Source organism: Aquarana catesbeiana, linkage group LG05 (genome assembly GCF_042186555.1).
Source record: "Aquarana catesbeiana isolate 2022-GZ linkage group LG05, ASM4218655v1, whole genome shotgun sequence".
NCBI lineage: Eukaryota > Metazoa > Chordata > Amphibia > Anura > Ranidae > Aquarana > Aquarana catesbeiana.
In genome coordinates, this window is record NC_133328.1 from 457,521,993 (window position 1) to 457,760,784 (window position 238,792).

General features: G+C 44.4%; 1 protein-coding gene across 7 annotated transcripts; it reads left to right on the plus strand.

Annotated features, from left to right (window-relative positions):
- Positions 1 to 82,872: 82,872 nt before the first annotated feature.
- Positions 82,873 to 235,737, plus strand: PPP4R1 (protein phosphatase 4 regulatory subunit 1). Of its 7 annotated transcripts, none has more exons than XM_073631341.1 (20): positions 82,873 to 83,115; positions 91,594 to 91,638; positions 115,784 to 115,919; positions 142,287 to 142,393; positions 155,032 to 155,174; positions 156,416 to 156,562; positions 161,935 to 162,042; positions 168,895 to 168,960; positions 173,213 to 173,371; positions 174,893 to 175,026; positions 182,759 to 183,279; positions 191,415 to 191,593; positions 194,250 to 194,345; positions 194,431 to 194,616; positions 194,808 to 194,969; positions 197,891 to 197,991; positions 204,931 to 205,051; positions 205,736 to 205,870; positions 226,029 to 226,170; positions 234,654 to 235,737. In XM_073631341.1, exons 1-20 carry the CDS (start codon positions 83,109 to 83,111, stop codon positions 234,815 to 234,817), a joined length of 2,859 nt encoding a protein of 952 aa, XP_073487442.1. In that variant the 5' UTR covers positions 82,873 to 83,108; the 3' UTR covers positions 234,818 to 235,737. The 7 variants fall into 7 exon arrangements, with proteins under 7 accessions (XP_073487442.1, XP_073487443.1, XP_073487444.1 ...); XM_073631342.1 differs by having other exon boundaries at positions 182,762 to 183,279; XM_073631343.1 differs by having other exon boundaries at positions 115,835 to 115,919.
- Positions 235,738 to 238,792: the final 3,055 nt, after the last annotated feature.

Genomic DNA, 238,792 nt, shown 5'->3' on the forward strand with positions numbered 1-238,792 from the left:
TACCTTAGCTTCTTTAGCAAGGCAGCGATCATCTTGGAGGTGTGTTTGGGGTCGTTATCATGTTGGAATACTGTCCTGCGGCCCAGTCTCCGAAGGGGGGGGGAATCATGCTCTGCTTCAGTATGTCACAGTACATGTTGGCATTCATGGTTCCCTCAATGAACTGTAGCTCCCCAGTGCCGGCAGCACTCATGCAGCCCCAGACCATGACACCACCATGCTTGACTGTAGGCAAGACACACTTGTCTTTGTACTCCTCACCTGGTTGCCGCCACACACGCTTGACACCATCTGAACCAAATACCTTTATCTTGGTTTTATCAGACCACAGGACATGGTTCCAGTAATCCATGTCCTTTATCTGCTTGCCTTCAGAAAACTGTTTGCGGCTTTTCTTGTGCATCATCTTTAGAAGAGGCTTCCTTCTGGGACAATAGCAATCCAGACCAATTTGATGCAGTGTGCGACGTATGGTCTGAACATTGACAGGCTGACCCCCCCACCCCTTCAGCCTCTGCAGCAATGCTGGCAGCACTCATAAATGTCGACCATGGCGAGGCCTGTTCTGAGTGGAACCTGTCCTGTTAAACCGCTGTATGGTCTTGGCCACCGTGCTGCAGCTCAGTTTCAGGGTCTTGGCAAACTTCTTATAGCATAAGCCATCTTTATATAGAGCAACAATTTTTTTTTTCCGATTCTCAGAGAGTTCTTTGCCATGAGGTGCCATGTTGAACTTCCAATGACTAGTATGAGAGAGTGAGAGCGATAACACCAAATTTAACACACCTGCTCCTCATTCACACCTAAGACCTTCTAATACTAATGAGTCACATGACACGGGGAGGGAAATTGGCTAATTGGGCCCAATTTGAACATTTTCACTTAGGGGTGTACTCACTTTTGTTTAGACCTTAATGGCTGTGTGTTGAGTTATTTTGAGGGGACAGTAAATTTACACTGTTATACAAGCTGTACACTTACTACTTTACATTGTAGCAAAGTGTCATTTCTTCAGTGTTGTCACATGAAAAGATGCAATAAAATATTTACTAAAATGTGAGGGGTGTACTCACTTTTGTGAGGAACTGTATATGCTTATGTTACAATAGTTCCTCTGCTCCCAATTACTTTGATTTGATTACTGGTTATTTTCCCAGGAAGGGAATATCTTCTTTTCAGACGCCCTGTCCTGGGTGGAGGCAGTGCCAACTTTATTATCAAAACCACTCTTCGTCTTAACTAAAGTTATGGCTCTCTTATTTACCTACAGGTTTATCACAATATCCTGTTTGGGGAGGGACATTTCTTATAACCCCCCAAAAGAGAGCTACACATTATTTTCCCTGTTTGTGCATCACGTGCCTTTTCTGAGGGGAATATACATAGAGTAACTCTACTGAGTCCAGAGAATCTGGAGTGGGAGCTTCAGTACAGTAGTGAACCAGATCATCATGTATTTGCTTCCTTTCCAGCACACCCTTCAGTGGAAACCATTATTTAGGGTCTCTGCTCATATAGTAGATTTGATGCAAAGATTTCTTTAAGTTTAAGGTATGAGTTGCACCATGACATTTGAACCAATCTATGTACTACTGACTTGTGCACAGCCAATTGCAATGTCTAACAACCAGGTGTGTAAGGATGTATGAGGGTTTGTCCTACCTCAACTGTTTATTGTTAATGAATCAGTAAACAGAAAAATTGTTCAAAGAAAAAGTTGTCTGTGTCAGTTAATGTGGGAAGAGGAATCCCATGTACCTAACAGTGTGTAGGCATGGTGTATCAAGAACAACTAATAACTGGAGAGGAGAAGGTACTACCCTCTGGGCAGGGCCATCTTAATAGCATCATGGGCCCCTGGGCAAAGTAATGCTCTGGGGCCCCTACAATGGAGACAGTGCAGGTAAACAGACATCAAGTAGGTAGGAGGCAGACAAGCGGAGCTTCTCCTTTTGGGTGGAGCTCCGCATTAACTACATGAACAATCATCCTGTACACTGTGACCCTCTCTACCTCTCAGATATCCCCCCAGCACTCTGACCCCTCTACATCCCAGATATCCCCCCAGCACTCTGACCCCTCTACACCCCAGATATCCCCCCAGCACTCTGACCCCTCTACACCCTAGATATCCCCCAGCACTCTGACTCCTCTACACCCTAGATATTCCCCCCAGCACTGTTTCCATATACCATAAGATACCCTTTGTATTGTGACCCCACTACATCCTTGATACCCCCTACACTGTGGCCTCTCTACATCCCTGATACCTCTAGTACTATAGTTACCCAAGCTACCCCAAGCATTGCTACCCACTATACACCCCAGATCCATCCTCAGCATTGTTTTCCCCCATACACCCTTGATATCCCCCAGCACCATTATTCCATCCATGTAGTACCCCCTTTTCCAGTGGAGATGCAGTGCATGTAAACTTTTGGCTATGTGCCCACCTTCAGCACTGGACTCACCTATACCAATGAAGCAGGCAGAAGGAGGGGCGGAGGAGGGAGCATCCCTACAGGCATTCCAAGCCCTTCGGTGCAAACAGTGCTGGACAGCTGGGCTCACCATGACACCATCCACAATGCTACTTCTGCAGGTGGGCTCTCAGTGCTGCCAACTCAGCAGCTTGGTGGTCCGGCCCTGCCCCTCCCTGCTGGCTGTGAAATAATAGGTATCGTTCTGCACAGCACGGCACACCGCTGCCAGCCTGCCTCCCCTGTGTATTCATCACTCTCAGTGCCATCATGGGGCCCCCAATTTTAGGGCAGCATGGACTCAAGGACCAACTGCTTTGGGGAAAGTGCAGGGGCCCCCCATGCAGCTGGAGCCCCTGGGCAGTGCCCAGGTGTGCCCACTCATTAAGACAGCCCTGCCTCTGGGTTAGGGGAAAGGCGTGATGGATGGTAACAAGTGTCATATAGTAGCTCATGTATTTATTTGGGGAAAGGAAATCAGAAGGAGAAGCAGCCAGTCGTCAGAGGAAGCAGTGACAGTGGCAGATGATGCCTGGTTCCGCACTGTGTGGTTTGGCCTCCGTATTGGAGCCCACTATGGTATAGAGCCTGCCCAGGGACCAAACCTGAGGTCATGATGTGCAAGGCCTTGCAAACTGAAGTGTGATGGCTTCTCTGTGCGCCCAAGGGCAGAACCAAGTAAAATGTTGTGTGCAATGTGAATTAGGCTGTTGAAGATGAGTAGTTGCTTAATACCATCTCAAATGCTTCAAACTCATTTTCTGGGGAAGATAGGGACAAACCATGTCACTGACTGGAAGAAAGAAGAGGAAGATGCAGTCCTTTTGTAATAGCATGCTACTATAACTGTAGTAGCCTTCAGCCTGAAAGTGTTAGTTCCACCTACAGTAAGTGTATATTGTGAACTGTTATTTAATAGTGTCACGCTGGTAGCAGATGTGGCAGGTGGCAAATGTTGGGGGAGATGTGGACTGAAAATCCAGCTACCTCCTTACATATCCACAAAATTACCTCATGTTGCAAAGTAGACCATCCAACGTATTATTTATTTATAGGCATAGGGAGTCTTTGGAAAGTATTTTTTTGGTACATGCTTTTGGAAAATTATTTTTATTTTATTTTTACACACAGCTTTCAATTTAAAGTTTCTCACACACAGCATGAGCATACTAATGCCCTGTACACGCGGTCGGATTTTCCGATGGAAAATGTCCGATCAGATCGTGTTGTCGGAAATTCTGACCGTGTGTGGGCTCCATCGGACATTTTCCATCAGATTTTCCGACACACAAAGTTGGAGAGCAGGAGATAAAATTTTCCGACAACAAAATCCGTTCGAAACGAACGAAACGAAATTCCGATCGTGTGTACACAAATCTGACGGACAAAGTGCCACGCATGCTCAGAATAAATAAAGAGATGAAAGCTATTGGCCACTGCCCCGTTTATAGTCCCGACGTACGTGTTTTACGTCACCGCGTTTAGAACGATCGGATTTTCCGACAACTTTGTGTGACCATGTGTATGCAAGACAAGTTTGAGCCAACATCCGTTGGAAAAAATCCTAGGATTTTGTTGTCTGAATGTCCGAACAAAGTCCGACCGTGTGTACGGGCCATTACAATTACACCCCAAAACACATTCTGCTACTCCTTCAAGTATGGTGATACTACATGTGTGAGACTTTTTCACAGCCTAGCCACATAGAGAGACCCAAAATCCAAAAAGCACCTTTTCGTGTCACCTGGGACCAGGTGACAAATGCATTCTGTAGGAGTCAGAAGTGCACCGCTAAGGTAGTGGACCCTAGGATTGACTGCTGCGGATTGAACCCTGGAAGGTTCAGGAAGCAGGTCTACAGAATAACTAACATGGATCCCAGTGGGAGCTAGAGCATAGATTCCCCAGGGCGTGGAGTCTAAGAGCCAGCGGGTGTTCACCAGAGCCTCTAGTGGTGAGGATGGACTGCGCTGCAGTCTGGCTCCAGGTCGCGGCCCCCAGGGTCTCACAGCTCATGCTCACCGTAGACTACAGGAGAAGAGGAAGGAGGCAGCAGGCTGGAACGACAGGGAAGTAAGGGGTAAGCCAAAGTCAGGGCAACTAGCAGACAAGGATAAACATAACACGCCAAAGATCAGGGTAACAAGCAGACAGGGAGAGTCGAGAACAGACCAAAGTCGGTAACAGGAATCAGACGTAGGAAACACGGCAAGTACACACGGAAGCTAACACACAATGGTTGATCAGCACTGCTGGCCTGCAGTGCACAGGTTAATATAGGGTTCCCTGATAGGGCCTGGGGTGGGGCCATGCTTAGAGGAGAGGTTATAAAACCAGTCAGGTGAGAGGCAGCTGGTCTTTAGAGATGAACACATGGAGACAGGTAAGCTGACAGAGAAAACTCTATTGCATAACCATGACAGTACCCCCCCCTCTTATGAGGCCTTCCCCTCCCCCGCCTGGGCCCTGGCTTAAAGGGAAACTCCAGATGAAACCTCCTCAACAGACGAGGCGCAAAGATCTCAGATGCAGTGATCCAAGACCTCCCCTCAGGACCAAGCCCTTCACAATGTACGAGGTACTGAAGAATGCCTCTACGGCGCCAGGAATCGAGAACTTGACTAACCTCGTACTTAAGAGTATCCTCAGAGACCGAAACCGAGGTAGGGAGAGGACGAGAGGACTTATTGAGGGCTAAAGGCTTCTTAGGAATGGGTAAAGGCATAAGAAGACCATCAGGAGTCTGAGCAGGGTCCCCCAGACCCTTAAAGATGAGCTGGACATCCAACACAGGATCATCAGACTGGGCAGAAGTCAGTGGATCCCTGAGACCAGGTTGATTAGAAAGTGATGTGTCACAGAAGTCAAGCTGGATAGCTTCACTGGGCATAGGCTGAACTGGTGCAGAGGCCGACTGAACAGCATTGCCAGGTGCAGCGACCACCAGAATCGCATCACAGGGCGTAGCAATTGTGGAACTGGTAGACGAGTCAGCCTGGGTGTGCGTCCAAGGGGGTCCAGGAACAGGCAAAGGTAAATGACCATGCAAACTGGAGTGAATGATCGGCTCAAGTTCACAGGTGGGCTCCTCATCCAGAGTGCCACATGACCCAGAGAGTGCCTCAGCCCGACTATTGCAGGAGACATTCCAGAAATCGCTATATGCAGCGGGAAGAGCAGAAGATACTGGGATGGTGGCAACAGGAAGTTTCTCTTTTGGGGTAACCTTGAGTAGGCAGGAAGAGGAACAGGAGGAACCCCAAGCCAGGATCCGTCCAGCAGTCCAGTCAATGTGTGGAGAATGGAACCATAACCAAGGAAGACCTAATATGATAGGAGATGAAGCTTTAGGTAAGACAAGTAAGGGTATCCACTCCTGGTGGAGTGCCCCTACCGACATCTTAACAGGGAGGGTCTGGAAGCGCATAGGACCCCCTGGGAGAACAGTGCCATCAATCGCCAAGACCACCAATGGCGTTGAAAGGGGCAAAAGGGTAAGTCTCATGGAAGATGCAGTTTCCCAATCCATGAATTTGCCAGCGGCTCCGGAATTCAGATGTGCCGAGACCGAACGAGAGGAAGCGCTGACATGAAGGAACACAGAAAGAAGAAGACGAGAAGGTGAAGGTGATACTTCAGGGTCTAATACTCCACCTTCCAGATGTATTAGCCCCGATCGTTTTTCCAGGCGAAGAGAACATGTGTCACGAAAATGACCTTTGGCTCCACAATAGAGGCACAGGCCCAGAGTTCTGTGCCTAGTGCATTCTTCAGGAGACAACTTGGTCCAGCCCAGCTGCATAGGTTCCTCAGCGGGCAGGGGGTGCTCCTCGGATCGAAGAGAAGGGACTGGGAGCTCAAGGTGCCTAAGGAACGGGGAGTGCTGGCGTCTTTTTTCCAGGGCCCTCTCCTGAAAGCGAATATCGATCTAGTTACACAAGGTGATGACACCGTCCAGATCAGCAGGAAGGGATCTTCCTGCTAATTCATCCTTCACTCTATCAGAGATTCCATGTAAAAAGGTTGCAACTAGGACCTCATTATTCCAGCACAATTCAGCTGTCAGGATACAGAACTGAAGAGCATACTGTACCACAGAAGCGGACTCTTGATGGAGACGTAAAAGAGCGCTAGCCGCTGAGGAGACACGACCCGGTTCCTCGAAGATATTCCAAAAAAGTTTCAAGAAATCAGACAGGCTAGAAACCACTGGATCATTCAGTTCCCACAGAGGGGCAGCCCAAGTTAGCGCCTCGCCGGACAGGAGGGATATAATATAGGCTACTTTCGCCCGATCGGACAAGAAGTTTTGGGGCTGAAGTTCAAAATGAATCGTGCACTGGCTAAGGAACCCCCTGCAAGCCTTGGGGTTCCCAGAGAAACGGGCCGGAGCTGGCAGTTGTAATGAATGTGTGGCTGCGACTGGTGCGATAGGTGCAGCAGCAGATAGCGGTTGAGGTTGTTGAACCGGGGGTCCTAATGAGGCCTGAACCTGTTCAAAACGAGAGGCCAAATCTTGAAGGAATCGCATCACCTGGGTCTGATGCGATTCCTGGGTCTCAAGTCTGCGGCCTATGCCCTGTGTCACAGACCTAGCCGGGACAGAGGCTGTTGGAGAGGACTGTATGCAAGCCTGTTGCCTTTTGATTATGGGCCCTGGATTTTCAATGGATTCATTCTGTTGGGACACATCCTGTGAGGAGATGCTGGTGTCATCAACCTGTGTTTATGTTAATTGAATGAGCTGATCACACTGTCCTCCATACAATGTAGGAGACGGGACGACTCCTATTGGAGCTCATGTTAATTAGGTTAATTAGGTTTTGTTTGTATTGTTAATTTTAATTAGCTCCAGCTATTGTGTTGATATAACTGTGTGAAACTCGGTGCCCACAAGTCTGGGTGAAAGGTCATGTCTCAGTCACCTAGGCTGTATAAAGGATTAGATAATTAGCTCATGTTAATTAGGTTACGTTTGTATTGTTAGAGTAATCTTCTCCTGTGTATATAAGACTGTATTCTGGTTCTGAATAAGGTGAGTTCTTGGTAGCAACAAGCAAGTGTCGCCTTGTGTTGTGCTCAGAGAGGTTGGGATATCTGTATACAGACTGGGAGGAAGTGGTATATGACGGAAGCACTCAAGCGGAGTGTGGGACGTTCCGTGACACCCTGTAATGAATCATCTGCAGAAAGCTGCACGTCAGCCGGGTCCATAGCTGATCAAACTGTCGTGTCACCTGGGACCAGGTGACAGATGCACTCTGTAGGAGTCGGAAGTGCACCGCTAAGGTAGTGGACCCTAGGACTGACTGCTGCGGATTGAACCCTGGAAGGTTCAGGAAGCAGGTCTACAGGATAACTAACATGGATCCCAGTGGGAGCTAGAGCATAGATTCCCCAGGGCGCGGAGTCTAAGAGCCAGCGGGTGTTCACCAGAGCCTCTAGTGGTGAGGATGGACTGCACTGCAGTCTGGCTCCGGGTCGCGGCCCCCAGGGTCTCACAGCTCAGGCTCACCGTAGACTACAGGATAAGAGGAAGGAGGCAGCAGGTTGGAACGACAGGGAAGTAAGGGGTAAGCCAAAGGTCAGGGCGACTAGCAGACAAGGATAAACATAACACGCCAAAGGTCAGGGTAACAAGCAGACAGGGAGAGTCGAGAACAGGCCAAAGTCGGTAACAGGAATCAGACGTAGGAAACACAGCAAGTACACACGGAGGCTAACACACAATGGTTGATCAGCACTGCTGGCTTGCAGTGCACAGGTTAATATAGGGTTCCCTGATAGGGCCTGGGGTAGGGCCATGCTTAGAGGAGAGGTTATAAAACCAGTCAAGTGAGAGGCAGCTGGTCTTTAGAGATGAACACATGGAGACAGGTAAGCTGACAGAGAAAACTCTATTGCATAACCATGACACACCTTCAGTCTTTTTAGGGGCATAAACTATGCATTTCATTTCCTGGCTGCCTATCACAAATTTGGAGAGCCTGGAGCACCAGGACTGTAGAAACACAAATAAAATGACCACATTTTGGAAAGTAAACACCCCAAGGTATTTGTAAGGCTCCTTGGCACAAAAATGTATTTGTAATTCTGTTTACGGTACATGTGGCTGCATCTGTCTGATAAAGGGTACATCACTAGAACAGAAGGGAGGGGATTAGTAATAGACAAGTATTCTTACAAACGTGTGTAACTTGAGCTGTTAGGAGAGGAGGGTCATCATTTTGTAGGTTTGGTAGATGGATACCAGAGTGAGAAGAACATCAGAGAATGATGTTCTCTGACAAAAGCAAGACAAAACAGACATGTCCAAAGATATAGCAACAATTTTGCCAAACATCACAGCAAAAATGACTTCAAAGTGTAAGGCAAATCTTTTTTTTTTTTTTTGCTAGAGTAAGGGAGGGTTAGGACCCCTGTCAGTTTTTTTTTTTTCTTTTGCCATCTGTGTCCCATTGGGGAGATTTCCCCTCTATTAGTGTTCCAATGTCAACCCAAAAATGTGGGATTTTCTTTTGCTTTCACTTTTAGTAATAAGGAGAATAGTAACAATAGAGAGGGTGAATCTCCCTAATGGGGCCAATAAAAACTGACAGGTGTTCTAATTGCACTGGATATCACATCATGCGATAAAATATTGATTGGTTTCATGTACTGCAAAATTTGATGAACTGACATATTCCATATTTTACTAGCATTTTTTGATAAATGTCAAAAAATTTTACAAAAATGCTATGAGCTATTTTACCACTGATCTTTAAACGGTAGATAACATTTCATGAATTGAGCCCAATATCCCTTGTACATTTTACGTTTGTTCCTTTGCTTTAAAACTGTCTTGACCACAGGCATCTGTCTGACCAAGACTGTTTATTTGTTCCGTAATCCACCACTGGGAAATTTCCATTGGATTGCAAGGCATCACTGCTTCTCCGTTTACTGTTTTCTTTTGTCTGTCTAGCTTTGCGTTGATAGTGGTATAATTTCAAAGTCTTTAATCTGAAAAAAAAAAGTTTTCATACTCTGCCTCCAAACATCTAAAATAGATGTAAACTCAGTTACATGAAAGTACACAAGCACTTCTAAGTAAAGTGATCTCACTGTTTTAATTAAAAGATACGTTGGTCTAAAAGATTATGTATTATATATTTATTACAGGTATTTATTGAGCACCAACAATTTACACATGAAACTCCATGCAGGTAGTGTCCTGACCAGGATTCAAACCAGGGAACTTGGAGACTAGCAATACTTTATTTAAAAGGAATGTTGTTTAGCATTACAAATATTTCCTAAACAGATTAAAAAAAAACAGTTGAAAATATTTGTTTGATATCAATCCGGGGAAAGGTATTCAAAACACAACTGATTTATTGTTCTCTAATACCACTGCGACCCAGCAGGATCATGGCTGCACAGGAAACTCGGGAGGAGGAAGGAGGGGGGAGGTGGAAAAAGGAAGGAACTGAGGACCACCACCCATAAGACACAATGGAAGCCATGAGGGGCAGTCAAAACCCTAGAGAGAGGACCCAGATTTGGTAACGTAGCACAGGCTCCCAAGTCAACACACAAAGATCCAGTAATCATTTATACAGTAACCTGCCTAGCCTCTGTCCACGAAGCCCAGATTTGATCAAATTTCTGTGGACAGTTACGCCTCATATAGGTAAGCTTATATAAAGGTAACACATTGTTTATCAGGGCCTTCCAAGCCGAAGGCGATAAAATAACCTTCCTGGCGTACTAAGCAGCATAAAATACAAACAACTTAGTATGTTAAGTAGTAGCCAGATTATCAGTGATACCCAGAAGGAATACTAGCGGATCCATGTCCAGGTGAATCCCAGCCACCTTGTTAATGTCATCTACCACTGCCTGCCAATAGGCCTGGAGTAGAGAGCATGATCACACCATGTGAATAAAGGTCCCCACCGACTGCCTGCACTTCGGACATGGACTTCGGGGAATTGTGTCCGGGCAGCATGTCTGAGCTGCAGGTACCTGAAGAACATCCACGGAGGAAATGTAAATTTACGTTTCATCTCAGCGAATGAGAGAAGACGTCCCTCAGGAAGGATATGGCGCACAACGTCCAAATCTCATATCTAGCCAATATGTGTGGATCCGGAACAGATCTGAAATGCGGTAGGGTTGCCCCACAACAGGGTATGCGGAGAGACAGTGCCGGGGTCTTGTAAATGCAGGGTAACTTGTTTCCAGGCTGCAATTGTTGCCTTCATGGGGGTAGTGACCTGGGGGCTATATCTCGGGCCTCTTTATACTAGATTAAGATCCTAGGAGTGCCGCCTCCAGATTCACCACCGGACTGGATATGTCTTGATCAAACCACCACCTAACAGTAACCAGCACTGCCGCCCAATAATATTTCTTAAAGTTAGGCAAAGATAGGCCACCCTTGGTCAGGGAAAGCTGCAGTGTAGTTTTAGCCACTCTAGGGGTCGAGCCCGCCCAAACAAAGGAGGTGATGGCTTGATCTAATTTAGTAAAAAAGGCATTAGGGATTGGGGTGTGACAGAAGGCATAGAGGAACTTCGGTAGAAAAGGACATTTTAATTAGATTTACTCTCCGTACTGGAGTCAGTGGCAGAGCTTTCCGCACTGAACAACGCAGACCGTTTTGGGTCTTTTTGGACATAAATTCCTAGGTACTTAAATCGCAACACCCATTTAAGGGGGACCTGTAAATTAGCCGGGGGGGGGGGGGGGGTCCTATCAGATAGGGAGAACAGGAGCAATTTGTCCCAGTTCACCCTGATACCCAAGATTGACTCAAAGCGGTCAATGATAGCTAAAGCTGCCATCAACGACTGTTGGGCATCTTGGAGATATAGGAACGTGTCGTTGGCGTATAAGGATAACTTCTCGACTAGTGAGGGAAAGGAAATTCCCTGCACCTCCCCCCTTGGCTCTCATGATCACCGCCATGGGCTCAATAGTCAGTGCAAAGAGGGAGCAGCCCTGCCTGGTGCCTTGGTAGAGGGGAAAGGGTGCTGACAATACACCATTGGTAGGGACTCTGGCCAATGGGGCCGAATAGCATAAATGTATCCAAGAGATGAAGTTTATGTAGAATGAGCCATAGGTATTCCCACTCCACTGAGTCAAAGGCTTTCTCGGCATCCAGGGAGGCTACAACCTCAGCGCCCCCCTAGCAGTCGAACCCATAATAACTGTATGAAGTCGCCTCAGGTTGATATTTGTGCCCTTACCTGGCATAAAAATGGTTTGGTCCCTGTGGATCAGGGACAGGATGACTTTATTGTGGCGGTTTGCCAAGACCTTCGCAAGGATCTTTGCGTCCACATTGCTCTTCGTATAGACCCATTTCGCTCCTCAGAGTTCTGGATCCATGTCAGGCTTATGCACCACCACAATAATAGCCCTAGACATAGAGGGGGCAGGGAACAAGACTCAAATGAGGTAGAAAGGACCTCTAAAAATGTACTGGCCAGAGCTTCCACATGCTCTTTATAAAATTCCGCAGGAAAGCCATCCTCTCCTGGGGTCTTCCCTGACTGCAGGGAACTGATAGCACATTGAAGCTCCTTCAGGGTGAGCGGGGCGTCAAGCCCCCGGGGTGCCTCCTCAGAAAGCGATGGAAGGTACATACTCTCCACGAAATCATGCAATTTAGTCACTGAATATTCAACTCTAGAGGAGTAGAGAGCCTCGTAGAAGGAGGCGAAGCGACTATTGATAGCACTGGGATCAGACAGCAGATTTCCAGTGGCATCTTTAATATTGGCAATACTTGTCGTTGTCGACTGTTCTTTGGACAACCAAGCCAGAAGGCTGCCGGCCACTCACCATGCTCAAAAACACGTTGTGACTGGTGTAGCAGCAATTTCTTAGCGGCCGATCTCATCCCTGTGTGCAGCGTACCAGGATTCCAAGGTGGTGGCCCTTTGCTCAGCCAGGGTCTGCCCCCGCCTTCCTCCGGCATTACCTATGGCTGACTGGTAATGGCCCTGAGCATGGACCTTGAAGGCCTCCCAGCTAGAGGCCGGATCCATGGCAGGCAGGTTAGCCTCCCATTACTCCCGCAGGGCCGCCTCTGCATCCAGGACAACACGATCATCCGAGACCCATAAACGGGAGAGACGCCACAGGCAGTCAGTGGGGGCTGGACTCACATTGAGGCATAACAAGATGGGCGCGTGGTCAGATACGCCTGTTGGCACTATAGAGACTTCTTGTACCTTAGTTAAGACAGGGCTGCTGACATAAACAAGGTCAATGCGGGACATGGCCGCATACATGGCAGATTGACATTTATATTTCCTTAGAAGGGGATTTTTCCAATGCCAGCCATCTGTAAGATCGAATGTAGAAGCCCATCTGGAGAGTGGGGATTCCACAGCCGGGTCCAGAGTAAACCTATCCAAATTGGGACACGGGGGCATGTTAAAATCCCCTGCTAAAACAACATTATCAGTAGAAAAGTTCGCTGAGTTGGGTGATCTTGTACAGCACTGGCAGAGATGCTGGCAGAGGGATATACAGTCCCACCACCACCATAGGCACATTCCCAATGACAGCATGAAGAATCACAAACCTTCCCTCTGGGTCCAAATGCAAATCCACCAATGAAAAAGATAGAGATTTATGGACCAGCACACTCACTCCCCTGGCATAGGAGGAGTACGTGGCATGGTAATAATGACCCACCCTGCGTTTTTTAAGGCCCAGAACCTGGCTACCGGTGAGGTGGGTTTCCTGCAATAAGCAAATATCTGGGTGGTATGGGTGGTATGCCTTAAGGAAATTGAACACCAGGGAGCATTTAATGCAGGAGTTTAAACCTCTGACGTTCCATGAAATTAGGGTTAAGAGAGCCATGGCCACAAAAGAAAAAATAGCGGAACAGTTAGGAAGAGGGCATCCAGACCCCAAGGAAAGGCAAGTGACAACTCCCACCATGTTCTCAAGGCATAGGACACAGTAGAATGTAAGCAGTGACATCAAGTTTACAGTATATAGCACATTCCTTCAACGAACAACATAGATAACATAACCTATTCCAGCACATCCCTCCCCCCCACCCCGCATACCCCCCAAACCCGGGCATGCCTGCATCCCAAAACTAAACCAACTGGGGTCATGAACAGAGGGCAGCTAGTAGACTTCGTCCACCAAAGGCACAGACAATCCAAATCTGAAGGAGGTGCCGTCAACGAGCGGGAACAGTTGGAGATATCATGCGGCTAAAGCCAGGGGGCACAAGCGTATATAGTATAATGCTTTGGGGCCAGGATTATAGATGTGGGGGAACCAGGATTAAGGCGATGTCCGGAAGGTCCAACGGAACCATCACATAACAGGGGTATTTCCCTTAACACAGTTCCATATCTGCAGAATGGGAGGCAGTAGGTGTAGAAGAACTGGCGGTGTCCCTTGTCCGGAGGGAAAGAAACCACAGCAGAGTGTCTGCCTCCATGGAGGAAAAATTAGTCAATGAGGCTCAGATGGAGAAGCAAGGGCAGTCCCATTCAATGTAAGACTGGAGCAGCAATCCACAGTCTGTATAGGGTTTTGTAATCCACAACACAGTCATTGGCCCTGTATAGAGGATGCAGGTTGTAGGACTACAATGGCAGGCAGTACCTGACCGGTTGCACGGGCCACTCCAAGTTAGGAAGTGAAACAACAGTTTCCCCCACTGAGGACAGACAGTAAATCAAGACAAGGGGTACTCACATTAGCAGGAAGAGGGAGATGTAGAAGCAGCTGCATCAAAGGCAAGGCAGGGTGTTCAGCCAATGCGAAGCCTCAGCAGGGGACGTAAAAAAACGGACCGTCTCTCCATCTTGTACCCGGAGGCGGGCAGGGAACAGCATACTGTATCGCACCCCTTTGACATGCAGGGCCTGCTTCATCGCATCAAATGACTTACATAGCTTTTGGGTGTCAATCGAGAAGTCCGGAAAAAACATCAATCGTGTAGCCTCATGGCGGATGTCATCTATCTTGCGGGCCTACTTCAGGATTAGGTCTTGGGCCCTAAAATTGAGCAGCCAAAAAACTAAGGTGCGGGGTGGAGCTCCTGGAGGGCGATGGGCGGGTGACATCCTGTGAGCCCGCTCCACCACGACAAAGGGGGAGAAGGCTGCCTGGGGGAAAAGCGTGCGAATCAGCCACTCCGTGTACGCAGATGGATCTGAGCCCTCGGGCAGACCAATAATCCGGAGATTGTTCTGCTGATTGTGGTTCTCCGTGTCCTCCGCCCTCAATTCAAGGTGTTTCACCGTCAACTAGAGGGTATGTAGGGAGGCCGAGTGGTCTTGTCCTCCGTATTGCACCACCCTCTGCTCGACCTCAGTGACACGCTGGCAGACCTTTTCAAAATCCTGTCTAATGAGGCTGATCTCCTGCTGCACTGTATCAATCTTGGTAGTGAGGGAGGATAGAGTATATTGGCAGCCCGTGATACCCTGCATGAGGGCTGCAGAGTTATTTTTCTCCATGAGAGCAGGCTCCGAGTCCTCCGTCTATGTCACCATGCTGCTGAGATCTGCCACGTGTGCAGAAACGCAGCGAGAAGGAGTATTCCCAAGATTTCTGTGCTCCAATTTCTTTAGATTTTGTGTCATCATCCGCAGGGAGAGGACAGGAGTAGTAATAGGCACTCCAAAATAATGTCAGGATAGGGAAACCGGATAAATTCCCAGCTGTGGCGGCAGAGCTCCTTAACTATGCATCCATCACCATCTTGGACACGCCCCCTACTTTAATTGTTTAGTTTTAACTTTTAGTGCAGCAGATTACATTTTCTTTTTATTGCTGGTATAAAACCAGGTAGTAAAGCAAACGTAATATATTGTAACCAGATATGGTTGATAACTAGGAAAGCATTCAATGGATTAACAATGGTAATAACACAATTTAGCATACAACGTGATTAACATTAGGGACTAGGCATAAGATCACATTTTGTGTCCAGATCAGCGTAAACAGTAGCAAGGCCACCTCAAGTGCGCAATGAGCAGTAGTAAAGTTTAATCTACCGAGTGCTGGAACTATACTGCCAGAGCGCATTTATGGTGACGATGCTAGTCCTAGACCGACTTGGTGTGAACTGTCCAAAAGAAAAGGAGGATAGTACAGGAGGCGGGGGAGCAGGGAAACAAAGGGGACTTGCAGAATAATTATTACAGGGGGGAAGTCCTTTGAAATGTTCTTCTGCTGGCTATTGTTGGGACCCTTTAAGGCCTCATGCACACTGGACGTTTTTACAGCTGCTTCTAGGGGTGTCTGACGTTTTTTTCCCCCTGCCTCTAAACGCCCCTAAATGTTAGCCTATGTGTTCATGCACACACAGGCTTTTAGCAGTGTTTAGTGGCTGGAGCTTTTAGAGGCTGTTAGAGGCAGGAAAAAAAAAACAAAACAAAACACTGCCAGTGCATTCAGGAGCAGCAGAGTTTGGGCAGAAAAAACATTTGAAGCTACTAACAACTGCTAAAAGCTTCTAAAAGCTGATAACAGCTTCTAAAAGCTGTTAAACATTAGTGCTTGAGCATTAATTAATTTCAATGACCAGAATAAATTATTTATTCTGGCCAATGAAATTAATTAACGCCCAAAAGCTTGACGCCTGTAAAAGCTCCTAAAAGCTTGTAAAAGCTTAAGACACTTTTACAAGCTCCAGGCATTTTTCCTGCATAAATGCTGCTGGCTTCTAGGAGAGTTAAATTAACGTTCTGTGTGCATGAGGCCTAATGCAGCGTATACACGAGCAGACTTTTCTATCGGACTGGTCCGACGGACCGAGTCTGGCGGACAATCCGATCGTGTGTGGGCTTCATCGGTCCTTCAGCGGACTTTTCCAGTCAAAAATCTGACGGACTTTAGATTTGGAACATGCTTCAAATCTTTATGTCGTAACTCCGCCGGACCCAGAAATCTGCTCGTCTGTATGCTAGTCCCACGGACAAAAACCGACGCTAGGGCAGCTTTTGGCTATTGGCTATAAACTTCCTTATTTTAGTCCGGTGTACGTCATCACGTACAAATTCGTCGGACTTTGGTGTGATCGTGTGTAGGCAAGTCCGTTCGTTAAAAAGTCCATCGGAAGTCCGTCGAAAGTCCGCCGGAAAGTCCGTCGGACCAGTCTGGTCAAAAAGTCCGCCCGTGTGTACGCGGCCTAAGAGTGTCTTTGCAGTTAATACCAGTTCCAGTTATCTGCATGCAATATAGGTACGGTATAGTTTTGGCACAGGTGCAAGGTGGTTCAGATGTGGTAAAGGTTCAGTATAATATGGTATAGGGTTGGCATAGGTTCAGTCTACGTTTGGACTAAGTGCAGTATGGATTGGGTACACTTGGTGTTCTTCTGTCAGCAATATCAGCAATTGACGAATAGCCCTCTCACCATATCCCGGGATACTGTGTTAACCTCTCGCTGTAGGAGGGGGGGCCCCCTCGATCTCTCCCTGAAAGCCTCCTGTGATCAGCAGTGGGAAGCAGAGGGTGAATTGACACTAAAGTGGTGCAGGTGCTGTCATGGGGCTCACGTCTGGCTCCTTTGTACCGTTCACCCAGGTGAGCGGGCTACTTGTCTGAGATTCTATTTAAGTTTACATCTTTTTTAGAAACCCAGTCTGTTTTTTTATTAATATTATTTTTACTATTGTTTATGATATATATATATATATATATATATATATATATATATATATATATATATATCAGCTGATGCCCGTGGCACCTCCTATCTTAAGCATCTGATGTAGAGATATTCATTTGACACACGTAGCTACTTTACAATAGGTAGGTGTAGGCCCTTTTTGCCTTTATTGCTTTATAGGTATACCTGCTTGGCTGTCCTTTTGTAGAACCATTTTCCAAATTGATCGCACTCATCTTATACGTTTGCCCACTAGATCCTGGGGTGGGCCCAGGTCAGTTGTGTGACCCCATACCCTTCCTTGTATGACCCTGCCACCCCATCAGAGTCTGTGTCCCTTTCTGTGTTCTGCCGCCTTGACAGCAAAAAACGTTGTTTCATATGTGTAAGTACCTCTTTTCAAACACTGCCTTATTATGTATTGTATTTCAGAAATATTGTAATTGTTGTGTATGTATATTTATTATATCTGTTTTAGTTACTCTGCTCTTCCTATGTTCTTCAGATTAATTTAGCTCCAGGCGAAGCGCAGTTACAGGCGCAAAACTAGTTGAGCATGCTACTTGTATCTTGAAAAGCAGAAATGACACCTCCTGAGTTGGCTACTGTTACCCATCATTAACTACTGTTAGGATTTGACCTATTCAGGTTACCACATATGCTACTGTATTGGGTTGATTGCCGTACTCAGAACTTTACCATGCCCCTCAGTGTATCCATTGAGCCAGTCCGGACTCTGGATAGACGGTGGACCTGGGAGAAGGTTTTAATCACTCTCACTGATTTATATGTATTTTATCAAGTGTCTGTCTATGATTTTGTTATAAATTCAAATAAACTTTCTGATACTCTTTTTAGTATGCCTATAAAGTGCATTCTTTTCAAACCCTAGTTCGTGGCTCAAATGATAGGACGTGGCATATTATACTATGCTGTCCACAGTGCCATCCTGTGGTGACAGCTTATACACATATTGTTCTGTATCAGCAAGTGGCTAATAGCCCTCTCACCAGTTCCCGGGATATTGTGGTAACCTCTCCCTGTAGAAGGGGGACCCCTCGATCTCTCTCTGAAAGCCTCCTGTGATCAGCAGTGGGAAGCAGAGGGTGAATGGACACTCCAGTGGTGCAGGTGCTGTCATGGGGCAGTGGCCGCACTAACAGTGGCTGTCCTCACTCCCAGCCTCAGACTCAGAACTCCGCTAATATAGTCTTCCACTGGCAGGCGATTATCTAGATGGAGGAGCTCTCTCTCTAACTCCCTCAGTGCCTCGGTGCCAAGAGGGAGGTTTAAAGAGGTAGTAAAGTGTCTTAAAAAAAAAAAAAAAAACTCCCCCCCTGCAAGTTAATGTTATAATGTGATAGTATGCATCACATACTAGCTCAGTATGAAAGACTTACCTTAACCACTTACGGACTGGAAGGATTTACCCCCTTAATGACCAGGCCATTTTTTGCAATACGGCACTGCATTGATTTAACTGACAACTGCGCGGTCGTGCGACGCTCTACTCAAACAAAATTTATGTTCTTTTTTTCCCCACAAATAGAGCTTCTTTTGGTGGGACTTGATCACCTCTGTGGTTTTTATTTTTTGCCCTATAAAAAAAAAGGAGCGGCGATTTTGAAAAAAAAAGCAATATTTTTACTTTTTGCTATAATAAATCTCCCCCCCCCCCCCCCCCCAAAAAAAATCTTTCTCAGTTTAGGCCAATATATATTCTTCTACATATTTTTGGTTTGTGCAAATGTTATAGCATCTACAAGATAGGGAATAGATTTATGGCATTTTTATTTTATTTTTTTACTAGTAATGGCGGCGATCAGCGCTTTTTAGCAGGACTGCGACATTGCGGTGGACAGATCAGACACCTAACTGACATTTCTGACACTTTTTTTGGGAACCAGTGACATTATTAGAGTAATCAGTGCTAAAAATATGCACTGTTATTGTACTAATGACACTTGCAAAGAAGTGGTTAACATCAGGGGCGATCAAGGGGGTAAATGTGTTCCCTCAGTGTGTTTACTAACTGTATGGGGGACTGTGTGACTGGGGAAACACACAGATCCGTCTTACTGCATAGCAGAAAGACAGGATCTGTGTGATCTCCCCTGTCAGAACGGAGATTTGCCTTGACAACACAGGCAGATTCCCGTTCTGTCACTGCGGGGAACGGTCGCGGGTGGCCAGCGGACATCGAGTCCGCCCCACCTGCTGATTGACTCCCCCGCTGGTCAGTGGGGGGCAAACGCACGTGCGGCCAACAAAATAGAGTTCCCGAGCCGAAGTACATTGATGGCGATTCACGGGAACGAGTATAATGACGGCGGCTAGTCTTAAAGTGGTTAAAACAAAGCCCTCCAGCAGGGCGCTGTAAACGCTGACAGGGCTTCCATCTTCACCCGGTCTTTCTTCTGGTTTAAGGACTCCGGCCATTTGAACGGCCAAAACTGCGATGACGTCACTCCCACGTATGCGCATGGGAGTCATGGCCAGGACACAGCTCTCTGAATGGAACTGATGTGTGCTATTAATGATGATTAGCTGTTACTGATGGTGAGCTATTACTACTGGTGAGCTGTTACTGATGGCAAACTATTACTGATGGCAAGCTATTACTGATGATGAGCTATTACTGATGGTGTGCTATTACTAATGGTGAACTATTACTGATTTTGAGCTTTTACTGATGGCATGCTATTCCTGATTGTGAGTTTTACTGATGGTGTGCTGTTACTGGTTGTGAGCTATTACCGATGGTGTGTGCCTGCAGCCAGCTTCAGTTGCTCTATGCATGCTACTGCCCAGTGGCTTATGCAGTTATGGAGCAATGAATTTGGTCTATGTGGGCTTGTTCACAATAGTGGATGTGGAGTGGTAAAACACTGCAATTGAGCCATGTTTTTCCACACAGGTTCCTGCAACTCGCGAGTTGTGCTTGCAGTGCCATTAAATGTACCCCAAACATAGGCAGCAGACCTGTGCTTATGCATGTGGCAAAATGTGTAATAAATGCATGATAAAAAAAGCAAAAGCTTTACGCCCCAAAAGGGGCATTAGCTTCTTTAGCACACTTGTCACATGTAGGGCAGCCCAAGTGAATTGGCTGCCCTATGTGAGATGCACAAAAAGGCACACAAAAACATGCGTTCAGGGGTTACTGGGTGGGCCAAAATGAATGTCCCACACATAACGTTCATTCTACAATGTCTTTTTTTTTTTTTAAATGATGGCAGCTATGAGTTTAACTCTGTCCACACTGCAGAGATTTATGTTCCTCTCTCCAAATAGTCTTTTCACTAGGAATTTAATAGACTAAGCTCTTCAGGACATAGGACACAATTTTCCATTTAAACCTGCTGACTCTAGCACAGGAGAGTGGCAACTGCACACAGTCTCTAGGATCTCGCTCACCAGTCTGTACTCACTAATGTCCTTGGAAAATTGGTTGCCTCCTTTCAATACCCTTGCAACACTTTCACCCTGTGATTCCAGACTAGATCCTCAGACGACAGCCCCTCAGTCAGCTTCAGCAACTCTGAATAGCACAGGCCCTGGTCAGCTCAACTGAGGCCTCAACAACCTGCAAGCACATGGCAGCAAAGCCTAGGGGCTAGCAGACCCCCTAGGCCAGTGATGGCGAACCTTGGCACCCCAGATGTTTTGGAGCTACATTTCCCATGATGCTCATGCACTCTGCAGTGTAGTTGAGCATCATTGGAAATGTAGTTCCAAAACATCTGGGATGCCAAGGTTCGTCATCACTGCCCAGGGTTGTGATCTCCTCCTCAGTGAAAAAGACCAGGCTGCTCTCAGTCTCAGACTATTTATACAGATTCCCAGTGACTATCTGGGCACCTCTCCTCAGGGAATGACCAAGCCTGTATGAATAATCAGCTGCTGATTTGGCTCTTCCTGCCCACTAACTTCCAGATAATTGCTGGACCAGCCAGGGGGAATCAGTCAATCCTGCAGCCACTGAAACATTAGAACAGGCCAGAACAATCAACACAGCCACACTTATTACAGTGAGCCAAAACTAAATTTGTCTAAAATGAAATGCAGCTCCACTGGATACAGTGAGCCAGAACTAAATGTACCTAATCCTAGCACCTATCTAGGAGGGTACTACATTGACAAGGCTGCCTCTCCATAGATAGAGCACAGAGTAACTGTTGTCACGTTAGGACAGGAAGCATGCCAGTGTTAGGATCATCAAGTGAAAATAAGGGGGAAAGCTCGAAGAAAAGGAGAGCAATGCAACCACCACATTTAGAGACTGATCTACAAGATATTATATTTTTGATTTTGGGATTAGATAAGCTTTTCATTCTAATTTGTTATCCAGGCATTTTTGTGCAGCATCAATCCACCTCATTTGTCTGTGCCCTAGTGATCCTGGAATGTACCTGTTGGTGATGCTGGAACACCCAGCATGCTGCCTCTCTTATACAGGAATTTTCATGTACAAAATATGTCAATACTAAGTGGTTTCTCACAGCCATTACTCAGATACACACATATCTTTAAGGCTGCATTCACACTACAGCGCCTTGAATAGTTGAATCTGCCCGCGATTTGACATCGCCGATGTATAAACGACAAATCGCGGTACTCGCATTTGAGATGCCATTCATTTGAATGACAACTCAAATCGCGGAGCGGGTCTGCCGTGATTGTCGTACCATGACTCACGCTGCAATCTCAGCCATCCGAATCCCGGGAAGCATGTCACTCCAAAGTAGCTCAACTTTTTTTGGGCAACATGCTTCCCGTGATGCGGATTGCCGCGATTCGTGTCAAATCTGCCCACAATTCAAAATGCTGTAGTGCGAATGCAGCCTAAATGTGACTGGTGATGCCGGAAACTGAAACAGACAGGGAAAGTTATAAAATATGGACTTAGGACATACTCACTTACTGCCCTTGTCCTGACCCTCCATGGAGCTGTGTGTGCTTGTTCTACTGGGGACTACACAGAAAGTAGATAACAGAATTTAAATGAAATTTAAGTTAACTTTGGCACAGTTATTGTTTGTGCTGGATTGCATTAGTACCTTATTGAATTCTCTAACTTGTTCTCTGGATTTGCTCCTAAAAACAAATTCAGTATATAACATGCATATTAACACATGCTGTCTTGTATTTTCCGACACATTGGAATGTCTTTTGAAGCTCTTAGACTGGGCACACATATGAGCACGCAGCGGCTCACAGCAGGAATCCGAGGCGTCCTCCTTTACTGTTTCAGGTCTGATTTCAGCCCGAATTTTTGTCTGAATTCAGACCTGGAACCAAAAGACGTACAACGTTTCTGTGCAAATCGCACCATAGCAGCTGCAGAGATATGTGAACCAGCTCCATAGAGAGCCGGTCACAATCTTCTGATATTTTTCAATCAAGACAAAGCATTTGTTTAAGCAACTATGTGAACAGAAACAATGAAAACAATGGGCTGCATTTTAGATCAGTAAATTAAAATACTGTAAGCCTAAAAACTGAGCATTTTCAGGCAGCAGTGTGCAACAGGCCTAAAAGTTGTGAACTCTGAGGAAGAATCAGCTACCAGCATCCTCTACTTACTATTCTGGCCTACTCGTTCCCAACTCCTGCATCTTGCTATTGGCCTGTCACTTCAATGGACATCTCTGCTGTCAACTAGAGAGGCCCTGCAGGCTGGCCAAAGCCAGCAAGCATGGAAGTTGTTCACTGTTTCCTTTTCAGAGTGCACCCAAAATTCTGGCGTTCAGGTGTCCCTTGAAACCTAATATAAAGCTCATGCAGATGCCAACTAAACAATGTAATTATCTATTGTATATGTTCAATATGGCAACAGGTTCACTTTTTAAGGTACTCTAAACTATGGCCTGCGGGCCACATACGGCCCACCAAGGTTTTTTACCCTGCCTGCCCGGCCGTTCGAGCACTGGAGCCCCCACAACGAGTGGTCCACCCGGAGAGATTCCTTGCAGACCCCGCACCACAGGGGGAAACAGGACTAATCCAGCATTGTCCTGGGTGGGGGCGGAGATACAGAGACCCTGCTCCAGCGCAGGAAAGCTACACAGGGATTCTGACTCCTAGTCCTCCCCGCGGTTGTCTTCCATGTACCCGTTGACAGCGGTAAGTCCCCTGGCGCTCCTCTCTCTAATCCCAGTGCACTGGAAAGGCTGGCTGTGCTGACGTGCACTGGTCAGGCTGCATTGACGGGCACTGGTCAGGCTGCATTGACGGGCACAGGTCAGGCTGCATTGCTGGCCACTGGTGAGGCTGCATTGCTGGCCACTGGTGAGGCTGCATTGCTGGCCACTGGTGAGGCTGCATTGCTGGCCACTGGTGAGGCTGCATTGCTGGCCACTGGTGAGGCTGCATTGCTGGCCACTGGTAAGGCTGCGTTTCTGGGCACTAGTGAGGCTGCATTGCTGGGCACTAGTGAGGCTGCATTGATGGGCACTGATCAGGCTGCATTGATGGGCACTGATCAGGCTGCATTGATGGGCACTGATCAGGCTGCATTGATGGCCACTGGTCAGGCTGAAATGATGGGTACTGGTCAGGCTGCATTGATGTGCACTACTGATGCTGCGCCAAAGGACACTGATCAGGCTGCATTGATGGGCACTGGTGAGACTGCAGTGATGGGCACTGGTGAGTCTGCATTGCTGTGCACTGTTGAGGCTGCGTTGATGGACACTGGTGAGGCTGCGCTGATAAGCACTGATCAGGCTGCATTGATTAGGCCCCCCAACAGTCTGAGGGACAATCAACTGACCCCCTGTTTAAAGTGAAGTAAAGTAAAGTATGACTTGCTTTTAGCAAGCCATTTATGACCAGCCCAAGAGAAATGAACCAACTTAGAGTTTTGAGATAAAATGCACTTATCAGAAATCATATATTAGCAAATCCAAAACACTTTACTAGGGACATACACCAGTATGCTATTCCTGTGAAAATGGACATGAACATGTAAAAAACAAACTTGTTTGATTTTTTTAAAACTTTTTTTAAACAAAAATAAAAAACAACATTAACACCACCATGTGGCTTCTTATAACGCCAGTTTAGTACAATCAGTTGCCCACACAATGCATGGTCTAAACACCAAACTTACTTTCACACAAAGTCACTGTGTTGCAAAACTATCCATATGTTACCAAAGACAAAACTGTTCCTATTTAAAGTAAACATAGAAGATAAGCACTGTGGACCTCTTGCAAAAACAGGAAAGCAAAAAGTTGAGCTGTACCTTATTTCATCAACTCTTCCTTTATTTTAGTCTATGCAATAGGCCAAGGGTTTTAAAAAATAAGACAAAAGACCCGATTCAAGGTTTACAGGCGATTTATTCTTTTTAAAGGGAAGGGGTGTTATTGTTCTAAATCTCCTTCTAAAGCAAAAACCTATAGTTAGGCTCGGTTCACACTGGGGCGACTTGTCAGGCGACCTAGTCGCCTGACAAGTCGCCTCCCGTTCTGTGCTATGGAACCGTTCTAATCGGAGCGACGCAAGTCGCTCCGACTTAGAAAAAGGTTCCTGTATTACTTTGGGGGCGACTTGGGGCGACTTGCATAGACTTCTATGCAGAAGTCGTCTCGCAAGTCGCCCCGGCAGTCGTTTGCAGGTCGCCTCGCTGAGGCGACCTGCAAGTCGTGCCGCCCATGTGTGAACCGAGCCTTACACATTCTGTATACTTATTTTATTTTAGAAAATCATATAGTAAACAATGTGGTAAGTCTAACCACATGTACATGCACTGTTGTTATCATACTCTGCTGTAAAATTTAATTGCTGTACAAGTGTTTTGATGGATGCCATACTAAACTCAGTTTTAATGTTCCATGATTGAAAAGTTAAAAGTGGAAAGTCTTAACACGAATGTCATGTCGCCTGTATTTTTTAGAAAATTGTAAAAACAAGAATCTTTAATATTTGTCAATTCTTACTTACGTTTACTTTTATTAGGGACCAGAGCAGTTGTAAGCTTACTGATGCAGCAAAATTTGTGTCATTATTGATTGAAGTGATGGATGTATTTGAGGGGGTTGATTATGATTCTGGTTCAGAGTATGAACCAGAGCATGTATATTATGGCCTCATGGGAGCATGTATATTATGGCCTCATGGGAGCATGTAATTGGTGATGTAAATTTTATTGATACAAAAACAAACAAATTTGACATGGGCACAGTGCCCCCCCCCCCCCCCAAGCACTGTTAAAATTGGTTAGCTCAGCCAGGGATTTCAGGTGATACAGGGGGACAAATTACACAGCACAAGCACTGTGCTATATAACATGCTTTTTATTTTTAGGGTAACACACACTTTAAAAGGTAAAAAAAACTCTAGTGTGCAGCCCCCCCCCCCCCCCAGCCTAATCCCGATCCAGCCATGTGCATGAGAGCAGAAGCTCTTCTGGGTCTCTCCCTCCTCATTGGCTGAGACACAGCCAGTGAGAAGGGAGTGGGGGCGGGGCCATGCTGCACTCTGCAGAGTTGATTTACTAAAGGCAAAAAGACTGTGAACTTTGCAAAGTGCAGCTGCTCTAGAGCTTAGTACCTGAACAGAAGCTCTGCTGACTTTCATCATCCAATCATGTGCAAGCAAACATGCCAGTGACCCCTAGTAGCGGAATTTTTCTGCTTGTGTGCATCAGGCCTACATCAATGAAAACACATGGCTTCAGCGATCACTGAGGCCGGAGGCTCTTGTTAGTAACTTTCATGCCGTGTACACACGATCGGACTTTCTGCCAACAAAACTGTGGAATTTTGTTCGAAGGTTGTTGGCTCAAATTTGTCTTACATACACACGGTCACACAAATATTGGCCAACAATTACGGATGTGGGAACGCGGTGACGTACAAGACGTATGACAAGCTGAGAAAAATGAAGTTCAATAGCCAGTGCGGCTCCTGCTTGTTTCCGAGCATGCGTGAACTTTTGTGCGACGGACTTGTGTACACACAATCGGACTTTTCGACAACAAAGTTTTGTTGGCGGAAAATTTGAGAACCTGCTATCAAACATTTGTTGGCGGAAAGTCCGACAGCAAATGTTCGATGGAGCGTACACACGGTCGGACTTTTCGACAACAAGCTCACATCCAACATTTCCTGTCGGAAAGTCCAACTGTGTGTACGCGGCATTAGACTCACAGCACAGCTGTAAAACCATCAGTTCCTAAAGGGCTACACTGGCCAGTGCACACATGGGGGATGTTCTTCCTTTGTACACATTCCCTCCTGGAATGTTATCCTACATTGTGAAACAATTTAGTATAGATGTACACTGTATGTTTGTAATCTGTTGATGAGACTGTAGGCCACACCACCCAACTACAATCTAAACCCATTAAACCATCATAATAAACAACACCAAACATTGAATTATGGCAAAAATATGGCCGCGGCACCTTTATTGGTTTAAACACATAAATATTTATTACTCTTTTATTAACAACAATAACATCATTGATCAACCAATATTATTTTATTATTATCTGCTCAGTTATCAGAACTCGAGCAGCCATCCACAATATAATATCAATAACCAGTCCCCACCAGCCGGACTTGAGTATCAAGTCCGGCCCACCCCAACCGCCGCGGCCATCTCAATGCCACACTGCAAGCCTGTATTAAAAATATCGAGACCCACATCCGAAAGGTGAACACCATCCTTCCTGTACAAGCCCGGAATGTCACCTTCAAGATCTATGTGTCGATAAGACAAGCCTCCTATCGAGGGCATGAACTTCTCCATTGCTCTATTTAGCCTCTTCCTCATCTTCTCCATAGCCTTCCTCTGATCAGAGGACAACCAGGAGAGACGAGGAACCACTTCCGAAAATATTATAGTAGTACCCTCAGAAGACAAATGAAAATGATGGAGGTCTCGCTTGATCATGGCCAGCAAGTCCAGTGTTCTAACATTCCTTAAATCATTTCCACCCAAGTGTATTAACAAAATAGAAGGAGGGGGCCAAACTTGGTACAATCTGGATAAATGAAAAAATAATTGATACCACTGCAGGCCTCTTATTCCTTTCCAAAATAACTTAAACTGCTCAGGCTGTAAGGACAAATTAGCTGAGTAACAGCGGTGCTCTGCTCTCTTACGTGCCCAGTACATAAACGAGTGTCCTATGATCCATACCATGTGCTGCATACCTAGGGATTAAATGAACAGGTTAGGTCTAACATATAATTTAAAACATTTCGACTTCCACCTCCCCATCTCCTTAATGTCCGTTTCTGATAACCCCTTACGGGCTGCCTCTGATGCTGCGCCTATCCTAAAGGAGTGAGAGGAGAATCTAAAATTCTGTAAACCCAGATGATTTAAACATTTTCGGAGTACTGAATCAAATTGATATTTAGTAAGGGGCTCTGAATTGGCATGAAGAAAGAATAGCCCCCCAACTGGAGGCCTAACTCCCAGGAATCGCTGAACTAAAGCCACTGGGCAAACTAGCCCGTTTTCTTGAGCCTGTAGATTGACCAAACAGCCTCTGCCGGCCTGATCCATTTTTGAACGCTGCAACCAAATATGCACTCCAAATTGGTCAATTACCACCTGTTCATACAAAATGCCCAACAATACCTTCTTATTTGCAGGAACCAGTTCCGAAATACGAAAAGCACCGAAAAATGCAAAAGAAAAGGCTGTATTGAAAAGCAAGGCTTCGTACTCTGAGAAGCACACTCACTTAGTTGCTTCACACAGACCCCCAAGTAACTCCACCGATATCGGTCTTCTACTATCAGGGATTAACGATCTTCTCTTATATCCCTTTAGAGCCTGTTTAAATGAGAAATAACCAGAACAAGGCAGCAACCCCCGTAACTTAAATAAAAAGGAAATGCCAGCAAGAGTTTTCATAACATAATGACTGGAAAACTGCTGCTGCATTAAAGACGCTAAGAAAGCCAAAATTGTGGTCTCAGAAGGGGAATTATAACTAAAACCTTTACTCTCGGAAAATGACACCCAACTTCTCCAGGCTGCCATGTAACTATACCATGTTTTTGGAGCGACAGAACCTTTAATTGCATCCGCCACCGTTAGATCACTGCCCACAGATGTTCCGGGCATGGAATGCCAAACTCGTCCGCCTCTGGTAACAACCGCCGAAAACGGTCCATCTGAAACCGAGATAACGAGTCAGCAATATTATTCAAAATCCCCGGTGTATATTTGGCCTTAAGCCAAATGTTAAATTGCAAACATAACAAAACGATCTGTCTTAACACCTTGATGACCCAAAACGAGCTAGACGACAAGCAATTTACTGCGTACAACACACCCTTGTTATCCGTTTCCACCATAATTCTTCTATTCGCAAACTGTGGCCCCCAGATAACTGACGCCACCAAGATAGGGAATTACTCCAACAAAACTACATTTTTTGCAGCCTGACTCTGGACCCATGATTCTGGCCATGGTGCGCAGCACCAATGCGACTGCCAAACCGCACCAAAGCCTTTTGATCCCGCCGCATCGGTGAAAAAATGAAAATCCGGCGTAGAAATAAATTCAGACTGGAAAAGGGACCTCCCATTGTAGCTGACAAGAAATTTGTTCCAAACCAAAAGGTCCTCCTTAAGAGAACTGGTGATTCTAATATGGGCAAAAGGCGATTTTTTCCCAGCGGTAGACAAATAAAGCCGCCGAGAAAAAATTCTGCCAACCGGCATAATCCGACATGCAAAGGCCAAGGAACCTAAAAGAGACTGCATCTCTTTTACCCGAATTTTCTTCTTTTTAATTACCAGAGACAACAACAACCTCAACTTAATAAGCTTTGCGTCTGGCAGCCGAAACTCCATGGCACAAGTGCCTATTTGAATCCCTAAAAATTCTAATGCCATAGCAGGCAAACACGTCTTTTCTGCCGCTAGCGGGACACCGAAATACTGAGACATGGCCATAAAGTTATTCAACAAGTCAAGGCATAGCGAAGAATCATGTGGACCTATAAACAAGAAATCATCCAGATAGTGAATTACACTATCTGAACCATTTTGTAAACAAAGCACCCACTGTAAAAAAGTGGCAAACGCCTCAAAATATGAACAGGACAAAGAGCATCCCATAGGGAGACACTTGTCGAAAAAGAAAAAAAACATCAAAATAAAAACCTAGCGAATTAAACGCTGCTGGGGAAATAGGCAGTAACCTGAAAGCCGACTTCACATCGGCTTTGGCTAACAATGCCCCCTCGCCACATGATCGGATCTTACTTAATGCATCTTCAAAAGTTGCATAGGAGACCGAGCACAAATCCCCATCTATCTCATCATTCAACAAACTACCCTTTGGGAAGGATAAATGATGGATAATACAGAACTCATTCGACACCCAAAGGGGAGATCCAAAAATTTTGAAAAGGGCGGATCCGCAAATGGTCCTTCAAACCTACCTTCCGCCAACTCCTTTAACAACTTATCTCTCACTATGTGAGGAAATAATTCCACAGACTTTAGATTCCCAACCACTTTACACCCCTCTCCCGAGAAGACAGGTAATGGGAAACCTGCAAAACCTTTAAGAAGAAAACACGCCTTCTCCCTGTCTGGGTAAATGCCCAACCACAGGCGCATTCTTTCCAGCCTCACAGGCGTGCAGGCTTTTGGAAAAAATATCTTTTTGCGCTTGGCTGGTTCCCACAGTCCCTTGTTTCTTAAAACATTTCGCCGCCGGATGCGCTCCTGCACACACAGCGCATTCATGCCTATATTTGCATGATGTATTCCAACGGCATTGACCTTCATTAAAGGCAAAACAGCAGCCTTTTCTAAACGTTGCATGTGGAGCATTAACTGTGGGCGGCTTTACTGCTAACTGCTTCTGTGGCAATATCAGATTAAGCCACAGTCCTACATCTTTCATTCCCCAGCTTAGCGTAGGGTGACTGGACAATTTTTGTCTAAAAGATTCGTCATAATAGAAGCACCCCAGCCCACCAAAATTCTTATATGCCTCAAGAATGTGGTCCACATGCTGAAAAAGACCCCCACACATCCCTGGGTGTTTTTCAGCCAGTACTCCAGCATATATGCAAAAAGCCTGAAGCCAATTATAAAAAGACCGTGGTATAGGTCTACGCCTATCCTCCTCATCTCCCTTTCTGTCATTCCTACCCATAAATGCTTTATGTAAAGGTAAAAGTGACAGTATATCTATAAATGCCCCTTTCCATATTTTTTCCTTAACCGTTAGATTCAAATGGAAACCTAGTGGGGAGACTTCACAAGGCATAGCATCTTTCATGCAAGTTTCAGGCACAGGTGCACTGACAGGCGCAGATGGGGTTAATGACTTAGGAATGAGGGAAGCACTTTGAATTCCTTGTGTATTCAAAACAACAGCTGGAGCAGTAATAGAAGTAGCAGGAAGTAGTGCAGGTACATTAGAAGAAACAGCAGGGACAGCCATACTAGAAAGAGACTGTATTAAAGATGACAGAGACCCCACCAAATCAGATAAAACGTTTAGTTGTGATAACTCACCCGCTTCTGGAGGCTGAACTACTGCTTGCTGACTCTCCTCCATCAGCACCATGGGGTCTGGGACTTGTAGTTCTAGCCCAACCTGCACACCGCGAGACACCTCTATCTGAGGAGTGTCATGCTGGAAAGATGCTACCTCATGTTGACCTGTATTTCGCTGGGCGGGCATCCGCCCCCTTGCTGCTGCGCTGGCTCTTGTGGTCCCTCTGTCCTCTTCCTAACGCCAGCGACGGGGAAAAAGTCCGCCTCTTCTTCACAGCACGGCGGCTGCGGCTTGCGACACCTCCGACCTTTGCTTCGGCTGCGCTCGGCTCTCTATTCTCTTCGGCTGTTCCCGCATCCTGTCGGCTCCGCTCCGGTGGCGCTCTTCTCCTGGCTCTTTCATGCTGTGCCAGCGCTGCTCCTCTCAGCCTCGGACTCCTGAGCTGCTCCCTCCTTTTTTCCATGACTAAAACAGCTGCTCCGCTACTGCCTGGCTGCTCCTCATTACTGTTCATGAACTCCAGGCAGCGGCGAAGCAACACCTCTCCTCCTTCACCGCCTGCTTTCTCTAAGAGCTGCCTAATAAGGGACTCCATTTTCTCAGGGCTCCTGTCTTCTCAGCTAGTTTCCCGGAAGAGGGGGAATTCCTATGCATAACCCCCTTATATAGCCTCTTCAGTATTCCAGAACCTTCCCTGAATTCTTATTGGATCCTGCCAGCAATCTGCTTTCCTTATCCTTAAAGGGGCAGTATCCTTCCTATTTAGCTTCACTAACTAAATACACCAGGGGTGGGATGGCCACACTCTCACCCAAGTGGGCCCATATTGTGCCCCCTTTTCAGTCTTCCATTGTTGGCTCTATACATACATAGTTGCCAACATTGTCAAAAAATTTATGGGGACACTTTTTTGTCTGTAGGCAGGGCCTTATTATAATTAAGGGGTGGGACATTCATTTGTAGGCGTGGCATAACAGGTGTGATTTAAACTAAATATTGGGCGTGGCTTAAGAGGGTGTATGGTTAGAGTCTGACGTGAAAGAGGGATGGAGGGAGGAGGAAGAGGGGGATGGAGGGAGAAAGAGAGGGAGAGAGAAAGAAAGATTCAGCTTGCTACTTGCCACCAGAGATGCAGCGCTCACTTGTGACCAGAGATGCAGTGCTCAATGGTCACCAGAAGCAGCACTCACTTGTCACCAGAGATGCAGCGCTCACTTGTGACCAGAGATGCAGTGCTCACTTGTCACCAGATGCAGGGCTCACATGTCACCAGAGATGCAGCGCTCACTTGTCACCAGACATGCAGCGCTCACTTGTCACCAGATGCAGCTTGCTACTTGCCACCAGACATGCAGCACTCACACTTGTCACCAGATTCAGCTTGCTACTTGCCACCAGAGATGCAGATTATTACTTGTCACCAGATGCAGCTTGTTACTTGTCACCAGATGCAGTGCTCACTTGTCACCAAGATGCAACTTGCCACCAGACTCTGAGCCCTCCATGCTGCTTTATCGCCAGAGCCGCCGCTAGAGGTCTGGGGTCGGCACTGGTGATATTGTCTCCGCTGCCATTTTTGCAAAGTGCAGCTCTCGTGGAGGCCGAAGGGAACAAACAAGAGGCAGAGCCTGGGTGGCAATGAAAGTGGCTGCCAATAGAAATAAAGCTGCCACCAACCCTGCCCCATGGCCTGGCCCACAACCTAGGCTTCGCCTCTTGTTTTATCAGCCTCAAGGAGAGTTGCTCTTCACCAAAATGGTGGCGACCCCGGATCTTTAGTGGCAGTATTTTGACAAAATGAGTAACCTGGCAGAATGTACAACCCGCGTCACTTCCTGTGACGTGGAATCAGCTGGGGCTCCAAACCGTGCGCACAATGCGTCATACATCCCTTCAGTGGCTGACATCAGTGCACGAAGGAATTTGCCTGACAAACTGCTCGACCGACTACTGCGTATGCGCACGGCCATCTTACTACACCTTACACTCGACCTCAGCACAACTACAGTAAGCAGACGGGGCAGCGGACATGTTGCTACACCAAACGCGGTTTTGAATTAGCAAACTAATTTCAGCAATCGAGTGAGCTTATCTACATAAGTATATATTTTTGTAGATAAGCTCACTCGATTTCTGAAAGTAGTTTGCTAATTCAAAACCGCATTTGGTGTAGCAACATGTCCGCTGCCCTGCCTGCTTACTGCAATTGTGATGAGGTCCAGTGTAAGGTGATTCCATAGAGTGCACGCAGGCGCAGTTACTTTGTTTCTAAGGGAGGATTCTTAACAACGTAAATATCGTAAGTTGTAGTTGATTTTTCCCGTGTGCATGCGCAGTTGTCGGTCGAGCATTCTGCCAGGCAAATTCCTGTGTGTAACGACATCAGCGACTGAAGGCGTGTATGATGCGTTGTGCATGCGCAGTGCGGGCGATTTGGCAATACAGCTGATCCCAGGTCACGGGAAGTGACGCAGGTTGCACATTCTGCCAGGTTGTTCATTTTGTTAGAACAGCGGCTCTGGTGGTTCATCATGGAACACCGGGACAAAGCCAATTTCCTGTGAATTTTCCCGGGACGCGGTCTGAATACCGTTAAAATCAGGACTGTTGGTAAGTATGTACACATTGCACCTCTCACTCGTTTTTCTTCTGTATTGTAAAAAATACAAATAAAAAGAGGGATTGAAATGTACTGTTTACCTTGGTATTCTGCTTCTGTTTTCTCACTCCATAGTGCAGAGTCCAGGTCTAGATGATCAGTCCTGTTCACAGAAAATGATTTCCAGTCCTGTCCAGTGTCCAGCTGTTCACAGAACATGATGATTCTTAGCCCCATCCAGTTGATCACAAAACATGATGATTTGGAGCTCTGTCCAGCTGCTACTAGGACATGATGGTTCTGAATCCTGTCTAGCTGTTCACAGAACATGATGATTCTCAGTCCTGTCCAGCTGTTCACAGAACGTGATGATTCTCAGTCCTGTCCGGTTGTTCACAGAACGTGATGATTCTCAGTCCTGTCCGGTTGTTCACAGAACGTGATGATTCTCAGTCCTGTCCAGCTGTTCACAAAACGTGATGATTCTCAGTCCTGTCCGGCTGTTCACAGAACGTGATGATTCTCAGTCCTGTCCAGCTGGAATAAATGTAGCTGGAAACTCATGCCTTACTCACATCCAGCCCCTTCCATTATTCTGCAACACTGAAAAGACTAGCACACTGATTGTTCATTCAGTAGTAATCACACCCTAGAAGAGAAATTCTTTAATCATTCTATGTATTTTATGTATTCTACAATACAATACTTTCACATGCCTGTTTTGCACCTCTTTTCTCAGTGTTATCAGTAGCTTTTGCTTTCCCCACACAATTTTCTCTGGCAGCTTGCTAAGGCCAATTCATACTGGTGTGACATGCATTCCGACTGAGAGCACATACTGTATGACAAGTCGCGCCCCATTAAGTGCAATGGAACCATTCTAATAGGAGCGACTTGTGTCACTCTGGTTTAGAAAAAGGTTCCTTCAATACCTTTGGTGCAACTTCGGCACGACTTGCATTGACTTCTGTTAAAGTCGCGTTGGGATGTCAGCTGCACACTTGCGCGATTTTGAAGTCGTGGCAGTGTGAACCGGGCCTTACTGCTCTGGGCACTACATTCTCCGGCATCTCAACTCCACACTATGGGGGAGATTTACTAAAACTGGAGCGCTCACAATCTGGTGCAGCTGTGCATGGTAGCCAATCAACTTCTAACTTCAGTTTGCCTAAAATACTAGAGCCTACCCTCCATATATAAAGAACAATGTGTGGTAAACGTTCCACGCTACCCCCAGTGGTGATAAAACACTGTGAAAAACAAATTTGTGAAAATCTGTTTAAAAATAATACATGAAAACACAAAAAATGCAAGTATGTGAAACACTAATAGTCCCAGGTGCTGCAACTTAAAACCTTGAACATGAGGTTTATACAATATAAAAGAAAAATTCAGTGCGCTACCCAAATTCAGTGCGCTACCCAAATTTGAACAGAATTAATACTGTGAATGTAGGTGGATATAAATATATAGGATATATATTCATATAGGAACTGGTTGGTATAATAAACCGGAGGTGCAATTCCTCATTATAAGCGATGTTATCTTCATTACATCTTCTCTGTATCTTCTAAGCCAGTGTAAAAATATAGGAAAAGGGGGCTGCTTACCAGAATTGATGGATCCCTATTACAGAGATCGTGCGGGCTTGAACCGATTCACTTCGGTATCAGGAACAGCTGATCTTTGAGCAGAGACGGAATTCCCTCCACGTCTGACAGTTCAAATTTCAGAGGCAGCAATCAGGAACAATCTCCTCTACTCGCTGCTCCGGCAAGACTGCTCATAGCAGGGGATGGTATATTTTAACAGAAAAAGAGGCGCTTCATTGTGCAGTAGTTTTAAAATGCTTTAATCCATGAACAGACAACTGACATCCAAAGCATTGGCAGGGAAAACACAGTTGCAATTAAAAAACACAGCCGAGGCCGAAGCAGATCAGCTGAGAAAGTGGTGACGTCAGGTCCTCTGGCTCCGCCCAACGCTGCGTTTCTCCTAAACAGGCATCGACTGGGAGAGGAGCCTCTTTTTCTTTTAAAATATACCATCCCCTACTATGAGCGGTCTTGCTGGAGCAGCGAGTAGAGGAGATTGTTCCTGATTGCTGCCTCTGAAATTTGAACTGTCTGACGTGGAGGGAATTCCGTCTATGCCCAAAGATCAGCTGTTCCTGATACCGAAGTGAATCGGTTCAAGCCCGCACGATCTCTGTAATAGGGATCTATCAATTCTGGTAAGCAGCCCCCTTTTCCTATATTTTTACACTGGCTTAGAAGATACAGAGAAGATGTAATGAAGATAACATCGCTTATAATGAGGAATTGCACCTCCGGTTTATGATACCAACCAGTTCCTATATGAACTATATATTTATAGCCACCTACATTCACAGTATTAATTCTGTTCAAATTTGGGTAGTGCACTGAATTTTTCTTTTATACCCTCCATATATGCTACATTTTCTAGTAGTTATTCTTAAAGCAGAACTTCGGGATCGGCAAAAAAATACCCCATTAGTACACCAATCAAGAGAAAAGTTGAATTGAATTTTCAGGAAGTCAGCTCTGCAGTTTAAAAAATGCTGCCTGTTTTCTGGCAAGGAGGAGGTGTTAGAACAGGGATTGCATCATATCCTGTCTCCTCTCTTTACACTGTCATTAAACTACATTTCCTATCATGCTTTGCATATTGCACTGAATGTGGGAGGTACACTTGGCCTTTGTACACTAAATGTGAACAAGCCCACGTCAACATAATTAACACCCCTCATTCTGCGGATACACTACTGAGCACAACACAGATAGTGAGGGGAAATTCTTATAACTATAAAGCATATCTGTGCTCTCCTCCTCCAGCCACAGCAGGAGATAAACATATTTCCCTTACATGCTTTATGTAATCAGTACTGAACTGTATACACATTCCATAATTCTATATTATACCCACTGTACTCTGCTGTAATTAAGTATTAGAATTATTCCTCCTCATGCAGCTTTGAGATCCTTCTAATAGTAATCAGTGCTTGTATAGTGTAAAGAGCCGGGCCATGCCGCTTTAAATCAGCACGTGGCACAAGTAAATGTCGGCATGAGAAAAAAAAACAAAAAAGTGTAGCGCTAACTTACTAATCAATACCACAATAATGGTGAAACCCTCTAATGTATGGCAATCTCAGTAACCTTCAATAACACCACAATACCGGTCTCTGTGATATGTAACGTCACATATAATGCACATCACACTGAAAATAAGATATAAAAAATTACTTTAAACTTTGCAGGGATGGTGGAAAGCCCTCCTACAGATACTTGGCAGTGGATGGTGTCAGTAAAGCAGTGGATAGTGTCCACTGCTTATCAGTGCAGCCTAATTAGTGCCCATATGTGTAGCCTTATCAGTGCAGCTTTTCAGTGACCATTAGTTCAGTTTCCATTAGTTATCAGTGCAGCCTCATCAGTGCCACCTCAGTGCAGCTTATCAGTGCAGCCTCGTCAGTGCCGCCTCATCAGTGCCGTCGCAATGCAGCCTCATCAGTGCCCACCAGTGCACAGTGCCCACCAGTGCAGCTTATCAGTGCTCATCAGTGCAGCCTATCAGTGCTCATCAATGCAGTGTCACCAGTGCAGCTTATCAGTGCGGTGTCACCAGTGCAGCTTATCAGTGCTCAGCAGTGCGGTGTCACCAGTGCAGCTTATCAGTGCGGTGTCACCAGTGCAGCTTATCAGTGCTCATCAGTGCAGCCTATCAGTGCTCATCAATGCAGTGTCACCAGTGCAGCTTATCAGTGCGGTGTCACCATTGCAGCTTATCAGTGCTCAGCAGTGCGGTGTCACCAGTGCAGCTTATCAGTGCGGTGTCACCAATGCAGCTTATCAGTGCTCATCGGTGCGGTGTCACCAGTGCAGATTATCAGTGCTCATCAGTGCGGTGTCACTAGTGCAGCTTATCAGTGCTCATCAGTGCGGTGTCACCAGTGCAGCTTTGCAGTGCCCACCAGTGCCGGTACCACCAGTGCAGCTTAGCAGGGCCGTGTCACCAGTGCAGCTTAGCAGTGCCCATCAGTGCCGGTGTCCCCAGTGCAGCTTATCAGTGCGGTGTCACCAGTGCAGCTTATCAGTGCGGTGTCACCATTGCAGCTTATCAGTGCTCAGCAGTGCGGTGTCACCAGTGCAGCTTATCAGTGCGGTGTCACCAATGCAGCTTATCAGTGCTCATCGGTGCGGTGTCACCAGTGCAGATTATCAGTGCTCATCAGTGCGGTGTCACTAGTGCAGCTTATCAGTGCTCATCGGTGCGGTGTCACCAGTACAGCTTTTCAGTGCCCATCAGTGCCGGTGTCACCAGTGCAGCTTAGCAGTGCCCATGTCACCAGTGCAGCTTAGCAGTGCCCATCAGTGCCTGGCTCACCAGTGCAGCTTTGCAGTGCCCATCAGTGCGGTGTCACCAGTGCAGCTTAGCAGTGCCCACCAGTGCAGCTTAGCAGTGCCCACCAGTGCCGGTGCCACCAGTGTAGCTTAGCAGTGCCTGTGCCACCAGTTACAAACAAGACCAAGGATAAATCCAAGGGAAAAACCAAGCTTAACTTACCACCAGCCCGCAGACAACCAAATAACCTGTCTAACAGTATGCGTTAAAAGCAGGGGTTTAATCTGCACACATTTTGCAAATGCATGCGTAAGCCACAGAGCCTTGTCAAGGCACCCTGGTATCTGTGGTACCTAACACTAACTTATAAGTGTCTCCACAGTGGAGGCACCTGCATTCTGATGGATAGGTGAGAGCAGGTAGACTGAAGGGGAGCCACCCCTTCTTAAAGGTACAGGGGCACACTAAACACCCAGCATATAGCACAATGGCTGCAAAGGTGTCAGTGCTTTGCCTGACCAAAAATATGACAGTGATACAAAAAAACGCCACTTGCTCTCATCTATAGCTGGCTATAACAGTAATGCCCCATACACACGGTCGGATTTTCTGACGGAAAATGTGTGATAGGACCTTGTTGTCGGAAATTCCGACCGTGTGTAGGCTCCATCACACATTTTCCATCGGAATTTCCGACACACAAAGTTTGAGAGCAGGATATAAAATTTTCCGACAACAAAATCCGTTGTCGGAAATTCCGATCGTGTGTACACAAATCCGACGGATAAAGTGCCACGCATGCTCAGAATAAATAAAGAGATGAAAGCTATTGGCCACTGCCCCGTTTATAGTCCCGACGTACGTGTTTTACGTCACCGCGCTTAGAACGATCGGATTTTCCGACAACTTTGTGTGACCGTGTGTATGCAAGACAAGTTTGAGCCAACATCCGTCAGAAAAAATCCTAGGATTTTGTTGTCGGAATGTCCGAACAAAGTCCGACCGTGTGTACGGGGCATTAGAAGCATTGTAAGGCTAAGAACAGTTACAAACGAGGCCAAGGATAAATCCAAGAGAAAAACCAAGCTTAACTTACCACCAGCCCGCAGACACAGCTTAGCAGTGTCCATCAGTGCCGGTGTCACCAGTGCAGCTTTTCAGTGCCCATCAGTGCCAGTGTCACCAGTGCAACTTAGCAGTGCCTATCAGTGCTGGTGTCACCAGTGCAGCTTATCAGTGCAGCTTTTCAGTGCCCATCAGTGCCGCTGTCACCAGTGCAGCTTAGCAGTGCCCATCAGTGCGGTGTCAACAGTGCAGCTTTTCAGTGCCCATCAGTGCCAGTGTAGCTTATCAGTGTTCATCTATGTGGTGTTACCAGTGCAGCTTAGCGGTGCTCACCAGTGCCGGTATCACCAGTGCAGCTGCATAATTGCGAGATTGCTGGCAGGGAGGAGGGAGCAGAGGAGGATACCACCTCCATGGGCGGCACAACCGGGAGCTGTGAGATCCCCTCCACCTACTACAGCGAGCCAGGCGCAAGTACAAGTCCCTGCTTGCTTTCAGAGGACTACCAGGGGGCGTGTCAGACCGATGGCTGAGGTTACTGGAGGGATAGCAGCCAGCAGTCTTACAAACAGGAAATCGCCAGGCAATAACGGTTTTTCAGCAAGCTCAGCAGGCTACTGCAGAGGAACTACAGAGCTCAGTAGAACATGGATGACAGTTGGTGAAGGTAGGAGATCAGCAACAAGAACATGGAAAAGGTTTTTGCCTGGAGTTCTGCTTTAAACAATCCACACTACATTTTTTTGCAGTTCACCCTCCACTGTCCTCACTGCTTTATTTATTTATTTCAGGTAACTTATATAGCGCCGTCAATTTACGCAGCACTTTTACATATACATTGTATATTCACATCAGTCCCTAGACTCAAGGAGCTTACACTCTAAGGTCCCTAACTCACATACTAGGGGGAATTTAGACAGGATCCAATTAACCTACCAGCATGTCTTTGGAGTGTGGGAGGAAACCCACACAGGCACAGGGAGAACATGCAAACTCCAGGCAGGTAGTGTCGTGGTTGGGATTCAAACCAGCAACCCTTCTTACTGCTAGGTGAAAGTGCTACCCACTACACCACTGTGCTGCTTTTACTCCCTGTCTTTAGTAGCTTATTTTGCAAGTCTTCTCCCACTGTGTGCATGCAACAACCCAATCATGTCTGCACCTATTGAGACCACTCCACTGCAATTTCTCTTCATCATAATATCATCTTCCTTATTCAGCACTAAATAGTATCAGAGCTCCTGTACTTTGTACAGTTCAGCCCAGTCCTGTGTCTTACCACTGCATTTAGGTTCCAGTGATGCTAGCACTCTTCTATTCCTATTCTCCAAAAATTATATCCATATTGTGGCATGTCGTCTGCACAGACTGTCCCCTATTTGCCATAAAGGAGACAAACTCCCAAGCAATTACTAAATACCACCTGACATTACAAAAAAGAATTTGGAATATGCTAAGCCCTGGCCCTTCTTAGTAAACTTTACCCTCTTTCTTAAAGTGTAACTGAAGGCAAACTTTTTTCTTGTTTTGTTTTAGACAGACAGACAGAAGAAGGATCAGAACACCTGTCAGTTTTTACTGTTGTCTATGTCCTCATTATGAACATTCACCCCCTCTATGTGACCTGTTTACCGTTATCATTAAAAGTGAAAGTAAATCCCAAAATCCTGTAATGGGGACCATAGTTCTGGTGACCCACTGGGATTTTTCGAATTTTCATTTTTTGGCTATGAGGCAGAAAGTGAAAAAAAAAGCTTCCCTACACTATCCACTATGAGAAAAAAAATGTGTTTTTTTAAAGAGAAGAGTTTCCTTTTTTGCCAGACAAAAAATAGGAGGTGCCGCTCAAGGCTCCAGCCGGGTCCTCTTCCGTAGTACACTGCTGGGAGTGCTTGCAAGGACAGAGATGATCCCAGCTCCAATGATAACAGACAAAAATGGTCCTATGCACCATACATCACTGCAAGACCCTGTGGATATGTGAAATGACAGCCTCAGCCCGGGCTCCAGCCAAGCCACGCCCCCAATGCATTTCACTCCGCCCCGGAGCTTAATCATGGGGATATGAATCTCCATGATTAAGCTTCAGGGGCAGAGCGAAACGCGTTGGCGGCATGGCTTGGCTGGAGCCCAGGCTGAGGCTGTCATTTCACATATCCACAGGGTTGCAGTGACTTTTTTGTCTGTTGTTTCCTTTTTTGGCTTCATCCTATTCCCTGTGAGCTGCTAAGAAATAAAAATCTTTCCTGTTCTCTAAGAAGTGCACCAATAAAATCACATTAAATACCTGTGGGAGGGGCTACAGTCTTCTCTGAATTCTTATGTCGACAATCTTGTCGGGAACCACCTCCTTTCCTTCCCCACTGTTTGATTGATATCGGCTCTCTGCTCTCCCCCTCCCTCCTCCTCTCACACAGCACTCAGCTTAGATTGATTCTCTTACAAACAGCCTCTATCTGCATAATGTGTAGCTGCCCGCTATGCTGCAGTTCTGACCTGTGGCGTTCCTAGATAAAAATGGCTGTGCAGCATAGCAGTTTGCAGATAGAGGCCGTCTGTAAGAGAATCAATCCAAGCTGTGTGCTGCAAGAGAGGAGGTCGAGGAGGGCGAGAGGAACTGTGCTGCCTGTGCTCAGACTGTGTACAGTATGGGGATTTGAAAAGGAGCCCAAAGAGCACAGCTTCCATGGAGAATGGGGGGGCAAAACTGAAATCGGGGTGGGCACAGCCCTTCCCAACACCTCCACCTAGATCTAGACATGTCTATAAAGCTTATGTATTTTCTACTATGCACAGGAATAGCACAGTACCTGAACTTATTTACTGATTAGTTGTGTGCATGTTCAGTAAGTGTGGCCGCATCTCCCTGTAGAGGAGGGACAGAAAGAGGTGGCAGTTTGCTGAAATTGTAATTACCCCACTCTAAACTTTCAAATAGCAAATGGACCATTAAAGGGACCTACATGACAGATGAAATGCCCCTGCTGGAAAAACAAAAGGAGAGAGGAAAGAAATGACAGCTGATTTACGATCATTGTAACATTTGTTAATTATTTAGCCCATTGGTCTCCAAACTGTGGCCCCAGGGTCAAATGTGGCCCTTTGCTTGCCTTTGAGGCACTATTCATCCTCCTAACACCAACTATGAGACACCATTGCTTTCATTGACACCAAAAGCTGGTTATTATTCCACCCACTGACACTAATGATGGGGCACTATTGCAACCACTGATTCCAAGATGGGAAACTATGCCATTTATTGTCATCAATGATGAGGCACTATTCCTTCCACTGACACCAACAATGGGGCATCATTCCTCCCATTGACACCAACGACGGTGCACTGTTCCTGCCACTAATACCAATGACAGGGCATTATTCCTCCTCCTACTGACCCCTTTTTTAAATCCCACTAACCACCAAGCCTCAGACATTATGGACTCCCATCAATGCTGGGGCATTTTCTACTCCCATTGGCCACAGTTCAGCCCTCCTAAAGTCTGAAAGGCAGGAAACTGGCCCTTTGTTTATGAAGTTTGGAGAACCCTGATTTAGCCTATCCCATACTTCTCCTTTATATACACTTTAAGTCACACACCTTCTCATATGTGTTTCACAGTGTAAACCAGAAGCGAGGAGTGGCACCTCCCTCTCTCCATACATGACCTCTCTCCCAGTTCATAAGACTCCCCCACCCCCCCAAAATCACTCAGGTTAAGCTGCCACTTTTCCTCCTCTTTCTTACTTCATTGTTTATAATGAACTACTGCTGTTTCATTTCCCAGTGGCTTATAAATAGCTCCCTTTTTGCCTCCTATAACCCCATGCTCCATTCGTTTAGACTGCCTCTCCTCGTGATCATTAAGATAGCACATTTAACCAAACAATAAATGTTGAGCTAAAATATTGTGTGAATGGGTGTGAGTTGTAAACCATAGGCCAAAAACACAACAGACAGCATTTTGATGATAAATACTGGTAGCAGGATGCATCCAGAGCTGCCTACATATAACTTCTGTTATCTTCTAATCTAGAGCATGCTGAGACCCTTGAAACTTGGAACACCCTTATTATACAAATATCAAAATCAACCATGTAGTTTGTAGTTTGGCCTGCTGCCTCCTGTGTCCCAAGCCTCACTGTTGGCCCCCATTTAAACTTGTGCATTTTGTAGCTTAAAGTACCAAAATGCTCAGCATCCAAAATCCCATGGTTTAGACCTCTTTCACACCGAGGCAGTTTTCAGACATTCTAGCACTAGAAATAGCCCCTAAAAAGCCCCTGAAACCTGCCTCCCTTTCTTTGCAATAAGTGGTTTCACACGGTGCGCTTGCGGGACATTAGGGAAAGTCCTGCAAGCAGCATCTTTGGGGCAGTCTGGGAGTGCCCTAAATAGCGTCACGTGACCTTAAAAAATTTGCCCACTAGTGCCCAAAAAGCGCAGCAAAAATGCATCTAAAGCAACCGGCGCTTTAGTGCTGTTTTAGTGGCACTGCAGTGTGAAAGGGTTCTTACATATATGCCTGTTCACACCTGAGTGTAGTGTTGGAAGTATAGTATATGGAAAAGGTCCATGAGCTTCTTTTGATCTACAAGCTTTGCGTGTTGTTGGCCCCTATAGACTTCAAGAAAACCCGAAAAAGTGTGATTTCCCAGTAACTAGCTTTCCATTAGCTAAAAATTATTTGCTTGCTCAAGTGTGAATGCAGCGTTGCTGCATAATAAAATAGGATGGGATTCAGAAAGGGTGGACCAAAGTGGCTGTCTTGGTTGTAGTTATTATTGTGTGCTCCCTGACTGGAAGTTTGGAGAAGGGGCTGTGTGTATATTTTAGATTGTAAGCTCTAAGGAGCGGGGCCTTCTGATTTCTTCTGTATTGTAACTGTACTGTCTGCCCTCACGTTGTAAAGCGCTGGGCAAACTGTTGACGCTATATAAATCCTGTATAATAATAATAAACCAAACAAATTGTAAGTATTTCTGCACTAATCTTCAATCAAACATTTATTACCCTTTGCTTACCTGGCCTATATAGATCCGATTCTAAGAAAAAAATGTGAGGCTTTAGTACTACTTTAACACTATACCTGTGAGTTGCCTTTATACTCTGTACAAAATACAAAAGAAGCAACTAAAGAAATAAAGCAATGTATAAGGCCTTATTTTTCCTTCCCCCTTACAGGAATCTGATTTCCATCTGAGATCCACCATTTCCTATGTAAGTCCAGTGTTTTGAAACATCTGTTTGTGGTTAGCTTGGACTGCAAGATTACTTTCATCAACAAATTCTCTGTAACTTCCATTACTCAAGCAGGTACACAAGAATTTTTCTTTTAAACAAAATGAAGACAAACCTCATAGAAAGTTAAGTTATAATGATTTTATAATATGATGAAGCTCAATTAACATTTGTATGAATGCTTAGTAACATCAAAAGCATAGAGAAGCCATCTAGTGGTAGAAAAATATATAAGGCTTTAATAATTTCAGATGTAGAACATAAGTTTAAAAAATGGGGTTTTCTTTTCAAGTTTACCCATAAAAGTATGAAAAAAGCTTGAATGGCCCAGTTATTTTAATGTAATATAGAATGCAAAAGGAGGAATGGAAAACCCACTGCTGTAACAGAAATAACGGTGGAATCCCTAAGATATTTAAGAAGGCAAAAGTTGATTCAGACTAGCATAGTGTACTGATTAATAATATCACATTCTTATGCAGATTTTTTTTTTTTAATGGGAATTAAAGTATGAAAATAGAAAAAAGAAAAAACTAGGATGGGTATTTTTTTTTGGCAAAAGAGACATTGCTCCTGACAATTTTGAATTTTTGGTACAACTACCTGCAACAAGGTAGAGCACAGACGTTGCATCATTGGTGGAGGACACTCTAGTAGGTGAGTGTGCCGTATTCTGCAAGTAGGCTGATGGCTGGAAGCCTCTGATGTAAGTGTGCTTTGTTTTGCATTTTAATAAACTAATCTGTATATTTCATTGGGATTGCGCTTCTGTTTTTATGTTTCATGGCAGGAGCCTGCCCATTCCAGAAGTAGTAAAGTTTTTTTTTTGTTTAGGGTTTGATTGCAATCTGTGTCTTTACTGGAGAGATTTTGTCCAGCCTTACACGGTACAAATTTTGACCGGTTTAGCAGGAACCGGCTGAGATTCGAATCGTTAATGGGCAGGCTGAATATACCAAGTTGATCGATCGATCCACTTGGGTACAAGCAGCCTGTCAGATTCTCCTGTGATTATAGCCAGCGGCTGCTATAGTCACTACCAGTGGTGGCCGGTGGTTTGTCTTTTGGTGCCCCCCCCCCCCCCCCCGTCTGCCCAGAAATTACCTAACTAGGTGGCGGGTGACGGGCGGTGGGTCAGGCAGCGGGTGGCGGGCTGCGTATCAGGCGGCGAGCTGTGGGTTAAGCAGCAGCTCCTGTGTCCTCTCCTAGCATCTCCTCTCTCCTCCTGCTAGGCATCCAATAGGTTTGCCTGTCCTTTCAGCCAATCGGGTGCTCTGCGCCCAGAACCCACCCTTTTTTGAAGCCTATTAGAGCCTCTGGCTCTAATCACATGCTTCAAAAAAACACCCACCCCACATTGGAATCTATGTGTCTGGCGTCCCTGTATGTAGATTAGGGAGCTGGAAGCATGGATGGGGGGGGCGGTGCCCATGGATAAGGCGCCTGCACCAATAATCATTGTCTTCTCCCAGCAGGGAAGGCTTCCCTCGCCCGCCCCTGCCCCCCCCCCCAGTGGGGAAGACATTTGCTCAGCAAGACGGATGCCCCTGTCAACACTATCTGTGAAAATTGCACCATGTATGGCCAGCCTATTCTTCTCCATTTGTCTTGGGGGCTATTGTCACCTAGAAGGAAAGTGATGGGAAGGCCATACTTTTACAGCTATCAGCAGAACAAGAGAGTATATTTTCCAAGGGACTGGGTAAATATTTGCCAGCACACCATGAATGTTTTTTTATTGAGGAGAGATCAAATCACAGAAAAGAAGTGCTGGGTGAAACACAAACTAGAAAGTGTTTTAAAAGCCCATCCCACCTTCTCATCCTCATTAATCCTCAGAACCATCATCCACTTGCTCGATGGGAAATCGAGATATCAAAAAAGCCAAACACATAACCATCACCTCAAAGATAGAATCTTCTGTCCTGGAAAATTCTCAGAAATACTATCACCACCAGTAAGACCAACTATGGTTTTCCCAAATCATCTTCCAGAACAGCTACTTGAGAGGATAGTCAAGTAAACATACTATAGGGAGGCCCAATAACAAAATATATGGTGCAGCGCTACCCTCACCAAGCTCAACCCACTAAAAAGACTGTTAATAATCAAGTGATGTACAAATAATGATGAAAAAAGTGATTCAGTGGTTTTGTGCAGAGCAGCCCAGATCCTCCTCTTCTTGGGTCCCTCCCTCCCGCCAAGTGTCCCCACAGTAATCAGCTTATAAAGAGGGCACCCGAGCCAAGCCGCTGCTCTGTGTCCGTTGAGACACAGAGCCATGGCTTGGCTCCACCCCTCTATCTCCTCATTGGCTCACTGATTTTAATTGACAGCAGCAGGAGCCAATGGCACCCACTGCTGTGTCTCAGCCAATCAGGAGGGAGAGTCCCGGACAGCCGAGGCTCTCGTGCAACATCGCTGGATCGAGATGGGCTCAGGTAAATATTAGGGGGCTGAGGGGAGCTGCTGCACACTAAAAGTTTTTATCTTAATGCAAAGAATGCATTAGGATAGAAAAAAACTTCTGCCTTTAGAACCACTTTAAACTATATATGAATCCTTACAACCCATTCAGTTCAAAATAGAAATGCAAGAATGCAAAACATTTGTGTATCAATATTAAAGTGGTTGTAAACCCTTTACAACCACTTTATACTACAGGCAAGCCTATAATAAGGCTTACCTGTAGCTACACTGGATATCTCCTAAACCTGCACGGTTTAGGAGATATCCCTGTATTTGCACGTCATCGGCACATGCACACTTAAGCAAACTGAAGCAATGGAGCGTACATGCCATTGCTTCAGTTGTACTGTGCCGTTACCGGCGGCTCATGCGCACATGGGCGGGAGTGATGTCATCGCGGCTCCAGTCAATCACAGCGCTGGAGCCGCGATACCCGGAAGTAAACCCCCCCAGGGGAGATGTCGGCCGCGGTGAGTAAGGAGCGCTGCGGGGGCTTTGATCTCAGGTAAGTAATAGACATGTGCATTAGTTTTCATCTGAATGCATTTTTGTCCATATTTCGGGTATTTTCGTTATCGTTTTAACAAACGATAACGAACATGCAGAATCCGAAAACCGAAAGATCCGACAAACAAATGCTTTATTTTCATTTTTGTTGCGACAACAGTTCGATATAGATAGGGGATTTATCAGGAAAGTACTTACCGAGGCCGAAATGCCGAGAGCGGTTCACCCTTGCGACTAAGCGCAGTCCGCCCCCTGGAGATGAGACAGGGAGTGGATGCACGAAGAGGCACAGGCTACCTCAGGAAGCAGGAGGTTGCTGACGTGAAGTCCTTAGTAGAGGGAGGCAGCTGTGCAGCAACTGGCAGGTGGATGATTTGCTGAATCGGGTACAAGAGAAAGTCCAGAACCAGGCTGAGGGTCAAACACACACATAGGATAAGTATAATCACAGCAGGCTGAGGTATGTGGCAGTAAGTCACAAGGATAGTCCAGGATACAGGCAGGGGTTCAAGGGCAAAGAGACAGCAGGCAAATCCGGGTCACAGGCAGAGGGTCAAACACTGGAGAAGAGCGGAAGTCCGTGTAACAAGCCAGGGGGTCAGGTTCAGGAGACAAGCAGAATAGTCAAGGTCAATCCGGGTCAAAAGTGGGTAATCAGGTCACAATAACAGGAAGCAGAGATATCACAGGAAGCTGAAGACAAACCAGCAATTGATCTGTGTGCCAGAGTCCTTTTTATAGGCCAGCCCAAGGATCACGAATGCGCATGCGCCGGAGCGCCGTTACGCTGCGCATGCGTGCAGGAACATGGTTTTGACGGCTGGGGGCCATATTCTCCTGACAGGATTCGACATGATGCTGACAGTAGCGATCTGTGTCTATCGAACCTGTGGTCGAATGTGCCTAACCTTAGCTCTATTAGTCCAAGACTATTGTACATAGAGAGAAAAGATTCGACATAGAGAGAAAAGATTCGACATTATAGAGACAATAGCAAAAAAGATTGAATGTGCCTAACCTAACTCTATTAATCCAAGATTATTCGACATAGAGAGAAAAGATTCGACATAAAGATTCGACGAAGTCAGCGCGAGCGGACATTTATGGTCAAATGCTCCGCCCATAGGCTATAGAAAAATTCTAATGTTGGTTGACTAGTAATAATAATTAATAAATATAATTATTACTAGTGTCATAAAACATTAGAATTCTACTATAGCTTGTAGGTAGAACATTCGACCGGAAATGTACGATTGCGGCGTCGTACAGTTTGGCTGCTCTTCTTAGAACATTCGACAGACACCATAAGCCTTCAATGACAGATTCGACCTTAATTATTTCGTATTTTCGGACGAATGCATTTTTTAACGAAACAAAATAAATAAAGACGAATTTCGGGAGTAACTAAATAAATGTATTTTTCGGACGAAAACGAAATTCCGAAACAAAATATTTCAGTGTGCACATGTCTAGCTAATGAGCTAGTATGCTATGCATACTAGCTCATTATGCCTTTGTCTTGCAGGTTTTTTGTTTTTTTTTAAACGGGTTTACAACCACTTTAAAAAAAAAAGAAAATATATTTTTTCTCTTTTTCTATATGTGATCTTCTATAAGTTTTCTGGATAAAAAGGAATCTCTTGATTTCTTTGCGAACCTAGTTTCCAAATGAAATTGAAAAATTCTGCTATCTGTGCCTTAAGGGTACTAGGTAACAAACCCTTTTCTACCCCAAACTGAAAGAATTCTAGGATCTGGGGTATTGAACAGTAAAAGTGTATCAATTAATTTCTCAGAATACCCTTTTTTCCTGGAAATTCTTTTTTCCGTATCCAGACTGTCAGTTGACGGAGCTGAGGGCTCTGAGGTACCACTGTGCCACCAGAATTATCTGCACCCTGTTCTGTAGAATCTTTCTGATCGATAATGGTAGCAAAAAAAAAGGGGAAAAGGCATAATCCAGCCTGAAACTCCATCTGTGAGTTAGGGTGTCCATTATCTGATCTACAGCATTATTAAAACCCAAAAACAAAAATGTAATATATTGCAGCTTACCAATCCTTAGATGTGATGGCTGCATCAGTTTTCTTTTCTTAGACTTTTTTTCCCTGGGTTTTCACGTTGTGTTCTGTCAAGTAACATACACCCTTGTATTACAGTGCCCCCATTCATGAATGAGCATGGGGGGGGGGTACCATTGTCAGTCTGGGGGGAAGGGAGTGTTATGCCGTGTACACACGAGCGGAGTGTCCGACAGAAAAAGTCAGACGGGAGCTTTTCATCGTATATTCCGATCGTGTGTGTGCCCCATCAGACTTTTTACGTCGAAAATTCTGATGGACCTAAAAAGAGAACATGTATATTCTCGTCTGTATGCTGTTCTGACGGACCAAAAACGACGCATGCTCTGAAGCAAGTACAAGACGGAAGCTATTGGCTACTCGCTATTGAACTTCCTTTTTCTAGTCCCGTTGTACGTGTTGTACGTCACCACGTTCTGGACGGTCGGAATTTGGTGTGACCGTGTGTATGCAAGACAGCTTGAGTGGAAAAACTTTCAGAGTTTATTCCGACGGGAAAACCGGTCGTGTGTACAGGGCATTAGATGTACAAGCAGATTTAAACACAATGAGAAATTTAAGCCAAACTCCAGCTAATACTTTATAAGCAGTTACAGCAACTGTTTCTTTTCCTTTTGGGGTAAAGGTTTTTCATGAATAAATAAAATCTGATCATTATAAACACCCCTGTCAGCAGTAAATGGTTTGTCTCATCCCTGTAAATGATACATTCTGCTGGAGATCTTGTTCTTTTGAAAAACAACAGATGTACTGGCTGAATCACTAGATGAAAATAGAAGAAAGAAAGCTTAAAAATTAAAATGAACACAGCCATTCCACATTTTAAAATTCTACTGGAGGCTAGTGATGGCATCACCAACTGGTCCTGAACACGTAACTTCATCAAAGGGTGAATGTCCCTTTGATGAAGTCACGTGTTCAGTGATGCAGCGCGTCTGGGAGGAGCCGGGCGTCATCACTTCTGGCAGCGGCCGAGACCGGAAGTACTCTGTTGTAGCTGGAAATAGGAAATTTTAAACTCTAAGTTACTGCGTTTGCTTTTTAATAAAGTTGTTGGAAATATTGCACGATGGAGTCTCCCCCTTTGGATAAGCCTGAAGCCATCTTCCAAAACTCTGCTATTGTCGTGACGATCGCTGGAAGTCGATTGATTGCTGGGATCTGGTTTTATTTCATACTAAGGCTCGATTTGACCCGTATGGGTCTCCATTAGAGGTGAGAGGCTGGGGGAAACGAGTGGCGTACTGCAGATGGTGTTACTGATTGGAGGAAGTGGACACCGATCAAATATATTGCACATGCACTTTTTTCTTTTTGCATGAACTATTATATGGAGATCTGCTCCCTTCTCATTGGAGCTTGATTGCAATTTTTTGGACATTGCACTTTACAATGTTATATGCACTTTATGAGAATATTAGACGTTAACAGATCTTATATTGCACTTTTATTTGTATTTGCACTTTATATGAATTATTTTATGCTCTAGTGAAGTTTTGTCACATTTATATGCTTACACACTGGCCGCGGCACTTTCTTGCTAGTGACTTGCAGTCAGTGTGTCTATATATTTTTTGTCACTTGATCTTGTATTATAGTTAGCGCCACATACCTCCTATATACAATATTTCTTTCTGTGTGGGAACACTTATATATGTTGGTGGCTTCTCACATCCTTTAATTTATCCATCCGAGCGAGATTGGTTTTGCACATTAGTTCCCCCTTCTGTTATATAAAATATATGTCTCTAAGTTATATTTACCATTATCATTATTTACTACATTCCATCTTAGTTTATTTTATTCTAATTGTCTTCTTAATTATTAAGAGATTCCGATTAGTCAGAGGAAAAAGCTTAAGCCAACTATATCGTACTTGCAATTTAAATAACATATTAATTGTAGTTTTAGTTTTTTTTAGATTGGGTTAAATTCTGTCAAATTATAGTAAAATTAAAATATATTGAAAAGTAGATTAACCAAATTGAAATACATTAAATCAGATTAAATCAAATTAAATCAATTTGATTAAATCAAATCAAAATAAATCTAATTAAATTAAATTACATCAGGTCAGGTCCAATTGAATTCACCTAGAATCATTAGTGTCCATTTTCTCATGTTTTTATCAGTGATAGTTCACTAGATTATCTTAGATAAATCTACAATATATAATATATATATATATATATATATATATATATATATATATATATATATATATATATATATATATATATATGCTATTTTCTTGTTCCATGATGTTGCACTACGAGATGCTGATGGTCTCCAAACATTTTTTGAATGATGTATAACAATTTATTATGATACATTTATATATGGACTCAATAGTGATTAGGACATCTTTTTTAGTACCAATAGGACCTCCTGAAGAAGCTAAAGGCGAAACAGTGATCCATTGGCGCTGATATTGAAGTTTTGTATGCTTGGCCTTAAGCCAGAAGGAAACTTCTAAGACTACCTGGGTTCCTAGTCTCATAGGCCATCCATGTTACTTCCCTGTTTCAGCTTCCGCATCTGTTCTCTTGCATGAGACAGTGTACTTTTTTAGATATGTTCATGTATATATATTACCTTTTTCTTAATATATGTGTTTTATAATGTGATTCAAATAAATTATATATTTTTACTCAAATACGAGACCATTCCTCTTTCCTATTTGGGATCATAGTGGCAGCCTTTAACCGCTTCAGCCCCGGAAGATTTTACCCCCTTCCTGACCAGAGCACTTTTTACAATTTGGCACTGCTTCACTTTAACTGACAATTGCGCGGTCATTCGATGCTATACCTGAACGAAATTTGCGTACTTTTTTCCCCACAAATAGAGCTTTCTTCTGGTGGTATTTGATCACCTCTGCGGTTTTTATTTTTTGCGCTATAAACAAAATAAGAGCGTCAATTTTGAAAAAAAAAACAATATTTTTTACTTTTTGGTATAATAAATAGCCCCAAAAATGTTTTTAAAAACAAATTTCTTAATCAGTTTAGGCCAATATGTATTCTTCTACATATTTTTGGTAAAAAAAAAAAAAAAAAATCGCAATAAGCGTATATTGATTGGTTTGCGCAAAAGTTATAGCATCTGCAAACTATGGGAAAGATTTATGGCATTTTTATAATTTTTTTTTTTACTAGTAATGGCAGTGATCTGCGATTTTTAGCAGTACTGTGACATTGCGATGGACAAATCGGAGACTTTTGACACTTTTTTGGGATCATTGGCATTTATACAGCGATCAGTGCTATAAAAATGCACTGATTACTGTGTAAATGTCACTGGCAGGGAAGGGGTTAACATTAGGGGGCGATCAAGGGGTTAAATGTGTGTTCCCTCAGCATGTTCTAACTGTGTGGGGATGTGAGTGACTAGTAGAGGAGCCAGATCGTTTTTCCTACTTCGTAGGAAGAAATGATCTGGCTCCTCTCCTCTGACAGCACAGGGATTTGTGTGTTTATACTGGTGGTGCCCGCCGGCCACACGCATCGGGTCCCCTACCACGCGCCCTCTGGTGGCCGAAAACGGGTAGGACGTACCCATACGGGTTTTCGCCCAGGAGAGCCATTGTGCCGCAGTATATCTGCGTGACACGGTTGGCAAGTGGTTAACCACTTGCCGCCCGCCATATAGCAGAATGACGGCGGCAAAGTGGTTTCAATACCCTGACTGGACGTCATATGACGTCTGCAGGATATTGAGCCGCTGCGCACCCCCGGGGGCACGCATCGCGGCGATCGTTGTTGTGGGGTGTCAGTCTGACACCCCGCAGCACCGATCTAGGTAAAGAGTCTCTGTCGGAGACTCTTTACCACGTGATCAGCCGTGTCCGGTGATCGGCTTTTCCTCACTCGCGTCTGACAGACGCGAGTAGAGGAGAGCCGATCGGCTGCTCTCCTGACAGGGGGGGGGTCTGTGCTGATTGTTTATCAGCACAGCCCCCCTCAGATCCCACCCAGGACCACCAGGGAAGCTGCCCAGGACCACCGGGGAAGCCGCCCAGGACCACCGGGGAAGCCGCCCAGGACCACCAGCCACACTGGACCACCAGGTATGCCCCCTAGACCCCCAGGGAAATACTAACCAATGCAAAGGCAACTGCCAAGCAATGCCCAGGCAGCTGCCAATCAGTGCCCACTCCAATGCCTACAACTGCCACCAGGGATGCTATCAGTGCCGCGTATCAGTGCCATGTATCCGTGCCCATCAGTGCCGCCTATCAGTGCCCATCAGTGCCACCCATAAGAACCCATCTTTGCAGCCTTTCAGTGCCCATCAGTGTCGCCCATCAGTGCCCACCAGTGCCACCCATGAGTGCCCATCAGTGCCGCCTATCAATGCCCATCAGTGCTGCATATCAGTGCCACCCATCAGTGCTGCCTACCAGTGCCACATATCAGTGCCTATCGTCAGTGCCCATCAGTGCCCGCTCATTGGTGCCACCTCATCAGTGCCTGTCAGTGCTGCCTTATCAGTGCCCATCAGTGAAAGAGAAAATGTACTTATTTACAAAATTTTTAAACAGAAACAAAAGCAAAACTTTTATTTTTTTCAAAATTTTCGGTCTCTTTTATTTGTTTAGCAAAAAATAAAAACCGCAGAGGTGATCAAATACCACCAAAAGAAAGCTCTATTTGTGGGAACAAAATGATAAAAATTTAGTTTGGGTACAGTGATGGAAGACCGCGCAATTGTCAGTCAAACTGTGACAGCGCTGAAAGCTGAAAATTGGTCTGGGCAGGAAGGTGTCTAAGTGCCCTGTATTGAAGTGGTTAAAGTCCATTTTCTCCTTTTTTCTGTTTTCGCTTAATTATCATTGGATGTGGTGCCACATTCTGCAATATATGTCTCAAATTCCCTTTTTTTTACAATAGTCTGTCAGTAGATCCAGAGTCCCATTTATATGTACGTATAATAAAGATGTTATATATAGTTCTCCCCATAAGAATCTCCTAGGCTACAGAAGGAGGTTGCTTGATCAGGTTCCCCCAATTGTTAATACATGCTACAATTATACCACTGCCTGAGAAACAATCGCATCTCACTCTTTGATGGCGAGTAATGCCTTACCTATGGCAAGAAATGCTCTTTTAATGGAGGATTGGTTAAAAGAGTAGTTTGGGTTTTAAAAAAAATAAACATACATACTCACCTATGTTGCTGCAGCTGTCCCCTGCCATCTCTACAGTACACCAAGAACTGAGAGATCAAAGACCGCTGATCGCTCAGTTCATGGTTTTTCATGAGCAGAGACTGTCAGTGATTGGGTCTCTGCTCTGCCCCTCCAGCACTCACTGGAGCTCTGGCTGTGGAGGCAGGAGCAGCTGGTTCAGGCTCTCAGCTGCCGAGAGGCTGAGGCAGCTGCTGGTCAGGCATCTGGGTGGATCCCAACATTATTGTTGGGATCCCTACGGAACCTGGACTGGCACTGTGACATCAGCCAACAGCTGACTTTAGCACACTGTCAGCTAAATCTGGCTCACAGGAATGCAGAACTAAGTGCACTCCTGAGACCCACAGAGAAAGTATGAACAAAAGAGCTTTAACCATACTTTTCCTTTAAATAAATCCACTGCAAAAAACTTTATAGCTTTCTGCAATGGATCTGGTTCCACACTACTGGAATGTCTTTAGACCTACAGTCTGCATAACCTTTCTGATGGACTCTGGGAGAGTCTTGATCCTCCCATTCAAGGAGACCAACTTGCAAATCTTCTTTTATTTCATTGTCTCTGTAACCTAGAACAAATTACATACTGAGACAGGCTTAGGCTGAGTTATCAAAATTGACCTGTGATCCCGTGTCTGAAAATGTTTGGAGCACTGAGTAGGAATTTCCCGGAGGGTTTTTTGCAAGGATAACATGAAATTAAAACCCCTGAAATGGTGGGTCCACTGGAACGTGTAACATGACCTGTTCCTCCTACAGTGGATATAAAACTCTACAGGTTTCTGTAATGTAAAAAAATGAGACAAAGATAAATCATTTCAGAACTTTTTCCACCTTTAATGTGACCTATAAACTGCATAACTGAAAAACAAACTGAAATCTTTTGGGGGCAAGTAAAAATTAAAAAAGTAAATAATGTGGTTTTATAAGTGTACACACCCTCTTATAACTGGGGATGTAGCTGTGTTCAGAATTAAGCAATCACATTCAAACTCATGTTAAATAGGAGTCAATACACACCTGCCATAGAGCTGCACAATTGATCGTTAAAAAAAATTGTGATCTCGATTCAACCCCTTCACGATCTCTATGTAGAATTTCCCAATTCATTCATGTAACAAGTGTAGAGAGTTCTCTGCTCACTAAGCTGTCAAAGAAAAAAAACGGGCAGTCTGCCAAGTTTTTCACAACATTGTCCCAGCTGGTAGATAACTATAGCCCCTTCCCGCCGACCGTACGCAGATATGCGTACTCGGCTTTCCGGGGTTATACCGGGATGATGCCCGCAGCTGCAGCAATCATCCCAGTACCGTTATTTACAGCAGGCGATCGGCTACCCGAGTATAACAACCGATGCGTCTAAAAGCCGCTCGGTTGTTATACCGGAGGAGCGGGAGGGGACAACCCCCCCTCCCGCCGCTGTTACCGGGCCTCCCGTGCGATCGGGAGGCTCGGTGTCCAATCGGGTACCTTCGGCGGCTGGGGGCGGGCTGGAACGAAGCTGTGGGCGGCTTCGTTCCAGCCTTCTCGTTGTAAACGCGGAAGCGACGTCATGACGTCACTTCCCGTTTACTCGGCTGCCAATGGCGCCGAATTTAAAAAAGTACACAGTATTCAGAATCGCCGTTTTTGGCGATCTGAATACTTTGAAGTGTAAAGGAGGGATGGGGGGTCTTTTAGACCCCCCATCCCTCCATAAAGAGTACCTGTCACCACCTATTACTGTCACAAGGGATGTTTACATTCCTTGTGACAGCAATAAAAGTAAAAAAAAAAATTTTTTTTTTAAAACACAATTTATAAAGTAAAAAAAAAAAAAAAATTATTTAAAGTGCCCCTGTCCCCGCGAGCTCGCGCAGCGAAGAAAACGCATATGGAAGTCGCGCCCGCATATGTAAACGGTGTTCAAATCACACATGTGAGGTATCGCCGCGATCGTCAGAGCGAGAGCAATAATTCTAGCCCTAGACCTCCTCTGTAACTCAAACCTGGTAACCGTAAAAATTTTTTAAAGCGTCGCCTATGGAAATTCATAAGTACCATAGTTTGTCGCCATTCCACGAGTGCGTGCAATTATAAAGGGTGACATGTTTGGTATCTATTTACTCGGCGTAACATCATCTTTCACATTATACAAAAAAATTGGGGTAACTTTACTGTTTGGATTTTTTAAAATTCATGAAAGTGTCCCTTTTCCAAAAATTTGCGTTTAAAACACCGCTGCACAAATACCGTGTGATAAAAAATATTGCAACAATCGCCATTTTATTCTCTAGATTCTCTGCTAAAAAAATATATATAATGTTTGGGAACTCTAAGTAATTTTCTAGCAAAAAATACGGATTTTAACTTGTAAACACCAAATTTCAAAAATAGGCTTAGTCATGAAAGGGTTAATGGAGTACATCATGGGACACAGAGCCATAGTAGTTACCATGTGGGTTATATAGGCCACCTTTAGGTGATGGACAATGCAACACCCTAAGACAGGAAGTTCACTCCCTATATAACCCCTCCCATTACTGGGAGTACCTCAGTTTTTGTAGCAAAGCAATATACGTGTATCAAAAGAGGGGAGGGACCTCTGTGTCCTGTGATGTACTCCAAGAAAAGGATTTTACAGGTAAGCTGTTATAAAAATCCTATTTTCTTTATCGTACATCACGGGACACAGAGCCATAGTAGTTACTATGTGGGATGTCCCAGAGCAATGCTATCTGAGGAGAGGGAGACACAAACAAAAGTAGGGTGCCCTCAGACTTGAGGACCTATACTGCTGCCTGCAGCACACTACGCCCAAAGGCGATATCCTCATGCCTTTTTACATCCACCTGATAGAATCTAGTAAATGTATGGACTGAAGACCAAGTTGTGGCAGATTTGAGCCATGGAGGCTTAGTAATGCACTGCCCACGCAGCATTAACAGCCCTGGAGGAGTGCGCTTTGATCTGAAAAAGATGGAACCTTCCTCTTCAAACCATAAGCTTGAATAATTATTTGCCAAATCCACTTAGCAATAATAGATTTCAACGCTGCCTGTCCTTTTCTAGGACCTTCAGGCAACACAAACAAAACATCTGTTTTTCGAATCTGAGCAGTCGCCTTCAAAAGACTTTGACTGCTCTCACTATATCAAGAGAATGTAGCGACTTTTCTTCCGTAGAACAGGTTCGGGAAAAAAAAAAATGAAGGTAGAACAATATCCTGGTTTAGATGAAACCTGACACCACCTTCGACAGAAAGCTAGGATGAGGACGCAATACCATCCTATCCTTGTGAATAATCTAGTATGGCTCTTTTACAAGAAAGAGCAGCCAACTCTCATACCCTTCTTGCAGAAGATATGGCAACATGAAAAACTAACTTCCTTGTCAAAGGGATCAAGGGAGTATGTCGTATCGGCTGGGCTCGGCTTTTTGTAATACCGATAAAAAAACAAATTCAAATCCCAAGGTTTCAAGAGTGACTTAACCGGTGGATTAAGCCACGTTACCCCCTGAATAAAACTACAGACCAGGGAATGCGAAGCAAGTGGTCATTGGAACAATACCGATAAGGCAGTCACCTAGCCTTTGATAGTACTCAAAGCCAGCTTCATCTCTAATCGTACTTGCAGAAAGGCAGGGATTCTACCTATGACATACTTTCTAGGATGCCAACCCCTGGATTCACACCAGGAAACATATGCCCTCCAAACTGTATATGACTCTGGAAGCTGGCCTCCTTGCATTAATCAAGGTAGATATCATTGACCCTGAAAGCCCACGATTCTTCAGAATGTGGGTTTTAATAGCCAAACCGTTAAAATGTAACTCTTTGTAAGGTAGGATGGAATACTGGTCCCTGCGAGAGTAGGTCTGCACGTGGTGGTAGGGTCCATGGGTCCCCTACCGTCATCCTTATGATCTCTGCATACCAAGTACTTCTGGGCCACAAGAACCACCGACTTACTTTCCTGCTTGATCCTGCGAAGAAGTCGAGGTAGCATCAGAATAGGAGGAAATGCATAAATCAGTGAAAACTGATCCTACGGTCACTAAGGCATCTGTTCCGAATGCGAGCGGATCCCTTGTCTCTTGACACAAAGTTGTCAACTTTGTTGTTGAACCTGGACGCAAACAGAGCTACATCTGGGACCCCCCATCTTTGACATATAGCCAGGAAGATGTCGGGGGTGAAGGGACCATTGCTCCGAGAACAACTGCTGGCGACCGGAGTAGTCCGCCTGCCAGTATCCCTGGAATGAAGATTGCCGATATGCACAACGTATGCTTTTCTGCACAAGCTAGGATATGGTTCACCTCTCCCTGGGCTGCATGACTTCTGGTGTCCCCTAGGTGATTGACACAGGCCACTGCTGTGGCATTGTCGGATTGGATCCTGACAGGACAATTCTGCAACCTGAATGCCTCAGAGCTAAGCGCGCTGCCCGAATCTCTAGAATGTTGATAGGCAAGGTCCTTCATTCTGGACCATTTCCTTTGGACAGTCACTTCTTCCAAGACTGCTCCCCAACCTGAAAGGCTGGCATCTGTTGTTACCGCTTTCCAGGTAACTGGTATGAAGGATTTCCCCTTCTGCAGATTCTTGGATAACCACCACCAACTGAGGCTCTGGCACACCTTAGGAGACAGATGCATAGAGAGATCTAGAGCTTGGACCTTCTTGTTCCAAGCAGAAGGATACTGTTTTGCAGCAGTCTCGAATGAAACTGAGCATAGGGAACAGCTTCGAACGAAGCCATCATCTTTCCCAACAACCTCATGCAAAGGCAAAATAGAAGGATTCTTCTTCGCCCTGACCACTTGAATCAGCTCCTTTATGGAGCTGATCTTTGCCTGGGGTAAAAACACCCTTTTCTGGGCTGTATCTATGATCAGACCGAAGTACTCTAGTCTTCTTAATGGTTTTATTATTATTACTATACAGGATTTATATAACGCCGACAGTTTATGCAGCGCTTTACAACATTAGGGCAGACAGTACAAGTACAATAGAGGGATTGGCGGAGAGGGGTAGCAGACACTGAGCGGTTTGTAAGTTGAATGAGTCTGGCAGCAGCTTTCATGATGGACTGAAGGGGGGATAGTCTATTTAAAGGTAAGCCAATGAGGAGGGAGTTGCAGTAGTCGAGGCGAGAGATAACCAGGGAGTGAATCAGGAGCTTTGTGGTTTCATTGGTTAGGAAGGGACGTAGTTTAGAGATGTTGCGGAGGTTGAGGCGGCAAGCTTTGGAAAGTGATTGGATGTGGGGCCGAAAGGAGAGTTCAGAATCCAGGATAACACCTAGCACCCTGACATGTGGGGACGGGTGGATGGTTTTGCCATTGCTCTTGAAAGAGAAGTCAGGGAAAGAGGCACGTGGGGGAAGAAATATTATAAGCTCGGTTTTGGACAAGTTGAGTTTGAGGAAGTGGTGTGACATCCATACAGATATGTCAGTTAGTAATGCGTGAGGAGACTGATGGAGTGAGTTGAGGGGTGGAGAGATAGATTTGTGTGTCGTCAGCATAGAAATGATATTGAAAGCCGTGAGAGGCTATCAGCTGACCCAGGGAAGAGGTGTAGATTGAAAATAAAAGAGGTCCAAGAACAGAACCTTGGGGGACCCCGACAGAGAAGGCAAGAGGAGTGGAGGAAGTAGAATTGTAAGTGACACTGAAGGTGCGTTGGGATAGGTAGGATGAGAGCCACTGAAGAGCACAGTCACGGAGACCGAGGGACTAAAGTTTTTTGAGGAGGAAGGGGTGGTCAACCGTGTCAAAGGCAGCTGAAAGATCCAGATGTAGGAGTACAGAATAGTGTCTGTTGGTTTTTGCAGTTAGTAGGTCATTTGTGAGTTTTAAAAGAGCAGTTTCTGTGGCGTGTTGAGGGCGAAATCCAGATTGAAGGGGATCAAGAAGGTTGTTTTTAATGAGGTGGTCACTCAGTTGGTTGTAAACCAGGCGCTCAAGTAGTTTAGAGGAAAAGGGGAGCAAGGACATAGGGCGTAGGTTGTTAAGATTGGTAGGGTCCAAGGACGGCTTTTTAAGTATGGGAGTGACCAATGCATGTTTTAGAGCATTGGGGAAGATGCCAGAGGTGAGGGAGAGATTGAAGATGTGGGTTAGAGAGTGTAGGATGGAGTCAGAGGGCGACCGTACCATTTGAGAGGGAATCCAGGGGACAGGTGGTTAGGTGGGCGATAGAAAGGAGTTTAGCAACTTCGTCTGTAGTAGCAGATTTGAATAGGGGGAGTGTCAGTTGTACCTGTTGACATGGGGTCTTAGCTAGGGGAGATACCTGTAGAGTGGAGATTTCATCACGGATTGTAGCAATCTTGTTTTTGAAGTGATTAGCGATCTCCTGGGCAGTGAGTAAGTCAGTGGGTGGAGGACAAAGTAGAGAGTTGAAGGTAGAGAAGAGTTTACGGGGACTGGATGAGAAGGTGTTAATAATGCCCCGTACACACGGTCGGATTTTCCGATGGAAATTGTCCGATCGGAGCGTGTTGTCGGAAATTCCGACCATGTGTGGGCTCCATCGGACATTTTCCATCGGATTTTCCGACACACAAAGTTGGACAGCAGGAGATAAAATTTTCCGACAACAAAATCCGATCGCGTCAATTCCGACCGTGTGTGGCCTGTTCCGACGCACAAAGTGCCACGCATGCTCAGAAGAAATTCCGAGATGGGACAGCTCATTCTGGTAAACTTAGCGTTCGCAATGGATACAGCACTTTCGTCACGCTGCAATGTTAAAAATGGTTTAATACAGCGCACTCTCTTCTTCTTTATAATGTGACAAGAATTAAGTAGTTTTGCTGCTCATATTCACACACACTTCTCACAAACTTCTTTCGTTACTATTTATCGGGATTCCCTCAATATATTTTGATTTCTCACATCTGACAACATAATTTTGATGTATTTTATGTATTTTTTTTGGCTTTAATGTAGATTCTTTTTTTGTGTTTGTATTTTTTTGAAGGGTGTTTTTTTTTTTTTGATATTTATTTGTACTCCCGAAAATGTTTGTGTGTGTTTTTTGGGTCAAGTTACCACAACACCATTGATATGTTGTTCTATTTAATCTGTAGGAGATTGTTTGGTGTTGTTGTCCCTTGTTAATTTCACATTTTATGTTAGAAATGTACCTGAATCGTCACCAACAAACTGTCCTTTTTGGATGAAAACACACACAGGAGAGTAGAATTTCCCCAAAAAATTTATTAAGGGCTCACAACTAAACAAAAAGGGAGGCAACGCTGGAGAAACTGCAGAAGTGGGTGAAGCCTTGGATCCCCAGGGCAGACATCAATTATTTAAAAGCAAAATTGGTGGCCTGAGGAGTCCATATCTAAGGGAGGGCAGTGTGGTCCAGAAGTCCCAGAGATCCAGAAAGCAGCAGATGACATCTGTGTCCCCAGGCTGTGGTCATACGAGAGACTGCAGCTTCTGTCAGACCAGACTGAACCCAGGGCCATCACTCTCAGGTCTTCCTTCCACGCTTCCTTCCACGCGGTGGCTCTGGTGGTGGAGTTGTGGCAGCAGGAGGAGGAGGAGGAGGATCGTCCATCTCAATGACATCCGTCTTGGGTGTTAGTTCCCCACTCACCCCCTTACGTAGGACTTTATAAATAAGGTCCTCAGAGAGCCTGCGTTGGCCCTCCTGCATGCCCTGCAATTTGGTGGCAGCCATGCAGGCAAAGGCCTCTTCAGGAGTGGGGAAGGCTCTGAGGGACGCAGAAGCCTCCTGGATCAGCCTGTACGCTGAATCCTGCACGGGACTCGGAGTCGTCTTCCTGGCTCGTTTATGTGGCAGGCGGAGGGGAGGGACCTGAGACTCAGTCAGGCTGCGACTGGTCCCAGGCTTCTCTTGGCTGACACTTAGCCCCGCCTCCTCCTGGCTGCCACTAATCCCCGCCTCCTCCTGACTGCCACATTCCACAGCCTCCTCCTGGCTGAGGTCTTCCTGTGTATGAAAAAGGGACATAGTTTTAGTTTTTTTTTCATCAATCACACACAATTTTCACCTCCTGACTGCTGCAAATTGAATGTTAACAAATATAACAGACTATCATTCTGAGCCCAGCATTTTTCATTCTTGTCCCAATTTTGGGTGCCCACTACTGTCTATTGATATGTAAAACACTTTTTTCAATCAGCAAATAGTGATCAATAATAACATCTAGTAAACATCATTTATTTATTGACCAGAAATCTGTAGAAGAATGCTATACCTGACTCCAGCTGGGCTCCTCCACTTCTTCCTGGCTGGAAGGCCCAGGTTGGACATCGGAAGCCTCAGCTGGGGTGGAAGGAAGCGTGGAAGGAAGAGTGGAGAGGGATTCCCTGACTTCAGTGTGGTCTGACAGAAATCGCAGTCTCTCGTAGTACCACAGCCTGGGGACATAAATGTCATCTGCTCCAGCTCCTGATCTCTGGGAATCTGTGACCTTCTTGCGCTCCCTAAGATACGTGCTCCTCAGGCCACCAATTTTAGCTTTTAAATAGGGGATGGTTGCTGTGGGGACCACCGGCTTCACTAACTCCAGCAGTTTCTCCAGCGCTGCCTGCCTCTTCTGTTTGTGATTATAATGGGGATGTCTCACTTGCCACAGGCAGGGCAGCCCCCTGTACTTGTCTATGAACAGGGGCAGGAAATTGTGGTCGTTGAACCCATCCATTTTCTCTGCAAGACACAACACAAGACAAACCCTAATGTAAGGCCAAACTCCCCTAATCTTGTTACAATATAGGCTTCCATTTCGAAGCAGTATAGGCCCAAGTTTAGATCTTACCTTCGTTATCACGATCGGCGTCTCCGATGCTCCTTCCTCCGCTCACAGATCGTACGTAAGACGCACGTGTGTTATGCTTTATACACACTGCGCATGCGTATAACTCCGCCCGCCCCTGACGTTCTTTCTAGTCTATTCCCCGCCCCTTTTCGTTCGGCGCAGTGGGGGAAGAGCACATGGCGGATTGACAGCAGGTGCGTGCTAATTGTAGCAACGAGGAGGAGGAGGAAAGGCCGGAGCCTGAAACGTCCCGATCCAGAAGGAGATTTAAGGACTCAAATATGTCCTTTGGGGAGATGTTGGACATCCTGAAGAAGGCCGACTATGATGGAAAGTATGGGCCTTACCCCAACCCCAATGTCCGAAAGGCCAAGATCATGGCGAAAGTGGTCAGGAGTCTGCACCGGAAATTCGGGGTACGACGATCGAAAGATCAGCTCAGGAAGCGGTGGTCGGACCTCAAATTACGAGAACATGAGCAGTACAGAAAGATCCGGAGAGTGCTGCAAAAAAGTAAGTAGTTGTGCTGTGTTCCTATTCTTTATGTTTAGTACGTGCGTGCTGCTCCATGTGCTTTTAGGAACTGTTGTACAGTTTAAAATGGCAACTTTCATGTTCATGGGCACATTATTCGTTCGGATCAAACATTTTTCGTTCCAAATATAAAATACCATTGTTTAGCCCATATGCATTTGGCCACCATTTTGACGCCCTATACTTGTCTTCAAAGAATTGGGTTGTGTAGATGGCTTTGTTACTAGAATGAAATGCAAACTAGATTCTGTGTAAGGAGAGGACACTGAGCAGCTGTTTTCACATCTGGACACTGGAGCACTAGTGTGGGACACAAAAACGCCATTTTTATTAGGGGGGCCACACAGGTGCTCCAGTGTATACTATAGGGGGGTCTCCATCTGTGAAGCTCACACTAAACAGGTAAAGTATTGCAGGTTGACAAAGGGCATTCAAAAAATTACAACTTGGAACTCTGCTAAAATTGACAATTGTACCCCACTTCCAAGCAATGTTTCCTATTTATAGTTCTGACATTAAATATATGTGTGCTAATTAGACCATTTTGTTTCACATAGGGGAGAAAAGACTCGGAGGACATCCCTCATCTGAGGAGACCAGAGCCCCCCCCCCCCCCTCTGGAAGAAGGGGAAATCCCCCCAACACAAGCTGAGCAGGAGGAAGAAGACATGGTGGAACTAATCACCACAACAGGTGAGTGTCTGCGACCACAGGCTCAGATAAGAGATGGATGGCGGCATTTTTTTGAAACCAAATTTATTTTGGGGTTCCTCTCTTTTTAGGTGATCGTGAGGTTATGGATGAAGATCCTTTCACATCTGAAAGTGCCCAGATCCTGATCGGGGAGATCATGGGGTGTAATTTACAATTGGAAATCATCAAGCAAAACATCAATGATGTTATTCCAAAATATAAAAACATCATTGATGTTTTGGGGCGAGTTTAAAACCCCTCCAAATCACTTTCTTCTTTTGTGTGCTACAATGTGCTAAATGTTTTTGTGATTTTTCCCAAAGCCAAATGTGGAGGATGCACACAGTGTGTCAACATGTGCTATCTGCCATCACTGGAGATTAATGGATGCGTTTTGGGGGTGCAACCCCTTCCTCAATAATAAAGTAGCGGTGAGGAAGGGCTTGCTCCCCCAAAACACATCCTTTGATCCCCCGTGATGGCAGCTAGCACATGTTGACATTGGGAAATTTGTGTGCATCTTCCAAATTTGGCTTTTCCAGGGGTGATTTCACCCCATCTGAACGCAATATCAAACATAGTTCCTAAATACTCATGTCTGATATTGCCTTCAAGTTCTACCAAATGTGAACTTTGTAAGATCAAGATTTGTGTCTTTCTTGTTGGTTTTACACAGGCCTGTTTTCTATAAAATGGACATTTTGATTTTGGATAATGCCACCACAAAAATTGGTATACAACAAACATGTTGGTTTGTGTGTAAAACCTTTGGTAAATGCACATGTGATTGTGCAGGTATTAAAAAGATTGTTAATCAAGAATGTGCGGATTATTGTCTCAACGCTACAACACTTTTGGGGTGATGTAATTGCTGTTTATGAGAAAATGGGGGTTATTTCCTAAGGGCAAATCCACTTTGCACTACAAGTGCAGTTGCAAGTGCACTTGTAGTGAAATGTGTTTTTGCATTTAGTAAATAACAGCCAATAGTGCTTTGTATAATAAGGTTACACAATCACGACATTTTCTGCACTCCAAACATTTCTGTCAGGGTCAGCTAAAACAAACACAAGCAGTAAATGTCCACAAAGATTTTTTTTTTTTTTTTTTATTAGAAAAAGGCTTCAGATTGTCTGGCATATTGATGGCCCCCCTACCCGCAAAGAACTCCTGGTATCGTAACCGGACATCACGGGCACTCAGGGAGGGCAAGCCAGGATGGCCGCTTTCAAGCGCCGTCAGTGTGGTTTGATGTATCATTCCGGCCTCAGGCCCAACTGAGCCAGCATAGTTGGCCGAATGTTTCCTTAAAAAGTTATGGAGAACACAGCACGCAAGTATAATATGGTTCAGTTTATACTCCGCCATATGGATGGGTGTCATAAATAGGCGGAACCGGCTGGCCAGGATTCCAAATGTGTTCTCCACCACTCTTCGGGCTCTGGCCAGCCGGTAATTAAAAACCCTCTGTTCCGGGGTGAGGGTCCTCATTGGGAATGGCCGCATCAGGTGGTCCCCCAGCGCAAATGCTTCATCAGCAACGAACACAAATGGGAGTCCTTCAACATTGTCCTCTGGAGCTGGCAAGTCCAAGCTGCCATTCTGGAGACGCCTGTAGAACTCCGTCTGGGCGATGACTCCACCATCGGACATCCGGCCATTCTTCCCCACGTCCACATACAAGAAGTCGTAATTAGCCGACACCACCGCCAACATCACTATACTATTGAACCCCTTGTAATTATAATAGTACGACCCCGAGTTGGGTGGTGGGACGATGTGGACGTGTTTCCCATCAATTGCCCCTCCGCAGTTAGGAAAGTCCCACCGCTGGGCAAAGTGGGAGGCCACAGTCTGCCATTCCTGTGGCGTGGAAGGAAACTGTTGAGGAAAAAACAATAAACATTACAATTTTTACTCAGAAACATGGCAAGCAGATTAGACACAAACATTATGGGACAACCTCCAGATAGCATTTATTAAGGGGAATTTAACAACGCCAAAGTATAAGGTACACCTATCATATTCCCCCTCCCCCCCTCTCATGGGCCATTTCTAACATTATAGGGGGTGTGTGGAAATCTTGGACAGGTAACCCTCTTCACTTCATTGAGAGATGAATGCCTAAATAATGGGTATTACTTTAAACAGACCCTCCTTAGTTACACTATTGGCAGCCCACTGGACAGGTAAGAAGTGTCTGAATACAAAGATATAAATACACACTGTACACATTGAGGACATTTGGACATTCTGCTATTACCTATCAAGATAATAATAGGATACAAAAACTTTAAACAGTACCATTGGAAAGTATACAGGCAGGCCCTTGCACTACATGCTTTGGGGAATTCATCCATAAATCTGACCAGTAAAGAGGTGGGTATAGTGTGTATGGGTTTGGCAAAGTCAGCAGATAGATGATTGAGGATAGATAGAGAATTGGGATCAGCTGACTTAGCAGTTGGGGGAGGGAGGGTTACTAAAAAATTTTGGGGGACACCACCAAAAAAAAAACTCTGGCACTCTGCCTGAATTTAAATCAAAAATAACATTTCCAAACATTTTAGGGGGTGTTTGGGGTAAAGCACTACTATAGAGCTGATAAAATACATTGTTAAGTGACTACATGAGGTGAATATAGGCCAGGAGACACCATGCTGGGGAGGTTAGTGAAGGGCAAATATGTATGAAGGACCTAAAATAATAATTACATAAAAATCCAGCATGCATGAGAACAAAGGGGACATTCACAGCATATTACAATCATGGTAATTAGGGAATGAGGAAAGAAATACAATATATTATCAAACATTCAATACAATAAAATGTGATATTAAAGGATAAAAATCTTACCTTCATATACTCCTTCTGCAGGACCTGGATGATGGCAGAACAGGTCTCTGGGATAATGATCCCCAGAGCCTGGGGGGAGATGCCTGTCGAGAACTTCAAGTCCTGCAGACTTCTCCCTGTGGCCAAATACCGCAAGGTAGCGACCAACCTCTGCTCCGGAGTGATGGCTTGCCTCATGCAGGTATCCTGCCTGCTAATATAGGGGGTGTCAGGAGCCAGGGAGCGTCTCCGCTCGCCGGGCTCCGGTGCGCATGCGCACGGGACGAGCGCTTCGCCGCACACCCGTCCGCGGCCTGATGGTGCGGCGCGCGCGGGTGCATGGCGGTCCCCGTGTGCGCGCCGTAGCCCGTGCGGGTGCCCGGTAGCGCGTCACACTGACGCGCTCGCCGGGCAGGGGGACTATATCTGACGGCTCCAGCGCCCAGTCGGGTTGCTGGTTTGTCGTCAGCTCTCCCTGTTCCCTGAGCCTGTGTTTACCCTGTACTTGCCTGATCTGTGTACCGAACCCCTGCTGGCTTGTTTAACTACTACTCTCCCGGATTATCCCTTTGTGCTGCTGCCTGATCTGTGTACCAAATCCCTGGCCTGTTTAACCACTACTCTGCTGGACAATCTTACCAATAACCTGCTTGACCTGTGTACCAAACCCCTGGCCTGTTTAATTACCACTCTGCCGGACTATCTTGATTCTAGCTGCCTGATCTGTGCTCCAAACCCTGGCCAGCTTAACCACTGCACTGCTGGATCTTGTGATACCCTGATTATCACCTGCTTGTACCCTAACCTCTGCTTGTGTTTTCAGCCCTGCTCCCTACGGATCCCAGGACACCCGCTTCCAGCTCCGGAACCTACTATCCTCCCGGAAGCCCGTGCCTCCGCGTGCCCTCAGCCTCCTGTACCCATCTCGGGGGTCTGGGTGCGCGTGGTCGTAAGGGCGAGCCGCTCTCGGCATCTCGGCCTCGGTGAGTATTTGTCCGTGACAGTACAAACCAGCCAGATGTCTGAGGCCGACAGAGCGCGCTCTCCTCTGGAGATCCTGTGTCAACAAGTATCTACCCTTGCGGACTCCTTACAGAAGTTACAAGAAGGTTATACACAAATTGATAACCGTCTGCAGCAGATCACCGGGTTACTACCTTCCGCAGCCGCAGCTCCTGCACCCAGCGGTGGGGGTCCACTTCCCCAAGCTCCGGCCAACCCCACTGTGGTCATGGCTCTTCCTGAGCCCAGGGTCCCTACACCTGAACGGTTCTCGGGAGACCGCAAGAAGTTTAGGGCTTTTAAAAACGCATGTTCCCTCTACTTCGCTCTACAGCCGAGAACCTTCTCCTCAGAAATCGTCAAAGTGGGGTTTGTGATTTCCCTGCTATCCGAAGAGCCCCAGGCGTGGGCCCACAGCCTGATGGAACAGAGCAATCCTGCCCTGAACACTATCGAGGCCTTCTTTGAGAGCATGACCCAGCTCTACGATGATCCGCAACGCATGGCCACAGCCGAAGCTATCTTGCACCACCTGTCCCAAGGGAGAAGACCTGTTGAGGACTATATAGTGGAGTTCCGTAAATGGGCGGCCGACACAAACTGGAACGAGCCGGCCTTACGTTATCAATACCGTCAAGGCTTGTCTGAGTTACTCAAAGATGAGTTAGCCAGGATGGAGACCCCTGCTTCCCTAGAGGAACTCATTCAAGCAGCTACCAAGCTCGACCGGCGTCTTCGGGAGCGGCGCTCAGAACGGTTTCAGCTGCCTCGCCCTGTCTGGGCGTCACCAAGACCTCACTCCACTGTACCTTCAAATTCATCTTCAGTTCCCTCTGCATCGGTCCCCGAGGCCGAACCAATGCAGCTCGGCCTGGTCCGAGGTCCGTTAACCTCCGAAGAGAAGCAACGCAGGCGGCAGTCTAACCTTTGCCTCTATTGCGGAGGAACCGGACACTTCCTACGCAGCTGTCCGATCAAGCCTAGTAAGTTCCCTCAATCAAACGTATTGAACTTTCCAAACAATAACATTCCCAAGGCTTATGTGATGTTGTTTGTTTCCCTACAGCTTCCGGAAAGGGAGACTCGCCTGCAGGCCATCGTTGATTCCGGGGCCTGCAGCTGTTTCATAGATTCCACCTTGGCACACAGATTGAAGATCCCTCTACAAACCAAAGAGCAGAATTTGCAAATACATTTGGCCGACGGATCCCTTCCTTGCTCTGGTCCCATCACCCAGGAGACCCAACCTATTCCAGTAGTCACAGACTCCGGCCACCGGGAGTTCTTACGGCTTGACCTAATCCGTTCACCAATCTTTCCCATCATACTTGGCCTACCATGGCTACAAGCTCATGATCCACTAATCAAATGGAGCACCAAGTCGGTATCCTTCTCTTCGCAGTATTGCTCTCAGCACTGCCTGCTCCCGGATTCCAAAGTCTGTGCCACAATGGCGGTACCACCAGGCAATCTTCAACACGTCCCCTCCGAGTATCTCGAGTTTCAAGAAGTTTTTAGCAAACAAATGGCTGACCGCCTACCACCTCACAGGGCCTACGACTGTCCAATTGACCTTCTTCCTGGATCTGAGATTCCGTTTGGCCGGATATTTCCCCTGTCTGAAACCGAGTTGGAGGTCCTGAAGCAGTACATAGACGAAAATCTTGAGAAGGGTTTCATCCGCCCTTCATCCTCACCCGCCGGAGCGGGTATCTTTTTCGTCGGGAAAAAAGATGGTACCCTGAGACCCTGCGTAGACTATCGACAACTAAACAACATTACAATTAAGAACCGGTACCCGTTACCGCTCATTCCTGAATTGTTCCAGAGGTTCCGATCGGCCAAGGTGTTCTCTAAACTCGACCTCCGAGGGCCTTACAATCTCGTCAGGATCAGGGCGGGAGACGAATGGAAGACGGCCTTTAGATCTAGATTCGGCCACTTCGAGTATTTAGTGATGCCATTCGGTCTCTGCAACGCCCCAGCCACCTTCCAACATCTAGTGAATGATATATTTCGACAATATCTAGATGACTTTCTCGTGGTATATCTGGACGATATCCTTATTTTCTCCCCTACGCTAGAGATGCACAGAAGGCACGTTAAAACGGTTCTTGCTATTCTGCTACAACACAAGCTATACCTGAAAGCCGAAAAATGTGAATTTGAGAGATCCACCATACAATTCTTGGGGTTCATACTCTCTACCAATGGGGTTGCCATGGACCCTCAGAAGATTCAGGCAATTCAGGAATGGCCAGCTCCATCTAATAAAAAAGGAGTACAGAGGTTTATAGGATTTGCCAATTTCTATCGGAAATTTATCGTAGGATTCTCGGCCATTGTGGCCCCCTTTTACCCAATTAACTCGGCAGCATCAATCTTTTCAGTGGTCCACAGCGGCTCAAGAGGCTTTCCTTAAGTTAAAAGAGCTATTCAGTTCCGCTCCAATCCTCTGCCATCCTGACCCGACTCAGCCCTTCATACTGGAGGTAGACGCATCGGAAATCGCAACCGGAGCAATTCTTTCCCAGAGACAGGGACCAAAGGCCATTCTACACCCAGTAGCTTTCGCTTCTCGGAAACTCAGCCCACCGGAACTCAATTACGACGTGGGTGACAGAGAGCTGCTGGCTATAAAGTTTGCTTTGGAGGAATGGAGGTACCTGCTGGAGGGGGCAGTCCATCCGGTGATGATCTTTACGGATCACAAGAATCTCGAGTACCTCAGAACAGCAAGACGCTTAAAACCCCGCCAAGCCCGTTGGGCCCTTTTCTTCTCCCGCTTTAATTTCCATATAGCATACAGACCGGGGGCGAAGAACGGGAAGGCTGATGCCCTTTCACGGATGTTTTCCGCAGACTCCCAAATACCAACACCCAGCACGATCCTCTCTCCTCAAAATTTTCTCGGACTGACTCAAGCAGACTTGATATCCTCCATCAAATCCTCATCAGGCGCTTGTACAGAACCAACTGTGCATTCCCTGAGAAGATACGAAGACCTTTTCTGGATTAAGGGAAAAATATTTGTACCACAAGTGACTCGGCCCTTAACCCTTCAGATGTGTCATGATCATAAGATGGCAGGGCATTTTGGGAATAAGAAGACGGCTGAACTCCTTTCTCGTTCATTTTGGTGGCCAGGATGGAGAAGGGATTGTAAAGAATATGTGGCTTCCTGTTCCCTGTGTCAGAGAAACAAGGGCCAAAACACCAAATCCTGGGGTCTGCTCAGACCTTTGCCTATTCCGGAACGACCATGGGCTGATGTCTCCATGGACTTCATCGTAGATCTACCCAGCTCAGAGAGTTTCTCCACCATCCTTGTTGTTGTTGACCGCCTTTCCAAAATGGCTCACTTTCTGCCCATGAGGGGTACTCCCTCTGCCGTAGACACGGCCAACATCTTTCTTAACCACTTCAGCCCCGGAAGGTTTTACCCCCTTCCTGACCAGAGCACTTTTTACAATTCGGCACTGCGTCGCTTTAACTGCTAATTGCGCGGTCATGCAATGCTGTACCCAAACGAAATTTGCGTCCTTTTCTTCCCACAAATAGAGCTTTCTTTTGATGGTATTTGATCACCTCTGCCATTTTTATTTTTTGCGCTATACACGGAAAAAGACCGAAAATTTTGAAAAAAAATGATATTTTCTACTTTTTGTTCTAAAAAAAATCCAATAAACTCAATTTTAGTCATACATTTAGGCCAAAATGTATTCGGCCACATGTCTTTGGTAGAAAAAATGTCAATAAGTGTATATTTATTGGTTTGCGCAAAAGTTATAGCGCCTACAAACTAGGGTACATTTTCTGGAATTTACACAGCCTTTAATTTATGACTGCCTATGTCGTTTCTTGAGGTGCTAAAATGGCAGGGCAGTACAAAACCCCCACAAATGACCCCATTTTGGAAAGTAGACACCCCAAGGAATTTGCTGAGAGGCATGTTGAGCCCATTGAATATTCATTTTTTTTGTCCCAAGTGATTGAATAATGACAAAAAAAAAAAAAAAATTACAAAAAGTTGTCACTAAATGATATATTGCTCACACAGGCCATGGGCATATGTGGAATTGCACCCCAAAATACATTTAGCTGCTTCTCCTGAGTATGGGGATACCACATGTGTGGGACTTTTTGGGAGCCTAGCCGCGTACGGGGCCCCGAAAACCAATCAGTGCCTTCAGGATTTCTAAGGGCGTACATTTTTGATTTTACTCCTCACTACCTATCACAGTTTCGGAGGCCATGGAATGCCCAGGTGGCACAACCCCCCCCCCCCAAATGACCCCATTTTGGAAAGTAGACACCCCAAGCTATTTGCTGAGAGGCATAGTGAGTATTTTGCAGCTCTCATTTGTTTTTTAAAATAAAGAAAGACGAGAAAAAAAAATTTTTTTTTTCTTTTTTCAATTTTCAAAACTTTGTGACAAAAAGTGAGGTCTGCAAAATACTCACTATACCTCTCATCAAATAGCTTGGGGTGTCTACTTTCCAAAATGGGGTCATTTGGGGGGGTTTTTTGCCACCTGGGCATTCCATGGCCTCCGAGACTGTGATAGGCAGTGAAGAGTGAAATCAAAAATTTACGGCCTTAGAAAGCCTGAAGGCGGTGCTTGGTTTTTGGGGTCCCGTACGCGGCTAGGCTCCCAAAAAGTCTCACACATGTGGTATCCCCGTACTCAGGAGAAGCAACAGAATGTATTTTGGGGTGTAATTTCACATATTCCCATGGCATGTTTGAGCAATATATCATTTAGTGACAACTTTGCGCAAAAAAAAATAAAAAAAATAAAAAATTGTCTCTTTCCCGCAACTTGTGTCACAATATAAAATATTCCATGGACTTGACATGCCTCTCAGCAAATAGCTTGGGGTGTCTACTTTCCAAAATGGGGTCATTTGGGGGGGTTTTGAACTGTCCTGGCATTTTATGCACAACATCTAGAAGCTTATGTCACACATCACACACTCTTCTAACCACTTGAAGACAAAGCCCTTTCTGACACTTTTTGATTACTTAAAAAAATAATTTTTTTTTGCAAGAAAATTACTTTGAACCCCCAAACATTATATATTTTTTTAAAGCAAATGCCCTACAGATTAAAATGGTGGGTGTTTCATTTTTTTTTTTCACACAGTATTTGCGCAGCGATTTTTCAAACGCATTTTTTGGGGAAAAAACACACTTTTTTAAATTTTAATGCACTAAAACACACTATATTGCCCAAATGTTTGATGAAATAAAAAAGATGATCTTAGGCCGAGTACATGGATACCAAACTTGACATGCTTTAAAATTGCGCACAAACGTGCAGTGGCGACAAACTAAATACATTTTTAAAAGCCTTTAAAAGCCTTTACAGGTTACCACTTTAGATTTACAGAGGAGGTCTACTGCTAAAATTACTGCCCTCGATCTGACGTTCGCGGTGATACCTCACATGCATGGTGCAATTGCTGTTTACATTTGACGCCAGACCGACGCTTGCGTTCGCCTTAGCGCGAGAGCAGGTGGGACAGGGGTGCTTTTTTTTTTTTTTTTTTTTTTTCTTTATTATTATTATTTTTTTATCTTATTTTTAAACTGTTCCTTTCTTTTTTTTTTTTTTTAAATCATTTTTATTGTTATCTCAGGGAATGTAAATATCCCCTATCATAGCAATAGGTAGTGACAGGTACTCTTTTTTGCAAAAATTGGGGTCTATTAGACCCTAGATTTCTCCTCTGCCCTCAAAGCATCTGACCACACCAAGATCGGTGTGATAAAATGCTTTCCCAATTTCCCAATGGCGCTGTGTACATCCGGCGAAATCTAAGTCATAAAATGCTCGTAGCTTCCGGTTTCTTAGGCCATAGAGATGTTTGGAGCCACTCTGGTCTCTGATCAGCTCTATGGTTAGCTGGCTGAATCACCGGCTGCATTCTCAGGTTCCCTGTTGAGACAGGAGAGCCAGAGAAAAACACGGAAGACGTTGGGGGGGGGGGGGCATTCCCTCCCACTGCTTGTAAAAGCAGTCTAGAGGCTAATTAGCTGCTAGGATTGCTTTTACATGAAAGCCAATCGCTGGCTGAAAAGAATGATACCAAGATGATACCTAAACCTGCAGGCATCATTCTGGTATAACCACTCAAAGTCGTGAATGGCGTACCTGAAGACAAAAAAATGGTTAACAATAAAGCACAGTAAACGGTAAGGTATAAAAAATTGCATATCTGAAAAGCAAACATGATAAAACATAACAACAATAAAACATTGCAGAATAGAATACAGTAAAAAAGAGCAGAACAATAGAGAGAGAATAGAGAGAGAGAACAATAAAACGACAACTATTTTTTTTTTATTTTATATTTTTGTTTGTGTTTTTTTTTTTTTTTTACACTTTTTTTTGTAACTAACTTTTATAACGGTAACCGGTTCCAGGTTCGGGTCTCTCAAAATGCGATGGCATCTTGGGAGACCCTGTGAAAGTGTGCCTAGTCTGTGCAATGCTGTACCCTACGCTAATACTCAACTAGTGAATGGTAGTGTTCAAAACATTCACCAATGCAAAGACCAGGATTGTCAGGACAGGAGGGACAATAATAGCGGGTGTCACGCCTATATCCGCGTTTGCTGCAGACATGACATCTTTTTTGGGGGGGGGGGTTCGTTGGGTAGGGGTACTCGGGAGGACATAAAGAAAATGCCTCTCATGCAGCCGACTGCATTTGGTTGGGGATGTGAATGGGGAAAGTACGGGCGCTGCAGAAGCGGTGGGTTCCCAATTAGGATTGGCGAATGCAGCAGGAAGGGCACTATGGACACGACGGGCCTGTGTTTGTCTTCTTGGTGGCAGCGGGACACTACTTGTGCTTGCCACCTCACCAGCTTGAACTGCATTTATGGGACTCGCCATGTCACCAAGTGTTACTGCAGTGCTGGTTTGACTACGACCGGGGTGTACTAGGGCGCTGGTGCTTGCCAGTTCACCAAAACACTACCAAAAAAACTGTTAGAGATGGCAGGGATCAGGCCTGACTCTGCGAACGCTGCAGTTATGCGTTTAGTGTTTTGTAAGTGTCAGTGATCGATCGATACTGCACTTGGGTGGGCTGGGCTGGGCTGGGCCGGGCAGAGGGGCAAAACGCAGGTGCTAGCAGGTATCTGGGCTGATCCCGCTAACACTGCGTTTGTGGGAACCCTAAACTGCTGGGGACGCTAGTATAGATCTGATCAGATCAGATATTGATCCGATCAGATACTATACCACTAAGGGAGGTGTACGGTGTGTGCGTGGGTGTTAGCGGTACTGGCGCTAACCTGATGCTGCCTGGGGCTGGCGCTTGCCAGTTCACCAAAACGCTACCAAAAAAACTGTTAGCGATCGCAGGGATCAGGCCTGACTCTGCGAACGCTGCAGTTATGCGTTTAGTGTTTTGTAAGTGTCAGTGATCGATCGATACTGCACTTGGGTGGGCTGGGCCGGGCGGAGGGGCAAAACGCAGGTGCTAGCAGGTATCTGGGCTGATCCTGCTAACACTGCGTTTGTGGGAACCCTAAACTGCTGGGGACGCTAGTATAGATCTGATCAGATCAGATATTGATCCGATCAGATACTATACCACTAAGGGAGGTGTACGGTGCGTGCGTGGGTGTTAGCGGTACTGGCGCTAACCTGACGCTGCCTGGGGCTGGTGCTTGCCAGTTCACCAAAACGCTACCAAGAAAACTGTTAGCGATCGCAGGGATCAGGCCTGACTCTGTGAACGCTGCAGTTATGCGTTTAGTGTTTTGTAAGTGACAGTGATCGATCGATACTGCACTTGGGCTGGGCCGGGCGGAGGGGAAGAACGCAGGTGCTAGCGGGTATCTGGGCTGATCCCGATAACACTGCGTTTTTGGGAACCCTAAACTGCTGGGGACACTAGTATAGATCTGATCGGATCAGATATTGATCCGTACAGATACTATACCACTAAGGGAGGCGTATGCTGCGTGCGTGGGTGTTAGCGGTACTGGCGCTAATCTGACGCTGCCTGGGGCGACGCATATCACCGCCGGGCGATCAGGGGGCTAAACCTTTATTAGGTAATAAACGGCGGGTCCCCTGACACTATAAAAAATAAACGAACTAACCAGCGTCACCCGTAACAGTTATACGGTGATCAGTGGTGAAAGGGTTAACTAGGGGGCAATCAAGGGGTTAAAACATTTATTAGGTAGTATATGGGGGTCCCTGTCACTATAAAACGCTGACGGCGAACGTAAATATTTACGTTCCTAACTAGCGTCACCAGCGACACTAATACAGCGATCAGAAAAATGATCGCTTAGTGACACTGGTGACAGGGGGTGATCAAGGGGTTAAAACTTTATTAGGGGGGGTTGGGGGGTATCCTAGACCTAAAGGGGGGTAATATTCACTGCCCTAACACTGTAACTGTCACAAACTGACACCATGCAGTAATCAGAAAAAAAAAAAAAAAATACTGCTTGCTGTCAGTTTGTGACAGGGGGGGGGGTGATTGGGGGGGGATCGGGGGGCGATCGGGGGGGGATCGGGGGTGTAAAGTATGCCTGGCATGTTCTACTGTGTGTGTTTGTGTTGTGTGCACTTACATGTCATCTCCCCTCGGCGCTGGAACGGAAACTGCCGAGCCGAGGAGAGATGACATCACATCCTCTGCCTGTGTGAAACTACACACAGGCAGGGGAGGATTCCGATTGGCTGGGAGCGATCGCGAGGGGGGGCCACGATCGGATGGTCTCCCCCTTGCCTCCCGACGCTCCCAGTCAAATGCCGACCGCCGCTGGCACCGGGGGGGGGGGGGGTCCGATCGGACCCCCCGCCCGCGGGAGGCAGATCACGTACAGGTACGTGATTCTGCCTGCCCGTGCCATTCTGCCGACATATATATACGTTAGGCGGTCGGCAAGTGGTTAAGGAGGTTGTTAGGCTCCATGGGATACCAAGGAGCATCGTGTCGGACAGAGGCGTCCAGTTCACGTCCAAATTCTGGAGGGAACTATGCAAGGCCCTGGGTATCAACATTTGTCTTTCCTCGGCCTATCATCCCCAGAGCAATGGCCAGACAGAGAGGACCAATCAGACGCTAGAGCAATACCTCCGCTGCTTCTGCTCGGGATCCCAGGATGATTGGGCGAGCCTTCTCTCCTACGCTGAATTTGCGTACAATAATTCTATCCATGCCTCCACCAACCAGACCCCTTTCTGGATCAATTGTGGGTTCCATCCCACATCCTTCGCTAACAACATCCCCGAAACGGCAGTTCCTGCAGTCCAGGATAGGATAAATTCACTACAAGCTAACGTTCAAAAAATTCAAGACACACTACGCAAAACCCAGGAGGACTACAAGAGACAGTACGACCGGGGCAGAAAGGCAAACCCAAAATTTGATGTAGGAGATGAGGTCTGGCTGTCCACCGTTAATCTGAGATTACCGCTGCCATCTCGAAAGCTCGGGCCTAAATTCATAGGGCCTTTTCAAGTCAGGAAGATTATCAACCCTGTGGCTGTGGAATTGACACTTCCCAAGACATACCGGATTCACCCCGTTTTTCATGTGTCACTATTGAAGCCTGTGGTGCCCAGTCCTTTTCCGGGAAGAGGAGAACCCCCTCCTCCGCCAGTCAGAATCGATGGCGAGACTGAATTCGAAGTGGAATCCATTCTTGGTTGTAGAAAGAGGGGCAGACAGCTACAGTACCTGATTCAATGGAAGGGGTACCCCCCCGAAGATAATTCCTGGGAGCCCGCCAGGAATCTGCACGCTCCACAGTTAATTCGAAAGTTTCATCAAGATCATCCGGAACTGATGACCAGCCTTGGCGTCCAGTGTCCGCCCTTAGGAGGGGGGCACTGTCAGGAGCCAGGGAGCGTCTCCGCTCGCCGGGCTCCGGTGCGCATGCGCACGGGACGAGCGCTTCGCCGCACACCCGTCCGCGGCCTGATGGTGCGGCGCGCGCGGGTGCATGGCGGTCCCCGTGTGCGCGCCGTAGCCCGTGCGGGTGCCCGGTAGCGCGTCACACTGACGCGCTCGCCGGGCAGGGGGACTATATCTGACGGCTCCAGCGCCCAGTCGGGTTGCTGGTTTGTCGTCAGCTCTCCCTGTTCCCTGAGCCTGTGTTTACCCTGTACTTGCCTGATCTGTGTACCGAACCCCTGCTGGCTTGTTTAACTACTACTCTCCCGGATTATCCCTTTGTGCTGCTGCCTGATCTGTGTACCGAACCCCTGCTGGCTTGTTTAACTACTACTCTCCCGGATTATCCCTTTGTGCTGCTGTCTGATCTGTGTACCAAATCCCTGGCCTGTTTAACCACTACTCTGCTGGACAATCTTACCAATAACCTGCTTGACCTGTGTACTAAACCCCTGGCCTGTTTAATTACCACTCTGCCGGACTATCTTGATTCTAGCTGCCTGATCTGTGCTCCAAACCCTGGCCAGCTTAACCACTGCACTGCTGGATCTTGTGATACCCTGATTATCACCTGCTTGTACCCTAACCTCTGCTTGTGTTTTCAGCCCTGCTCCCTACGGATCCCAGGACACCCGCTTCCAGCTCCGGAACCTACTATCCTCCCGGAAGCCCGTGCCTCCGCGTGCCCTCAGCCTCCTGTACCCATCTCGGGGGTCTGGGTGCGCGTGGTCGTAAGGGCGAGCCGCTCTCGGCATCTCGGCCTCGGTGAGTATTTGTCCGTGACAGGGGGTCAGCGAAGCCAACAAACGGTGAAACACGGGGTCCGTCATCCTGAGAAAGTTCCTGAAATCATCAGGATTATTCTCACGGATCTCACGGAGCAAAGGCATATGAGAGAACTGGTCACGCTAAAGCAACCAATTCTTGGTCCATGAACTCCTCCCCACCCTGTTCATGGACTGGACTTGTGTCAAGGTCAGGACCCCAACACCAAGCCCCCACGCAGCACGAACTCTACGAGGAGTACGCATACGAAACATGGCTAGAAAACGGTCGGCTGCTCAGAACGAAGTAACAGAACGCACTGAAGAACAGCAAGGCCTGTGAAGAGTGACCTGAAAAACAGTAACGAACGAACAAGAATACAATGACTACCTAAAGTCACGCGGAACTTGCTGCACGCACTGAAGAGCAGATACAAACCCACAAGCACAAACTGAACGGCAGAAAACGATCTGAAAACCACGAGTCTGAAAAAGCGCGAATCGTCTCTCACCAAACTTTTACTAACGCGAGATTAGCAAAAGGAGCCCATAGGGTGCCGCGCTTGGTTCTGAACCGGCCTTTTCTAGTCTCGTCGTACGTGGTGTACGTGACCGCGTGGTTGGCGATCGGAAATTCCGACAACTTTGTGCGACCGTGTGTAGGCAAAACAAGTTTGAGCCAACATCCGTCGGAAAAAATCCTAGGATTTTGTTGTCGGAATGTCCGAACAAAGTCCGACCGTGTGTACGCCCTATAAGAGTTGTAAAATAGGTTTGCTTGGCAGTGTGGAGGAAAAAAATAGTATTTTTGGAGGGCATATTTGTATTGGTTGAAGTCTTTGAGAGACTAGGTCTTGTGCACAGGCGCTCAAGAGCGCGACTACTTTTTTGAGAATTTTAGTGTCATCTGTTTGCCAGGGTTGTAGGGGGTCGAGGCCTGATTCTGCGTGTAGCGAGGGGAGCGAGCTTGTCCAGGGTGGAGGACAGGGATTTATTGTAGATGGACGTGGCTTGGTTGGGGCAGGACAGGGGAGAGATTTTGTCATAGACGTGGTCAGTAGCAGAATAGAGGAGAAAGAAGTTGAAGTTGCGAAAGTTTCTGTGGGTGATGGTTAGGCGATTGGAGGGAAAGGTGGTGGAAGACAGGGGGAGAGAGAAACTAATAAGGTCATGGTCAGAGAGAGGAAAAGGATTGTTTAAGAAGTTGCATGGAGTGCATAGGTAGGAGAATACAAGCTCAAGGGTGTTCCCATCAGAGTGAGTAGAAGCCTGTACCCATTGCTTCAGGTCAAATGAAGAGGTTAGACTAAGAAGTTTAGAAGTAGCAGGAGTGTTTGTATTAGCAGGGATGTTGAAATCACCGAGAAGGATTGTGGGAATTTCCGAAGAGAGAAAGTAGGGTAGCCAGGCAGAAAACTCATCAAGGAAAGTCGATAATGGTCCAGGAGGCCGGTAGATCACAGCAATTCTTGGGAAGTAGGAGAGAATAGACGTATACAGTGAGCTTCGAATGATGAGAGGGAAAAAGAGGGAGGAGAGTGAATTTTAAAGAAGAGCTCTCTGGGTTGAGGATCCAACCTAGGTATTCCAGGTAGTTGTGGTGACCATACTTTGGTCTAAGCGGGCTACCGACCTGTCTATCAAGAGCAGGTCATCTAGGTATGCTATAATTGTTATACCTTGAGCCCTTAATCTGGCCAGAACTTTTGTAAACAGCCGGGGTGCAGAGCTAAACCGAAAGGTAAGGCTACAATTGAAAATGTAGCTTTCTACCTCGAAACATAGATATTTCTAGTGAGCGGGGAAAATAGGCACATGCAGGTATGCATCCTTGATGTCGATTGATGCCAGAAGTTCTCCTCCTTATAGGATGGAGGCAACTGCTGATTCCATGCGAAAAAAAAAACGGATTTTCAGGAATCGATTTAGACCTAGAATGGATTTGACATCCCCATTTGGTTTTGGCATCATGAAAAGGTTTAAATAAAACCACAATCTCTGTACTTTCATGGGGACCACATGATCACTTTTGAGACAAAAGCCGATCAGAGGGGTGTGAGCAGTTATAACTAACGCTATACACCCTGCACCCCACATTCCCTAATCAGAGGGGTGTGAGCAGTTATAACTGACACTATACACCCTGCACCCCACATTTCCTAATCAGAGGGGTGTGAGCAGTTATAACTGACACTATACACCCTGCACCTCACATTCCCTGATCAGAGGGGTGTGAGCAGTTATAACTGACACTATACACCCCACATTCCCTAATCAGAGGGGTGTGAGCAATTATAACTGACACTATACACCCTGCACCCCCCATTCCCTAATCAGAGAGGTGTGAGCAGTTATAACTAACACTATACACCCTGCACCCCACATTCCCTAATCAGAGAGGTGTGAGCAGTTATAACTGACACTATACACCCTGCACCCCACATTCCCTAATCAGAGGGGTGTGAGCAGTTATAACTGACACTATACACCCTGCACCCCACATTCCCTAATCAGAGGGGTGTGAGCAGTTATAACTGACACTATACACCCTGCACCCCACATTCCCTGATCAGAGGGGTGTGAGCAGTTATAACTGACACTATACACCCTGCACCCCACATTCCCTGATCAGAGGGGTGTGAGCAGTTATAACTGACACTATACACCCTGCATTCCCTGATCAGAGGGGTGTGAGCAGTTATAACTGACACTATACACCCTGCACCCCACATTCCCTAATCAGAGAGGTGTGAGCAGTTATAACTGACACTATACACCCTGCACCCCACATTCCCTGATCAGAGGGGTGTGAGCAGTTATAACTGACACTATACACCCTGCACCCCACATTCCCTAATCAGAGGGGTGTGAGCAGTTATAACTGAAACTATACACCCTGCACCCCACATTCCCTGATCAGACGGGTGTGAGCAGTTATAACTGACACTATACACCCTGCACCCCACATTCCCTAATCAGACAGGTGTGAGCAGTTATAACTGACACTATACACTCTGCACCCCACATTCCCTGATCAGAGGGGTGTGAGCAGTTATAACTAACACTATACACCCTGCACCCCACATTCCCTGATCAGAGGGGTGTGAGCAGTTATAACTGACATTATACACCCTGCACCCCACATTCCCTGATCACAGGGGTGTGAGCAGTTATAACTGACACTATACACCCTGCACCCCACATTCCCTAATCAGAGAGGTGTGAGCAGTTATAACTGACACTATACACCCTGCACCCCACATTCCCTGATCAGAGGGGTGTGAGCAGTTATAACTGACACTATACACCCTGCACCCCACATTCCCTGATCAGAGGGGTGTGAGCAGTTATAACTGACACTATACACCCTGCACCCCACATTCCCTGATCAGAGGGGTGTGAGCAGTTATAACTGACACTATACACCCTGCACCCCGCATTCCCTGATCAGAGGGGTGTGAGCAGTTATAACTGACACTATACACCCTGCATTCCCTGATCAGAGGGGTGTGAGCAGTTATAACTGACACTATACACCCCACATTCCCTGATCAGAGGGGTGTGAGCAGTTATAACTGACACTATACACCCTGCATTCCCTGATCAGAGGGGTGTGAGCAGTTATAACTGACACTATACACCCTGCACCCCACATTCCCTGATCAGAGGGGTGTGAGCAGTTATAACTGACACTATACACCCTGCACCCCACATTCCCTGATCAGAGGGGTGTGAGCATTTATAACTGACACTATACACCCTGCACCCCACATTCCCTGATCAGAGCAGTGTGAGCAGTTATAACTGACACTATACACCCTGCACCCCACATTCCCTGATCAGAGAGGTGTGAGCAGTTATAACTGACACTATACACCCCACATTCCCTGATCAGAGAGGTGTGAGCAGTTATAACTGACACTATACACCCTGCACCCCACATTCCCTGATCAGAGCAGTGTGAGCAGTTATAACTAACACTATACACCCTGCACCCCACATTCCCTGATCAGAGGGATGTGAGCAGTTATAACTGACACTATACACCCTGCACCCCACATTCCCTGATCAGAGCGGTGTTTCCAATCCCCCTCACGCACTATAATCCATACACCCCCCCTTCAGTCTCCACACACACACTGATTTCCCGGGAGTAGAGTCCTTCCACTCATGTCCCAGCTCTCCCTCGGAGGTCACATGGTGCGGTCACATGACTGTGATGTCATCTCCTCCCCCTAACCACTCCGATTTTGGATCTTCCGTGCTCCGAGGCTGTAACTTGTGAATTGGAGGAAAACACGGAGGCGCATTGGGGACGTCCACCCTCCCCTCGGTGACCGCACCTCATACACACCCCCGGGAGTTGGGCGGAGACTGTGCGGGCTGCAGACTCCATGTAGCGGCGCGGCCTGGGACACAAGATGGCGGGTGAGAGGAACGGCGCCGTGTGCGTGTCATAGAGAGTGTCATGTGCCATGGCAGCGTTGTGACTGGGCCCGGGGCGGAAGAAAGTGGACAGTGACTGGTGTGTGGGCTGGGAGTTGTCTGTGGACTCCTACACAGGGCTCTGATATTAGTGACAGGACAGGGCCGGCCTGTCACTTCTGTTGGCTGCGCTTCTCTCTTTCTTCACTTCTCTCTACTGTCTTCCCTGAGTAGTTATGTGGAGGGGGCCACTAGACACTACCTGCAATGGCTGAGTACTGTCCATAGGGTAGTTTAAGGGGCGACAGGCAGCTTCCCGTAGGGGGGGGGGGGGACAGGCAGTTTCCCTAGGATAGTAGGAGGGGGGGACAGGCAGTGTCTGTAGGATAGTATGGGGGGGGGGGGACGACACACAGGCTGCGTCCGTAGGATAGTATGAGGGGGGGGCAGGCAGCTTCCGTAAGATAGTATAGGGGGGGGACAGGCTGCGTCCGTAGTATAGTACGAGGGGGGGACAGGCTGCGTCTGTAGGATAGTACGAGAGGGGGACAGGCAGCTTCCGTAGGATAGTACGGGGGGGGGGGGGGGGTGTTGGTCAGGCAGCTTCCGTAGGATAGTACTTACTTTGGTCTGAAGAAGATGGCATTGGGAATGCTTGGCAGAGGTTGGCCCTGGTCACTAGGGGGGGTTGGACAGGCAGTTTCTGTAGGATAGTACAAGGGGGGGGACAGGCAGCGTCCGTAGGATAGTACGAGGGGGGGGACAGGCAGCGTCCGTAGGATAGTACGAGGGGGGGACAGGCAGCGTCCGTAGGATAGTACAAAGGGGGGAAAAGGCAGCGTACGTAGGATAGTACGAGGGGGGGGACAGGCAGCGTACGTAGGATAGTACGAGGGGGGGGACAGGCAGCGTCCGTAGGATAGTACGAGGGGGGGGACAGGCAGCGTCCGTAGGATAGTACGAGGGGGGGACAGGCAGCGTCCGTAGGATAGTACGAGGGGGGGGACAGGCAGCGTCCGTAGGATAGTACGAGGGGGGGGACAGGCAGCGTCCGTAGGATAGTACGAGGGGGGGACAGGCAGCGTCCGTAGGATAGTACGAGGGGGGGGACAGGCAGCGTCCGTAGGATAGTACGAGGGGGGGGACAGGCAGCGTCCGTAGGATAGTACGAGGGGGGGGACAGGCAGCATCCGTAGGATAGTACGAGGGGGGGGACAGGCAGCGTCCGTAGGATAGTACGAGGGGGGGGACAGGCAGCGTCCGTAGGATAGTACGAGGGGGGGACAGGCAGCGTCCGTAGGATAGTACGAGGGGGGGACAGGCAGCGTCCGTAGGATAGTACGAGGGGGGGACAGGCAGCGTCCGTAGGATAGTACGAGGGGGGGACAGGCAGCGTCCGTAGGATAGTACGAGGGGGGGACAGGCAGCGTCCGTAGGATAGTACGAGGGGGGGACAGGCAGCGTCCGTAGGATAGTACGAGGGGGGGACAGGCAGCGTCCGTAGGATAGTACGAGGGGGGGGACAGGCAGCGTCCGTAGGATAGTACGAGGGGGGGACAGGCAGCGTCCGTAGGATAGTACGAGGGGGGGACAGGCAGCGTCCGTAGGATAGTACGAGGGGGGGACAGGCAGCGTCCGTAGGATAGTACGAGGGGGGGGACAGGCAGCGTCCGTAGGATAGTAGGAGGGGGGGACAGGCAGCGTCCGTAGGATAGTAGGAGGGGGGGACAGGCAGCGTCCGTAGGATAGTAGGAGGGGGGGACAGGCAGCGTCCGTAGGATAGTAGGAGGGGGGGACAGGCAGCGTCCGTAGGATAGTAGGAGGGGGGGACAGGCAGCGTCCGTAGGATAGTAGGAGGGGGGGACAGGCAGCGTCCGTAGGATAGTAGGAGGGGGGGACAGGCAGCGTCCGTAGGATAGTAGGAGGGGGGGACAGGCAGCGTCCGTAGGATAGTAGGAGGGGGGGACAGGCAGCGTCCGTAGGATAGTAGGAGGGGGGGACAGGCAGCGTCCGTAGGATAGTAGGAGGGGGGGACAGGCAGCGTCCGTAGGATAGTAGGAGGGGGGGACAGGCAGCGTCCGTAGGATAGTAGGAGGGGGGGACAGGCAGCGTCCGTAGGATAGTAGGAGGGGGGGACAGGCAGCGTCCGTAGGATAGTAGGAGGGGGGGACAGGCAGCGTCCGTAGGATAGTAGGAGGGGGGACAGGCAGCGTCCGTAGGATAGTAGGAGGGGGGGACAGGCAGCGTCCGTAGGATAGTAGGAGGGGGGGACAGGCAGCGTCCGTAGGATAGTAGGAGGGGGGGACAGGCAGCGTCCGTAGGATAGTACGAGGGGGGAGGTGGGGGGTTGGACAGGCAGCTTCCGTAGGATAGTAGGAGGGGGGGACAGGCAGCTTCCGTAGGATAGTATGGGGGGGGACAGGCAGCTTCTGTAGGATAGTACGGGGGGGGGGACAGGCAGCTTCCTTGGGATAGTACGAGGGGGAACAGGCAGCGTCCGTGGGATAGTACGGGGGGGGGGGACAGGTAGTGTCCGTAGGAAAACACAGGAGGCCACACCAGGTAATGTCTGTAGGATGGCACAGCGATGCACCCAACAATGTCTAGGACTTTTTGTATAAAGTGATAGTAGATTGCGGCAGTACTTACTTTGGTCTGAAGAAGATGGCATTGGGAATGCTTGGCAGAGGTTGGCCCTGGTCACGAGGGGGGGTTGGACAGGCAGCTTCCGTAGGATAGTACGAGGGGGGGTTGGACAGGCAGTTTCTGTAGGATAGTACGAGGGGGGGGGACAGGCAGCGTCCGTAGGATAGTAGGAGGGGGGGACAGGCAGCGTCCGTAGGATAGTACGAGGGGGGGACAGGCAGCGTCCGTAGGATAGTACGAGGGGGGGACAGGCAGCGTCCGTAGGATAGTACGAGGGGGGGACAGGCAGCGTCTGTAGGATAGTACGAGGGGGGGACAGGCAGCGTCCGTAGGATAGTACGAGGGGGGGACAGGCAGCGTCCGTAGGATAGTACGAGGGGGGGGGAGAGGCAGCGTCCATAGGATAGTACGAGGGGGGGGGGACAGGCAGCGTCCGTAGGATAGTACGAGGGGGGGGGGACAGGCAGCGTCCGTAGGATAGTACGAGGGGGGGGGGACAGGCAGCGTCTGTAGGATAGTACGAGGGGGGGGACAGGCAGCGTCCGTAGGATAGTACGAGGGGGGGGACAGGCAGCTTCCGTAGGATAGTACGGGGGGGGGGGGTTGGACAGGCAGCTTCCGTAGGATGGTACGGGGGGGGGTTGGACAGGCAGCTTCCGTAGGATGGTACGGGGGGGGGGGGTTGGACAGGCAGCTTCCGTAGGATGGTACGGGGGGGGGGGGTTGGACAGGCAGCTTCCGTAGGATGGTACGGGGGGGGGGGGTTGGACAGGCAGCTTCCGTAGGATGGTACGGGGGGGGGGGGTGACAGGCAGCTTCCGTAGGATGGTACGGGGGGGGGGGGGACACAGGCAGCTACCGTATGATGGTACGGGGGGGGGGGAGACAGGCAGCTTCCATATGATGGTACGGGGGGGGGGGAGACAGGCAGCTTCCGTAGGATAGTACGAGGGGGGGGACAGGCAACTTCCGTAGGATAGTACAAGGGGGGGGACAGGCAGCTTCCGTAGGATAGTATGCGGGGGGGACAGGTAGCGTCCTTGGGATAGTACGAGGGGGAACAGGCAGCGTCTGTGGGATAGTACGGGGTGGGGGGACAGGTAGTGTCCGTAGGAAAACACAGGAGGCCACACCAGGTAATGTCTGTAGGATGGCACAACGATGTACCCAACAACGTCTAGGACTTTTTGTATAAAGTGATAGTAGATGATGGCATTGGGAATGCTTGGCAGAGGTTGGCCCTGGTCAGCAATGGGTGCTGTCTAAGCCTGTACTAGGATGGGTAGTAGGCAGATGCAGGAACTTTGAGACTGCTAGACTGTTTGGAAATGTTGTACACAGATCTTAATGGAATGCTGATTGTCACTTTAAACAAGTTGCCAGCAGGCTTTCAAGAAGTTTTGAAGCCTGCTAGCAGCATGTCTAAAGTGACAGCCAGCACTCCCATTAGGATCTGTATTTATCATTTACAAACTGGAGCTGAGGGGTACTTTGAAAAGCTTCAGAGCCGGTTCACACCAGAACGCAGTGTGGGAAAGGTGTGTTTCCTGCACTGCGTTAAGAACGCACTGCCTTTGCGATCTGCTGTTGGTGCCAATACATTGTTGAAGGCACCCCAAATGTAGATTGCAAACAGTGCATTTGTGGGCACCATATCGCATAGTGCTGTAGTACAATGTGATTTGGTGCAGTGCGTTTTTCAAAAGTTGTGCATGCACCACCTTTTGTGCAGTCTGGTTTGATTTGCAGCCCGTTAAAATGAATGGGCTGCCGGATCGCATAGGAATGTGTAGCGCGTTCCTGTGCGATTCTGGTGTAAATCAGTCCTCAAAGCTTGCTGAAGCCCATGTGAAACAGGCCTTATATTCTAGTATGTACCTCTCCTGGCACAAATGACTTATTTCCCTTACATATTATCAATCTGGATATTATGCCCTGTAGGAAGAGGCTAAACATACACTGAGCTGATCAGAAGGTAATTTGTTTTATGCAGTGCAAAGATGAGCCAATCGTATATGAAAGCATTCTTGTGCACATTCTTTAAGGGAGTAGTTCATATTTAGGCTTCATGCACACTGGTTTATTGTAATGTGATTTCTCCTGGAAGGGGAAAATTAGCATTAATAAACTCACCTGAGCTGCATTTTTTTCAAACCAGTTTAGGTGAGTTTAGCAGAGTTCTAAGCAGCATTTGGTGTTTGGGAGTTAATTTATTTCATTGGCCAGAATTATAATTTATTCTGTTTATTCATCTGAATGACCTCTGAAGTGCTGAACGCACTTGGCGTTTAGGAGTGTTTGTTTTTTACACCCAAAAGCTTCCCTCCTGAATGCGATTTTCTTCTGCAGTCAGGAGAGGAGCTTTGACTGCCTCAGTACCCTGATGCTCATAATCTCTGGTAAAAGCCTATGTGTGCATGGACACACAGGCTTTTATGGAATTGAGATCAGGGGCTTTGACAAAAAAAAAACAAAATGCCAGAAGCTCCTAAACGGAAGTGTAGGAGCAGCAGTGTACATGAGGCTTATTGGTAAAATTTCATGTGCAGTCAAGGGGCCCAAGTAGTTAACAAATCGATTGTTTTAATTAAAATACCTGTAGGTCAAGTGCAGCTTCCACAAAGCCTTGCCAAAAGGTAGCATTCTGAGTGTTCTGTGCTGTTCTGCATATACAGGTGATACTCGAAAAATTTGAATATGGTGCAAAAGTTAATTTATTTCACTAATGCAACTTAAAAGGTGAAACTAATATATGAGACACATTACATGCAAAGCAAGATAGTTCAAACCATGATTTGTCATCATTGTGATGATTATGGTTTGCAGCTCATGAAAACCCCAAATCCACAATCTCAGAAAATTAGAATATTACATGCAATTGATAAACCAAGGATTGTACATAGAACAATATCGGATTTCTGAAAAGTATGCATATGTACTCAGTACTTGGTTTGGGCCCCTTTTGCAGCAATTATTTTCCATGCCACACCGCATTGAGGCAGTATCAGCCTGTGGCACTGCTGAGGTGTTATGGAAGACCAGGATGCTTCAATAGCGGCCTTCAGCTCTTCTGCATTGTTCTGTCTCATGTCTCTCATCTTTCTCTTGGCAATGCCCCATAGATTCTCTATGGGGTTCAGGTCAGGTGAGTTTCCTGGCCCATCAAGCACAGTAATCCCATGGCCATTGAACCAGGTTTTGGTGCTTTTGGCAGTGTAGGCAGGTGCCAAGTCCTGCTGGAAAATGAAGTCAGCATCCCCATAGAGCTCGTCTGTGGAAGGAAGCATGAAGTGCTCCAAAATCTCCTGGTAGACTGCTGTGTTGACCCTGGACTTAATGAAGCACAGTGGACCAACACCAGCAGATGACATGGCTCCCCAAATCAACACAGACTGTGGAAACTTCACACTGGACTTCAAGCATCTTACAGTGTGTGTCTCTCCATTCTTCCTCCATATTCTGGGTCCTTGGTTTCCAAATGAAATGCAAAATTTGCTCTCATCAGAAAAGAGGACTTTGGACCACTAAGCAACAAACCAGGTCTGTTTTTTTTAGCCCAGGTAAGATGCTTCTGACGTTGTTTGTTGTTCAGGAGTGGCTTGACAAGAGGAATACAACATTTGAAGCCCATGTTCAGGATCTGTCTGTGTGTGGTGGCACTTGATGCACTGACTCCAGCCTCAGTCCACTCCTTGTGAAAGTCCCCAACACTTTTGAATGGCCTTTTCCTGACAATCCTCTTCAGGCTGCGGTCATCCCTGCTGCTTGTGCACCTTTTTTCTTCCACACTTTTTGTTTCCACATAACTTTCTATTAATGTGCTTTGATACAGCACTTTGGGAACATCCAACTTCTTTTGCAATTACCTTTTTAGGCTTTCCCTCCTTATGGAGGGTGTCAGTGATGGTTTTCTGCACAACTGTCAGGACAGCAGTCTTACCCATGATTGTGATTCCTACTGAACCAGACTGAGAGACAATTTAAAGGCTCAGGAACCCTTTGTAGGTGTTATGGCTTAATTATCTGATTAGAGTGCGACACTTTGAGCCTAGAATATTGCACCTTTTCACAATATTCAAATTTTCTGAGTTTGTGGATTTGGGGTTTTCATGAGCTGTAAGCCATAATCATCACAATTATGACAAATCATGGCTTGAACTATCTTGCTTTGCATGTAACAAGTCTATCTCGTATATTAGTTTCACTTTTTAAGTTGCATTCGTGAAATAAATTAACTTTTGCACGATATTCTAATTTTTCAAGTATCGCCTGTAAGATGGATGGTCTGTTGAACGTGCTTCCGTCATCACTGGAATGAGCGCTGTCCCTTGTCAACAAATCTGCACATGCTTTCCATCAACCAGTGGCTCTGAACTTCCTAAGCTGTTCTGCTCTGACAGGGAGAGTGCACTGCGCATGTGCACATTTTGTGGAAGGGGGAGTGCCTACTCATTCCTACAATGATGGGGGCAGCCCCCATCATCTGCTAAAACCTTGTACACACGATCAGATTATTGGACGAATTTTCATCAGCTTTTTGTTGCATGCTAGTCTCAAATCGAAAGTGAAGAGGTTACTCACCATCAGAAAATTTTCGTACGACTTCATTTAACGTCAGAAGTGACGTAATGTGTTGAATTGTTTTATATGTGTTCTTTGATTTCTGAGCATGCTTAGTCTTGCTCTTCAGATATTTTTGTGGCCAAGAACCATACTATTGAAAAGAAAATCGGACGTTGTGCTCACATCAGACAAAAATTTTGGAGCCTGCACATCCAGTTTTTGTCTGACGAAAATTCGTAATCGGCTGTCAAAAGCAGCATACTAACTATCTGGAAATCGGCAGATCGTTCATTTGAAATGTAACTTCAGTTTTTCTGATCTTGTCTGTGGACCTTTAGCCTCTATGCAGGTCAGCATAAATCTCACAGAACACTGTCCCTAGATCCTGCAATCTACGCTGTCCCTCATCATTGCAGGAATGAGCATGCTCTCCCATCCACAAACCTACGCATGCACAGTACACCCTTTTGTGGTTTTGAGATTTGTAGACTAGGGAGAGCGATCATTCCAGTGCTGATAGCAGCATGCTCAACAGACCACCCATCCAATATGCAGGTTGGCCCAGATCGCTCAGAATATTTGGGCCAGGCTTTGCGAAATTTGAAAACTACTGGGACTCCTTGACTGCACTATAAATTTTACTATAAAAAACCCTTTCATACAACAACCTTAACATTTTTGGATTATTTACTGTTAAAGTGGAGTTCCACCCAAAAATGGAACTTCCGCTTTAAGTTCAGGTGACCCCCTGACATGCCACATTTGGCATGTCATTTTTTTGGGGGGGGAGCGGGCACCCTGTTTTTAGGGGCACCAAGCTCCTACTTCCTCCCGGGGCTCCACGGTGCTGGAAGGAAGTTCACCCCCCCCCTCTCTCCTCCCCCCCCTCCCCTCTCTGCTCCCTGCAATCATCTGGGACACACCACAGGTCCCAGAAGATTGCCTGGCCATTCGCAGCGCACGCATGAGCAGTGTGCGCCTGCCGGGCGCCCACAGTTAGAATGCCGGCGCCTCGGAAGGAGGGGGAGAGGAGCGAGGCTTCCTGCACCCGCATCGCTGGACCGTTGGACAGGTGAGTGTCTGATTATTAAAAGTCAGCAGCTACAACTTTTTGTAGCTGCTAAATTTTAAATGGGTTAAAGCTCTACAAGGGTATGCTTTGAGTTGCAAGTTAGACATTTACCCCAGATCAGTTTTTAATATGTATTGGCAGTATGAATGTTTAGGTAAGCGTTATTGTTTTCCATTGTTCTTATGTTATGTTTCTTGTAGATTTGTCGCTGCTTCAGGATGATGTTCAGGAAGAGATAGATGGATGTAGGTGTCTTTTCTCTTTTACATTTATTGCATCCATTGTTTGTGCGATTACCTTTATCATAGTAATATCTATGCAAACTTTTCATCTGTGAAGTCAGTTTTTGGGCTTGCCTGTCTTTGTGACCGCTCATTGTGTAGACAAATGCAGGGTTTTCTCAGCTAAGCTCGCCCTTCTGCCTGCATGCCTGAGCTAAGGGCAGATGGACTCCAGGAAGTAAATGCTACATGAATCATCTACCCTTACACAAGATGGCCATGCCCAGAAATGCTAAGGTGTTGTGTTTCAAAGTGATTACTTTTTTTGTAAAATACTTTAAGTTTTGTAACATACATACAACTTCAATCGCAGGCTGCGGGCAACAGTCACTGGTTACAGTAAAATTCCCAGTGTGTAATGATAACATTAACGTGAGAAAAAAAAGGGGGGGGGGTTAAATACAAACAAAACAATACAACACTTGCCCAGACAGATATACACAGCCCGAACCTCCCACCAAAGCAAAGTGCATAGTGATTTTAGTCATGGTCTCCTTTTGTAATCCTACAAAACAATAGCTACAGTGTGGCTCCCCAGGCCCCCCCCACAAGAAATTAAGGTCTAGAGCAGGGGTCTTCAAACTACGGCCCTCCAGTTGTTCAGGAACTACAATTCCCATCATGCCTAGTCATGTCTGTGAATGTCAGAGTTTTACAATGCCTCATGGGATGTGTAGTTCTGCAACAGCTGGAGGGCCGTAGTTTGAGGATCCCTGGTCTAGAGTATCCTAAAGCCAAATAAATCATTGCTGCCACCTGAATTCAATTTGTGAATGCCCAACCCTCTAGAAATAACCCCTTCCCACCTCTTCATTTCCTCGCAAGGACCATTGCCTGTACTTGTGGTAAGTTAATCCGAGACCGTATCCACAGATGCCATCCAGCCTCCTCAAATCTTATCGAACTTTGCCATAGCCCCCCTATTCAAGTAGGTTGCTTTGGAAAATGGTACTGCTTTATTGATTGGTGATTTCCAGGATGCCAGAGTTGGTGCAGAAGAGTTCTTCCATGACAAAATAATACGCGAGGGAGCCCACGGCATGACCCCCTTTAGAAACGACACGATCTGCCCTTTCTAAAGTGTGCATGCGCCGTAGACATGGCGCATGGCTTTATTGTAAATATCTCTTAAACTGTGGAGGTTTAGGAGATATTTCCAGCACCTACAGGTGAGCCTTAATATAGTCTTACCTGTAGGTAAAAGTGGTTGTACAGGGTGTACAACCACTTTAATACATTGCGCTACAGCTTGCCAGTAGGGTTTTATCTGGGACAGTCCCAAGATATATGCATGAAATTAGCAAGGGGTGCCGTGCATCTCCGGCAAAGAGTGTTGGTTCCCAAACATCCTGGCCAACCTGGGTAAGGTATATTCTATGCAGGAATTTATAGTGGATCAGGAGATCCCTAGTAGAGACTGGGCACTGAAATGCAGCCCCCCAACATGTCATCCCAGTCATCTGTCTAGTCCTGGAGCCGCTGCCTCCCAGGCCAGTCTGCAAGTCTCCATCAATACTGTTGTTTCCTGAAAGAGGTCTTTATATAAATTAGAGACTGGTTTAGTTAAGGAGTCGCTGCGTGTCAGTAGTTCCAAAGTGATTTCTCAACAAAATAAAGCATGTAGACATGGATGGATGAGTGTTCTTTTAAAGCTAAAAATGAATAGCGTTTTGGTTTGTAGTGCTCAGATGCCGTGTAGTTCCGCATTAAAAGGGTTAGTTCGCCCTTACAGAAAAAATATAAAAGTAGATTAACACCATACTCCCTCCCCACTCCTCTGGTTCCCACTGCACGTTCCTCCAGCGATGCTGGGCTGTCAGAGCCCACGCAGCCGATCCAGTGGTCTAGGGATTTGAAATCCCTGCTCATCTCTGTCAGCCTTGTGCAGCACTTTCTGAACGGACCAGAAGGATTCACTGTGCAGACGCTGACCAATCAGAATTGCTATGGTCCGTTCTGGAAGCGCTGCACAGAGAAGAGCGGCTGCAAGAGTTTTAACAGCTCAGCATAGCCGTAGGTATGTAAAGAGGGGCTTGGGGGTTGGGAAACGTGTAGGGTGTTAGTTCACCTTCACATTTTTTTTCTATAAAGGTGAAATAACGTTTAAACTCTAAATGAGTACATAAAATAAACTTTCAGGATTCATCACAAGTAAAGTTGGTTTATTGGGGTCATTTTTCACAATAAAAAAGTTCTAATCTGGGGAGAGACTTCGTATTAAAGGATTATTCTTTCACCTTTGCTACTATTATGTTTTTTTTTTTTTTGTTTTTTTTTTTGCTGCAGAACTCTTTTAGGCTGGGTTCACACTAAGGCAAATTTAATGCCTCTCTATGACTCTCTATGGAGCCGAATCACACCTCTCTGGAGCTGCTCCGGTGCGAATTGCACAGGAGTCCTGTGTGTTTTCTGGTCCATTTTAAGCCAAAAATTTGGACTGAAATCGGACCTGGAACGGTGAACAGGGATGCACTGGACCCATGCTGTGAGCCGCCCTGTGTGGCAGTGTGAACCAAGCCTTAAGCACAGGTTCACACTGCCAGCGGGAATTAAATTGTTCAGCCGATTTCATTCCTTTCATGTCAGTACCAACTTCGGAGGCGATTTCAGAGACATCTGTGCAGGTTGCTGCACAGATGTCTATGGAAATCGGACCCCGAAGTCATCAAAAGTAGTACAGAAACTAATTTTGGGAATTGGTGATTCAGACGGTGCCATTGACGCCGATTTGACATGCCAAATTGATCCAGTGTGAACCTAGGCTCAGGTAAGCATTTGTTGGAAAGTACAGCAAATAAGGGGTTGTATGCTGTAGTGTTTTAGTCACAGCATAAATAGTGTTTTATGCTGTAATTTGCAATATATTTTTAAATTCAGGCTGTCCTATTGAAATTATGGGGAAAATATTCTACCAGTGTTTTTTTTGTGTTTTTTTTAAATGTTCACTGCAGGGTTACAAACGATAATCTTATCGTGGGACAAATACCTTAACTGTCGTCATTAATTTCCAGAAAATGCTAGTTTACTGGCTGTCATACTAATCCTTGGGCTTCAGGGCTTTTAGCGACTGGATCACTGTCTTGGAATAAATGTTTGGAGCAGACGCTGGTTTAAAGCGGGAGTCCGGCGACCAATCCTTTTATTTTTTTTATTTTTTTAGGTCATTGAGACACTTTCCTAATCCCAAAATAATACTCACAGTTTGGGTGTAATATTTCCGCCTCTGTCTGTTTTCGTACTGAAGAATAACTTAAAAAATGTGATGCTGGCTGGTTCCATCTTGCTTGTGGGCATATGAAGCCCACAAGCATTGATTTCCTGGATGCGGTGAATGCTGTTCATTCACAGCTTGTTCATGAGCGTGATCATTGTTTCTGCACTGAATCTTGGGAAGCCTGACACTACGCTCCCAGGAGACAGTGCGGAGCCGGGGAAAGGCAATAAACACGCCTACTCCCATGGGAGGAGAGACAGGAAGTGCCACCATAAAGTACAATATAAAGGTAATTACAGCGATAAAAAAAATAACGTGCAGCATTTGAACATCTATGCAATTAACTGAAGGGGGTAAGATTAAGTTAAAAATTTGAGTGGAACCCTGCTTTAATTACTTCTTGCTTGTTTTGATTCAAAACATTGAAGTTGGCCAAGCGGCTAACCTTTTTTGGACTGCAATGACCACACCTGCATTTCTGTCACAACAGTCTTTCTTTTAGAAAATCAGTACTGTCATACTTCGTCTTTGTTATGAAGTTGTGCTTTGAATGTATTTTTTTTGTTTTTTTTTTTGTTTTGATTGGATAAAGTTGAATGAATTGCTTTGATGGGCCTTTGAACTACATAACTGTTGGTAAATATACAAAGACTGTACTATAAGGCCCCATTCACACCTGAGAATAGCGTTTTCAGGCAGAAAGTTGCGTGATTTTATCACTATTTTGTACAGGTCAAAAGGTCACCAATGTAAAAAACAGAAAATCTGCCTAAAAAAATTTCAGAACTTGTTTGAGCTTCAGGCGTTTTGGAGTGGAGATGTGAACCGTCTCCATAGAGAATATTTGATTTTTTTTCCCCTCCAGCGTTTTGTAGCTTGAGATTTCAAGCTACAAAACGCTCAGGTGTGAATGGGGCCTAAGGGCTTATTCACATGGTCATTCCTAGATGTACAACACCCAAATCTGCATATTTCTGTGGATACGATAAGGCATTTCTAATTGCGGCTACTTATCCTGTACAAATCAATGATGGGCTGAGAGATTCTGCAGCTGTTTAAATGTAATTGCACATGGAGGGAATACCTGCAGTTGGGAACAGATGAGAGGCCCTTGGCACAAACAATCTGTCTGCATACAGAGCTGCTCCTCTATCCCTAAATGCATATATTTTCTCTTTGAACAATTACATGTGAACAGCCATGGACAGTGCCAGCCTGTCATTGTTTTGCACAGACTTCCTGCCCACGGCTAATCGGAAATAGCTGGCTGCACCAGCTACATGAAAGCACTTATATGGGCGGTGTATGTTTAGGTATAAACAGCTTTAGAAATAAAGCCCTCTGGGGTAGAAACACTGTTAATTCTATATTGGCTTCATATTCTCATATTTTGATATGTGAACCTTGTAAGATCAAGTTTAAGAGCAAACCTGTGCTGAGAGAAACCTATTTCTAAAAGTGCTGTTTGCCTGGCTGCCATGCTGATCCTTTGGCTTTTTCTAGTATTTTTCTGTGACACAAGTTAAATTGCACAGATGCCTCTTACAAGGAGAATTTCTCACTACCAGAGTATATAATTGATGTATACTACTTCCTTTGTGTACAGCAGGGTAGGTGTGTAGTATGGTAACTTTTTGTGCCTAAGTCTTGTCAGATTGTGTGTGTTTAACTGGAGACCTTTTACTTACCTGATCTCTGATTCTTTACACATTAACAAGCTAAGTATTTACAGTGTGCAACACAATGTTCTGCCAGCTAAACACTGCTAATGCAGTTCCTATATTGGACACCCGGGTTTTCTATTTGTTTTTTTTTTTTTTTTTTTGTTTCCACATTTTTGTAAGACATATTTGTCGTAATTTTACTATTTTTAAATACTATATCTAAAACAGTCTGGACTTTTTCACATCTGCAAGCACACGTTAAGGTGCACAAAAGACATGATGCTTTGAAATGCATTACAGTGCTTACATATTTTTTCCTTTAACCTAAGTTCTGTGTGCAGAAGCATGTTGCAGTGTGTCAGAACATGTTGTGCTGTGCAAAAAATGCAGTGTGTCCTAATTTTTTTTTCAGAGAATTGGTGTGAACGAAAGCAATAGAACATTAGGCAATTTGCCTATTCTCAGTGTTGGGCAAAGCTGCTTCACAGGACTGGCATGAACAAGCCCTAAGTGACAGCAAATCACAGTTTTAGAAAAATATTGCATAACTGCATAAATTACAAGAAACTGCCGTGACCCCCATCCCACAGGGGAAGGATTAAATGCTCATTAACGCTAGGAGATGAGGAATAAAATGTAATACTTCTCCATATACTTTGCTCTGGCAAGCTCCCTCTATCTGTGCCACTGGTTGCCTGAAGCCTCTTCTCTAAGATGCCCCGGTTGCATGACATCATCAAGTACAGTGTAGAACCAGTAGTCCTGCATTATCTGTGAGGATGGTGAAGCACTGCCCACAATCCCTATAGTGGAATAGAGTGATGGAGTGAGGTAAGTAATGCAGCTTATTCCTTATCCCCCTAGAGTCAGCGAGCATTTAAACTTTAAGGGGAGGGGTTATAATTCCTAAAGTTAGGCTTTAAAATTGGTACTTTACTGAAGCTATAGTTTCCCTTTAATCAGCAGTAATGTTAACACCATCTAAGTCAGTGGTTCTCAACCTTGACCCCTTGATAAAATTTCCCAAGTTGTGGGGACCCCTAACAGTAAAATTATTTTCATAGCATGGGTTGTCAGCACCCAAGGCAAGACAAGTAATTTGTGCCCCTAATCCATGGACATTTAGGGCTCCCTGGGTCCCTTCCGCTCATAGAGTATTAAAACCCCTTCTGGTACATTTTAGGATGTATCACTCTTTCTCTTTGTTCTCCTTTCTTTCCCTTTTATCTCTTTCCTAATTTCTTGTTTTTCCCCATCCCTCTTTATAGCCGTCTTTCTTTCTCTTATTCTTTCTCTGCCTTTTTCTTTGTTCTTCCCTGTCTTTACCTCTCCCTTACATGTATTCTCTATTTTTATTCCTTCTCTTACTCCTTGGCGGGGGGAATGGGATCAGTGGCAGTGCTGGGGGGAGTTCTGATCAGCCAAATTAGGTGCTTTTAATCAAGGTCATCTGTTGATCTGAGAACTATAGTAGGGACTTTTAATCGCAACTCTAATCACAGGTAGTGTTACTCACTGTGTCTCTGACTTTGTGGTGTCTCCTAGCAGTGACACCTATGCCAAAATCAGGCGATAGGGTCTCCTCCAGCCCCTCCTACTTCACATTTCTCACCAGTCAGCTGACCTCTTGTCTCCTCCCCCAACCATGCCGTGAACTGAATGGGCAGCTGCGAGCTCCAGGGACAGCCCTGCTGGGTGGCTGCAAAAAGGCTGGGCCAGAGGTGCGGGCTTCAGGAACAGCCCAGGATTCGGTGATCCCTGGCAAATCGTCATTTGACCCCCCAGGTTGAGAACCACTGATCTAAGTAGTGAACAGCTTCATTTATTGGCATTGATCAATTAGCTCTATTGGGCTTAGATAGTAGAGATTGTGATGTCATCCACCCACCTATTCACTCAGCTAATGAGAGGACGTTTAATATTCAGAAAATATTCAGAAAATATACAAGGCTTCCTGTCAATGGCAGAGCAGCACTTTGCCTGACTTAATTTTGTTCTGGCAACAGACAGGAAGTCCCTATGCCGCTGCTGCTGCTGGAAGACAGCACTATATGTAGCTAATGCTACATACAGTTTACACAATGATGATGGTGGTTGCATCTGTTAGTAAATGGCTGGTTTGGGCCAAACAAACTAGTTAAAGTGAAAAGTAAAGGCAAAACCTAACTAACTCTAAGCCTAATCTATCTAGCCCTGTAAAGAAAAAAATTTACTATACTGACCAATTCTGCAGCCAGTCCATTCCCAAGCAGATCAGTGGCTTCAGTGTGTAGGAAAAGAAGCCGACAACAGAAGCCCCTTAATAAATCTATGGGAGATGTCACTTCCTAGGCATTGTCAGTTCTCTCCTGCAAACAGAGGATCCGTTGGAGATCTGACCGGAGCAGCTGCAGAACAGGCAAATATAGCGATTCCCCCCCAAACAAAAGGATTCCTCTTAATCCAGCGCTGGGGGGTGATGGCTACAAACCACCACAAAGAAGTCAAAAATGTCTATGCCACGGTTTGTAAAGAGCTAGTAAACCCTGATGGGCTTTACTTCCTTTTTTTCCCCCTGCAAAGTAAAAGCATAATGGGCTAGTATGCATCGCATTCTAGCCCATTATGTTGCACTTACCTGCAAATAAAGCCTGCGATACCCCTGCTGGTGGCCGCATCCATCTTCAACCCTCTTCCTTCCGGGGCCATGGACTCCGGCTCTGTGACTGGCTGGAGTCACGTGACATCACTCCTGCGCAAGCGCACGGGAGCTGCCAGTCATGGCACGAGCCCCGTAGAAATGATCTGTGACTGTCTGGAGTCACGTGACATCACTCCCGCGCATGCACACGGGAGCGGCCAGTCATGGCACGAGCCCCTTAGAAATGACACTATTGTGCCCTTTCTTCAGTGCGCATGCGCCGATGACGTCTGCGCTAGCGTATATGGTAAATATCTCCTAAACCGTGCAAGTTTAGGAGATATTGCCAGTACCTACAGGTAAGCCATATTATAGGCTTACCTGTAGATAAAAGTAATGTAACAGGGTTTACAACCACTTTAAGAGGAATCCTTTTATTCTTTTGCACAACATCATCACTGGTGTTTTGGTTCCCCTCTAGCTGCAGAGGGCTAACGTTTATTACTCAGACTGCCATATGTTGGTTCTTCATATAGCGGCTGAACTTTTTAGGAGTACACTTAGGTCTCTTTCACACTGGGGCGGTAGCGGTAAAGCGGCGCTTTACTGCTGTTATAGCGACGCTTTTCGGCCACTAGCAGGACGCTTTTAAGCCCCGCTAGTGCCCGAAGAAAGGGTTAATAACACCAGTGTTGCTGCTCTTTGCAGGCACTTAAGCAGCGCTGCCCATTCATTTCAATGGGCAGGGGTAGTGGAGGAGTGGTGTATACACTGCTCCCGCACCGCCCCAAAGATGCCGCTTGCAGGACTTTTTTCCCCGTCCTGCAAGCGCACCGCCCCACCCCAGTGTGAAAGCACTTGGGCTTTCACACTGGGGTGGCTTGAGAGGTGCTTTTCAAGCGCTATTTTTAGCGCTAAAATGCCAGAAAAGCGTCCCAGTGTGAAAGGGGTCTTAGAGTTGAGCTGGCTACACCCTATACAGCTTTTGTTCGATTTTCTTTAGATTTGCCTCCTACTATGTAGTGCAAGAGCATGGCTGGTTGCATACAAATTGAAAGTGTTTAGGTTTGACCTCATATTATATGGTTTTGGTAAATCTAAAGGAAAAAAGCTAAAGTACATTGTATAGTGTGTATCCAGCTTAACTTGGGTTTTGCCTTCCACTTTAAGCTTTATTTTTTTAAATAGCCAAAATGTGTTTGTTTTAATTTTATATAAAGTGGGGAAGGATTAAGAGTTTGTCTGTCAGTTTTTTCCCGTTGTCTGTTTGCCTGGTGCAGATTTTCCCTCACTTCCTGTCTGGGGGAAAAAGGTCGTCCTCAGGACAGGAAGTGGGTGTTGGTGTCACTGTGTTCAACAGGAACACAAACAGAAGTATACATTTTATTTAAAAAAGTGGGGGGAGGGGGGGGGTTGTGTACTGATACACATTAAAGTGTTTGTAAACCCTTACACACCACTTTTCCCTACATCAAGGCTTACCTGTAGGTACTGGAAATATCTCATAAACCTGCACAGTTTAGGAGATAGTTACCATCTATGCTTGCGCCGACGTCATCGGCGCATGCACACAAAAAGGGCATGATCGTGTCGTTCTTATAGGGCCCGTGCTGTGACTGTCGGCTCCCGCGTGCATGCGCGGGAGTGACATCAAGTGACTCCGGCCAGTCACAGAGCCGCAGTCCATGGCCTCAGAAGGAAACGGGGACATTGCGGGCTTCATTTGCAGGTAAGTGTAACATAATGGGCTAGTATGCGATGCATACTAGCCCGTTATGCTTTTACTTTGCAGGGGAACAAAGAGGAAGTAAAACTCATCAGGGTTTACTTGCTCTTTAAACCCCAAATCCCGCCAAATGTTTAAGCTGTGGCAGGGTAAAATCATAATTTTTTTTTTTATGTTTTTGTTTTGTTTGCAGGGCTATTAGCGGAGTAGCAAGTAACCAATTAATCTTAAGCCCCCGTTCACATCGGCGTGACTTGATGTGCCAATTCACAGCCTATTTCTGGCAATGTCACTGTCCCAATCGGTGCGATGCCACACCGATTTCCAAAAGTAGTTCCCACACTACTTTTGGCGCATTCGGGGGCACTTTCAATAAAGATCTGTGCATGAACCCGCTTAGATATCTTTCAAGTCGCCCCTGAACTCGCACTGAAATGCGGGTTTAAAATTGTTCAGCTGAACTCAAACCCGTGTTCAGTGTGAACGAGGGCTAAGTGCCCTTTCACAGCGGTGGAGTCTGCCAGCGGATCTGCCCACTCAGCAGGGGATCTCTCCACCTATCCCTGCTGAGCAGGCAGATGGTGGATGGCAGGTCGGTGTCTGCTCCCCTGATGCAGAGCAGACACGGACACAGGCTGCTGTTCTCTATGGGGCTGTCAGATGGAAACGGACTGCCTGTCATCCAATCCTCCGGACAGATTGGGAATGCCCATCTGTCTGTTTTTCGTGGACAAGATTGGATCGGATGCCAGTGAACCAGTAAGCCCTGGTTCACGCTGGTGCAATTTGACATGCGATTTGACATATGTCAAATCGGCGGCAATTGCCGGCAATGGCGCCGTCCTAATTGGTGCGACACCGCACCGATTTCAAAAAGTAGTTTCTGTACTACTTTTTGCGATTTAAGCTTGCGATTTCCATTCACATCTCCACTGGCAGAAACCTGCACAGATGTCTGTGAAATTGCCGCTGAAATCGGGATTGACATGCGGGAGTGAAATCGCGCGAGTTCAGCTGAACTCGCACAGCTTCATTCCCGCAGCTCAGTGTGAACCTAGGCTTTATGTGTAAATTACTTTCTCATATTAGAGGACTATGTTTTCCTAAATACCTCTGTTGCTCTGTCTGTGTCCACCTAGTCCTTCCTTCACATGTCTAAGTGTCTCCTATGGCTAATTTTAATGTTTGCTTTGTGATCTTGTTTCCTGGTTCATGGTGTGACTCACTCAAAGATATTGAGAAAGGTCTTGTCAGGAGTATAAATTACAGTCTGGTAGAAGTTTTTACCATGTTAGGCCATGTGAAAATCTGCTATACATGAAAAGATTTTGTACACTAAAAATTTAAAATGTGGTTAAATAACAAGTTTAAACCAGTAATCCAGATGTTTTGGGATACATTGGAGAAGGCTTAAACTTAAAGCCTCTGTTAGGTGTGTTTTTTTTTTTTTTTTTGTTTGTTTAAATAAATACCATGAAGGATTTCAAGATGTACATACAAAATATACTGTAATTCACGTGCAAAAAAATGGTGAATGCTTGCTCTGCTTTTATGGCACAATATTTTTGCACGGTTTAGGAGAAGCTTTGCTTTCTCTGTAGGAAACAGATGTCTTCCTAATGCTGGCTATTCAAGCCTACTCTTTTAATGGCTACTCATTTTGATCTGTCTAAAAGATGAATTCTTTGTGGCAGTTTGGTGTGTAATTTTAAATGTTTTGAAACGTTCTAGGTAGAAATTTGTGCTATGACCTCTCCTTTTTGAAACATTAGTTTTCTTCCACTCATGCTGATCCAGTGGCTTCAATGATTTCTTTGTGACCCGGAACAAGTATGCATATCGGAGTGTTGGAGTTTGGATTTTACGTCCTGCATATCTGTTTTTTACTTTTTATTTTTTTTTTTGTCGGGAACTCAAAATTGAGGCCGGAGACAATCAGATTATTAGGTCATTGATAGCCTACAATTTTGTTTTGTACTACATGCTTCCTTTAGGAAGGCTCGGCCCACAAGGACCAAGTGGCTTGGGTAGATCAAAGTGCCTATCAATGTCCCAGCTGGGCAGCAGGGACACCCCTAAGGGCTAAAGTCGATGAGGCACTTGATCATGGCCAAAAGGCCGAGACGCGAAAATGCTGTTATGGAATGAGGGTGTTGGGGTAGATCGCAGTCTCGTTCCTTGTGGGGACTAAGCCTATAACCCAGTGATGGCGAACCTTGGCGCCCCAGATGTTTTGGAGCTACATTTCCCATGATGCTCCACTACACTGCAGAGTGCATGAGCATCATGGGAAATGTAGTTCCAAAACATCTGTGGTGCCAAGGTTCACCATCACTGCTCTAACCCAATAGCAGCAGATAAAGAAGGAAAAAGGCTTTACTAAAGCGTAGGCCCATGGAGGGCTGTGTTAACCCCCAGGGATGCACAGGTGTTCCATACAGGCACTCTCATTGATTTCAATTGACTTGCATGCGCTACACAGACACTGATCCCATCCTGACATCTGTGCAGATACATGGCCCCGAATGCAGCTGCTGCGTACCAATTGACATCAATGGGACTACCTATACACAGGGATACACGAAGCACCTGTGCATCCTCATGTGGGTAAACGCAACCTTTCACAGGCATTTGCCCCATTTGAACAAGGCCTTAAAGTGTATGTATAGTCCAAACTTCAAGTGTTCAATAGAGTAGGGAAGTATTAGAACCTCCAGTATTTTTTTTTTTTTTTTTGTGGTCTGTGTCTTCTAGTGAGATTCCCTATCTTTTTCCTGTCGACCCATGAAAGTAATGAGAAATTCAAACATGTAGAGTTGTCAACAAAACAAGGGTGAGGGCAAATCTTCCAATGTGGACACTTCTACTCTAGTGGCAGCAGTGGAATTCCCCTTTTACTTTGTAGAGATTTCCTCTCACTTTCTGTTGTGTCTCTAGGACAGAAAGTGAAGGAAAATCTCATCAATGTGACACAGACTGAAAATGGTAATCTGACGAGGGCTTAATCCTCTCCCTACTATTCAAAACTAAGAATGTCACTTTGTACTATACATTAGAGCTGCACGATTCTGGTTAAAATGAGAATCACAATTTTTTTGCTTAGAATAAAGATCACGATTCTCGACTTAACATCTTTCACATTCTACAAAAAAACTGGGCTAACTTTACAGTTTAGTTTTCTTTTAATTCGTTGAAGTGTTTTTTGTTCCCAAAAAATTGTGTTTAAAGTACCGCTGTGCAAATACAGTGTGACATAAAATATTGCAACAGCCCCCATTTTATTCTCGAGGGTCTTTGCTAAAAAAAACTATAGCTATAGATAGATCTCTTTGGGGGTCCTACGTTATTTTCTCGCAGAAAATACAGATTTTTACTTGTAAGCAACAAGTGTCAGAAAAAGGCTTATGCCCTGTACAGACGATCGGATTTTCCAACAACAAATGTTGGATGTGAGCTTGTTGGCTGAAAGTCTGACCATGTGTATGCTCCATCGAACATTTGTTGGCGGACTTTCCGCCAACAAATGTTGGCTAGCAGGTTCTCAAATTTTCCGCCAAAAAAACTTTATTGTTGGAATTTCCGATCGTGTGTACACAAGTCCGTGCACAAAAGTTCACGCGTGCTCGGAATCAAGCAGAAAGAGCTGCACTGGCTATTGAACGTCCTTTTTCTCGGCTTGTCGTACGTCTTGTACGTCACTGTGTTCGTAATTGGTGGCCAACATTTGTGTGACCGTATGTATGCAAGACAAGTTGAAGGCAACAACCTTCTAACAAAATTCCATGGTTTTGTTGTCGGAAAGTCCGATCATGTGTACGGGGCTTAAGTCTTTTTAAATGGTTAAACTGACCTCAAGAACGGAAGTTCTTCCCTTTTGATCTAATAAAAGAACGAAATGTTACAATGTTTCTCTTGATCTCCCAGCTGAGGAATGTTGCTAACATTTGCCAACCTTTTTTTTTTTTTTTTTTTTTTTTTTTTTTTTTTTTTTTTAAGCTCTGAAAAGAGAACTGCTCTGCACTTGTTACCTAGAATCGGGGAAATATTGGATTAAGATCGTGAGGGGGGTTGAACAGAGATTGCGTTTTTTTTTTTTCTGATTAATAGTGCAGCTCTACTATACATACTGTATCCCTGAATGATAAGGGAATGTGGGTTTTATTTTAGTTTAGCTTGCTTCTAGCATTTGATGTTTTTTTTGAATAAATTAATTATAAAATTAATGATGATGCTTTAACCCCTGCAAATAAAAAGTGTGCTTTGTTAAAACTAAAGGGACCCTGCTAGGTATTTGGAAGGAGACGTTTTGGTTTGGTAAGGTTTTTGTCAAGGGGGAAGACTGTTAGTCTGTAGCCTCTAATTGGTGCCATGTGTTTTTTTTTTTTTTTTTTTTTTTTTTTTTTTGTTTTGTTTTTACAAATGCTGCATAATTAAATGTCCATCGGTGAAGTCAAAGCTGCCTTGGACAAAGGTTTGCACAACATTCAGAGCAATATGTTGTTATAACCTCTTGTAAAGCAAGTAAAGGAACATAAGGCATGCATACTGAATGAAAATTTTGATTAGCCACTTGCCTACTGGGCACTTAAACCCCCCTCCTGCCCAGACCAATTTTCAGCTTTCGGTGCTCTCACATTTAGATTGACAATTTATCAGTCATGTAATACTGTACCCAAATTATTTTTTTTTGTCCTGTTTTCCACACAAATAGAGCTTTCTTTTGGTGGTATTTGATCACCTCTGGGTTTTTTATTTTTTGTGCTATAAATGAAAAAAGACCGAAAATTTTGAAAAAAAACCCCGCATTTTTCTTAGTTTCTGTAATAAATTTTGCAAATTATTAATTTTTCTTCGTACATTTTGGCCACAATTTATACTGCTACATATCTTTGGTAAAAATAACCCAAATTAGTGGATATTATTTGGTCTTTGTGAAAGTTATAGTCTACAAGCTGTGGTGCAAATCATAAAAAATTGATCACATCTGATCACACCTGATGTACTAGTGGCCTATCTCATTTCTTGCGACCCGAACAAGCCAGGAAAGTACAAATACCCCCCAAATGACCCCTTTTTTGAAAGTAGACATTCCAAGGTATTTAGTAAGATGCATGGTGAGGTTTTTGATGTCATTTTTTTCCCACAATTCTTTGCAAAATTGTCATTGTAATAGGTTATTTCTCTCACATGGCATGTGTATACCACAAATAACACCCCAAAATACATTCTGCTACTCCTCCTGAGTATTACGATACCACATGTGTCTTTTTCACAGCCTAGCCACATAGAGAGGCCCAACATGCAGGGAGCACCACCACGTGTTCTAGGAGCATAAATTTCACATCTAACTTGTTGACTACCTATTACAATTTTGAAGGCCCTGGGGCATCAGGACAATGACACGTGACACTGATGTGGCACTGATGACAGGTGGCACTAAGGCATGGCACTGATGACAGGTGGCACTAAGGCGTGGCACTGATGACAGGTGGCACTAAGGCGTGGCACTAATGACAGGTGGCACTGGTGACAGGTGGCACTAAGGCGTGGCACTGGTGACAGGTGGCACTAAGGCGTGGCACTGGTGACAGGTGGCACTAAGGCGTGGCACTGGTGACAGGTGGCACTAAGGCGTGGCACTGGTGACAGGTGGCACTGGTGACAGGTGGCACTAAGGCGTGGCACTGGTGACAGGTGGCACTGGTGACAGGTGGCACTAAGGCGTGGCACTGGTGACACTGACAGGTGGCACTGGGGGCAGGTGGCACTGGGGACATGTGTTTGTGTGTGTGGGCACTGTGTTTGTGTTCACACTCACGCTGCAGCCGGAGGTCGCTCTCCCTCCTCACACGCTGTCTCTGTGTGAGGAGGGAGAGCCGGCGATGAGAGATGATCTCATTTGTTTACATATGAGATCATCTTTTATTGGACACTCAGATCGAGTGCTAAATGGCCGCTGTGATTGGGCATTTAGCACAATCTGTGATTGGCTGTGTCCCTTGGACACGGCCAACACAGATTTCCCCCGATGTGCGCCTGTGGCGGCACGCAGGGAGGATGTAAATGGGAGGATGTCCAGGGACACCCTCCTGGCAATTGAACACCGTGCTGTAGACTCCTTTCGTCTATAGCGCAGGCGCGAGGCGGTTAAAAGGCATATCTGGGTTTTTATTTTTCTATGAAGTTGGAACATTTGGAAGCTTATATAAAATGATGATCTCAATGCCCCTTCATGTGTTTAATGCCCTTTATACTCCAAACATTTTTTTTGTTTTAGACACTGGAAAGGGTTAGACCCTCTTTAACTTTACATACACCATCTGGACACCCTAATGAGGAACACAATAAAAGCATGACAGAGGTTCTAAAACTTGACTTGCAATATACAGTATTTGTATTGCTTCCAGTAGCTCTGTTGGAGGGTTTTTCCCACACTTCCCATTCTGTCTTGGGGAGTCTCCAAATGAAGACACAGACGGCAATCCAAAAAGTTGACAGTTTTTGAGGTGTATTTCCACCTTTCAGTCAAATTTGAGAAAACCCCTTTTAGAAGATTTTGTTGTGTGTTCCAATTTACACAGTACACTTTAAAGCGGATCTACACTACATCTGAGGACCACAAACCAAAAGTACATTAATTGTTCTTAATCAAACAAAACTCATCTATCTGTGTCTCCATGCTTTTATTTTCATTGAAAAATCACTTTGAAAAACACCCCCTTGAATTTCTGGCTGCAACCATCTTGACCCCTCCTGTAGATTCTTGGGATGTATTTGCTTAGGCATGGAAACCAGGAAGCAACTGAATAAATGTAAAAAAAAAAAAAGTTTATTTCAAGCAAATAGAATATACTTTCCTTATGCTAGCAGCATAAGGATTAAAAATAGTCAATGTTGATTTAAAGCAGAACTAAACCCTCCTATCCTTTTTCATTTAAGCTGGGTTCACATATATGCAAATTGGAAGCGTTAATGCCATACATTTCGCATAACATGTAAATGTGACCAACTTTCAATGGAGCCAGTTCACACATGTGCGGGGTGGCCACGGTGCAAGTTTAAAAAGTATCCTGTGCGTTTTTGGGTCCAGTTCAGGTGCAAATTCAGGTAATAATTTGCACCTGAACCTGTGAACAGAAACGCACTGGACTGCAAACTGCAGCTGCACATGTGTGAACCCAGCCTTAGCCTCTGTTTGATTTGCAGTTGCCATGGTGCTGCACATGTGATCAGTTATGACTCCAGCCATTTGATGGTTTGGTTGAAAGCGCAAGCAAATGTGACAGTTACATACCCGGTGTTCTATCAGATTACCGCTACCCATCACATTGTGTAACAGAAGCGACGTTCTGACCAAGAAATACTGTGCATGCGCTATGCGTTCCATACACTTCATGATCTGACTTTTAGCGCTAATCTGATAGAACACCCATGCGGGCATCTTGCTGTACCCAGCTACATCTTGAATTTCAGAGTAATTTTAGCAATAAAGTGAGCATATATAACTATAGTATATTGACATCTGTGATGCTGTTTTGATGTTACATTTTGAAAGAAGCTGGACGCCTGCAGTAGTAAGGTGGCGGAGACCATGTTGGTCAAAATTAAACATCCAAGCCGCATCACAGATGTGAGTATACTATATTTATTTAGACTCACTTTATTGCTAAAATTACTCTGAAATTAAAGACGTAGCTGGGTGTAGTAAAATGTTCGCATGGGTGTTCTATCAGATTACCTCTACCCGTCAGATCATGAAGTGTTTGGAACGCATATCACCTTGGAATGCATAGCGCATGCGCAGTAAGTATTTCTTGGTCAGAACGTCACTTCCATTATACAATCCTGATGGGTAGCGGTAATCTGATAGAACACCGGCAATTTTTTTTCTTTATCGTACATCATGGGACACAGAGCACCATAGTAATCACTATGTGGTATATAGGCACCTTCAGGTGATGGACACTGGTATACCAAATACAGGAAGTTCACTCCCTATATAACCCCTCCTCCTACATGGAGTACCTCAGTTTTTTTCGCCAGTGTCTAAGGTGTTGGTCATGAGTGAAGATGTGCTCTGAGGAGCTCCAGTAGGGATCCTTGCTGTTTTTAAATAGCCTCCATGGACCGGATCCATCCAAAGTGCCACTGAGGCCAAAGTGGATGGTACTTGGGCCTCGTATACGAAGCATGAAGTTTTGCCTGTAACGCCTCTCTTTGCAGGGCTGGCCCCCAGGACCCAGAGCTTTGTTCATGCTACATTACCTAAAGTTTTTCTGGCGGGGTGCTTACAGGTTCAAGGAAGTGGAAACCCGATAAAAACGGACCCAGTCCTTGAAGGTTTGCTAAACGCAGCCCGCTGTGATGTTGGATTGACTGTTAAATCAGCAAATCCTGTGGCGGGGATAAGGTAAGTGAAGAAACTTAGGAACTAAAAAGTCCACCTACGATTTCTTTTTTAAGGAAAAATGTCATGCCTTAAAACTCCACTAGAGGGTGTATATGCACATACCTTAATCTGTTGTCTTCAGCTCAGTGTCAGTCTGTGTGTGGTCGCAGCAGCTTGCACAGGGGTATTGGGGATTCCTCTTAAGGTAAGGGATCTGCCAGACACTTTTCTCCCCCCCTGAAGGGACCAGAAGGGTTAGGGAATCAGCGGTGGTTGTACCCCCCCTTGTAATACCCCCCCACCCCATGGGGGGGGGGGGGAGGTCCCGAGTTTTGTTCCAACAGTTTGTTCCTCTGCCTGCTTGTGGATGGGCTCTGCCTCCCCCCCCCTTGTGTTGGGTCTGCGGACCTGTAAGCCGTCCGCAGGAGAATATTTTTCAAATGAAAAGGAGGGGGCGGGGCCTAGTTGCTGCGCCGTGTAATGTCTACGGGGACGCACGGCACAAGCACAGACTTAAAGATCAGCTGGAGCAGTCTCTCTTCAGCTGATAGCGAGGAGGAGCAAGCAGGCTAACACTCGGGACACAGGAGCGGTGGGGCACGTAAGGGCTGCAAGTGGCATTCCTAATATGGGAAGGACATTTTTTCCTAGCACTAGGCTGGACTTGTATAGCGGCATTATACTGTCAGACTATGCTCAGCAATTAGTGCAATTTAATAGTACCTCTGCTTTTGTGCTTAGGACTATGCGTACTAAAAAAGACACCACAAAAAGCCAAAGTTTTCACCCCCAGGCATTAGGAACTCCAGTCGTGTCTCCACGCTGTCATCCTAGCCTGAAAATACCAGTTATGGCAAGCCAGAGTGAGTCATTGGAACAAATTGGTGGTGTAGCTGCTTCTCTCATCTCAGCCCCTGTATACGTGACTGAAGAGGCATTTTCGTCTGCCCTGCATGGCCTAGAAGGAAGATTAGCGGCTTTAATCGCATCCTCCATTCAAATGGATAGGAAGTGTGCTAGAACCCCCTCCCCCACCTTAGACCCTTTGCAAGGGGAACAGTGGGCACAGGATGAGGTGTTACCCTCAGGCGATCAGGAGGAAAGACAAACCGATGACTCCTCTGCGGGTGAAACAACGGTACGTGAGCCTTTTTCAGCCTCGCAATCTGAGAAGTTGCTGATACAATCTCTTACGCAGATGGTTCGTTCTAATTTCATGCTACCCCTAACTGAGTCAGCTGAAGCTCGGTTTCTTCCTTGGGTTCCTTAAAACCTTCACAGCCTTTGCATGCGTTTCCTGTCCATGCATTACTAGAACAGCTTATTTATGCTGAATGAGATCACCCGGATAAGCATTTTTTTCCTCCAAAGAGATTTTTCGTTCTCTATTGTACCAGCAGTTGACGCTGCGATTTCCAGTGTGACTAAAAGTCTGACTTGTCCAGTAGACAATGCACAAATGCTTAAGGATCCAACAGATCAAAGGTTGGAATTCCTGTTAAAATCTGCTTTTTCCTTGGCAGGTGCCATTACTCAGCCTGCAGTTGCTGCAATAGGCGTCTGTCAATCCCTAAAGGACCAATTTAGACAGGCCCTTAAAGAGGTTCTTGCACAAAAAGCCTGGGATTTGGCCGCACTACCAAAAGCATTATGCTTTGCCATAGATGCCATTAAAGAGTCTATTCACCAGGCGTCCCGCCTTACGCTTATGCTAGTACACATGCATAGAATGCTGTGGTTAAAAAATTGGTCAGCCGAAGCACCATGTACAAAGCTCCTGACTGGGTTCCCTTTTCATGGGGATCGGGTATTTGGGGATGATTTGGACAAATGCAGCCAAACAATTTCTAGTGGGAAAAGTACTATTTTGCCAGTCAAAAGAAAGTATAAACGCCCTTCATTTAAACTGGCTCTTTCTCCTACGCCAGGGGCTTCCGCCTCTAGGCAGTGTTGACGGCCTCCACTGTCAGACTCTAGAGGAAAACCTCAGGGTCAGGTCCAGGCTCAAAAAGTCCTGGGGCCAGAAACCTGCAAAGCAGAATCCTAAAGCCTCCTTATGAAGAGGCACCCCCCCTCGCCAGGGTGGGGGGAAGACTTCTGCAGTTTTCACAAGCCTGGCAAGAGGAAATTCAGGACAGATGGGTCATCTCCACGCTAACTCTGAGGTACAAGCTGGAATCTCTGGACTTTCCACCGTCTTGTGTCAAACGTTCTCAAAGATCCAGGGAAAAGGCAATCTCTGTTTCGGGCACTAGACCAATTAATGGCTCGGGGGTGATCATACAAATCCCCACAGTAGAGCCAGGTTTGGGGTTTTATTCAAACCTGTTTACAGTACCAAAACCAAATGGAGATGTCAGACCCATTCTAGATCTAAAGAATCTAAATCAGTTCCTGAAGATCCGCTCCTTTCGCATGGAGTCAATCAGGTCAGTGGTTTCTATCCTACAAGGAGGAGAACTTCTGGCATCTATCGACATAAGGGATGCATATCTGCATGTTCCTATATTTCCTGCTCACCAAAGGTTTCTGCGATTCGAGGTAGAACAGCAGCATTTCCAGTTTGTAGCCTTGCCCTTCGGGCTAGCTACAGCACCCCGGGTGTTTACAAAAGTCCTGGCCCCACCTCTAGCCAGGTTAAGGGCACAGGGCATAACCGTCTTGGCGTACTTAGACGATCTATTGCTAATAGACCAGTCGGTGGCTCCTTTGGACCAGAGCGTGCGCATTACAACCAGTTACCTGGAAAGTTTGGGTTGGATTCTCAACCTAGAGAAATCTTCTTTAAAACCGATTAAAAAGGCCGGAGTACTTGGGTCTGATCATAGACACAGCCCAGAAAAAGTTGTTCTTGCCTCAGGCAAAAATCAACTCCATAAGAGAGCTGGTGTGGATGGTCAGGTCAAAAGTCGATCCCTCCATTCGCCTTTGCATGAGGTTGGGAGGAAAGATGGTGGCTTCATTCAAAGCGGTTTCCTATGCCCAGCTCCATTTGAGACTGTTGCAAAACAGTATCCTGTCTGCTTGGAACAAAACAATTCAAGCTTTAGACTTGCCAATGCGCCTGTCCCCAAGGGTGTCCAAAGCCTCAGTTGGTGGTTACTAACCCAGAATCCACTGAAAGGAAAATCCTTCAGACCTGTTATCTGGAAAGTGGTAACGACAGATGCCAGCCTTTTCAGGCTGGAGAGCAGCACTAGAGAGGACAACTGTCCAGGGAGAGTGGTCAAGAGCCGAAAGAACCTTGCCCATCAATATCCTAGAGATTCAGGCAGTGCGTCTGCCTCTGAAGGTCTGGACTTCCAGGTGACGGGGTTGTCCTGTCAGGATTCAATCCAACAATGCCACAGCGGTGGCCTATATCAATCACCAAGGGGGCACCAAGAGTCTTGCAGCGCAGACAGAGGTGAACCATATTCTAACTTGGGCAGAAAGGAATGTTTTGTGCCTATCGGCAGTCTTCATTCCGGGAGTAGAGAATTGGCAGTTAGTCAACTTTGTGTCCAGGACAAGAGACAACAGATGCGTTGGTGACCCTGTGTGATCAGTTCTCACTGATCTATGCATTTCCCCCTTTTTAGTTGCTGCCTTGACTTCTTTGCAGGATCAAGCTGGAAAGAAAGCTGGTAATTCTGGTAGCACCAGCATGGCCCAGAAAGTCATGGTATGCAGAAATCGTAAAGATGGCGGTGGAAAATCCATGGTCTCTTCCACTACGGCCAGACCTACTCTCACAGGGTCTGATATTCCATCCTACCTTACCAACACTAAATTTAATGGCTTGGCTATTTAAACGCACATTCTAAAGAAACAAGGGCTTTCCGGGTCAGTTATTTTTACCTTGATTAATGCAAGGAAGCCAGCTTCCAGAACTATATATTATAGAGTCTGGAGGGCTTATGTTTCCTGGTGTGAATCCAAGGGTTGGCACCCTCAGACATAAATCATAGGCAGAATTCTTGCCTTTCTACAATTAGGGGTAGAGATGAAGTTGGCCTTGAGTACTATTAAGGGCCAAGTCTCGGCTTTATCGGTCTTATTTCAAAGACTGTTTGCTATACATTCTTTAGTCCGGGGTTTTATGCAAGGGGTGATGCAGATTAATCCGCCAGTTAGATGACCTTTGAACCCTTGTCAAGTCGAGCTCTATTGTCATTACACTACATGTAAGAACATACAGTAGAACGAAAGGGACTTGAACTTAGTTTTGTCAGTGTTACAAAAACAGCCATTTGAACCGATACAACATATTCCCTTAGTCCTTCTGACAAGGAAGTTGGTGTTCTTGGTTGCTATATCCTCAGCAAGGAGGGTTTCAGAATTGGCTGCTCTTTCTTGTAAAGAGCCATACTTGATCTTTCATGAGGACAGAGTGGTGTTGCGCCCTCGTCCAGACTTTTTTTTGCCAAAAGTGGTCTCAGGTTTTCACCTGAACCAAGATATTGTCCTGCCATCGTTTTTTCCAAAACCAGTGTCCATCACCTGAAGGTGCCTATATACCACATAGTGATTACTATGGTGCTCTATATCCCACGATGTACTCCAAGAAAATTATTTTACAGGTAAGCTGTTATAAAAATCCTATTTTTTTTTTTTTTTTTTTTTTTTACGGTTAAATTGGTAGGTTTAGTTCCACTTTAACTCGTTTAAAAAGGAAAGTTTCCTATTTATTTATATCTAGTTTGTTTACCATAGAATCTAGAGGTGCACCGAATGGAAATTTTTGGTACCGAAAATGCAGGATGCACAGCCGAAAACTGCAAACGAGTTTTTAAAAAAAAAAAAAAAAAAATATATATATATATATATATATATATATATATATATATATATATATATATATATATATATATATATATATATAATATTTATATTTGTATTGTATAAGATTTTTTTAAAATTAATATTATAAATATAAATTTACTGTCGCACGTTATTGGTACACTTTTTTTTTTTTGTGTGTGCAAGAAAAGCTCAAGAAAAATGTATCACTTTAAATTCTATGTGTGTCTTCACACTGGTCCATTGTGCTTCCTTTTTTGGTGTTAAAAATCCTGCTTTCTGCATTTTTGGACAGTTAAAAAAAGACACACCATCATGTTGAAATGCTTGGAAAACGCAGCAAGAACGCACCTGTGTTGAGTTTTTGATGCAGTTTTTGAGTCACATGACCTATGAAAAACTAACAATAAAATCGTGGTAAAATTGCGCTTGTTTTCGGGACCATTATCGGCACCCTTTTCTCTTATTGGCAAAATGCAGATAACACAATTTTGTTTTTTTTCGGCTGCCGAAATTTCAGTGCATCCCTAATGGAATCACTCTATGAACATTAAATGGCTATATAACACATGTACTTTTTTAATAACTGCATAGCAGGATATTTGACATCTGTACAACCTACCGTTGTCCAGCAGTCAATGCTGGAAAATGAAAGCCATTTACGAGCAACTCTATGCAGCTCTTGTCCAACCAAAGTGTGGATGGAAGTCAAACATGGTGCTTGGCATTTATCATGGTACATGTATTAATGGTGGTTTACTGTTCATAGAGTAATTCTGCCAACACAGTACAGGCAGATTTTATAATGGCAAACATAACTCTCCAGCCCCTCCTTAGCACTTCATGGAAAGCCAAAGCTAAGTAAGATTTTTCAGTCCTGGAGCTTCAAGAAAGGAGCAATTAAAAAAGTAAGCAGAAATGTCAAAATATTTTTAAGGTATGCTAAGCTTTGTGAATGGCAACATGCGACCCAATTTGGGCACAGAAGTAGAATAGTAGAACTTTTGGCTTGAGTTGGACTTGCAGGGAAAAAAAAATTCCACCCTTGCAGTGGTGCCCTCCAAGCATTCCCCCCACCAACCCCCCCCCCTGCACTGTAAGATTCATTTGCTTGTGATGTCTAGCGAAAAGATGAAAAGGCTGTTTCACTTATCTGATTTCTCGCAGCTGGCTCTGTTTGCATAGGGGAAGTGTCCAATTACCATACAGTGGTACAGGGATATAAACCCTGTATGGTATGCTGAGGAGGCTGGAGTGTGACCAGAGCCAGTTGTATCTTAGAGTGCAGCTGCAGGGGTATGGTCACAGCACTGGAATAAGGAAAGTATTTCTTCTTTAATCCTCTACCCCTGGACTAAATGAGCAATAAACTCCCAACTGCAAGGGTGGATTTTTTTTTTTTCATGGCTTTAATTTATTGACATTTACCCAAAGTAAGATTTTTTTTTTTTTTTTTTTTTTCCCCCCCACTTTAAAAAATTCAAGCATATTTGAGGTAATGCTTTTGTTACAGAATGGTGTGGTCTCATTCTGGACAGGTGTGTGCAGTCATAGAAGTCACTAATGTGTTGCCACTCCAGGTCATTCTGGCACAGCTGGGGATGCTCTTTGCCCAGAGTAGTCCACAGTAATACATTTTTTGAGCAGAACACCATTTTTTTTGCTAGTGTACTGTAACTGGATTTTCAAGTTATGTTTCTGATGTTTCTGATAGTTGGTGTGGATGACTACAGCTCAGAGTCTGATGTGATTATTATACCTTCAGCCCTGGACTTTGTCTCACAAGATGAAATGTTGACCCCCCTTGGAAGGTTGGACAAGTACGCGGCAAGTGAAAATATATTCAACAGGTATGTTCACAAATCCATTACCTTGCTTGCATATGTAATCTGATGATATTTTTTTTTTTTTTTTTTGTCTGAAATTTCCTGTTTAAAATTTGTCTTTTTTTTTAAGTTCTTAGTCTTTTTAAATGTTCATTCACCTTACCAGTTTAAGAATTTAATTTCTCCTTTTTGAAAAAATGTATAAATGTGCATATTTTTGGAGATGAAAAAAGTGCTGCTTTTTTTTCATGAGTCTGCAGAGCATTGCAACCATGATCAGTGCATCACGGATGCAATATGAGGTTCCTGCTTTCTTTTCCTACAGCTTTGTACCTTTACAGCCATACAGGCTGTCAGTTTCAGCACTGCAGGAAGAGTGAATGGACTATGAGGACCTTCATCAGCTCCCTCACAGTCCCTCACAGTCCTTTTGCCCCGGTGGAAGACAGGACTTGTAGTTCATTGTATTCACAGATCTCTGTGAATGAATGCCACAGCTGTGTGGGTGGAGCCCCACACAGCTACACCAATTTTAAAATTTGACAGTGGCTGTGGGGGAAAGGGAAACCCCCCACCTGTTGTCATGAGGTGGAGGGATGGTGCTTAGTCACCTGTTACACAAGTTACAAGTTGCCAAAATTGAGCCTATCCTTTAACCACTTGCTGCAAAATCACTTTCCTGTATGTCATTCTGCTACAAGTGGTTGTACCAGGCTGATCGCCTCGGTGCTGTGTTTTAGAGCCGACAGTCAGCTTTCTTGTGATGACAATCGATGCGGCTAAGCAGCTGCTCTACCTTTATCATAAGCAGCGGGAGGGGACTTGGCTTTGATAAGGTCTCAGATCTAGAAACCCGAAAAGTGACGTCACTTCCAATTTACTGGAGCTTCAGGCTGGGTTCACATCTAAGACGGATGCGGCTCGCAGCAGGAGTTCAGTGCGTCTCTGTTTCTGGGACAAATTTTTGCCTGAATTCTTCCCTGAAAGGGAGCCAAACACGCATACGACTCCTGTGCAAGCAGCTCCGGAGATATGTGAACCGGCTCCATAGAGAGCCGGTCACAATCTCCTGTCATGCGAATTGGATGCGGAGAAACCAATATCCAATTCGCACTAGTGTGAACCCAGCCTCAAAGGCGCCAGCTTTTAAAAATGGCAGTATTCAAAACAGCCAAAGTTGGCGTTTTCAATGCTTTTAAGTGCAAAGGAGGCATTTGGGGTCTTATAGAAAATACCTAACACATGAATATTGACAATTGTTTTATATTTATATTCCTTGTGACAGCAATAAAAGTGATCAAATTTTTTTTAACTCCAGTCCTCAAGTGCCCCCAACAGGTCATGTTTTCAGGCTTTCCATTATTTTGCACAGATGATTTGATCAGTTTCACTGCCTTAGTAATTACAACAGCCATTTTCATCTGAGGTAAATCCTGAAAACTTGACCTGTTGGGAGTACTTGAGGACTGGAGTTGAGAAACATTGTCCCTCCACCCAACCTGCTTCCCTCGCCTCTAAAATGCCCCCCCCCTCCAGCACATTCACCCCACCAGGCACTAAACCCTCCCCCTCCTGGCTGAATGCAATTGTCGGTTCCCCCCCCAACTGCCTCTCCAACAATTCTAAAAAAAAAAATGTAAATAGCAACCCCCCCACACTGTGACCCTGCGCCCGGTATGTGCAGCGCTGCTGACCAGCTCTACACCTCATCCCACCGGCTGCAGCTGCTGCCCGGGAGATCAGTGACAGTCAGGATCCAACTCCCTTTCTTAATTTGAAAAACAACCCCCCCACTGTGACCCCCTCTCACTGAGCCCTAGTGCCCGGTATATGTAGCGCTGCTGACCAGCTCTCCCTCCACCACCTCCTGCCGGCTGCAGCTGCTGCCTGGGAGATCAGTGAGTGTCAGGAATGAGAGAGGGGTGGGGGGTGGGGGGTGCTGTGCATCCCTGTGCGGGTAAACACTGCTCTCCATATGGCCCTCCATGGGCGTACGCTTTAGTACTTTTTTTTTTTTTTTTTTTTTTTTTTAGTTAAAATAGATAATGATAAACATTTGCATTGTGCAACTTTTGTGCCCCTACAGGTGCACCTTCTTTTTATTCTACTGGTCATGTGCTTTCAGAAAATATATGGGGGTGGGTGTCTTTTACAAACTCTGAAAGCTGAAAAATGAAAACCTCCAGTTTTTTTTTATAGAAACGTGCTTATTTACAGTTTTGCATACATTTGGTTTTCACCATTTCGCAAAAAGGCGCAATTTAAAATTTACAAATATTAACTCAATACATTTTAAACTTTTTTATTGAGCAGGATTTTTTTTAAAGTTGCTGTGTTTTTATATTTGCTAATGATGATTTTAGTATATTTTTTTGTGAAAATATTGATTTGATAAACATTTTCGCAAATATGATGCAAAAAAATCAGTAGCATCTTCTTTTTGTTCTTCTGGTCATGTGCTTTCAGAAAATATATGGTTTGGGGGGGTCTTTTATCTGCTAATAAGGACTTTGGAGTATTTTGTAGTGAAAATATTCTTTTAATAAACTTTAGCGCAACTATGAGGCCCTAAAAATCGGTAGCAAATTATTTTTATTCTGCTGGTCGTGCTTTCCGAAAATAAGGGAAAAAAAATAAAGCAATGGAAAAATTGCAAAAATAGTCCGGCCATCTGAGTTTAAGGCTGCATTCACACCTGTGCGTTTTCAGCTCATAAAACGTCCGAAGAATGCCCAACAAGCAAAATCCTATTCATTTCAATGGCACCTGTTCACATCTGAGCGTTTTGTCACCTGAAGCAAAACACCTGAAAAACGCCTTAAGCTCAAAAAAGAACATGAGCTTCTTTGGGGCAGATTACAGGCGTTTTTACTGGTCACCAATGTAAAAAGCAGAAAAATGCCTGTAATCTGTCCCAAAGAAGCTCATGTTCTTTTTAAACTTAAGATGTTTTTCAGGCATATTGCTTCAGGTGACAAAACACTCAGATGTGAACAGGTGCCATTGAAATGAATGGGATTTTGCTTGTTGAGCATTTTTTTAGCATTTTTTGGGCGTTTTACAAGAGGAAGACGCTCAGATGTGAATGCAGCCTGAAAGGTGCTGTGTGAAACTGTTTATTATTATTGTTCATATTACTTGACTATTATTTTTTAGAAAATAGGTTGGACTTGTGTCTTTTTTCAACCTCACCTACTATGTAACTATGTAAAATGAGAGATTCTATATCTGCCAACATGTATACCAAACCAGCGGCTTTTGACAGTAATGTGCAATAATTGCCCTGTGTGTGCAGCGTGAACAGTCCTATTGGTTGAGCACTGAAGATCAGTGGTATAGGCACCAAAGGTAGTAATGGTAATTTTTGCAGGTATCTTTTTGTTTGCATTTAGAGCTTTTTTAAGATGAGTTGCAAAGCTTTTGTTTTTTTCAGCTGTGGGAACAGTAAATTGCTACAAGTGAAATGATCATCAAGTTATGTACAGCAGTCTTTTAGATAGGCTAGAAACATTACCAGTTTGCAACACCTTCTTGCTTAACCACGTCAGCCCCGGAAGAATGTACCCACTTTCTGACCAGAGCACTTTTTGAGATACAGCACTGCGGTCGTGCGACGTTGCACCCAAACAAAATTGACATCCCTTTTTTCCCCACACATAGAGCTTTCTTTTGGTGGTATTTTATCTCCTCTGCAGTTTTTATTTTTTGCGCTATAAACAAAAAAAGAGCGACAATTTTGAAAAAGCAATTTTTTTTTACTTTTTGCTATAATTATACCCAAAAAATATATAAAAAAAACAAATTTCTTTCTCAGTTGAGGCTGATATATATTCTTCTACATATTTTTGTAAAAAAAAAAAACGCAATAAGCGTATCTTGATTGGTTTGCGTAAAAGTTATAGCGTCTACAAAAGGGATAGATTTATGGCTTTTTTTTTTGTTTGTTTTTTTTTTTTTAGTAATGGCAGCGATCTGCAGGTTTTTTTTTTTTTTTTTTTATCGTGGCGACATTATGGTGGACATATCGGACATTTTTGAAACAGCAATCAGTGCTATAAATGCACTGATTACTGTATAAATGACACTGGCAGGGAAGGGGTTAAACACTAGGGGGCTATCAAGGGGTTAAGTGTGTCATAGGGAGTGATTCTAACTGGGGGGGGGGGCTACCACTGACATGACAGCGATCACTGCTCTCGATGACAGGGAGCAGTAGATCCCTATCATGTCACTAGGCAGAACAGGGAAATGCCTTGTTTACATGGGCATCTCCCCGTTCTGACGCTCCATGACACGATTGCGGGACACCGGCAGACATCGAGTCCGCGGGACCCACGGTCAGGGAGTACACGGCGGGCAGGCGCCCACAATGCCATGTCTTAAATGGGACGTACAGGTACACTCATTTGCACAGCCGTGCCATTGTGCCGACGTATATCGTCGTGCACTGGTCGGCAAGCGGTTAAACAGAGTAGCTGTTAAAGGCAAAGTTCACCTTTTAAAAGAAATATTAAATGCACACATTTTTGCAGGGGAAAAAAATGTGCATTTACATTTTTTTTTTTTTACAGGAGCCTGCTAAGCATTGTGCCTGCGATCAGTGAATTGGGGATGCAATGCCAGGCACCTGCAAACTCCCTGCCCATACTGAGGTACAGGCTCTCAGTTGTAGAGCTAAGGGAAGTGTCAGTGGACTACGTGTGGTGAATTCCAAGCTTTGTGTTCCATTGACTACCAAGTCAGTCTGCCGCAATTGTAGTTTTTTCATCACCAGATCTCTGTGAATGAATAACGCGGCTGCGCAGGCGAAAGTCTGCACAGCCACACCAATTTCAAAAGTAACAGCTGCTGCAGGGAAGGAGAATCCCCCACACACTGTCATAGGGGCAGCTGTTTTGGGGGGTGGCAAGATCACATGATCTCTGTTCTGAACTGCATAAGAGCTTAGAGAGTTGGGGTGGAGACTGCAGGGGGGTGTCTGCACAAGGCAGAGAAGCAGCAGTACACTGATTTTCCCAGTGCAGTGCTGTGCAGGGGTTGGTGGCGGCACAAGTCTGACCATTGGATTACAGGCAGGATGTGCTTTCAAGTAGAGGAAAACTGACCATTCTGGGATGGATGCACTTACCTACTGTGGTCAGTTTAAAATAGGAAATCAGGGGGTTTTGCAAAATCACCAGGTATTTCACCAAAGGAAGCAATACAAAGAGAGCTGGAGCTGGATACTTTTTCATTCAAGTACATGCTACAACAGACACATCAGGAATATGAAATGTTAGAATAGCATACACTTTAATATGTGTGTCACCAGCAAGTTTTACTAGCACAGCCACAAGTTTTGAGAATTGCACAAATTAATTTTTACAAAGTCTACTGCTTCATTGTTTTTAGATCTTTTTGTCAGATGTTACTATGGTATACTGAAGTATAATTACAAGCTTTTTTTTATAAGTGTCAAAGGCTTTTATTGGCAATTTCATTAAAGTGATTGTAAAGGCTCATTTTTATTCCTATAAAAATAACAAGCATATTATACTTACCTGTTCTGTTGCAGTGGATTTGCACAGAGCAGCCCAGATCCTCCTCTTCTCAAGTCCCTCTTTTGTGATTCTGACCCCTCTCTCCTGTTCAGTGCCCCCACAGCACCCAAGCCGAACCACAGCTCCTTGTGTCACGGAGCTCTGCCCCCTCTCTCTCCTGACTGGTTAGCTGACTTTGACAGCAGCGGCAGCCAATAGCGCTGCTGCTGTGTCTCAGCCAATCTGGAGGGAGAATCTCAGACGGCCAAGGGACTTGTGGACATTGCTGGACAGAAAGGGACCTCAGGTTAGTGTGAGGGGGGGCTGCTGCACACAGAAGGCTTTTTATCTTAAAGGGTTGTAAAGGCAGAAGCTTTTTTATCTTAATGCATTCTATTGGTTAGCCAATCAGGGGGAGAGGGTGCGGGGCCTGGTGGTCTGAACAGATGCAGGGAGCTGTGACTCTGCTCGGGTGCCCCCATAGCAAGCTGTTTGCTGTGGGGGCACTTAACAGGAGGGAGGGGCCAGGATCACAGAACAGGGACCCCGATAAGAGGAGGATCCGGGCTGCTCTGTGCAAATCCTCTGCAACAGAGCAGGTAAGTATAACATATTTGCTATTTTTATAGGGAAAAAAAAATTAGACTTTACAATCCCTTTAATGTATAGCATGCATTAAGATAAAAAACCTTTTGCCTTTACAACCTCTTTAAGTTTATGCAAAGAGTCAATATTTGCAGTGGTGACCCTTCTTTTTCAGAGCCTCTGCAATTTGCCCTGGCATGCTGTCAATCAACTTCTGGCCCACATCCTGACTGATGGCAGCCCATTTTTGCATAATCAATGCTTGGAGTTTGTCAATGTGTGGGATTTTTTTTTTGTTCACCTGCCTCTTGAGGATTGACCACAAGTTCTCAATGAGATTAAAGTGGTTAAGACATGGAAACAACTTTGCAACAATCCCCTCCACTATGTTTAATAATAATGTCCCCAGTGCATTTTTTTTTTTTTTAAATACTGCTGTGTACCTGATTTTATAGTGCCGATCGGTGATCACATGACCGGCCTCCTCTCTCGAGCTGACGGCTCCAGCGGGCGGGGCTTGGAAACCAATGCTGACGAGAAGCAAGGCGGTATTCAGGGGCCAGTCATTTGAGCGCTAATCGGCGCTATGAAATCAGGTACACAGTGGTATTGTTTAGAAAAAATAATATAGCAGAGGGGATTGTTGCAAGCATGTTTTATTATGAGAGCTGCAGGAGGGGAAATACGTGGAGTGGACAGAGCTGACAGGGAGGGGGGAGAAGACAGAGCAGGGCTGCGGATGACATTGTTATATAAACTGACCATGGTGTCAGGGCTTAGCAGCTATTATATACAGTGGTCAGTTTACAGGGGGGTGGGTAGAAACTGGCAGGATCAACCAGGTATTTCAGGTGTTACAGAGGGCCATATTACACAACACAAACACTGTGCTGTATAACCTGCTTTAAGGAAATGGGATCCTTTTTTAAATGAATTATTTTTTAGGTTAACAAACTCTTTAACCACTTCCCGCCCGGCCTATAGCAGAATGACGGTCAGGAAGTGGTTCAGTTATCCTGACTGGGTGTCATATGATGTCCAGCAGGATAAGCCGCGAACGGTGGTGTGTCAATCTGACACACCACATCTCCGATCTAGGTAAAGAGCCTCTGATGGAGGCTCTTTACCACGTGATCAGCTGTGTCCAATCACTGTAAACAGGGAAAGCCATGTATTCGCTTTTCCTCTACTCGCACTGACAGACGTGAGTAGAGGAGAGCAGATCGGCTGCACTCTTGATGGGGGGATCTGCACTAATTACCAGTGCAGCCCCCCTGGGGATGGCCACCCATGACCAGCAAGGATGCCCACCCATGGCCACCAGGGATGGCAATTGCTCATTAAGGATGGCACTCTGTGCCCATCAGTGATGCCTGCCAGCACCTCTGATCAGTGCCACCTATCAGTGCTGCATATAAGTGCCACCTTATCAGTGTCAATCAGTACTGTCTCATCAGTGCCAATCGTTGAAGGAGAAAACGTACTAATTTACAATGTTATTTACAAAAACATAAACAAATGAAAACTTCAACATTTTCATTCTTTTTTTATTTTTAGCCGAAAAAATAAATATCCCAGAGGTGATCAAATACCACCAAAAGAATGCTCTATTTGTCGGTAAAAAAAATAATAAAAATTTTGTTTGGGTACAGCGTCGCATGACGGTGCAATTGTCATTCAAAATGTGAGGGCGCTGAAAGCTGAAAATTGGTCTGGGCAGGAAGGTGTATAAGTTCCCTGTACTGAAGTGGTTAAGGTCTGGGGAGTTTCCTGGCCATGGACCCAAGATTTCAATCTTTTATTCTTCAAGCCACTTACAGTGCCTTTAAAAAAAAAGTATTCATACCCCTTGAAATTGTCAACATTTTTTCATGTTGCAACCAAAAACATAAATGTAGTTTATGTGATGGACCAACACAAAGTGGCACATAATTGCTAAGTGAAAGGGAAATGATAAATGGTTTTCATCATTTTTTACAAATATCTGAAAAGTGTGGCGTGCATTTGTATTCAGCCCCCTTTACGCTGATACCCCTAACTAAAATCTAGTGGAACCAATTGCCTTCAGAAATGGCCTAATTAGTAAATAGAGTCCACCTGTGTGTAATTTAATCTCAGTATAAATACAGCTGTTCTATGAAGCCCTCAGAGGTTTGTTAGAGAACCTTAGTGAACAAACGGCATCATGAAGGCCAAGGAACACACCAGACAGGTCAGGGATAAAGTTGTGAAGAAGTTTAAAGCAGGGTTAGGTTATAAAAAAAATTAGAATCAATGTGTTGCGCTGTCTTAACCACTTCAGCCCCGGAAGGATTTGTCCCCTTCCTGACCAGGCCATTTTTTGCGATACAGCGCTGCGTCGCTTTAACTGAGAATTGCGTGGTCTTGCGATGTTGTACCCAAACAAAATGTATGTCCTTTTTTTCCCCACAAAGAGCTTCCATCTGGTCGTATTTGATCACTTCTGCGGTTTTTATTTTTTTGTGCTATAAACAAAAAAAGTGACAATTTAAAAAAAAAAACACAATATTTTGTACTATTTGCTATAATAAATACCCCCCCCCCCCCGCCAAAAAAAACAAAACAAAAAAAAAACAAATTTCTTCATCAGTTTAGGCCGATATGTATTCTTCTACATATTTTTAGTAAAAAAAATCGCAATCAGTGTATATTGATTGGTTTGCGCAAAAGTTTTAGCGTCTACAAAATAGGGGATAGATTCATGGCAATTTTTTTTTATTTATATTTTTTTACTAGTAATGGCGGTGATCTTTTGGGACCAGTGACATTTATACAGCGATCAGAACTAAAAATGGCCACTGATTACTGTATAAATGTCACTGGCAGGGAAGGGGTTAACACTAGGGGGCAATCAAGGGGTTAACTGTGTTCCCTGTGTGTGTTTCTAACTGAGGGGGGGTGTGGCTAACTAGAGAAGGGGAGAGACTGTTATTCCTACTTAGTAGGAACACACGATCTGTCTCCTCTCCCCTGACAGAACTGGGATCGGTGTGTTTACACACACCGATCCCGGTTCTCACTCTGTCACGAGCGATCGCTGGCTCCGGGGACATGCTGCGGGCGCCTGCTACAGCGTCTTAAAGAGCCGATTAACAGCTACGACGGCTCGCCCAGGGGAGCCAACCTGCCGCAGTATAACTGCGGCGGTAGCTGGTTGGGAAGTGGTTAATTACATAAAGTGCATTTAAGTCCATCTATTACATGAGATGGAAAAAAAATAATAATAGTCCAAATATCCCAACTAAACATCCATAACGTGAAGTTGAAAGTGTGTTGATCCAATATTCAATCGGTGAAGAAACCCAGTGCTCCCCACAGGATAGATAGGGCAAATGTATCTGCTTACCAGATATTAAGACCTCTCAAGGTCTATATATGCGCATAAGTGAGTATTCACCCCTCACTAAGGGTATAACCGCATCAGCTGCTCAGCCTACTTGGTTAGATTCCACAGGTGTATCCCCCAAAGCTATCGCCAATCAAGGGAACTCCAGAGTCCAGTCACACAGTGTGCATTTGGAAGAAGAAAATAAACTCATTGCGCGGCATTCTTTAAAAGCACACAGTTTATTAACAGTTCTACTTACAGCAAAAATTATAAAATAGTCTCAAATGGAAACATTTGTTTGTCTAGCGCCCTCCAAGGGTGCTCAGACGTCACCGCTGTTTCGTGCCTAGCCTGACGTATGTTTCGTCCAAAGCTTTGAACATCTCACGAAGCACTGTTCAATCAATCATCCAAAAATGGAAAGAGTATGGCACAACTGCAAACCTACCAAGACATGGCCATCCACCTAAACTGACAGGCCGGAGAAGGAGAGCATTAATCAGAGAAGCAGCCAAGAAAGAAGCCCATAGTAACTCTGAAGGAGCTGCAGAGATCCACAACTCAGGTGGGAGAATCTGTCCACAGGACAGCAATTAGTCGTGTACTCAACAAATCTGGCCTTTATGGAAGAGTGGCAAGAAGAGAAAGCCAGAAGAAGTCCCATTTGCAGTTAGCGAGAAGCCATGTGGGGGGCACAGCAAGGGGTATGAATACTTTTTCAAGACACCTTTGCCTTATGGCAAGGTGCTCCATCATGCTGGAAAAGGCATTGTTCGTCACCAATCTGTTCTTGGATGGTTGGGAGAAGTTGCTCTGGAAGAATGTTTTTGTACCATTCTTTATTCATAGCTGTGTTTTTAGACAAAATTTGTGAGCGAGCCCAGTCCCTTGGCTGAGAAGCAACCCCAGACGTGAATGGTCTCAGGATGCTTTACTGCTGGCATGGCACAGGACTGATGGTAGCACTCGCAGTTTCTTCTCCGCACAAGGTTTTTTTCCAGGTGCCCCAAACAATCGGAAAGGGGATTCATCAGAGAAAATGACTCTACCCCAGTCCTCAGCAGTCCAATCCTTGTACCTTTTGCAGAATATCAGTCTGTCCCTGATGTGTTTCCTTAGGAGAGAAGTGGCTTCTTTGCTGCCCTTCTTGACACCAGGCCATCCTCCAAAACTCTTTGCCTCAATGTGCGTGCAGATGCACTTGCCTGCCTACTGCCATTCCTGAGCAAGCTCTCGTGGTGCCCCGATCCTGCAGCTGAATCAACTGTAGGAGACAGTACTGGCGATTACTGGACTGACTTAGTGCCCTGAAGCCTTCTTCACAACAATTGAACCTCTCACCTTGAAGTTATTGATGATAAATTAATGATAAATTGTTGATTTAGGTGTAATCTTAGTAACAGCAATATCCTTGCCTGCGGATCCCTTTTTGTGCAAAGCAATGATGTCTGCATGTGTTTCCTTGCAGGTAACCAAGGTTAACAGAGGAAGAACAATGATTTTAAGCACTGCCCTCCTTTTTAAAGCTTCCAGTCTGTTCTAATTCAATCAGTATTACAGAGTGATTTCCAGCCTTGTCCTTATTAACGCTGACACCTTTGTTAATGAGAGAATCACTGACCTGTCAGCTGGTCATTTATTTATTTTTTTCAAATATAATATTTATTGGAACCCACTACGGGCCAAAAACAGGTCATTACATCACTTTTGAGAAATCAGGTACAACATCAGACAAGGAATTGACATTAAGAACAGAAATCAACCAAAGTTGAACCAAAATGATTATTCTAAACAAAACCTCTATGGATAATGGCAGGAAGGATTGAAAGAATAAAATCCAACCATTTTTATTGCAGCAATGACGAAAAATGGATAGTGGAGTAATGTCCTTGTCCGTCCATATCCATTTTCTCATTTTCAATAATCAGAGAGAAAATAAAATATACATAGGAAGGGGGTCAGGATGGCGTTGGCTCAGGACAACCAAAATGAACAGACTGCGGCTATACCCTCTGCAGAGGACAAACTGATTCTAAAGCCTCCAAGTTTTAGAATATTTTTCTGGTTGATGTTGCGTAGTGAGTACTATATCCTCTATTCTATTAATGTCTTCCACCTTATGAAGCCAGTCAGCAATAGATGGCGGTAGTTGTTTCTTCCAATAGAGTGGGATACAGGACTTTGCAGCATTCAAAAGGTGTCATACGATGGATTCTTTATAGCGTTTGGCTGAAGTGGTAGAGATGGGCAAAAGGAAAAAGGCCGGTTCACCAGGATTCTTGACTGACTGGACAATTTCAAGGGGTATGAATACTTCTTGACTGACTGTTGTCCAAAAGTGGGTTAATTTAGGACACGACCAAAATACATGAAGTGGTGTTCCTCTGTCCCCCTGGCATTTCCAGCAGCAGTCAGTAGTGGCGGGATAATATTTATGTAAGAGATGAGGGCTGAGATACCACCTTGTTAAGAGTTTATAATTGGTCTCCTGAATTTTTGTACAGAACATTTACGTTGCAGTTCCTTCTCCCATTTGTCTAAGAACGGTAAGTATGGCTGTGTGGTCGGACAGTTCAGTAGGGAGTACGTTTTGGATAGAACTAGTGTGGGGGCGCCTTCTTCAAAGCAATATTCTTCAAAGGTCGTCAGTGGACAGCCAAATCTCTGTGGGTTAGGTAAGGTATTGAGGAAGTGTCGTAGTTGGAGTGCTGTCCAAAAGGACAGTTGAAAGGGGCCTACATCGTTCCCTAATACTTCTGTGGAAGGCCACAGTCCCCCCATTAAAAAAATGGGATGCCTGGATTCTGCCTAATCGTTTCATGATCCGAAGCATGTGGGGGTCAAGACCAGGAGGGAACCATGGGTTTCCCATAACAAGGAAAATGGGGGAATCTGGGGAGGAAAGAGTTCTGACTACTAACCCAGGAGCCTATGTGGAGTGTTGTACCCAATAAAGGGTGTGATTTCAATAACGGTGGCTAGTGGTCATAGCACCATAGAGCTCCCGTCGGCAGAATGTTAATTTGGGCCTGCTCTATCTTTGGCCCATAATGTAGAGCAGCGGTGGCGACACCAATCAATAATTGTACCAAGGTGAATTGCCTGATAGTATTTCTAAATATAGAAGTATAGAGAGAAATATAGAAATATAGAGAGAAGAATAAATCGTCTGCATATGCTGAAATTTTGTATTGGGTGTCTCCAATGGATAAACCCTGAATGTGGGGGTTCAGATAGATTCTGCACAGAAACTGTTCAAGTGACAGAGCAAATAACGGGGGACAGTGGATACCTCTGTCTGGTTCCATTCGTAATGGGGAAAGAGTCAGATAATTCTCCGTTGGCTTTAACCTGTAGGGTTGGAGTAAATTTTTGTAATCCAGCAAATGATAATTTTATTTCCCAGGCCAAGATGACGAAGGACCGAAAACATATATTGCCAATTCACACGGTCAAATGCCTTTTCCGCGTCTGTGCTAAGAAAGACACAGGGCGTCCGAGTCGAACTGGCAACATGGAGCAGGTTGAGAACTTTTGTCGTGTTGTCCCTCGCCTCTCTGGGGGGGGACAAAGCTCACTTGGTCCAAGTGGACCAATTCCTTTAAATGTCACACAGTCGCAAGGATCTTGTTGAACAATTTAACCACTTAAGCCCCGGACCATTAGGCTGCCTAAAGACCAGAGGACTTTTTACAATTTGGCACTTCGCTGCTTTAACTGGTAATTGCACGGTCATGCAATGTTGTACCCAAACAAAATTTGCGTCCTTTTTCTCCCGCAAATAGAGCTTTGTTTTGATGGTATTTGATTGCCTCTGCTATTTTTTTTTTTTATTTTTTGCGATTATAAACCTAAAATTTTGAAAATAAATAATATTTTCTACTTTTTGTTATAAGAAAAATCCAATAAACTCAATTTTAGTCATACATTTAGGCCAAAATGTATTCAGTCACATGTCTTTGGTAAAAAAAAATGTCAATAAGCATATATTTATTGGTTTGCGCAAAAGTTATAGCGTCTACAAACTACGGTACATTTTCTGGAATTTACACGGCTTTTAGTTTGACTGCCTATCACATTTCTTGAGGTGCTAAAATGGCAGGGCAGTACAACCCCCCCCAAATGACCCCATTTTTGAAAGTAGACATTCCAAGGAAATTGCTGAGAGGCATGCTGAGCCCATTGAATATTTAACTTTTTTGTCCCAAGTGATTGAATAATGACGAAAAAAAAAAAAAAAAAAAAAGTTTACACTAAATGATATATTGCTCACACGTGCCATGATTATATGTGGAATTGCACCCCAAAATACATTTTGCTACTTCTGAGTATGGGGATACCTCATGTGTGGGACTTTTTGGGAGCCTAGCCGCGTACAGGGTCCCGAAAACCAAGCACCGCCTTCATTATTTCAGAGGGCGTAAATTTTTGATTTCGCTCCTCACTATCTATCAGTTTTGAAGGCCATAAAATGCCAAGATGGCACAACCCCCCCTCAAATTACCTCATTTTGGAAAGTAGACACCCCAAGCTATTTGCGGAGAGGCATGGTGAGTATTTTGCTGCTCTCATTTGTTTTTGAAAATGAAGAAAGAAAAGAAAAATGTATTTATTTATTTATTTTTTTCAATTTTTAAAACTTTGTGACAAAAAGTGAGATCTGCAAAATACTCACCATAACTCTCATAGCTTGGGGTGTCTACTTTCCAAAATGGGGTCACTTGGGGGGGGGGGGGGGGGGGGGTTGTGCCATGGCCTCCAAAACTGTGCTAGGCAGTGAGGAGTGAAATCAAAAATTTACACCCTTAGAAAGCCCGAAGGCGGTGCATGGTTTTGGGGGTCCTGTACACAGCTAGGCTCCCAAAAAGTCTCACACGTGGTATCCCCGTACTCAGGAGAAGCAACAGAATGTATTTTGGGGTGTATGTTTGAGCAATATATCATTTAGTGACAACTTTGTGCAAAAAAAAAAAAAATTTTGTCTTTTTCCCGCAACTTGTGTCAAAATTATAAAATATTCCATGGACTCGAAATGCCTCTCAGTAAATAGCTTGGGGTGTCTCCTTTCCAAAATGGGGTCATTTGGGGGGAGTTTTGAACTATCCTGGCATTTTATGCACAACATTTAGAAGCTTATGTATATAGTGGTGTTCCGCGCTTAGGACGGGCTTATGACCGAACTGCAGCTCTCCTAATAGAGAAAGCACCAACGGTGCGATCCAATAATTGTGTAATCTGAAGAAATAGGGGATTGGCGCTGTTCACTGATAAAAAATGATAATAAATAAATCAATAAACTATACAAACTCCTAACAAAAGGGAAGCATAACACCCCAATTCTGGGTGGGTGAGACGTGTAACACAATGTAAATTGTTATGGGAAATAAATATATGTGCTGAAAATAGTCAGAAAAATTGTGCAGACTACCCAAGATAAAAAATTTAAAAATAATACTTGAATTATTAAATAGAACTCCAAGCAAAAACAAAGGTGAATGATCAATCAGATGTGTATAAAGAACCACAAAAAATATATATGTGTACAATGAAAGGTATGGGTGGGTATACCTAGAAGAGAGGACAAACACTGTGTTGCCGACTAAAAATTAGTATATGTACTAGTGAAGCTGAGTGGTGTTGGATGAAAAAATGTAAAAATATAAATAAACTAAAAAAAGGACTATCGGTATGTAGTGTGCAAACAATATAGGTGCACAAAGAGAATCAAAAAAGTGAAAAAAGCCAAAAAAGAAAATGAAAGTCCAAGCAACCAGAGCATCAAAAAAAATAAAAATAAATAAAAATAGCCGTGAATAATAATTCTATCGTTCAGTTCAGTGTAAATAAACAATTCTTGTGCAGCAGGCTAGTGCATCTTCAGTCCGTCCCACTGAGTGTATACTGTCCCGTGTGGAGTCCCCTCTAGTGCCCCCACTCACCGGAGCGCCCAACCCCTGCAGGGGTAATGGGCATGTAGATGTGAATCCGATGATCCAAGCGGTTGGTGTCCCCCTCACCACCTAATTTCCACCTGTGTCACCAGATCGCTTTCAAAAGGCATCCATCCGGAATTTAAGGTAGGAGTAAACGACATGGGGTAAATTTCAAATAGCTTGGAGAGATACTGTATCATTAATTGCTGTTTTCCCAACTGGTCCACAAGGGTTATCTGCAGTGCTTTGTTTACAGGTAACCTCACATTTTCAAAGGTGCCGTATTTAGCCAACATTTACACCTTTTGGTTTTCATATGGTGTACTTGCAGTGTTGTGAGATTTATGGGGGAATTAATAAAGAGTGGTGCATGCAGAAAGCCTTCACTGCTCTTCTAAACTTAGAAAACAGAGCAGATGTTTTCTAAGTTTAGAAGAGCAGTGAAGGCTTTCTGCATGCACCCTAGATCTCTCCTCTGCCCTCCAAAGCATCTGACCACACCAAGATTGGTGTGATAAAATGCTTTCAGAATTTCCCAATGGCGCTGTTTACATCCAGCAAAATCTAAGTCATGAGATGCTCGTAGCTTCCGGTTTCTTAGGCCATAGAGATGATTGGAGCCATTCTGATCTCTGATCAACTCTATGGTCAGCTGGTGGAAACACCGGCTTCATTCTCAGGTTCCCTGTTGGGACAGGAGAGCCAGAGAAAACCATGGAAGACGATGGGAGGGGGAGACATTCCCTCCCACTGCTTGTAAAATCAGTCTGGAGGCTAATTAGCCACTAATATTGCTTTTACATGAAAGCTGACCGCTGGCTGAAAAGAATGATACCAAGATGATACCTAAACCCGCAGGCATCATTCTGGTATAACCACTTAAAGTCCAGCAACATGCCAGTACGTGGCTGGTCCTTGTTGGGCATATATTGTAATCCTTTTTTTTTTTTTTTTTTTTTTAGCAGCCTGTGGGCTGAGCGAAAAAAGAGATTGATTGGTGGGTATGCCCACCATTAGAATACCTCCCTTCATCCACCCACTTCTAATGATGGGCATACATGCACCATTTTGTTTTTAACTGGTGGTGAAATCACCTCCGACAGCGCTGGAGTTACGGCTTTATGTATCGTGGGAGCAAACGCTGTTGCTGTCAAGATAAATGAATCCGCGCTGCAACTGAATGGTGTACTTGCTAAGGATATGATGGTTAACAATAAAACAAAGTAACATTACAGTATAACGGTAAGACATACCATACCTGCAAAGCAAATACAAAAAAAAATAGTAAAAGATAAAACATTTAACGCTATCTGTGTTCCTAATATATATATATATATATATATATATATATATATATATATATATATATATATATATATACCGAAGCATGGGGGCATCCGCCTGCAAAAGTTAGGAGCAAATCGCTCCTCCACCCCTGCTGACCCCATGCTTCGGCATATATGCTCTTTTTTTTTTTTTTTATAACTGTGGTGGTGAAATTACCTCCTACAGCGCTGGAGTCACGGCTTTATGTATCGTGGGAACAAACCCTGTTGCTGTCAAGATAGATAAATCTGTGCTGCAGCTGAATGGCGTACCTGAAATAAAAAATGTTAACAATAAAACACAGTAAACAGTAACGTATAAAAAAAATTACACACCTGAAAAGCAAACATGATAAAACATAATAACAATAAAATATTGCAGAATGGAATACAGTAAAAAAAGATGAGAACAATAAAACGACAACTAATTTTGTTTTATTTTATATTTTCTTTGTGTTTTTTAAATTTTTTTTTTTTTTTTGTTAACTGTAAGCGGTTCCAGGTTTGGGTCTCTCAAAATGCGATGGCATCTTGGGAGACCCTGTGAAAGTGTGCCTAGTCTGTGCACTGCTGTACACTACGCTAATACTCAACTAGTGTATGGTAGCGTTCAAAACATTCACCAATTCAAAGACCAGGATTGTCAGGACTGCGGGAACAATAATAACGGGTGTCACGCCTATATCCGCGCTTGCTGCAGACACGACATCATCTTTGGGGGGCTCGTTGGGTAGGGGTACTCGGGAGGACATAAGGAAAATGCCTCTCATGCAGCCGGCTTACTGCATTTGGATTGGGAAGGTGAGGTGGAGCACCGTCTGGAAACAGTAGGGCTCTGACAATCTCTTCCTGGAATTTAAGGAAGGATCCAGTCCATCCTGAAGCTCTGTATAGCACATGAGCATTTAGCAAAGCCAATTGAAATAAGTATACAGACACTTTCTTGTTCCAGCGTCTGGCCTTACGGGCAACTGGGTACAGTGCCAACAACTGGTCGTTGAGGTCCACCCCTCCCATATTTTGGTTATATTCGTGGACACAGGCATTCTCCACAACACTAGTTGCCGTAGGAATTTGGACCGTCGTGTCTGCATGAAGGGAGGTAAGAATGAAAACATTCTTATTATCCCTCCACTTCATAGCGAGCAAGTGATTACACTTCAAGCAGGCTCTCTCCCCCAGCCTAAGATGGGAATCTACAAGCTCCTGGGGAAAGCCCCGGCGATTAGGTCGCACGGTGCCACATGCTCCAATCTGATGATCAAACAAGTGACTTGAAAGTGGCACGCTCGTGTAATAATTGTCCACGTACAAGTGGTACCCCTTTCCCAATAAGGGTGACACCAAGTCCCACATAATCTTGCCAGCGCTCCCTATGTAATCTGGGCAGTTTGGCGGCTCTACGTGGCTATCTTTTTTCCCTCGTAAACCATAAAATTACATGTATAGCCTGTGGCCCTGTCAAAGAGCTTCTGCATCTTGACCCCGTATCTGGCACGCTTGCTGGGAAGGTACTGTTTGAATGACAAGCGGCCAGAAAACTTAATCAGAGACTCATCAACGCAGACAACTTGATGGGGAGTAAACAAGTCTGCAAAATGTTGGTTGAAGTAGTTTACGAGGGGCCAAATTTTGTAGAGCTGATCGTATCCAGGGTCTCCACGAGGATGACAGAGTTCATTGTTGTTGAAATGCATGAACCGCAAGATCTGCTCGTATCGTGCCCTGGTCATGGAAACAGAGAACACGGGCATATGGTAAATTGGGTCAGTGGAACAATATGACCGCAATGTACACATTTTAACTATGCCCATGTTGAGGGAAAGGCTCAGAAAGATCTTAAATTCAGAAACCGTAATTGGTCCCCAATCTCTGGCAAGGGAGGACTGGGGAATAGTGGCAATGTATTGACCAGCATACAAATTGCTTTGGTCCACAATAGATCTATAGAGATCTTCGGTGAAAAACAGCGAATAAAAATCCAAGTGACGTAAAATCAACTGTTTCCACCTGAATGCCGGGTTAGCCAGTGAATGGGGGAAGTACGGGTGCTGCAGAAGTGGCGGGTTCCCAATTAGGATTGGCGAATGCAGCAGGAAGGGCACTATGGGCTCCACGGGCCTGTCGTTGTCTTCTTGGTGGCAGCGGGACACTACTTATGCTTGCCACCTCACCAGCTTGAACTGCACTTATGGGACTCACCACATCACCAAGTGTTACTGCAGTGCTGGATGTACGACCAGGGTGTACTAGGCCGCTGGTGCTTGCCAGTTCACCAGAAGGAATAGCGGCGCTAGTACTTCTCTGCTCCATACGAGGGACCTGCGGTTCTTGCACCTCAACAGCAGCAGAAGACCGGGGTCTGGTACGCCTGACCTTGGCAGGGACCACAACTTCGTCGTCAGAGCTATCTGTCATGGAGCCACTGTCTACAGGTTTTTATTCTGAGCCTGATTCTGACAGATGAGTGACTTCCTCTTCACTATCTGTCATGCTCAGAAACGTGTAGGCCTCTTCACTAGTGTACCTTCGATTTTGCCATTTTGGGCTCTAAATTTAGTGGTACACTAGTGAGATTCACAGGTAAAAAAGCTCCTGACTGTTAGCGACTGATTCAAATGCTACCAAAAGAACTGTTAGCGATCGCAGGGATCAGACCTGACTCTGCGAACGCTGCAGTTATGTGTGTTTAGTGTTTTGTAGGTGACAGTGATCGATACTGCACTTGGGTGGGCTGGGCTGGGCGGAGGGGCAAAACGCAGGTGCTAGCAGGTATCTGGGCTAATCCCGCTAACACTGCGTTTTTGGGAACCCTAAACTGCTGGGGACACTAGTATAGATCTGATCAGATTAGATATCGATCCGTTCAGATACTATACCACTAAGGGAGGTGTATGCTGCCTGCGTGGGTGTTAGCGGTACTAGCACTAACCTTACGCTGCCTGGGGCGATGCAGACCCTATCTGACCCTAAAATCTAACTTATATCACCCGCCAGGCAATCGGGGGGTTAAACCTTTTTTGGGTAATAAACGTCGGGGGGCTAACTAACTAAACTAACTAACCAGCTTCACCCAAAACAGTTATACGGTGATCACTGGTGAAAGGGTTAACTAGGGGGCAATCAGGGGGTTAAAACCTTTACTAGGTAGTATATGGGGGGTACCTGACGCTATAAAAAGCTGACGGTGAATCTAAATACTTACCTGGCTAACTAGCGTCACCTGCGACACTAATACGGCTATCAGAAAAAAGATCACTTAGTGACACTGGCGACGGGGTGATCAAGGGGTTAAACCTTTATTAGGGGGATACCCTAGATCTAAAGGGGCCTAACACTAACTGCCCTACCACTTATAATAGTCACAAATGACAATGCAGTAATCAGTAAAAAAAAAAAACTGCTGTTGGTTTCATCACTGTGACAGGGGGTGCAGGGGGGTGATTGGGGGGTGATTAGTGTGCCTGCGTGTTCTAATGTATGTGTAGTGTTGGTGACGCGACGCACCCACCCACCTGCGGGAGGCAAGTAATGTACCCATACGTTACTCTGCCCGTGCCATTCTGCGTGAGGCTGTCGGCAAGTGGTTAAGATCAGTGTTCAGGAGAGAGATGGGCCTATAACTGCCGCACGAGGTCGGGTCCTTTCCTTCCTTGGGTATGATGGATCTATGCACCCTCAAAGTATCTCTAGGGAGGACCGCGACTGTTCCAAGGTCGTTGAACAAGTCGGAGCATGGTATGATAATATTGAAGAGTGAAGCCGCCTGGGCCCGGAGCCTTTCCCGGTTTAGTCGAGCCAACGGCTTGTTCTAGTTCTTCCAGCTTTATTGGTGCATCAAGCTCTTCATGGAGCTTGGGTGAAAGCGGAGGGATATGAGATGATTTAAAGTATTCGTCTATAAGAATTTGGGAACCCAATGTAGTGGGTAAGTTGTAGAAAGAAGCGTAAAAGTCTCTGAAACTTGTGAAATCTGCGTGGACAAGGTGGTTTTTTGAGCACTTGAGGACCTAATATGAGGTATATAAGTTCGGAGTTTATGCTCCCTAATAGACCTGGCCAAAGTTTACCCACATTTCTCACCGTATTCATAACTTCTATTGTGCGGCATGTAATGCTGCCTTGGTTTATAACGTAGTAAATCATTCATCTGACCGCGGAGAGAGGTAAGTTTGTCTAGGGTCTGAGAGGGCATGTTTTTGTTGGGATTCCAGTATATGAAGTTTGGTGAGGAGCTTAGCTAACTGTTTCCCCCTTTCCCATTTGATTTGGGGGGTGTGCTCAACTTCTTCAGATCTGCGCTATAGCCGAATGACGGCTACAGCGTGGACCTACTTTGCCGGGAGGGTGTCAATAGACGTCCTTCCGTGCTCAAGCGGCCTGCGCCGCTCACAGATCAGAGTAAGAGGTCGATCCCGACCCCTTACCACGTGATCAGCTGTCAGCTATTGACAGCTGATCATGTGATGTAAACCTAGCTGGTAATCGGGTATTTTTAAAAAAACTAAAATGATCACCGGTCCCGATCAAGGAGAGCTGCCGCCAGCTCATCAGTGCCTACAGTGCCTCGTCAACAGTGCTGCTCATCAGTGTCACCTACCAGTGCCATCTATCAGTGCAGCCTATCAGTGCCACCTCATGAGCACATATCAACAAAGGAGAACAATTACCTGTTTGCAAAATTTTATAACAAACTATGAAACATGATTTTTTTTTTTTTTTTTTTTTTTTTTTTCCATTTTTTTTTTGTTTGTTTTAGCAAAAAAAAAAAATCCAGCTGTAATTAAATACCACCAAAAGAAAGCTCTGTGTGTGAAAAAAATTATAAAAATTTCATTTGGGTACAGTGTTGTATTACCGCGCAATTGTCATTCAACGTGCGTCAGCGCTAAAATTGGTCTGGGCAGGAGGGGGAGTTTAAGTGCCCAGTAAGTAAGTGGTTAGTACCCCGGATAACAGTCTTATGGGCTTCCCACACTATCCCTGGGTCACTGTCTGTCTGGTGTACCGTTTTGTCTGAAAATACAATGTTAATTCTTTAGACATATCTAACAGTATTTCAGGCACCTGTACGAGGCTTTCATTTAGTCTCCAGAATTGGGTCACAGAGGAAGCGACATCTAAAAGGGCATAGGGCAGTGAGATGGGAGCATGGTCTCACCATGTTATTGACCAAATGGAGGTTTCCCATACAGCATGTAGTTGATTGTGGGGGATCAAGAAAAAATAAATTCTTGTGTAGACTCTATGAGGAGACAAATAGAACATGTAATTTCTTTCTCCCGAATGTTGTAACCACCATACATCAGTTGGGCTTTATGTAGGGACTGTGCAATTCGCTTGTGGGAGCCAGTAGGAACAAAGGAAAAGCCTGAAGAGGTGTCTACCGTAGGGGTCAGGGGGGGCATTAAAATCCCCAGGAGGATCAGTTTAGCTTCTTTAAAATCTAGCAGTTTGGTTAAGACGTGACGGACAAAGACATCCTGGTGATCGTTAGGCGCATAAATTGTTGCTAGCGTCAGACGCACCTCACCGAGGAGACCCTTGTCAAATGCAAAGCGTCCTTCTGTATCCAGCAAAGTCTTATAGCAAGTCCATGGGGATCCACTAGACAACAGGATAGAAACTCCCCTAGACTTAGCAGACCTGTTAGTCGAATGATAGGTCAGGCGGTACTATCTATTTTTCAGTGGACTCTGCATTCTTCTGGCGACCCCTCTCCCTAGGGGTGCTGAAATGAATTGCTGCATCGATGCATCGCGGTTCAGGTGTCCCAAATGTGGCATTGATGCATACAACCGGAAAAATCGACTGCCAGGTGACGTCATCCCGACTTGCCCCGCCCCTTCCGGGAAAGCGCTCCGAGTGTATTGTTAAAATAACTGTGTTTTAATAAATCCTGTGTTACAATCCAATTAAGTGCCCCACTGTATGTACTTTTTAAAAAATATGGAGCTTCATACCTCATTTCTTAGCGTGTGTACAATACATGCCACTCATGTGACTGCCTGGCCCGCCCCTCTCCTCTCATGTCTCCTGACGTCGGCAGGGAATTCTCAGCCCCGCCCGCCTCTCTTCTGATCTGATAGCTACAGTCAGCGGGCGGGGCTGAGAATTCCCCGCTGATGTCAGGAGAGATGTGAGACCGAGAGAGGCGGGCCGGGCAGTCACTTGAGCGGCATGTATTGCACACACACATCGAAATGAGGGATGAAGCTCCATATTTTTTAAAAAGCTCATACAACGGCGTACTTAATTGATTGTAACACGGGATTTATTAAAACACAGCTATTTTAACAACAGTAACTCCTAGTGTGCTGGAAGGTGAAAACGGGGAAGCCAGGGAACTGTCAGCACAGAGACAGTACAGGGAACTTCACAGGGCTGTTTGTCAGCTGTGGATTGTAATTCCTTCTGACCTCCCAGCAGCCGGATGTGTGAATTCCTGTACCCTGTAGTGCACCGGATTAGTGCACTTTTTAAGGGAGTGAGGTTATTTTTAATTCAAATCCAGCGATGTGGCCACCCAAACCCTCCCTTCTCTCCCCCGCCTGTCCACGCCGCTGGCAATATTACTGTGAGCATCCGGCTATGACAGCTTGCTGCTTCACAACCGGGTGCGCATGTCTCACTGCGCTGTCCTGCATAGAAGGGCATTCTTTTGGGACCTGTGATGTGTCCCAGAAGATTGCAGAGAGGAAGGGCCGCCTAGGCGGGCCAAGTGGAAGTGGGAGCTGGTTGGTAATCGCGATGCATCGCGGAATTAAATCGTTGACCAGATAATTGTAATCGAATCGTGAGACAAGTGAAGATGCGCACCTCTATCTCTCCCGCTCCTCCCACGGAACATTACCGTGTATAGGAGAATAGGGAATACTGGGTTACCCAAGCACCAGTCAGAGGGACCGCTGCAAAGCACGTTGCACCAGTGGCAAGGCAGCTCCCCCCCAGCATGGACTACACAAGGGTCAGTGCTGTCTCTCACCAACCTGAGATGCATTCCCCCCACTCCCCAAACAATTGGAGGGGAGATGGAAGAACCACCTTAACCGGGCACATGTCCCCATCAGCTATGCGAGCAAGGAGGGATGGTTAGGGTTCCTATACTTCCATCCTCATCCCCAACCTCTGCGGTACAACATGGGGAAAAAAACAAAACATCAATGCAGTGACGGAGTAAGAGTGCTTATAAGCATTATATCCTATATTACAGCAGTATTAAGGATCAGTCAAAAACATTAAGGCTCTAAGACCTCTGTTTAGCTTGGTGAAATGGGGAAGATGCAGAGAGCTAACGGTCTTCGGATGGTGATTCCTATGTGATCGGTGGGTCGGGTCCCAAGGCTCCGTGGATCCAATCAAGTTCCAGGTTTGCGGTGAGGGTGTCATCAGTGATCCTGCGGAAGATGGCCACAGCTATCTCTGCTAGTTCCTCGTGTCCCGTTGCTTCAGGCAGGAGCTGGAGGTTATTACGCTGGCTCCTGTCCTCCATGTGGAGCTGCAGGGCCACTGGATGTGGGTATTATGAAGGGATTCCAATGAGATCACCCACTGCTGTAGAGTCTCCAGGGATGTTTCACCAGAGGTCAGCTGGGTGGAGAGAGATTGCACATCCTGATTAACCGTAAGGAAGTCTCTACGGTGTTGTTCCTCCAGGTGGCCGATGAGGGACTCAATGTCTGCCTTAGTCGGGAGGGCATGGAGGAGTGCCCGTAGCGCTGCAATCTACTCTTAGGTTAAGAGGATGGGAAGAGGGGCTCGAGTGCAGAGCTGCTGGAGTTTCGGTGTAAGAGTTTGATTCCACAGAGGCAGAGGGAGAGGCAGGAGAGTTCTGGGCCCCCGTGATGGGCCACATGGCTCCACCATCTTGAGAGAAGGAGAGCGCCTCAGAATGTGGGAAAAAGCGAGCTATTTCCCCTCTTGCTTTGACCGATTTGGTTGTCTGATTGCCGCCCTTCACATTCATCTTCTTAGTCGAGGGCATGCCGTAGGGATTGTGGTGAAATAGGCCGGGGTATTCGGGAGAGGGCTGGGAGCTCAACAGATGCTCGTCCTTATTAAACCATGTCCAGGCCACGCCCCCCAGCTGGTCCTTTTGTGGCAGGGCTGAAATGCAGTGGAAATGTTTTTTGGAGTTTTTTTGGGATCAAGTTAATTTTCATGGCAAAGAGCGACTTTGCAATTAATTGCAATTCATCTGATAATAACATTCTGGAGTATATGCAAATTGCCATCACAAAAACTGAGGCAGCAGATGCCGTGAAAATGTAATGTTTGTGTCATTATTTTCAAAACTTTTGGCCAGGGCTGTACATATGAAAGTCACACTTCTGCACTATATATTTGCTGTATAAAAACGCAGAAGTTTTTTTAAAATCCATGATTATTCTTTTTATGCTATACGTGACACTTCATTAAATCTGTATGATATCTGTTCCTGGTTGCTTTTTCACTGGTTTTTGCACAAAACTAGAAATATAAGATTGAAAACTGATTGAAGGCCAAATGAAAATGAACGTGCTTTTGTCTACTTTCCAAGTATCGCGATAGAATACTGTACAGAGCTCTTCCTAATATGGAGATTGCCATCTTGGTACACCCCGCACTTGGCCACAGAAAGGATACAGCGAGAAGACTGCAAGCGGACATATTTGTACACCCACCGGAGTCTTGCATTTCACACTTATTTTTACCAGTAAACTGAGCTTGTATAGTGAAATACAGTATTTAGCAATCTGACTGTTTTGATTTTGCATTGTAAAAGTGTTGGTGTTTTATGAGATTAGCAAACGTGTGAGATCAGCAGGCTTGCCACTGCTTTTACAATTCAACATTAAAACCGTGTCACGGATTTCTAAATACTGTATTTCTCTATATAAGCTCAGTTTACTTGTAAAAATAACTGTGAAATGCAAGACTCCCGTGGGTGTACAAATATGTCCACTTGCTGCCTTCTCACTTTATCCTTCCTTCGGCCGAGTGCGGGGTGTACCAAAATGGGCATGCTGGAACGTCTCTTCCATTACAAAATCTGACGGGTCGCCTAATCTGAGGAAACGGGGGCAAGTAATACTAAGGATAGTAACTATGTTTAGCTTATATTTTTAGGTTTTTGAATAAACTTTGTTCCACTTATGTATTCTTTTTTTTATTTTTATATTTTTATGACCTGAACTAAGTGAAGTTTAATTTGGGAAATGGCTTTAAAAAGAATCCTAGACAATTGTAGAAGTGGTTTGCCTTTACAGAATGATCTTGACTAAAAATTTTTGGCAATGGCTGTCATGCACTGTCTGTGATAAATAGGTATGCGTGTTCACAGCCTTTTTTTCAAAATTTAAATTGTAGATGCATAAGGGGAAATGTTCTTCTTGCCATTAGAATTTTGGTTCGTTGCCGGGAAAACGCAGCACTCTTGGAATGCAAAATTGCTTATTTAGTCAGAAAGGAATTATGCTTCTTCAGCCAGCTGACCCACTGTGATGTTTGCCAAGAATTCATGTTCCCTTTTCTTTTGTGTGATCCTCCTTTTAGTATACTCTTCAAATTTTAAATTTAGGAACTTCTTTGTTAAAGATCTGTGTTCGCATGTATTCCAGTAGATTGCACCACACCCTGTTTCTTTGCAAGCATCACCCAACTTATTTCCTGTGTTTTTTTTTTTTTTTTTTTCCATTTAGACAAATGGTGGCCCGAAGTCTGTTAGACACCTTAAAAGAAGTTAGTGATGACGAGAAGGACTGTATTTCCGTGTTAGAGAGAGTTTTAAAACTGTCAGATGATCCTGGTATGTATTTTTCCATAGAGAACAGCTCCATTTTTTTTTTTTTTTTTTTGTTTTTTTTTTTTTTGTTTTGCTATAAACAACTGGTATGTGATTCCTCTTTATTTCATGTATCATCACCTGCCTTCAGAAGTGTGCCCACCTGCATAATGACCCCACTGACTACTGACTTGCCAGACTTTCAGTTAGAGAACTGGCACTGGAAGAATAATTCTTGCCAAGTACAAATTAGACCCCATTCACACAGGGGCAACACGACTTGCAGGTCGCCTCAGCGAGGCGACCTGCAAACGACTGCCCGGGCGACTTGCAAAATGACTTCTGTATAGAAGTCTATGCAAGTCGCCCCCGAAGTCGTACAGGAACCTTTTTCTAAGTCGGAGCGACTTGCGTTGCTCCCCTTCCATAGCACAGAACGGGAGGCGACTTGTCAGGCGACTAGGTCGCCTGACAAGTCGTCCCTGTGTGAATGGGCTCTTATTCAAATTGAGGGTTCAGATTTGGCCCATAATTTCAAACAGCTGTAGAAGCAAGGAATAGCAGCAGTTAAATTAATTTAGCACAAATGTTAGTTTGTATCTAAATCGAATGTTGTCAGTCAGCTTTTGTAATAGACATGGTGGTCACTTAGAGGGCAAACACTGGTGCCTGTAAGAGGATTTACATTTGCTAGGATAAGTTTTAGTGGTAATTAAAATACAATTTGTTCATATATTTATGTAAAATGTAATAAAAATTTTCATTACTGTACCGAGTTGTATTCGCTAAACCATCTAAGTCCTCTGCTTATCTTGAGCTTGTGTTTGAACAGTAAGTGCCGGTTCACACTACAGCAACTTGGGATCCGACTTGTCAGACCTCAAGTTGCCCCAAGTCGCGGGACCTAAGAAATTGCATTGAAGTGAATGAGAGCTGTCTTAATTTACACTACTGAAGTTGCTCTGACTTCAGAAAAGGTTCCTGTACTACTTCAACGTGACTTCTAGGCAACTTGTACCCATAGATTTCAATGGAAGTTGCCTCCAAGTCGGATCTCCATCTATATTGAAGCGACTTTACAGGAAAAGAAATTAGTTTACTCAGGCAAACCCCTCCCTCCCAGAGAACTGATTATTCTGTGATTGGCCACAGCCAAAGTCGCCTGTCCTGGAGGCAACTTTAACCACTTGCCGACCGCCTAACGTAGATATACGTCGGCAGAGTGGCACGGGCAGGCAGAATCACGTATATATACGTGATCTGCCTCCCGCGGGCGGGGGGTCCGATCGGACCCCCCCCCCGGTGCCAGCGGCGGTCGGCATCTGACTGGGAGCGTCGGGAGGCGAGGGGGAGACCATCCGATCGTGGCCCCCCCCTCGCGATCGCTCCCAGCCAATGGGAATCCTCCCCTGCCTGTGTGTAGTTTCACACAGGCAGAGGATGTGATGTCATCTCTCCTCGGTCTGGCAGTTTCCGTCCAGCGTCGAGGAGAGAAGACATGTAAGTGCACACAACACAAACACACACAGTAGAACATGCCAGGCATACCTTACACCCCCGATCCCCCCCCGATCGCCCCCCGACCCCCCCCCAATCACCCCCTCCCCTGTCACAAACTGACATTAGCAGTATTTTTTTTTTTTTTTTTTCTGATTACTGCATAGTGTCAGTTTGTGACAGTTACAGTGTTAGGGCAGTGAGTGTTAGGCCCCCTTTAGGTCTAGGGTACCCCCCTAACCCCCCCTAATAAAGTTTTAACCCCTTGATCACCCCCTGTCACCAGTGTCACTAAGCGATCATTTTTCTGATCGCTGTATTAGTGTCGCTGGCGACACTAGTTAGTGAGGTAAATATTTAGGTTCGCCGTCAGCGTTTTATAGCGACAGGGACCCCCATATACTACCTAATAAATGTTTTAACCCCTTGATTGCCCCCTAGTTAACCCTTTCACCACTGATCACCGTATAACTGTTACGGGTGACGCTGGTTAGTTCGTTTATTTTTTATAGTGTCAGGGCACCCGCCGTTTATTACCGAATAAAAGTTTAGCCCCCTGATCGCCCGGCGGTGATATGCGTCGCCCCAGGCAGCGTCAGATTAGCGCCAGTACCGCTAACACCCATGCACGCAGCATACGCCTCCCTTAGTGGTATAGTATCTGTACGGATCAATATCTGATCCGATCAGATCTATACTAGCGTCCCCAGCAGTTTAGGGTTCCCAAAAACGCAGTGTTAGCGGGATCAGCCCAGATACCCGCTAGCACCTGCGTTTTGCCCCTCTGCCCGGCCCACCCAAGTGCAGTATCGATCGATCACTGTCACTTACAAAACACTAAACGCATAACTGCAGCGTTCGCAGAGTCAGGCCTGATCCCTGCGATCGCTAACAGTTTTTTTGGTAGCGTTTTGGTGAACTGGCAAGCACCAGCCCCAAGCAGTGTCAGGTTAGCGCCAGTACCGCTAACACCCACGCACGCAGCATACGCCTCCATTAGTGGTATAGTATCTGATCGGATCAATATCTGATCCGATCAGATCTATACTAGCGTCCCCAGCAGTTTAGGGTTCCCACAAACGCAGTGTTAGCGGGATCAGCCCAGATACCTGCTAGCACCTGCGTTTTGCCCCTCCACCCGGCCCAGCCCACCCAAGTGCAGTATCGATCGATCACTGACACTTACAAAACACTAAACGCATAACTGCAGCGTTCGCAGAGTCAGGCCTGATCCTTGCGATCGCTAACAGTTTTTTTGGTAGCGTTTTGGTGAACTGGCAAGCACCAGCGGCCTAGTACACCCCGGTCGTAGTCAAACCAGCACTGCAGTAACACTTGGTGACGTGGCGAGTCCCATAAGTGCAGTTCAAGCTGGTGAGGTGGCAAGCACAAGTAGTGTCCCGCTGCCACCAAAAAGACAAACACAGGCCCGTCGTGCCCATAGTGCCCTTCCTGCTGCATTCGCCAATCCTAATTGGGAACCCACCACTTCTGCAGCGCCCGTACTTCCCCCATTCACATCCCCAACCAAATGCAGTCGGCTGCATGAGAGGCATTTTCTTTATGTCCTCCCGAGTACCCCTACCCAACGAACCCCCCCAAAAAAGATGTCATGTCTGCAGCAAGCGCGGATATAGGCGTGACACCCTCTATTATTGTCCCTCCTGTCCTGACAATCCTGGTCTTTGCATTGGTGAATGTTTTGAACGCTACCATTCACTAGTTGAGTATTAGCGTAGGGTACAGCATTGCACAGACTAGGCACACTTTCACAGGGTCTCCCAAGATGCCATCGCATTTTGAGAGACCCGAACCTGGAACCGGTTACAGTTATAAAAGTTAGTTACAAAAAAAAGTGTAAAAAAAAAAAAAAAAAAAAAAACACATACAAAAATATAAAATAAAAAAAAATAGTTGTCGTTTTATTGTTCTCTCTCTCTCTATTCTCTCTCTATTGTTCTGCTCTTTTTTACTGTATTCTATTCTGCAATGTTTTATTGTTATTATGTTTTATCATGTTTGCTTTTCAGGTATGCAATTTTTTATACCTTACCGTTTACTGTGCTTTATTGTTAACCATTTTTTTGTCTTCAGGTACGCCATTCACGACTTTGAGTGGTTATACCAGAATGATGCCTGCAGGTTTAGGTATCATCTTGGTATCATTCTTTTCAGCCAGCGGTCGGCTTTCATGTAAAAGCAATCCTAGCGGCTAATTAGCCTCTAGACTGCTTTTACAAGCAGTGGGAGGGAATGCCCCTCCCCCCCAACGTCTTCCGTGTTTTTCTCTGGCTCTCCTGTCTCAACAGGGAACCTGAAAATGCAGCCGGTGATTCAGCCAGCTGACCATAGAGCTGATCAGAGACCAGAGTGGCTCCAAACATCTCTATGGCCTAAGAAACCGGAAGCTACGAGCATTTTATGACTTAGATTTCGCCGGATGTAAACAGCGCCATTGGGAAATTGGGAAAGCATTTTATCACACCGATCTTGGTGTGGTCAGATGCTTTGAGGGCAGAGGAGAAATCTAGGGTCTAATAGACCCCAATTTTTGCAAAAAAGAGTACCTGTCACTACCTATTGCTATGATAGGGGATATTTACATTCCCTGAGATAACAATAAAAATGATTAAAAAAAAAAAAATGAAAGGAACAGTTTAAAAATAAGATAAAAAAATAATAATAATAAAGAAAAAAAAAAAAAAAAAAAAAAAAAAAGCACCCCTGTCCCCCCTGCTCTCGCGCTAAGGCGAACGCAAGCGTCGGTCTGGCGTCAAATGTAAACAGCAATTGCACCATGCATGTGAGGTATCGCCGCGAAGGTCAGATCGAGGGCAGTAAGTTTAGCAGTAGACCTCCTCTGTAAATCTAAAGTGGTAACCTGTAAAGGCTTTTAAAGGCTTTTAAAAATGTATTTAGTTTGTCGCCACTGCACGTTTGTGCGCAATTTTAAAGCATGTCATGTTTGGTATCCATGTACTCGGCCTAAGATCATCTTTTTTATTTCATCAAACATTTGGGCAATATAGTGTGTTTTAGTGCATTAAAATGTAAAAAAGTGTGTTTTTTCCCCAAAAAATGCGTTTGAAAAATCGCTGCGCAAATACTGTGTGAAAAAAAAAAATGAAACACCCACCATTTTAATCTGTAGGGCATTTGCTTTAAAAAAAATATATAATGTTTGGGGGTTCAAAGTAATTTTCTTGCAAAAAAAAATTATTTTTTTATGTAAACAATAAGTGTCAGAAAGGGCTTTGTCTTCAAGTGGTTAGAAGTGTGGGTGATGTGTGACATAAGCTTCTAGATGTTGTGCATAAAATGCCAGGACAGTTCAAAACCCCCCCAAATGACCCCATTTTGGAAAGTAGACACCCCAAGCTATTTGCTGAGAGTCATGTTGAGTCCATGGAATAATTTATATTGTGACACAAGTTGCGGGAAAGAGACAATTTTTTATTTTTTTTATTTTTTTTTGCGCAAAGTTGTCACTAAATGATATATTGCTCAAACATGCCATGGGAATATGTGAAATTACACCCCAAAATACATTCTGCTGCTTCTCCTGAGTATGGGGATACCACATGTGTGAGACTTTTTGGGAGCCTAGCCGCGTACGGGACCCCGAAAACCAAGCACCGCCTTCAGGCTTTCTAAGGCCGTAAGTTTTTGATTTCACTCTTCACTGCCTATCACAGTTTCGGAGGCCATGGAATGCCCAGGTGGCAAAAAAAACCCCCAAATGACCCCATTTTGGAAAGTAGACACCCCAAGCTATTTGATGAGAGGTATAGTGAGTATTTTGCAGACCTCACTTTTTGTCACAAAGTTTTGAAAATTGAAAAAAGAAAAAAAAAAAATTTTTTTTCTCGTCTTTCTTTATTTTCAAAAACAAATGAGAGCTGCAAAATACTCACCATGCCTCTCAGCAAATAGCTTGGGGTGTCTACTTTCTAAAATGGGGTCATTTGGGGGGGGTTTGTGCCACCTGGGCATTCCATGGCCTCCGAAACTGTGATAGGCAGTGAGGAGTAAAATCAAAAATGTACCCCCTTAGAAATCCTGAAGGCAGTGCTTGGTTTTCGGGGCCCCGTACGCGGCTAGGCTCCCAAAAAGTCCCACACATGTGGTATCCCCATACTCAGCAGAAGCAGCTAAATGTATTTTGGGGTGCAATTCCACATATGCCCATGGCCTGTGTGAGCAATATATCATTTAGTGACAACTTTGTGCAAAAAAAAAAAAAAAAAAAAAAAATTTGTCACTTTCCCGCAACTTGTGTCAAAATATAAAACATTCCATGGACTCAACATGCCTCAAAGCAAATAGCTTGGGGTGTCTACTTTCCAAAATGGGGTCATTTGGGGGGGTTTTATGTCATCTGGGCATTTTATGGCCTTCAAAACTGTGATAGGTAGTGAGGAGTAAAATCAAAAATGTACGCCCTTAGAAATCCTGAAGGCAGTGATTGGTTTTCGGGGCCCCGTACGCGGCTAGGCTCCCAAAAAGTCCCACACATGTGGTATCCCCATACTCAGGAGAAGCAGCTAAATGTATTTTGGGGTGCAATTCCACATATGCCCATGGCCTGTGTGAGCAATATATCATTTAGTGACAACTTTTTGTAATTTTTTTTTTTTTTTTTTTTTTTTTGTCATTGTTCAATCACTTGGGACAAAAAAAATGAATATTCAATGGGCTCAACATGCCTCTCAGCAAATTCCTTGGGGTGTCTACTTTCCAAAATGGGGTCATTTGTGGGGGTTTTGTACTGCCCTGCCATTTTAGCACCTCAAGAAACGACATAGGCAGTCATAAATTAAAGGCTGTGTAAATTCCAGAAAATGTACCCTAGTTTGTAGACGCTATAACTTTTGCGCAAACCAATAAATATACACTTATTGACATTTTTTTTACCAAAGACATGTGGCCGAATACATTTTGGCCTAAATGTATGACTAAAATTGAGTTTATTGGATTTTTTTTAGAACAAAAAGTAGAAAATATCATTTTTTTTCAAAATTTTCGGTCTTTTTCCGTGTATAGCGCAAAAAATAAAAACGGCAGAGGTGATCAAATACTATCAAAAGAAAGCTCTATTTGTGGGAAGAAAAGGACGCAAATTTCGTTTGGGTACAGCATTGCATGACCGCGCAATTAGCAGTTAAAGCGACGCAGTGCCGAATTGTAAAAAGTGCTCTGGTCAGGAAGGGGGTAAAACCTTCCGGGGCTGAAGTGGTTAAGTCGCGTTGTAAGTTGCTTAAAGTCGCGCTGAAGTCGACTCCAAATCGCCTTGCAAAGTCGGGTTGCCCCTGTGTGAACTGAGCCTTAGAAGCAGCAGTCTGATAAACTCATCTCAATTCTTTCCTCTGTCCAGAATGTTCCTTGTCATCACATGAGATCTGCAGAACTCCTGATTGGTACCTGGTGCTGCCAATTACAGTTTCATCTAAGCTGTACAAACCATTTTAAGCAACACATGCCTTAATTCGTTGCCATTTTGTTTTTAAATGTACCTGGAGTTCAGCTTTAAGGCCCAGCTCACACCATAGAAACGCGTTTCGGATGCTTTTCTGCACACACATTTTTGACATTTTTTTTATTATGCGTTCCTGTGCGTTTTTAATGCAGTCCAGTGCTTTTTTTTTTTTTTTTTACCCCTTTTTTTTCCCTTCACCTTAAATAAGGACGTGTTTAAGTGCGTGTTTGGTGCGTGTTTGATGCATTTTACCATGTTCCTGTACAATTCGGTGCAGAAAAAAAATGCAGCATGTTCTTTTTTTTTTTTTTTTTCTTTTAACTGGAACTGACCGCACTGGTGTGAACTATGTCATTAAAAACCATATAACCTACTATCCATGCGTTTTTGATGCAGAAAAAAACGCACTGGACTGCATGTGGTGTGAACTGGCCCTCTAGTAGGAAAATGCTACACAAGAACTCATAAAATGTTGCTTCTCCATTACTCTTGTACTACCTGAATCCTTCCTGAATAATTTTTCTAGTAAATTACTATCAGGATACGGCAGCGTTGTCCACTCTACAGGGCAAGTGGAAGCTTTGCGGTCCTGTGATTTCCTAGAAAAACGTAATACCTTTTTATTTATTTATTTTATTTTTAAGATATGGATTTTTGCAAAGCAAGTAACATTTAACAGGTGGGTTATTGTATAGCCTTTTTTTACGCTTTAATGTTTTGCTCTGAGGATCTCTGGTTATGCTCACACACAACTAAGAGTCCACTATGTTATAAAGAAGGGAGAGCCTCTTCCTCTCAATTTCGAGTTTATAGATTTAAAAAGAAAATTCTTAAAGGTTATTAAATTTACCTACACTTACTGTTCACTTAATATCAGGTACTGCGTGACCATGACCATTTTCTATTTTTCTTTTTTATACTTACATTCTCACTTGGATGATTCTGTTTTTCTCCGTCATGTATTCTAGTGGAAATAAATATATATATATATATATATATATATATATATATATATATATATATATATATATATATATATATATATATAATATTTTTTTTCTTAATCGTACAGGACACAGGCAGAATATTCATACACCACATGTCATAGGTGTGTACCTTCAGGTGGTTTAGAGGACACCCCCCTGCACCTCCCTTATAACTCTACCCCACTCCTTGAGAGCAAATTTGTGCTAGTTCCTGAAAGTGATTTACTTTGCAGAGAAACTCAACCTTAGTTTAACTAGTTTATTATTTGTCTTTTATTATTTTATTTTCTGATTCTTTATTAAGTACTCACTGTCTTTTTATGCCAGCATAGAAGCAGTGTATCCAGATTGGCACAACCTCGGTAATACATTGAAACTGTACCCAGACCCCAAGCTGTGGGAACAGCCTGTAATAATTCGGAAACTGGATCCTGTGTGGATGCTCATCTTGGCACTTTGTGCGTTGCACAGAGCTAGCTGCGGTGTGCTATGCTTGTCCAGGGTTGTGGTCGGTCAGTTTGAAATCAAGTCTCTGAAGACCTTATCGGGGGTATGCCCACTCTGACAGGTAGAGCCTGGACACTATATTCACTCCAGCATCAGTGACACTGCCCTTTTCGCCTATCCCTTGCTCCTAGCATGTTCACAAAGGTCTTAGTACTCTCCTTGCCCTGCTTAGAACTCCAAGTCACAGCCACATCTAGATGACCTCCCTTGCAGCTATCAGAAAACGTCCACAAGACCATTCAGATTTACACAATATCATCCCAACGCTAAGGGTCCCAATATATGAACTACATATGTACATTGTCCGTGGTAGTAAAATTGAAAGTAATCCTTCATGTAGTACTTCAAAAGAATTTGTTAAATGCTCACCAGAAAAATAGGCCCTCATAAACCAGTGAGCCATATCGGGTATGTGCAAGAATAAGGATAATCACCAGGGTTCTCTGCTCTTTCTCTGTGTCCCACCATCCAGGGTCCTTCACTCATCAGGTTTTCTCATAAAAGTGTATAGAAACTATGAACGATCATAGTGCAGTAATATAAGAAATAAAAACTGAAATCTGAATTGATTGTGCTCACATAAATGTGCAAGTGATAAAACATTTAAACCATCCTCTTGGGAAAGCCTTTACGACAAAATGTGTTGAAGTGACGTTATCACACGGTAGCAGTACCGTTTGCCCAATTTCATTAATGCCAGAACTCTCCAACAAATATTGTCAGCCTGAAACAAGCAGGCTCCTTTGTTTGCCAGTGCTTCCGTCCAGCTAAGCAAGGTGGTATAGGGATAGGGCTGGGGTGGCGATCTTCCAAGATTCCTAACAGTGGGGATGTCCTTCCTTCCATATCACTGGAAAGGTCTCACTACCAACTCAAGGCTGAGGAGGAGTTCAGGCTGATCTACATCTTCCCTCCAGTGTGGGTCCTATCTTGTGTGCTCAAGAAAAAAGAGCAAGAGAGGGAAACAGTGATTCTAGTTGCCGCAAACTGGCCCAGAAAATCCTGGTACACAGACCTACTTGAACTTCTAGCAGAAGACACCTGACCCCCCCCCCCAGCAGTCCTGTTATCTAAAGGCCTTCATTTATTCCTATTTCTATGTATCTGACTTTAAAGGTGTGGCTGTTGAAACCCAGATTTTGAAGGATGGGGGAGTTTCAGAGTCTGTGATTTCCTACCCTGCCATAAGCAAGAAAATCCTTTTCCAGGAAGATATGTTATCATACCTGTAAATCCTTCTTTTTTTTTTTTTCTACTCTCTAAGGCCCCTTACACACGATCGGACCGTTCAGGTCCGCCTGTCAGTTTTGACGCCGGACCTGAACGGGCGCTCCATGTAAGCCTATGGAGCGACGGATGTCAGCGGAGACATGTCCGCTGACATCTGACCTGGTCTGATCCGCTAAAAGCAGACGGATGGCCCTACGTCCAGGTCCGTTGCTATCGAGTCGGGTTTTGTCCGTTTTCATCCGATCCCTCCATAGGCGGCAGCGGCGCCTGACAAGCACCTCCCCGCTCAGTGAGCAGAGAGGGACCTGTCATCCGCCGGCTCAGCGGAGATCAACGGACCGATCTCCCACTGAGCTGGCGGACTCCGTGGAAGCGGAGTCCGCCTCGTGTGAAAGGGGCCTAAATTGCCTGGACATAGATAAATTGGAGTCTACCTGAAGGCTACTGCTACAATCAGATGGACGGATTCCCTCTTTGTTCTGTCTTCTGCCTCTCACAGGGGACGGTCTGCTTTAAACTCCACCATTGCACAATGGATACCAAATCTGATTCCAAGAGTGTACATTCTCAAAGAGAAATCTCCTCCTTCGTTTCTACGTGCCCATTCTACCAAATCTGAGGTCATTTCAAGACCAGGCCTTGGTAGCCCGCAGAGGATTTGCATAATGGGGTAGGGGTTTAGGGAAGGATCACAGGGGGGGGCATATCCTCTAATGCTTTGCTAGTGTCCAATCACCTGAAGGTGCATGCCTATAATCCATACTGGAGGAATATTCTGCCTGTGTCCTGTAGGTTTAGGATATGGGATTTTTTTTTTTTTCATTTTGGTAAGGTAAGGATTATAACAGGTATGAGTGTTGTTTTTTTTTTTTTTTTTCCCTTCCATCTGCGTTCTATTGCAGATATTTCCCTTTACTTTGTTTGCCATATCCAAAAAATATCATTTACTTTCATTGTGGCAATAGTTAGCAGGACAAAGAGAGAGGGTATACCTCTCTAATAGAGCTGCATGATTAATCATTAAGAATCAAATTAACGATTCTTTTCCCTTCCCTGTCTTGTAAACAGCATTTCCGATTCTATCTAACAAATGCAGAGTTCTCTCACAGCTGAGAAAATAAAAAAAAAATCTAGGCAGTCTGCCAAGTTTTATCACAACATATCAGTCAACTATAATCAAAGTAACATTTCGTTCTTGGATCAAAGGAATGAACTTGTGTAGATGAGGGAAGTTTAACCACTTAGACTAAACCTTTTTCTGACACTTGCTGCTTACAAGTTAAAATCAACATTTATTGCTAGAAAATTACTCAGAACCCCCAAACTATATATATATATTTTTAACAGAGACCCTAGAGCAGTGGTTCTCAACCTGGGGTCGGGACCCCCTTGGGGGTCAAATGATGATTTGCCAGGGGTCACCGAATCCTGGGCGGTTCCTGAAGCCTGCACTGCTCTCCCAGCCTTTATGCGGCAGCCAAGCAGAGCTGTCCCTGGAGCCTGGGACCACCCAGTTGGGCTGTTCCTGGAGCCCGTGGCCGCCCACTCAGCCTCTTCGCAGCCGCCCATTCAGTTCACGGCATGGCTGGGGGACAGAGACTAGAGGTCAGCTGACTGGTGAGGAATGTGAAGTGGGAGGGGCTGGAGGAGACCCTATCTCCTGATTTCGCCATGGGAGTCACTGCTACGAGACACCACAAAGTTGGAGACATAGTGAGTAACACTACCTGTGATTATAGTTGCCATTAAAAGTCCACACTACAGTTTTCAGATGACCTTGCTCAAGAGCACCTAAGTTGGCTGATCAGAACTCAGCTCAGGTCAGCACTGCCACTCATCCCATTCCCCCCACTCCCCCACCAAGGAGTAAGAGAAGGAATAAAAATAGAGCGTACATGTAAGGGAGAGAAAAGGAGGGGGAGGAACAAAGAAAAAGGGAGAGAAAGAATAAGAGAAAACAAGAAAGACGGCTAGAGAGAGGGATAGGGAAAAAAAAGAAATGAGGAAAGAGACAGATAAAAGGGAAAGAAAGGAGAACAAAGCGAGTGGTACATCCTAAAATGTACCATAAGGGGTTTTAATACTGTACGAGTGGAAGGGTTTCAGGGAGCGCTAAATGTCCGTGGGTTAGGGGCGCAAATTACTTGTCTTGCCTTGGGTGCTGACAACCAACGCTACGAAAATAATTTTACTGTTAGGGGTCCCCACAACTTGGTAAATTTTATCAAGGGGTCACGGCATTAGGAAGGTTGAGAAACACTGCCCTAGAGAATAAAATGGCGGTTGTTGCAATATTTTATGTCGCACTTTATTTGTGCAGCGGTCTTTCAAACGTTTTTTTTTTGGAAAAAATACACTTTAATGAATTTTTAAAAAATAACTTTTTGTATAATGTGAAAGATGATGTTATGCCGCGAGAATCGTGACAGGTGTTGTAATCTCTCTCCACTATCCAAGAAATAATAATTTGCCTTTTTGAGTTGTACTTTAAAGGCTCGCTTACACTAATGGTGCCCTCTGGAGAGCGGTGGTTCACTCTTCAGAATGGCATTTGAAATTTCAATGAGGGGGCATTGTTGCCGCCTCAGTGCTTGTTTCAACCCCTAAAAACCCTTCACCACCATTGCACAAAATAGTGCGTTGCACACCTGTATTCAGGTGAATGGGTGGCATTTAGCCATGTGCAACAAGGGGTATGTTTTTTCTACTCTGCAAAGCAAAATCGTGCAGCTGCTGCATGTGTACGCCCCTGTTTGCTGCTTTGTAGCTGTATGGGAGTGGTTGGGGTTGGCAAAAACGCAGCTTAACTGATTTTACCTGTGATTGAGGCCTTACTTGATTAAAGTCTGATAAATGTTACCATCCTAGATGAAATATTTACTCCCTGCAAAATACTGTTTAATAAATTCTACAGTCACAATTTAAAGAGAGATTAAAGATCCTTCGTTTTGCTGTTTATCTTTCAGAGCCCACCGTGCGTGCGGAACTCATGGAACAAGTGCCTCACCTTGCAATGTTCTGTCAAGAGAACAGGCCTTCAATTCCCCTTGCTTTCTCCAAATACCTTCTACCCATTGTAGTGCGATATCTCGCTGACCAAAATAACCAGGTTGGATAAGTATATTTTACTTTTTGTATGTTATTTTTTTTTTTTTTTTTTTTCAGTGTTTTTTAGTAACCTGTATTACAGTAATTGTGACTACATCTTGCTATGCACACAGCTTCACATTCATGGCAAACCTACATTTCACCTTTTTTACAGCATTCTTGTTGCCAGTTTGCCTCACTTTAGTAATATCCATATTTACCATCATCACATATGCCGTTTTTGTGCATTTTAAAAAAACAAAAAAAAACATAACTTTGTTTATCCAGCTGTCTGCTTTTTCTGAGGCTTCCTATGAACATTGCTTTATTAGGCTGGGTTCACACTGTAACGGGACTGGGAATGCATGTAAATCTTATATCTTATCTTTATAGCAGGCAAAACACCCTGCTCTTTAGCAGATGCTTTGGGGTGCCATTAATTTTTAATGGCACCCCTTACGCATCAGAAAATGCAGCATGTTTTTCAGGTGCGTGAAGCTGCGTCGTGCAGTGCAGCTGCATTTTTGAAAAGGGGTTGAGGACTTTTTCTCTGTTTGCTGCATGAATAGCAGCCTTTGAATGAATGAACTGTTGTGCCTGCGCAAACTTGTTTGCATGGACCCGCTACAGCAATGTTTCGCAACCTTTTTTTAGTCAAGGTACCCTTTAAAATTATGGACAATTTCGAGGCACCCTCCAGAATTATGGACAGTCTTGAGGCGCCCCATTCTACAATATAAAAACTGTTCTAATAGTTTTACATAATGTAGCAACATCAATACACGTAGGACACCCAACGTTAGAGGTGATTTATTCTTCCAAAGCAAATACATTTTTGCAAACTAATACTGACTAGTATGCCAATGTTTCTTGTCTCCCTCAGTTTTTCTCCTTTACTTAGCTAATGAGGCCCCAAAGCTGATGGAGAGAGGAAAGGGAGGGAGGGTCAAACAAGGATGATATGCAGGCAACTGGCATCCTCCTTATCAACTGATGTCATTAGGAGGTTGGCAGCTCGAAGGTTGTAATGGTGTACAATGAAACTGTGGCTTTGTGTAACTAAAAGGCAGGTTTCATCCACCCACTGGCTTGTATACAATTTTGGGGAAATATTTATAGGCATTTTGAAACCTCAAGGCACGCTGGTTGAAAGGCTGTTCTACAGTGTGAAGCTAGCCTTGGTATTTGTGCGTATGAGGTAGAATAATCTAATCTCATTCTGTTTTATTTTTCTCCCTGTTTGATTATATGTCATTGTTTCAGGTCCGAAAGACCAGCCAAGCAGCATTGCTAGTGTTGCTTGAGCAGGAGCTCATAGAGCGATCGGATGTAGAGAGTAACGTATGTCCAGTGCTCATTGACCTAACTGCTCCAGACAGCAATGATGATGTCAAGACTGAAGCTGTGGCGGTGAGTTTCATCCTTTTCTGAATCTTGTGCATTGCTAGGTAATGCCAATGAACATTATGGGTGAATAGATTTTCATACATAAATATAGCTGTTATTTTTATTTAACAAGTATACTTGTTAATTTTTTTGAACCTACAGGATGTCAGACCTGTAAAATAAGCATTTGTTGCAGTGAGCATAAACGTGAATGTATAGCCAAATCTATTTGTTTTGGTAAGAGTAGAAAGAGTTAAAACCCTGCTGCTGTTTTTTTTTTTTTTTTTTTTTTTTTTTTTTTTTTTTTTTTTCTTTTCTTTATTTCACACTCTTATTTATTTTTGGTCTGTGTACCATTGGGAAAATTACCCTTCTCTTATCCCTTACCTCTTTTTCTGGGGTCAACCCTAAGAATTTTAGATTTCCCATCAAATAAAAATCAATGGACATCTTTTTGCAAGTAAACAATGTGCATTTATTATTATTATTATTATACTATATTTTTTTTATTTTTTACACTGGAGCCTGTAAAGCATTGCACCCGCGATCAGTAGATCACTGGTGCATTGCCAGGATCCTACAGACTCTCAGTACACTGTCTGCCCATACCTCCAATACAGCCAGGCAGTTAGTGAATTGCAGGAAGAGTCAATAAACTATGAGGAAGCTCACTAGTGCCCTTGCAGTTCATTGAGAACTACAGGCCATCAGCCATTGTGGCCAACGGTATTTGTAGTTAATTCACAGAACTCTGCGAATGAATGATGCGGCCGTGTGGGAGGAGCCCCGCACTGCTGCACTGTTTTTAAATTGTGATAGCAGGTGCGTGGAGAGAATCCCCCGCCCACTGTCACAGGGAGGGGGAAGATCTACGGGGGAGGAGGCAGGAGTTGGAACATGTTACATGTTCCACCATAAATACGGGTGAAACGTGTAACCTGTTGCAAAGATGAATGCATAGGAAAGCTGGGAATACTGTACTTCTCAAACCTTAGGTATCTGGATTATACACCCAGTAATAGGGGACCACTGAAGAGACTACTACATTTTTTACATGGGAAAATCCACTAGAAGGGGCTTGACACCTTCTGTGGGTTGACATCCATATTTGACTACTAATCGGCATGGTGGGAAAAAAAATGTTGCAAAAGGAAGCAAATACAGTAGCAAAAACCAAACCAAAGTTTTAACCCTGCTCTACTGTATCCAAAATTCTTAAAAATCTGTGAAATTTTGTGCGTAAGGACCAGATAGAAACTGCAGGCGCTGTCATTGATGCTGACAAATATGTAATGCAGCAAATTATTGCATTTGTACATTGAACAGGAAAAAATGGTGTAGGTAATCACATGTAAATTAGAGTGGTTATTAAGGTAAAAAAACCTCTCTGCAGCTTTTCCTTATAATTGCCAGAACCTGAACTCGATCCAGTGCTGTGCACAAAGGCAGCGGCGCTTTCGCTCTCTCTCCAGAGAGGCAGCAGCAGGAACCATAGGCCTCCTGCTGTCAATTGCAGAGCAGAGGGTGGGGCCGAGCCATGCTCTGTGTGCCAATGGACACACGCAGCGCAGACAGTGAGACGGCACAAGTGCCCCCATATCAAGCAGCTTGCTATGGGACAGGAGGGAGGAGCCAGGAGTGCCAGTGGGAGACCCCAGAAGAGAGGATCAGGGCTGCTCTGTGTAAAACCATTGCACTGAGCAGGTAAACATAACATCTTATTAAAAACAAAAAATCTAGAACCGGGCTAACAAATACCAGGTCGCCATTGTGCCTTGGCTATTTTTAGCCCATTTACTGCTGACACTACAGCTCATGCGCTCCAATCTGAGGGGTATCTGAGGCAATCCCCATCCTAAAGGTACTGGGCCTTCCATCTCCTGGGGCGCGTGGTGGGCTGAGCTGTGTAGCTGACTGGATGGGATCAGGGGTTGTGGAGGTGGGCGGCTCTGTCTGTCGGGCAGTGCGGGGTGTAGCGGGCTGTCAGCACTCGACTCTCGGGGTGATTGGGCTGGAGGAGGACAGAGGTTCTCCGCCAAAGGGTACATTGTGAGCGCCCCAAGGACAAATCGGCTGTTCCACACACCCTGCGTGCCCCCGGCTATGCATCCCCTTGCCCATCTGCGAGCTTGGCACCGGCAAAGCGAGTGCTGCCAGGTAGAGGGGAGGGAAGAGAGCAGACACATGTCCGCTCTCTTCCCCTTCTTGTTGCTAACCCGAAGGTGACCTGTATGACGTCACTTTCGAGTCTGTTGACAGTTTCTTCGACCATCAAGGCTAGGAAAGAATGTAATGCAGTGCGATCTGCATTGCATTACATTCAGTAGAGCGCTGGGGAGACCTCGCATTAAAGAGGACCTGCCAAAAAAATCACCACACAGGGGACTTTTGTCTCCTATGTGATTAGAAAAAAAAAAAAAAGTAAAAAAAAAAATGTTTTTTTCATTGTTAAAATGCAAAGTTAGATCCAAACACATAAAAATATCCCCCCCCCCCCCCAAAAATAAAATTGAGGCCTCCTCACACATACACACGTACAAACATAAACACACCACATGCGTTAGGGCGCCTACTCCTGAAAACGTTGGCTGCTATACACGTTACATATCATGCACCCCAGAATAAGAGCAATAATTCTAGAACCCTCGTAACTTTTTTAGCTGGCTCCTAGATTTAAAAGCAAATTTGTCAAGTCCTGCTTTAGAATCACTTTAGGCTTATGCTTATGTTTTCATTTTCTTCAATTATAACATTTTCTATCTAATTTTTTAAATTTTTTTTCTTTCTTTTTGCCGGGTTGACTGAGCTAGTAAACATGTAATACATGTTTTCTGGTTTAACCATTTGTTTTAGTTTAACCTTGCATTAGGGGTGCACCGAACTTTTTTGGGTTTTTTTTGGTGCCGAAACCGATACCGAAAATTAAAAATACACTAGGCCGAAAACCGAAACTGATCCCGAAAATGACTGTTTTTAAAAAATATTGTTGTTTTTATATACTTTAAATAAAATGTATTTTTATATTTTAAATAAAACGTATACATTTTTATATAACACATTGCTAATAGTATCAGCAAAATTTCCATTCGGTGCACCTCTAGCAGATATGATGCAGGAGACGGTCAGAGACTGCAGACGTGGTACAGGAGACGGTCAGAGACTGCAGACGTGGTACAGGAGACGGTCAGAGACTGCAGACGTGGTACAGGAGACGGTCAGAGACTGCAGACGTGGTACAGGAGACGGTCAGAGACTGCAGACGTGGTACAGGAGACGGTCAGAGACTGCAGACGTGGTACAGGAGACGGTCAGAGACTGCAGACGTGGTACAGGAGACGGTCAGAGACTGCAGACGTGGTACAGGAGACGGTCAGAGACTGCAGACGTGGTACAGGAGACGGTCAGAGACTGCAGACGTGGTACAGGAGACGGTCAGAGACTGCAGACGTGGTACAGGAGACGGTCAGAGACTGCAGACGTGGTACAGGAGACGGTCAGAGACTGCAGACGTGGTACAGGAGACGGTCAGAGACTGCAGACGTGGTACAGGAGACGGTCAGAGACTGTCCATTGGACACTCATACATATATGGCGCTGTGTGTGAAAGTGCCAGGTAATCGGCGGTATACAGTATAACTTCACAGGAAAGTGAAGATGCTTTCACTAACCTACTAGATTCCAGGTGTAATTTTTCTGCTGTAAGTTACAAAATGGAACAAAAGGACATTTTCAGTAAGACAACACAAAGGACAATTGGAAAATGCAAAGAGCAGCCATAACCGCAAGATCAGATTGCAGCTTACTGAAGTCAGATCAGTAAAAACTTAATTCTGCTTATTTGCTATGGATTACTACACTTTGCACATAGCTCTTTGGCTACTGGACAGACAGGTATATTATTGATCCTTGTCAAAAGCTTGCTCTTTTCATACTATATACTACCCTCACCTTGTGGTTAAGAATGTTATTCGTGGCCTCTGAGGTGTGAGTTTCAGGCAAACATTTCTCACCTCCGGACTACACTGCCCACAATGGACCGCGGCCTCCTCCCGCCCGACTCTCACTGCAGCCAGCCCCAACTTCGGCCGCAGGGAGGATTAGAGTGCCCGCCCTGTCACACACATACACATACACAGATCGAGGAGAGGAGGAGGAGGAGGGAGTGGAGGACTGGGCGCGCCAGAGGGATACTCCCGCAATGGGCGGCATCCGGGGCGGACCACGCCCCTTTTTGGTATCTGCTGTTTTTGTCATTCGGCCGAATGACAAAAACACCGGTTCAACAGCCGAAATTTTGGTGCACCACTACCTTGCATGGTCTTTAAGCCATTGCTAAAGATGACCTTGGGAGTTGTTTTATTTTCATACTAATTGGCAGACAGATACTGGAATTGTAATGTTTAAATCCTATATAACAGGTGTAGGCAACCTTGACTCTCCAGCTGTTTTGGAACGACAAGTCCCGTGATGCATTGCAAGACTGACAGTCACAGGCATGACTCCCACACAGCTGGAGAGAGTCAAGGTTGCCTATTCCTACTATTAAAAAAAAAATGTAGTTATTTGTAAAATGGGTTTTTACTGCACGTTTTACATGCAGTTTTAGGTGCACTCCCAATGAATTCTATTAGATTGTGTATTTTCATGAAAGAGCATTGAAGTCCTGCATCTTTGATGCGCTTTCAGAAAACAGTCTAATAGGAAGAAGGTAGAAAATCCAGCACCGACTTGACTGATGATAAAATAGTTCAAACTTTACTCCGTATCCATCAAGACATAAAAGCATCCATCGTCATAGACTACTGCACCTGTCCCAGTGGATACTAAATTAAGGGGTTGCAATACTCTTTCCTTCCTTCCTTCCTTCCTTCCTTCCTTCCTTCCTTCCTTCCTTCCTTCCTTCCTTCCTTCCTTCCTTCCTTCCTTCCTTCCTTCCTTCCTTCCTTCCTTCCTTCCTTCCTTCCTTCCTTCCTTCCTTCCCTCCCTAAAACCAATTGTAAAACATTCATACAATGGCACTGCGCCCAACCCAAAGCACACTGGTGTGAACCTGGCCAAACTGTATTGTTAGGCTCACTCTCTTTCTCGCTGCAAGCAAGTCTCCTGATTACGCATCCAGGCAGCATGCACCCCACTACCATCATTGCTCTCTCATTTTTTTCTACATTCATTCCAAGTGTGCCCATCCTGCAGTTATAGTGGACTGTAATGGGAGCACAGAAATAGAGCTTTGTAAGCTTTACTACTTTTAGTCAGCCATAACTAAATGGTATTGAGCTTGGGAAATTGTCTGTGCTGAACTTGTAATTGGATAAACCTTGCATCTTCTGCTGCTTGTAAGTAAATGTCAAAAGCATTAATTTATTTTAGTAAAGATGCGTATCTTCTTTCTTTAGATAATGTGCAAAATGGCATTAATGGTTGGTAAGGATATAACGGAAAGGTTAATCCTTCCAAGGTTTTGTGAGATGTGTTGTGACTGCAGGATGTTCCATGTCCGCAAGGTAAGCATATTTATCATTTATATAAAAATTTTCCTGTGTCTATTATGTGTATTATTATTCCTGTTGATTAATGGTGTTGATACTGTGAACTCAGAACACTTGAGGATGTTGAAGGTAATCAATATTTCCCTTATTTTATAACAGGATACCCTTATTTTACAGGGTTATCATACATATTGCCCCTTTTTTACCATTTTTTTTTCTCCCCCAGAGTTGACTGAACAAAATATTTTTAGATGTACAATTTCATTGAAATAATAGCAGGCACTCATTGATACCTTTTTGTTTATCACCCTGAGAACTCTGAGAGCTAGGGCACTAAATATGCAGATTTTCATTTTCAAAGTTGGGAACTCTGCTAGATGCCACCACCTCCCTTTTTTCCTGCAGCACTTGTCTTGGCTCATTACCTCATTAAAGCGGAACTATACTCACCTTGGCTCCAGTGATGCTGCGTCCTAGAGCTCCCCACTGGCACCTTCTAGCAGCCAGCTTTCGGGTACTAAGTGCCTACCGCTTTCATTGGCCAGGCCTATATGACGTGCGGGAGTGTAGTCAGATTCGACGTTGCCGATTTATTTACTGAGCTGCACGTGCACAACTCACTGTACATTGACGGACAGGCAGGTGAGTTATTTTAATGCAGAAGAGACAAAGCATATCTTCTGCATTAAAAATCCTGTCCGTTTGCCCAGTTTCTGTTTGTAAAGTTCCACTTTAAGAAAGGTAGGGATGTGTGTCACTGCCCTGACTTTGAAGCTGGACAGCTAACACCTGTTTGGTACCATGGGTTAAAGCGTTATATTGGTTGTTAACAGTTTAAATAAAAAAGGTTTTTATAGCACCAATAAACTGTATGAAGAGAGATCATTTCCAATCTGTGCTTGGAGCAGTGCTTTCTATTTTACTCAGTTCCTGGCATATGGAACACTGACATTCACAGTGCTAGTTCTTGTAGTGTTCCCTGTCACTAATAAAAGATCTGCCAATCATTGTGGTGTTTTTTTGTTTTTTAAGGATTCAACAGCTCAGCCAAAAGTAGACCTATTCTTAAATATCACACTTCTTCATAAAAGTAGGATAAAGCTGTACCAAATATATTAGTAAATTTAAAACCTAAATAGATTACATGGTGTGAATTAAAGTGTATATGAAACTAAAAACATTAATAAATTGCAGATTTCAAGTTCTTAGTTGAAATTTGATTTTTTTTTTTGTCCTTAGGCTTTGTTTTGCCTGGGGTTGGGGTTAGTAATTTACAAGCTTGTTTTTACTTCCAGTTTATCTCACAGGAAGTTACAAGATTTCTGCATTTCAGGGCAAGATCGACAGGTATTTTCTGTACTTGCTGAAATTGTTCTGAGCCTGAAAAAGAAAACGTGACATCTTGTGACCCTTTTCTCCTCAGGCTATTTTAGGCAATATAATTATACACTACTCAACAGAAAGATAAGCATACTGAATCCTTTTTTCAGGGTTTTGGCCTAATTTATAGATACACAAATCAGAACAAATAACATATATCAAGACCTTGTTCAGATGCAGTGTGGTATACTATGGAAAAGGAACTTTGGGAAACTAGAGGTGTTTTGAGGTCAATGGCACGGATGGCATGTGCAGATGGGGAGCCTTCCCGTATGACCCCTTGACCTATGATATAATTAGACCATTTAGGGACTAGAGGAGGCATGAGCAGAAGTATAGAGGAACCATATTAAAGCTAGTAAGGCCGGTCAGAAGCGATTTTGTTTTCCTGTTTTATGTGTATTCACAACTTTTAAATTGTAACGGCATACTTTCACATAACCCTGTGAGTTCATACAAGAAATTGTAAATCTTTGCTCTGGTTGAATGGATAATGTACCCACTGTAACTTGTGAAAAAGCCAGGAATGTATACTCAAAAAACCCACTACTAATGCAGATACCATGTGGATTCTTTAAAAAGAAAAGACTATTCTGAACTTTATAATGTCACTTACAACCTAGGCAAAGATCACATGGTATCTGGTAATCTGGTTGACATCATTAAAGACTACCTAGAGTCTGTTATTTTCTATCAGACTGGACTGATCGGTGAAATAAGCAGGTCAGTAGGAAGCAGAAGCTGCTTATGTAATGTTTTTATGTTCATATAGAATTTAATATTACACATAAAAACAAGCATCTAAAATATTAAAGAACCTTACAGTGGGGAAAATAATTATTGGATCCCCTGCAGATTTTGTAATTGTGTCCACTTACAAAGACATTAGGGGCTATAATTTATCATAGGTGTATTTTAAATGATCTAGACAGAATGTCAACCAAAAATCCAGAAAAAACACATGATTCAAATGTTATAAGTTGAGTCGCAGTTCGGTGAGTAAAAAAAGTATTTGATCCCCTACCAACCAACAATAATTCTGGTTCCCTCAGACTGGCTACAATATGTGCTCCTGTGGTACACAGATTAGTCCTGTCAATTTAGGTAGGTGTACTTAACGACAAAGCGTTGTGTATGAAAGACACCTGTCCACAGAATCTTTGTTCCATTCAAACCTCACCATCATGGACAAGACCAAAGAGCTTTCAAAGGACGAGAAGCTGTCAGGGTCAAGATTGTAGACCTGCACAGGGCTGAAATGGGCTACAAGACCATCAGCAAGAAGCTTAGTAAGAAGGAGACAACTGTTGGAGTGATTATTCGCAAATAGAAGAAATACAAAATAACCGTCAATCGCCCGCAGTCTGGAGCTCCATGCAAGATTTCTCCTCATGTGGTAAGGATGATCAAAAGAAAAGTGAGGGATCAGCCCATGGGAGTAGCTTGTGAATGATCTCAAGGCAGTTGGGACCACAGTCCCCAAACAAGCCATTGGTAACACAATACATGGATTTCAATCCTGCATCGCCCTCCAGGTCCCCTCCTCAAGAAGGCACCTCTACAGGCCCATCTGAAGTTGGCCAATGAACATGTACATGATTCAGAGAAGGATTGGGAGAAAGTGCTGTGGTCAGATGAGACCAAAATTTAGCTCTTTGGTATTAACTCGACTTGCCATCTTTAGAGGAAGAAAAATGCTGACTATCAGCACATAGGTCGAAGCATTATGCTTTGGGGCTGCTTTGCCACATTAAGAGGCCAATGGACGGGGCCATGTATTGTTAAATCTTGGATGAGAACCTTCTTCCCTCAGCCAGAACACTGAAGATGGGTCTTCCAGCATGACAATGACAAAAAAACATACCGCCAAGGCAACAGAGGAGTGGCTCAAGAAGAAGCACATTAACGTCATGGAATGGCCTAGCCAGTCACCAGACCTTAATTCTATATAAAATTTATGGAGGGTGCTAAAGTTTCGAGTTGCCAAGTGACGGTCAAGAAACCTTAAGGCCCCTTTCACACAGGCGTATGTCCATTTTTCATCCATCAGTTTTCAGATGAAAAACGGACATACATGTATCCTTATGGGATAGCGGATGAATATCCTATGACATCAGCGGAGAAATATGCGCTGACATCCGATGACATCAGTCTCCGCTAGGCTCCATTTCTGATAGCGGAGGAAAACCCTACTTTTCCATCCGTCATCAGATGAAAAAAGGACTCTACGGTCCGTCTTCATCCGATCTCCCATAGAGGAGAGCGGCGCTCTGACAGGTCGGTCCCTGCACAGTGTGCAGGGACAGACCTGTCATCTGCCTGCTCAGCGGGGATCGACTAAGCAATCCCCCGCTGAGCAAAGTGGAGCCCGTACACGGACGCGTCCGTGTGAAAGGGCCCTAAGGGGTTAGAGAAGATCTGTAAAGAGTGGACAAAAATCCCACCTGAGATGTGTGCAAACCTGGTAACCAACTACAAGAAACGTCTGACCTCTCTGCTTGCAAACAAGGGTTTCTCCACCAAGTACTAAGTCATGATTTGGTTGGGGATCAAATACTTATTTTACTCACTGAAGTGCAACGCAATTTATAACATTTTATCAAGTGTTTTCTCTGGATTCTTGGTTGATATTCTGTCCCCTATCATTTTAAATACACCTATGATAAAAAATTATAGACCCTTCATTTTTTTTTTTTTTTTTTTTTTTGTAAGTGGGTAAACTTACAAAATCTGCAGGGAATCAAATAATTTTTTCCCCACTGTATATAATCCTTAAAATATTTCAAATCTGCTACAGGACCCCTTTGATGTGTTAATTGCTTCTGTTTGGTTCCTTGGTGTTACCATGGAAGTTGTAAAAAATGAAATTTCATGAGCTTCAGATGGGTGTTTTTTTTTTTTTTTAATCCCTCTTGAGATAAGCAGTGTTGACCATGTCTACTTGCTGCCACAAATACATACAGTGGGGGCGGAAAGTATTCAGACCCCCTTAAATTTTTCACTCTTTGTTATATTGCAGCCATTTGCTAAAATCATTTAAGTTCATTTTTTTTCCTCATTAATGTACACACAGCACCCCATATTGACTGAAAAACAGAGTTGTTGACATTTTTGCAGATTTATTAAAAAAGAAAAACTGAAATATCACATGGTCCTAAGTATTCAGACCCTTTGCTCAGTATTTAGTAGAAGCACCCTTTTGATCTAATACAGCCATGAGTCTTTTTGGGAAAGATGTAACAAGTTTTTCACACCTGGTTTTGGGGATCCTCTGCCATTCCTCCTTGCAGATCCTCTCCAGTTCTGTCAGGTTGGATGGTAAACGTTGGTGGACAGCCATTTTTAGGTCTCTCCAGAGATGCTCAATTGGATTTAAGTCAGGGCTCTGGCTTGGCCATTCAAGTCATGGAGTTGTTGTGAAGCCACTCCTTCGTTATAGTAGCTGTGTGCTTAGGATCATTGTCTTGTTGGAAGGTAAACCTTCGGCCCAGTCTGAGGTCCTGAGCACTCTGGAGGTTTTCGCCCAGGATATCCCTGTACTTGGCCGCATTCATCTTCCCTCGATTGCAACCAGTCGTCCTGTCCCTGCAGCTGAAAAACACCCCCACAGCATGATGCTGCCACCACCATGCTTGACTGTTGGGACTGTATTCAAAAAAGGAAAATTTTGGGACTCTAAATGAGGCTAGCACCAAAGGGATGCTCGCCTCCGTTCTGGTCATTAGTTAAAAAAAAAAAAAAAAAAGAGAGAGAGAGAGAGACGTGGGACTTTAAATGACGCACACAGCAGCACAATGCAGGTCAAATGTCCAAAATTCATTTATTTGGTATAATCCATGGTATGTAAAAAACATTTTGGGCATCCAACCTCTAAAATGCTGTGGGCATCAAGCCTCTATATAATAAACCATGGATTAATTGGGACTGTTATTGTACAGGTGATGAGCAGTGCCTGGTTTTCTCCACACATACCGCTTAGAATTAAGGCCAAAAAGTTCTATCTTGGTCTCATCACACCAGAGAATCTTATTTCTCACCATCTTGGAGTCCTACAGGTGTTTTTTTTAGCAAACTCCATGCGGGCGTTCATGTGTCTTGCACTGAGGAGAGGCTTCCCTTGGGCCACTCTGCATAAAGCCCCGACTGGTGGAGGGCTGCAGTGATGGTTGACTTTCTGCAACTTTCTCCCATCTCCCGACTGCATCTCTGGAACTCAGCCACAGTGATCTTTGGGTTCTTCTTTACCTCTCTCACCAAGGCTCTAATCCCCCGATAGCTCAGTTTGGCCGGACGGCCAACTCTAGGAAGGGCTCCGGTCGTCCCAAACGTCTTCCATTTAAGGATTATGGAGGCCACTGCTCTTAGGAACCTTAATTGCAGCAGAATTTTTTTTTGGAACCTTGGCCAGATCTGTGCCTTGCCACAATTCTGTCTCTGAGATCTTCAGGCAGTTCCTTTTGACCTCATGATTCTCATTTGCTCTGACATGCACTGTGAGCTGTTAGGTCTTATATAGACAGTTGTGTGGCTTTCCTAATCAAGTTCAATCAGTATAATCAAACACAGCTGGACTCAAATGAAGGTGTAGAACCATCTCAAGGATGGTCAGAAGAAATGGACAGCATCTGAGTTAAATATATGAGTGTCACAGCAAAGGGACTGAATACTTAGGACCATGTGACAATTCAGTTTTTCTTTTTTAATAAATCTGCAAAAATGTCAACAATTCTGTGTTTTTCTGTCAATATGGGGTGCTGTGTGTACATTAATGAGGGAAAAAAAAGAACTTTAAATGATTTTAGCAAATGGCTGCAATATAACAAAGAGTGAAAAATGTAAGGGGTTCTGAATACTTTCCATCCCAACTGAATGTGTCCATTTCAGTTTACTGGTGCAGGGAGATAGTGCAAACCTCTCCTATGGGGTTACAAATGGGAGTAAAAACCTGACGAACATTATAAATCCAAATTAGAATTAAAGTACTGAAGGAGTCAGGTAAACAGGGAAAAAGTTTAACTTAAAACTAAAGTTACAATAATCTCACACCTGGAGATGGTATGTATATTCTAGAACATGTTGCATATGTTAACAATTTTTTCTTTTTGAAGTTCATATGGTAGTATCTTCAGTTATTTTTGCTTTGCCTTCACCCAGTAAAGATACATTATTTCCAGTCCCCATAACATATTGTGAGTTCCTACAAGAAGACCGGATATATGGGACCCCTAAAACACACATTAGAACTTGCTTATAAAAGATTGTTTTAAATTTTGATAATGATTATTCTGTATAAACGAAACCTTGACATATATTGCTTAACTAAGGCAGTAAGTAAGGGCTGACAAATAAAAATGGTAATTTAGGAAAAATTGCCTCAAGTATTACAGTGACCTGCCGAAACAAAACGAGCTTTCCCTTTCTCTTTGTTGTAAGATGGATCCAGGTAGTGAAATTCTTTAATCTGTAATATTTACATTTTCATTCTAGGTATGTGCAGCCAATTTTGGGGATATATGCAGCGTAGTTGGACAGGAAGCAACAGAGAAGATGCTGGTGAGTGCAAAATGTTATTCAAGTATAACTAAAGGCAAAACCCTTTTGGATTGGAGGTAGATAGTATAATCTTGTTTTAAGTTTTCAACATGAAGTACAAAAGGAACTTCATATATAATAGACCATAGAGACATAATTAGGTCCATGTAAAGTTAACAGAGACATACCAACTTATGTGAATAGTGTACAACTAGGCAACTGACAACAGCGTAGGTAGAATAGATGTTGAAAAAAAAGAAGGAACAACATTCCATAATGCGAGGCATAAATAAAGTAACACTAGGGAAGTAAATACATATGAGCAAGGTGGACAATAGCAGGTTTCCAAAAAATATTTTGTAGGGAGCCAAATGTTCCCATGAGCATATTGAGGTGGGGGAAAAAAAGTGTGTGTGTTAGGGTTGCACCGATACTGGTATTGGTGACGATATCGAGTAAATGCACCGATACCTGAACCCGATACTTTCAGGCTCGGTTCTTTGAGCTGTCAGTGGGGATGAACAGATGTTCCTCTGTTTAACCCCTTATTAACCCTTTAATTTACTCTAAGCAGTCTTAACTCCCTATTCTCCTCCATTTAATTATTATTTTCCTGCTTTTTTTTTTTTTTGTTCACGTCTATTTTATATTTTTATGCAGAAGGTATCGGTAATTGGTATCAGCGACTACTAAAAAAAAAAAAAAAAAAAAAAAAAAGTATCAGTACTTGTAAAAAAAATATGGTGCAAAAATTGGTGCATCTCTATTGTGTGCGAGTGTATGTGTACCCACATGACCAGATCCTGGAGGTATTTTCACTCTCAAACCTGAGTGGAGATAACGGATGCAAAATTTGAACAGACCAGTTAAGGCTGTGGGCCTGAGATTTATCCTGCTCACAAGCAAGCATATTTTTCATATACTCAATATTCACTTCACAAGCCCAGGCAGCAAGGGACGGGGGCTCTGGCTGGCGCCAGCTTCTGGCAATAACAGACCAAGCTGCTGTCAAAGTGTCTAATCAATTTTCTCGATTTGTTTGTAGTAGCCTGGCAGCATGGAGAGTACTGTCATTTGAGGTCGATGTGGAGATAGATTATAATACTTGTCTGGTTCTGTGGCTCCCTCTGCCCCTGTGTGGAAGATTCACCCTATTTGTCCTTTTTACCATTATAATTGAAAGTAAAAGAAGATCCCAAATTTTGGGTTGTCCCCAGAACATTCATAGAGGGGAAATTTTCAAATGGGGACACTAGTTCTATTGACCTGTGGGGCCCCAAGAGATTCCCATTAATTTGCAGGTTTTTCCTCTCACTTCCTGTGTGGCTGTGGGACAGGAAGTAAAGTAAAATCTCTTGACTGGGACACAGATGGCAAAAAAAAAAAAAAATCTGACAAGGGTTATATAACCCTTCCTTACTCTTATCCAAAATGAAAAGGTTTGCCTGTAGTTCTACTTTCAGTATTTAAGTCTAGGTTGTCATTAAAGTGAGTACATGCTAGTCTTTTTGTGTGGTCCTAACCACTTCCGAACAGCCCACCGTGGATACACGTCGGTACTTTGATGTTAAATACCGTTGTTATGGCAGCAGATGGCGCCCATTACTCCATTTTTTTTCTCCACAGCGGGCGGTCCGTTTTTAGATAAATGTGGTCTTCGCGAGATCACTTTTATTAGCAGCGGGAGAGATGCTGATTAAAGCTGGTGACCAGCTGCGTCCAATCACGGCCGGTCACCGAATGAAAACAAACCGCAGTAACGAGCTGTTGCCAGGTTCTCCTCCTTGCACACTGATCGTGTGTAAGGAAGAGATTGCAGATTGCAGTAACAGCTCGGTACCGCTTAGAGTGCACACCCAATTACACTAATTGCCCCCCCAGTAATAGAAAGGACCTGTCACCAAGCCTATCAGAGTACCTGATTACCTATCTGCATCCCTCATAGAATATACCTTGGGGTGTTTGCTTTCCAAAATGGGGTGATTTTGTGAGTAATTGCACTGTCCTGGTGCTCCAGGACCTTTAAAGGTGTGATGGGTAGGAATGAAATTAGATTGTTGTTTATGCTCCTAGAATGCCTGATGGTACAACGTCAATGTTGGACCTCTCTGTGGCCAGGCTTTGTAAAAGTCTCACACGTGTGGTATTGCCATACTCTGGAGGAGTAGCAGAATGTATTTTAGGGGGTAATTTTTGCTATGTACATTCTATGTGTTTAAAAATATATAAGTTGACAACTTTGTGTAAAAATAATAAACAAAAAAAGTTTTCATTTTCTTTCCACGTTTTCCGAAGACTTGTGGAAAAAAATGAACCGTTCAAAAGACTCGTAATGCCTCATAGAATATACATTGGGGTGTTTGCTTTCCAAAATGGTCATTTTGTGGGTAATTCCACTGTTCTGATGCTCCAGGGCCTTCAAAAGTGTAATGGGTCATTAGGAAATTTTATTTTTAATTTATGCTCCTAGAACACCTGACGGTGCTCCCTGCATGTTGGACCTCTCTATGTGGCCAGGCCGTTACTAATTTTAAAAAAGTGTATTTTTTCCAAATTTGCGCTTTTAAGATCGCTGCGCAAATACAGTGTGACATAAAGTATTGTAATGACCGCCATTTTATTCTCGAGGGTGTCTGGAGAAAATTTTTTTTTGCGGGTTCTAAGTAATTTTCTTGCAAAAAAAAAAGATTTTAACCTGTAAACAAGAAGTGTAAAAAATAGGCTTGGTCCTTAAAGTGATTGTAAAGGATCAGTTTTTAATTTTTTTTTAAATAACAAACATGTCATACTTGCCTCTACTGTGCAGCTTGTTTTGCACAGAGTGGCCCCCGAACATCCTCTTCTGGGGTCTCCCGGCGGCTCTGCCCTGCTTCAGATAACCCCCGCTTCAGATAACCCCCTAGGAGAAGCTCTCTCCCGAGGGGGTTGCCATGCAGGTGCGCTCCGGAGTTCAGCATTTGCGTCAACAACCACGAATGCAGGACTCGGCCCCGCCACCCGGTGCTCGTGTCATTGGATTTGATTGACAGCAGCGGGAGCCAATGGCTGTGCTGCTATCAATCTATCGAATCAAGAGCCAGGACCCAGTGGAGAGAGGGACAGTGCGTCCCCGCCGAAGAGATGGAGATCAGGTAAGTAAAACGGGGGGCTGGAGGGCCGGTGACTGCCAGGTGTTTTTTTCATCTTAATGCATAGGATGCTTTAAGGTGAAGAAACACAAGGGCTTACAACCCCTTTTTAGTGGTTAAAGCGGGGACCCACCTATCTATCGTTTTTTTTTTTTAGTACATTCACAAACTTTTCTTCTCAGCATTACATACTCACATATTGTGTGTAATATGTCCGCCTGTGTCAGATTTCGTCAGAAAGAATAACTTATATTATTCACTGCAGGCGGTTTCCATCTTCATTGTGGGCATTTGAAGCCCACAAGCATTTATTTCCTGGATGTGGTGAATGCTGTGCTCCCAGCATTCACCGCTCGTTCCCGCACATGCTCAGTGGCATCCTGGGAAGCCTGAGACTAGCTCCCAGGAGTCTGGGAGAGGCTAGAAACACGCCTACTCCCACGGGAGGAGAACCAGGAAGTGCAAAGAAGAATGGAAAAATAAAAGGTAATTACGGCGATTTAAATTTTTTTAAACGGCATGTCAGCATCTAGGCAAGGAAGAGAATACATACAGATATTGTTCAAAATTTGGGTGGAACCCCGCTTTAAGGTGCATTGGGGCAGCATACTAAGAAGGCTCAGGGACTAGCTGATCATCTAGACTAGAGCCTGCTTTGCAAAAGTTGCCTGTGATTTCTGGAGCATGGTGACTGCAATATTCCTGGGTTGACACGATGAAATTATCATATATGAAAAGATTTGTGCTCTTTTATTGATGCCGAATTGTGGACATTTATGTGATTTTAGTACACTTTTTTATCTATAGTTTGCATATGAACATCTAAATGTCTGAACACCGTTAGATATGCCGTCTTGAGAGAAATATGGGGATAGACATTGTAGTTGTCTGTTATACCAACATTCTGGCTTCAGTACTTTTATTCACTGCCCTTAAGTGAGTATTTGGATTTGACAAGTTCTGCATACTTATTCCAGATTTAGAGATTTATAGTATTAAAGCCGCTGGACCAGGATTTCACCAGGCAGCTGGCATTATCTGAATAGGACGTCAGCAGGGGCATCTTTTTCTCATTACAATTTACCCTTTAACTCAAGTTTTAAAGTTACTTAATCTGTGTATCCTAATGTTTGTATGTCTTTCAGTTACCTCGATTCTACCAGCTTTGTTCTGACAATGTATGGGGTGTGCGGAAGGCCTGTGCTGAGTGCTTCATGGCAGTGTCCTGTGCGACTTCTCAAGAGCTCCGGCGGACCAAGCTTTCTTCTCTCTTTATTAACCTAATTGGTGACCCATCTAGATGGGTATGTGTGACAGATATCACTGTTTGTTTTTTAATAGTTGAGGGAACGTTTTAAAGCTGTGCATCTTTTTTTTTTAAATGGTTATCATGCTCATTTTTATATTGTAGATTGATTCATCAGGTCATTTTGTTGAGAATTCTAGGCAAGACACAGGTCTTTGGCATCCAAAATGTTAAGTTGTTGTAAGATATGATTTTAAGATTAGGGGAATGCTAGTAACCCTATTAGCTTTTTATTGCTGTCTGTGTTCCTGTTTAAAATTTTCCTTTACTTCCTGTCTGTTGAAACTAGTGTCATACTTCTGATAAGCCCTAACTGCCGTTGACTTGAAATAGTTCTGTATAGCGTGACTTGTTAATGCGCTGCAGAGGTACAATGAAAGCCTTGTTTAGTATACTAAAATCAGAGTCCACTCAGTTTACATTAATCAGAGTTCCATACAATCCACAGCTTCCTGGTTCCAGAGATCTATGTGCTGTGGATGGGTCTGCATCCCACATCTGTTTTGCACTTTCCCTAATGGATCTGTTATCAGATTCAGCCTTCAAAAGCTAGTTTAGTAAATAAGACCTTTCCACAGAGCTTCAGACAAGTACTTGGTTTTTTAAGGCTTTCTTGTAAAAGACAGCATGGAACTGGGTGTGTTTGGAAATACCTTTCTTGTACAGTGGTACCTTGGATTACGAGCATAATTTGTTTTAGAAGAATGCTTGTAATCCAAAGCACTCGTATATCAAAGTGAGTTTTCCTATAGGAAATAATGGAAACTCAGACAATCCGTTCCAGTGGCACTGCTAGTGTACGCAGTACCGCATGTAACAAGAGGTTGGGGGGGGGGGGGGGGGCGCTGGAGACATTTGGAAACACCCCGTTCCCGAGTGTCTCCGAGTGTCACCGGCGCCCCCGCACCTCTGGCCAAATGCGGCACTGCACACCCCAGAGGCTTGAATCCTGCTCGTTTTGCGAGACAACGCTCACAAACCGCGTTCCTCGCAATCCGAGGTATTACATCAGTACAGCAAGAGATTTCCAAACTGCAGGTTTGACAGGAGGGAGTGGGAAAAACATGGATACTACAGCTATGCCTGATAAAGAACTTGAACAGGGAGGCAATGACCAAAAAGGTAGGCTTGATTGTATGCAGACAGACTTAATGCTGCATTTATAGTGAATTGAGTGCACTGTCTAGATTTGGAAAAGAGGATATGTTTCCTGTATAGGAATATGTAAGGATAGCTGAATGATTTAACTGGATTTGCCCTTTGGTAACCTAGGTATTTGTTTTCTTAGCATTTATATGTTCTGTAGGGAAAAAATGCTTCTTTCACAAAGCTGAAACACCAAGGTAAGGATCCTTTATTTTCAGAAAAGTGACCGGTACTTTTAGATAACACTTGAAAATTACAATCATAAGGCTAAAAATACATATCATCCTTGTGTAAAGCTTTGTGAATTGGGCCCATAGCATTTTTACCATTGTCTTTTTGCCAATTTTGATGGTGATTATGACTTGTATCCTAGGTACGCCAAGCTGCCTTTCAATCCCTTGGGCCTTTTATATCAACTTTTGCAAACCCATCTAGCTCTGGTCAGTTTTTCAAGGAAGATGAATGTAAAAACAGCAAGGATGTAAAACAAAGTGAAGCTGGTGAGAGGTATGTGAATCATCCATCTTTTATTGTGCTTTTAAATTAAACCTTGACCTTAAAACGTTCATGTAAACTGAGGATGGAGCTTTAAAACAAAAAATCAAACCCCATACTCTGTTATTGATTTTATTTTTGTGGCACGTTTTAGGTGTCCCTTTTTAAGACTATAGCTAGGGATGCACTGAAATTTCGGCCACCGAAACATATCAGCCGAAACTGGTGTTTTCGGCGCATTGCCGAAAGGAAAATGTTGCCGATAATAGGGCTGAAAATGGGGGCGGGCCCCCGGGTGCCGCCCATTGCAGGGGCATCTTCCTGGCTTGCCCCAGTCTTCCCTCCGCCTCTCCTCCCTCCCCACAGAGCGCCGATCTCCGTGTTTCACGAGCTGAATTGTCTGGGCGGCTGCAGTAACAATGTCCTACCTCCTCTGACCGACGGCACACTGATCCAATGGCAGGACATTGAATCAGCGTGACGTGATTACAGGAGGCGGGACATTGTTACTGCAGCCGCCCCCGCAATTCAATTCACAGCTCCAGGACACACGGAGATCGCCGCTCTGATCCGGGCACGGGTGACGCTGCATCCAGACACGGGCAAGCTGCATATGATGAGCGCTGGCGGGCTGCATGAGTTTGAATATGATGCTTTTAGTACCTCATATGGATGCTTTTCAGACACAAATTAATCTGAAAGATTGTGCAGTCTGTATCTAAAATTTCATGCATGGGTTGGTGTTGGAGTAATAAGTTTATAGTCTTTTATATGTGCAGACATTAACAGTACAAATCCAATAAACGTACTTCCAGAACATGACCATAAACAGCCATAGACCTGTCTTATTCAAAATGTAATTAACTTTTCTGCCTCTAGCTTTCTTTCCATTGCTTGCACTTGTTTTATTCCTTTGCTGCCTCTGTCTCTTCATACCACGTCCACGTGCGTCGTAGACTAAGGTCCATATACCTAGTGTATTCACTCAGAACGCAGCAAGTCAGAAACGTATATCTCTCCTTATTCTCTGTTTATTTTGTTCATCCACAATATAGGGCAGGTGGGAACTGTTATTCAAAGAATCTAAGGAAATGACATTATTTGTGTAGTATATAGAAAACTCATCAGTGGCTGCCACGAGGCCAGTGTTGTGTGATATGCCTGTGGATGTGTCACTTTGTAGTAGAGTTCTTTGTTGAGTAATGCAATAGAAATACCTGGTTTGTAGATGGTGATTTCTCAAGTTGCCATTGAATTAACAGTAGTAATGTAGGGGCTGGAAGATGGAATCACAGCACACAATAGGGATCCGGCCATTCAACACCCCCAGAAGTGGCAGGCTGCATGATGGCAACAGGCAGGCTGCATCTGACTGGCACTGGTGAGGCTGCATTGATCACTTCTATCATGTCCGCAGTCTCTGACCATCTCCTGTACTATGTCCGCAGTCTCTAACCATCTCCTGTACTATGTCTGCAGTCTCTGACCACCTGCTGTAGCATGTCTGCAGTCTCTGACCACCTGCTGTAGCATGTCTGCAGTCTCTGACCACCTGCTGTAGCATGTCTGCAGTCTCTGACCACCTGCTGTAGCATATTCGGTAACTGTTTCGGTTTTTGGCCTAGTGTATTTTTCATTTTCAGTATCACTTTCGGCACCAAAAAAACAATTTGGTGCACCACTAACTATAGCCATTATGTAATGTAATGTAATCCAATGTACTCGCATATCAAAGCGAGTTTTCCCATTGAAGTCAATGGAAACGAAAATAATTTGTTCCGCATGGATTTCAGTGGGATGCAATACCGCATGCGGCCAGAGGCGGGGGGCGCTGTAGAGCCTCGGAAGCGGCCGAAAAGGCCCGAGGGACACTTCGGCGGACCTTGGCAAACTTCGGAAAGACTTTCGTTCATGAGTCTTTCCGAGGTTTGCCGAGGTCAGCCGAACTGTCCTCGGCCTTTCCAAGCGGCGCCGATCGGCGGCTTTCGGCTCTGCTCCGGCGCCCCCCACCTCAGGCCAAAAGCGGTACTGCACACTGCTTTTGGCCTGAATCCTGCTCGTTTTGCAAGACAACACTCGCAAACCGAGTTAGGAATTTTAGAAATACAGTGCTCGGTTTGCGAAACGCTTGTTAACCACGTTACTCGCAAACCGAGGTTCCACTGTGTGTGTGTGTGTGTGTGTGTATGTATGTGTGTGTGTATATATATATATATATATATATATATATATATATATATATATATATATATATATATATTTTGTTTACATGATTGTGATGTGTCATGTGCCAACTCGTTTTACAACACGGATCAACACGTAGTAAAATACTGTGTTTGGCTCTTGCCCTAAATCCCGACTAGTCTTTAGTCCAGTTTCCAGTCCTCTGCTGATTATTGCTGGCAAACTGCTCCACTAGAAAAAAAAAAGTCTAACTTATTTTGGCTACCCTTCCAACCTTGATGACTTGAACGTTTTTTGCTGCATTATCCATTGCAGTCATGTATGTGCTTATTACTCTTTCCAATGCATCCTGCTGCATATCCTGCGTCTGAAAATCCATGCGGATGTCCAGTTGTTTTCCATTGCCCTGCTCATCTCTGGCTGTCTGAAGCCATCAGCACCTGCTACCCAGGTTTGTGAGTATTTAGGCATTGCTTCACTTTGAGCCTAGTTGCATTAACACTGTTGGGATGCAACATGTCTTTGCTAAGACACAAAAAGGACATCACTGCTGTCATGGGTAACCTCTGTCCATACTCCCTTAGTGATTCTGTAGTTTTTACCCAATATCTTCAGAGGGAACCAATATCTACAATGTAGAACCTGACTCCTCTATCATTGTTGGCTCCTCTTCATCAAAGTTGCTTCCAGCTCCATCAGGCCAGGCTGCAGCCTCCATGGCCACAGTGGACTTGCTGTCTATTTGTGGCCAGTTACTGGAACAACCTACCTGCAGAGGTTCTAATCATGCCCTGGCCCTAAACCAGAGTACACAGAGAAAACGCACAGGCACATGAGAACATGCAAACTCCATGCAGGTAGTGTCGCGGTTGAGATTTGAACTGGTGATCCTGGTTCTGCCAGGTGGAAATGCTAACCACTTAGCCACTGTGATGTTTGTACAAATGCATAGGGCACTCAGGATGCCAGCCAAAACATCAGGGGAACACCTAATTTTGTTACCCTTGAGGGGGATGTTGTCTCTTCAAGGCTGTTTTTGACACTGTCGTTAGAAACACCACTGGTGATTAGGGAATGCTCCTGCCTTAACGCAACAGTTCTGTGGAGGGGTTGAAGAAACCGCCTACTACTTTTCCATCTGCTGCAGTTGTTGCACAAGATCCTGTTTCTCACTCCACAGGGCTCATAGCTCATCTTCTAACTCCTTTGGCACCCTTTCTGCTTGAGGGTTTCCCCCCACTTTTTCAAGGGATGAGTGGCTTGTTCGGCTGGGTCCCTGAGCAGTGAACCTCCTCATCGTGTGGGTGCTCAGGTCACTCTCTGTAGTCCAGAAACCCTCTGAATATTAACCATGGGTGTAGCTTCCCAAGCCTGTTTGAGTTCCCTGCACTTTGGTACCTCCTGGGTCCTCTGACATTATGTTGCCTTCAAGAGTGGCACTCATCTTGAGCCTGCACCCCTCCTTTTTAAAGTAGCATTAAACCCTAAAAGCAAATATTTATTATGTTATAGCTTACCAATTCTTCGATGCGATGGCTGCATTGGTTTTCTTTTTTAGGCTTTCTTTCCTTTATTTTCACCTGGTGATCTGGCCAGTAAACCTGCTGGACTCTTTTTTTTTTTTTTTTTTTGCCGAACAAGCTGTCTTACAGATGTATCCATTACAGGGATGAGATGAAAAATGTACTAATGACAAGTGTGCTTACAATGATCAGCTTTTATTTATATAAAACCTTTATTCCAAAAGGTAAATCGGGCTGTAACTGCTCATAAAGCATGAACTGGAGTTCAGCTTCAATTTGTTAGTGTATTTATATCTACTAGTCTGTCTAATACTCCCCTGCCCCCAGATTAACAATGGCGCTGTCAAAAGTTGCCCCTGTGCTCTTTCATCCAGAGTGGAGGCGCTCTAATACAGGAGGTGTGTTACTGGCCAGATCACCAGGTAAAAACAGGGAAGTCTTAAAAAACAAAAAAAACAAATGCAGCTACCAGGACTAATGCCCTGTACACACAAACGGACGTTCTGACAACAAAATCGATCAGATTTTTTCCGACGGATGTTGGCTCAAACTTGTCTTGCATACACACGGTCACACAAAATTGGTCAAATTCCGAACGTCAGGAACACGGTGACCTACAACACGTAAGATGAGCCGAGAAAAATTAAGTTCAATAGCCAGTACGGCTCTTCTGCTTGATTCTGAGCATGCGTGGCACTTTGTGGGTCAGAATTTTCTACACACGATCTGAATTTACGCGAACGGATGTTGTTGTCGGAAAGTTTTAGATCCAGCTCTCAAACTTTGTGTGTCGGAAATTCCGATGGAAAAAGTCCAATGGAGCCTACACACGGTCGGAATTTCCGACAACAAGCTCCGATCGCACATTTTCCGTCGGAAAGTCCGATCGTGTGTACAGGGCCATTAGGTTTAGTAAGCTGTAATATATTGCATTTTTTGGTTTTGAGTTTATTACCGCTTTAATTGGAAGTTTTCTATTTTCGGGTACTGTGGATCCCTTTTTGGAACTGCAACACTGGGCAATTCAAATGAAAGTTGGTACAGTGGGCAATCCCCACTCTCCGATGATCCGGCCAGCTCGCCTCTTCCTCGGCACTGGTGAGGCTGCGCTGATGGGCATGATAAAGTTGTTAATATTTATTTTTGTAACTTAATTCTGCATAAAACATTTAAGTGTCATTTCATGAGATAATTTATGGGGGTGTGTTCAGGGGCGGGCATGGTAGGGGCTGGGTGGGGCAACTGGTGGGGAGTAACCATTAAGGCCTGGCTAGTAGCTCAGAACTTGAGCCCTGATTTTGAGCCCTGATCTAGGTGATCCCCTTTAGATCAAGAAGTCTTGGATTTTACTTTGCAGTGGCGTCTTCCTGGGGAATTCTTCCCTTTCTGGTGTGTCTGCACACCTGGGGCTTTCATCTCATCTGGTTCACCTGAGCATACTGTTCCTGCCCCATAGGTGAACCTTCCGTGAGTCTGTGCTTACCAGGCCTCTGTTGGATGTCTCCTGAGTGCTTCAGGACCTTCTGCTCTGGGAAAGGCTTTGATTTGGGATTGGGCCATCAATGATGCAGTGTGTGTCCTATTGACCACACTGGTTCTTCTGGTGAAAAGGCTTAACCTTCTGGATCTCCTCAAGCGGTGTCCTCATTGAGGTGTAAGGGCTCAGCACCTGTGTGCAACTTTTTTTTTTTCTGCTTGGCAGGCAGTATCCATCAATAAATGTACTCCCTGAACTGTTAAGTAGGTGTAACACACCCTGATCCTGCTACCCTATACTCTGTGGGGGAATAGTGCATTTCCAGAGGTCTCCATGGAACTTGGGGCCTTTTTATTTTCAGCTGTTTTGCATATTCTGAATAAGTTACTTCTGCTTCATTCAGGCAAATGCTCCTTGTAGTGAGTCTGACATCTGACCCTAACACTGCAATGAAGGTTATGGAATGGGTTCAGTATAAGGTTTCCGTTTCCTAGAATTGCGTTGTGTGTCTGGCAGGTGTGTAGCAGTGTTATCTGTCATTTCTCGGGTACAGTCTAGATCAGTGTTTCTCAACTCTAGTCCTCAAGGCGCCCCAACAGGTCATGTTTTCAGGATTTCCATTATTTTGCACAGGTGATTCGATCAGTTTCACTGCCTTAGTAATTACCACAGCCGTTTCATCTTAGGGAAATCCTGAAAACATGACTTGTTGGGGTGCCTTGAGGACTGGAGTTGAGAAACACTGGTCTAGATGCTTCATGTGCTGCAGGTACAGTGTGTTAGTGAACTAGTTGGGTTGTTAGGTACCCTCAATCCTGACTATCTCCTCCAAACCACTTCATTTTTTTTCCCTGCTCCCGGTTTACCTTTCAGGATGACTGCAGAGCAATTCAGCTCTGAATGCAAAGAAGGGCGGCCCTTTCCTTATGGATCCTTTTTCCCTACTTCTAGATGAGTATTAGGGCTTGGGCTTTCTCTTATTTTGACCAGCTGGGTCCTTTCTTTTGTACTTTTTTTTCCCCCAAGTTTTGGCAAGTTCAATCTCATTTTGAAGCATCTCTTCTACTTGTTGATGCACTGTTGGTTAACCCAGTTCTTATTGGAAGGGGGCCAGTTGCTTCTTCAATCAGGTGTTTCCCCTTGGTGGTGCCTCTGAGAATACAGAAATTCATTGTAGTAACCTGTGCTACTTGCAGTCAGCGATGATCTCTCCTGGGTGCTGCTTTAGCGATTTGCATTCTGTGACTTTGCACCACTGTCACTCGTTTTGTCTTCGACATTCAATAAATATAAGGTGTTCTCTGAATGAGGTGGAAGTCATGATTTCATCTGCCCTTCCTCTCAATACCTGAATTTTGACTTTGCCTTTTACAATCCTGTAAAGCAGTACTTAAACAGGGAAAAGGAGAAGCAGCACAATGAGTCAATCAGTTGTGCTGCAGTGCTCATTTTCCAACAGGGAACATGCTGATAGGAGGGGGGAGCATTTTGACAAACAGGCTAAGTCTGCTGCTTTTCCTTTTATTGTCCAGTCACAGGCTTGGGGGGAGGAGACAAGACCTGTAAGTGTTGCCTAACTACAGCAGAAAAAAAAAGTCTCCTGCCCTGCTAGCAGGGTGCATAAAAATCTATTTTTTATCTATTTAAATCAGATTTGTTTTTTATTTAAATCAAATTTATTTTAATAAAATGCTTTTGGAGTAAAAAAATCTAAAGATAGTTTTCAATTAAGGATACGTTAATAATTTAGTTTATTCAGCATGAAATGGATCTTGATTATGTAGAATGAGGCTGTATATTCTGCAATATTTATAATTTTGGTATACTCCTTCAATGAATCCAAGCTGTGCAAGCTGAGATAATATGCACTGGAATGTTATTGTTTTAATAAAATTAAATAATTTGAGTAGTTCTCCAACTATGTGTGATTAACTTATTAACCTAAAATCGGTTCTAAAATCGCTGTTTTACTAACCTGACAGTTTATTATTCTAAATAATAATACTATTTTGTTTGTAAATATTAAAGATTCTAATTGCCAGCAAAAATGAGTCCTTACTTTTTAAAGAGCTCCTGTCATTTCAGATCCATCATGGCAGCGTCTGTTAGCGGGCATCCACTCACCTGCTGCCGCCACATCCCTCACCTTGTTGTGTCACTGCCGTATCACCTGCTGTCCCATTAAAGTGAATGGGACTGTCGGTGAATCAACAGACTCATGCGGGACAGATATGACAGTTGCTCTTCAAAAATTATGATTTAAATTGAGTTTGATTTAAATCAAATCCACCCTGCCTGCTAGACAGGGTTGTGTTGTGTGGTAGGACTGTGTAAATCTCAGAAATGGAGGAATAGAAATACAAAACATTTGGAAAGTAAAACCGCTCCCATATATCTGTGTCTTCTACGTATTTAGTCGGTTGCTTGAAGTAAATGTTTATACTTGTATTGTCTGCTTGTTTCAGCACCAGTTTTATATTTTAGGCTTTTGAAGCAGATGAGTGTAAAATTTCTTCTAAATGTGTGTCATTTTTTTTTAATAATAATGATTTTCTTTTAGTAGCTCATCAGCAGAGCCTTCGCCAGAAAACACAGATAATACGGCAAAAGGAGATGTGGATGCTCTATCAGAAGAGTCTTCAGTGGAATGCAGCATTGTTTCTTTTACTGTGAAGTTAGACACAAACTTGGATGATGATACAGCAGATGAACGGTTTAGGGACAGAAATTACTCTAGTAACTTTATTTCACATTGCACTTTGGAGACTTCAGATGACTCAGTCAACCTTGGGCAGAGTTTTCCTGATATGGTGGTATCCAAGGACCTGGAAGTAGACTGTAAGGAGGGTGCTGCTACTGGTCAAGAGCTGTTTAATTCCTTTCATTATTGGAGGACTCCCATCCCGGAGATTGATATTCTGGAATTGCATCAGACAGAAGCAGAGGCAAGCAGTCCCGAAAGGCCAGTTGTCCAACAGGTTTCATCCCCTGTATCTCCTAACATAGCCATGGCTACTAGAAAAGAGCTTGAAGAGATGATTGAAAACCTGGAGCCTCATATAGATGATCCAGATGTAAAAGGTAATTAGATTGTAGAGACGCTAGCTACTCCTGTACAGTAAAATATTTGACTGCGGGAGCAAAGACTAGTGCTATGCGTCAGTCCAGTGTGCTGCATGTGTGTGTGTTTACATGAAACAAGCTGACAGGAGGAGAGAGCAGAGTGCTGCTGATCCTCTGTTGTCCAGTTTACAGGCTGATACAGGGAGATGACCTAGTTGTATTGCGTAACTGCATTATAATTTTGGATCATGGGAGTAGAATACCTGAATGAAACAACATATACAAACACCATACCAGTAATGAGTTTTTTCACTTAAGTGTATGTGTAGCAAAAACTTTTTTTTTTTTTTTGGTAGACTAGGCCAGTATTATCAGTGTCAAGTTTTTATTGCTGCCTATATCGCAGCTAAGTAGATTCGCTTCCTGTATCTGTCACCAAGACAAAGGGAAACCTTTTACAGCGATCATCAGAACAGTGGTGAGGGACACCTGTTCGTGATAACAACTGTCTAAAACAAAAGCTAGCTATAGATGGGTATTTTTTTTTTCCTCGTTTAGCCAGCTGACTAAACGAAAATGAAACCAACAGATATCCTCAACACAAATCAGGTGGATGGAAAAAAAAAACAGTTTCCCTATTTGCAGAGATTTACATTTTATTCCTTTTTCAAAGGGAGGCTGTCAGAATAAAAGTATGAAAGCTTCCAATACTTTTTTGAAGATGCATGCACCGTACAACAATAGTTTTTTTATTTTTTCTCTCACTGCTTAAGAAGTCACCAAGCATGAGCTTACAAGTTATTGGGAGTGACACTTGAGCTTCATATTTTTGTTCTGAGTTTAGTACGTAGTAGTGAAGAAAAAATAAGCATCTTCATAAACCAAGTCAGCAGTGCTGGCTTTCTTATTTTTATTTATGATGGGTTCTCCTTGAAGCTGAACTCTGGTCAGCTATTAAAAATATCCATGTTGCAGTGACTGACCAGAGTTTAGCTTTGCGTTCATGCTTTGGCTTTTTTTTTTTCTATAGGGTTCAGTGGCTAGGACTTTATGAAAGTGTTTAACTGTTGTAAAACATGTTCAGGATTATTTCAGGCAAGAGCGGTCTGTCCCTCCACATTACAGCTCAGAAGACTTGCAAAGTCCACAGGACAGCTCTTAAAGGTGGTTTAAGCCATGTGAGAGTTGTTTTGTAGGCAGCAAGTTAATTGTGCTTGCCCTGGTAAAGACAGAGCAACAATAGGTATATTGCATCAAAGCAGTCAATGGTTTTAGTATTCATACACACTAGCATAAACCAATCAATTCTGTATTTTTTTTTCATTCATTGTAAATGTTAGTTGTGTATGTTTTACCACTTTGTTTAGGTACTCTACATCATAGAAGTAGTGTTGAAATTAAATAAATGGGGAATTCTTCCCAAAGAACCAAATATGTAACAGAAATGGGCTGTATTCCTGCTTTGAATCAAACACCATTTTCTGAGCATTTCCTTTTTTTTTTTTTGAGTTGATCAAATAGTGTCTGACCATTTTTGTTTTCTCCTTGTCTACCATGTCTGCAAGTTCCTATTCTCCAAGCAGAGCTCCATTCAGCTTACTTTACTATTATAACCCATCATGTACTGGGATAACACAAACTGTGACAGTTGCCAAGATCATCGCTGAAGTGCATGTAATGTCTTCATGCATGCATGGACAAACTGACATAGAATTCAGGAGTCTATAAGTTCAGTGCAGGAAGACAGAAAGCAAGGATGATATACAGGCATGTTAGTTGCTTTGAGATTTCCTAAATAGGGAAAAAATGAACTATTCTCTAATATTTCAAATGGATCAAAAGTTTGATCTGGCAGAATCATTATTGTAGTACTTTTACTTGACAATATGAGTTAAAGCAGTATTAAACCCAAAAATGTAATATATATTGCAGCTTACCAGTCATTCAAAGTGGTGACTGGATCAGTTTGCTTTTTTTCCCCCCTCAACTGGTGATCTAGACAGTAACAAACCTCCTAGATTAGAGTGCCCCCACTCTGGACAAAAGAGCACAGGGGGTATCTTTGGATATTTATAAGCAGTCAGTTTTTTTTCCTTTGGGTTAAAGGTTTTACAAAAGCTTATCATAAACTCCCCTGTCAGTGGTAAATGGTTTGTGTCAACCCTGAAACTGATACATCTGCAAGAGAGCTTGTTCTTTTGAAAAACAGATTTCTCATTCGTTCATTGACAGACACAGCACTTCCTTATTCAGAACCATAGGGTTATATCGCCCACTACAGGAGTAGGACACTAGGTAGATAAAAGACTTGGCTACGCCCATGGGCAGTCCTAGATGATATGCACCCCCCTCTCTGCTATAGGCCTTCAGTTTTGCTTTTTAAGTTACTTTTCTTTTCTCTTGGATTTTTTCCTTTGAGATCTACAATCAACTGCCAGACTGGGCGACGGGCTGGACAATAAGATCCGGTGGTTTCCCCAGTCTGGCCAGCAAGCGCGTGCAGACCGCAGCTATGCGCTAGGTCGGCCGCGACATAGCCCCACTGAACGGGGGCTGGCCCTGTGAGTTAAACATCTCACGAGGTTGCATACGACCGGCTCTCAGCCTGTGTCGCAGCGTTCCTTATGGCTGACAGCCCCCCCACTTCGGTGGCGAGGGGGATCGGTCTGGGAGCATTACTTGCTGGAGCAGTAAGGGGCCCCCTCCTCTCCTTCCCTGGAGTGGTGTGGGACGCTTAGGTGCTTTGGACACTGTCCACCCCCCCTCCATGGATGTCACTATGGGGGGTACACCTTGGCATCTGATGGTTGGGTGGGTGACCAGGCATTCGCACGGAGTCTCAGCCAGTGCCCCCTGTGAGGGGTTCAGTGGTGCTCTCTGTGTGGGGTTTACGTAGGTGTCCCTTGTGCGGGGTCTCAGCTGGTGCCCCCCTGTGCGGGGTATCCATAGGTGCCCCCTGTGCGTGTTCTCAGCCAGTGCCCCTGTTAGGGGTCCAATGGTGCCCCCCTGTGCGGGGCATCAGTAGGCACCCCAGTGCGGGGTCTCGGCCGGTGCTCCTTGTGAGGGCCTCGGTTGACGTCCCCCGTGTGGGACCTCGGTGACCCCTTGCAGGGCCTAAGGCGGCGGAGGTCTCAGTCAGTGGCCCCCCTGTGTATTTTGCCTTTTCACAGGTGGTGCTTGGGCATATAGGCTAGAATATGGCGCCCTCCCCTGCATTATCGTTCTTGACTGATCCTATGTCTGGCTCTGCCGTCGTGGATGTGGCCCACCTTGCAGGGTTGGTGGCCACACTCCCTGTCCTGTCAGTGAGGTTGTGCCTCCACATCTGAAGTGGCGCACAAGAAGGTGCTGGTTGTCTCTGCGGTTTCCCGCACATTTACATCTGTGCGGGAAACTTTAAAGATGGAGGATGCTGCGGAGGAGTTGCCGGTCCCCTTGGCACCAATAAACATGGCAAAAGCGTTCCCTTCTCCCTCCTATTTTGGGATATTTTTTCGTAAAGACTGGGAGTGTCCAAAGCATCCCTTTGTGATTCCAAAGACGCTTCACTGTGAGGTACCCTTTTGTGGGGCCCTTCCTTAAGGAGTGGACTATTCCAACAGTAGTGGATTCCCCTGTCTCTAGGGTACGCAAGGGGACCATGATTCGGGGACGAGTCTCCGGCTTTTAAGGTTCTGGCTGACATACCTGGATGGAGGGGGGAAGCAGATTCCCTCTGCTTTCGCTGAGTTGGCGGACCAGTTGGTCTGAGGGCTGCAGTTTGTATGCTGTGCCTCTTGGACGCAGTTCCCTTGGTTCCTAAGCTCTCTTAGACATGCATTGGGGCTTAAGTGTTGGACTGCGGACTGGGCTTCTAAAAAAGCTCTGACAGGGTTACCATTTCAAGGCAGTTGTCTGTTTGGGGCTACCCTGGATGACATTGTTACGCGTCCCACAGAAGGGAAGTGTAAATGTCTTCCACAGTCTGAAATGGGGAAAAGGGCCTCGTAGCGGATGCGGTCCTTCTTGTCAGCACTCAATGGACCTGGTCTGGCGAGCCGAGAGCGGGGCTCCCTAAACCCACGGACAAGGCCCTTTCAGCATGAAGGCATGCCCTCACCTATGTCCTAGTGTTTCGGCCTTGAACCCCAAAAAGTGTTTTTTCCTTCCAATTGATGTCTGTCACCAGACTGTTGGCAGTTCTCCTTGGGGCTGTGCAAGCCCTATTGCTTCAGGGTGTGCTTGTCCCAGTTTCAGTGGGTACAGAATGGAGTCCATCCGCACAATGGTGGCGCCCCTTCATCATGGGGACTTTCAGGCTTCTGTCAACATCACGGATGCTTATTCATGCACTCCAATATGTGCTCAGCACCAACACTTCCTCCATTTTACTGTGTGGGGAAAAGAGCATTTTCAGCTCATGGTGTTGATTTTTGGTCTCGCCTCCACCTCTCGCATACTCACAAAGGTGTTGGCCCCAGTTCTGGCGAGGTCACGTAAGCTGGGGATTGCGGTCCTGGGCTGCTTGGACGATCTTCTGTCCTCAGCTACCCTGAAGGGCGATGAAGCTTGCTATACAGACCTCCGTTTTCAGTTGGCTTCTATACTACCTGTAGTCTGCTCCGGCTTCTTCCAGAAAATTGGATTGTCTGGACCTGACTCGTTTCAACTACTGTTGTCTCGCAGGTGGGCCTCACTGCGGTCCTGCAGGTGGGTGTTGGGCCTGATGGTATCTACCTTCGTGGCGGTTCCATTTGCTCACTTCCATACAAGCTTTTTACAAGTGAGATCCTGGCTTAAAGTGCCGAGGTTTCTGGGCTATCAGATTTGGCTGAGCCAGAAAACCGGGGGTCCCTGGTCTGGTGGCTTCTCTCTCCGGGATTTCGGCAGGGCACATCCTTTCTCCCCTTTTATTGGACAGTGGTCACTACCAATGCCAGTCTGTCCGGGTGGGGAGGTGTCCTGGGACTGGGTTCTGCTCAGGGTTGTTGGATGCTGGAGGAATCTTGACTGCCGATCGATATCCTGGGACTTCGAGCGATCAGACTACGTATGGATCATGGAGGTCGACTTTGGGGGCTCCGGGTACGGATCCAGTCAGGCGATGCCACAGAGGTGGTCTGTCAATCACCAGGGCGGAACGAAGAGTGTGTTGGCAGCCCTGACAGTAGCCAGCATCCTCTGATGGACAGAATGCCTTGTTCTGGCCCTCTCCGCTGTATGCATTCTAGGAGTGGAAAAATGGCAGGCGGTTGCCTCAGTCGGTTAGTGTTGGTCCAAGGGGTGGTCCCTTCACCAGAACATGTTTCATCGGATATGTCTCTGATGGGGCACTCCCGAGGTAGACCTGTTGGCATCCCGGCTTAACGGAACTGTACTGAGGATTCTGGGAAGGTCATGGGCTCCTCTGGTGGACACTACAAACGCTCTGGCGGGGCCGGTATAGTCTGATCTACGCCTTTCCTTCTCTCAAGATTCTACTGCGCTTTTTGAGCAGGATCGAGGCCGAAGGGATTTCGGTCTTGTCGGTCTTGGTACGCCGACCTGGTGCGCTTGGTCGCTGACTATCCTTGGCGACTGCCTCTCAGGGAGGTTCTACTGTCCCAAGGGCCGATCTTTCATCCTGCTTCAGTCGCTGGCTTTTGAAGGCCTGGCTGTTATGAGCCAGGTGCTGAAGTTACGATGCTGCTGAAGGCTAGGAAGCCTTCCTCTGGGAAGATTTAACATGACATGCATATCCTGGTGTGAGGCGCTTGCCATTTACCCTCGTTCTTTCTCGGTAGCTCGTATTTCGACCTGCCTTCACATGGGGGGGGCTGTTGAGCAGAACTTGGCCTTGAGTACCATCAAGGGCCAGGTGTTGGCCTTGGCGGTTTTCTTTGGTGTCCCCTGGTCTCCACTCTTAATTAAGGGGTTTGACATCTGCCTCCACCGGTGCGGTCACTTCTACTGCTGTAGGATCTACTCTTGGTGTGTTCGGTTCTACAGGAGCCTCCTTTTGAAAATATTCGGGAGGTTCTTCTGCTTGCTCTGTTCCAGAAGGTAGCCTTTTTGGTTGCTATCACCTCTGCTCGCATAGTGTCGGAACTGTAGGCGTTACCATTGTCGTATTTCTTACCAGGCGATCCACAAAGATGAAGTGATTCTTCACCCTTGTCCGTGGTTCCCTCCTCTGATTCCTTTTAATTAAGGACGCTGTATTGCCTTCCCTGTGTCCCAGGTCAAAATGTCTCCTAAGGGATTTACCTTACATGCCCTAGATGTGTTCGGGCGATTGGTGTGTATTTGGCAGTCACAGGGCCTTTTCGGGGATCAGATTCCCTGTTTGTGATCACGGACGGACCGAAAAGACGGCTGTCTGCTTCTTCTGCGACCTTTCTAGATGGCTCAGACAGACGTTGACTCTGGTCTATTCTATCAGGGGTTGGGTTCTTCCTTTCCCTGTTACGGCGCATTCTACTTGGCTGCTCATTGCTACTGGGGCCTTCCATCATCAGGCGTCAGCTGCGCTGGTTTGCAAGGCAGTCACTTGGTCGTCGGTTTACACTTTCACAAAATTCCAAAACGTGTCTGTGCTGGCATCTGGGGATGCTTCTTTTGGCCGCAAGGTGTTGCAGGCTGCTGTTTAGGAGGTCTATTCCCTCTTGAAGGGGTGGTATTCAGGTTGGCCTCCAGTTTGTTTTTGTGTTGAGCTCCTGTTACCTGGTTGGCTCTTGTGTTAGCCTTTGGGATTGTAGGCTCTTGTGTTAGCCTTTGGGATTTTATGTTGTCCCACCCTCATGTTTGGCACTGCTTTGGGACATCCCTATGGTTCTGAATAAGATAGCGCTGTGTCTGTCAATGAACGAATGAGAAAATAGTATTTTTGACTTACCGTAAAATCCATTTCTCTGAGTTCATTGACAGACACAGCACCCACCCCTTAATGGAGTTTTTAATGCTTCTGACACTGCTTGGGGCAAAACTGAAGGCCTATAGCAGAGAGAGGGGTGTATAACACCTAGGACTGCCCATGGGCGTAGCCAAGTCCTTCTTTTTTTTTTTTTTCTGCCTAGTGTCCTACTCCTGTAGGGGGCGATGTAACCCTATGGTTCTGAATAAGGAAGCGCTGTATCTGTCAATGAACTCCGAGAAATGGGTTTTAAGGTAAGCTAAAAATCCTATTCTACTGACGAGATCACCAAAGGAGAATAGAAGAAAGAAAGCCTGACAAAGAGAATGTAGCAATCACATCGAACGATTGGTAAGCTGCAACATAATAAATGTTTGCTTTTTGGTTTAATAACGCTTGGAAGTAGAACTATAGGCAAAAACTTTTTTTTTGTGGTTTTTTTATTGCATAGAGTAAGGGAGGGTTACACCCCCTGTCAGTTTTTTTTTTTTTGCCATCTGTGTCCCATTGGGTTCGTCCTTGGGGACCCCCAGGTTACCAGAAATAGTGTCCCCCATTAGGTTTCCCCTCTGTTACTTTTTTGGGGGACAACCCAAAATTTTTATTATATATATCTATATATATATAGATATATAGATATATATATCTATATATATATATATATATATAGATATAGATATAGATATATAGATATACTTTTTTTATTTTTTATTTTTTTCAATGATAATAGTAAACCGGACAATTTGGGAGGGTGAATTGAATCTCTTTGGACCCAGACAGCAATAAAAACTGACAATTCTAATCCATCTCCACTCTGTCCACAACTTAAATTACTTTTTTTTTTTTTTTTAACCTTTTGAATAGAGTGGGGCAAGGGTTAGATTCTTTGTCAAGCTTTCATTGCCGTCTTTGTTGTAGCTGAGCAGATTCACCCATTAATTTGTCCTGAGACAGAAAGCAAAGGGAAATCCAAAATTTTAGTATTGTCACCAGAGCAAGAGGTTAATCATACAATTGAGACAAATGTTTTGGTTACTATTATCTAAAATGGGAATTGCCCCTCTTCCTTTGGAAAGACCGCCTATCGTTTCCTATTGCGTTTCTGGATCAAGAAGTAAAATAAATCTCCCCAGCAGCACAGGGACCATGTTAAAAAAAGCCTGATAAAGTTTTATACTCTTTCCTACTCTATCCAAATATTATTTTTTTTTATCTTTACACATGCTTTGATAAATACACCTGACTTTGCTGATCTGATACTGATGGTTGTATCTTGTTTTAGCACAAGTTGATGTTCTAACTGCTGCACTCAAAGCATCAAGCCTAGAAACTCAGGAAGATACAAAATCCTCACACTTGAATCGGGAGACCATCTGTCGTAATAATCTGATTGAATCCGGGAGGATAAACTGCAAGATCTCCCAGGATGACTCCATTCCTTTAATTAGTGATTCTGTGGAGGTATCTGTGCAGCTTTGCTATAATCTCCGTTAATTTTATTATTGCATTATCAACAACAAAAAAAAAAAAAAGGTCACAATTGATAATTTGGTTGTGGGAGTGTAATTATAGCAGCCCAATGGTAAAGATTTTAATGATTGGTGAAAAAACGGCAAAAACGGATGGCATGTACTTGAACATGCCTGCATTCATTTCCCTGCTAATAAATTTTTTTTGATACTATACAGGATTTAAATAGTGCCAACAGTTTGCACAACGCTTTAAAACATGAGGGCAGGCAGTACAGTTATAATACAATTCAATACAGAAGGAATCGGAAGGCCCTGCTCATTAGACTGCACTGCACTCTGCAGAAACGCAGATCTCTGGTCAAGGCTGCCTGTATTTAGAGCAGCCAGATTTCTTACTTCCACTTGGTGAACTGTGTATAAGGATAAAGAGGAATGTACCAATGGCCTGATTCTAAAAACAACATTGGGAGCAAAGCAGAAAGTTATGTAACCAATATCAACCAGTCAGAATTCAGTATACCCAGGAAGTGTCCCCCTATGGGTCTCTGGATGATAATGAAAAACCTACTGTTTTGTAGACCGTGGGCACTGCAGTTTTAGAAACCTTGGTCTAGAGCAGGGGTCTCCAAACTATGGCCCTCCAGTTGTACAGAAACTACAAAGCTCATCATGCCTAGTGGTGTCTGTGAATGTCAGTTTTTTACAATGCCTTGTGGGACTTGTAGTTCCGCAACAGCTAGAGGGCCATAGTTGAGATCCCAGGTCTAAAGCCTAGACGAGTAGACTGTAGGAATCCCAAATTGGATTCCAAAGGAGGGTATCCGCATTAGCAAGTTTTTAAAAATTTTTTTTTAATTTAATTTTTTTTTTTTTCTTGCAATACGGGTTTCCTTATACAACACTTTCACACTGGGGTGCTTTTCAGCCGTTTTAGCACTAAAAATAGCGTCTGAAAAGCGCCTCTCAAGCCACCCAGACTCGGGCTTTCACACTGGAGCAGTGCGCTTGCAGGACGGCAAAAAAAGTCCTGCAAGCAGCATCTTTAGGGCAGAGGAGGAGCGGTTTATACACCGCTCCTCCACTGCCCCTGCCCACTGAAATGAATGGGCAGCGCTGCCGAAGCTCCGCAACACAGGTGCTATTAACCCTTTCTTCAGCCGCTAGTGGGGGTTAAAAGCACTCCACTAGGAGCCGAAAAAGCACCGCTATAACTGCTAATGGCTGCACTGCCCCAGTGTGAAAGGGGTCTTAATCAGTGGATCCAAAGAGCAGGACAGAAAAGGTCAATGTGCTCTGTTTTCCTTTGCATCTGTCCCTCCCTCAAAGTCAACACTGGTTCTGTGTGCGTTACTTTAGTGTGCAGTAAGATCGCTGGTGGGAGGGTTGGTCAGGTCAGGGTGCTGTAGTGTCTTTCTAGTAAACGTCATGGCACCCAGCTATGTTTCTTCAGTCATTTGGTCTCAGGAGGGGTTTATGCAAATTTTTAAAGTATAACTGATATCAACACTTTTTTTTTTTTATGGCTGTGTCCACATTAGGAAATTCATCCTCTCTATTTTTCCTGGTGACCGTGGGCACCAAAAATGGAAGAAAATTCAAACTTTTCAGTGTTCACCAGAGCAAGAAGGGAGGTGAAATCATCAAGCACGGGCAGTAGTTATGGTAATCCTGATGACTACCAGGATTTTCCTCACTTTGTAGGGATTTACTCTTGCTTAATGTAATAGTTATGAAACAGAATATAAAGTTCATTCTCTCCAATGGCACACAGATAGAAAAAAAAAAAAATAGTCCTCAGCACAGAAAAAAAAAATAGTCTTACTCAAAAATGGAAAAAAAAAAACCATGGCTTTAAATGGGTTGTAAAGGCAGACGTTTTTTTTTTATATCTTAATGCATTCTAAGCATTAAGATAAAAAGCCTTCTGTGTGCAGCAGCCCCCCAACACTTAACTGAAGTCCCTCTCTGTCCAGCGAGGGTCTATGTCCACGAGTGTCTCAGCCATCCGAGATTCTCCTTCTTGATTGGCTGAGACACAGCAGCGACGCCATTGGCTCCCACTGTTGTTAATCAAAGTCTGCTGGCCAATCAGGGGATGGGGCGGGTCAGGGCTCCGTGTCTAAATGGACGCAGGGAGCTGTGACTCAGCTCGGGTGCTCCCATAGCAAACTGCTTGCTGTGGGGCACTGAACAGGAGGGAGGGGTGCCAGATCACAGAAGAGGGATTGGAGAAGAGGAGGAACCAGGCTGCTCTGTGCTTATCCACTGCAACAGAGCATGTAAGTATAATATGTTTGTTATTTTTATAGGGAAAAAAAATGAGCCTTTACAATCACTTTTAGGTGCCTTAATGGATGGGCTTGTGGGTGGCTGCATAGCACAAGGAGACTGCGCTGATTAATGCCAACGCAAAAGCAAATAGCTGAAAGGGGTAGGACTGGGGAGAGATCTAGATTTTAAAGTTGTCCAGCCTAGTTATGATGTAGACTTAATATACCGAGCTTTAGCTTCTAATGCACATGGTATGTGCATCACAGTATGGAGGTAAATTATTGATTGCTTTCAGCACAGAAGGCAGCCTTCCACAAGTGTACTTCTCTTTTTTTTTTTTTGATTGAAAGTAATTTGTCCCTATTTCTTTTCAGTGCATGCAGTCAACTTTGCGCTATATACACAGTGATTCTGACTTGAGCAGTAGTAGCAGTTATTGCCCCGAGGAGGAAAAAAAATCCAAAATTCAGGTATTTTCATAAAAGATTCTTACAGACTTCTCCATAACAGCAGCTCTAAGACTTTAACAAGACTGAGGCTTGTGTTTGTTCCCAGGATGTTGTACCTCAGGCCTTATTGGATCAGTATTTATCCATGACTGACCCATCCCGTGCTCAGACTGTTGACACAGAGATTGCCAAGCATTGTGCCTATAGCATTCCTGGCGTGGCGCTCACACTGGGCAGACAGAACTGGCACTGCCTCAGGGACACCTATGAGACACTAGCTGCAGACATGCAGGTAAAGTAGCTTTGGCATTTTTCTTTCCCCTTTCAAACTTATGTTTTTATAGCTAGTGAAGTCTTTACACCAGCACTGTGCACATATATCTATTAGTCGTCGTCTCCCCTCTCTAAAATTATCTTTACAAATAGGAGAAGTTTTCGATGTTCTGTACTGAGGTGTTTTACTCTTGTGTGTTTTGTTGTCAGTGGAAAGTGCGAAGAACATTGGCATTTTCAATTCATGAACTGGCATTGATACTTGGCGATTCACTCACAGCTGTCGACTTACTGCCCATCTTCAATGGATTTCTAAAAGATCTGGATGAAGTCAGGATAGGTGTCCTAAAGCACTTGTATGACTTTTTGAAAGTATGTACTTTTCTATTGCTTGATATCTTGTTTTAAATGTAGAATTACAGGCTGCTCTAAAAATGTTGCTTCCCACCAACTCATGCCTTTGGCCCCTTTCAGACGGGGTGGACTCCATAGAGCAGATCCACCTGATCAGCCGGGGGGGGGATCACTCTGTTAATCCCCACTGAGCAGGCTGACAGGTCCGTGTCGGCTCTGCTTAGCCCGCTGCTCTCTATGGGGCAGTCAGATGGAAACGGACCGCCTGTCCGCTTCCATCCAAGTGTCATCTGCTGACTGACGGACCTGATTGGTCCGCTGGTGTGAAAGGGGCCTATGCTGCATACCATTTATGAATACTTTTTTTTTTTTTTCCCTTTTTTAATTCACGTTGGTCAATTCACATGATCAAGAAGCTGTGGCTCTCCTGTGCCAGTGAGGAGAGGCTAATGTAGTGGATGGGAGTGAGCACCAATGGAGATGAGGGGCAATGAAAGCTGGCAGGTGATATCATGTCTCTGTGAATTCAGCCCCGTTCTAAAGTGCTCGCTGACACAGGGAAGCTGCAGTTTCTTGATCATGTGACTGCTTTGAAGCTGATTTAAAAGAAAATGCATTAACACCTTACTACCCTAATAAGACTGCTGCTAATATTACATGTCATCCTGTGCAGATTATATCTCTTAATATCCCTGTAATCAGCACTGAGTAGGGTTGTCCCGATACCACTTTTTTAAGACAGAGTACAAGTACCGATACTTTTTTTCAAGTACTCGCCGATTACCGATACTTTTTTTTAATGTCATGTGACAGTGGCACGTGTGTCAGTAGTTTTTGTTTTTACAATTTTATTTTTTACAATTAATTTTTTTTTAATTATTTTTTACAATTTATTTTATGTGTTTTTTTTTTTTTTTTTTTTTTTTTTAACAATGCTTTTTTTTTTTAAGGGGGGGAGGGGGAGTGGACAGTGTCAGTGTGTTTTTTTTATTTTATTATTTTTTTACAATTAATTTCTTTTTATTATTTATTGCAATTCTTTTTTTTTAATTACTATTAGCCCTGTTGGGGGGCTTTGGTAAGATATCAGGGGTCTTAATAGACCCCTGACATCTCCCCTTTGAGACAGGGAAAGGGACTGAGGACACATGTTTCCCAGTCCCCTTCTCAGCAGCCTCAGCTGCACTGAAAATGAATGGAGGTTACGATGTTTCAGTTATGTGAATGAACAGATTCAGTTATCACTGACTGTTCATTCGGAAAAGGAAGGAGCCAGATTTACTGGCTCCTACCTCCGCTCTCCATCCTGAAACATCGAGGGGGCAGAGGAGAAGAACGGAGGGGGACAGCAGCATGGAGGACAACAGAGGGGGCAGAGGAGGAGAACGGAGGGGGACAGCAGCACGGAGGAGAACGGAGGGGGCAGAAGAGGAGAACGGACAGCGACAGCAGCGCGGAGGATAACAGAGGGGGACAGCAGCACGGAGAGGGGGACTGGAGGATACAGGGACAGTCAGCGGTGATCGGTGCGGCTTTGGGGGCAGTTACAAGCACTGATCACCGCTGTGAAGATTTCACTAAAGCAGCTGATGGGGGGGGGGGGGGGAGTGGAGAAATGGCTGTCAGGCTTTATTGAGATCGGTGCTTGTAACTCCCCCTCCGCACCGATCACCCTGACTGTCCAGGTATCGGGTGAAGCATCGGAGCAAATGCTCGGTATCGGGACAACCCTAGAACTGAGATATTGAGATGTTTTATAGTTTGTGTAACACATGCTTTATACTATGGATTTTTATTATATATGCATGTGGATGTGAATAATTGTTAGTTTTTGGACTGAGCAACTGGAGGATTGTGTGGTTTGAGATTTGGAATTGGTAACCCTTGGGGTCTCACTGAGGGTGGGAGAGGGCATTGACTGCAGTGAATATGGAGTGATTAAAAAAAGGTATTTACAATTATCTTTTACAAACGGTAGAAGCATAGGTATCTGTTTAAACAGATTTATACTTCCACTTTAAGTTCTTGATTTGAAAGTTTTTATATTCAAGACCTTGTACTGATTTTATAAGGCTTTATCACAAGAAAACATTTTGTTTTAGCCTGGTTAAGTCTCACTGGACACAACTAATAAAAAAATTTTGTCACCGTTTTGAAAATGATAAAACTTATCTTGGTGTGTTCATTTGTGGATTGAGCATTTATTTATTTTAACTGCAGTTGGTTTTAAAGGATACCATATCAAAGCACCCTGTATTGTGCTAAAGGCACACATCGATTCACCTCATAAATTGCTGAAATATTGGTCATACAAAATGTATTTGAGCTCAGTCAGTAGGCTTATTTTTGCCAGAATAGCATTTTTTAAATTATGCTTTTGTAATATGCACATTCCTGTGCATGTGAATGGGCAGTTTTAGCAAAACGGTTTCCTCTGTCTACTTTCAAGGTGCATTGGCACTTCCCTAGTGGTTTGAATTTGCCCATGGGCGTTGGAGAGCAGTTTGAAGTGCAGGCACATTCCAACCACCCTCAGACACCTTTTGTCAGCAGGGTCCTGAACAACATCTGTTACCTCAGATTGAGGCTTTGCTGAGCAATGTGTGAAGAGGAGGTGCATTGTAGACGCCTATAGTGACACCCTATGAGGGGAAAACTGTAGGCCTGTCACATGATGTAACTTAGAATTGGTATCATTCCCAAGCTTTTGATTTGTAGGCCTAAAGTGTGTAGAGCTGAGGCCCCTACCATTCTTGGTACCATTAGGTAGAATTCAATTTAAAATGTTTACATATGCCAAATAAAAAAGGGAGTCTAAGATATTTCAGTTACTAAAGTTATCTACATTTTACATAGGTGATTCAGTTTTAAAAATTAATATAAGCAAACCTGTTTTAAGCTATTAGCTAGTCTGCTTACACTTTGCCTTTTTGTCTTAGCTTCTCCAGCCTGACAAAAGAAGGGAATACCTTTATCAGCTGCAAGAGTTCTTGGTTACGGATAATTGCCGCAACTGGCGATTCAGAGCAGAGCTAGCAGAGTATGTATTTATTGTAACTAGACCTGGATTGTTAATATGACTGTCTGTATTCCTTGTTGAGATCTCTCTCCTGGAATTCCTGCTCAAGTCACCACTTCCTTCACACTGCAACCATAATTTTTGTGATTTATAACCAGTGTGACATCATAGAGAGATATCTTGGGGCTTCTGTACTGCAAAGTCATAAGAAGCTGACGAGAACTTTTTTTTTATATTGTAGCATATACTGTAAACTTTCTGGATACTAGAGAATAATGGGGACATACCAAAAATGTTTCACTCCGGACTGTCACCGATGTGGCTCATTGGTGTTTTTCTAAAATTCTCTTTTGCAGTTCTATGAACTGGTCATTTTGTGCCTAAACCTGAAAACTGTTGATGGCTCACACAAACACTAATAGGAACCTAATGATTATAATTTGCATGATCAGTTTTGTAATTAGAAAAGTCATAGATACACATTGAAAGATATTTCTATTGAGTTTAACCCATAAACCTGCATCCTTGGAACACCAAACCTGCAGTTGATTCAAAGGAAGACAAAACAAATTCTAAATTCTCCCTGTTCCCCTGAGGAAAGAAGATAAATAAGAGAGTAGGACTAACGCAGAAAAATGTGGAGTTGGTGACTGGGGACAAATAGAGGGCAAACTTATAGCATTCTTCAGCTATATAGTTACATATTAGGTTAAAAAAAGACCATCTAGTTCAACCAAAAATAAAAAAAAATCATACAATCCCATATCCACAATCCTATACCCACGGTTGATCCAGAGGAGGGCGAAAAAACCCCCCCGTAATGCATGATCCAATTTGCTCCAGCAGGGGAAAAAATTCCTTTCTGATCCTTCGAGAGGCAATTGGATTTTCCCTGGGTCAACTACCTATAAATGTTAGTACCCAGCAGGACCGTTTTGATTTAAATCAAGTCAATTTAAATCACTAGTAAAAAGGCTTGATTTAAATAAACTTAATTTAAATAATTTTTAACCACTTCTGGACCACTACATGCGGATAAACGTCCTGACTTTGACGGGGGATATTGTTGTTATGGCAGCAGCTAGCTGCCATAACCCTGGTATCCTTGTGTTTGGCCGGCGGTCCGCTTCCAGATAAAAGTGGTCTCTGCGGCGGATTCGCTCCGGTGCCCTCCGCCGCTTACTGGAGCCGTAGGTGGAGGCGATCAGATGCTTTGCCTTCCTTGGCAAGGAGATGAGTGAGGGGAAGATGGCCCCCACCCGTCTCCATGACATTGCAGGGCAGAAGCGACGTCAAAACGTCACTTCCGCCCATAGCTCTTAAAGGGCCATTTTTTTTAATTCTTTTTAGAAATGACAATTTTTTTTTTTTTGTTTATTTATTTTTTTTTTATTGCATTTTAGTGTAAATATGAGATCTGAGGTCTTTTTGACCTCAGATTTCATATTTAAGAGGTCCTTTCATGCTTTTTTTCTATTACAAGGGATTTTTACATTCCTTGTAATAGGAATAAAAGTGACACCATTTTTTTTTAAAAAAACAATGTAAAAATAAAAGGTAAAACAAATAAGAAAAAAAAAATTTTTTAAACACGCCCCGTCCCGACGAGCTCGCGTGCAGAAGCGAACACATACACGAGTAGCGCCCGCATATGAAAACTGTGTTCAAACCACACATGTGAGGTATCGCCACAATCGGTAGAGCGAGAGCAATAATTCTAGCCCTAGACCTTCTCTGTAACTCAAAACATGCAACCTGTAGAATTTTTTTAAACGTCTCCTATGGAGATTTTTAAGGGTGAAAGTTTGTCGCCATTCCACGAGCGGGTACAATTTTGAAGCATGACATGTTGGCCATTTACTTGGCGTAACATTATCTTTCACTATATATATAAAAATTGGGCTTGTTTTTGTTTTATTTTTTAATTCAAAAAGTGTTTTTTTTTTTTTTTTTTGTATGTATAATGATTGGGGGTTCTAAGTAATTTTCTAGCAAAAAAAATGTTTTTAACTTGTAAACAACAAATCTCAGAAAGAGGCTCGGTCCTTAAGTGGTTAAACCAATGCCAAAACCCAATGGCGGTATTCGGTCTATGCTGGACTTAACAGGTTCCTTCAGTGTCCAAAATTATGCATACAATTCAGAAATGTAGTAATTGCCTCTAATACAAGGGGCATACATGATATCTGTGGACATCCAAGATGCCCATCTGCATATTTCCAGCTCATCAGTGTTTTCTGCAGTTTGCAGTGGAAGATCACTTTCAGTTTGTTGCACTGCCCTTCAGGCTATACTCTGCTCCCAGAGTGTTCACAAACGTCTTAGCACCTCTGCTTGCCCTGCTCAGAACTCAGGACATCCAAGTCACAGGCTAGCTAGACAACCACCTTCTGAAGAACTCGTCTCCCTACCAGCTATTAGAAAATGTCCACACGACAATTCAGCCTTCAGCTCTCCAACTAAACATCTTGTTAACCTGGAAAAGCCAGGCTTGTTCTCTCAATATACCCATGCTCCTGTCCAGCCAAACAAGGAATTAATCAACTTGGTGGATCACCATCCCAGCCCCAACAATGGTCCTTCCTTCCCTTTCACTGGAAAATTATTATAACAAACACAATAGTCTTAGCCTGGGGAGGAGTTTATCAATCACTAACAGTCCAAGGAGCATGGTCACTAAGGAAAAACAAGCTTCCCCTAAACAGTTCAAAGCAGTCTGGTTGACCCTGCAGCACTAGACCCCACTTCTGACTGGACACCCAATCAGGGTGCAGCCAATGTCTACATCAAACATCAAGGGGGTACCAGGAATGAATCTGGCTGCCATGAAGGATGCAAACCAGATAATCTCATGGACAGAAATTCTGTCCAGCTGTCTTTGCAGTCCACATCTCAGGAGTGGATAGCTGGAAAGTGGATGACCTCAGCCACCATTGCCTGGATCAAGGGAAATAGGCCCTTCATCCAGAGGTTTTCAATCTGATGTAGACATCCTAGCCTCCAGATTCCATAACAATACACCTCTGTCTGTTGCCAGAACTAGGAATCCTCTAGCTCTAGTCTTGGATGTCTTGCTAAGCTAATTTGGTCTCAGTTCAAACTAAGTTACGCCTTCCCTCCAGTGTGGATATTGCCTCATCTGCTCAAGAATATAGCAAGAGGAAAATGGTGATTATTGCACCAGACTGGCCCAGATGAGCCTGGTACACAGACAGACATACAGTGTATCCGGAAAGTATTCACGGCGCTTCACTTTTTCCACATTCCTAATGGATTAAATTCATTATTTTCCTCAAAATTCTACAATGCCCCATAATGACAATGTGAAAAAAGTTTTTGAAATCTTTGCAAATTTATTAAAAATAAAAAACGAAATAAATCATGTTTACATAAGTATTCACAGCCTTTGTCATGACACTCAAAATTGAGCTCAGGTGCATCCTGCTTCCACTGATCATCCTTGAGATGTTTCTACAACTTGATTTGGAGACCAGCTGTGGTAAACTAAGTTAACTGGACATGATTTGGAAAGGAGCACACCTGCCTATATAAGGTCCTACAGTTAACAGTACATGTCAGAGCACAAACCAAGCTATGAATTTCTACGAATTGTCTGTTGACCTCCCAGACAGGATTATATCAAGGCACAGATCTGGAGAGGGTCACAGAAACCTTTCTGCAACATTGAAGCTCCCAATGAGCACAGTGGCCTCCATCCATAAATGGAAGAAGCTTGGAACCACTAGGACTTTTCCTGGAGCAAGGCGCCCAGCCAAACTCAGCGACCAGTGGAGAAGGGGCTTAGTCAGGGAGGTGACCAAGAAACTTGATGGTCACTCTGACAGAGCTTCAGTGTTTCTCTGTGGAGAGAGGAGAGCCTTCCAGAAGAACAACCAGCAGCACTCCACCAATCGGGCCTGTATGGTAGACAGAAGCCAGACAGAAGCCTCTACTTGGTAAAAGGCACATGACAGCCTGCCTAAAGTTTGCCAAAAGGCACCTGAAGGACTCTCAGACCATGAGAAACAAAATTCTCTGGTCTGATGAAACAAAGATTGAACAGTTTGTCCTGAATGTACAGCATCATGTTTGGAGGAAACCAGGCACCGCTTATCACCTGGCCATCCCTACAGTGAAGTATGGTGGTGGCAGCATCATGATGTGAGGATGTTTTTCAGCGGAAGGAACTGGTAGACTAGTCGGGATCGAGGGAAAGATGAATGCAGCAATGTACAGATGAAGCAGATGAAAACCTGCTCTGGACCTCAGACTGATGAAGGTTCATCTTCCAACAGGAGAGCTATCCTAAGCACACAGCCAAGATAAGAGTGGCTAAGGGACAACTCTGTGAATGTCCTTGAGTGGCCCAGCCAGAGCCCAGATTTTAACCCGATTGAACATCTCTGGAGAGATCTGAAAATGGCTGTGCACCGACACTCCCCATACAACCTGATGGAGCTTGAGGGATCCTGCAAAGAAGAATGGGAGAAATTGCCCAAAAATAAGTGTGCCAAGATTGTAGAATCAAGACTTGATGCTGTAATTAGTGCCAAAGGTGCTTCAACAAAGTATTGAGCAAAGGCTCTGAATATTTTATGTAAATGTAATTTTTTCCGTTATTTATTATTTTTAATAAATTTGCAAAGATTTCAAACAAACTTCTTTCACGTTGTCATTATGGGATATTTTAGAATTTTGAGGTTAAATATTGAATTTAATCCATTTTGGAATAAAGCTGTAACATAACAAAATGTGGAAGAAGTGAAGCACTATGAATACTTTCCAGATGCACTGTACTCCGGCTTCTAGCAGACAATCCCTGGCCACTTCCTAACAGGCCAGATTTGTTCCCGGAGGAACTCCATTCCATTCTGCTTCTCATTCTCTGTTGAAACCCTGGTCCTAAAGGATACAGGGGTTTCTGGGTCTGTGAATCTTATCTTGCTTAAAGCAAGGCAATCCTGTTCCAGAAAGGCCTATTATTCCTGGAAATCCTTTTGTTCTGGTGTGAACACACACTTCTATCCCAGAAAGAATACTCAGTGCCTTGCATTCTGGCCTTCCACGAACAGTTTTGACCAGAACTTGGCCTAAAGCACTCTCAAATTTCCAGGTCATGACCTCTTTTAATCCCTCCCTGCCTTGTCAGCTCTGTGTTAGGCCGTGATAATGTGATATATAACCCTGTTTGTTTCCTAAGCCTGAGTGCCTCGGTCTCTGTGTTTTATAAAAAAAAAATGCTGTGCATACCTGATTTCAGTGCAGTGCTCACGTGACCGGCCAACTCTCTCCTCCCGAGTGACGTCAGCAAGGGATTTTCAGCCCCTCCCGCTCTGGCTGTCAGACAAGGAGAGGAGCGAGCTATGAGCGGTGCACTGAAATCGGGTATATACAGTGTATTTTTTTTTTTTTAAATAAAACAGGCACACAGGCTTAGGAAACAAACAGGATTATACAAAGTCATGACAGTGTGCTTAACAACCACTTTAAGCCAAACTTGTAGTGCTCTGTGTTTCCTGGAGATCTCAAATAGAATTAGAGAAAATCCCCCAAAGCAGTGGTCATCAACCCTGTCCTCAGGGCCCACTAACGGGCCAGGTTTGCAAGAAAACTGAATACATCACAGGTGATATCCTTTGCTGCTCAGTGATTGCAGTATTCTAGTCTGCATCTCCCCAAAGCAATACATAAAACCTGTCCTGTTAGTGGGCCCTGAGGACAGGGTTGATGACCACTGCCCTAAAGGATCTTTCCTGGAAGGGGGTCTTTTTGGTTGATCAAACACTATCTGTAATGGCACTGACTCACCTTAGTCATTGGTGGCATCCTCAGAGATTCAAATAGCCAACTTTAAACCCAAAGAAATGGGGGGCCAAAGGGGACCACCATATACAGTAGTCTCATATAGGGACAGACTGCGGTATTACCTTAATAACAGGAAACTTTTTATTGAAAAATAAGATTGCAAAAATATACCACAAATATACAAATATGACCACCACCTTCCACCCATTAAAACGAAAACAACATTATCCTCCTAATATCATCGGTGTTCAGTAGCTGTATAACATACTCCCATTTAACTAGTGACTGACCCAATGCATTTAGACCACCATGTGTTAACTTACAAAGAGAAGCCATTTTAATGTGTGGAAGGTGGTGGTCATATTTATATTTTTGAGATTTATTTTTGCAATCTGTTATCTTTCAATAAAGTTTCCTGTTTTTAAGGCAATACCACAGTCTGTCCCTATATGAGACTACTTTATATGGTAGTCCCCTTTGGCCCGCCTTTTTATTTTGAATTAAGTTGGCCTTATTGGTTGTCATCACATCTGTCACAAGTGTTTCTGAACTGGCAGCTGTTTCCTGTAAAAAGCCTTTTTCTCAGACATCACTACCACACGGTTGTCTTACCCAAGGCCATCCTTTCTCCCAAAGGTTGTTTCAGTATTTCGCCTCACTATGGACATTGTCCTACCATACTTATGCCTTTTTCCTAAGCATACAAGGGAAATCTCTAGATTGCCTGGATGAAGTCAAAGCTGTTGGAGTATACCTCAAAGCTACAATAAGATGGATGGATTCCCTCTTTGTCCTGTCCTCTGAACCTTGCAAGGGATGCCCTCCTTTGAAGCCCCCCCTTTGCACAATGTACAAGATTCTGATAGCAAATTCTTACATACTCAAAAAAAAAAATTCTCCTGCGCTTTTACGCGCTTATTCCGTTGTTCAAAATTTTTTAAATTTTACCAGGTGGATGTCCAGTCTTCTGCGAATGCATGTCTTCTAGAAGGACAAACACATTTTGAGGTTTTCGCATAAATGCTTTTGGCCTATGTTCCACTTCTATAACTAAATAGTATGACTATCTTTCTCCTGAACTCAACTTAGTGACCAGTTGACTTTGTTTACCTTGCTTTATTTTGTTGACTTAACAAGTTTATTTCTGCTCTTTAGGCAGTTGATTCTTCTACTTGAACTTTATAGTGCCAGGGATCTTTATGACTACTTGCTGCCAATTGCTTTGAATCTCTGTGGGGACAAAGTATCGTCAGTACGTTGGATCTCTTATAAACTGGTAAGTTTGCCCAAGTGACAAAGTGGGGCATAGGGGTGCCGAGTCAGGAATAAAACGTACTGTTACGTTTCAGAGCATTATACTTTTGCTGTGTGTATGCGTATAGTTTGTTTTTTTTTGTTTTTTTTTTTTATATATTTGAGAGGCTCCTACTGTGTGGTCTATCTGTAGAGGTCGGATACACTCCTATATTTTATTGCATACACTCTAAAATTGCAGAGGAAAAACTAAGCGTGCACACTGGTTAATATGTTACATTTTACATGAACTATATGCCATCTTGCATAGTCCTAGTGATTTGCAGGACCTGTACAGCAGCTGGGAGACCTTATGGAAAGGCCACAAGCTTTGTAGATTTGCAAGTGTGCATGCATAAACTAATTTGAACTTTTCAGAATGATTGTATTTAAAAAAAAAAACTTGCATTATGCTTTAAGTTTATTTTTCCTTTCAGGATGTTATTCACCAAATCACCTGTTTTAGTTACCCACACTGCCTGTATAAATTAAGATGTCTTGGAATGCATTTCACGTATTTTATGGTAGACCAAATGCCTGAAAGAAAGCATTCTGTTTTATTTATTTATTTATTTATTTTTACTTTGTACACATTAGATTGTTGGAAAGTAATGCTACAGTTGCTAATGATGTGGCATTGTTAAATATTGTGTGTTTTGCTTTTCAGGTCAGTGAAATGGTGAAGAAGTTGTACTTGGCTCCTAATCCAGCATTGGCTTTGGATGTTATGAATAAACTTGTAGAGCAGTTTTGCCAGAGCCCAAAATGGTCAGGAAGGCAGACATTTGTGTTCATTTGCCAGGTTGGTTTTTGATGTGTCTGAAACAGAGATGCTAAAACTTGATTTTTAATTTGAAATGCTCTCAGTTGCTTGAAAATCTCTATATTTTGAAAAAAATTGTATTTCTGTCCATGCAGTCCTTAGATTTACACAGCCCCATCACGTGGAACAGTCAAGCAGATGATACATTCTGTCAGTTATAAACTGTAAAAGGAAAGCCGTGGTATTGTCTCCACCCCTAGTCTGCTGATTGGACTTTAAAGGATGTGCAGGTTGATGAGGTCATCCCTTTGCTCACTCTTTTCCCTCCCTCTGTCCATATGTTCCTTGTTGGTAAATTTGCATGCAAATCAAATTGAGGAACCGTGTTGCATTAAAACAAGATTATCTGTCAGCTTTACAATATCGACTCAAGCCAAAAATGTGTCCTGTACAGGGTCACAGGATCTTTAACCAGGAGCTATATGAAACTGCCTTCAGGTAATTGGACTGTGATAAAACCTGAGACGTTTACCTCTTTCCTGTGGACATGTATTGTGCTAAATGATAATTTTATTAAGATTTCTGGCTGCACCATAGCCACTGCAGCTCCTTCTGCAGCTTTCACCTGAGTTCTGGGTTAAAACACTACAGACAACAGACTACTGCAAAACACTAAACAGACTACAGGTGACCTGATTCCCCATAGAAATTTTTCATCTCTCCATCCAGTCTGCTTTTCAATCTCACCACTCTGTATCATGCACTCCCTACTTTTCCTTCTCAAAGTTGCATTCTCTATCATTAAAGTATTCAGACCCCCTTGTCACTCTTTGTTATATTGCAGCCATTTGCTAAAATCATTTAAATTCTTTTTTTCCCCTCATTAATGTACACACAGCATCCCATATTGACAGAAAAACACAGAATTGTTGACATTTTTGCAGGTTTATTAAAAAAGAAAAACTGAAATATCACATGGTCCTAAGTATTCAGACCCTTTGCTCAGTATTTGGTAGAAGCACTCTTTTAATTTAATACAGCTATGAGTCTTTTTGGGAAAGATGCAACAAGTTTTTCACACCTGGATTTGGGGATCCTCTGCCATTCCTCCTTGCAGATCCTCTCCAGTTCTGTCAGGTTGGATGGTAAATGTTGGTGGACAGCCATTTTTAGGTCTCTCCAGAGATGCTCAATTGGGTTTAAGTCAGGGCTCTGGCTGGGCCATTCAAGAACAGTCACGGAGTTGTTAAGTCACGCCTTCGTTATTTTAGCTGTGTGCTTAGGGTCATTGCCTTGTTGGAAGGTAAACCTTCGGCCCAGTCTGAGATCCTGAGCACTCTGGAGAAGGTTTTCGTCTAGGATATCCCTGTACTTGGCCACATTCATCTTTCCCTCGATTGCAACCAGTCCTCCTGTCCCTGCAGCTGAAAAACACCCCCACAGCATGATGCTGCCACCACCATGCTTCACTGTTGGGACTGTATTGGACAGGTGATGAGCTGTGCATGGTTTTCTCCACACATACCACTTAGAATTAAGGCCAACAAGTTCTATCTTGGTCTCATCAGACCAGAGAATCTTATTTCTCACCATCTTGGAGTCCTTCAGGTGTTTTTTTGGCAAACTCCATGCGGGCTTTCATGTGTCTTGCACTGAGGAGAGACTTCCGTCGGGCCACTCTGCTATAAAGCCCCGACTGGTGGAGGGCTACAGTGATGGTTGACTTTCTACAACTTTCTCCCATCTCCCGACTACATCTCTGGAGCTCAGCCACAGTGATCTTTGGGTTCTTCTTTACCTCTCTCACCAAGGCTCTTCTCCCCCTTTGGCTCAGTTTGGCCAGACAGCCAGCTCTAGGAAAGTTCTGGTCCTCCCAAATGTCTTCCATTTAAGGATTATGGAGACCACTGTGCTCTTAGGAACCTTAAGTGCAGCAGAAATTTTTTGTAACCTTGGCCAAATCTGTGCCTTGCCACAATTCTTTCTCTGAGCTCTTCAGGCAGTTCCTTTTGACCTCATGATTCTCATTTGCTCTGACATGCACTGTGAGCTGTAAGGTCGTATATAGACAGGTGTGTGGCTTTCCTAATCAAGTCAATTCAGTAAAATCAAACACAGCTGGACTCAAATGAAGGTGTAGAACCATCTCAAGGATGATCAGAAGAAATGGACAGCACCTGAGTTAAATATGAGTGTCACAGCAAAGGGTCTGAATACTTAGGACCATGTGATATTTTAGTTTTTCTTTTTTAATAAATCTGCAAAAATGTCAACAATTCTGTGTTTTTCTGTCAATATGGGGTGCTGTGTGTACATTAATGAGGGGAAAAAAATGAACTTAAATGATTTTAGCATATGGCTGCAATATAACAGAGTGAAAAATGTAAGAGGGTCTGAATACTTTCCGTCCCCACTGTATATCTATAATATATATATCACCCTCATTCCTGTCTTCACCTTATTACTGCACTCATCAGCTCCTGCTAATTCTGAACCCGCCTACCAAGAAAACCAACAGGAAACTGGAAGTGTCCCCCCACATAAGTCACCCTCCCATATCACCTATCGCCCTTCTGCTTCTCCTAACTTCTGGAGATATTTCCCCAAATCCTGGTCTGCCATCATTTACCCTTGGCCAACATACTCTGCACCCCCTATCCTTTGATAGTAGCAGCAAGCCACACAATCTAATGTCTATTCCTTTGCTGCCTAGAACCAGCTTCCCCTTCTCCTATGCCCTTTGGAATGCCCGCTCTGTTTGTACCAAACTTCCCACTGTCCATGACATATTTATCACAAATTCCTTCCACCTACTTGCAATTATGGTGACCTGGCTTCAAGAATCTGACTTTCCTTCTCCTGCTGCCCTCTTCCATGGTGGCCTCCTGGGTACTCAATCTCCCAGGCCTAGTGGACAGAAAGGAGGTGGTGTTGGAATCCTCCTATCCCCTCAAAGCACTTTTCAGGTTCTTTATCCACCTCCCTCTCTGTCCTGCTCCTCACTTGAAACTCACTGTATTCGTCTATTTTCTCCAGTTTCCTTCAGAATTGCTGTGATCTATCGGCCTCCTCGACCAGTATCAAGATTCCTTGATGACTTCTCTGCCTGGCTACCCTACTTTCTTTCTTCTGAAATTCCAACAATCATTCTTGGTTGCTTCAACATCCCTGTTAATCTTGCCACTCCCGCTACTTCTAAATTTCTGAGCCTGACCTCCTTTTGACCTAAAACAATGGACACGCTTCTACTCGCGCTTCTAATCACGCTGATGGCAACTGCCTTGACCTCATATTCTCCTATCTATGCAGTCTGTGCAACCTCTCCAACATTCCTTTTCCTCTCTGATCACCACCTTATTGGTTTTACCCTCTCCTTTCCTCCTCCTTGCTTTCCAACTACTAAACAATTACCCGTAGAAACCTTCGCCATCTTAATCCTTCTCTTCTTTTTTCTGCGACAGATTGTCTCTACAACAAAATCTCATCCTTGTTCTGCCCCAACCTGGCCACTTCTATCTACAACAGTTCGCTGTCATCCACCCTGAATACCTTGGCCCCCCTCACTGCACACAGAATCAGGCCCCGACTGTTACAACCCTGGCAGACAGACAATACCGGAAGCCTCAAAAAACAAAGCCGCGCTCTTGAGCGTCTGTGGTGTAAGACTAAGTCACAGCAAGATTTCAGCCAATATAAATCTGCCCTCCAAAAATACCATGCCTGCCTCCACACTGCCAAAAAGACCTACTTTATCACTCTCATTAACACCCTCTCACGCAGTCCCCATCAACTCTTTTCTACCTTTTAACGCTTTACTTCATCCTCCATTACCTCCACCCACTAACTTACTGCTCAGGAAATTGCTAATCACTTCAAAAGTAAGATTGATACAATTGGTCTTGAGATTTCCACTCTACAGATATCTCCATCACTTTACTCTTTGTCCTCCTGCACAATCAATACTCTCGTTTAACCCAGCTACTATAGTGGAAGTCGCTAAACTTTTTCCTAACACCCACCTGCCCCCTGGAACCCTGTTCCTTCTCAAATACTTCAGTCACTCTCTGATTCTATCCTATACTCTTTTTAACTCATATCTTCAACCTCTCCCTCTCTACTGGCATCCTCCCCAACCCTCTAAAACATGCACTAGTCACTCCCATACCAAAAAAGCCCTTGCTGGACCCTACCAATCTTAACAACCTAAGACCCATCTCCTTACTCCCTTTTGCCTCCGAACTCCTTGAACATTTAGTCTACAACAGACTAGAGCGATCACCTCATTGAGAATAACCTTCTTGATCCCCTTCCGTCTGGATTTCGTCCACAGTACTCCACAGAAACGGCTCTCCTAAAACCCACAAACGACTTACTAAGTGCTAAAACCAATGGTCATTATTCCGTGCTCTTACTCTTGGACCTCTCTGCTTCCTTTGATGAAGGTGATCGCCCCCTCCTCCTCAAACTAAATTTGCTCAGTGTCCTTGGCTGCACTCTCCATTGGTTTGAATCTTGCCTATCTCACTGCACCTTCAGTGTCATTTACAACTCCACCCCCTCCTCTCCATCTCTTACCATTGGGGTCCCCCAAGTTTCTGTCTTTGGACCTCTACTATTCTCAATCTACATGTCCTCCCTGGGTCAGCTGATGGCCTCCCATGGCTTCTGCTACCATTTATGTGACGATGACACCCAAATCTGTCTCTCTACCCCTCAGCTTACCCCATCAGTCTCCTCACACATCACTGATTTACTAACAGAAAAATCAGCCTGGATGTCACACCACTACTTGAAACTGAATCGATCTAAAACCTAGCTCATATTATTTCCTCCCCCATGTGCCCCTTCCCCTGACTTCTCTGTCAAGATCAGTGGCGCAACTATCAGTCTGTCCCCACGTGCGAAGGTGCTAGGTGTAACCATAGACTCCGAACTCTCCTTTCAGGCCCACACCCAATCCCTGTCCTTATGCCACCTTAGCCTCCGCAATATCTCCAGAATTCACCCCTTTTTAACCAATGACACCAGCAAGCTTCTAATTCACTCCATGGTTATCTCTCACCTCGACTACTGCAACTCTCTCATTGGATTACCTTTACATACACTAGCCCCCCATCAGTCCATAATGAATGCTAATGCAAAACTCATCCACCTTACCAACCGTTCAGTGTCCCCCACCCCTCTCTGCCATACCCATCACTCGCCCAATTTATAAATTTCAAAGTACTAACAATAATTTACAAAACCATCCACAACTCTGCCCCCAGCTACATCCCTAACCTAGTCTCAAAATACCAACCCGCTCTCTTCATTCCTCCCAAGACCACCTGCTTTTTTGCTCCCTTGTCACCTCTTCCCATGCTGGCCTAAAGGATTTCTCCAGAGCTTCTCCCATATTTTGGAAATCCCTACCCCAACCTGTCCGACTGTCCCCTAATCTATCCATCTTTAGACAATCCCTGAAAACCCTTCTCTTTAATGAAGCCTATCCTGCTTCTAACTAATACAGTTTTTTACTTTCCCCATCAGCTCATCCCCCACAGCTATTACCTTGTGTATCAATTGACCCCCCCTCTTAGATTGTAAGCTCTAATGAGCAAGGCCCTCTGATTCCTCTTGTACCAAATTGTAATGTAACTGTAATGTCTACCTTAATTTTAAGAGCTGCGCAAACTGTTGGCGCTATATAAATCCTGTATAATAATAATCATACCCTGGACCCCACTGGGATGATGATGCCCCTCTCCCTCTGAGGACACTTTTTGTGGCACAGACTTTGCACATGGCTCGGTTGGTGGTGTTTGGTTATCCCACAGAGCCCTCTATATGAACAGTTGTCCCTGCCTTCCTCTGGGCACTGAACCCCACGGTCTTCCTCCTAATTGTCTATGGTGGAACTTTTTGCCACAATGTCTGATTTCATCGGCAGATTTCAGCTCTTTTAGAGGCCGTAGATAACAGGGGCCTCTAATGAGCCCCTTCAGTCTCCTCTCCTGAGTTGCCATTACTGCAGACGTGCTGGTTGAAGTGAATGTAGATGGGGAGGTGTGCTTTTGATTCCAGAATGATTTCTTTCCCTGGTAAAGCACTGGATCATTAAGTTTTTTTTTTTTTTTTTTCGTTTTTTTTTACTTTCATATAAGCCTTCAGATAAGGTTTTTCTTTATCGTACATCACGGGACACAGGCTGTTATTCCTTACTTAGTTATACGCCATCTCTAGGTGAATGGATGCTGGTAAACCAAAGTCTTAGACAGGAAGTCTGCCCCGTATAACCCTTCCCATACAGGAACTACTTCAGTTTTTTACCAGTGTCTGCAAGGTGGATGGGCACGTTTGTTTGAGCCCTCTCGAGCCCTAGGTCTTGAGTCCCAGAACAGTTCTTAAATGAATCAAGGGATTGACCAATCGGATCCATTTGAGAAAGGCTTAACTAAATGGTACCCAAGCCTCACAAAGAAGACGCAAGGATCCTGCGAGGTTTTGCCTGTAACGCAACCTTTGGGCGCTGGACCCTGTGTAGTGGAATCCTGGACACTATTGAGCTAAGGCATTCCTGCAAAGTGCTGTACAGATCCAAGGGAGTGGATCCTAAAACATTGAAAGGATACCCAGTCCTTGAAGGTCCCCAAGTGACGGAACCTGCTGTGATGGGTGAAGATTGGGCTCTTGGTTTCTAAGGTTGCCCTGTGCCTGGACGGGTAAGTGAACCCTCTTATTTACTTATTGTGGGGTGCCCCATGTGTTATAGCAATCTGTCAAACTAGCAAGAGGCTGGACATCTGTGTGGTGGTGACAGCAGGGGGAGATTGGGCTGGCTGCCGGTGTTTGGGTAGGAGTACCTTTTCTTGTTGTCTTGGCTGCCTCTTTTTTGGATGGGTCCGCGTATGGGGGTTCGCCATTTGGCATGATAGTTTGCCATAGCGCAGGAGTTCGCAGCTGTGCTGGTCAGCCATGGTGCTTGCGGCTTCATCACACAGAATGTTGTACACACAGAGCCGGTCATGCGTTGTAGCTCCAAGTATGGTACATGTAGGACCTCGTGCACATACACAGCTGCGCCCATCTGCCGTGACCACGCGCATTTGCACACAGCCATCTTGTTTAAGCAGAAGGTGGTTGACATGCGGCGCTTCTAAGTGACAGCTGTGGGACACAGAGCAGGCTCTCAACCATTCACTTTCAGCGATCCATTCCTCCTTACCCAGGTCATGTGAGTCCTCCAGGTGTTGATTGGCCAGCTAAGGTGCTTAGCAGGGTTGTTGCATAGGGGCTAGGTGAGCCCTATTAAAGGTTCTCTCTCTCTGGGGTGGTGTAAATGCTAAACTAAGGTACTACCTTTTCTCTAAGCGTCTTTCCAGGACGGCCATGAGACCTAGGGCTCCTCCCTACCCGGACAGGAAATATGTTAACCCCCACCAGATAAAAGGGCAATCCTCCAGGCCCCATGCGGAAGCAGGCCCTAACACCAGCACCTCACACTTAAGCCTGAAGTGTATTTTACTAGCTTGCACATCCTGTGAGTGGTCTTCCCCTTGTTACCACTGGGGACTAGGTGACGGGGACACATTTTTCTTTCCTCCTGCGCGGAGTGTTATGGAGTGTATGTGGCGTATAATTCATTGGGGTAATTTGTTCTCTTGCAAAAAGCATTGGACAGGGCACAACGGCAGAGGTAAAGGTGGCATCTTGTTTAACCCTCCTCAACAACCCGCCAAGCCACAGTGACTCTTGTCTCCCAGTGGGAGGAAGATTTAGGGCTTTTCTCCCACAGTGGGCAGCAGTCACCTCAAGTCCATTTATCCTGGACCTAGTGACCAATGGGTACAGGCTGGAATATTCTTGCCAGACACCAGAGCGATTATTGGTCACCTTCCCTCCCCAAGACCGGGTAAAAGCGAGGGCCCTGGGTCTCCAAATTGGAGACTTGATAGATCAAAAGTTCCTGAACCCGGTTCTCCGGTTGGATCAGGGCAAGGGATTTTATTTGCTTATATTTGTCATCAGAAAACCGTCAGTAAAATAGCGGCTTATCCTGAACCTCCGTTCTCTAAACCGTTTGATCATGTACAAGCACTTTTGTATAGAGACAGTGTTCTCAATCAAAAACCTGCTTTACCCAAACTGCTTCATGGCCAGTTTGGATTTGAGGGATGTCTATCTGTACATCCCCATTCATCCAGTCTTCCAAAGATTCTTGAGACTAGTGGTCAAGATGGGAACAGAGATTCGGCACTTTCAATTTCAAGCCCTCCCCTTCGGTCTGTCCTCAGGGAGGAGCTGGCTCCACTAAGTTTAAAGGCGATAACTATTATCCCTTACCTGGATGACCTCCTAGTGGTGGCAGAGTCATACTAAAAGTTATTAGTGAATCTTCAGACTGTACAGGAAATCCTTCAATCTCTAGGCTGGTTAAAAAAAGAGAAGTCTTCCTTAATTCTGGCCCAGAAAGTGACATATCTGGGATGCGAATTTTGCTCAGCAGACCAAAAAGTTTTTCTCCCACAGGACAAGGTCTCAAGAATGATGCAAACAATGTTGGTCTCGCTGAGGGAAGTTTTAAGAGCAGTGGGTCTGATGACCTATTGCTTTCCCACAGTGCCATGGGCAAGATTTCATCAACTCCCATTACAGCTGTTTCTACTAAGGTACTGGGACGGAGAGACGCAAGTTCCCTGGACTTGTTACCCTCCAGGGTAAAAAGAAGCTTGTGGTGGTGGAGGACGCACCTTCACCTAATGAGAGGTCTACCACGGTCCATTCCTATATCCCAGAGGATCACAACGGATGCGAGTTCCTGGGGATGGGGAGCCCATCTCAGCAACACAATGGCGCAGGGAGAATGGTCCTCAAGGGAAGCAAGAGCTTCATCGAATCAGAGAGAGCTTCTAGCGGTTCAGAGAGCCTTGCAGGCATATCAGATGGAAATCAGGGGTCACAACCTCCAGATTCTTTCCGACAATATCGCTCGAGTCGGATACTTTAATCTATCGCTCAGGAGATTTTATCATGGGCAGAAGGGAATCTAGCCTCAATTACAGCAGTGCACCTGAAGGGGACACAAAACTGGCAGATTATCTTAGCCGCTACCGGGTATGTTGAGACAATTGGTCCCTTCATCCCAAAATCTTTGTGGGTCTCGCCAACAGATGGGGATGTACCAAAGCGGACCTTTTCGCAGATCAGAACAGTTGCAGAACAGAGAAGTTATTTTCTCTGAACCCAGCAGATCAATCATTGGAGATCGATGCTCTGGTGAATCCGTGACCATTCGCCCTATGTTACGCCTTCCCACCGATCAGGCTAATTCCGGAAGTCCTCTGGAAGTTTCTTCTAGAAGAAACAGATCTTATCCTAATAGCCCCTTTTTGGCCCAAGAGGCCATGGTTTTCCCTGTTACAGACTCTGATCTCAGAGCCTCCACTGAGTCTTCTGAAGAGAAAAAACTTATCGCAGGGTCCAGTGTTCCACCCACAGGTGGTTTCCTTAAACTTGACGGCCTGGTATCTGAAGAAAAGATACTACGCGCCCAGGGGTTCTCTGACAAAGTAGTCAAGACCCTGGTAAATTGCAGAAAACCAGTCACTATAGCCATATGTTCCAAGGTCTGGAAGAAATTTAACCCATGGTTATCTGAAACCAGCCACCGAGAGAGGGAGACAGCTCCACACCCGATATTTCTGTTTTAATTTTGTCATAAGTGGAACTACATTTCCTGTTATGTACTGCCCTGGGTCTCTTGTTATATTAATATCCAGATATCTCATTTGACTTACTCTTATTTGGGTTACCTGTTGTGAAAGGGGTTCTATAAGGGGGTCTATCGGCAAAAGTACAGATTTTTCCCAGTTAATTACCAACCCAGAGAAATATCCAAAATACTTGACTATTCCCATGGCTGCCCTCAAAGAGGACTGTGTGTCCCCTAAGAACAGCAGAACATTATCTGCATACATAGCAACCTTCTTCTCCCCCATCTTTTTTTGAATCCCTGTACCTTTTGGGAGGTTCTTAATGCGATAGCCAATGGCTCCATTGCGAGGGCGAAGAGCAGGGACGACAACGGGCACCCCTGTCTCGTTCCCCTCTCCAACTGGATCCATTCAGAGCACTCCCCATTTATTCTCACCTTGGCCCTAGGTCTCTCATACAGTACTCTTATCCACTGGACGAAGTTAGGGCCAAATTGAAATTCTGCCAGTACCTTCCACAAATCGTGCCATTCGAGACTGTCAAAGGCTTTAGCCGCATCTAATGATAGAACAGCTCTATTCCCTCCATTTTCTATTGGCAACTGCATGTTTAGGTATACTCGCCTTATATTCACATTTGTAGCCCTATCCGGTATAAAACCCGTTTGATCTGGATGTACCACCTTAGAAATTATTCTATTTAGCCTTGCTGCCAACGCTTTTGCCAAAATTTTTACATCTGAACACAGAAGTGATATAGGCCTGTACGAAGCTGCCTCTAGCGGGTTTTCCCCCTCTTTTGGCAGTACAATTATTGTAGCTGCCGTCATAGATATGGGCAGTTTCCCTTCCTCGGCGGCTCTGTTAACCACTTGACGACCGCCTCACGCCGATTTACGTCAGCAAGGTGGCACGGACAGGCAAAATCACGTACATATACGTGATTTGCCTTCCGCGGGTGGGAGGTCCGATCGGACCCCCCCCCCCCCCCCCCGGTGCCTGAGGCGGTCGTCTTTTCTCCCACGGCGATCGGAGATGAGGGGGAGGCCATCCGTTCGTGGCCCCCCCCCTCGCGATCGCCGCCGGCCAATGAGAACATTCCTTTGCTGCTGTATGCTAAACAGCAGCAAAGGAAATGATGTCATCTCTCCTCGGCTCTGTAATTTCCGTTCCGGCCCGAGGAGAGAAGACTTCACTGTGAGTGCACAACGCACACACACAGTAGAACATGCCAGGCACACAAAACACCCCGATCGCCCCCCGATCCCCCCCCCCCCGTCACAAACTGACACCAGCAGTTTTTTTTTCTGATTACTGCATTGGTGTCAGTTTGTGACAGTTACAGTGTTGGGACAGTTAGTATTACCCCCCTGTAGGTCTAGGATACCCCCCTAACCCCCCCTAATAAAGTTTTAACCCCTTGATCACCCCCTGTCACCAGTGTCACTAAGCGATCATTTTTCTGATCGCTGTATTAGTGTCGCTGGTGACGCTAGTTAGTGAGGTAAATATTTAGGTTCGCCGTCAGCGTTTTATAGCGACAGGGACCCCCATATACTATCTAATAAATGTTTTAACCCCTTGATTGCCCCCTAGTTAACCCTTTCACCACTGATCACCGTATAACTGTTACGGGTGACGCTGGTTAGTTTGTTTATTTTTTATAGTGTCAGGGCACCCACCGTTTATTACCGAATAAAGGTTTAGCCCCCTGATCGCCCGGCGCTGATATGCGTCGCCCCAGGCAGCGTCAGATTAGCGCCAGTACCGCTAACACCCACGCACGCAGCATACGCCTCCCTTAGTGGTATAGTATCTGATCGGATCAATATCTGATCCGATCAGATCTATACTAGCGTCCCCAGCAGTTTAGGGTTCCCAAAAACACAGTGTTAGCGGAATCAGCCCAGATACCTGCTAGCACCTGCGTTTTGCCCCTCCGCCCGGCCCAGCCCAAGTGCAGTATCGATCGATCACTGTCACTTACAAAACACTAAACGCATAACTGCAGCGTTCGCAGAGTCAGGCCTGATCCCTGCGATCGCTAACAGTTTTTTTGGTAGCATTTTGGTGAACTGGCAAGCAGCAGCCCCAGGCAGCGTCAGGTTAGCGCCAGTAGCGCTAACACCCACGCACGCACCGTACAGCTCCCTTAGTGGTATAGTATCTGATCGGATCAATATCTGATCCGATCAGATCTATACTAGCGTCCCCAGCAGTTTAGGGTTCCCAAAAACGCAGTGTTAGCGGGATCAGCCCAGATACCTGCTAGCACCTGCGTTTTGCCCCTCCGCCCGGCCCAGCCCAGCCCACCCAAGTGCAGTATCGATCGATCACTGTCACTTACAAAACACTTAACGCATAACTGCAGTGTTCGCAGAGTCAAGTCTGATCCCTGCGATCGCTAACAGTTTTTTTTGGTAGCTTTTTATTGAACTGGCAAGCGCCAGCGGCCTAGTACACCCCGGTCGTAGTCAAACCAGCACTGCAGTAACACTTGGTGACGTGGCGAGTCCTATAAGTGCAGTTCAAGCTGGTGAGGTGGCAAGCACAAGTAGTGTCCCGCTGCCACCAAGAAGACAAACACAGGCCCGTCGTGCCCATAGTGCCCTTCCTGCTGCATTCGCCAATCCTAATTGGGAACCCACCGCTTCTGCAGCGCCCGTACTTCCCCCATTCACATCCCCAACCAAATGCAGTCGGCTGCATGAGAGGCATTTTCTTTATGTCCTCCCGAGTACCCCTACCCAACGAACCCCCAAAAAAGATGTCGTGTCTGCAGCAAGTGCGGATATAGGCGTGACACCCGCTATTATTGTCCCTCCTGTCCTGACAATCCTGGTCTTTGCATTGGTGAATGTTTTGAACGCTACCATACACTAGTTGAGTATTAGCGTAGGGTACAGCATTGCACAGACTAGGCACACTTTCACAGGGTCTCCCAAGATGCCATCGCATTTTGAGAGACCCGAACCTGGAACCGGTTACCGTTATAAAAGTTACAGTTACAAAAAAAAGTGTAAAAAAAAAAATATATATAAAATAAAAAAAAATTGTTGTTGTTTTATTGTTCTCTCTCTCTCTATTCTCTCTCTCTTGTTCTGCTCTTTTTTACTGTATTCTATTCTGCAATGTTTTATTGTTATTATGTTTTATCATGTTTGCTTTTCAGGTATGCAATTTTTTATACTTTACCGTTTACTGTGCTTTATTGTTAACCATTTTTTTGTCTTCAGGTACACCATTCACGACTTTGAATGGTTATACCAGAATGATGCCTGCAGGTTTAGGTATCATCTTGGTATCCTTCTTTTCAGCCAGCGGTCGGCTTTCATGTAAAAGCAATCCCAGTGGCTAATTAGCCTCTAGACTGCTTTTACAAGCCGTGGGAGGGAATGCCCCCCCCCCCCCCCACCGTCTTCCGTGTTTTTCTCTGGCTCTCCTGTCTCAACAGGGAACCTGAGAATGCAGCCGGTGATTCAGCCAGCTGACCATAGAGCTGATCAGAGACCAGAGTGGCTCCAAACATCTCTATGGCCTAAGAAACCGGAAGCTACGATCATTTTATGACTTAGATTTCGCCGGATGTAAATAGCGCCATTGGGAAATTGGGGAAGCATTTTATCACACCGATCTTGGTGTCATCAGATGCTTTGAGGGCAGAGGAGAGATCTAGGGTCTAATAGACCCCAATTTTTTCAAAAAAGAGTACCTGTCACTACCTATTGCTATCATAGGGGATATTTGCATTCCCCGAGATAACAATAAAAATGATTAAAAAAAAAAAAAATGAAAGGAACAGTTTAAAAATAAGATAAAAAAGCAAAAAAAAAATAAAGAAAAAAAAAAAAAAAAAAAAGCACCCCTGTCGCCCCCTGCTCTCGCGCTAAGGCGAACGCAAACGGCGGTCTGTCGTCAAACGTAAACAGCAATTGCACCATGCATGTGAGGTATCGCCGCGAAGGTCAGATCGAGGGCAGTAATTTTTGCAGTAGACCTCCTCTGTAAATCTAAAGTGGTAACCTGTAAAGGCTTTTAAAGGCTTTTAAAAATGCTTTTATTTTGTTGCCACTGCACGTTTGTGCGCAATTTTAAAGCATGTCATGTTTGGTATCCATGTACTCAGCCTAAGATCATCTTTTTTATTTCATCAAACATTTGGGCAATATAGTGTGTTTTAGTGCATTAAAATTTAAAAAAGTGTGTTTTTTCCCCAAAAAATGCGTTTGAAAAATTGCTGCGCAAATACTGTGTGAAAAAAAAAAATGAAACACCCACCATTTTAATCTGTAGGGCATTTGCTTTAAAAAAATATATAATGTTTGGGGGTTCAAAGTAATTTTTTTGCAAAAAAAAAATAACTTTTTCATGTAAACAATGAGTGTCAGAAAGGGCTTTGTCTTCAAGTGGTTAGAAGAGTTGGTGATGTGTGACATAAGCTTCTAAATGTTGTGCATAAAATGCCAGGACAGTTCAAAACCCCCCCAAATGACCCCATTTTGGAAAGTAGACACCCCAAGCTATTTGCTGAGAGGCATGTCGAGTCCATGGAATATTTTATATTGCGACACAAGTTGCGGGAAAGAGACAAATTTTAATTTTTTTTTTTTTTTTTTGCACAAAGTTTTCACTAAATGATATATTGCTCAAACATGCCATGGGAATATGTGAAATTACACCCCAAAATACATTCTGCTGCTTCTCCTGAGTACGGGGATACCACATGTGTGAGACTTTTTGGGAGCCTAGCCGCGTACGGGACCCCGAAAACCAAGCACCACCTTCAGGCTTTCTAAGGGCGTGAATTTTTGATTTCACTCTTCACTGCCTATCACAGTTTCGGAGGCCATGGAAAGCCCAGGTGGCACAAAACCCCCCTAAATGACCCCATTTTGGAAAGTAGACACCCAAAGCTATTTGCTGAGAGGTATAGTGAGTATTTTGCAGACCTCACTTTTTGTCACAAAGTTTTGAAAATTGAAAAAAGAAAAAAAAAAAAGTTTTTTCTTGTCTTTCTTCATTTTCAAAAACAAATGAGAGCTGCAAAATACTCACCATGCCTCTCAGCAAATAGCTTGGGGTGTCTACTTTCCAAAATGGGGTCATTTGGGGGGGTTTTGTGCCACCTGGGCATTCCATGGCCTCCGAAACTGTGATAGGCAGTGAAGAGTGAAATCAAAAATTTTCACCCTTGGAAATCCTGAAGGCGGTGATTGGTTTTCAGGGTCCCGTACGCGGCTAGGCTCCCAAAAAGTCCCACACATGTGGTATCCCCATACTCAGGAGAAGCAGCTAAATGTATTTTGGGGTGCAATTCCACATATGCCCATGCCCTGTGTGAGCAATATATCATTTAGTGACAACTTTGTGCAAAAAAAAAAAAAACAAAAAAGTGTCACTTTCCCGCAACTTGTGTCAAAATATAAAATATTCCATGGACTCAATATGCCTCTCAGCAAATAGCTTGGGGTGTCTACTTTCCAAAATTGGGTCATTTGGGGGGGTTTTGTGCCACCTGGGCATTCCATGGCCTCTGAAACTGTGATAGGCAGTGAAGAGTGAAATCAAAAATTTACACCCTTAGAAATCCTGAAGGCGGTGCTTGGTTTTCGGGGCCCCGTACGCGGCTAAGCTCCCAAAAAGTCCCACACATGTGGTATCCCCATACTCAGGAGAAGCAGCTGAATGTATTTTGGGGTGCAATTCCACATAGGCCCATGGCCTGTGTGAGCAATATATCATTTAGTGACAACTTTTTGTAAATATTTTTTTTTTTTTTGTCATTATTCAATCACTTGGGACAAAAAAAATAAATATTCAATGGGTTCAACATGCCTCTCAGCAATTTCCTTGGGGTGTCTACTTTCCAAAATGGGGTCATTTGGGGGGGGGGGTTGTACTGCCCTGCCATTTTAGCACCTCAAGAAATGACATAGGCAGTCATAAACTAAAAGCTGTGTAAATTACAGAAAATGTACCCTAGTTTGTAGACGCTATAACTTTTGCGTAAACCAATAAATATATGCTTATTGACATTTTTTTTACCAAAGACATGTGGCCGAATACATTTTGGCCTAAATGTATGACTAAAATTTAGTTTATTGGATTTTTTTTATAACAAAAAGTAGAAAATATCTTTTTTTTTCAAAATTTTCGGTCTTTTTCCGTTTATAGCGCAAAAAATAAAAACTGCAGAGGTGATCAAATACCTTCAAAAGAAAGCTCTATTTGTGGGAAGAAAAGGACGCAAATTTCGTTTGGGTACAGCATTGCATGACCGCGCAATTAGCAGTTAAAGCGACGCAGTGCCAAATTGGAAAAAGACCTCTGGTCCTTAGGCAGCATAATGGTCCGGGGCTCAAGTGGTTAAACACCGCCAAGAGTTTAGGGAGCAATACGCCTCCATACCTCTTGTAAATTTCTATTGGCAGACCATCTGGCCCGGGGGTTTTTTGATTCGTCATGTCTGCGGTTGCCTTTTGTAACTCTTCCAATGTCAGTGGGGCTTCCAGTTCCTCCCTGTCTTCTCTTGACAGTGAGGGAATTTTCCGCCTTTCAAAGAAATCCCACATTTCCCCTTCTACATTAATTTGTGATGTACTATACAGGTTTTCATAATAACTTTTAAACTCATTCACTATTTCCGGAGTGGTTCTTTTGATTTTCCCTACTTTATCCCATATTGCTGGTATGAAGACTGGGGGTCACTATTTGCCTTCGCTATCAGGACCAGGGTTCTTCCTACTCGTTCTCCCTCCCCAAAAAAATTCTGTCTCTGGAACATTCTTTTATTTTCCGCTTTCTCCAACATTAGTTTCCTATATTCTTCTTGTCTCTCTACCCACTTCCCATATCTGTCTAGGGTTGGTTCCTCCACATACTGCACTTCTGCCTGTCTCACTTTCTCTCTTACTTTGATCTCCTTAGCCTGTGATTGTCTCTTAACATGGGGGATTTTCTGTATCAACACACCCCGAAGAAAGGCCTTCAAGGTGTACCAAGTTACTCCCAGTGGAGCTGACCCTAAATTTAGGTTTACAAATTCCTCTAGGCTGGCTGCAATTCCCCATGTCTTCTATTATTTCAAGCCAAAAGGGATTTGCTTTCCAATCTCCTCCACTGTAACCCATCCCTATTTTTATTGAAATAACTACGGGTAAGTGGTCCGAGATCCCACTTGGTTCGTAATCCACTTCCTCCGTTATGTTCAAAACGTCCTCATTACATAGCACAAAATCAATTCTGGACAAGGTGGCATGTGTCCTAGAGTGGCAGGAGTACTGTTTTTTTTCCCCTGGGTGCCTCCTCCAGACATCCACCAACCCTATCTCCTCACAAAATTGGAAGAGCAGGCCTCCCCCCCGGGAGCCATCCTCGGTGGAAACCCATCTATGCTTTGATTCATAGTCATATTACCCTCCCTCCTAGATTGTAAGCTCTAACGAGCTGGGCCCTCTGATTCCTCCTGTATTGAATTGTATTGTACTTGTACTGTCTGCCCTAATGTTGTTGTAAAGCGCTGCGTAAACTGTCGGCGCTATATAAATCCTGTATTATAATAATAATAATAATATTGAAATCTCCTGCCACTATAACCGGCACCCCCCCCCGGTTTATCTGCGATGAACCTCATTAAGTCACACATAATTTCCACAATAAGTGGGGGAGGCATATAAACGTTGGCTAACACACACTCTCTATTTTCAATTACACAGAAAAGAAAAATATACCGTCCATTCTCATCCACCTTACTCTGCCTACAGGAGAAGACCAATCCAGAATCTATCAATACACTTACACCTCTTGAATATGAGGTATGGGTAGAGTGATATTGCAACTGGTAATTCCTGTGCCTTAAAGCACCAGTTGTTCCTTTCTCAAGGTGTGTCTCCTGCAGGCAAAGTATTTTAAATCCACTAATACCAGCCATAGAAACAATTACCTGTCTTTTAGACATATCCCTACCCCCCCCCCGTATCCCTACCCCCCCCCCGTACATTCCAAGAGCATATCTTGACTTTTCTAGTCTGATTTAGGGTTTTTCCTCTTCCCTCCCTAATACCTATCATTCTCCTGTCCCTTTCCTTTTTCTCCATTCAGGATACCTCTTAACCTTACCCCTTATTCCTTCGTGTCTAAAATTCTGGGGTATTTTAACCCTGGTTTCTGTGTTCCCCTTTAGTTATTTTCCTTCCAGTGCAAACTCAGTATATATTCCATAGTGTTTCTTACTTCTCCTCTTCCCAGCATACCCCACATTCTCTCCACCCCCCCCCCCCCCCCACTCTCTCTCTTCCTCATCATACCAAAATATGTCTCTTCCTCCTTCGTACTCCTTTCCCCCCAAGGTGATACTTCTCAACCTTTTCGTTACCTTTTTACTTTGTGCATTGCTTACCCAGACCTTGTAAGTGGGGAATCATCTCCAATGTGTTCATAAATATTTTTTCCCCCCTCCCCTACCCTCACTCCCTCACATCTCTCTCTGTCTCTGTCTCTCTCTCTCTGTCTCTGTCTCTCTCTGTCTCTATATATATATATACATACATACACACACAACTATATATATGTCCTGAGATGGGGAAAAAAGTCCCGGAGTCTCAGAAAATAAAAAAATTAACAAAAGAAGAAAAACATTGGGTTACATAAACGTATCCAATTTTCAGTTTTTCTCATATTCCTTCACCCCGCTGTATCCTTTCTTCATTCTTTTCCAGCCATGATGTTACTTCTGCAGGCATATAAAAAAACCTGACTTCCCCAAATACTGTTATTCGTAAGGGTGCCGGATAGAGTAGTGCATAATTGATATTAAGCTATTGCAGTCTACGCTTACACTCTCTAAACTTTGCTCTTTGTCTCTGTAATTCAGGGGAGCAGTCCGGGTATATTGAGATCCTTACACCCTTATACTGTATGTTTTTCATCTCTCTCTCTTTCTGGAGAATAATGACCTTATCCTTATAGTACAAGAGCTTGATAATAAAGGGGCCTTAGATGGCCCCCTGGAGATGGTGTCCTAGAGACTATGCGCGCGTTTAATTGCGAAAAAACTTGATAGAGAATCTTTACCAAACATTTCCTGAAGCCAAGCAAGCCTCCATATATTCTGAGGGGTTATTACCTTCACTTCTCTCAGGGAAACCAAGAACCCTAATATTTTTCCTACGTATTCTATTCTCCATATCGTCCATTTTATGCATACACATATTTAGTTGTTCCCTCATTAGCTATACCTCTTGTCTCATCGGGTTCACATCGTCTTCTACCTGGCTAAGTCTCCCCTCAAGAGCAGTTGTCCGTGTACATTCCTCTTACACATCATGTTTTAAGGATAGTAGGTCTTCTCTAATGCATTTAAGCTGGTCAGATAGTTCAAATAATGATGACTTACAGTTAATTGCCAAAAGAATAACTTTCAAAGATGGCTCCTTCTCTGTTACTACAACTGGCACAGAAATTCCTTCCACTATTTCCTTATTTAATCCATGCTCACCCTCCGGGACCACAGATGCCGCTGGTGCTGCCGATGATGGTGTTTTTGCTGCTGGGCCTTGACTTCTCCTCCCCACAGGGTGGCCGGCCTGGAGACCCTGATGTTGCGTCCCCCCTGCCTGTCCACCCTTCTTGGGTGTCTGATTTAGCGTGTGGGCGAATCGCTCCAGCTTCGCATCGGCTTTTTCTTTTAAGCCCGCGTTGTATTTGGGTTCCGGCTCCATCCTGCATGGCCGCCTCCTCCGTTCCCCATCTCCTGGTCATACTGGAGGGAGTGTCCGCTCGGGGTTCACGGACCTTACGGACGGCTTCTCTTTCCCGGGTATGCGCCTCCTCCCCTCTCACTGAGGCGCACATTGCTGGAACCTACCACGGGAGAGACGCAGGAGAGCGTGCTGTCAATACGCCGTCTAACCACGATGTCCATCACACCAATCGGCTGCTCTGTTTCCTCAGTTTCTCCTTCCGCACTCTGCTTTGCTGTATCAGACGTGTATCAGGCTATTTCAAGCATGGGAGCGGGCGCGAGGTCCGGGCTCACAACGACCTCTCACCTCAGCATCCGGTCACGCCCCATTTCCCACCGCATTTGGTATCACTCTGCCTGTGACAGGAGGTAGGGTGACATAACTCTAATCTCTACCTGCAAGGTTGGCTTTATAGGATGCTGCAAGAGAAAAGAGCCACCCTGAAAAAGCATACCTGGGGCAGCAGTCGTGGCCCCAGCTTAAACTGAAACAGAGGCAAAGATTCAAAGATAAATAAACTGCATACTCAGTAAGTGATTTAAATGAGCCGTTCAAAGTGCTGATAAAACTGAGGGTCTAATATCACTTTAATTATGCGCAGGCTTTAGTGTTGCCATATTCGTGTGTATAATGACACAGACTGTGGAATATATGCTTTGCTCCTAGGAGACAGGGCACTTGCAGAATAATAGGTGTTGAATTGTCACTTTAACATATTAATACTCTAGTGTGTTTGTTTTTTTTTGTTTTTTTTTCTTCTAGGCTCTCATAGAAGATGACTGCCTTCCTATGGAGCAATTTGCTATGCATTTAATGCCTCATCTCCTGCAGCTTGCCTCTGACCGAGTACCAAATGTTAGAGTTCTCCTTGCAAAGACCTTAAAGCAAACACTGTTAGAGAAAGGTAAGCTAAGAATTCCCAGCAGCTTTAGAAGACTTTGTATACTTAAATATTTTTTAAATCTTCTGAAGAAATATAAAGCATGGAGGATTTCCTTTATAGTTTTCGAAGACTGCGTAAACATACACCTTGAAATCTGTAAATTATGTGGCAGAAGTTGACAGATTCATGTACGTGTTTGTAAGGTGTCTGTATATATAAATCTGTTGCAACTCTGCCAGAACTGTCACATGCATCTCTTGTGAAGAAGCAGAGTTTTACAGGCAAAGAAGATATTTGGAGAACTTTAGAGAGTAATGGAAACCTCAGGTATCAGATCCAGTGAAATTTTAAGACAAATTTTGTTGCAAAATTGTCTCAGATGCAAGGCAATAATTACCTGTGCGACACAATAATTTTACTGCAACATAGAAGAGGTCTTATTTACCTCCACTTTCTTTATTAGGCTCTATTCACATTTGGTGTTTTTGAATCTTGCTGCGATTGTGCCTGTGATCTCAAATCGCACTGAAATTACAAAAGGAATATTCGGGTGCCATTTATTTTTAATGGCATCTAAAAAGCAGTGCGTTTTTGCCACAATTATTACGACAAACCGCAACGCGCAAAGCTTAATATATGTCAGACAAAGCTACACTCAATATATTTAACTACCTATCCAAGCTGCTACCTTTCTCACATGAGTAACACAAATTAATAAACTTAAAAAGTGTAAGTAAGGCAGCGCTAATGACTGAACTTATATGCAATTTATAAAGGGCAGTATAAATGAAACAATGTAAATAAACCAGTGCTGATGTCACAGTTCCATATACAGTTCCAATAGCGCCACTTTGCAAACCTCTACAAAATGTCTCCAACCCAAAAAAGGAAATTCACCAGTGCTTCATCTGCTGTGAAAGAGTATCAAGAATCCTATGCACACCCCTTGGACCGCATGAACTCACCAGAAAGGTTGAACCTTTGTAACAAAACAAAGATCAGACTCGCTGCATTCATTTTGTAGCATGATCCTCCTCTTTCCCAGACTTGCAGGGCTCCACTCACAGGGTAAAAAGCAAGAAACTAAAAGGCTCATCACAAAAAAAACAAAGGAAAATGTATCAAAAATGTAAAAACACAGTGCAGTCACATATGTTGGTGCTTGTAAACTTTAAAAGGACTGTCAAGCTTAAAAACGTATAAGGATTGCAACCACTCCACCTGTCACAAGAGCCAGAATACGTTCCACGTTAATGCCGCCTGGTATTCGGCAGTCCAATAATGACATCAGAGACAATCCGATCCACCGTAATGAATTTCGCCAATCGACTTTAGTCTGTGCTTTTTAAGCAGGTGCTAAGCTAAGCCTCTGTTTTTAGCTAGTGTATTTAGGTGATGGATGTACCTACAGATACAGATGTCTCTCTGAAGATCTTATTTTGTGAGCTTAGTTCTTTATTTACAGTGGCTTGCGAAAGTATTCGGCACCCTTGAACTTTTCAACCTTTTGCCACATTTCAGGCTTCAAACATAAAGATATAAAATTTTTATTTTTTGTGAAGAATCACCAACAAGTGGGACACAATTGTGAAGTGGAACGAAATCTTTTGGATTTTTGAAACTTTTTTAACTAATAAAAAAATGAAAAGTGGGGCGTGCAAAATTATTCGGCCCCCTTGCGTTAATACTATGTAGAGCCACCTTTTGCTGCGATTACAGCTGCAAGTCGCTTGGGGTATGTCTCTATCAGTTTTGCACATCGAGAGACTGAAATTCTTGCCCATTCTTCCTTGCAAAACAGCTCGAGCTCAGTGAGGTTGGATGGAGAGCGTTTGTGAACAGCAGTTTTCAGCTCTTTCCACAGATTCTCGATTGGATTCAGGTCTGGATTTTGACTTGGCCATTCTAACACCTGGATACGTTTATTTGTGAACCATTCCTTTGTAGATTTTGCTGTATGTTTGGGATCATTGTCTTGTTGGAAGCTAAATCTCTGTCCCAGTTTCAGGTCTTTTGCAGACTCCAACAGGTTTTCATCCAGAATGGTCCTGTATTTGGCTGCATCCATCTTCCCCTCAATTTTAACCATCTTCCCTGTTCCTGCTGAAGAAAAGCAGGCCCAAACCATGATGCTGCCACCACCATGTTTGACAGTGGGGATGGTGTGTTGAGTGTGATTAACTGTGTTGCTTTTACGCCAAACATATCGTTTTTGCATTGTGGCCAAAAAGTTCGATTTTGGTTTCATCGGACCAGAGCACCTTCTTCCACATGTTTGGTGTGTCTCTCAGGTGGCTTGTGGCAAACTTTAGATGAGACTTTTTATGGATATCTTTGAGAAATGGCTTTCTTCTTGCCACTCTTCCATAAAGGCCAGATTTGTGCAGTGTACGACTGATTGTTGTCCTATGGACAGACTCTCCCACCTCAGCTGTAGTTCTCTGCAGTTCATCCAGAGTGATCATGGGCCTCTTGGCTGCATCTCTGATCAGTCTTCTCCTTGTCTGAGCTGAAAGTTTAGAGGGACAGCCAGGTCTTGGTAGATTTGCAGTGGTCTGATACTCCCATTTCAAAATGATCGCTTGCACATTGCTCCTTGGGATGTTTAAAGCTTGGGAAATCTTTTTGTATGCAAATCCGGCTTTAAACTTCTCCACAACAGTATTACGGACCTGCCTGGTGTGTTCCTTGGTCTTCATTATGCTCTCTGTGCTTTCAACAGAACCCTGAGACTATCACAGAGCAGGTGCATTTATACAGAGACTTGATTACACACAGGTGGATTCTATTTATCACCATCAGTCATTTAGGACAACATTGGATCATTCGGAGATCCTCGCTGAACTTCTGGAGTGAGTTTGCTGCACTGAAAGTAAAGGGGCCGAATAATTTTGCACGCACCACTTTTCAGTTTTTTAATTGCTAAAAAAGTTTAAAATATCCAATAGATTTCGTTCCACTTCACAATTGTGTCCCACTTGTTGGTGATTCTTCACAAAAAAATAAAAATTTTATATCTTTGTTTGAAGCCTGAAATGTGGAAAAAGGTTGAAAAGTTCAATGGGGCCAAATACTTTCGCAAGCCACTGTAATGGCCTATTCTGAACACCCCCGCTGAGCCAGGGCTTTATATAGATTGGTCACTTGTGACCAGAAGGCCAAGAGGGAATGTACCCGGATCCCGCATGCAAGCCGGTCGGTATTTGATCCTGTGGGCAATGATCTCTCTAGGGTATTATGTATTCAGGGACATTGCTGGCAGGGTGCATTACAGGTCCAGGACTGTGATACGCCTGGGGGGAAAAGTCGAGGCCCTGTGGGAGGTGACTTGCCAATTGCCACAGGTTTTCTGGCTTGTGTGGACATCTCAGCTGGGTGGCAGCTCCCCTATAGAATATTAAAGACCTACTAATCATCAGCAAGCCATGGGCCTTACACATGCTTAAATGTTTTTTCATGAATTATATTTGTTCAGTGATTTATGTTTATGGATTTTATGTATGTAAAGGTTTACATTTAGTTATATACCTACTTGAATAAGTTCGATACACATGGTTTCACTTGATTATAATCGGCTTGATTTCTACATTAACCGCTTGCCGACCAGCCGCTGCAGTTATACTATGGCAGGTTGGCTCGGCTGCGCCAATCGCCATAGCTGTACGTTGGCTAGTACACGGCGATCTGTGGGCACATGCGCAGATTGGCCAGCAGGGGAGACAGTCAGTGGGTCCAACAAACTATGTCCGCCGGCCGCCTGAAATTGTTCCCCGCAGTTACAGAACGGGGATCTGCCATAGTAAACAAAGCAGATCTCCATTCTGACAGGGGATCACAGAGATCCTGTCTTTATACTATGCGGGAAGACTGATTTGTGTGTTGTCCCAGGCAGCCCATCTCACCACACAGTTAGAAACACACTGAGGAAACAGAGTTAATTCTTTGATCGCCCCTGATGTTAACCCCTTCCCTGCCAGTGCCATTAGTACAATGTCAGTGCATATTTTTAGCACTGGTCACTGTAAAAATGTCAATGGTTCCCAAAAAAGTGTAAAAAATGTCAGTTGGGTGTCCGGTCTGTCTGCCGCAATGTCGCAGTCCTGCTAAAAATTGCTGATCCCCGCCATTACTAGTAAAAAAGAAAAAAGACATAAATTTATCCCTTATTTTGGAGACGCTATAACTTTGCTTTTGGGATTTTTTTTTTTTTAACAAAAATATGTAGCAGAATACAAGTTGGCCTAAAATTATGAAGAAATTCGATTAAAAAAAAATTATTGGGTGTGTTTTTATAGCAGAAGTATATATATATTTTTAATTGTCAGTCCTATACCTGCAGGCATCATTCAGGTATAACCACTCAAAGTCCAGCAACATACCAGTACGTTGCTGGTCCTTGTTGGGCATATATTGTAATGTTCTTTTTTTCATGCAGCCTGTGGGCTGAACAAAAAAAAAGAGATTGATCGGCGGGTATGCCCACCATTAGAATACTGCCCTTCATCCACCCATTTCTAATGATGGGCATACATGCACCATTTTTTTTTCTTTTTTTTTTCTTTTAACTGTGGTGGTGAAATCACCTCCTACAGTCGCTGAGTTTCATATCGTGAGAGCAAGCGCTGTTGCTGTCAAGATTAATAAATCAGTGCTGCAGCTGAATGGCGTACCTGAAAAGCAAACAAATGGTAATGATAAAACATTAATTCAATAAAACAACTTGATTTTTTTAACGCAATCTGTGCCTAAAAAATATATGCTGAAGCATGGGGGCAATCCGCCCCTACCTTTAGGAGCAAATCGCGCCTCCACCCCTGCCCCCATGCTTTGGCATATATGCTCCTTTTTTTTTTTTTTTTTTTTTTTAACTGTGGTGGTGAAATCGCCTCCTACAGAGCTGGAGTCACAGCTTTACGTATCGTGGGAGCAAATGCTGTCAGAATAAATAGACCCGTGCTGCAGCTGAATGGCGTACCTGCTAAGCAAATGATGGTTAACAATAAAACATTACAGTATAACAGTAAGCCATACCATACCTGCAAAACAAATACAATAAAATGCATAGTAAAAATAAAACATTACAGTTCTAACAAACAGTAATAATAGATATAGAACAATAGAGAGCGGACAATATAGAGCAAACAATAGAGAAGAAAAATAAAACCACAACTATTTTTGGATTTTTTATTTGTTGTTTTTTGTGTTTTTTTTTTTTTGCACTTTTATATAAGCTGTAAAGGTTCCAGACTAGGGTCTCTCAAAATGTGATGGCCATCTCATCTTTTGAGACCCTGTGTAAGTGTGCCTAGGACTGTGCAAAGCTGTGTACCCTACGCTAATACTCCACTAGTATGTGGTAGCGTTCGAAACAGTCACCAATGCAAAGACCAAGTTGGTCAGGACAAGAGGGACAATAAAAGTGAAGGTCATGCCTATATCTGCGCTTTCTACAGATAGTCTTTGGGTAGGGGTACCAGGGAGGACATGCAGAAAATGCCTCTCATGCAGCCGGCTCACTGCATTTGGATTGGGAAGTTGGGCCACAGCACCGTCTGGAAACAGAAGGGCTGTAAATGATCTCTTCCTGGAATTTAAGGAAGGATCCAGTTCGTCCTGAAGTTTTGTATAGCACATAAGCATTCAGCAGAGCCAATTGGAATAATTATACAGACACTTTTATACCAGCATCTGGCCTCACGGGCAATTAGGTACGGTGCCAACAACTGGTTGTTGAGGTCCACCCCTCCCATATTAAGGTTATATTCGTGGACACAGAGGGGTTTCTCCACAACACCAGTCGCCGTAGGAATTTGGACCGTCGTGTTTGCGTGAAGGGAGGACAGAACGAAAACATTCTTATTATCCCTCCACTTCACAGTGAGCAAATTATTACATCTCACGCAGGCTCTCTCCCCCAGCCTAAGATAGGAATCTATAAGCCACTGGGGTAAGCCCCTGCGATTAGCTTGCACGGTGCCACATGTGCCAATTCCAAGATCAAACAAGTGAGTAAAAAGTGGCACACTTGTGTAATAATTGTCCACATACAAGGGGTACCCCTTTCCAAATGAGGTGACACCAAGTTCCACACAATCTTACCAGCGAGCCTATGTAGTCTGGGCAGTTCTCCGGCTCTACGTAACTATCTCTTCCCTTGTAAACCATAAAACTATATGTATAGCCTGTTGCCCTTTCACAGAGCTTATACATCTTGACCCCATATCTGGCACGTTTGCTAGGAAGATACTGTTTGAATGACAAGTGGCCAGGAAACTTAATCAGGGACTCATCAACGCGGACAACTTGATCGGGAGTAAACAAGGCTGCAAACTGCTGGTTGAAGTGGTTTACAAGGGGCCGAATTTTGTAGAGCCGATCGTATTCAGGGTCACCCCGAGGCCGACAGAGTTCATTGTCATTGAAATGCATGATCCGCTCGTATCGTGTCCTTGTCATGGAGGCAGAGAACACGGGCATATGGTGAATTGGGTCAGTGGACCAATATGACCACAACTCACTTTTTTAGTTATGCCCAGGAAGGTCTTAAATTCAGGAACCGTTATACAGTAGGTTTCCAATCTCTGGCAAGGGTCAACTGGGGATTAGCGGCGATGAATTGACCAGCATACAAATTGCTTTGGTCCACAAAAGATCTATAAAGATCTTCTGTGAAAAACCTCAAATATAACTCAAGTGAAATAAAATCAACTGTTTCCACCTGAATTCCGGGTTGGCCAGTGAATGGGGAAGTACTGGTGCTGCAGAAGTGGTGGGCTCCCAATTCAGATTGGCAAATGCAGCAGGAACGACACTATGGGCTCAACGGGCCTCTCTTTGACTTCTTGGTGGCTGAGGGACACTAGTTGTGCTAGCCACCTCATCAGCTTGAACTGCACTTATGGGACTTGCCACGTCAGCACGTGATATTGCAGTGCTGGATGTACAACCAGGATGTACTAGGTCGCTAGTGCTTGCCAGTTCACCAGAAGGATGAGCGGCACTAGTACTGGCTCTCTGCTCCATACGAGAGCCCTGTGGTTCTTGCACCTCAACAGCAGAAGAACAGGGTCGGGTACGCCTGACTACTCCGTCGTCAGAGCCATTTGTCAGGGTGCCGCTGCTGTCTACAGGTTTGTATTCTGAGCCTGAATTTGACAGTTGGGCGAGTTCCTCTTCACTCTCATCTGTCATGCTCAGAAACATGTAGGCCTCTTCACTAGTGTACCTTCGATTGGACATTTTGGCCTCTAAATTTACTGGTACACTAGTGAGACAGGAAAAAAGAGCACCTGACTGTCAGCTACTGCTTCCAACGCTACCAAAAAAACTGTTCGCGTTCGCAGGGATCAGGCCTGACTCTGTGAATGCTGCAGTTATGTGTTTAGTGTTTTGTAATTGACCGTGATGGATTGATACTGCACTTGAGTGGGCTGGACGGAGGGGCTAAACGCAGGTGCTAGCAGGTTTCTGGGCTGATCCCGCTAACACTGTGTTTTTGGCAACCCTAAACTACTGGGGACGCTAGTATAGATCTGATCAGATATTGATCAGTTCAGACTTTATACTACTAAGGGAGGTGTATGGTGCGTGCTTGAGTGTTGGCACTAATCTGACGCTGCCTGGGGCGACGCAGACCCTAATTGATGCTAAAAGCTAACTGATATCACCCGCTGGGTGATCAGGGGGTTTAACCTTTTATTAGGTAATATATGATGGGTGCCCTGGCGCTATAAAAAAAAAATAACTAACTGACCAGCTTTACCCGTGACACTAATACAACGATCACTGGTGATGGGGTGATCAAGGGGTTAAACCTTTATTAGGGGGGGTTGGGGGAGGTCCCTAGACCTAACGCTGATTAGTGTCACAAATGACACCAGTGCAGTGATCAAAGAAAAATATGAACACTGCACTGGGTGACACAGTGACAGGGAGTGAAGGGGTTAACTGGGGGAGTGGGCGATATATGTGCGTATGTGTACTGTGTCAGTGTAGTGTTGGTGCAACTCACGTTTGGACATCCTCTCTCTTCTCTCTGGAACGGAAAAGAGTTCCACAAGGGGAGATGACATCACTTCCCCGTCTGTGTTTACACTTACACAGGCAGGGGAGGATTTCATTCCTCAGGTCCGATCAGCAGGTCCAAGCCAGAAATCATTGGCCTGGGCTTGGAGACTGATCGGTTCTGAAATGAATCTGATTGTCGTAGCCGCCGTAACATAACATCGCTTCACCCACCCGTGCCATTCTGCTGCATTAAAACTGTGGCGGCTGCTTGGGAAGTGGTTAAAGAAACTTTAATGAAATGTGGGAGAACAAAACAGAATGATGAGCTCAACGGTGTCAAAAAGGGAGGTCACTGTCCTATCTATACTGTGAGCAATTCTAACTCTTAGCAGTATTGTATTTTTTGCTGTATTAACCAATTTTAGTTTCAAATATATTTTTCACTAGATTAATTATTTCTTACAATTTACTGTTTTTCTTTTTTAATTTCTTTCCAGAATACTTTTTGACTGCTGCCAATTCACATCAGGAAGCTGTGGAGCAGACAATTGTGGTTTTACAGATGGATTATGATAATGATGTGAAGTATTTTGCCAGTATACACCCTGCTAACACCAAACTCGCTGATGATGCCATGAGCACCGCATCCTCCACCTACTAATAAAGGCCATCTAGAACCCCAAGACAGTGTTGTCTAGGGCCTTTGAATTGTTTTCCTGTTCTACATTAGTAGGGAGGAGGAACCACAAACTCTCAGAGGATTGCCACCAAAGCCTTAAATCTTCTGTCTTCCTGCGATGTCAAACTTGAACTCAATGACAAGTAACTTCTATCTACTAGAGGGGAAACTTGTAGCCTACATTGCCCTGATATAACCCAGAGGTTCACTTCCTACATCTTTCACTGCAGGAGCTAGTACTAAAGTGATGGCATATGGAGAACTGTACATGTGCTGTGCCATAACACATTTCTTATGCTGGAGCCCATATTATGGATGGGAGGTAAAGTGGCTTGTCTTAGGCAGTAGCACTGTTTTAGTATCCACGGACCGCGCCCTACAGTGAATTTTGTCCAGAACACTGTTCCTTGCCGTTGTAGAAATTTCCAGTATTATTTGCAAAGGGGTTTTTATTAAAAAAATGTATTCCCCCATCATTTTCTTAACATATATGAATAGTTTCCTTTCAGGAGGTGTGTGTTATATGAGAAAAAGGGTAACATTCCTTTTTTTCTTAAGGGCTCCCTGCTAACACTACACTAGAATCTGATTTTAATCCTTAAATGCAGCATATTGCTGTACTTAGGCAGGCAACATTGCTGTTAAGTACCTCTGTTCTAATTAGTTTTCATGCTGGTCATGGCCTAAAGAAAATGCATTAGTTCATGTACTTCAAGTCAAGTTTGTTTTTTAACTTGAAACTGATCAGATGTGAGGTGCATCACTATTGGTCTTCGTGTAAATGTACATATCTGCCTGTGCTCCCTGGAGTGCTGCAGTCTTTAATCATGCTGTTTAAAGCTCCGTTGTAATACAAGTTTATCTGCTTGTCTGAATAAAATGTATTAATACGTTTCAAGAAATCTTACTGCCCTCATTATAAAATCTATGTTCAGTATTGCTTTAAGCAGGTACAAGTATATGAAAAATAAGTACACCTTTCTAAAAAGACCTCAGGTTCAGATATCGCCTATCCTGCAACAGGCATGACTCTAAATATAAAGTGTTACTGTGGTAAGTGTTTTATTAAGTGTTTTTAAAAAAGAGTAGCGTTGCAGATGGCAAATGCCAGTAAGTACCAATATGGAAGGTCGGCACAACCTACTAAGGCCTCATGCACACACTAAGTTTTTACAGCTGTTGTTTTTGGCTTTGGTTAGTCATTTTTTTTCTGCAGCCAATAAACTCCCCAGCATGTTATCCTATGTGTCCATGCGCACATAGGCTTTTATTAGTGTTTTCTGGCTGGAAAAAACCCCTGGAACTAGTGAGTTTGAAGAGGAGTTTTTCAGCTGTAAAAACGTTCTAATGCTAAAAAAATGCTGAAAAATGTGGCTTTTCGGTGATGAGTGTTTTTGAGCCATAAGCTTTTGTGGAAGTATAGTTTTGCTAATAAACGCAAATGCTAAAAAAAACCTAAAAATGCTAATAAAAAAACGCTAATGCTGTCGTTTCTATAACATCCTGTGTGCATAAGACCTAAGTATTTTCTATATATGTCCTAATGTTGGCAATCAAATATGTTGGGGTAAACGCCACCCTATTTATGTCCTGTATATAAATTAGTTCTTGTATTATAAATTTAGAAGTAGGTATTCAATTTTTTTTTTTTTAGAAACGATGGAAGCAAGGAGACGCTATTGCAGCAAGAATGCATATTAAGAAAATGTACACACGTGTATTTCACAGAATCTCCTAGTATCTGAGTGGTGCATGTGGAATGTTATAACCTTGATTTAAATGAGTGGATTTCAGGTTTTGTTACGATCTGGAAACAAATTAAAATCCTTTACAACAAAGTCAATTACATACAGTCAATACAGTTCAATACAGTCATGACTCTGATATAACCTGAAAGGTATTGGTACTTATCTCCTACATAGTTTGTGCTGCAGCACAATGCCTTATCTTTTGGCAAGGTGTTTTGACCAAGAAATCGTATGATTCTGTTTATAACACACAGGTACGATTGGGTACAAGATGGTGGCAAACTTCCTCTATAAACAAGCAGTTCATTGAATTGGTGCACAGAAAAGCATTGTATCGTAAACCAGAATACAGAAAATTCAAATGAAACACTGCAGTTTTCCTTTCCAGGCTCCTCACCATATCGGCACAGATTTGTTGGGCTCTGCCCACAAGGACAGCCCTCTTTGACACAGCTTAAAAGTTCTAGCCTCCCCTTCCTCTGTGTTCTAACCAATTAGTCCTGAAAAAAAACAACGTGAAGGGAAAATTGTGCTGACATGTGAAGTACCCAGAAAGAAAAAATAGTATGTAGTTAGAATTTTCTTTACTTTAGACACCTCCTCTTGTCAGCATAGATGGGAACTGAGTAGCATTAAAAAAATGCATGGGTGTCTACTGCAAAATTAGAAGACTTATTTCACAAATGTTTGTACAGTGGACAGAACTGTAGAACCAAATTCTCTGCGACCCAGTTGCCATGTCCATTTTGTAATGGTGAATGTATTTTTACCAAGATGCAGCCATTGCTTTTGTTAAATGTGCTGATTTTGAGGATGGGGAAACCTTTGCTTTGCAAGGCACCTGAATTTCTTTTGCTATCCAAGCTACTAGAGTTCTGAACAGGGCAGGATGTGCTTTTCATAGGCCCTGAAGGTCAAACAAACAGCCTATTTGACTTGTATAACAGCGTATATGACAAGAGTAAAGTAGCAGTTCTGCAGGTAGGAGATGTAGTGTTGTCTAGGAATATTTTTAGACTCTCGATAACTCTGCATAAGGTGTACCTTACAATCCCCACAGGCCTGTGAGATTAGCCCATTGAGACAATGATAAAAAAAGAAATGACAAAGTCTCGCTGAGCAAATCTAATCTTTATTCTCTGGTGTGAATATTTAAAGGGGGCTTTCAGAAACTACCACCCCTTGACCGTGTCATACAAATTATCCAATCAAATACAGAAATATTTTGACAAAATTGAAACCAAACAAACGCATCATTTCTGGGAAATCACGTGAACAGTACATGCAGCTGTCTGTAAAATAGAGTACAGGATAAAAAACAAAATGGAAGTTGATTATTGTAAAATGGATGTGGTTAAGCTAAATATTCCTTCAATCCCCTCTAAGATCATATAAGATGATCTCTACATTCTATCTAGTGTTCTAGTACTTCTTTGGGATTGTGGCATAGATTGCCTAATTCTAAATGTATGTCATGTAGGATAGAACCTTATCAGGAGATTGAATGCGTGCAATTATGCACATACAACACTTAAAGCAGAGGTAAAGAATCAGAGCAAGGATAAATATCATAGTAGTCAGGCACCTTGGCACTCGTGTTAGAGATCCAAGTACAGCATTCGTAGTCCTCAGTCATTTCACATAAACCTGTGAGAGCTGCACATGCTTTCTACAGCTAACTCATGTAGTTCCAACTGTTTTCTAATTGCTCTAGTTTCTATGTTTACCATAGCAATGTCATCTGAATTCCTCTCCATTATCTCATCCAATATATTTGAATAATTGTTCAACCTTTTCATCATGTTTATACCCCATCCTGTCCAAGAAGGAAACCATGCCCAGGCCATATCTTGTTTATGGAACAATTCCCTTTTGTACCGCTAGATTCGCACATGGAGATGTTAAATATTGACCTACTACAAATGGAGGAGTTAGTATGTGTCTCATTCCCTATATTAAAACACCAATCAGGGGAATGAGTTTTACCTGCTATTGGAAAGGTAACAGTGTTATTTATGTACAGAGTGGATATGTTAGTTAAGAAGACAGGAGGAGTCTCGTTGAGGAAGAAATATTTAAAGGTACAGCCGCCAAAAGGGGAATTTGGGCAGTGCTAGGATATAATTTGCTACATATCCAACATTCTTCATACCCTGATTTTTTTGAGCATAAGCATACTTACATTTTAGCAAAAGCATCTTATCAGTAA

Excerpts from the sequence above, each read along its gene's own strand:
- PPP4R1 (XM_073631341.1), top strand. Across the intron at positions 115,920-142,286 it reads AGTGAAAATATATTCAACAG|ACAAATGGTGGCCCGAAGTC; the intron begins GTATGTTCACAA and ends TTTTCCATTTAG. Across the intron at positions 142,394-155,031 it reads AAAACTGTCAGATGATCCTG|AGCCCACCGTGCGTGCGGAA; the intron begins GTATGTATTTTT and ends TTTATCTTTCAG.